The following is a 250,383-nucleotide window of genomic DNA, read 5'->3' as shown; positions in this document are numbered from 1 at the left end:
ATTCATCCTATATAGCAAGTCTGTACACTCTTTCCCACGATACCTGGTAGATCCTCTCATTCAATAACATTAATTTACGCATCTTTTTTCTTTTAGTTATTATTTAGCCACAAATAACACGTATGCTCGTATTCCAAACAGCACTAGAGTACAACATTCAGATTTTGAAATACATAAGATAATAACCTCGTAAATAGAAACATGATAAAATAGGGCAGTAAAAACAGAACTTCAAATGTTGCGATACGATGAATAACAAATGAAACGAATAAATCAAGCTGAAATTAAGTATAATAGAACGTGATAATGACACGGAATGAAATAAAATACAACGATTCAAAAATGCATCATTAGTTTATTGATTATAGATAGATGTAACTAAAGAAGAATGAAAAAACAGATTAGGCCGACTAAGAGGACATAGATTATAGTAAAATAAGATAAAGTAAATTAAAGTAGAATGAAGTAAGAATAAATAGACATAATAAAATGATAATAGAATAGCGAATAGATAACACAATTAAATTAATGACGAAGATAAACAAATTGGTTATCGGCTCAATCGGCAACATGTATTTAATCATTAAGGGATCACAAAACTGTTTAGTACTACCCTTTGTTAACGATTTAACTTTAATTTATCATAATAGTGGAAAGACTGAAGTATTCTTACTTTGGGTCGGAGTCCAAGACATTGTTTTTTTACTACGGTTTACGACGGTTTTCGATTTTTGAATTTCTTGAGTTTCCTAATAAAATGATAATAGAATAGCGAATAGATAACACAATTAAATTAATGACGAACATAAACAAATTGGTTATCGGCTCAAAACAACGTGAAAATATGTAGAGAATTGTGAAAAAAGGTAAAAAGAACTCACTAGGGGTCAGGCTGGGGTTTTAGTGCAGCGGCACCGCCGACCTACGCCTCCTGGTTCTCCTTCTTTAACGCTTCTCCCTCTCTGCCAAACTGTTTTTGGGCAGTTTCTGGTGGAAATTAGTTTAAATCGTGAAAAGGGGGTGTTTTATTAAGAAGGGAGGGGACAATTTTGGCCTTACCAGCATTTTCACTCTCTGGTGTGGCAGCTTAGCCAAACTCTGCCATCTCTCTCTCGATTTATGGCTTCTTTCAGTTATCCTGCATGGGGAATGGTTCGCATAGCTAAAGATGGAGAAACGGAAAGAACATGAAGAAAATTTGGGTTTACTGATGCATTTTGGGGTTCCGACACGGTGATGTTGGCATCTCTCTGGTAGCTAATGTAACACCCGGGCCCAGAAATTTGGCATGGGATAATTTTACAACTAATAAAATAATATATTAAAATAATTTAATTTTTATTCTATTTTAATTTTGTGAATTTTTTGAGAAAAATAGAATTAGAAATGAAATTGAAAACAATTTTTTTAAAAAGGGGGAAACTATGAATAGGGAGTGCTTTTAAAAGAAAAATTCAAAACATGGAGTAAAATCGCAAAAAGAGAAAATCTGACTACGTGGAACAACCACGTTAGTGGAAACGAGAAGTTAGAATGCATCATGTGACAGACACGCTGACGTCAGTTCCACGCAAGAGGCCACGCAGGCAATCCCCGTGCCTGTGCGATCCAACGGGCCATATCACATCTTACGCACACAAACGACTTAGATATATTTTTTATTCAGACGCGATCGGACGGATGGGATTGATCGTGATGAACAGCCCTGATTCGCACACGTGATCGACCTAAACAAGTAACGATCGGATAGTTCTCTTTGCTCCATGTCGACTTGAACAGAGGCTTAGATTGAATGGAGAAGAGTATTTAAACTCTTCTTCGTAGGGAACGAAAACTCTAGTCGACAGAGGGGTGACCGGAGAAGAAGAAGAAGAGTGACCAGGAAGTGAACCAGACGTTGGAGAAGGAGACTGGCCACCATCGTCGCCGCACTAAAGCCATCGCCGACGCCGAAAAAGTAAGATTTTCCTCTCATATGCTTGAAATTTTATCCTGAATCTCCTTATTCCCATATTGAAGCCGAAAGGCTGACAAGTGAGGTGGAAAACACGAACGAAGCTCGGCCGAGCTGTCGTGACCAAAATCCAACCCCTTCAATGAGCCCATTCTCGTTTTTTGTTTCCCACAATTTTTTGACCATTGTGTTTCTCATTTTGTTTTGATGCAAGTTAGCCGAAGAAACACTCAGACTGTAAAAGAGGAACGACAGAGTCGTTGCATTCGGAAACCCTTCCGCCAGTAGGGTTTCGATTTTCACCTTTTTCGGATAATAGAGACCCCCTAACTTGGTTTTTCACAGGTTTCTATGCAAAATCGGCCTAAACTAGCTGAAAATGGCCAGGCTGAGAGGAACTGTCGCCACTAGAGCACGGCGACGCTGCCGTGCTAGAATCCTAAATTAGCCAAAAAAGTTTTAAAACATATTTTGACTTTTTGGGTATTTTTAGATACATGATGGGTATTTTAATTTCTGCAAGAAAAATCCAGAAAACTCAGGGACCGCCAGGAGACATAGTGAAAAGTGTAGTATCTCGAATACTGATTCGGGATAAAAATCCCTCACCCTTTTCCCCGTTATAGTAAATCAATAACGTTATATTTTGTGAAAATTAAAAAATCTTAAAAATTAATTATTGGTCACTAGTGGAGCTGGAACCAATTAGTGCATAATTGCCCTAATTTGTTGTTTATTTTCTCTTATACTGCCTAAAATACTTACTTTTATATCGTATGCTTTAAATTATTGATTTTAGTTGCTTTTCTAGTTATTTAGTTTATTTACCCGCATTGTCCTCATATGTTGATTTGTTTACAAATAAATATCATAATCATATTCTCTTGATTTATGTATTATCTATTTGCATGACTTACTGTTAATTGGTAAAAATGTGATTGTTAGTATGTAATTTGGTGATTGGTTGATGATGAAAATCTATGTATAAAAGACTTATTGGGTACCCTGGGGAGGTATGCGAACCCAATATATAGAAAAAATCATACTGTAGGCATTACCTTAGTCGAACAGGGGTGAAAAGTTCCATATCGAAAAGGGTTCGGAGATATAATTCATCTTCATACCCGACGAAGTATTGAATCAGTGGTATGTTTGACGCTTGTTACCAGATGGGGTATGAAGATGTTCGGTTAATCGATAGTTTGGATATTGGGTCCACGCATAGAGGGGATCCCTATGGACTTCAAGAGGTACTAATAGGCAGGTAAGAAGATAAGTTATTGTTATTACCCATTTGAATATGAAATCACAATTATATTCATGTATTATCTTTATAGGTCAATGTTGGAAACTCATAAGGGTAAGTATGAAATAATAGTTTTTAAGTTAAACGAGTTTATTTGAAAAGAAACAATAGCTCTATTAGTTGTTTTATGATTTTTTTACTAACTTTTAGTTCTCTGTATCGGTGTTAAGTGTGATATTCTTACTGGGTTAGTGTAGTTCATTCTCCTATTTTACAATTTTAGATTGAGAAGACTAAGATTCAGATCTTGAACAGTATGAGACTTGCGAATAGAGGTCACCTCTTGGACCCTATTAGAGTTGCCCAGCGGAGGTTAACTTTATAGGATTTTATTTCGTTTTGTTTTAACCATTTATTCCATTACTATGAACTGTTATAAATGGACATTCCCGTAGCCCTATTGGGCATTCTGATTTACTGTGAAAGGAATGTAAATCCTAAATTCTTAATTACTTCTGTCTATAGCTAATATAATTCAATATTTCCATTTCTCTAAGCTTTGGGCTTTTACAGCTGAGCTCTCTTTCGGCCGCCCTTTTCTTCTTCTCCGATCACTTGTGTCAGCTAGGGTTTTAAGGGCCGACTAAAAAAAAGTTTAAATACCTCTCTTCGACCAATCTGGGCCATCCATTCTGAGAGGTGTTGAGGCACGTGGACCATCCGATCACACTTATTTAGGAAATTTATCCGGGCTGTTTGATTTTTGAGACTTGGAGCCATGTGGGCTGTAATACTCGAGCCCAGAATTTGGCCCGATATTAATTTTAACATTCTAAAAGTGTATAAGAATCTATTTTTAAAATTAATAAATTTTAATTTAACGTAAAATTATGAAAAAAATATGTTGGGGATGAAATTAAAAATAATTTTGAGAAAATGGGTGAAAATTTGGGTTCGGATGATATTTTTTAAAGAAAAATAAGAAACTGGAGGTTAGAACGCAATTAAAAAAATTTGTCATGTAGGACCACTCAGTCAGCAGCCTCAATGAACCGGAGTGTGCCGCGTGACAAGGCACGTTGACACGATGCCACGTGGGAGGCCACGCTGGCGATCCGCGTACCTTGCGATTAGATGACCCAGAAGCATTATCGTGTGCGTGGATGGTCCGGATCTGTTTTCTCCTTAGGCGCGATCGGACAGTCGCGATCAAATACGATGAACATCACAGATTCGTTTCGTCTTTAGACACAATCAGATGGTCGAGATCAAATGCATAGCAGTTCAGATTCATTTCCTCCTTATGCGCGATCGAACGACCGAATTCAAATACGATGAATGACTTAACTTAACGCGAGATGTGTATAAATTTTTCACATCACTCTGAACCTGAACCCTAGCTGCCAGCCTCTTGCTGGAGAAGAAGAACCAGTTGCCGGAGAAAAGAGCTTACTGCCGCCACACAGGAGCCACCTACGACCGTCAAAAAAGGTAAAAATTTTCTTACTCGCTCGGAATTCAATTTCGAGCACTCCTGTGGCCATATCATAGCAAAACAAATGGCGAGTGAGCCGAAAATTACGGGCAAAGCTCGGCAGAGCCACTGTGGGCAAAACTCACAACCGCCTTTGATGAGCCCCTTCCTGTTTTCCGTTCCGTACGATTTTTTCACTATTGTGTTCACTATTCTACTTTCTACCGATTGACCAAAGAAAAACTCTCAGCCGTAAAGGTGAACTGGTGGAGCCGCTGCACTGGAGAACTCCACCACCTATAGGTTTCTCTTTTTTGATTTTTTGGGCTAACCGAGACCCCCTAACATATTTTTTCATAGAAAAATCTATAAAGGCGGCTGAAATCGGCCAAAACCAATCGAAAATGGCCAGGTCAAGGCAAACCGCCATTGTAAGCGACTGTGCCGTTGCCGGAGCACACGGTGTTGCCTTGCCAGAACCCTAAAATTGGTCGAAAATAATTTTTAACACCGATTTTGAATTTTTATAGTATTTTTAGGTACATGAAACGTGTTTTAATCACCACAAAAAAATTTAAAAAACTCAAGGACTAGTAGCAGGTGCAGTAAAAAGTTCGGTATTTTGGACACTGATTCGGGTAAGAATCCATCACCTTATTCTCTGTTATAGAATTGAAGCTTAATAATCGATAATATAGTATTTTGTGTAATTTATAAAACTTTGAGAATAATTATAGGTTACTAATGGAGGCAGAATCGGTTAATTATTTATTTGTTTGTCCTGTGTAGTTGATTATTTGCTTTAATAGCTTTAAATACATGTTAATATAATAGAATGGTTAAATGATTCAGTTGTGCTTCATTGATGTATACATTGCTTGTTTTACGTGATTTACAGTTGATATGTGAAATTAAAAATTAATATGCAAATAGAAAATTGCTTGGTTATGTGAATTAATGAATGGTTATCTTACTGGATATCCTGAAAGATGGTGGACTGACTGGGTATATAGAAAATCCTACCATGAATGTTGCCTCATATCGGACGAAATATTGAGAGATTGTATTTTTAGCCCTCATACCAGACGAGGTATAGAGACAGCTTGATTCACCCTCAAATCGAATGGGGTATCGAGAGATGATATTTTTGGCGCTCATACTAGACGAGGTATATGGACGACCGGTTAGTTGACAAGTTTAGATATTAGTTCATGCATAGTGGGACATCCCTATAGACCCACAAGGATACCAATAAGCAAATAAAAAGAGAAATGTTCAGTTGAATATGAGATTATAATGTTATTTGAACTATTGACTCTATAGGTCGATTTTGAAAATTTCGCAACGGTAAATATGTAATAAATAGTTTTACTTATAATAAATAAATTTACTTAAATCAAGAGCTCAATTGGTTGTTTTTATAATTTTTACTAACCTTCAGTTTCTGTATCGGTGAGTAGTGTGATATTCTTATTGGACTAGTATAGTTCATCCTTTCATTAACCATTTCAGATCAAGACGACCAAGATCCAAATCCTGATCAACAAGATGGTCGTGAATAGTTCACCACTCGGACTCCCTTCAAAAGCTAGTGAATGTCGTCCTATAATGCTCAGTTGTTTATTTTTTGTTTATTTCTTGATTTTTGTATGTTCTTTTAGGAGGGACATTCTCGTAGCCCTATTGGGATTTCAAATTATTGTGTAAGGAATGTAAATCCTAAACTCTATTATTTCGATTCCTCATTTAATTTATGATTTTATTTTCTTTTAAGTTTCGAGTCTTTACATGGACCGTCCAATCGAGCTTGATTAGGAAGTTGATCTGGGTCGTTCATGCGTGCGGGAGTGGCCCCAAGTCATTCGATCGATCTAGCACGCGAATTACTAGCGTGAGCTTCTCGCGTGGAGCCTGTGTTGGCAAGGCCACCACACAGAGTGCAGTGATTCATCATGCAGCTGACTGGGCGTCCACGTGGCCCTTTTTTTCCTTTTTGCGAATTTATCCATGCTTTTTGAATTTCTTTTCAGATAGGCCCACTCTTATTTATAGTTGTGGCTTCTGAATTTATTTTTAAAAAGGTTCAAAATTAACTCTTTAATTATTTCTTTGTTATTGGGTAATAAATTAATTTGTATTCACTCATTCCGTAATAAAATAGAAATCAAACAGACATAAATGAGTAGAAATTCATGAAGTTAAATGAATCAGAGTGTTTTTGTCCATTCAAAATTAAATAGTTACATCTCAAATTTAGGGTGTTACAATCAAGGTTGTATTTTATTAAAATAAAAATCTAAATTTTTCCCTTTAAAAGAAGTTGTGTTTAATTAATTCATCTTGTGTTCAATTCTAACAAAAATAATTAATTTATTTTATTTAAATTTATCCAAATAATATTAACATGCATTAAGAAAGAGAAAGAAAGGATATTCTCAAGTTATTTTTATATAACTACTAATACGAGAAATATTACTCTTACTTCGGTTAAAAAATTATTTAAATTTACATACTAAAATAATTTTATAAATTCTATCAAATTTTACAGGGGAAAATTATTTCCATCATCACACTGCTTAGAAACTTTAGGAGAAAATACATTTTGCATCATGATTTAAATCCCTCAAACCACTAACCGATATTAGTAGACTATATTTTATTTATTATAGATCTTTTAATGTTAAACTTTCATTATGTGAGAGAATGGTACAATGAAATAGATTGTAACTAGGTACTTACTTAACTCTTTTGATTCCAAATTTAGAATTGGAAATGAATAAATCATCTATCATTAAAGTGAAAATAATTTTAGACTGTCGATCTAGTTTAGGTTTAGCCAAATTAGTATAACTTTATTGAAAAAATTAGTTTGATAAAAAAAGTTACATAATGTAGAGGGTCGGAACTTAAATAGGAATAAAATCATGAATTAAATGTAGAAGCGTAATAATAGAGTTAGAGTTTATATTCATTACACAATAGTTTAGAATGCCCAATAGTACTACGAGAACTGTTCCTTCTAAAAGAACAAACGAAAATTAAAAAAATAAATGAAAGATAAATAACTAAGCATTATAGGACGACCTTCACTAGCTTTTGAAGAGAATCCATGTAGTGAACTATTCACAACCTTCTTGTTGATCGAGATTTAAATCTTGGTCCTCTTGATCTGGAATAGTTAATGAAATGGTGATCTACATTAGCCTAGTAAAAATATCACACTAATCACATATACAAAAAACTGAAGATTTGTAAAAATCATAAAAACAACCAATAGAGCATTTAATTTAATGTAAATTTATTTACCATAAAGAAAGTTATTTATTCCATATTTACGTAACAAATTTTTTCTAAAAATAACTTATAAAAACTCATATCCATATACTTTTTATTATCACATATAAGATAATAAGAAACAATCATTTTTCGTTTTTACCCGCTTATCGATATCCCTGTGGGTTTATATGGATGTCATCTTACTCGTGAACCCAATATTCAATTAAATAATTAACCAGCCATCCTCATACCCCATTCGGTAATGGGTGCCAAATATTCCACTACCTCGATACTCCGTCCGGTATGAGGGTGAACCATATCTTTCAAATCTTGCTGGTAAGGGACTTTCCAGCCACATCTAGCTGAGGTAACGTTCATGGTAGGGTTCCCTATGTACCAAACACGTCCGCCCTTTCCCGAGTACCCAGTAAGTATTTTTCATACAGATTTCTATCAATATAACAATCAATCACATAATACCCATATCTTATTTTATACTCACAGTTTATTTAACAAACAATATAGTTTAACACAACCAAATAGCCAATGACCGGAATACTGATAAACAATGCAAGGGAAAAAATAACTAAATAATAAAAAGACCCTAAAAATCACCAATTCAGTTACGCACAGTATAATAGTAAACAAATATAGGCAATACAGGAAAATAAAAGGAAATCGAAATGACCATAAACTAACCGGTTCCAGCTCCACTAGTGACCTGTAATTATTTTTAGGGTTCTCTAATTTTTCATAAAAATATACAATTATTAAGCCCCAATTTGCCGTAACGGAGAAAAGGGTGAGAGATCCTTATTATGGTCGGTATTTTGGGACGTCGCGCTGTCTACTACATTTTTTAACAGGCACCAGATTTCCTAAATTTTTCCTACGAAATCCAAAATAGTTGTCACGTACCTAAAAATATCCTAAAAATCCAAAATCAGTGTCCAAAACTCATTATGCCCAATTTTGGGATTCTGCTAGGGTGGCACCGTCATGCTTCGACACCGGCTCTGTCGTCCACGGTGCTGGTTCACTTCGGATTAACCGATTTTGGCCAATTTTTGGGTGATTTTGACCATATCCCTGCAGAAAAACACATCAGGGGCCTCGGTTAGCTGGGAAACCACAAAATACTGAACTTACTGGTGGGGAAGACCTCCGGGTGTGGCGGCTTCGCCGATTCTCCTTCGTGGCTGAGGTTATTTCTTTGGCCAATCTACACAGAAAAGGACGATGAACACAATGATCGAAAAATTATGTAAAACGAAAATCGGAAAGGGGGTCATCAGAAGGGTTTTGGGACATTGGCCGCAGCGGCTCCACTGGGTTTTGCCCACATTTTTCATCTCACCTGCTATTCCTTTTGCTTTGATTTGGCTATGGAGGTGCTCGGAATCAAATTTCAAATGGGTAGGGAAAATTTTTACCTTTTTTTACGGTTGGTGGTGGCTCCGGTATGGCGGCAGCTGCCTCCTTCTATGACGTTTGGTTTTTCTTCTCTGGGGGGGGGGGGGGGGGGGGGGCTGACGGCTAGGGTTTGGGTTCCCATGTGATGCGAGGTATTTATATCCATCTCGCTTTGATCTGAGCCGTCCATCGCGATTAATCTCGTCTGTCCGAATCGCGCCTAAGGAAAAAATGAATCTAAATTGTCCATTGCGATTTTATCTCGACTCTCCGATCGCGTTTAAAGGAAGAATAAATCTGGGTCATCCACACACGCGGAATCGATCCTGGACAGTCCGATCGCGGGGCATGCGGATCGTTTGTGTGGCATCCTGCGTGGCACCGATGTCAGCGTGCCTCGCCACGCAGCGTGCTCCAGTTCGTCGGGGTTGCTGACTGGGCAGTTCTACGTGACACAATTTTTTCTATTTGTACTCTCATCATATATTTTTAATTTTTCTTTCAAAAACACCATCCGAACCCAAATTTTCACCCATTTCTGTCAAAATTATTTTCGATTTCATCCATATCTTATTTTTTTATAAATTCAATAAAAAATAAATTAATTTAATTTAAAAATAATTTTTATTTTGAAATGTCAAAATTAATTCCGGACTAAATTCTGAACTCAGATATTATATAATTTTTGGACAACTAAACGGGTTGTGAAGCAAAAATTCTATATACATTTTCAGACTGGTTGTTCCACCTAGAAAATATAACCACAATAAAACCATGAGAGATCCAACAAGTATCTTATCTTGAGAGACATATAGCCTATATTCTATATGACATGTCATAATGAATAAACATACGAATTACTAATTCTCTCATGAATCACATAAGTAACATGGTACATCAATTTTTTAAATACACATATGAAAATAAACCATATCAAGTAACCCTAAGCTCTAACATGCTTTATTTGTCTTTATATGAATATTATTTATATAAGAGTATATAACTCGTCATTTACAATAACTTTAACTCTATTTATCTATGTCATCTCTCATCTCAAACTCTCAATTTTTTATCTTTCAACGTTCATAAAGGAAATTCCTAATAATTCACAATGTTTACGAGTTTATAATATCATAATATTTAATTATATAATCTATTTTAAATGATTTTCTGTTAAACTAATATAAATTTCTAAAAACTATATAATAATAGTAAAAAAAATAAAAAAAATAAAACTTAAACTTAGCAAACATAATTTATGAGATTACAAATGATAACTCAATATGTTCAATTTTTTTTTTTTCCGAACAAAGCGTCATGTTTGTAATTTTAAAATCTCTAAATAGTGAAGTAGAGGGTACGTTTAAAACGATTTTTCTCTTGGTTTCACATAAGTCATCAATAAAATCTAAAACTTTAACATTTATGAAATATTGACTGCAATCTCATGTATAAAACATACAATAATATGTAATAATATTACAATTGCATTTTAAAAGATATTATAATTTATATAATAATATATAGTAAAATACACGAAATAAAATGTACTTATTTTTCTCAATTTTAAAATTCAATTTTAGGCCCAACCCATTTTAGCCCGTCCAAAAAGATTCATTATATGTTGTATTATACAAGCCCAACTTTACTAGCCTAATCGGCTTGGAATATTTTGCTTATTTTTATTTAGTACATATTTTAATTAGTTAAAATAGAAATATAAATCAAATTTTGTTATCCTGCCTTAGAATTTAGAACTTGATTATACCTTTTAATTATTTACATGAAATTTTTAATTTTTATTTATGATTGATGAATTTACTTAATTTAAGAGCTCAATTAGTTGTTTTTATAATTTTTAACAACTTTCATTTTTGTATCGATGAGTAGTGTGATATTCTTACCGAGTTAATATAACCCACTATTTCATTAATCATTTCAAATCAAGAGAATCAATATTTAGATCCTGATCAATAAGAGAGTTGTGAATAGTTCACCACCCGAACTCCCTTCAAAAATTAGTGAAGGTTGTCATATAATATCTAATTGTTTATTTATTTAATTTTTTACTTTTTTTTTAAATGTCATTATCGTAGTCTTATTAGATATTCTAAATTATTGTATAAGGAATATAAACCTTATTTCTACTATTTTACTTCATGATTCAATTTATAATTTATTTCTTTTTAAATTGTAGAACGTTACAATTATGACATCCTTTTTAATAATAATATGAAATCTGAAAAATAATTTAATTCAATAAATTTATTGAGTCGACGTTTGGAATAAATTTATACCTAATTTAATTAGAAAATAACAAAATTTCCCAATATAATAAAAATTCAATTAATATAAAAAATACATAAAATTTTATACATACCCTATTCTTTTATCATGCTAATATAATTTATATATTTTTATAATTAAATTAAAATTAAATGACTCATTAATTATTCATAAAAACATAAATGACACAATTACATTTCTCCAAATTGTCAACCCAAGAAAGGAATTTCCACCATCTAAATAATCAAAATTTAATTAAAGCCTTAAGTTTTGCAAGGAAAATAAAAGGTAAAAAAGGATTAGTCCGTTAGCAAATACCAACTTGGAAAAGTGAAAAAGTGAAAAAGTAAAAAAGTAAAAAGTAAAAAAGTCAAAGCCCAACAACACGGGTGGGTCATAGTTACCGGCATTCATATCTTCAATAATTACTAAACAAATTTTTAAAATTTGATTATTATTATAATTTAATTTTTAGTAAAAATTAAAATTATTATGTTATACTTAGATATTTTTAAAAAATAAATTTAATTAATTTTATTATTAATATATTAATTAATAAAGATATTTTTAACTATTTTCTAAAATATATAAATATAGGTTAACTATTTTAATTTTTTTAATTATAAAAAATTAAATAATAACAAAAAACATAAAAATTAAATTGTAGTAAATAATAAATTTAGGAGATAATTTAGTGATTTATGCACTCATAAAAAATTATATAATAATTAGTATAAATTATAACTTTGTTTAAAAATTACAAAAATTATTATTATTTTTTCTACAATAATGTATTAATAATGGGTTAGAATCTATTTTTTATATTTATTATTATTATTATTTTCCATTTACAGAAATTATTTTTTATATTGTTAATTTTATTATTAGTATTATATCTAGGCTGATAACCGTACAGCGATCCTTGGATTTACAGAGAGATCCGTAAATCTGAAGCAACGGTCCTCGACATCTCTAATCATTTGCTTTCTTCACGAGAAGAAGCTCAGTCTCTCTCTCTCTCTCTCTCCCCCTCGTTCTCTCTTGCGATTTGTATTATTATTTATTTGTTTTAATTCATATTTATGGGATTTAATAAGAGCTGGGGGGGATAAAGGAAGTGCGAGAAAAGCTAAAGAGCAAGAATCTATGTGCTGGGGGATTGCCCCATGCCTTTTCCTTCATATCCTTTTTGAGCTCGCAAAGCCATGGCCGACGATCTCTGTTTTTTCAGCAAGGTATGTTTGTTTCAATTCTATATGTCGTCCTATATATATGTAGCTGCTTTATTTACATGGCAGATGAATAAGATTCAGTCGTTTTATTTAATTATTTCGGGTTGCCATGTGAATGAATATTCTGATCTGGGTAGAGTTTTATTTTTATTTTTTTTCGAAGGGGGAATAATAAAGCATTTAATTTTTTTCCTGTTCTTTTGGGGCTTGTGTTGTCTGTCAATATGAAGGTCGAAGCATGGACAGATTTCTATTTTTTTTTAAGGAAGTCTGGGTTGATTGAGATATTCGCAAGTAGAATAACTTAATTTAATTGAGATTATTGATCTGTGTGTGTGTATATATATATATATATATATATATATATATATGTATATTTATGTTGCTTGTTGGAAACGTTCTTCTCATTTTATACTTGTTTAAGCTAAACCTGATTGTTTAATCAGTACTCATGTCTTATTTTGTGATAATTTACTGATTTAGACATCTGGGTCTGCTCTTTCTAGGGTGGATTACATTAAATCATTATTTTTTTTTTGGAAATAAAAAGGTCAACTACATTGAATCATAGCTTGTTTGAACCAGGTTATTAGGGCTTCTAGATTATTTTGATATCTGGGTAATTTATCACTTGCAGGATTCTTTTATCTTTAAGTCTCCTAAGAAGTCTCCATTGTTGTTGAGGACGGTTGTCTTGGTATTTGTAATGGTATGTGGTGTGTATATATGCACAATTTGTCTGAAGCAAATAGGGGTTGGCACCAAGACTGGACTTTTGAGCCTTGAAGTATTCGACAGACCATGTCCCGAGCCGCAAATTGAGCCGTGGGATATTCCTTATGTGCACTACCCAAAACCAAAAACTTTTAGAAGGCAAGACAATCTCATAACTTCAGTTTGGAATTTGGTGACAATCTTGATGATATATGTTTTCTTTTTGCACATTTAGGGCGGAATGCGCTTGCCATCCTGTGAGGTATTTCGCTATTCTTTCAATGCAGAGATCTGGGAGTGGATGGTTTGAGACCCTGTTGAACAATCATACCAACATTAGCTCCAACGGGGAGATCTTTTCTGTTAAAGTTAGGAGGAGTAATATCTCTACCATTTTTGAGACCTTGGACAAAGTTTATAATCTAGACTGGCTCACAAGTGCTTCCAAGAATGAGTGCACAGCTGCAGTTGGGTTGAAGTGGATGCTTAATCAGGTGAATTGAAATAGTAGAACTGCACATTGCATATTTTATTAGTTCTGGAAAGTTCATGCCATAATTTTATATAAGATAAGAAAGTAACATATTTAGTTATATTTGGCTCCTTACTGTAATCTATTTTTAGAATCCTACTACTATTCTCCCTTGTGATATCAACAATGCATTTTAGTTAGCCTCTTGAAATCTCCCATAGGTTGTGGAAAATGAAAGAAGAAATTATATAAACAATTTGTGTCCTAGATATTGAGACTAGAATTTGTTGTCCTTGTTCTTGCTTCTTTTTTCTTCTAAGAGAAAATTAAGCTTTCTTTGATACATGAGAACATTTTCTGCTTTTCGTTTTATAAATTCATATATGTTTATGCATAAATTTATTCATGAAAGTATTTAAGATTTGCATATTTGTGGTGGAATAATCAAAGACAACCAAAATAGTTTTCTCGAAAATACTAAAAACTACATTTTGAACTTCTCTAGTTCTATGATCATTTTCATTGCTAACTAACTCGTATGGTTTTGTGAATGAAATACATATGAATTTAGAAAATAAAAACTATAAAATGTCTTCACGTGCCAAATGGAGCTTAAGGCTTCCAAAATCTTTTTGTATAAGCTCTTTATAACTGTTTTCTTCAGGGACGTAGTTTGTTGTTAGATAAGTTTATCATTGTCGAATCATAAGCAATCTTTTCAGTTAGTAAACTTGCCACTCCAGTTCATGAAAAGATCTGGATCCTTGGCATGCATTCAAACATTGATTGATACTGTTTTCTCAAAAAAACAAAAAGAGAAAGAAAACATTGATGGATATTCATTTTTCCCCTTAATTTGTAAACTGAAGAATCCCTGCTCATGGTGTGGTCAGTTAATAATGATTCTTAAGTGTAAGGAAATGATTGAAGGATCTATTTACCATACATCGTAAATCAACCTATCAAATCATGTGGTGTTAATGATCTGTGATTCATTCATTTTTTAGTCCTGTAGTTAATGACGCTTGAACAACTTTTAGCTACACGCAGTGCTATCCATGGTTTTACTACTAGTTATTTTTTTTTTGTTTGAGAAGATACTTCTGGTTGCATGCGAATGCTGAAATACTGGCACAGTTTGATTTTAGTAAAAGTAAAATTTTAATCATGTGGTTACTGATGCTCAAACCAGCTTTGGCTAGGTTTAGTATGATTTATGGAGTTTCACCTTTGTTTGCATTTTGTTTGAATAAGGTACTGCTCTGGTTGTGTGTGATTACATAACTGCAGAAGGATTTCAATTTTGTGGGCAGATATAAGGTTGAATTGATTCAAATTATAATTGCATGAAGTAAGAACAGGACTACGATACAAATATAATAGAAATGAATGAATATTGTATTCTAATCTCAAGTTAATTCTATATCTGATTGAAGATGTGTTTTTGTGATTTCTTCTTGGGGGAATACAAATTCTTGTTATGAAATTAAAAGATATAAATGAAGTTGATTCAATTATACATCAGATGTGTAAATTATGACTAGTTATTTATCAAATAGCTAAGCTATAAGAATTGAACGAATGGAAATGGGATTAGATTTAAACCAAACACAATTTAAGTTCTCTTAGTTTAAATGTTTTGCAAAATCTAGAAGAAGATGATGTTCATAGTAGTGGCTGTTTTTCCTTTCTGTTATTGCAGAATAAATATTTTATCTTGTTAGAATATATGTTGTACGAAGAGCTTAAAGAAAAATAGAGGATAGGAGTTCTCTTTGAAATGTTGAAACAAAACAGAGGAAGGCTCGAGGGTAATATATTGTCACTTTGGAATAGACGGAAACTTGTGCAATGTTTGCTAACCTGTGTGATTGAAGTACTGTTTTTGTTTTGGATTAGGCTGATGATGACTAAACAGAATATGTTGATCTCTATTACAGAGAAAAAAAAAAATTTCATTTGACAGGATAAAAGCATGAGCTGAACAGTGTAAAATCATGTTGAGGATGCCATTGGGGCCATAAGCATTTGATAATTAGTCTCTTAAAAATTATGACCTCATCAACGAAGGGACTGATATTCTCTTTTGATTTTTTTGCTGGATGATTTTACTCGCAAATACAGTTTTCTAATTTCTGTCAGAGACTTGTGAAGCTCAAATTACTGATATTCTGTTTCGAGTTTTTTTGCTGGATGATTTTACTCGCAAATACAGTTTTCTAATTTCTGTCAGAGACTTGTGAAGCTCAAATTTGTTTAAAAATTTTGTTCTATTCCTTATGATAACGCATTAAGAACTGTAATACAGGCTAAATTGCTCTGTGCTGTAATCGAGCAATGCATGACTTGATATATGAATTGGATACTGGATAGGCTGGGTTCAAGATGTAAACATAGTTTACGTATCCATGCAAAGACATTTAAATTCATTATGTATTCTTTTCATGGAATTTTTTGTTAAATATGAGATTTTAGATTAGGCTTGCTGTAGATATGCCATTGGTATAATCTCCTTTTGCTGTTCTTTTCGATTTTCTCTTTTTTCTCGAGTTACTGATTGCTTGAAATTGTAATGAAAATTGCAGGGCTTGATGCAACATCATGAAGAAATAGTAGATTACTTCAAAACTCGTGGTGTTTCAGCAGTTTTTCTCTTCAGAAAAAATCTTTTACGTAGAATGATTTCGGTACTTGCAAATTCATATGATCGAGATGCTAAGCTATTAAATGGAACCCACAAGTCTCATGTCCATTCCCGTCATGAGGTTTCTGTCTTTCTCATTCTTACTCATCCCTTGCTCTTCAAGAAAAAGTAACATGATCCGAAATTTATAAGGTGATGGTTTCAGGCAGAGATATTGGCACGTTACAAGCCTTTCATCAATGCAACGCTGCTGATACCTAATCTGAAGCAGGTAGAAGCAACAACATCCAAAGCTTTGGCATACTTCAATAGCACTCGCCACATTGTCCTCTACTACGAGGACGTAGTCAAAAACCGAACTGTAAGATAAACTATTGAAATGATTGGAGAATATCTATCCATGCTTATGGCTTTTTTAATCATTCTTCTGTCTCTGGCCTATTTATTTCCGCAGAAATTAGTAGACCTTCAGGAGTTTTTGAAGGTTCCACATGGAGATTTGAAGAGTCGCCAAGTGAAGATACACAAAGGCTCGCTATCGGATCATATCGAGAACTGGGAAGAGGTCCAAAAGACGCTCAAAGGAACCCAGTACGAAAAGTTTTTGCTCCAAGATTATCGGAAGTAAACCCACATAGAACCGGTGTACATATTATCTTCCTTTTGGTTTGAATCTGTTCGTTGCCCTCCTCTAGTTTCTAATTTGCAGGAGCCAACAGGTAAGGGAAACCTGTTGAAATTTTGGCCAATCCGGCGTATCGATTTAGTTTTCAATAACCTGTACACGGATCTCTCTTTCCCCTTCACTTAATATTCTATTCATTCTTTCTTCCTCTCCTGATTATGGAGGAAATCCTTTGTATTCAAGCTAACATGGAGAGAAAAACTGTTAATCCTTTTTGATCTTTGATGAATTCTATCAATCTTCCAGTCCAATCTTTTTGCAGATATGAAGGATAGATCAAAATCATATTTTGGGTTTAAATCAAAATGATTCCTCACAAAACTTGCATTAATCATTGTTAGTTTCAGATTATCAGTCAAATGGGTATGTGTTTAGTGGTTAAATTCACCATAATTATGCTGCTAAATTGATTTTTAAGGTTCATAGGTGCTTTTATATATATATATAAATTTCAATATACATTTTTCCAATTCATAAAATTAAAATATAAATTTTTAAATAAATAAATAAAAAGGAACGTTGACAGACAGAATTTGATGTCGACAACTCCTCAAACACGGTTCAAAAAAAAAAAAAAAAGCCGAAACGACAGCGTTGACCGCCAAACCGTGAACTCCGTAGAGCCCACACGGCCCCGTTTTGACCGGACTATTCTTCGACTCCTACATTCCCGCACTCCGTTTCTTTCTGCTCCGATTACTCCCGACCGTCCGATGAATCATCAAAACCACTTCGCTCTGATCAACGGTCCTGATTCCGTTCACTGAAATTTACTAATGCTATTGTTGGTTAAAGCTATTTTAATTCTATTCAATTTCTAAATATTTTATTATTTTTATACAAAAATTGATTATATAAAATATATAATTGTAATAAATTTTCTTCGTATCTTCACTTTTAAATTTATGAATTTATATTTATATTTATTAAGAAATGTATGGTAGAAATAATTAATTGAAATTAAATATAAATTAATTTAGATTCATAATATTTTTATTTTAATTTTTACTATATTTATTTTATGTTTCTAGTCATATTTCAATTAAGTAAAATTTATAATAACCCTGAATAAAATATAGATTATGGTACTTTTCTATATTATTATTTCTGATGTTACGATTATATTTTACGAGTACATGTACGAATAACTATGGACATTTGATATAATAATATTAAATAATATAATAAAATTCATTTTAATGCACTTTTAATATATGATTAATAATTACTAGTGTCACTATGCTATATATGTTAGTTTTATTTTTTTATTATAATTAAATTTTAAATTTATTTTCATAGATATATTATGAAATGATGAAATTTAGTATATAATATTTAATTTAATATAATTAATAATTTAATTTATTAATATATTAATAGAATTATAATAATTAAATTAGAATTAATCAAATGAGTTAATTTTGTTTGTATATTAAATAAATGTTATGTAATAAATAAATTTTATTACTTCAATTAATTATAACATATTTAAACTAACCTTTTGTCCTAAAAAAATTCTAAAATTGACACATACATTTAATGTGGACAAAAAGCTAAATATCTAAAAGTACTTTGAAAAGAAATTTAAAATGATTTGATTGGAACAAGTTTAATAGTTCAATAATATAATTATAATAAAAAATAACAAGATAATAAAATTTAACTAAGATAATTATTAATCCTCTTTTAGTGTATTCAAATAATACACTATAGTTAAAGCCTTTAATACAATGATTAGCATGTCAGTATCTTTATAGTTAAAGCCTTTAATACTTTTTTCGTCGAGTCTCGAAATACAATCTTGGAACTCTCTTTTGAGATATGCTCATAGATCACTCCTGTAAAAGTCCGAAACTTTAAGGGAATGAATATATATTAAAATAGCGAAAACAAATAATAATTAGAGTTTACATTCTTTACATAGTAAATTGGAATGTCCAAATAGAATTATAGAAATATCTTTTTTAAAAAGTTAAAATAACAGAAAGAGAAATGAAATTAAAATTCTATGGGGATAACCTTCACTAGCAACTTTGATGAGGTCCAAGATATAACATTTACTCGCAACCATCTTACTGTTCATGATCTGAATCTTAATTTTTTTGATATAAAATGATTAAATAGATGTATGAGGTATACTAGCCCAATAAGAATATTACACTAATCCCTTATACGGACAATCGAATGTTGATAAAAATTGTAAAACAACTAATGGAACCCTTAGTTTAGGTAAATTCATTTAACATGAAGTCGTTTATTCCATACTTACTATTACGAGTTTTCAAAATCGACCTATAAAGATAATAATTCAAATAACATTATGATTTCATATACAAGTGAGCAATAACAACAGTTTTCTTTTTTACTTGTTTACCGGTACCTTTGGAGGTCCTGGTAATGAGCGGCAAACACCATCACCTTGATACCCTGTCCGGTATGAAGGTGAACTATATTTCTTAAACTTTTACGATATAGGACTTCTCAGGTCTGTCCGACTGAGATAACGTTCACAGTAGAGTTTCTTATGTACTAAGTCCGTCCACTCTTTTTTAGGGTACTCAATAAGTATTTCGTACATGATTCACACCATCAACCAATTACCAATTACATACCAATATCTCATATTTATAGATCAATAGTAAATCATGCAAATAGGCAATACGTACATCAAAAAATATGATTGAGACATTTATTGCAAAACAATTCAACAAATAAGGGTTATGCAGTTACGTAAATTAAATAACCGAGAAAGTAATTAAAACTAGCAATTTAATGCACACAATATAATAGTAATCATTTTAAGTAGTACAGAAAAAAAAAATAATAAACTAGAAAAAATATGCATTGACCGGTTATGCCTTCACTAGTGATTTGTAATTATTTTTAAGATATTTTAAATTTTTACAAAACACAGTATTATCGATTATTAGACTTTAATTTATTGTAATTGAAAAAAGGGCGAAGGATTCTTACAATGGATTGGTGTCTGAAATATCGTACTTTTCATTACGCCTCTAAGCAGTTCTCGAGTTTCTTAAATTTTTTATGCAGAAATTAAAACACTCATCATGTATTTAAAAATACCGAAAATGGCCAAAATAAGCTTTGAAAAACCTTTTCGGCCAATTTTAATGTTCCGGCAAGCGACGTATCCTGGTTTGCCGTGGCTACTGACCGGGTCGTTACATGTGGCCAAACTTTTATTTTTTATGATTTTACCTTATGTTTTCAAATTTTATTTCAAAAACACCCCCATATTCACACTTTCACCCATTTTTTCCATAATTATTTTTAATTTCGTCCCTAATTCATTTTTTCTTAAAAAATTTACAAAAATTAAATTAAAATAAAAATTTAATTATTTATGTATATTTTATAAATTAAAAAAATTATCCCGGGTCAAATTTTCGGGCTCAGGTGTTACAACGCCATTCACATTGTATTTTCATATGCCAGCAGCAGGAGGTTGCCACCGATGAGACCCATTTGATAGCTTATTTTTGAAAATTTCAACAAACAGTTTATTTTAAGTTTTAAAATATTAAAAAAATCAAACAATTTGTTATAAGCAACTAATTTTATGTAAACATTAGCCTTTTTTTAATTATTTTAAAAATTATAATAAGTTATTTTTTTTAATGTTTTTAAACATACTCTAATTCTTTTAATTTTTTAAAATAAATAGAAACTAAAACTTTAAAAAAACATAAAACATCAAAGATCAAAATGTAAAAAAAAAAAATAAAGAATTAATGTAAAGACTCGAAACTTAAAAGAAAATAAAATCATAAATTGAATGCGTAAGCGAAATAATAAAGGTAGAGTTTACATTTTTTACACAATAATTTAAAATATCTAATAGGGTTACGAGAATGTTCCTTCTAAAAAAATAAGTGAAAATCAAAGAAGTAAACGAAAAGTAAACAACTGAGCATCTTAGGATGACATTCGCTAGCTTTTGAAGGGAGTTCGGGTGGTGAACTATTCACAACTCTCTTGTTGATTGGGATCTAGATTTTGGTTATCTTGATCTTAAATAGTTAATAAAATGATGAACTACATTACCACAGTAAGAATATCACACTACTCACCAATACAAAAACTGAAGGTTGGTAAAAATCATAAAAATAACTCATGGAGCTATGAATTTAAGTAAATTGATTTATCATAAGTAAAATTATTTATTGCATACTTACCGTTACGAGATTTTTAGAACTAACTTATAGAGACAATAACTCAAACAACATCATAATCTCATATTCAAGTGAGTCAGAACAATAATTTTTCATTTTTATTTGCTTACTGGTATCCCTAATGGTCTATAGGGATGTCTCACTATGCGTGAACCAATATCTAAACTTTGTCAACTAACCGACCGTCTTCATACCCCATCCGGTATGAGTACTAAAAATACTATCCCTCGATACCCCATCCGGTATGAGCGCCAAAAATATTATCCATTGATACCCCGTTCGGTATAAGGTAACGTTAATGGTAGGATTCCTTATGTATCCGGTCTATCCACCATCTCCCAAGATATCTACTAAGACAACCATTCATTAATTCATTTACCTAAGTAATTTTTCGTTTACATTTTGATTTTCAATTTTACAAATTAATCGTAAATCATGCAAGACAAATAATATGTACATTAAGAAAATACAACTGAATCATTTAAATATTTCAGTATATTATCATGTATTTAAATATGTAAAATTAAACAATCAGCTAAACAGGATAAACAATAAATAACTAATCGGTTCTGCATCCATTAGTAATATGTAATTATTCTAAAAAAATTTTAAATTAAACAAAATACCATATTATCGATGATTAAATTTTAATTCCATAACAGAGAGTAAGGTGAGAGATTTTTATCCGAATCGGTGTTCGAAATACTGAAATTTCTACTATACCTACTGGCAGTCCCTGGGTTTCATAAATTTTCATGCAGAGATTAAAACACGCTTCACGTACCTAAACATATCATAAAAGCCAAAAATTGGTGTTAAAAATATTTTTCTGGCCAATTTCGGGGTTCCAGCACGGCAGTACTACCGTGCTCCAGCGATAGCACCGTCGCTTACGACGACAGTTTGCCTCAGCCTGGCCATTTTCGGTCAGTTTTGGCCGATTTTAGCCAATTTTATACTCATCATTGCGAGAAAACACGTTAGGGGGCCTCGGTTGGCTGAAAAAAAAAAATAAAAAATGAAAACCTACCGGTGGTGGGATTTTCCGGTGCGGTGGCTCCACCAGCTCACCTTTGCGGCTGAGCGCTTTTCTTCGGTCAACCTGTAGAAAACAGAACGGTGAACATAACTGTGAAAAAATTGTACGAAACGAGAAACGAAAAGGAGCTCATCGGAGGCAGTTGTGGATTTTGCCCGCGACAGCTCTGTCGGATTTTGCCCGTAGTTTTTGACTCACCCACTATTTGTTTTGCTTCGATATGGCTACAAGAGTGCTCGGAATCGAATTCCAAGCAGGTAGGAGAATTTTTACTTTTTTGGTAGTCGGAGGTGGCTCTAGTACGACAGCGGTCGGTGGTCGGCTCCCTTCTTCGACGACTGGTTCTTTTTCTCCGGCGGGGGGCTGGTGGTTAGGGTTTGGGTTCAATGTAATGCGAAATATTTATATTCATTTTGCGTTAATTTGGACCGTTTATCGTGTTTAATTTCGACTGTTCAATCACGTATAAGAAGGAAATGAATCTGAACCGTTCATTACTTTTAATCTCGACCGTCCGATCGCGCCTAAGGAATAAACAAATTTGGACCGTTCATCACGTTTGATCGTGACCGTCTGATCGCGACTGATGAAGGAACAGATCCAGATTATCCACGAACGCGGGAAAGCTTCTGGGTCATCCGATCGCGGGGCACGCGGATCGCCAGCGTGGCGTCCCACGTGGCATCGAGTCAGCATGTCTTGCCACGCATCGTGTTCCGGTTCGTTGAGATTGTTGACTGGGCGGTCCTACGTGTTAAAATTTTTCTTAATTGCATTCTGACCTTCAGTTTCTGATTTTTCTTTCGAAAACAATCCCCGAACCCAATTTTTCACCCATTTTTACCAAAATTGTTTTCAGTCTCATCCCTAATTTATTTTTTCTCAAATAAAACAAAAATTTCATTAAATTAATTTATAAAATATATTTTATTTTATTTTTTTTATATATCTAAATTAACAAAATTTATCCTGAATCAATTTTCTGAGCCCAGGTATTATAATTAAAATACAACAAATACTAAAGTTTGATAATTAATTTAGTAATTTATTATACATTAAACTTATTTTGGATTATCATTACCATTTTTTAATATAAATTCCTTAATTCTAACATTAATAAAATTTAACAAAATTTAATTCATCATACAAAAATTAATCTAAAATATATACTAAAAATAAAATTTCAAAGAGTAAACAAATAAAAAAAAAAAACCCATAGAAATAAACATATTGTTTTTTTTTTTTTTTTATATAAATGGCGAATGTTAGGCTTAATGATAACCACCATGTCGGTCCACTTACTTTTACAGTCATTTTGAGAATTAAAATATGGTTTTTATTATTAATATGAAATAATTATATTAATTCACATTAAAATAATATATTAAATTTTGTTATAAATTTATAAATTTTAAATTTAAATAATATTTTTTAAAAGAAAAAATGCATTGAATTTTATTTTTTAATCATTGTACATATCACAATTAAAGACATTACCACAAAAATTTAATTTAATTATGTATTTAAATTTTAATTTTATTAAGTAAAATATTATAAATTTTATATTATTAATAAAATTTAAAATAATAATTATTAATTAGAACGTAAAAATATTAATTATTAAATAATTATATTAGCGGTAAATTTAATAAACTAAAATTTAAACATTATAATGAAATTACCTTGTATGGTAACTAAGCACAGTAATTATTTTTCTTTTTATGAGGAGAAGAGTTGAAGTATGGCAATTGGGCCGCCGGGTAGATCTGAGCCGTCCATCAGTCAAGGCGGCCCCACAAGGAAACTGTGGACCCCATTCACATCACGGGACGGCACGCACACGCTGTCGTTGTAAACGAGGCTTAAACCCCAAAAAACACAACACACCACCATCACCGCCTCCCTTTAAAACCAAGCCCATTGCCTCTCTTAACCCCTCTCTTCTCTTCTCGTTTCATCTCTCTCTCCCGCAAAACAACTTCTACTCTCTCTCTCTCTCTCTCTCGATACAGCGCCTATACATACACAGTTTTGTATTTATAGAGTCTTGTTACGGAGGGGAAGAAAGAGAGAGAGAGAGGGAGAGAGAACGAAAGATACCCATCAGATTGATCTCATCAGCAACCAACCAGAACCAAATCACCAAATCAATCTCACAGATCAAATCAAGATGCAGTCCGCCAACGGGCCTGATCTGGGTAATCCACCGTCGAAACAACAGCAGCCGTCGCCAGCTCAGCAGCAACAACAAGCGCAGCAGCCACCTCAGCAGTGGGTCGCACATCACCCGCAGCAGCAGTGGATGGCGGCTATGCAGTATCCGGCGGCGGCTATGGTGATGATGCAGCAGCAGATGATGATGTACCCGCAGCACTATATGCCTTATAATCATCCTCATCACCCTGCTCATCAGTTTCATTACTCGCAGTATCCTCATCCTCATCATCATCATCAACAGCAGCAGCAACAACAACAGCCGCAGCAGCAACAAGGTCCGTATCAACAGCAACAGCTGCCGCAGCAACAGCCGCAGGGATCTGCTGAGGAGGTTAAAACGATCTGGGTTGGTGACCTTCTTCATTGGATGGATGAGACTTATCTCCATAGCTGTTTCTCCCACACTGGCGAGGTTCGTTTTGCATCGTAAATTAACCTTACATATTTATTTATACACAGACTCACACTCTTCTATTCACTTTTCTGCATCTCAGATTTCTTGAACTTTCCTTTTATGGCGGATCAGGAGGTTTAGCTTCGATAAATTCCTGCTTGTTTGTCTACGCGTCTATGTTGATATTTTCTTGGTTGGCGTTATGTCTACGCGTCTTAGCTTTTATAGATTATTTAAGGAATTATGTACTTGCAGCTAAGAACAGTATAATTAATGACGTGGGTTTATGGATTTCTATTCTGGTTTGGCATGTTCTTTAATTTATGATGATTACAAAATGAATGTGCTTTGAAGAAATACGTTATTGTCGTAAAAGTCTGAACTGTGAACAATAGTCGTACCTTTTTTTTTGGCTTATAGCTTCTGTAATTAATTCCCAGTTATCATTTTATTGTTTTAAAGCAATTGATGTTATGAGTGAAAGTTCATTAATGTAATTTAGTATTTTTGTGAAATGGGTATGAGTCAGAATACTCACTTCTTCCTAAATTGATGGAAAAGACCTACCCTTCATTTTGATTGGATCTCAGTGCTTACATGGAAATATTGGAACCGGATCAATCTGAATTAAGAATGTAGGTGACACAGTCCCATGAGTCAATATTTGCTGTTTTCTTGGAGGACCAGGTTAGCTTTATGCTTTGATGGGTGGTCCTAATTTAAGAGACATCATTTTCATTGAAAATTTTATGACCCATGGTACCTCACTACCTCTCCACTGAAAATGTAGTGGCTTGACTGATATCAGCTGAAAAGAGTTAACTTATCTTAAACTATCTGTAAATGTTGAAAACTTCATTTATAGCAACAATTCATGCTTCCAGAAAGTTCTTGTTCCTGTTTGTGCACTTGATATGGGTGTGCTCAGACTAAATTGTTAGGCTAGTCTATGTTAGCGCCAAGGAAGCGAAGTTTGTAACATGCACATCCTTCTTTGCCAAATTCAGGGTTGCTACTTAGTACTATCATCTCTCAATATCATTTTGTTGCCCACAAGTTCTTGTAACTAAAGAACAGAAAGTTTGTCGCATGTATGATATGGAAGCTTTTGTTTGTTGGTTTAGTGGAAGGTATGAAATGGCGCCCAGCATTTTGTAGCTGATTATCTGGAAGTAGGAAATAGCAAAAGGCTTTCATATATATATATATATATATATATTGGCAGTGGTCAATGCATATTGTGAATGTAGTAGTTTTTTTATGTTCTTGTCCTCACATGTCATCTCCAAAGAAATGGGAAATTTATGAATTGGTTGTGAACTATGCTTCTATCTCACATAGTTTTACTTTTTTGCAGTAGTTGGCATCATAATTGTTCAGGCAACCAGAAATAACGTTAAGCTGTTTTATCTTTTTCAACTACTTGTTTCCTTCTCACTAAAGATGTTCCTTGTTTTCTAATTCTTTCATCTCTGAATATATGTGCAGGTCTCTTCTGTAAAGGTTATTCGCAATAAACAAACGGGGCAGACAGAAGGCTATGGATTTGTTGAGTTCTTTTCGCGGGCAGCAGCTGAGAAAGTTTTGCAGAGCTACAATGGCTCTGTGATGCCAAACACTGACCAACCCTTTCGTTTGAACTGGGCATCCTTTAGTGCGGGTGATAGGCGAGCAGAGACGAGCTCTGATCTATCTATTTTTGTTGGAGACTTGGCTCCAGATGTAACTGATACTTTGCTGCATGAGACATTTGCTAGTAGATATCCATCTGTTAAAGGGGCAAAAGTTGTCTTTGATTCAAATACTGGTCGTTCCAAAGGCTATGGTTTTGTTAGATTTGCAGATGAAAATGAGAGGTCAAGATCTATAACTGAAATGAATGGAGTGTATTGTTCGAGTAGGGCAATGCGAATCGGTGTGGCAACCCCCAAAAAAGCAGCTGGTCATCAACAACAGTACTCTTCCCAAGGTATCTCTTATGTTCCTTGGTAAATGCATATAGAGACCTGCTACTTAATAAGAGGATTTCCTTTTTCTCTTCTTGATGGGGGATTACCGGGAAATGGGGAGGTGGCTTGGGGTTTATTTGAGAATGGAAGCTAACACTACTGTTTGGCTTCTGCTCATCACTTCAGAAAAATTTATTGAGAATTTATTTTTCCATAGTGTGGATATTACGAGTGTCACTGCTGCTTCTATGATGTAAGGAATGCACAAGTGGTGCATTTTAGATGTATGAGGCAATTTGCAAGCGCTATTATCATCCAAAGGCTGCCTTCCACTTCTTCTCCTTTTCAATCTTCTTCCTCTTGTTTTTTTTTTTTTTCACTTCCTTTCTGCCCTCTTTGGTCCATAGCAGGAAACTTTGTCATAGATATAGGGCAACCTTGGAAATATCTCTGCTTTTTGCTTGACATACCTTATGCCCATGTTCATTTAACAAGCCAAAATCTTAAAATAATTAACTTATTAAGTCTTCTTTGCAATTTTTTTAAGCTTCTTCAAATGTGTTATTAACCAGAAGTGGATAGTCAATAAGATTGTTATGATTTTTTCATAAAAGACTGCCTGATATTTCATGATATCGACAAGTTGAGTCCCCTATCATATGTTTACCTTGTACTTGCTTTAGAAATATACGCACTTCTTTGGGTGTCTTCAAAAGTTTTTGCTGATCAATTCTTGTCACTATTATTTGTTTTTCATAGACAAAATCCTACTTTTTGCATTTGAAGAAACTTTTCAAGTATATGCTTCCACAACTATTAGCACTCAGCTAGCACGTTAGTTGGAATTTGTATGAGTTAAATCATCGTGAACTTAAAAAATTTGTTGCTTGGCTGGCTCTACCTATATTTTAAGTTACTTGTGCCATAAATTTGAACCTCAATTCAAATTCCGTATATTATGGGTGGCTCCTGGTGGACAACTTTGTCTCAACAGGCTATTTCATGTTTCAGTTTTTCGGTTTGTAGATTTGAGGATAAGGTTGAATATGCACATTTCAGCTATGGGCAGGGTGTGGACTGGCCCGGCAATCCTTGTCTGGCTTGAAAAGGTTCTCAACACCTTCATTTGGAAATTAGCTTTCAAGTTGAATCACATTTGTCTTTTTTTTATTGTGTTATTATTGTTATTATCATCATCATTATTATTATTTTACATCTCATTTATATAAATGGGAAACTTAATACTTTGTTTCGTGGAGTCACAGCAGGCTACATATTTTTGTTAATGATTCATTTTTAGCTCTTTCTCTCGAAAATCTTGGTTCAATTATGTTCCCTTATTATAAGAAGGTTAGTTGTGACCCAGTTACTCACAAGAAGTAAAAGTTGGCTGTTTTTTGCAATATTGCAAATTGTGTCATATCCTGATGCTTTTCTCATGAATATATTGATGTTAGAAAAAAAAATTTATTTGGTTTCCTTTGATTAGCTTTGGTACTGGCTGGTGGACATGCATCGAATGGCTCTATGGCTCAAGGTTCTCAATCTGATGGTGAACCAAATAATGCAACTGTGAGTCCATGTTGAAGGCCTACCCCTTTCCTGTCTCTCTCTATCTGTATATCTTATTATGCTCATTTCTCTTGCAGATATTTGTTGGAGGACTTGACTCTGATGTAAGTGATGACGAACTCAGGCAACCATTTTCTCAATTCGGTGAAGTTGTCTCCGTGAAAATACCAGTAGGTAAAGGATGTGGGTTCGTGCAATTTACTAACAGGTGCCTAACCTTCTTCAGATTATAGTCCATTCTAAACTTTTTACGGGACAAAATTCAAAAGCCGGATAATGATAATGCCATTCAAAGAGATAATTGTTAATGCTAAGTGATAAAGGCAAGAAGGGTATCTTTAAAGTAATGTAGCCTTACCTTCTATCCGCAGAAAGAATGCTGAGGATGCTATGCAGAGTTTGAATGGGACAGTCATCGGAAAGCAGACAGTTCGTCTTTCCTGGGGTCGTAGTCCAGGAAACAAACAGGTAACTTCTTGACTTGAAGTGCATTTCTAAACACATTTTTTTCTCGTTTTCCTTGGCTACATTTATCCAGACTACATCATCAAAGTTGGCTTTTAATTAGATGTTCAATTTGTGTTCTCGATGTTTCTACCATAGTTTTAGCTGACTGCCAATTTCTACTTCACTAATGATATTTCGATTCTATTCATAGACTTCGCAGTCAGTGAAAAAATATAGAATTACTTGTTATTCGATGTAAGTTATTATAAAATTTTCTTGCAGTATTAGGAAACGTTGACTCCAGATCAATCAGGAATGGGAATTTTTATTGTCATATTTCTGTTGGGAAACGTTTCTTATAATCTCATGGTTTTGTTTATATTAAAATCTAACGTGTAGTAGCAGCACTAGTCGCACATATGCGCTATATATGGAGGTATTAAGAAATGCTAATCCAGTATCAACCAAGTATCACAATCCGTAATAATATATATCTAGATTTTTTGTTTTGGGTCATTTTCTATATTCTCTGAAGTTGGTACCCCCTTAGTGCTTGTATTCAGTGACATATACCATTATTTATTTATTTTTAAAAAAAAGTAGTACCGAATGTCTGATATGAAAAACATTCTTTTGATTTAGAATCTAACAATTAGATTGAACTTTTGGACCCTGGCAGTGGAGAGCTGATCCGAATAACCAATGGAACGGGGGACATCATCGCAGTCAGAGCTACGGCTATGGCTATGGCTATGCTGTTCCACCAAATCAGGATCCTAGCATGTATGCAGCAGCGACTGCCGTTCCTGGGGCTTCCTGATGGGAAGTCCGGCAACTATGTAACCTGAATCGAACTCACAGAAGTAGTTAGTCATCGAGAGATTATGATCGAATTATAGTGGGTTACCGCTGGTTTGGCTAAATCTGTAGTGTCTAAAAGAATTTTGTAGCTGGATTAAATTGAATGGTTGGAGTTGTGTTTAGGATTGTATTATTAGATTATTTAAATCTCGACTTCTGTTTGGAAGATCATCAGATCGGGTGCTAAATCTTGTTTTTCATCCCAAATTTAAATTTATTTTGTTCTAAACTGAAGTCAAGAGTTAGGCAAAAAGCTTTAGTTTCTTCAAGTCTTGTTTGGCTGTTGCTTCTTCATCCTGGTTTTGGAAGTCTTGATCTTCTTGAAGGAGGCCAAAGATGGGTAAGGTGTCTGCAATAGTATCCATTGGATCAATTTTGCATACACATTATATTATACATAACATAATTTAACTAAAAAAATATAACACAAATATGTATATGTATATTATTTTTCAAAAAATTATGTCAACCCATTTGAAACTTGACCAAAATTGGAATAGATTTGAGTTCTCGATTCCATATTTTTATAGATCCCGGATCGATTAGAATCTTATTCAGTTAAATCTAAATCGACAACACAATAATTATAATATAATTTTGTAATACACAACTTCTTATATAAAAAAAATAATAATAGTAATATTAACGTATAATTCATGTATAAAGTACATTATTCAATTTCTTTCTAATCACGATTATAATTAGATAGTAATTTTATAATATTTTATTTACTTATTAATATAAAAATATTAAAAATTACGAGTTCAAATTTTATTAAAGATTTAAAATTCGTTATTTTGTATTATCGACTTATAATATTTGATTCAATGAAATTAAAAATTTAATAATATGTAATTATATTTTCAAATAATTATAATATTTAATTTAATAAAATTAAAATTTTAATTTATTAATATATTATCGTATTTACGAGTAAAATATATATTTTATAATAATCGGGTGATAGTTATATTTTAAATATTAAAAAAAGTCTTATAAATTTATGTCATATACTTAATATACAATATTCATAAAGAGAATTCTAGAAATTCAATCACATGTTTTATTTTTTTTATATATTGATTTTTTGGGGAGGCGTCAAAATTGATTGGTAGAAATATTAATTAATAAATTGACAATAAAAATTATATTAAATTTTTTAATTAGTAAATATGTCATCGAATTAAATTAAATTAAATTTAAATAATTAATTATGCGGCATGTGTCTAATTATTATAATAAATTAATTATCTTTTTTTTTATTTTTAGAAGAAAATCCAAGAAGCCACCAATCAAAATTTAATATCCAAAGTCAACGAAGAAGAAGATAAACGTAGTGTGATGTTAGCATATCGAAAACATAAGATTTACCCTATAATAAACAAAGCATATATATATATACATATATATATATGTACAAGTATAGGACTATACAAAATTTTAATATTATAAAGTATTTATAAAAAATTAACACTAAAAATTACCACATTAAAGGTGGATTAAGAACAAAATTAATTTAAATTAATTAATTAAATTACCCTTTATAATCTAATATATATATATACACACACACATATATATATATATATTTTGCCATTTTTAGGTGGTGTTACCGACTTAAAGCACAAAAGATTGATTTGGTACAATTTTTGCGGCCATTAATTATAAAATCAAACAAAGAGTTGTGTTGTATTCGAAAATCTCTACCTCCTTTTCCTATTTCCATACACCTATATGTATACGTATATGTGTATAGTTATAATTAATTTCAAAAGGGCACGTGGGAATTGTTTGTATGCACCTCAAATCGTTTTCACATTGAAAACAAATATATAGATATATAGATATAATAAGATTATATATAAGCAACTTGGATAACAACTTCAATTTCCTTCAACGTAATAGACTTTAATTCTTCGAATATTTATTTAATTATTTAGAAAATTAATTATTGTATTTAATTAATTAATTAAAAGTAAACGAATGAACGTTCTAATCGCAATTTTCTTTAATTCGGAGTTTGAATTCTGATCATTTTGATCTGAAATAATTGATGAAAGAATGATTTACAGTAACCTAATAAGAATATTACGCTAGTCACCGATAAAAAAAATGAAAGTTAGTATAAATTATAAAAATAACTAATGTAACTCTTAATTTTTTTTTATATTAAATTAAAACTAAAAAATTGGGTATTACATTTAATATTATATTATATCGGTAATAAACCGTAACTAAAATTTAAAACACATTATATATATACATATATATGTATGTGTATATATATATATTATCAATCTCTTGTCGATTATACAGACAAAAAGGAAGGGCATATATGTATGTCAAGTCTTTATGAGAACAAGAACAAATCTTTAGTGTCTGCATGCAGACAAATTTGGCCATCCTATTTGATGTTTTCTCCCATTTTTATTTTTCCACGACATTTATAAGCTCTTCATGATATTAACAACTGGTATGTGTGTACCTGTGTGTGTGTGTATATATATATATATATATATATATATATATACAATTATTTGCAATTAAAGCTTTATGTTTGTGTTAAATGTGATAATACAATTTTTACTGCACAATTACGGCTCTTTTTTACAGCATGAAAATAGACTTTTTTAAATTTCAATTACTACTTGTGTCTCTTACATTTGATAGTAAATAATAGTCAATTAATGTAACGGTCCCGGAATTTTAAAATGAAATATGTGTATTAAAAAGGTTAAATGCAGAAGAATAATAAAAATTTTGATTAACATCCCTTACACTAAAACTAAAAACGTGCTCAAAGTATAAAAGAACAAACTAACTAAAAGAGAAACTAAAAAATAAAAGCTATAAATATAACTACGGAGTCTTCAGGCGTCCCATTCGCCGTCTTCCTGCGGAATGGGCTCGGGAACAATGTCTTCCTGATCTGAAATGATTAAATAAGGAATGAGCTACACCAGGCCAGTAAAGACGTCACACTATCTCACCGTCACGGAGGTAAAGGTGGGTAGAAAACACAAAAAGACCAATGGAGCATAATTTACAACAAATTCTTTTATCAATAATAAAATCCTTTACTATCCACTTACCTCGGTGAAGTTCATCAAACAACATACGAAAGTAATAACATTATCATCATCATGAAATCATATGAACTGTATAACATAATACTTATCACGCCTTTTGCATTTCAATCATTACACAACATATTTTTCCTCATTTACCAGCTTACTAGTATCCATGGGGATCCATAAGGGTCCCGCTACCCGTGAACCCTTAACACTTGTAATCAGATTCTAGGACCGTCCCCATACCTCGTCCGGTATGGGCGCCAAAACTATAAACCTCAATACCCCGTCCGGTATAAGGGTGAAACGGGCTGTCCCCATACCCCATCCGGTATGGGCGCCAAAACGCATAAGGTCTCCATACCCCGTCCGGTATGAGAGACCACAATCCCGGTAGGGTTTCCTACGGACCCGGTCCGTCCACCATCTCCCAGAATATCTAGTCAGGCTGAGCACATTATACAATTATCAATTTACATAACCTTTCATTCTCTTTTTTCCTCAGTCAGCATCATCAAATCACACACAAACAAGCAAACCAGTAATTTATGCCAAACAAGACAACATACAACATCGGGTTCTCAGTCATTCAACCTATAATCAATAAAATAGTGATATATGCACACGAAACTATGAAATGAAAACATCAGACCTCATACTGCATTTAAAAACTGTAAAATAGGCCAAACAACAGCTGACCGACAAACACACCAGACTTGGGCTCTATTAGCGACCTTAAATAATTTCACACATCTATTGATTCATGAAATATCGTTTTATCATTTAATGAACTTTAATACCGTGATAGGAAATAGGGTGAGGGGTCCTTACCTGTTTCGGGGTCTGAATACGGCTCTACAGTGCGCCTACAGGCTGTCCCTAATTTTTCCTGATTTTTTTTCGGGAAACTGAAACGCACTACTGGTACCTGCACGTGTCCCAAAAAATTCCAAATTAGACCCGGGACCCCTTTCGGCCAATATCACAATTCCGGCACGGCAGCTCCGCTGTGTTCCGGCGACGGTGCCGCCGCTTGCGGCGGCGATTCGCCTCGGGTTGGCCGTTTTCGGCCGAATTCGGCCACATTTACATCGGTCCCTGCGATAAAACAACCCTAGAGCCCTCGGGGGGCCAAAAAATTACGAAAAATCGAAGCTTACCGGCGGCGGTGCTCTCGGGTGCGGCGGCACTCCGGCGAAGTTCGTGTTTTGGTGATTTGACTCCGATCAACCTGTAGAGAAAAGAATGGTGATCACAGTGATATAAAAATTGTATCAAACGGAGGCTGAGAAGGGCCTCATTGGAGACAAAAATCAAAGAGGGGCGCAGCGGCGCCGCTGGGTTTCGGCCGTATTTTCTGGCCGTTTGGCCGGGATTTTGGCTCCGATTTGACTACAGGAGAACTCAGCATTAAAAAACGAGCCAGGGGTATGAAATTTACCTCGATCGGCGGTCGAAAAACTCTCCGGTGCGGCGGTGGGTGGCGGCGGCCGGCTCCTCCGGCGTCTGGTTCGTCTTCTCCGGCGAGGGCAGGCGGCTAGGGTTTTTGTGGTCAGGTGTAGGAGTTTTATTTATACCCCTTTGCCTTTTAATCACAGCCGTCCATCTTGATTAAATCTGAGCCATTCGTACTTGATTGAATCTGGACTATCTGTGCGCGTGCATCTGGGCCGTCCGTGCGCGCGGGGACGCATCTGGGCCGTCCGATCGCGCGCACGCGGATTGCCCACGTGGCCCGTTCCCGAGTCGACGTGGTCTTGCCACGCGGCAGGTCCTGGTTGGCCAGGGTTGCTGACTGGGCCGCTACGTGGCTGCTGACGTGGCACTGACGGGGCACAATTTTTTTAAATTGCGTTTTGACCCCCGGTTTCTGATTTTCTTTTCAAAAATACCCCCAAAATCCTAATTTTCACCCATTTTTTTCAAAATCAATTTCAATTAAATCCAAATAATATTTTTACCCCTTTTTATCATTATTATTATTTTTATTTTTATTAAAAAAATTAAATTAAATTAAATAAATCAATTAAACAATAAAATTATAAAATAAACTAAATAAAATTAATAATAATAGTAATAATAAAAATTAATGGGCGTTACAATTAATGTATGATATTTTAAGACTGTAATAAAATTTTATTTATTTTAACTTCTAACATAATGAGATTGTAGTAAATAATAGTCGACTGACAAATTTAAAATAAATTTTAAAAATTATCGAATTAATAGTACATGACGAACATATAATTTTTTTTCTCATTATATTTTTATAAAATATGTTTAATTGTTCGTTGACAAATACATTATTTCTCTTATTTTTTTGTTCATTCATTTGGCACGAATAAGATTATCTTTTCTTCATTTCTATTCTCCAAAATAAATAATTTTATATTTAGTATAATAATATATACTTACAATTATTTATTTTTATTAAAATTAAATAAATATGATAATATAAATAATAATTATTTATTTTATTAAATATAAAAATTTAATTTAATTATATTTTTATATATATATATATTTTTTATTATATAAAATAAAATATAAATTAATTAAAAATATAATCATACTATACTGTCATTTAAATAAAATAACTGGTATTAATATACATTAATATATAATCATTCTAACAGATAAAAAAAAAATTATCTTTCAAATTTTATGCCGTTTTAATTAGTGCCGTAATTAAACCAAATAATTACGGTAAATATTTAAAATTTAATTAATTACCGGGGCCATATATTGCTTAATACTTTTAACCATCTCAATCAAATCACTACCGATGGTATCTTATTATATATCTAATAATTAATTAATTAATTAATTAATTATCATAGAAAATGACTTTGATGAAATTCCCAATCAAACGAAATTTTTTAAAAAATTTGAAAAATCAAAATTAATATATTTTTTTATAAAAACTTAATTATTATAATTTCACAGGGTAGATAATTTATAAAGGCGGCTCCTCACAAATCCAGTCAATCTTCTCCTCTTTCTATCTGTCTTCTTCCTCCTCACTTTCCTCTTCCCCTCTCTGTATATATACAAAATCTCTAACATTCGTTAATTTCCACCGTTAACAACCTTTTATGGAGACGGATGTGGTGGTGCCTGTTCCCGCTTCAGCGGTCGACTTCAACTTCGACAGCACATGTTCATCGCCGTACATGACTGCTCCTTCCAGTCCCCAGAGATTCGGCAACTTCTTCTGCAGCGCACCCGGTAGCCCGACTCATTTTTCCGCCATTTACCGGGAGTTTCAGGACGTCCCGGCCCCTTCCAGGAAGGAGGAGAGGCCCCGTACCTCCAAGATCAGAGATGTGAACGGGAAGGAAAAGGGAGTTTCCGAGGAGGAAGATGAAGATTTCGAGTTTAATTTCAGTGGGCAGCTTGAGAGAACTTCCTTATCTGCTGATGAACTCTTCGATGGCGGGAGGATTCGGCCTCTGAAGCCACCGACTGGCTATGATACACCTAATTCGAATCTTTCATCTCCGAGATCGCCTCGATCACCTTCCAGAAATTCAAAGAGAAAAATTAGCTTCGACCCAGTTGCTGCCGCCGCTGGAGAGACTCGAAATAGAGGAGATCATGGTCAAATCAATCAACAACAGCAGAAACGTGGGAGAGAGAGAGTTTCATCATCATCTTCCTCTTCCAGCTATGTTCATAAAGGAAGCAGATCTCTGTCCCCGTTAAGAGTTTCAGACATAATGTTAGAGCAAGAACAAGACCAGAGCTCACAGTCAACGACGACGACGGCCAAAATCGTTTCTTCAACGACAAGCAACCAGAAGCCGGCGCCGCCGTCTTCGTCGTGGTACGCCGCTTCATTCTTGTCGGCGATTTCATTTTCGTCGAAGGGTCACCGGAAATGGCGGTTGAAGGACCTGTTGTTGTTCAGAAGTGCTTCTGAAGGGAGAGCGACGAGCAAAGACCCACTTAAGAAGTACTCGGTGCTGTCGAGAGGAGAACCGGAGGATGTTAGGAACTCGAGCTTCCGGTCCACGGAGAGCACCGGTTCGTCAGTTTCCGGTTCGAGGAGGAGAGGACATGTGTCGGCTCACGAAATGCATTACACGGTGAACCGGGCCGTCTCGGAAGAACTGAAGAGGAAGACGTATTTGCCGTACAAGCAGGGATTGTTGGGTTGCTTGGGTTTCAATCCCGGTGGCAGTGGTATGCATGAGATTTCCAGAGGAATTGGGTCAATGACACGTGGACGGTCATGATTTACTCACACACATATATATACATATAGTACAAATTTAATTTTTCCTTGTTTTACTGGGTTCTGCTTTCTCTTTCTCTTTCTCTCTCTTTTCCTGGTGATTATTGTCTTTTAATGGTGGTGTTTATCCATGAAAAGGACCCAAATTTATTTGTATGAAATTTACATGACATAATACACAGTACAAAAATTGAAGATTGAAAAGAGAATATTAAATATTCTTTTTTGTCTGATTGATTGTTAGATACACGTACATATCAATGCTTAATTATTTAACGTTAATATACATTTCTGTACACACACACACACACACACACACACACATATATACATACATGTATCAGTAGTGAACAGGAAGAAACGAAAAGACAGATGTGAGAACAGCAAAAATGGTGGAGAGAATGTTAGGAAAACATGGGATAAACCCTAAAAAAAAAAAAGGGTTTGGAAGAAAAAAGTGGATTAAACACATGGATTGTGGAAAAGTAGGGTTTCTAATTTCAATATCATAATCATTAGGTGGTGGAATAATTATGGTGATGATGTTTTCTTCCTACAGTCTAAAGTTCATGTTATTTGGCTCTAATTATCATTAAAAAAAAAAAACAATTAATTGAGTTTATAATTAATTTTTAAGATTAATATTATTGTAAAGCAAGATTAATTGCTTCATTAATTATATAGTAGAATGCAATTATGAAGTGCAAGACAACAGGTTCAGTTTATTCAAAATTTGTGTTGGCTAATGCATGTGCAAAGCCTTAAAGGTTCAAGAATTTTGTGTTACTTTGTACTTTAAAGTTTGAAACAGGTAATATATAATATCATATATACACACACATATACATACAAGATAAAGTTGAAGTGTGTGTGTGTGTGTGTGTATACATATATAGATATAACTTAGTTTACTTCAAGATGGTACTGTAAAGTGTTTGAATGTAGTTGTATAATATTCATATGTTTTACCAATTTAATTAACAAAATATATATATATGCCACGACATGTATAAATCTAGAGCAGGTGTAAGCCTGCGATACCCACTCAGCCACCTTTTCTTTTACTCGTCATATAATATTACATATGTATGTATACATATGTATATATATATATATATTATCAACTAGGGTTGATTTGTTCAACTTTGTACTCCTCAGCCAGCGTGCATTTAGCCATTAATTATTATTATTTATCATTATCCATATGATATACGTACGTATGTAACCAGTTATAAAATACACGCACATAGACATATATATATATATACATATATGTATAAAACTAATAATCAACGAATTTTTACTTTATATTTCTTGTTACAATCTCATCTAATTAATTAATTTAAAGTATAACAAATTCAAAACGAAAAAGAAGGGAGAAGTTCTGATGGTTCGTATGTATATACATATATATATATATATATATGTAGACAGTGTAAATATATATATATGTATATTAACCTTTACAAAAACATGCACTTGTTATTTTTGGTGTGGAGAGGAAAATGAAAAGAAAAGCCATGCATGCAAGCCTGCTCGCTTTATAGAAAAAAAGACTTGCTGTGTCGATTGTGGGTTTTGGAGGGAGACCCACATGAAATTCTACAATCATTTCCCCCCTCCTTTAGATACCAAAACACACACACACACATATATATATATATATGTGTGTGTGTGTGTGTGTGTATATATATATCAGTAACAGATACATGCATCTACATACATCTATCATAATAACAATACATAAATATATAATAATTAATGGATAAATTTATTACCTATGCAGCTAACATTGACATATATATATGTGTGTACGCATATATTATATGTATGTTATTGGTATTATATATATATATATATATATGTATGTATGTGTGTGCGTGTGTCCCATTCACGAATAGTAGTGATGATGATATAGTGGGGAAATTATATTTTTAACCCGTAATTTAGTTTTATTTCCCTATTAACTTTTTGAGTTTTAATTAAATTAAATTAAATTAATATAAAATAGTTTTAAAGAAATTAAAAAAGCCAAAAAAAAAAATTATTTTTTAAAAAATATATTTGTGCCGATTGACATTTAATAGAGGGATTTATTACGATGCGTGCCGGTGCACTGTAGCATTGACAGTTGTTTGACTCCTCTCGCGTTTTGGTGTCAGACTAAAGTCAACGGCCTGACGTGTGATCTAAATAAAAGGGCCTGTAATAATCCGCCACGTGGTCGACAGGGAAACCATAAAATAATTACGACGTCTCTGTCGTCTCTCCTCTGTCACCGCCGAAACCTTTGACTTTTACAAAAGTGACTGACCAAGTCAAAATCACGGAAACACTATATTTAAATTTTAAGTGTTAATTTATAGATTTAGATTTAATTAACTAATTTATTTATAAATTAAATCATGTGTAAAATAAATAAAATTAAAATTTATTTCTAAAGATGTAAAAAAATAAAATTAAAGACTAAAATAATGAACAAAATTAAATTTATTTGGTGATTTTTGTAAATTTAAAAATTAATTTAGAGACTAAAATATAAAAAAAATTCAAAATCTAGTCCAGTTTATAATTTTTTAAAAATGGGCCAGCTGGACTGGTGACTTGGCAGCCGCCCAATTAAAGAGAGCCACATGGCGTTGACCCACGCATGTGGTCATCCACGCGGACACCCTGGTAAGCAGATCGGACGGTTCTGAGCGTTTTGGGCAAATCCAATGGTGAAATCGCAGTATTTAGATCCAACGGTGTACAGACATGCAAAAGAAATGATGACGATCCAACGGTTTGCGTGTGCAATACCGATCGGACCGTCTGTATGTTTTTAAATTTTTATTTGCTTAAATGAATTAATTGAATGCATGTATGATATTTATATAGTGTGTATATGTATAAATTGTATGAAAGAAAAAGTTTGAAGAAAAAAATATGAAAAATGGGTTATTTAAATTAAGGAATTAAATAGATGAAAAAAAAAGATGATAAAATAAATTAGAGACAAAGAAAAAAAGAAATTAGCTTCAAGTTGTTAGATGGGAAAATAGATTATTAAGTTATAAATAAAAGAAATTAGAGTTAGGATAATATTTAAAAATAATAATAATAATAAATAAATAAATAAATAAAAATAAAAATACTAATTATACATAATAAAAATTGAAAAAATATATATCTCTACAATAAAAATAAAAATAATTAATTAATAATTAATAATAAATTAAATAATAATAATAATAATATAAGTAATATTAATAAAATGAAATAACAATAATAATAATAGTAAATATTAGTAAATATACATAATATATTAATAAATCATAAAAAATTACATAAAATAAATAAATATTAACAAATATATATATATAGATAAAAACACAAATAATTAAATAAAAATTTTTTATAAAAAAAATTAGAGAGAATTGGTTAAAAAAGGGAAATGAAAAGTAATAAGTGAAACTTCAATTAAAAAAATAAATAAATAAAATATCAATTTTAACTAGATTAAAAAGAAAAGAAAATAATATGAATATTTAGAAAAAACCAAAATTTAGAGATAATACTTTTAAGATTAGTATGACTGAAATTCAACGGTATAGTGAACTCTATTCTTGAGTGAATGGAAACCCTTTCAGACATAATTGGGGGTGTGTATTATGTTCTGGGTCACCTAACGACGGATTGTTGTGATCAATGTGTGTTTTGGCTGTGTGAGTGCATCTTCTTGTGATAGAGAGAATTCTAATTTCATAATGGTACAAATTAAATAACGGATACATCCATCCAATATTAAATCAAAACTTTAAAACTTTAATAACTTCAATTTTGTGATTATGTTGGGGTAAATCAGGAATCGAGGATATCCGTTGAGGGAGTACGGATGTCTCGATTTGACCGGAAACTTGTAAAAAATTCTGGTAGTGATTATGAGAGATAAATAGTAGCTTAAAAAAAACAGTGGAATAAAATGGATTTAAAAGAATTTAGAGTAAAAATGAGTTTAAGAGAATTTAGAGGGATAATACTTAAACTTAGGAAAAAAAATTTGAGAGATAGAATGAAATTAGTGGAACAGTGAGAGATAAGATATGAAATGAAATATCTCTGCATTTCATGGTTTTCAAACATAAACAGAAAGAAAAATTTTGCATATTTGATTGTATATTGCATACGTAAGGTATAACCTATTTTTTATATTTATTGAGCGGACCCCATTTAATTATCATCATTCTATATCAAAAAGATCCGATTATAGATTAAGAGGATCTCACTCCTTAACCAGATAAAAAAAAAAATTGTATGAACACCCGTGACGAAAATTAAATTTTATAATCGAACAAATATTTATTTTATTTTGACTCTATCATACGAATTTCATATATTATAAATAATGTTTCAATGTGATAAAAGAATATATGATGAATATTTTAAAATTATAAATATTATGTTAATTATATTTCTACTGTATGATTAGTGTTTAACGACTGAAATTTCTTCATGGAAAGAGCAAGGTTCGCTCAGTGCCCGTATATGATTTATATACTAAATTTACAATTTCTCTTTGTAAATATGTGTAATATTAATATAGATAATTATTGAGAATATATTTCAAAAATCTCAAACCTCAAAAGAACTGAACTGTTTAAATTGTGAAAAGTCTCAAATTAGACATGAGATTTTTCCCAGCAGATGAAAAAAACCAAGCCGACCCGTTTGCCATTATCAACCTAACATTCTTGTTCTGCAAGATCAATGCTTAGAAAAGAGGGGGGTGGCCAGAATTACTTACAACACCAACAGGGGAGGCTATGGAGTATGGTCTTTACACAGTAGACTACGTGTTGAAAATCTGATTAAAACACAGAACATGCTGGAGCATAGCCCTTGCGTTCAGAGAGGGAGTTATCTTTTAATTCTTCAATCAAATAGGCCGATTGTACAGGCCAAGTAAAGGTTTCTCTCTCTCTTCCACTCTCTTTCTTGCAGCCTCCCTTGCTTTAAGGGCAGCTGCTTCCTCTCCGGATACTTTCTTTGGCTTTTCGTCATGTCTTTTTCTCTTCCCAACTTGAAGTGAAGAAGGAGCACCTTTCACAGACCTATTGGGGTTCAAAGAAGCTGAAACTACCCGTCCTGGTGCTGCCCCGTTTTGATTTTCAGCAACATCTCTTTTCTCCTTGCCTGGAGCTGATAACTGCTTTTTCATTATCGGTTCTTTAACTTTCCTGTCTGATGGAACATTACTTGCAGCATATGCCTCTTCTTGGGTCACCCACTTGCCTGTTGCATTCTGTCTAAGTAAATATCGTAAACAGATAATCTAAGAAGACTTCTGTATGTAAAAACAGCAAAAAGAAACATCAATTCTAACACTTCCATTATACAGATCCATACCTATTGCGTCAGAATAGTAAAATCCAGAGTTTGAATCATAGTACAGACCATTGGTTTGGTTGTAATAATAGCCTGAAGTGCTATCGTATTCCCATTCTGTAATAAGTTAGCTGTATCAGTTGGAACAGTTTCAGAATCAAGACAACAAAACAAATTTAACAACGCTATTTAAAATCTATTTATTAAAATAATCAACAATCGTAAAGAAGGTTGACCTCAGAAAGGTATATCCACTAGACTTGCTCCTGAGCACCAACTATTAAGCAAGGACAAACACAAAAATTAAGGACTTTGTAGGCTTTCAATGTTGATAGTAGATAAAATCTCAAGCCTTCAGGAGGTCTTACCATTACCACGAAACTGCAGTGTAAGTTAAGGCAAGTTGTATGTTATTAGGCTGTTCAGCTCAGCAGGGTTAAGACTTAAATTGGTCCCTACTCTATATTCTTGTCCGGAATCAACTTTAGTTTGGGAAACAATTTATCTTTTCTCTTTTTAAGATCCTATAATCCAAAGGTCAAGAGCTTGTAAATGCAAATTAGGAATAATGATAGCTGAGAATGCTATTAAAAGGTTTCTACTCTGATTATCTATTCAATAACTTCACTTATATTAGATGCCTGCATGAGACCAGCTCGTATACCCCCTAACATAAACAAATTGATCCCTAGTTATTTAAGATTTGTATTGTTGGAAAAAGCATTGTACCAGGACCTTTTAATTGATGGGAAGCGCTGAAGTAAGATGTGAGCAGCTCCTATCTTGTATTGCAAAAGCTAGTATAACAAATTATAGATATAATTTTAAGTAACTCCAGCATTTTTGAAATACTTACCCCCTTGACCATCCTCTGTGGCTTTTAAGGCTTCAATCTTAGATTTTCCAGCTTCTTGAAATGTAGCTATATCTTTCTGATAACTACGCTTTGCTTTCTGGCAAACATTTTTGACAAATAATACAATCAGGATCCTAAAACTGGCATTTGTAATAACAATTTCAAAGTTTCATGACCTGCTCAGGGTAACATTAATGGTAAATTGTGATTTAATGAACCTAGGTTCATGTCACTTTTCATTGGCCATATTGTACAACACTTTCTTTTCCGCACAGAATAATGTACATACAAAGAATAGTCTGACTTGCTGACATGAAAAAGAAAAAAAAAAAAGAAGCAAGTTAAGGTTACATGCAGAACATACTTGACTAAATTACTGTTTCTACAGACCACGTATGTAATCATGACATGGGATTACACTAAATTCTAGTATGCTCAGTTAACCTGAATCCAAAGTTGGTCTAATTCATTTCACAAAAAGATTCAGCACTTTAAAGCCATTACCATATATTCCTAGTCTCTCCCATGCACATGAATTATAGAAAACACATTCCAAAATCAGATGCAACAAAAGCCCTCTTTGCATAAGGTAACTTCCTACAGTTTCAAACTTAAAACAAAATTCAACCGAGTTTCCAGCATAATCACAATGATGTTTTCCCAGAAGACTTACATCTTCAATCTGTTGAAGGGCCCGAGCTGCCTCCTTCTGTTCCTTCTCCTTGGCAACATTCTGAGCTCTCATATCAGCAAGCTTTTTGTTGACACTTTCCCTGTGGCGCTGGCCAAGCTCATGGTTTCTGATGCTAGAAGGATTGTTCTGTATGAAGATTTTGCAGAAGTCGCACCATTTGTTTCCCTGACTTACCCAATACTGGAAAAAGAACACCAACAAAAAAACCATGAAGTTGATCAGTTGACGTTTAATTAACCATTTAAGGTAGAACAAACAAAGCAAGACCGAGTACAATTTCAACCAAAATCAGTTCTTTAAAGTACCGAATTGGAATCCTAAATTGTGTAGCATGACGATGCAAATAGAACAAACCAAAATTACTAATACTGTGCTTCTTCTTCCACAGGGAAAAATGATTAGCTAGCAAGAAAATCCCCATAAAAAAATTCTAAATGATCAATAAAAAGCCAACTGGAAAAGACAGTACCTCCGTCATGGCTGCAAAATCGGCTTGGTGAAGACCGTACAATAATCCGAAGTTTAGGGCACCAAGAATCGCTGATTATTGATAAAAATTAACTCTGAAACTGATTCAATTACCAGCTGCTAATGAATTCCTCAAAGTTTGAATTCTCAATTGATGCAACGAGACGTCAAGAGAAATAGCAGTGACACGATAAACCCTAATCTCTGTTAGGGGGAAAATGAAAACAGGATCGTAGATGTCCAATAAGGGCCGGGTTGGAGTTTTCGGTTCAAACCGAATGCTATTTTATAATTCTTTAAATAAAAAAAATGGATTAAATTTATAATTAATAATAAAGTAATGAAATAATTATTTATTCGATAAAATATCAAATTAACCTCTAAAATTTAATAACTATTTATAATTTAATATAATAATTTTTACGTTACGACTTAATTTAAATTTTTAATGAAAAAATTAAAATGATTAAATTATAAATAAATATTTTAAAAATAAATCATTATTTAATTTTAATTAATTATTGGTAAACTAAAATAATATTAAATATATTTTTATTATCATTAATTTAATTAATAAATTAATTAAATTACTTATTTATTAAACTATTTATTTGATTTAATTCAAATTTACCTAAGTATTTATCAGCACATTAATTTATAAAAATAAATGATAACTAAATTAAAATTCCTATAAATTAATTAATAAATTAAGAAATTAATTAAATATTTGATAGAATTAATATTACGTCATATAGTTAGATAAAAAGAAAAAAAGAAAACAACTAATAATCATTAAATGGACCGGACCTCCGGTTTGGCGGTTTTCCGGGCACCCACCCAGCTCCGACAGGGGAAATGCTTTTCTGACTGTAACAGCCCAAAATCTTCGTCTTCATCTTCCTCACGAGGAACCTTGAAAAGACCAGAAAGAAAACAAACTGTTGTGTGGATTTATGAAGCACTTTTCAGTAAGCTATTTATGCAGTATGGTTGCTTAATTTAGGTATAGAGGAAGGTGATAGAGGAAGAGATGGATCGGACTTTCTTGTTGATGCTATCAAATCTCCTCCACCTCCATAACTCACTCGACCCTACAAGCTCTTTTCTCTCCCCTTCTTCCACTTCTCCTTCTTCATCTTCTTCTTCCTCCTCCTTTCCTTCTTCTTCACCTTCTTCGATCCTCTCCTCCTCCGCCGCAGCTCCTATTTTGTTCTTCACCCTCGCTTCTGTCCTCTCCTTTTTGGCTTCCTCCAAAGCATCGACTTCTTCTTCTCCTTCGTTACGCTCCAATTCCTCCAATTCCCCTTCTCCTTCCCCTCCTTCATCGGACTACTCTGTCTCCGCCTTCCGAGCGCTTTCCACCGACCATATCTGGTCAATCGATGCTCCTCTCCGGGACGCTCAGTGGCGGTCCTTGTACGGCCTCTCCCACCCGGTTTTCACCACCGTCGTCGATAAGCTCAAGCCCTTCATTGCTGCTTCCAATTTGTCTCTCCCCTCAGACTATGCTGTCGCCATGGTCCTCTCCCGCCTTTCTCATGGCTTCTCTGCCAAAACCCTGGCTTCCCGCTACTCACTCGACCCTTACCTCATTTCCAAGATCACCAACATGGTCACCCGCCTCCTCGCCACGAAGCTCTACCGTGAATTCATAAAGATTCCTGTCGGCAGGCGCAGATTGATTGAAACCACGCAGGGTTTCGAGGAGCTGACGTCGCTTCCCAACGTGTGTGGCGCCATTGATGGAAGCCCGATTAAGATCCGCGGCTTGAATCTGGAGAGAACAGGGAACAAACTCTACAAATGCCGATATGGTTATGACTCGGTTTTACTCCAGGTCGTCGCCGACCACAAGAAGATCTTCTGGGATGTGTGCGTAAAGGCTCCCGGCGGGGCCGACGACGCCGCCCATTTCAGGGATAGTTTGCTGTATAACAGGCTTACATCCGGCGACATTGTATGGGATAAGATGATCAATGTGAGAGGTCACCATGTGAGGCCGTACGTAGTTGGGGACTGGTGTTATCCTCTGCTATCCTTCCTGATGACACCATTTTCGCCCAATGGGACCGGGTCCCCTGCACAGAACCTGTTCGACGGAATGCTGATGAAAGGCAGGTCTGTAGTTGTAGATGCGATTGGCTTGCTCAAAGCAAGGTGGAAGATTCTTCAGAGCTTGAACGTGGGTCTTAACCATGCGCCGCAGACAATCGTCGCTTGCTGCGTCTTGCATAATTTGTGCCAAATTGCTCGTGAGCCAGAACCGGAGCTGTGGAAGGATCCAGACGAGGGTGGGCCGCTGCCCAGAGTACTCGAGAGCGAGAAGCAGTTTTACTATTATGGTGAAAGCTTGAGACAGGCATTGGCTGATGATCTGCACCAAAGGCTTTCAGCCAGATAAAACTGGTACCTTAGAAAAAGATGGTCAATTACTGGATTTCCTTGTGAGGCTATAAGCTTTTCTGGTAACTCTTGATCTTGATCTGAGCAATAAGAATATGATTTGAGAGGCTTCTTACTCATATTCTAATTTCACCTTTTATAGTAAGAATTAAAAGTAGATTCAGCGGAAGTAAATTTCACGTGTAGTGTATTTCTTGTACTTGACTGGGAAAGAATCAAACTTGCTGACCTTATTTTGTTTTGAATTATGTTAGTGATGCAGTTTTCTGTGGATCATTTTCTCAGCATATCAGCTCACAGAGCAGTTCCTTAGAGTACTTCGCTCAGCTTATTTTTTTGGTCAGCATAAGAGCTTAGAAGCTGAGCTATAAAATATAAGCTACACAGCTTGAATGCCCTTATAAGTTTTACGTGTTTGGTAAATGTTAAAGAGCTTACAAGCTAGGTACTATAAGCTCTTACAAGTCCGATTATTGCTTTTTTCTGTAAGCTTTTCCTCAATTTAATAACTTGCTATTCTCGGTCAATGGTAGGATATTTTCTCTATAGCACAATAATGTTAGTGAAGGGAATAAAATCAGAACGAAGATTAAAATTTATCTTGAGATTGTCTTTTAGAGATCTAGTATATGTCAATTTTGATCAGCTGGTGTCAGTGTCCCTTATTCTAGAAGTGTTTTGCTTTTCCCTCTCGGTAGATAGAGGGCTGTTGGAAGAGAACTTGTGGGACTATTTCTAAGATGCTCTCATTCCTAAACAAGAAATTTATCTAGTACCCTTTATCTTGATTCTTCCCAGCAAATAGGTTTGGATGAGCTCACAATACTAACAAAGCAAAACCTCTTCGTTTGTGAGATTTATTGCAACACATTTTTGAAGACCGACTCCGAAAAATGTTATGTGGAATGCAATAGCAAAACAATGTAAATACTGAAGAACCTCAGTAATTTGCTTACAAGCTTTGCTAGAAAAGCTGAGCTTTGTGAGACTATTTTGTTGGTGAGCCAGGCAGCTTTAGAATCCTTGTATCTTGTTAATATTAAGTATAGCTGAAGTGCTCGGTAGTGAGCATGGCGAAGTGAATGGTTTATCTGGGTCTTCTTGTTTCTGTCCAGATAATCGAAATGGTCTTGAAAATTTTTGAGATGTTCATGATTTGGTTAGATGAGAGTAAGGGGTTCCAGAGTGGTATTGAAAGGAACAGAGCTTACAGGCCTTGTTAAAGTTCAATGGCCAAGAGAAATAGAACCATGGAAACTTCATGTTCCTTGTCACAAACTTTCTACTCTTTTGGAACATGGAAAGGAGGTCCTCTAAAGTTGTGTACTGGCACAGCAATGGCTGTCGAGAAAGGAAATAAGATTGTAAACTGCCTGTTCTTGCAGCAAGTGGTTTTCTGTTTTCTATGTCGAAGAAGGAAGCATGTGTGTGATTTTTGCATGATGAATGATGAATAACCATTTGTTAGAAAAATTACCTTCTATGCATTAATAACTTGGTAAAAACTTCAATCCACAGAATTTGTCAACCCATTCACACTCTTTATAAGCCTTCAATGTAAATGTGATACATAAAGTAATTTTATTTAAGTATTATGTAGAATATGAATATCCTGTGAAGGAAAAAGGAATTTCATCCATGCTCCATGAGCCATCAATATACCCAAAAAAGTTTATTGTGCTCCAGGAAAGATATTTCACCCTCTTCATCAAATCTTTATTCAAAATCAACAAAAGAAAATCCCCAGCTACATAAAATCTGAAATTAAGATCTGGTACAACTAATATTATAGAAAGGTGCAATCAGTCATAAAGATTCAATTTAATATTACTTACATGATCACATTTATGAAAATATCACCTTTTGCTTCACAATTTCTTTTTCTGCAGGTTATCTTCCCAGATAAGAGCAGAGAGGAGGAGAAGCCTATCTTATTAATCTTTAAAATCTCTTTCTAGTTGCCTCCTTGCATATTGTAAGAGGACCTCAGAACTTGATCATAACCTTGGATTCTTGCCTTACCTTCTCGAAAACATATGATGCCTCTTCATATATTCAGCCTTTTTTGGAACAATGAACCCAGTGGCTAAGACAGTTGACCCAAAAAAGGGATTAAAACCTTAAGAGAATCTCTATTATAGGGACAACAAGTATACATGCTTATATATGTGTATAATATAATGTCAAGGTGTTGAAAGTTTACCAAAATAATGGAAATATCCAGGCATGAATAGGAAGATATCTTCAGTAGACAATAAGGCTTCTTCCTAATGTGCCATCTTTCTGGCGATGATGCGCACGAGGCCTCCAGCTATCCTTCAACATCGTTAACTGCAATTTAGTTGACTGGAGTAAAAGAAAAAGGGAAACAAAAATTGTGGGTATGAATCAAAATACTCCTCAAAGAATCAGACTCAAAACTATTACATCAAATTCAGTGAAATACAAATCATGGTAAGAAGAAAAGATGCTAATATATGAATGAACAAGCATCCATGCTAGGAAACTAAAGATAGTAACTTCAAGCCACATCATTGTATTTCAAAAGAAATGCACGGAAGGCTACTGTAAGAAGATAAATACTAGATAGCCAGCAACACAATTAACCTTAACATGGAGATAGATGCAAAGACAAATCAACGACAGTTATCAGCAAAGAATGTAAAAGCACCATAGATTGGAGTTGGATCCGAAAAAGAAAGGGACGATAAACAAAGTATCAATTGGGAATTCCCACAATCAACTAAAAAGGAAATGAGTTTGGAAGATGATGAAAGTGACTTTGGCATACAAAAAATTAACTGAAAGAAATAGAATGAAGCTTCTACATGAGTTTCAGCATGCTTCTGAGCGTGTTTAATCTAACAATCTTGTGGCACTGCCACAATTACATCAAGTGAAAAAACCAAACCGAAATTAGAAAAAACAGATCATATTTCAATTCATTAAAGCTTTGAATATGGTAGAAATTAAGAATTTAACTTACAGTCCTGTGAAGCTACTGCAAGGATAATAAAGTCACCATTTTTCATAAGCAACAGGCGCCAAAAGCACTTGAAAGAATCATGGTGGTGTCATGAGAAAGTGCGGCAGAATGATAGAAAAGAAGGCTCCTTTGGCAGAGTCTCTACAGGCCCTTGAAGAATTAAAACTGAAAATTATAAACAAGATTCTTGAAACTTGACCTTCTCCCATCACCCACTTGATGGAACATAGAAGAACAAGCTCATAAAATTAGAGGAATATGGCATTATTCCACAGCATATGCAGATTTTAAGCTGTTGGGAAGGAGTCCATCTTTAGCCATTTCAGTAAGCACATTAAAAACTACATCCATGTTTCCTTCTTTATGGTTGATTTCGACAAGAATTTTTGCAAGCTCAGCATCGGTTACCCTACAGCTTCTGAGTATGTTCTCTATAAATTGACTCAACTCCTCATTCATTCCCGCCTTAAATAATGCCTTAATCAGAGCAATTACAGTCACAGTGTGAGCAGCAAATCCTGAATTCACCATTTCCTTGTACAGAGCGTATGCCTTCTGAATATCTCCACCTACGCAATGACCATGTATAATAATATTATAAACTGCTTCATTAGGTCTGTGACTTCTCTGAAGCATTGACTCAAAAACTTGATCAGCTTCATTCATCAGACCCTTCATACAGAATCCCTTTATAAGAGCTGCTGCACTTTTGAAGTCAGTGCTACTACAACTTTCTATTAGTGTATTATACGTGACATCACTTGGTACAGACTCCTCGTAAAATAACTTAAGCAGAAGTCTCTTTGCTTCCCTTGTTCGAGCTTGTTTATTAAGTCCATTAATAAGCACGCTGTAGGTAACAACATCAGGAAGGAAGTCCTTTTGCATCATTTCATTATGCAACTGAAGAGCCTTACTTAAATCCCCTTCCACACAATATGCATTGATTAAGGCAGTATAAGTAAACTCGTCAGCAGGCAAACCAATATGTAACATTTCTTGGAAAAGATCACAAGCTTCATCCAGTCTCCTCTGCTCACAAAGGCCTTGTATCATTGACGAATACGTGATGGCATCCGGTAAAACACCTTTTTTAACCATCATATGCTTCACCTCAAATGCCTTATCCATATCCTGACTTCTACAAAATCCAGATATTATTGTACTATAAGTCACTACATCCGGGGCAAGGCCTTTCTCAATCATATCCTGAACAACTCTTGAAGCCTCTTCAACATTACCTGCAATGCGATATCCATTAACAAGAGCATTATAAGTCACAATGGAAGGTGAGAATCCATTCTTAATCATCTCATTCAAAACTCGATAAGCTTCACTCATGAGTCCCTGTTGACAGAAACCATCAATCAATGTGGTATATGTCCTCTCATTAGGACAAAGTCCTCTAACACGCATCTGATCTAAAAATTCTGTGGCTCGATTCATATTTCCAGCCTTACACATGCCGTTGATCAATGAAGTATAAGTAACCACATTAGGTGACAATCCATTTCTCACCATCTCTGCATGCAAGACAAGCGCTTGGTGAAAATTACCCTCCTTACAATAACCATTGACTAGCGTGTTGAAAGTCACTTCATCAAGAACAAAACCCTTCTTGTTCATCTCTCTAAGAACCTCGCCAGTCTCCTTCATCCTCCCTTCTCTACATAAACCATTAATGATCACGTTATATGAAATCAAATTTGGTTCCAGACCATTCAGTGGCATTGATCTCAATAACTCGAATGCATCATCAACCCTCCTCAATTTACAGTATGCATCAATCAATGTATTACACGTAACCACATTAGGCAAACACCCAGTTTTCTCCATGGAACTGAAAAATTGGAGACCCATATCCAAATTCCCTGCCCCGCAAAATCCCCTGATCAAGATATTGTAAGTAAACACGTTGGGTGAAACCCGAGTCCCAATCATTTCCTTGTACACTTCCTCAGCAAACCTGTAAGGCTTCTTACACCTAATTACGGCATCTAGAATTGCATTATACGATAAAACACCAGGCATAAAACCACTAGATTTGGCTAAGTTCACTATTTTCAAAGCCTTATCAATCAAATTCAGACGGGAATAAGATTTAACTACTAAATCGAAAACCGAGGAGCTCGAATTGCACAAATGATAGGTCTCTTTGAGGCACTGAAAGACGAAACTTCCATCGTCATCGGCTGTATTGAATGCGAGGTCCTCTGCTAGAGTCTGCGCGGTTTTGTAGAGCTTGAATCTGGTGAGGATGTGAAGAGTCACGCACTTGCAGTGGGGAGTGAAGAAGGATTGGGGCTTGGCCCAATCCAAGAACTTAAGGGTTAGAGTCTGATCGAATTGGGATTTGAGGAGTAAATGAGAGGCTGCTTGTGGGGTAAAATGGGGAGAAAGAGAATTGAGGTTATAAGGATGGCGTTTGAGAAAGATTATGGCCCTGTCGACAAGGAGGGCGTCAGATGAAGACGAAGAAGAAATGGAACAAAACGAACGGGGGATTTGTGGTTTCAGGAGGGACATTTTAGGTAACTAACAAAGAATTAGGGTTTAACAGAGGTTCAGGGAGAGAACCAAGAGAGAAGAAGAAGAGGTTTAAAATATTCTGCCATGGATTTCTGAGTCACGTTTGGCCGCCATGAAATTTTCTGCAAGGATTCTGCTGTCTTCGTTTATTATTATTATTATTATTTCTTACATATTTTTAATTTAACTATTACAAAATGCTGGTAAAATCCAATAATTTTTAAATATTCAACCTCTTTTTTCTCAAAAACTCCAATAATTCTTAAATATTTTATAAAATTATATTTTATGAATTTATAGATTCTTAGAAAATGGTCTCTTCTTTCTGGGTAACCAAACACTCCTTAATTAGCATACATATCTAAGAAGCAATAAAAGTGTATATAACAGGAAAGAATTCGTGTATGACAAAAAACATTACTCAAGAAACCATTAAACAAGAACTAATTACATCTTTACATTGCTAAAAGCCTAAGAAGCCAAACGCGGCTTTAGTGGTTTTCAAATGAAACAAATCACTGAGCCTGCACATTCTACAGTTTGAATTTCTTTAAAGAATTCCCAAGAATTCGGGAGAGAATTTGCCGAAAAACCATCAAATGATTTTCATGCTGTGTTTGGTAACTGGCATGCATTTGGTTTTGCCAAAGAAGCATGGAAAAATAAGTGCTTTCTGCAGCTCACGGACATGATAATCTTCACTGTGCTTTTGCCAGGGTTCGGCTGGAAGTGCCATGTAACAGTTTGACAAATCCGAGGAAGCTTAGCTTCCCATCTGTGTGCCTAATCCAGTCATGAAGAACAACGTGAACCGGAATGGAGGGTCCGAGTCCAAGTTCCTGAAACAGCATTTGGAGGAGAAATTAATGGGTGAAACAAAAGATTATAACCAAGTCAATAAAAACTGGTTCAATCAATTATATGCTCTAAAACTCTCCGTAACTCAAAGCCGATCTTGCTGAAAACATGGATCAAGTACAAACTCGCTACGCCTAGCATCAAATTTAATTTTAACAAAATTTGCGAATCAGGGTTTGATGATTAGATCTCTTAACATCTGAACAATTGTTGTAATCAATTACCCTAAAAAGCTTAAGGTCATTGAGAAAAGCTCAATCAATTATTTACACTACAAAACTTCCGATTCCAAAACCTACTTTAAACTATAAAAATGCTGGTCCAGAAGATTTTTAAAAATAAAAAATAAAAAAAGTAAAGTGTGTATTATCATGGTACCAAAAAACCGGGGGTACCACCCAGGCACAAAAGTATTTACAACGATGTTAGTATGTCAATAACATTTTCAAAATCTACATCACTAATGTCATGACGTAATAATACTATCCCAAAAGTATAAATCTACCTATCTTTTAATTTATTTAAGCTACTCTGAACGCTATCAAAAACTCTCCAATGTCTCTCTTTCCAAATGACCTAGAAAACAGTTAATGGGATAATGTTAACGATACTTCTTTTTACAAGTAAGCCCTCCCAAGCCCAAATTTTCTCCCTAACCAAACCCGCAATCACCCAATCAATCCCAAGAAGACCGTAAATCATACACCATAAACTATAGGTTGTTGGACACCATAAACCCGCAATCACCAGAAGTTCACTGATTGAACAGAATGAATCTCAAAATTCAACATCATCCTAATATAATATCAAACTATAGTTGAAGGTTTATATGGTAAAGTATCATTTACACTATAGTAGGTAATCCTTCTACAACCAGATGCATTTTGAAAGACAACAAAACAAATGCAATTCTTCGGGGTCAAAATCATAGAGCAAACAAGGATTTCAAGGGAAGAGTGAAAAAATAGTTTTTTTTTCTGGAGCTGAAAAAATAGTTGGGAAGGGGAAACTAGAGTAGCCGTCTCTCCTTAGCTGTGATGTTGGGGGTTCCCACTCAGAATATCTGATTTGAACCATAGCTACTATTCTTAGGAAGAAAACATCACGGCAGCCCCAGCAAGATACAAGCAGAGAAGAAGGGCCTAAATTTCTCATCACTCAATTTTCTCTATTATATTACTGTGGCTAAAAGAATGGAACGGCCTACAATTATGTTAAATCACTCAATTCTATTTGGATATTCATTTAAATAGGCAAAAAAGCCAAAGAAATTATGTAGTAGGTGCCAGGAGTGAATCTTTTCCATCTGATTCCAACTTACTGAAGCAAGTTCTTCAATGACAATAGCCCTGTTTCCATCCTTGTCAAAAAGCTCGTATGCACATCGGGCATGTTGTTCCCAACGATCAAGTGCCTCAAGCTGATGGACACTTAATGCAGCTGCACAAAATTCTTCAAAATCCATTCTTCTGTATTGAAGTGCATTTAGCTGTTGTGCAATGAACAATAAGCTGTAGGTACTCATAGAAACTAGAAAACTGAAACCTCACAAAATCATAGAATAATGATGCAGTATGGAAAAGAATCAGCAGGAGAGCTTACTGAGGGAAGAAAATCAGGGATGCGGGACTCCTTCATTGCATCTGTTGCATTTCTCATAAGTGCCTGTCCAAATCAAAATTAGTGGCCAATGTTTTAGACAGCTAGCTGTGGAGAAATCAATAGATGATGATAGAGGGAGAATATTAACCATCTTAATGTTCTCCAAAGTTATGCTGGCATTTTTATTTGGCTCTAGCAAAGCAAATTGTTCTTTTAGATAGAAGAGTTCATCCACAGTCAACGTCTTGGACAAGGCCTGCATAAAATTCACAGGAATCAGACACCTAAAACCAGATTAGAAGCCAAAAAGCATCCAAAAATTTCAAGCAAAATATCTACTTTTTATGGCATGGAAAGTCCCGTAGCAGATAAGGGCACATGTCTCTTAAAAAGGAGGTCAAATTAAATATATCCCTGCTATTGGTTTAAATCAATCATCACTTCAAAAAAACAGCAGAAAATAATAAAGGAAATTTTAGTACTGTTTATGAAGTCCACATTCATGGAGATTTTGACACCAACTCTTGTCTTGTCATGCAAGGTCATCAATTCAAGAAGGATATATCTGCAACTGTATGCTTCTCTAACAAATTTACTCTTGAAGTTTCACTTAACACGGTGTCCTTTTAGCACAGACTAAATAACAATACCAGACTACAATGATTCTGAATTTTCTTAAAATGCAATAAGTCATGGCTGGCTCTATGGCAGATTAGTATTGGCGTGGCAAGGCACGGCAGGTGATAAGAAAAGAAAGAAGCTTGTCTCTCTTATTTCTCTGGCTACTTTGTGGGAAATTAATAAGGAAAGAAATAGAAGAGCCTTTGAGTATGTTTCTATTTCCTTTGACAGAGTTTGGGATATTTGGTTCTAGACCCTTCGAATATTATGCCCCTTGTTTAGTTCTTTAACTGGAAAACACTCCGTTAGTGCTATTTTTTTGTCTTCTTTTTCTTCTCAAGAAAAAGAAATAACTTTACATTATGAATATCAAGGAAAGGCCAACGGCCACTCAATATCAAATTTAATGAATTTGCTGGCTCAAAGTTTTCGGGAAAGTCACTCCCTAGAATTATAAGTAATGAGATGATGAGGCCTATTGGAAACTAAAACTATCTTTGTTGTCAAAACTTAAGAAGTTCAGGAATACAGTATTAAAATATGAAAGGAAAAAAAAAACAAAAACAACTAATTCAAGCCTAAAGATTACACGATGAAATACTTTAAAGCACATGCAAAATTTAGGCAAATAAAAAATGATTCCAAAAAACATTGACATATACAGACCCTTAATGCAGCCTTGCGTAACGAGGATGATCGCATATATGCCTTCATAAGTCTGAATATTAAAACATCAAGAGGGATTTTTACATCATTACAATTCCGAATCCAAGGATGACCTGCAGAGGAAAGATTATAATCAATGACTCAATGTGATGCTAGCAGAGACAAAAGTCATAAAAGAAATTGAAGCACTCACACAAAGCTTGAGCAGCAGTCATTCGTTTTCGGGGATCTTTATTTAATAGACGCTTTACAAAGTCCCTTGCTTCCAAAGATAAGGAAGGCCAAGGTGCCTCATTGAAACTTGGTTCAGCCTTCAAGACTGCCCGGAAAATTCCAGACTCAGTCCGGGCCCAAAATGGACGACTCCCACATAAAAGAATATATGCTATCACACCTATACTCCACACGTCAGCTTCTGTACTATAAGACCTATGTAGAACTTCAGGAGCTACATAATATGCACTCCCCACAATGTCATTTAGCCGTTCATCTGTATAACATAATCATAATAACAAATTATCAAGGATAAGTAACAGGTGAGGAGGCAGGAAAGAAAAGACAATGACAAGCAAGCAGTTAGTCAGTGTAAATCATGGACAAACCTGGTCTGACAAAATCTGACAAGCCAAAGTCTATGGCTTTCAACTGGGAGTTCTCATCGTTGGAAGAATAAAGGAAATTCTGATCCACGAAATGCCAAATTTTAGTTCATAACAAGGAAAAATAGCTAATAAAATAAATTTTCTGCTAGATCCAGTCATCCATTGGGAACCAATAAAAACTATACAGTTCCAGCAGTCAAAGACCAAGCATGACAAGAAGTTGATATACCCACTCTCTGAAGATATAATATTTTCCATTTATTTTATGGGTGGAAGAGACAAACTTAACGGTAAACATCTGACACACATTTAAATATCTGTTTACACCATAATGAGTCAATTCAATTGCATATACCAGATAACCAGACAGAATTTTGTTCTCCCCACGAATATATTAGTTACCAAGGAAGCCGTGCAGGCTGTCCTTATTTTGTATTTCTTTCTCACTTGGTGATTTTAACTTAATCTAAGATCACTTGGAGTACAAGGAATGCAACTAGAACCAATGGATCAAATGTTCTTTTTTGAAATAAACAAATCGATCAAATGTAAGACTTATTGAGGCACTGTTTGCAACAAAAACCACTTAGCCGGTGATGAAGATCAGTTTTGAGTTCTAGAAAAGGCAGTAACCCCTAAAGCAGTTAAACTTGGGCATGACCACAAAATAAACCAACCATAGATCAGGGTCAGCAGGGAAAGTATACCCAACACAGCTTTTCAACAATCCCCAGAAAGTACCCTTAACTTTACCAGACTAACTCCCAGCCAAAGTATTATAAAATGGTAATTCTGCATCAATCAATTGCTGTTATAAATGTTATCCCAGCTTGCATCTAATGCTCTGAAAAACAAAGAAGACAAGATATCTGTGTGTGTGTGTGTGCACATATATATATATATATATGGTAATATATTGACCTCTGGTTTAAGGTCTCGGTGCACCACGCCCTGGAGATGACAAAAAGCAACAACATTTAGTATTTGCACAATAACTGCCTTTGCGTCATCCTCGGAATATTTCCCACCCCTACAAGTATTAAATTGTACAGTTAGAGGCTACAACTCTTCACATGGCGAAAATCCACAGAATATTCCAAAACTTTCAAAAAATTTCACTATAAAGAAACCCACCTTGAGAGTATTCTGTCAAGTAGTTCACCTCCTTCACATAACCTGTAGTTCAATCACATTTATCAACTTCAGTTGCACCAAAGATCAGTTATAATTTTTAACTAAGCAGTAACCAACTGTCCAATAGCCTTTTTACGAAGAACTTCTCCAATCGCTTTAAATGTTAAATGAATGAATTTGGACAAAACCAATTAGGTATTATGCAATACAAAAGAAAGATGTTAATAGTTCTCACTGCAATTTCCATAAAACATAAATTCACCTGAATAATTAACAATAGAGCACATATGAATCAAGATATGGTCTTAGATAGGTAGTGTAGGATCTTACTCCATCACTATGTAGACATTGTCGTGGTCTTCAAATGCATCATAGAAATTCACTAGATTGTTATGGCCCGATAATGCTCGCAGTATTTTCACCTCTCTTCTCACATCTTCAATGGCAATAGCTGTTGTCATCTGGCAATGCAGAATTAATCGTCATGAAATACTATTTCTCTTCTTTTAGCATCAAAGAGATATGGGGAGGGTTAGGTTCATGAAAAATATATACTACACAGAGAAAAACCAGAAGAAAGAATTGCAGACAAGGTACAGACTTTGTTTTTTTTTTTAATGATAATTTCTAGTAAATTTCAAGTCCAAGAAAATGATAAGCTAAAGCTCTTTTCTGAATTTCAAAACAATAGTTGTCTCTTAATGGTAATGGTTTCATCACCATAAACCCCTCATCCTTGGTTATGTGAATGTAATTGCCTACAACACCTACAACTTTTCTCCAACTTTAGAGACAAAATAATGAGCTTAAAAGTTCTATAATTACTTGTTCTCTTAGTAAATATTGTGAGAAAACCATGCATGAACCTATAACAAAATCCCCATCATCAGTCACCTCTGGTTGGAAATATTTGAAATAGGAAGTTGAAAACAAGAAAGACATATACCACAACCAATCTGTAGACTTCTTTTTGTTAGAAAGATAAAAATGTCCTTTCTGTTTTCATAAATTTCTTCCATTGAATACTTAGGCTATTGCAGGACAAAATCAAGACAGATGAGAAATCTGAGGATATCATACTGCTAAGTTTTATTAACCTTCCTTTTTCTAAGAAGTCTCAATGACCCACATTAATAGGGAAACCAGTCATCTGCTCATCTAACTTAAACTACACTAGACAGAGATTGTTCATCAGCCTTCTAAAAGTGCCCATAGTTGGTTGAGAATAACAAATGCTGATTTGCTTTACAAAAGGTATAGGTTCTTATGTTGCACAGAACTGTTGACATATGTCATTTACCCGACCCCAATTCATCATATTGTCTCACTTCACCATCAGATTGGTTATAACTTGTGGTAGAGAAAACATTAGTAAATTTTTGGATCCTCGTTCCATGTAAATTAAGTGGAAATTTCATGCTGCCTTCTAACATGTCAAGATGCATCTTATCTGTTTGGTGTAAATATGAGAGACCTGCAATGTTAAGGAGCAGAAGGAACAGTAGGCTCTATGGAAAGAGAACATAAGACTCTAATCTGGAAATAATCATTGCAGCCTTTCCCATTATTACGAGCTATGGTTGCATTCATCAAAGGTAAGAGTATGGCTCACCAGAAAACATCCCTCAAAAACTGCTTTCTTTCATAAGTTCGCTCAAGTCAAGTGTTAAGAAAAGACACTTCACAGAAAGATGCTGAAGGTTAAAACCATATCCAAGTCATTAGTGACCCTTAAGTGTGTTCACATATTACATTGGACAATGCGAGAGGAAATCTTTTTACATGAAATTGGACTCTCAGATGGGGAAATTAATTTCACAATCAATAATCTTTGCCTCCAGTCCTCGTTCTGCAAAAGGATTAGAAAACACCTATTTCCAATACTTAATAGTTTGAATCCTCTTGCTCACCTTCAATTTGTCATCAAATCAAAGTAAAGCAACCACCTGAACCCCATTATATTGAAATTCATTCAGACTTCAGAGGATGAAATTAACCCTATATCAACAACATTCCCCCTCCTTTTGGGAAAAGCTTCAATCCCAGCATAGCTGAAATTAAAAATCATAAGCCTCATCAAGCATACTGCCGCAGATAGTTACATTTCAGCCAACCACTACTTTGGCCCATCCCCTTTGGCTGTAAGCATAATTGTACCCCTTATTTGACTTGTTCAGCAAATTATCTACTCCAAGTGGAGGCCCATGTTAAGACCCTACTTGAGAATATGACTTGTCAACAAAGTCCATTCTCAACCCTTGGACATCTGCTTCTTGATCCTCAGCATTTGCCAAAAATCTTGGCGATGGACAAACTGATTATATGGCTTAAGTCCTTGAAAATTTCAAGATCAGCTCTGTTCTTGTTCCTTATATTTATTTCCATCAGCTGCCAAGCACATAAATTGAAGATGCAAGATTGCACTTTTCAATCCAGTAAGTGATTTAGACCTATGTTATCCCGATAAGGTGTTTAAGGTATAAAAGCAGCCATACAATAGAGAGGTGGTGGACCTACACATCAATTCCCACCATTTGACCAAGAATTAAAAAAAAGGTATTAAAGAAAAAGGAGTTTTGCACTTTAGGTATCTTGTACTTATTAAACTCACAATAAAGAATCCGATTAAATTGTTAACTCTTAAACTTTTTCAAATAAATAGATTTTAAAATGTTGAATTACCAAACACTATCATCATTTCCATAAAGAATAGGAGCCCTCGTAATCCTTTCAAACTAATCTCCCCAGCGCACCTTGATTGAAACAGACAAATACAAATATGGAATTCATCATTTATTTTCTTTTGGTTCATAAAAAATGATATTTCTAAGAAGAAACCACAACTACACAAAGAACCAAAAAGCATCCCATCAAAGAGAAAACAAAAGCAGCCCAAGAAATCCCCCAACTTTTTGCACATTTTAAGGCATGTATCATGGAATGGGAAACAGAAAACAGAATGAAAGATTTAAAAGTAACAAGAAACTTCGAATAAAAATGAGCGACCTGCAAATCTACTCTACCCAATAACACCATTAAATCAAATACATACAATATATAGATACTGCTACATTTTACTGTTAAGATCATCTACTATTCAACATATGCATGTCAACTAATAGCAAATAAACTCGCATATATACTATGCATATACGTAAGTGTGTGTGTGTGTGTTTAATTCAAGGAAGATGAGCAAGCCAACCTTGGATTTGGGGATGATCTTGACCGCGACCTGCTGGCCTTTGAGCTCACCTTTCTTGAACTTAGCTGAACAAGTATACCCAAAATGTCCTCTACCCACCTCATCTCCCACCTCCAACCTGCTGGTAAACTCCTTCGAGAACCCAAACCTCTTGTCCAACTCCACCCCCTCACCCTCATCCTCCTCCGGGATCGACGACTCGTTCTCCGCCTCCTTCTTCTTCTCCTTCCTCCGCCGAAGCACAGCTCGAATGTGCTTCGCCGGAGAGGGAGGCGGGAAGGGCCTCTTGAAGAACCGCATGGGCGTAGAGTTCACGCTTCTGCTCTCATTTCCGTCCTTATTCCGGCCGTGGGCGGGGCTCGGAGTGTAGAAAGGGAAGAAGGGTGAGGGTTTGGAGATGGGAGTGGCGGCAGGGAGTGGAGATTTGGAAGGATGAGTGGCGCCGTGATCTTCATCTCTCGGGGAGTAAGAGTTAGGTTTGTTGGGGTTTTTAGAGGTGCAGATTCCCATTTTTGGAGAAAGAATAATAGAAGAAGGACTGGATTGGTTGAGGCTATGCCATTGGGGGTTCTTGTGTTGGTGTTAAATGGTAGCTCTCTGGTTATTTTGACCAGACAGGGAGACTGGAAGTTGGAGATGAAGGAGGAGGTGTGGTTGGATTTGTTGGGGAGGAGGCAGGTAAGGGGGTAGTAGGAAAGCGGAAGAGGAGTCTGAGCGAGCCGTACAATCTCAGTGTCCACGTGTCACCGCATGAGAGTTGACCGTCCATTGAATAATTTCCATGGTTATGTACCATATTTTTTCTTTTATTTTTCATATTTAATTTTCATTATACATATTAATATATAAAAATAATTAAATATCTCATAAATCAAATAAATTCATACACCAATATTATTTTTCTAAAATTATAATAAATTATTATAAAATAAAATATACTTTAAAATGGGAGTTCTAACTACATATTTGAATTATCAATTATCTTTAAAATTTTAAATTAATATAAATATCTAATATTAATAACATAGTGTATAACAATATGTATCCGAACAAAGATCAGTCGTCGTTTATCTAATTACTATCATTCATAATGTTATCTACAAAATATATTAATAATACAATTTTGATTCGTGAATAATATTTTAATTATATTTATTTTACGTATCATTAATTAAATAAATATATATTTATATTTCACGTATCTATTAACCTGTATTCGCAAGAAACAATACAAAAAAATATTTTAACTAAAAAAATAAAATTTAAAAATATAAATATTTCCTCCTGCAATTAATAATATTGATTATATTCTCTCAATTATTCGACATATATAATGTCAAAAAAAATTTCGTGCAAGTGCTTAAATCTAATGACACGACTCTTATTTTTTGTTTTATTTATCTAAAATTACATAATATTATATTTTGCAAGTTAGAAATTTTATCAATAATATAAATTTTATTATTTATTATAATATATTATAAATTAAAAATAAATTAATTTATAATTTTCAATTTAGTGATAGAACAAACAAAAATAAAATCATTTTATTTATTGGTTCTAACATAGTACAAGAATTGACCCAATTATTATAATCTTTCATTTTAATTGCCATAAAAGATTATGAATTAATTGAAAATTATATATGTGTGTAAATATATATATATATATGTTTGTACACTACAAGCAATAATTACACGAAGTCATCAAAATTTGTATTAATTGATAAAACCAATAAGAAATTACTTTGAGAAATGTGTTTCGTGTGCCTTCCAATTCAAGCAATTGGACCAACTAAATTATGTGCTTCTAATTTTTAAAAAATGAAATTTAAATTATTTGATTTGACATATTATTAATAAACATTAAAATGGTATATACCCATTTTTTTAATATACATTTTTGTTTGATATTATAGAAAATTGAAGGTGCCAAAAGTGGGAAGACCAAGACTTTAAGTAATGCCAAATAAATGCTCAAAGAAAAAAAAAAGGCTTTTAATTATAGTAAAAAATTATTTATAGATGATAATTCACCTATATATAAATTATGTTTATAAAAATATATTAAATTATTAATTTAATTAATAATATTCCACCCTTATTGTAATTTCTTAATTTTATTACAATTTTATATTTGTTTTAAATGTTAAGTTTTATTTTATTTTTTAATTAAAAAAACTAAAAATAATAAATAATTAAAATAATTTTAATTAATTAATTAAATTAATTAATAATTACTAAATCAACAATAATGTTACTCGTATATTTTATTGTTGTTATTTTATTAATTTAAGTAATAAGTTAAAATTATTTTATTGAGTTTTTTATATTAAAAATACAATGAAATTTAGCTTTTAAAAATATTAAAACTAAATGTAAAAAAAAATTATATTGTAATTAATGTAAAATATAAACAATTAATTTAATAAATTATATAGAAAATGAATATCTAATATCATTTATAAATTATGCGATTTACTCGAAAATTCTTTACATGTTAAATTTGTTATAATTACTTAAATTAGATTAATAATCGGATTAGTAAATATAATATTTTATTAATCAAATTATTAGTTTAAAAATATACAATAATAAAATATAAATTAAAAAAATATATTTTATATATAATTTTATATACAATAATAAAATATATAATATGCTTATATTGCACATGATATTGGAGTAATTAAAAAAAAATTAATTAACCATGAAATTAAATTATATGATTTGATACCCAAATCAAAGTTTCAACCCTCTGTTCTGTCCACATGCATTGCAACCTGGTATGAATATATATATATATACACACACACACACACACATCACACACACACACACATATATATATATATGTGTATATGAATTATGTAATTTTTAATAATATTTGATTCTTACCCAATCATGGCTAATGAGTGGGTTTGATTCAATTGATAATTAATTTTGGTATGATAAATTTGATTTAGAAATTAAATATATAATAATTAATTAATCTTAAATTTCTTGTCCTATATAATTTATTATTTAATAAATATATTATAAATTAATTATGTCTAATATTTGATTCATTAAATTTTAAATTTAATTTAATAATATATTAATGATTAAATACACTTGATTTATAACCATTAAACAATTCAATGTTCTTTGAAAGAAAGCATAGTTCTATATATATATAAATATATAAATATATATGTATGTATGTATGTGTTTGTATATATATAAAGTATTAAAGTTGCAGGAAACATGGATGCATGGGTTACCTTGCAGTTAGAAGATTCGTATCTGTAATTTTAATTAATCAAATGGATTAAACTTTAAATCCATTTGATTTTAATAATTAATTTTTTAATTAAAAATAACTCATTAAGGTGTTTCTATTAAAAATATATATATTTAATATTATTATTTTATTAATTTAATTAACTAGTTTGAATTATCTTTTAAAATATAAATTAACTATTGAATTTTTTTGTTAAAAAAATAAAAAAAATTTAAAATTAAATTATAATAAAAAATATTAAAAATTAAATTATAACAAGTATCTTATATTGATAAATAATATAATAGTTTACTATATAATAGAAAACAACTATTGTTAGTGAAATTATTAATCAAATTTCATACTTAAAAAAAAATATATATTATATATAAGATAGATATAAATAAACATTCACACGATAAGCTATATGATAGTATAATGTATATATAGTAATTTGTTTGAGTCATTTTCAATCATTAAATATACTATATCTAATATCATGCACCTTGTTATACATTGTATACATATACACATGTTAAGATAATTAAATAGTGCCACCAAAAATTATAAATAATAAATCCAATGTAGTTTTATTTATTAAAAATTACATATAAAAGTCAAGATAGAAATGGTTGAAATTTAAATTTATTTTTTTTAAGTAGGACACAAATTTTAATATAATATATATATATATATATGTTTCAATTGTTCTTTTCACCTCACTCCCCACTTTCCTTTTTTGGTTCCTTAAAGGGTCATCAAAATTATTCCTTCCAAATGAATATGACTAACCATTGTGCATCGATAAGAGTGGATTCTCCACTCAAATCACCATATAGATAGATCATTGTAAGACCAATATATATACTTTTACCCACATCAATACACTGTTTATATAGGTTTTTCTTGTTTCTCTTTTCGACTTTTGACCATCCGAGATTAGCCTTTGAGAATTTGGTTTTCCTTTTTTTGGGGTTTTAACTTGTGGGTATTTCACTATGAACAAATCTACTTCAACTAAGATTGAACATGTATGTCTTGTGGCTTATTGTATCATTACTGTATCATACAATCACACAAATCAAGTGTCTTTTTTTAGTGTTTCTAATGATGGCCAACCGTGTTGAGTGGCACATAAGTGCAATAACATAGTTGTGGGGGATTAATGATTACCCACTAAACCTATAAGGGACTCTCAATCTGTTTCCTATGTCAATTAGCCTTTTACCTTTTTTTGTGCACTTCACAATCATAGCCTTTTATTACAAGAGTTTACACAATTCATACGTTAAAAAGATACAAAAAAAGTAAATAATACCTCATTTGCATATTCACCCACTTCAAGCTCATCGATGAGATTTGTGGTTTCAGATCCTTGACGAACTTTCAAGCAAGACAGACATTTGGATCCTCTTCGTCCGAGTCGAACTCAACCTGAAACCAAATCACGTGTGCAAGTGACTATTGAAATTTAACAAAGGCGAAAAGTTGGAAAACAGTTACAGAAAGTTCCATCCACCAAGCAAAGCTGCTTCGATTTGGAAATCAAACTTTAGTTCATACTTAATGACCAAAACAGGTTGAAGGAAAACTGCAGGCATACGTTCGAGTGTCTCAATTGTCAATCCAGAAAAGAAACTCACATTCTCGTCTTTATACCATTTCCCATTGCAATCACGCTTCCAACCTGCAGCAATGAACTTGAGCTCTATCTCTCGACGTTCCCGGAAATCCAGCACTCGTTCTGTGACAACCTTTTCGGACGCTACTGTTTGAGGAAAAGAACTATTTCTCATAGAACTGGCCGCTACATTTAGTGCATGCTCCCTGGCCAACTCCAAATCACAATTTGAACTCTCTGAACTCTGTTGACAAGTTATATTTGGAAGTATGTCTGAAGTTGCTTTCCTTGTATGTTCAACCAATGGTTTAATAGAGTTGGAAGTGGCGGTAGAACAGTCCGAGAAGGCTATTCTCTTATTTATCTCATCTTGCCTCACCAATTCTCTTTCCTTCAGCTTGGACTCTGCCTTACAATGTCGCGAGCCCTTGCAATGCATCTACAGAAGTAATCTTGAATAAATTGATAGCCATTGTCAATGCTTGGAGTATTCCAGAAAAGAAATTGTCAATGCTTTGATTATTCTTTACTGGGAAAAACATTCACATGCTCTGCTAGTTGCCTTAGTTAAAGTCAAATCCATTCACATCTATGAAGATCCTCATTGTCAATCATAAAGTGGAAATCAAGCAAAGCAATTATACATCAAGAGATTTGAAAAGGCACTCAGTGAGTCACATGGGTAAATAATATAAGAGATCATGTACATATTCCAAGTTAAATGGAATTGAAGATGTAATACCTTATCCAAAAAAAAAAGTGAAAGATGTCTAGCAAAATAAGCCTATTTTATACATGAAGCATAAATCAAGCAGCAGTCAGGAAGCATAAATAAGCCCATTTGGCTGAATTGACATGGACCTCAACTAATCCAACAAAAAGAATATAAAGTGGAATATCAAGAGATTTGAAAAGGCACCCAAGTGAGTCATATGGGTATATAATATCAAAGATCATATACATATTACAAGTTAAATGGCATGGAGGACGTAACACCTTATCCAAATAAAAGTGAAAGATGTCTTGCAAACAAGCCTATTTAATGCATAAGGCATGAAACCAAGCAGGGGTCAGGAAAAAGCCCATTTGGCTCAATTGACATCAGACCTCAACTTATCCAACAAAAAGAATATAAAGTGGAATATCAAAAGATTTGAAAAGGCACCCAAGTGAATCATATGGGTATATAGTATAAGAGATCATATAAATATTACAAGTTAAATGGCATGGAAGATGTAATACATTATCCAAATAAAAGTGAAAGATGTCTTGCAAATAAGCCTATTTGATGCATGAAGCACGAAACCAAGCAGCGGTCAGGGAAAAGCCCATTTGGCTCAATTGACATAGAGCTCAAATTATCCAACAAAAAGAATATATGAGAAAATACCTTATAGAACAATCTGAAGATGAGTTCTACACAGAATTTGTTTTCATTTCAACATCTTAATGCCACCCACATTTCCAAACTTACTCTTTCATGATATGAGTTAGTTCTTTCCATTCTTTCTCATAACTGTGTTTTCTCTTGATTAGTCACAGATGACTCCCTCAAACCTATTTTCTAGGTCTAGAGGAGATCCAGGAGGTCCTAAAACTCCAAGAAAGATACACAGAGATACATATTTGTGTGTGTGTGTGTGTGTGTGTGTGTGTGTGTAGGTCTGTATACATATTTTCTGAGTTAAATCCTTCTAGAAGAAGTTGCACAAGTATGAAGACGACGATATATTTTCCCTGTCAGGCAGATGTGGAAGACTAGTGTCCCACCTTGTGTTTTTTTTCTTTTGGGCTAGAGGCTAGTAGGGAATTTTTTTTTACTATTGATAATTTGCAGAAGAGGAGAAAGATATTGGTTAATGCTTGTTATCTTTATAAGAGGGATGAGGAGACTTGGAAGCATCTCTTGCTATGGTGTCTGGAGGTTTATAAGTTGAGTACCTTGATTTATGGGTTGCTGGAAATTAACTGGGTTATGGCAGGTTCAATGAGAGAAGAAACTTGGGTGCGGAAGGGCGTTAGTGATGCAAACAAGTGGATACAATTCTGCTATCTATCTTCTGGGTGGTGCGGAAAGAAAGGAATAGAAGAGCTTTGATGTGATTGAGGATGTAAATGGTTTTGGTATTCTTAAGAATAGATGGTTCCATACCCTTAATTTTTTATTACAGGATCATCTTCTTAGCTCTATGGAGGATTTAGCGGAACTTATCGATACATTGATTGACTTATAAATTTTGTAAATGGGTGTGCCTGTATAAATACAATTCATTATTTATATTTTAAAAACAGTGAGTGTGTGTGTATATATATATATCTATGTATGTATAACCTACTCAAATTCCTCACACTTGCTTATATTCACAGGCAAAATAACACACAAATACCCAACATTCCTCAAACTTGCTTATTTTCATAGACAAAATAGGATACACAGACATACAGACCTACAGAGACCCGCACACACAACCATGTACTCAAAATTCCTCACTATTTCTTATTGTCACATACAAAATAAGATATGCCCATCCAAGTTAAATCCCATTACGCAACAATTCCCTCGATCTCGTTCTCTCTATACGGTGCTTATTAATTGACGGAATCCCGTATCAGGATAGCATGATTAGGACGGGTCAAAGTCAAACAATCAAACCACAAAACAACTTCTTCTCTCGCCGGTCGATAAACAATAGGTCAAAATCAGATGCACTAAATACGAAACTCGGAGATTTAAAAGAAGGAAGATGACAGAGAGAAAGAGAGAGAGAGAGAGAGAGAGAGAGAGGGAGGAAGTACATACAGAGAACATAAGGAGGGAATCAATAATTGGATTGTGGGGGCAAACCAAGCATGCGTACTTTCCATTGGAGAGTTTCTTGTAAGCAGACGCATGAAGCCCTTCCACCAAAACATCATCGACTCTCCTCTTCCTGTGCTGTGCTTCTCTCGCCCAGCTATCCCCTCCGAACACGCTCATCTTCCTCCTCTCTCTCTCGTACTCGCTCGAGTCGCGCGCACTGCGAGACGATGATCCACTGTAAAAGCTTTAGGTCACTCGAGTGAAAAGCCCAAAAGGCCGCGTTGTCAAAAGCCCAAAACGCTGCGTTTTCGAAAATAAGTAGTCATTTTCCCTTTTGCCCCGGAAATCTATTTATTTTATTTTAATATAAATTAAATTATTTATTTTTTAATTTATAAATTATTTGTTTTGTACATATTTTTTTAGTTTTCGAATTACTCGAAATAATAACTTTATTAATTATAAAAATTCAGTGGTACATCAAATGCTTAAAAAAAAAAAAAAAAAAAAGTGACGGTAGTACAAAAAAAGTATACCCCCGGTACTTAACCACACCGCAGGTAATCCTATCAATTATTTTCATTAATTATTCCTTTAAGAAATAAAATTTTCTTAAATATCTTAATTTATTTATAACAATAATAATAATATTATTATTATTATTATCAATAATAATAATTATTATTATTTATTATTGATGCTCGCATGGTTAGAACCCACGAAGCAGGGGGACGAGTGAGAACTTCATCATCCCAACTTTGCAATGGATGCCGCCGTGCTCACCGCAAACGAAGTAGTGGGGGCCCCATTTCTTAAGTGGGAACTCGAAGCCGTCGGCGCTGGCTCCGTCCGACACGTTTCCGATCATCCGCCCTTTGCTCAGATCGCACGCTAAGTAACTCTTCAGGTCCGGCAGCATGTACACACTGTGAGGAAACGTCGTCGCATTTGGTGCGTCGTACTTAAAAACTACATGCAAGTGCAAGCTGTTAGACGACTTAGATAGATACATACATATATATATGTATATATACGTATATATGAGTTTGTGTGCGTTTATACGTCGTAAATACTCACCTAGAACATCATTGAGGTAAAACGGAGCGTTTTTGAAGGCCCAGTCAGAGTAATTGAAGCCGAAGTGCCAATGCTCGGAGCCACCCACAACAATCTTTCTCACGCCGTCGGTTGTGGCATTCCGGTGACGTGCGCCCCAACCCCAGCTCCAGCCCCAGCCCCAGCCCCAGCCCCAGCCCCAACCTGAAGTGTGGTTCGAGCCCGAGCCCGAGCCCGAGCCCCAGTTTGCAGTGTGGTTCGAGCCCCAGCCCCAGCCCCAATTGCCCGTGTGGTTAGACTTAACACCTCGGCTACCACTATGATTGAAGCCCCGATGCCAACCTCTATTGGCCGTGCTGCATGTGGCTAACATGGAAGCTGTTACCAAAAATATCAACAGCCCCGTTGCACGAGCAAAACCCATGTTGAGAATGTGGTAATTAGAGAGGAGAAATTTTGTGGGTGTTGGAGAGTGATTGTATGTAATGGTATTTATATAGGGGAAATGGTGCAATACGGCCAAATTTTAAATTGGGTTGGTAATAATGTTGGGAACAAATTATTTACATGTGTTTAACTTTAATTCAATTGTTAATATAAAGTCAATAAGAAGAAGAAATTAATACAATATAATATAATATAATATAATATAATACATATATATATATGTATATTTATAAACTAATGGAAGTTTTTTCAAAGTCAACCACTCTAAATAGTGAATTCAATTTTCATTATAATCGTATCTTGTCTAATTACAACATTAATAATTTCATTTAAAATTATTTGTTACCTTCAATTATAATAATAAATAAATATAAAATTTAATACAATTATGCTCTTATTAAGTCTATACGAAATATTATCATGCCATTATTTTATAGTTTAAAATACGGGTCATTTAGAAAAATCAAATATAGTTCGTAGTTGATTAAATTTATTTGTCTAGCCTATATTGATATATGTAAATAGATTGTTCGAGAACTAAAATTTTATATAATATATAAATAATATGATTAGAATATTGTTGACTTCGGACAATATATTGTATCGTTAAAAAATTTATCGTGGGATGAAAAATTCTTTTTCTTTTTTAGATTCGCACACGCATACACATATGTATGTATATATTGAACTACTATGCCAACCAAATAAAATCCATTAAAATGCTCGAGCCAATAATAAAAGTATCTGTAGAAATTTTAAAAGTATATTTGAAATTTAAATAACCAAATTCATATCAAATCAAATAGATTATATATGTAATGGAAGTAAAACTGAATTCATAGTTGAATAGACATGCATGTCGTATCGTAGATATTTTAAATTAACACGTAATTTTTTTATTTTTTATATTTTATATATTTCTGTTTATGAGATATCATAATAGAAAAAAAAAATCATACGTATAATTTGAGGAATATAACCGTTTATTTATAGACAAAACGTGCATGAAAATTTTTTATATTTATATTTTGATTTATCACAAAATTAAAAATTACATATTTAATATTTACACATAAAATAAAACTTACATTTTAATTTGATGTATTAAAACTTCATATATTATAAATCGTATTGGATCATTTTTAACTAAAATTCAATTAATTTGATTACTTTTTATGAACACAGTAATTTATATATATAAGTTTATATGGTAAATTTAAAATTCTCCGTGTTCTTATAAATATTTACCATCTGAAAAAAAGAAAAAACGGAGTATTTGTCTAAAGAAATGTGTTGAGAAATGGCAGATGCATAGAACCTTTCAACGAGATAGTGCTTTTTCAACTCTCTCAAAACGGAATCTAATCCAAACATATATGTCATGGTTCCTTACTTCGACAGGGTACAAATATCTAAATTTAATATTTTTAAATACTTTTTCAGACCTATTGCCGATACTAAATAACAGTAAAAAATTTGTATCAATTTTTCATGATATTATGCATGGATCAGAATATCATGATGAATTCTTCAGAAAAAAATTGTGTCTTCCACAATGGAATCTGATAAGTAAGATTTTGAGTAAATGTTTATATAATCATCGAAATAATGAGTCACAATTGATATCGACACATCTGAGATTGCCAAATGTTTTGAAATTTCTAACAATATTCACACAACCAAACAAAACGGGAGAATGAGTGTATATATATATATACATATATGTGAAAATTAAATGACTCCAAAATCAAAATTATTGTTATTATTTTGTGTATTAGTTTACCACAACACTATTGAGTCCATGAGAAAGTTGACCGAGTCGCCCAAACCAAAAGAATTGTCAACAACAATATGGAAATTAAAATTAAAAAGTAATATTGCAATTTTAACTAATTGTGGGTTGACCCAAAAATTTAGAGGGAATTACGGCTTGGGAAAAAAAAATTAAATTGCCACGATTGAATGACGCAAGCATGATGTCGTCGATGATGGCAAAATGTTAAAAAAAAACACCAAAACGACGTCGTTGGGATAAATAATAAAATAATAAAATTTAAAAATAATGAACTAACGAATACCATTAAAACCTTGTCGGTACATTCAGCTATATGTGGTGTGGCATTTATAATTTCCAAATAATAAATGTATTTTTTTTAGATTACTCAAAAAAATTAAATTCCTAGAAAATTTAAAATTAAATTACGCCAAATTATTTTTTTAAAATATGAATTAAACTTAATTTAAATTCATATAAATTTTTTATTTTATGTTGTTAATTTTTATTGAATAAAAATAATTTTTTAGACGTGAAAATTTAAGTAATTAGAATTAATAACGCGTGTAATTAATTTGCTACCTAAAACCCATTATTATCCCCCGCTAATCTTATAATTAGCCGCTTAATTAAACCCGGTTCTTTTAAGAACATTTTCATTAGGGGAAAAAAAAAATAAAAAATAAAAAATAAAAATCCAGTTCCCCGAGAAAATGACGGAAACTTACCCGCGAAAGAGATAGGGAAACAAACAGAGACGCGGAATAACGTAGAACTCAAAGCTGCCCCTCTTCTAGAGAGAGAAACCCAACTAGATGTCCGATGGAAACCCCAAACGACGCCGTGCGGAGCGAGGAAAACGCAGAGGCGGAGGATTCTAGAGAGAAGATGGAGAATGAAATCCCTCCCGACGATGATTGCTGCCCTATCTGCTTCGGTTCCTTCGTTGTTCCTTGTCGATCAAATTGCGGTCACTGGTATTGCGGTCCGTGTTTTCTTTTTTTTTGTAAATCTTCGGATTGTTGTATTTTGTTTCTTGAGTTGTGTTTGCTGGGGGTTTTGTATAATTTTTTCTGTTTGGTCAGTGAGAAATTCGGGCAGGAAGTGCAGAAAGAGGATAAAAACATAGTATGTTGTGTGATTCAGATTGGTATTTAGGTTTTCTTTTTGGTGCCTAGGATTATACATAGAGGAAGAGTACTAAAGTTTGACTTGAAGCATGATTATCAAGAAGAATCGCCATTATTTGTGGTTAATTTCTTATTGTGGGCTGTTTGCGATTCAAACGAGCTATAAGGCTCTCTTGTTCAGGGTTCTATACTGTGCTGTTGTAGACGACTTGCATCTTATGAACCAATACCCTAACACACATTTGGATGTTAGAGAAATAGTTAAGCAGTTGCGTTATGAAGTAATCTGTTGTTTATGCGCGCATTGGCTTAGGCTAATTAATACCTAAACGTAGTAGTTCAGATCAGGCTGGAACCGAATTGATTTTCGGTTAAATCTGCCTGTTGTTATCCCAGGATGGCCTTTCCTCTTGAGAGGGCGGCACATAAGTTCAATAAATGAATATAAAGTACCGGAGAATCAGGAGTCTTGATCTCTTTCTTGTTCATGAAATGTTAAGGGGGAAAGGGGAAAAGAGTAAGTAGTAGTTAATTATAGTAGTTATCGGCAGAATCTGGTAGAAGACAAGGTTTCCTCTATGTATATGGTGAAATATATAAACATTTTCATGTAATACTTGAGCTGCCTTCTGAATGTATGTGACTTTTTGTTTACAGGACTGTTAATTTCTTTTCTTTGAAAGAACAGATGTTTGTTTTGAAACTTAAATTTAACTGTGGTTTGATTTGGGAATTTTGGTGGAGTTTGATGATTGTGGCAGTGTGGGGTTGGTGCCTGGCCTGGGCTTGTGTACACTCAACAAGCATTGTCATTTTGCGTCCCTCTTTTTCTTTTTCGTTCAACATAGTCTGGTAAAATGAAAATCTCTTGAGCATTAAATGTTTGGAAAAAAAAAGGCCAAACTATGCTCTGGACTTTAGGGAGAGAACACGTTTCTGGGGGTCACTTGCATATTCTACTATGAACCTTTTTGGCATGAAATCATCTGCTAAAACTGTTTCTCATTTCTGCAGGCAGTTGCATTTTGCAGTTCTGGAGCTATTCTGCAGCATCTAAACCTTGTAAGTGTCCCATGTGCTGTCAGTACATTAATAAGTTGACACCAGAGTCATCATTGCAGAAAAGGCAGCAGGAACCAGAAGTTAAAGAGGTTCTTGGTAATATTCAGAGGTACAATCGTCTTTTTACTGGAGGGGTCTATGGCTTTGTTCAGGTAAATATACCTGTGAGCTTGTGTATTTTACGGGAGATGCAAATGTTGGAAAATGACTCCTTTGTTGATTTTTCTTTTATTTTCTTAATCATTTTTTGGAATTTGATAAAATGATATTTCAGAACAATATCTGTTATTTTCAATGCCTTTATGTGCAACCTGTTGTAGATGGTTTTTGGTATTAGATTTTTGAAGATAGCCAAATAGTGGAATTTCCAAATTATCTTAGAATTCTTTATTTTTTTTTTCATATCAAACTTGGATTGATAACTTTTGCCAATCTTGGTTTGGTCAAAATTTAACTTTAAATATTCTGCAAATTTTTTTGCTTATATTCTTCAACAAATTTCAGCCTTGCTTGTTGTCCCCAAAGAAGGTGGCTTCTCTCATTTTTAAACCCATTAGTACCCTTCTTTGAAATTTGTTTCTCATTAATTTCCATAAGGCTACTTCTAGTTTATTTCCTTGAGTATATTTTTTGCTGGTGCGAACTAGAAACATAAAGAGCAAGGCACAGAAACTGTAGTATGAACATTCCCTTCCTTTTCGTCTTTCAGAAAATGCTGGAGATGCCCTTCTTCATGAAGAGATTGCTGCGAGAAATGATGGATCCTGATAGACCTAATTCAATTAATGAAATGCGCCTTTTTGCAGTTGAGTACTTCGCTTTAAGTTTTAGTTTCTATTAGTCCATAAATAGTGGTTTTTAGGAATTTTGTAACATCGTGGGCAATTTGGCACCGGAGTGGGAAATTGTGGTTTTCATATCTAAATTGATAAAGTTGAGCATATTGCTGCCTGCCAATTCTTTGAAAGCATGATATTTTTGCTAGAAGGGTGTCCGACTAATAATTTTATGGCTTTTAGTTGAATTCATTTACTTGATCAACTTGTGATGGCTGTAGATCATGCTCAACATATTCAGATTCTAGTGACTCAACCCCACAGTAGTTATAATGACTGTGCTCGTAATTGTGATGTCTGCTTCTTAACACAATACACTGATTGTGTTCTTTTGCTTGTAGATGATCCTGGGTCTACTCTATGCAGCCACTCCTTTGAACTTCATTCCGACAGGCAAGTCATTTATTGGGAAATAGAATATCTGAATGTTTGTAGTTTATCATAACGCAAAATTCAATGAAACACTAATACGTGGTCCTTTTCTGAGTGTGGCTTTTGAGGATCCTTTGCGAAAATCTTAGCAAATGTGTTCTTTTGACGCAATCTCTTGACATGAGCCAAGGGCTTTTATTTTCATTCTGCAGGAGGTCTAGGAATAGTAAGGGTGTTCGATTACGCTGCTGTTGCCTTGGTAATCATCCTCCGTACAATCGGCCACTACCACAGACGAAGACTTGCTCGGCAAGTCAGGCATGTAGCTGCCACCCAACTTTTACAGGAGTAGGCTCCTCCAAGGTTGCAACCGTTGCAACTCTTTTTTACTTGTCTTGGAGATAATCTCTAGAACCATAATTTCATGTGACTAATAGACACTTCTATTAGGTTGTAAATCTTGTAGGTACATTGACTAACACCAGTTCATCTGCGATACCGGAGTCGAGCTAGTTTGCTGTATAGTCAGTCCCATGGTAAAAGTTGGTAGTGTTTGTTGTACTATCCTAAGTGTGGGTTGTATACATAGAGGTTGATAGTTATATTCACTGGTTGTTTATGTTGGGATGTTGTTATTTTTGGTATGTGATTCCCTGATTAATGAGGTATATACATAAGAATTAGAGGTTTATATACATTAAGAAGTGGCTCTAAACTGCCGTGCCCCAATCTGATTTTGTCTTTTTGAAACTTGAATTAGAGGGTAGTATTGAAACAATAATTAAAAAGTTTACATGAAATTTTATATATATATATATTTATGTTGACTTTAGTATAAAATTATTTCTTGTGAAAATGTACATGAAATTTAATTTAATTATATAATAAATATATAAATTATTATTAATTTATACATATTAAATAACTAATAAAATAGCATGTAGAATGTAGAAATTAAAAAAAAAAAAAAAAGGAATTAAAATTTGAGTAATTGTAATTTTTTTATTTTTATTAATATATCAAATTATCGGTGATCATTTCAGTCAAATTCAAATTCAAATTTAACGAAGAACGATCTTTTACAACATCAACTGTTCAAGAACTGTCTTTGTTATTAATTACGCTCCGATCACACGGTTATGTTTCGTCCAACAGACTTGAAATTCTGTTTCGTTTAAATTCAAAAACACAGAAATACGAACTTATATAACAGATCCTGTTCAAGTAATTAGGAAGCAAAAAGCTAATCTCGCTCGCTACTCTTTACTCATATTGTCTCCATTCTGCGCCAGGGCAGTTCAGATCAGAGAAATCGGGGACGGAGGATAGAAATGGCTCCGGCGAAGACAGTTCTTTCGATATCACAGGATGCGTTTGACGAGCTCGTCAGAGAAAACATGGACGACCTCGGAATGGACCCGGCCGAGGCCCTTGAAGATGCTATTCAAACCCTCACGCTTCAAGGCGTGGATCTCTCCGGTGCACACTTTTTCCCCCCCCTTCTCCCCTCCGATGGAAGTTTTTTCCTCTCTAGGAATATTTTGTTTACTTCTACAGATTTTTGCTTCCGCTCTCTGTTTCTCGTTTGAAATGTCTGATTCTTAGAACTTTACTAGCTTTTCCGCAAAATTTTCCCGCCAACCGAGCGTTATCCAAATTGTTGTATTTCCAGTGTATAATGAGTTTCCGTTTTCCTATGCTGTAGGGATCGTGACTTGCGTGCCCGGAGAGAGTAGCGTAAGAGACGATCCAGTCATCAAGTGTTTGGACAGATTGAAGCAGCTGGATTCTGGTTCTAAGGATGGCTTCGAGGGTGGGGATCTGGACGAGATATTGGATTTGTTTGATAACCTTGCTGAGCTTTGTAGTATTGAAGGTTCGGGAAATGCCGCCAAAGCGACTAAAAATAGTGGACTGGAGTTGGTTTGCTCCATTTGTTCTGAGATTCAATTGGGAACCAAAGATGCCCTTGTTTCGGGTTTGAAAGCTATGTCTGTGTTGATTCACGGTACGAACTTAATCTGTTTTCCTGGCTTTGTTTGATCGTTGATCCACAGAGTATTCAAATGGATGTAGGTTGTGATTTGTTGGTACTAGAATGCTGGTTTTGCTTGTCAAAGTTTTCATAAATAGAAATTGGAGAAAGAAAATTATGAGGGAAAATTGAACTTGTTTGTGTTTGTTAGGGAAACAAGTACTCATATTTTACAAGTCTTTGGAACTGTTAAGTTTAACAAATTAGTTTATTTAGCCGAATTGATGGGACTTAAAATAGAAAAGAAGAGGAAAAATTGTCAGTAACTTAGGTCTTTTCCCTTCAATTTCCCACCAATTCTCAGTTGAGTCTCGTAGTGGTTTCAATCTGCATAATTAGAATATAATTATTTTATTATGAGTTACTGCCACCTCTACATTGGACTTCAATTCCAACCTTTCAGTGTGGAAACTGAATTTCTCCTATCAAAGAATTCAAAGTGGAGTTCTGGTAATTCAAACAACCAATTATGTTATAATTCTACTGTAATGGGACTAATATGCTTATTAGAGCTACAACTTGTCCTATGAATTAAATGGAAGATGAACCAAAAATAAAGTTAGTACTCGTAAGTTAGAAAATGATGGAGTAGAAGCATGTCAAAATAATAGGAAATGGATTGGCTCGGTGACGAGCCAAAGAAATTATTATGTTGGGTCTGTGAATGATTTATATGTCGTTGTCATTTACAGATGTTCAAAGTACAGAGATGTTCAGGACGTCTGGTGGAGTCCATCTTGTTGTACGTATCCTCAATGATGGCATTCAAGATTTAGATATCTTGAATAGCGGGTTTGCTGTTGTTACAGCGGCTGCAACTGGTAATGAGCTTGTCAAAGAAGTACTCATGGAGTTAAAAATTGATGAGCTTATTTTGCAAGTTCTGACTGGACAGAGTAAAGATGGCATTCAAGCTTTATATGATGCTATTCGCATTCTCTTAACACCTGACGACAATCGTGTTGTGGCTTCCCAAGTAAAAAATTCATTTAACCTTTTTATGTTGCTGCATTTGGAGTTAGGACCATATGTGAAAACTTTTTACCAGACATTACATGTTTTTCAGTTATTCATCATTAATCTAATTCAAGTACACGTTTCTTGCTGTAATTTTGAAATTTGCAAAATCTCAGGTTTATGGTTATGCACGAAGATTTGCAAAAATTGGAATTGCAGGAGCTCTTACGGATTCACTCCACGCCGGGCTTAGCTCCCCTAGTCTAGTTTCAGCAAGTTTCGCACTGAAGGCAGTTGCTGTTAATGTAAGCTTTTCTGGGACTTGATGTGATTGAAATTCAATTAATTATGAAGGCTGTTAACGATCTTACTTGGCACACTTGATAATATTTAGTTAGAAAACCTTCTATTAGTTCTTATATAAGTTTTTTTTTCATAAATTATGTTTTTAGAAGGCTTGGAATGTATCTTGATATGTGACTACTAGAACATGTATTGGGAGGGCTCGATAATGAAGATACAGCATGGATGGATGATCCTTCTCATCCTTTGTATTGAAGCCCTTGGCAAAAATACCTAAAACATTTTTGAACATCATCTTTATAAATACCAGTATCTATAAGATAATATGGATTTACATGAACAAATTCTTTCTCGGAGGAACAGTTTCCACCTTCATGTCAAAATTTGGGGGGCTCAGAGAATGTTGTTATTTCTTACAAAAATTATGAATTGTTATTTATCTGATAAAGTTGGATTTAACTTTAATTACTGAGGTCAAGCCTATTTAAAAATTCAATTTTTTTTTGTGGAATTTATATAAGCTCAGTTTTTATTGTCTTCTAATAAAATTTACAAATGAATTTTGCGTAAATTCTAGATTTGTTCCAAACGTAATCTAAATATCTCTACATTAGTGTTTTGCATACAGGACGATAATGATATATTCGGCCACTTATGTTTGGTTTTTAGTTTACAGCTAAAGTTTTTCGTGACTGCAGGATGAGATCTGTAAATCTATTGCTGAAAGTGGTGGTATAGATGCACTTCTCCTTTGTATTGATGATAGTGGTGAACAAGGCAACAAAACTGCGGCTAGAACATGCTGTTCTCTGTTATCCAAGGTGTGGATTTTAAACTACCATTTCAATTTTCTTCTTCTTTACTGAGATTTAAAGTATTATTTCAACAGTTTTTCTCAAAAGAAAGTATAAAAATGTCAAAACTCCACATTTCAATTGCTTCAACTAAATGGTTTTATAATTTCACTTACCTTCTTGATATATGAAATTATGATCACAGCGAATCCATGATAGATACGTTAAAACACACACACAGAGAGGTTAAATGTTTGATTGAATTATTTGTCTCTAATGTTTTTACCGCGCCGATAAATTTTTGCTGATCAATCCATGATAATTTCAATGCAATATTTAATAACCTCTGTAAATAACATCTTTAGACCTAATGGATGTCAGAAGCACTTTTGTTAATATGTTTTATGTTATTAGCTGGCAGGAAGCGACTCAAATAAGAGTGCCATAGTTGAGAAGAAGGGTATGGATAGGCTAATCAAACTCTCAACAAGATTTTTTGATGACCCTTCTGTCCTACAAGAGGTAAACAGTCAATTACTAATGACCTAAAAATGTTTACTTGACGTCGGTTCAATCTTCCTGCTTGTTCCTGCTTGTCATGATGAATCGTTTCCTTTTTTTTTTCCCAGGTCATGTCTATTATATCTGTTCTCTCATTGAGATCTCCAGACAATGCTGCCCGAGCAATTGAAGCTGGGGCTGGAGAACTTGCAGTTCAGGCCATGCAGAACTTTCCTGCCGCACAACAAATGCAAAGGAGTAGTTGTTTGATGATCCGTAATCTGGTTGTTCGGAACCCAGAGAACAGGCGAGTTTTTCTTGTACTTTGTTTTTTTCTCCTCACATTATATTAACATTACCTAATCTGTCTCAACATATAGGACTCTTCTGCTGAATAATGGTATTGAGAAGCTTATTAGAAAGGCGAAAGCAAGCCATGAAAGCTGCAAGGATGCAGCAACTGATGCATTGAGGGATTTAGGGCTTGATAACTACAACTCATGATATTTGGACTTCCTAAACGTCAATTTTGGTTTGATCATATCCTTAATTAATCTTTGTGCTCCTGAACCTTCACCTACCTTCTTGCATATATTCTGATTTACACTGCACCAAGCTCTTAAAAACATGTATGGTCTCTTTTGCATATGGCCTTTTTTCTTACTGTCAAGAATTTGACATCAATATTTGAGGATTTCTACCTTGTGCATATCCAGAAAAATTTGGGTAAATTTTTAAATCTTTTAGAAGGTGGCTTAGCTCAGTTTTTTTAGTCAATAGGAAATTCTTTTGTAGCGTTTTAAATGTCTTGCAACATGGGTGAGGCCGATTGGCTAGGCCACCAAAACTAAGCCCAGCTTGTCACGAGCCAGGCTAGGTAAATACTAATAATAATAAATAAAAATGTGGCCTATGGGCTGGTTCAAGCCCATTGGATAGACCGTGAAAGCCAACCCGAGCCTAAACTGCTACTGGCTGAGCTGACAACTCAGGGACTGGATTAGACTTATTATGCACAGAATGTATGCAGATTACAATAATCACACAGCATAGAAGAAACTAGCAAAGCAGAAAAACATGTCCTAATGGAAGAAGAAGCCTCTGAAAATTCAAAATTGTACCAACAAATAAACATTTATGTTATCCAATTCTCATACAACAAAGCAAGATTTGCTTAGAGTGAGATTCCAATGGAAGGAAATTCGACAATCCTATCCAAAAGATTCTAAATCCCTAAAAAGTGATGGTCATGTATCAAAACTCTAATAAGAACAGGCCTGAATTTGTACAGTTTACTGTAATAATTCTCTGTGCTCTCTAGACAAACCTGTAATATAGAACATTTTGAGGACGATCAGATCCAACACACAATAATAAAAACCTGAATTCAAAAAGCAATTAAGCTGGCCGTTACAGGTCTGTTCCTAATTCTTGTTCTTGGTCTCACAATTTTGATGAATCTAGTTTTATTGTACCCATTTGGATAAAATGTGATATAATGCTAATGGCCAGCTCCTATAATGAGGGGGCTAAATCTATACCTAGTATTCTCGTCTTTAGAAGACTAGAGCTTGCAATCAAGAAAACAGTTTACTCTTTGGAACTATGACCTGCCACATGACAATTGAAGGATTAAATGATATTGCTTTATCAGCAGCCTGCATCATTTTAAAAGCGAATCAGATACCCATTCTCTAGTAGTGATAGAAGAAGATAAAGATTCACAGTGATGCTGCTTGACTTACCCTTCTCCAGAAGAAAGTGCTATCACTGGAACATCTTGCGATATCGCTTTTTCTCCTCATCACGTCTATCAGAAATCTGCATATATATATATTTGGCTTAAAACAGAAACTTGCATGTAGTTACAACCATAAAAATTACAGATTAGTTTGGTGTGCAAACCTTTTTCATTGCAACAGCATATTCCTTTTTTATACCACCTGAAAAGCACCCGATAACCCAATATCATTTTAATCACATATTCCAATATATTATTTTATTCAAAAAATATATAAAATCCCAACAAATTATTTTAGAAGTTGGTGAATTGTTGACTCTCTGTATATCTGGTACCAGTAGTAATATTGAAACTAGAATATCTAACCACAAACTAAACATCCTTAGCCCTTTCACAAAATCCTTTTGTACCCGACACAAGAAGTACGGATTAAGTTTTCTTCACTAAGTTTCGCTAACCATCATTTGGCTCCAATTGCAGTGCTTTCTTGAAGCTCTCGGCAGCAGAGTCAACATCATTTAGAGCCATATATGCCTGATAGACAAAGATCATCATCATTACCCTAATAAACTACTAATACTATAAACATAAAACTACAAGCATTTAACTTAGGACCACCTTCTTGCATGTGAAGTCCAGGCCAGCAGAAGATACTAACCTGACCTTGGCGAAACAAAGCTTTTACATTGTTATCTCCATCGCGCAGAGCAAATTCCGTATCTAACAATGCTCCTTTCAGATCTCCTATTTTCAGTTTGCAGGCCTAAGCAAGATAGAGTACCATGTAATTATACAGGGTAAGATTGAAACAATTATTAATTACAGATTAAAGAACAACAATGAGGGACTACACAGATTATAGAAATGCAACATTTGGTCTCCAAGTGAAAGCTCAATTGGCTAAGAATGTGTATTGGTACTCAATATCTCATGTACTCATATTGCTTCTTTAAAACCTTGAGTTAATAATCTAGTTTATGTATCTAATGTACCCAATATCAGGATATTATGTAACCTACCTATGGTAGAAAATAGGACATGCTACAATCTACGTATCAAGAAAATTAAAAATTTCTATCATGTTGATTTTGCAGTCTCTAGTACTTGATTGCATTGGGTATGAGTAATCACTTGGTTGAATAAGCCATCAACTAAGAATAAAACAAAATCATTACCAAACAAAGTACTTGACTGATAAACCGAGGAAATATAAGACGATCGACTTACAGAGCTGTTTGTGAATATCTGTGACTTTGTCTTCCTCAAAGATGTACTCTTCTCTACAGAACCATCATGACAAGTAATAAATAATCCACGAGCCGTTAACTGATTTATAACATAAAAATATATAGCATAGATATTTCCAGATAGAAAAGAGATGTTTCACCTTCATCAATTCCTTCTTTCTCCCAGCAGATATCCAGATACCGTAGAGCTTTGCGATACTTTCTAAGAGCCATCTTATAGTCTTGTTTCTAGCAAAGCAATAAATAATTGATTTATAGGCATGAGATTTTTTTGGTCCATCAGAAATTGTTCGAGTGAAGAACACAAAATTTCAATTGAATCATGACATAATAAACATTACCTTATAGTGTTCATTTCCGAGTGCTTTGATTTTATCCACAGCATCTACCCACCAAGAGAGCTCATTAGAAGTCTCATTAAGGTCAGCTGGCCAATCAGGATATGTATCACCGTCGTTGAAAAGATTAGATATTCCATCGTCTGCTCCATCAGGAATTTCACCACAATCCACTATAATAACATCACTAGTGGGACAATCTCCATCGTCAGTAACAACATGCTCAATAGAACGAACAACTCCCATTCCCTTGACAACCTTCCCAAACACGACATGTTTCCCATCCAAATGGGAAGCTCGGGTCGTCGTGATGAAGAACTGAGACCCGTTTGTGTTGGGGCCAGAGTTGGCCATGGACATCATCCCTTTCCTTTCATGTTTGAATTCGAAATTCTCATCTTCAAATTTCAAGCCGTAAATAGATTCACCACCAGTACCATTTTGTGCAGAGATATCTCCGCCTTGTACCATAAAACCTTTAATAATACGATGAAAACGAATCCCCTGAAACAGAACATCAATATACGAAGACAAGCTAAGTTACTAAGCTAAAGTTGTATTAGAACCAGCCTTAATTGCTATACATTCGAGTAGAATATATCAAAACTACCGATCTGTTTGCAATAAACTACAGAACAAACTAAAGTCTCTCAACTTCCTAATCAATACGTAAAGACAAGATTGTAATGATACTTCAGCTGAATTATCTAGAACATCAAGATCATTTCACACGGGGCCAAGATGAATAAACATTTCAGAAACAGATAAGAACAGGAACAGTACAGGTAGATATTCATAATAGTATCCCCAAAACCTTCAAAAAGTGCTTGCCAGAACATGATTAGACCGGGAAAAAATAAGATCGGCAATCGTACATGAAGAAAAAATTCAAACAGAAACAAAAAAAAAAATACAGAGAAGTCATCTTTTTATCGGCGCACCTCCAATGACACTGCAGTCTTTTCTTTTTCACCAAAAGCAAAACTAAGTACAGTCAGCGTGCACATACAAAAATACACAAGTAGATATACAAATATACGAAAACAAATATACATGCATATATAAAGATATATATACAGAGAGGGAGAAAGATGTGACCTTGTAATGGAGAGGCACACCGGTGTTTGGGCCAATGCCCTTCTCACCAGTGCAAAGAGCTCGAAAATTCTCGGCGGTTTTCGGAACGACGTCGTTATAGAGCTCCACTACTATTCTCCCTTCCAGCTCTCCTCCTATGCTAATGTCCAAGAAGCACCTTGGCCTCCCCATTTCTCCTCTCTCTCTCTCTCTCTCTCTGACCTCCCCCTTTCTCTCTCTTCTTTTCCTTTCTCTCTCTATACGTATTCTGAGCGTATATATATATATATATATATATATAGAGAGAGAGAGAGAGAGAGAGAGGGAGGGAGGGAAGCACACGCGCGCACGGACTCCCTCAAGTCTCTAGACTCTTCTTCTCTGACCTCCAGAGCAACAGAGAAAAACCCTAGTCCCGCTTTTTTTAAATTGATTCGAAAAATTATAGTGTTTATTTTCATCTTTTTAAAAAATCTAATTTAATTTTTTAAAATATATAACAGTGAAAGATAATAAAATAAAATAAATAATTAATTTTATAAATTAAATTTTTAAGTAATATATTACCATTTAGCCGTTTATATAATTTTTTTATAAATGATTAATCAGTAAATAATAAATAAATATTTAATTTGAAATTTAAAGAGAATAAATATTTTTTTTATTAATTTGTAATATATATTATTACTATTTAAAATCTAATAATCTATTATTTAAAATACCTGAAAATAATAATTTACTACTAATGAAAGTTTTGTGTTATCATAAATTTTATTTTTAAATTCATTAAATTTTAATTAATAATTTTTTAATATTTTATATTTATATTTACAATGTTAATTTTTATTTATCATCAATCATTATTTAATTAAAATTATTAAATATTTAATAATATTTTTTAAAAAATAATAACAATTTAAAAATTTTTACTTGTAAACTTAATAATTGATAAAAAAAAAATTCTACCCATTTCGAGTATAGAGCAAATATTTATTTATAAATTTATTAATAAAATAAATATAAAAATTAATATACTCATTTTATACTCTCGTATTTATTTTATTTATATCTCGTACTTATTTATAAATGATATTATTATAAATAATTACGAAAATTATTCCGTTATATAGTGATAGACAATAATGCGATGACACTAAAAATCAACAATTCATCACCCACCAACAAATAGAAAAAACATCCCCAAATAACTTAACTTCTTATGAACTTTTTTTTATGAACTTTTTTTTTTTTTTTTTGTGTGATGGGAAGTTCTAACCCATTTCTCAAACAACCATGGTAATGGCCACATATATAAATATCAATTGATGGAGATGTTAGGTGCAAACCCACAACTTACACCCACTTAGAAGGGTTAGTATTTTTATCATATAATTACTAATATATATATATATATATATGTGTGTGTGTATATAAACCATTCTTCAAAGCAATGATTTTAAAATGTATATGAAATGGTATTTGTTCAAAGTATTTTTAGTTTATGTTGTCTTTGACTTTTTAGATAAGACCAAATGTAGTATTTGTTTTTTATTAATGTAATATTAGATACATAAATTATTAATAAATTATGATTAATTCAATTAGTCAATGTGAAATATTTATTTTATTCATAAAATGTAATTAAATTTATTAAATTTTAATTTAATTTAATTATTACAGTCTAATAATTTATTTTTATTTAACCACTTATTATATTTAATAAAATTTAAATTCGTGATTTTTAATTTTTTTAAAGTTTTTGATTTTATTCATAAACTATAGTAAATAATGTATTTATAAAATTGGCTATATTAATTATTATTATTATTATTATTTTATATTTTTGTTAAAAGTAATTTAAAATTTATCAATGTATTCATGATTAGATGTTTGTTTCGAATCGAAGTAGTAAAGTGAAACATTTACTATGAACTAATTGAAAAGGTAAATAAACAATGGTCTAGATTCAATTGGATCATCAATTATAATATAGTGTTCTAATGAAATGCATATGAAAATTTACTTGATGAATCATGAATTTGCTATTTTAATCACCAAAGTGTGGCACCAATGTATAGTAAATCATGAATTGCCATTGTGTATATATATATATATATATATATGATTATAAATAAAGAAGGACCCTCTTCCTCAAATTAGGTCAAATGGTGTAAATCACTTTGAATTATTTGAAACTCAAATAATTATGTTATGGGTAAATTTTGAAATGGCTTAAAATGGGCTTAGAATAAGTTTTAAGTCTTATGAAATGACTTAAATGGGCTTTAGAACAAGTTTTAAGTCTTTCTAAGGCAACACATGTCATGTCTCCAAGCCCATTCCTAATGTATGTAACAAGAGGCAACTAACATATTAGCTTATAAAGTTTATAATTTGCTCCGTAATATCGTTTTATTTACATTTTGGTATCCGACACTTTGGAACGCTTGGTTTCTTTTAAATTTTTTTTAACATAAAAAGTTAAATTATGTTCGGATATCAAATAAATAATCGAATGTTAGATTTTAAGAACTAATTTGATAATTTAACGATAAAGTTTGCTTAGTGGGATGATATAAATTGGCGGTACTAGAGTTCGCTAGGATCTTCGAGGGTTATTAAATGTAAAATTCAATATTCATTATAATTTTTTTTTATACTACAATGTCCTATAGTGAAAATATAAAAATATTATGTAATTAATTAATTATAATCACTAAATTAAAGTGAACTAAACATAACCTAATTGTGGTCTCAAAGTTTTGACTGACAAAAGAATCTAGGAACCTAAAAACAGTACAATTTTTGAGTTGATTATTACATAATTGCTATAAAAAGCTGCCCAATCACATGCTACTTATATATATATATATATGTATATATGTATGTATGTATGTATGTATATATGCATGACCCCATGAATCATTTGACATTGATATGTCATTTGAATTGGGTACCATAAAATAAAAATATAAATTTGAACTAAATTACAATGAGCTAATTGAAAAAAGAATTTGAAAATTGGATTTAATAAGAATATAAATCCTAAATGATTTGAAATGTAATTTTATGTCTTAAGAGTAAAATACAAAATTTTAAAAGCATATTATAAATAATTAAATATTGGATATGATTATTTATAATCAAATGGGCATGTTCTATACGGTAAAAAATTAGATTCAACATTTTTCTTCTAAAGATATGGTTGTTTCCAAACTTTTATATAATTTGACCTTGGGAAGTCTGTGATTTTGTGGGAAAAGTTGGACAAACATGTGACCAATTGATAAAAGTCTTATTATCACATGTGGGTTGATGCATACATCCCTATCTAGTTAGTTCACATGTATGATTTATTTATCCTTATCGTGTATGTAATGTGAATTTCTTGTTAAAATTGAATTGAATTCAAATAAAAATATATATATTTTTGGCATTCATGTACTAAAGTTAAGAATATAAATTATTTTTATGTAATTAATTATATGAATTAAGCTAATAAATCATAACTAAATTTTATATGCTAAATAATTAAAATTTAATAATTACATAAAAATAAATACATTTAAATTTGATTTTGATTACGTAATATCTGGGTTCGAAAATCAGTCTGGAATAATCTTTTTTATTTATAAAAATTATATAAATAATTAATTTAAATTTGATTTCAGTTTAATTTTAGTGAATTTTTGAGAAAAAATAGATTAGGAATGAAATTGAAAATAATTTTGAAAAAAATAAGTGAAATTTTGAATTTGGTGAATGTTTTTGAAAAAAAAAAATTAAAAATAAAGGGTTAAATCGTAAAAAGAGAAAGTTTGGGCACATGGGACAACCCAGTCAGCAACCTAAGCGAACCAGAGCATGCTACGTGGCAGACAGGCTGACATCAGCACCACGCGGGAAGCCATGCAAGCGATCCGTGTGCTCGGCAATCCGACGGTCTAGACCTCATCCTGTGCGCGTAAATGACCCAGATGTATTATCTCTTTAGATACGATTGGACGGACGAGATGGATCGCGATGGGCAGTCCAGATTCGTCCAGCCATCAGCCTAAACGAAAAATCATCGAACGGTCCTCATCGCTTTACGTCGACACAAACAGACAGCCTGGATCGAAAAAGAGATGAGTATTTAACTCCTCTTCACAGGAGAATCTAACCCTAGTCGCCCAGCCCTCGTCGGAGAAGAAAAACCAGACGCCGGAGAAGAAGGTAGATCTCTGGCCGCCGCTGCACCGGAGCCACAACTGATTGCCAAAAAATGTAAAAATTTTTCATTCCTATTTGGAATTCAATTTTGAGTCTTCCTGTGACCATATCAAAGCAAAAGGAATGGTGAGTGAGACAAAAACTACGGGCAAAGTCCGGCGGAGCTATCGCTATCAAAACCCTCTCCGATGACCCCATTCCTATTTTTTATTTCACACGATTCTTTAACCACTGTGTTCATCGTCTTTTTTTGGTGCAGGTTAGCTAAAGAAGAATCCCAACTACGAAGGAGAACCTGCGGAGTCGCTGCACTGAAAGACCCCTTCACTAGTAGGTTTTGTTTTTTTTATTTTTCTGGCCAACCGAGACTTTCAATGTATTTTTTCTGCATAGATAGGTGTAAAACCGACCAAGATCGACCAAATTTGACTAGGCCAAGACAAACTACCACCGTGGGCGATGGAATCGGCATCGGAACACAGTGGCGGCGCAGTGGCAGAACCCTAAAATTGGCCGAAAAGGGTTTCAACACCGATATTGGATTTTTGGGATATTTTTGAGTACGCGACGAGTATTTTGATTTTCGCATGGAAAATTCAGGAAACCCGGGGTCAGTTAGGAGGCGTAGTAAATAATACTGCATTTCGAGACACCAATACGGGTAAATATCCCTCACTATATTCTCTGTTATGGTAAATTGAGACCTAATAATTAATAATTTCGTGTTTTGTAAAAATTAGAAAAAAAATCTTAACAATAATTACAAGTTACTAGTGGAACCGAAAACTAGTTGGTGTACGATTGCTCTAATTTATCTGTGTTGCCTATTTATTTTTTTTTATTTTGCTTAAATTGTTTATTATCTGTCGTATGCTTCAAATTATTACTTTGAATTATATATTGTTTATTGATTGTGTTGCCTAATTGTGATTTCCTTGATTTGATCGAATAATTGGAAATAAAGTATTTGATTATATGTCTTGATTGTTAAACTGTATTGTTTGCTTAGATGCCATTTAAATTAACCTGTGAATATAAAATGAGATGTTGGTATGCGATTGGTGATTGTTTTATCTATGGGGATCTGTATATGAAAGATTTATTGGGTACCCTGAGAAAGGGCGGATGGGTCCGATAAATAAGGAATCATAATGTGGATATTAAATAAGTTGGATGAGGCTGAGAAGTCCCATACTGAAAAGGTTTGAGAGATGTGGTTTACTCTCATATTGGTTAGGGTATTGAGGTAATGATGTATTTAACTTCCATTACCAGACGAAGTATGAGGATGACCAGGTTAATTGACAAATTTATATATTGGGTTCACGAGTAGGAAAATATCCTTATGAACTCACAAAGATACCGATAAACAGGAAATGAGGTGAGTTCACTGTTATTGTTCATATAAATATGTCATAAGAATGATATTCGAATTTATTGTCTTCATATATTGTTTTGGAAAACTTGTAATGGTAAGTACGGAATAAACAGTTTTCTTTATGGTTAATGAATTTACTCAAATTAATGACTCAATTAGTTGTTTTATGATTTTTACCAATATTCGGTTTCTCGTATTAGTGATTAACGTGATGTTTTAACTGGGCTCATGTAGTTCACTATTTTATTAAACCATTTCAGATAAAAAAGATCAAGATCCAAATTCTGATCAGCAGGAGGGTTGTGAGTAGATTACCTTCCGGACCCCATCAAGTGCCAGTAAATGTTAACCTCTAAAATATTTATTTACTTATTTTAATCATTTATTCGTTTATTTTTACGAACAATTGTAGAATGGACATTCCTATAACTCTATTAGACATTCTAATTTAATGCATAAAAAATGTAAACTATAACATTATTGTTTGTTTTCGCATTTAAAATACAAATTCATATTCTTTTAAATTCTGAACTTTTACATACTACCTCACGACTCTTATGTTAAAAAAATTATGTAATTAAATTAGTACTAAATATCGATAAATATATTATATTCATAAAAAAAAAAAAATATTATAAAAAATAAATTTTTATATTTCATAACAATTTTATGCTTAAAATAGTAACAATCAAGAAATATGATCTAGTATGGTGCTATTTTTATAAGACATATATAAATTTTCTTTTAACTTTTCTATTATATTATAAAATTATATAACATGATAATTTCAAAATGATAGTACAATTTTTAAGTTAACTTAACTAGAACACATGATTGTAAACACAAACTTAAAAAAGCTCTTATTTTTAATGAATAAAAATTTTGAGACGAAATTTTTAACATTACAATTACTTTCGATTCATTAACACTATTTGTCCGTTATAAAATACCGATAAATCTATTTACTTACTGTCAATTTATAATATATTTATTAAATAATAAATTTTATATTTTTAATAAATTTCAAAATTATTAAATTATCGATTATAACCAAAATTAAGAGATAAATTTTTTTATACTATAATTATTTTTTTTAACATAATTTTAAACTACATTATAATTATTTAAATACTTTCAATTATCAAATACATTAAATTAAATACTATAAATAATTTACTGTCAATTCATAATATATTCAACTATCGATCATAACATATTTGATAAGCTACGATACAAACTCTACACGTATTTAGTAAAATACGAAACTATTAGAATATCAATTGAAGATATGAACTTAAAAAGCTTGAAGGCACTAATCTCTTATCTCATTTTATTATAAATAATTTCGTAAAAAAAATTTGAATATGATTAAGAGTTAATGAATTATATAAGATTGATAAATGACAAAAGAAATATAAATTAATAAAATTTCTTCAATCTCATGCTCAAGATTTACAGCCTATGCCCCCCAATAAATCATCATTTAATTAATTAATCCAAAAAGCTCCGCATTAACAATGATATTAGCAAGATAATTAACAAATTAAGCAAGAAGTAATTAATTATACCCCCAATTTTCAAATTTTGAGATGTGTTGTGTAACCCGGAACCGACCCGAAAACCCGAATCAAGATTCAATCCCTTCCGTGTCCACGACCACGTGGTTTATCTCGAGCTTGTTCTTGCTCCGGTTCTTCTTTTATCTCCGCTCCACCAGCAGGAGCAGCGGCTTGCTCTGCTGGCACCGCCACAGTCGGAAGCTCGGCCGACCCGCTGGTTCTGGCCGGGCGTGGGTCGATCCGACCGTCGATACACGAGGAACATTTCCTCTCGAGCCATCCTTCAACGTCGTACTGGCCGTGACCCAAGATCCGACGACCCGAACAGAGCCTACCAATCATGCCGGCTATGACACCGAGGATTGTGATCACCGCGAGGACGGCTATTACGGGTCCAACCGACCCGTGACCGGAATGAGCCGTGCGGGCTTGTTGGGTCACGGGTAGTGGCGGCGGTTGCTGTTGCTGTTGTTGGTCTAGCGGTGTAGACATGACCCGAGAAGCAAAGGCGGGGGGTGTGGAAAGATTTAACGAGAGGGTTTAGCTGGCTTGCGGTTAGGGTTTAAGATTTAAAGTTTTGGTTTTTAGGCTTCGAATGAGAATGGAGAAAGACGGGTTTTGGTTAGAGGAAGTAAATTTAGAAGCGGGTTGGTGATATTTCTGTTTGGGTTTGTGGAAAATGGGAGAAGGAAAAGAAAGAAGAATAAAAAAATCAGGGTTTTGTTTGGTTAGCGAGAAAGTTAGGAAGAAAATTTACAGTGTCAAAAAGGGTTGAGAAAAGAAGAGGAAAGATAACCAGAGAGGAAGAAAAGAATTTTGATTTTCAGGAGTGGAGCTGCTGGAGATTTCCAGTGGATTAATGGTTTTTTTTTTTTTTCTTCTTCTTCCTTTAAAGGATCTTTTATTCGATTTTGCTTTTGGATTTTCTTGAGACTTTTACTTTGAAAACTTTTGTTGAGAAGAGGAAGTGAAAAGTGGAGAGACTGTCTGGAAGTGGGGGGGAAGACTGTGAAGTGAAGGAGAAGGAGAAGGAGAAGGAGAAGGAGAAGGGGGTTTAAAACCCAAAAACCCATTTTTGATTTTAATATTTATTTTTAAAACTATTTACAAAATAAAAAAATATTTTTACAAAAAGAGATAAAAGCAAGAAAATTAACAAAGTAGTATTTTTTTTTAAAAAAAAATAAAATTTACCCTATGTTTAAAAAGTAAAAATAAAGAGAAAGGTGATTTAGACAACAAAAAAAGTAAATAATTTACCCACTTTAGAAAAATAAAGTAAATTATTTAACCACCTTTTATTCTTCATAAAAAAGTTTTATCATTAAAAAAAAAAAAAAACTATTTTCTTTTCTTTTTTTAATCTAAAAATATTTAATTCTTCAAGTTTAGAAATTCCCTTAAAAAATAAATTTCCCTAAAGTATAATACATACAAATCTTACCCATAAATGCTTTCAACTGCATAAATCCAAAATAAATGGATAAAATAAATGTGATGGTAATGTAAAATGATTATATATGTGTGTGTGTGTGTATATATATATATATCATTTTCTGGAAGGAAGAGTAGCTGCGTGGTGCTCAACCTGTTTTGCCAAGGCAGCAAACAGGTGTCTCTGCCGGCAGTTGACCGAGTCCCAAGAGGCGCACCTGGCGGCTATTCTTTGAGGCATTTCAACAAGCACCTGGCAGGCAGGATGTCATCATCATCTCAAACTTTTTTCTCTACCCTTTTACGATTTCGCCATTTTTCTGCCAAGTTTCAAATTAGAAACAAAACCCATCAAAATTAATAAAAAAATTTAACATTTTTTTGTAAAGAAAATGGGTTTCTCAGTTCTGGGTAATGGATTTAAATCCAATGAATGAAATTGGGGAGCTTTTGTTTGTGTAGATAATTTGGGTGAAGTTTACTTTTTCATGTAAGGTCAAAAAGGTTGGTGAAATGAAATGTAGTTTTTATTGGAGCCAAAAAGTTAGCAATAATGTAATATAACTTTAAGCTAATTGGTTCCTGTCTTCTGTCATCTGTCTTCTGTCCTTTTGCTTTTCTTTCCCTATCTATATCCTCCATTGTTAGCTGGAGTCTACCTTCTCATTCATGCCTACTTGTATACATAATTCTATCTACATACGTATACATGTATATACGTTTGTGGGTGTGCAGAAAGCTTCGTTATTGTTCTCAAAAGTCTTAAGCTTTTTAAAAAAGAGTTTTTCTCCCTTTTTTTATTTTTGTTCCTGGAGAAAAAGAGAGTTTTTATAGCTGTAGAAAATGGTGTGAACCCAAACACAGCCATAAACACAGGAGTCAAAGAGTGAATTATAAGAAGTCAGTCTAGAGAATCTGAAAGGAGGGAATATGATGATGACGATGATGATGATAGCTCATGATGCTTAATAATTCTGGCAGATCCAATCATGCAAAATCAAACTGTTGTGCTCTATGTAAAGCAGGAGCAAATTAGGTCAAAGTAGAAAAGTAAAAAAAAAAAAAAAATGTATTTAATTTTATGAAATTATGAAGAATGACAACAAAGGAGGACATGGATCTCGATGGGTTTGTACAAAATAACAAAAGCATCTACCAGCTTTTTCTTGGTATTATTTCCTTTTTGAATCCAAGCACTCTTTGTCGGTTTCTTTTTTGAATCCGTATGCATTTTAACTCTCACCAAGAAAACTGTTTTTTTTTTTTTTTTTCTTGGTAGGAATTCAAAGCAGTGGAAAATTAAGTGTCAAAAAAAAAAAAAAAATTTAAAAAAAAGAGGACTTGATTATAATATTAAAAAGATATAAGATTGCTGATAAGTGTAAGGTTGCAGAGTCTGCTGCAGACTGGTTCTCCACTTGGTTGGTGGAAGAGTGGCTATTATACCACTTATGGTGGCTGCCACTATGGCTGATTTTTGAAGTTTAATATCCATTTAAACATAAATTTGCACTTCATGAATATATATATATATATGTGTGTGTCTATATATACACATATACATATAGACACTTTATACATGAGGGAGGTTCGTTTCTGCCTACTTTTTATAATTTCAACAGGTTCATCAGCACTGTTTTTAGGATTTTAACTTGACTATGATAACTAGGTTATCTTTTAAAAACTATACATTATAAAGTTTGATTTTAAGCCTGTCAAAAATATATTTTGCCTTTTTTCCTTTTGATTATAGAAGTGTTTTTGAAGTAAAAAACTAAAACCCAAAATTGAGCCAAACTCTATTTGTTTTAAATCTCTTCTAATATTACATTGATCATGAGTTACGTGCACGTATGTAGAAACATAAGTAAAACAGCACTATTTATAAGAGTTCTTCTATATTCCGAGAGTTCCATATATATATATATATGTATATATCAGTTGACAAATCTACATGTCTTCCTAATCTGGCCATCCGTGCCAGTCAAGACTCCGACCTTGCCAAGCTTGATCATGGAGGTTGCAAAATCTCTGGAGAAGAGAAAAGGGTTTGAACTATAAGAATTAACAACTGCAGCTGTGTTTGGATTAGCCATCAGTGCTTGATCAGACTCGAGAAGGCCTGTGTTGTTGACTAGGTTTGCATAGTAGGAATTATCAAACTTAGAAGTACTTGAATAATCAAGAGGAGCAAGATTGGTGTTAGCTATGTCTTTGTTTGGACACATGCTCCTTAGGTTTCTCAACGCCGACGAATCGAGAGTCGGGTCAGGCTTGCCGGAACCCTTGAAGTCGAAAAGTCTCCTCTTGAATGTGAAGCATTGGGCGAAACCTATCGTATGCCCTCCTGTCCGATATATAACCTGTTAGAATTTAAATAATTGATTGACTATTTTTTTCTAAGTTAAAAATTTTTAGAACAATCGGTTCAATCAATTATTTAAATCTAAGCGGGCTTATACATAAAGAAGTTGTATAAGAACATAAATAATTGATCGAGAGTTTTCAATTAATTTACCTGAGAGGACAACCAGATCTTTCAAGTCGAGTCCTTTAGATAAAAATTTGTCTGTGAGATTCTGCAAAGGTTCAAATGGTGAGGGTAATTGTTCATTAGCTGCTTTTTGACTAGCTGTGATTCCATCTCTTCTGCCTAGTGGAACATACCAAAAGGGTCCTCCTGCCTGGACAACACGAAGTTGGACAAGCCAAATTAAGAAAACATGGAACCATTAGACGATTTCTGCAAGAAAATCGGCCTAGAGCTAACCGTGAGAACAGCATCTCTCGCAGCAAGAGCTAGAATATCAGCACATGAAACAGTTTCCGGGCAAAATCTCTCAACGTCTTCTTTTATTGCATCGATGACTTCGAACCCACGTACTGAATTCCGGTTTGGAAATGCATTTTTCTCCCCTTTGAAATCGTCTGTGTCGTCCAGAAGAAGAGAAGCATCACAGCCCTACGCCATGAGGAAAATTATAGATACAGCAAAGAGTTATAATTCAAACTACTATTTTTTTTTTTTAAAAAATAAAGTTTAAACTGATAAAAACGGTTCAATATTATTCAAAAAAGATGAAAGAAACTAAACGGAAGAAACAATTTACATTAACAAAACAATCGTGAAAGTGCAGCCGAAGAAGGGATGCAGCTATCCTAGAGTCGTTCTGGAAAGCTGACCAAACACCATATTTAACCATCATTGGCAATCGAGGACATGATTGATCGTAAAAGTTGTAATTAAGCTCGTCATATCCAAAAGGGTATCTATATGCGCGAGAAGGGAAGGCATTAGAAGCAAGAGGAAACAAATGCAGGACCAGAAGGGTTTGGATGAGAATGATGTATAAGAAAACTTTATAGTCCATAGCTTGAAATGGGTTAGCAAATTTGATAATGCTAACAGTGCCAATGACCTGTTTGGCATTGTACGGTGATTATTTATACCCGAAACCAGGAGTAATCGAAGTTCGATCATTGGTTGAGCTTCGAAAAGTGGCTAGACCACTAAGGTAGCTTGAACCTAATGGCAATCCACGACTGGTGTTAAAAGTATAGTTTTTATGATATTTTAAGGTTGTATAATCGTACCATTATAGCACAGATAAGCTGATTCCAACGACAGCATCCACTTAATTAGGATCATCTGTGTTATAATAGTATGATAAGAAATGGGTTTTCTACAATGCATGCTTCTGCAAAGCAACTTTGTATACATATATATATATATGTTTAATATATCTACCAGATATTTATTTGATATATAATTGTATCAGAAGACAGATTGTTAATTAGAAAATTATTTTTTCCACAAGACTTTTCATTGTCTACACAGGATTAATGGGGGGGGGCCTTCGAGAAAGCACTTAAGAGGGTTGTAGAGTCTTGAAATGGTGGCTTAATGGGGCAGGTAGGGTATATATATATATATAGATGAGAAGTTTTGACACGTTTTATGATGACATCAGCAAAGGAAGTTTCCTTTTTAACTTTCTACATAATCGCTTCTGTGCATTGATTTTTAAAAAAATAAATAAATAAGAAGAAGAAAATGCTGTGGAACTTCGATTGTAAAAAGCTTCTCTGCATTGATTAAAAATAATTAAAAGGAGAAGATGGCCCATGCAGGTCTCGAACCTGCGACCTTCGCGTTATTAGCACGACGCTCTAACCAACTGAGCTAATAGGCCAATTGCGTTGTATTTATGAATTATTCAAATACAAATCATTACATCCATATAAATATAACTATATTTAAATTAATAAAAAATTAAAAACATATAAATTGTTAATTATAATTATCAAAATAAATATAAATATATTCGTGATAACAAAAAAAATTACATATATATATATATATTATGTCGATTCGAATTTGAGCAAATTGAATTAACCGAATTCAGTTGCGAAATATCATCTATACATAAAAAATTGTAAATTTAAATTGATTTATAAATCTTTGTGTATTTAGTATAATTGTATATGGCACAAATAGAATAACCATTTAGCATAAGCCACTTGACATTCTCCCAAAAATGAACCTTGCGTAGGCTGTAAAATCATATAATAAAAAGAAAAGCCTTGTGAAATGACAATCCATCCTACTCTATACATCCTGAATTATTACTGTATGTATGTATATATATATATGTAGATAGATTATTTCAAGGTGTAGAAGTAATTAATTATATATATATGTAGATCAAGAACAAAAATGGAGGAGAATCAATCCATCACTCCACAGTCAGGTTCAGTGGCTTGCCTCGTCCCATTGTGAATCCTCTTGTTCCGTCTGGCATTCTTGGACCTCTGGTAGTCTGTTTCCCGGTAACTTCAAACTGCGTTGCAGTGCTGGACTGAGGAGATGGAGCGAGCAGGCCACGTCCGCCGTGGCTTTGAACGCGTCCGCGACCCTTTCCACGGCCTTTCGCCCATCCTCTCTTCAGTCCCCCCGAATTTTCTTCAGCCTAAAAGGAATCTTGTGTTGGTATTATAGAGTAATGCATGAAGGAAGAGTCAAGTTGGTCTGTGTTCTAGTTCGAGAGGGTGGATCGATAGGGTAAACTTGTGGTTACTTCATTAATTTTCTTATTGTTCTTGAAGAAATTCTTGTTGAAGTAAAAGGTGTAATGAGGCTACGAAACCAGGCTACTTTGAGACTTTTTTACCAGAAAAGATGAAATGAAATGAAACTTGTTGTGGACTATTTTGCAACATGTAAAAGATATAACCACATATGAGATGCAGGGAAAGACACTTACATTGTTCTCGGTACCGGATTCTATATTGTTCGACTGCAGATAGTCTTCAATTGATTCAGAAGCAGGAGCATCTTCATCTTCTAAAAGGCCATCAAAGTCTGACTTTCTGTTCTTTAGAACAGATTTTGGCTGAACATTTTCAATTTAACAAATACCGTGATTTCCATGGGGATAGAAGCCTACCAAAAAGATCATATCGAAACAGCATAGGATTAACATGATAAAATGCAATAAAACATACTGAGCATCTAAGCAGCAACCTCACTCGAAGCCCTTTTCTCCAGTTTCTTTCATCATTCAACTTCTCAACCTGATTAAGTTAGCTTACAAATTTAGTGCTTCATTGAAATACTATCACGTTGTCGAAAAGAAAGAAATTTTTTAGCATACCGCTTTCTCAGCAATATCTGCACTCTCGTATTCCACAAGTGCATGAAGCTTTGGAAAAAGAAGGGAAATCAAATTTCTTTAGAAAATAATAATCCGACCCTTAATCTGAAAGAAACCAAGTTTGTTTCAAGTGGTCATATCTAACCTTGTTACTCACTAGGAAATCACCTTTGGGGCGAGAAGGGTTGGATTCCTGAGGATGGCATATTCTAATTGTTTTCATTCTGTAAAGGATGGTGAATATTATTAGTATGCACACAAAACATTTTCTCATCCTTGTAAGATACTGAAATGGATATGATTAAGCAATCAACTTGAGACTTTACCTTCCAACAACACCAAATATTTTCTCCAAGTTCTGGTAAGAGTGATCTTCGGGTAAATTCTCAGCCACAACAGTGCGGGACTGCAGAAAAAAAAAAAGTTTTGAAGCAGTTTACTAACAAACTAGACTCAACTAAGCCTTTGGATAATAGATGTAGTAGCACGGAAAGAAAGCCTGCTGAATTAATTCATACCTGTAATTCCTCTCTGTCTTTCTCAATGAAAGGATATTTGCGTTTGATCTTCTTACCGTCCTCATTCACAATCTTAAACACATTTTGAGAACAATAATTATTGTTTTGTGCATTAGTTTTGTTCTTAAAATATGAAAATACGATTTTATATAATTCAAAAGATAACTTACGAGTTTTGACGAGGATCGAAGGGCTTGAGCAATCAAATGGTGATTACTAGTGAGTGATCTAATCTTCTTTGCTGAAGCAACAACGGAAATTGGCACTGTTTGAATCCGAGAAAAGAAAAAAACTTGTAATTAAAATCTTTTCTTCAAGTTTCAACTAGAAAAGAACAAGCCGAACACTCCTCAAATAGTCCTTACCATAGCCTTCAACATCTTTACTTATCTGTTTGGACAGATACTCATTTGCCAGAAGACTCATGTCACTGAATTGGTATTCCACCTGCTTGTTTTACAAACCATCCTTGGATTAAATAAGTGCTTAATATCAAAGTATTTAACTAAATTACATAAGGGTGTTTATCGTGACTTGATTTTGGGATAGTTTTGCGTACATCATGTAGAATATTCGGTGCATATTTTGAGAAAAAATTCTAATACTTTATTTATATAAAGATTTACAATTCTATTAGTAATGTACTATTATCTCTTTTTTTTTTAAAATCATAATGAAAAGTTTCTTCTCACTTTTCCTCGTGGATGTAGTTAGGTTTGTCGAATCACGTTTAATCTTATGTTTCTTTTACTTTTACTCTTCACTTTGTGTGATTGTGTGCATTTTGGAGATTTGTTTCGAAATAAAGGGTACTCGAGATTAAGGATTAGAACATATAAAAATGAGACTGAAAAATTCCGACCTATACATAGTACTGGCAAGATGATCAGATAAATAAAGTTTATGCTATACCAAATGGACAAACCAGACATGTCAATGGATTTCCATTTTGCATCAAATAAGCTCTTAGCAATCTAACAGTCTCATACGTAGTATCATGCCAAACACAACCCAAAAAAGAAATCAAGGAAGAAAGGAGAGGAGAATGTACCTGCTTGATGATCTTCTGGCGGAGATCATCGGAGAGAATACTCTTGGAGGAGGATGATTTTGCATAAGGCAATGAAACAGAGGGGTTTGAGATGAAGAACGCGGCGGGTTCTTGATCCCCGACAAAGAACCAGTCGGACCCAGAAGTAGAGCCGCCGAGATAACGAAAATAAGGGTAAAAATAGCCGGACATCGGCATCTGAGTATGCGACCTCGGCACAAACTCCGGCGCCTGCGCATTGAATTTGAACGATACTCCATTGGCTCCGGCACCACTACTGCTATCATCGCTACCCTGTGTTATCGTGTCTTTCATTGTTTCCTTCTCTCGGGAATCTTCTGTAGGCTTCTCTTCGGGTTGTGCCTGCGCCATTTCCGCTCTAGTTTTTTTGTTCTTTTTTCAATTTGTTTAGAAATCTTTGGCGGGGATGGCCATTGGTTTTGCTTTCAAGTACTTTGTGTGGAGGAAACTGATCGGGGCAGCCATGAATCCGCGTCCGGGGCCTTGGATTTGTTTTCACTGTGAGATCTCCTGAAGTTTAGTAACGGTGGAATTGGTGGGTTTGAATCCAGGTTTCGCGCACCAGCAGTGGATGCTCGATACTGGAAGGAGGGATTTGACTTTGACCGGTTTTTAAGCTCCTGAATTTGATTATTTTTAAACGCAGTTTTCTATTTTTTAAAAATTTTATTTAAAATATTTTATTTTTTAACCCAAATCCAAATATTTAAGTGCAAAATATCAAACTCCAAAACGACAACGTTTTGAGCGTTGACTATTCGTCTTCTTTGACTTCCAGAGAGACAGAGAGGTGGCGAAATATGTAACGTAAAAAATATCACGCTGTAATATTAATTTAAAAAAATAATTAAATAATTAAAAGAACAGAAATTCACGAGAAAATGGTTTTTCTGTGGACCCTTCTGGAAGATCCCGTTTTACCGCCAAAATAACGGAATCAGAACAAACCATCGTGTTTTTTTTTTTTTTGCCCTTTTTTTTGGCTCGAAGTCAAAGTAAACGAATTGGTAATGAACTGGAGGACACGTGGCATCCATACACGCATTCTGTTACAGAGGAAGAACATGATGAGCGGGTTTATAATGACAGTTCGTTGTGTAATGATTCCTTATTTTACCATTTCGTTCTCCTTATCTTGAAAAACTAAATTCTTGCAAGTGCTTTTGTTACCGAAAGATTTTGGAGTGCTGAAGAAGGAAATTTCTCTCCGTTCCTCTAATTCGCCATTAATATCCTTCTTCAACACTCCTCCCTCTTGCTCTCATTCACTTTCCAGTTTTCCAGATTCAACGTATCGGGACTCTCTGTGTTCGAAGCCGACGTTTTTGGACTCGCTTGGCGGCTACTTGGCACCGCAACCAGAGTCAATTCGGCTTAGTAAGTACAATTAATTGCGACAGAAACACAGACCTTCCAACGATTTTTCTATGGAGTCTCTATAAAATATACATATAATATTTATTTAAATATAATATAAATTAAACAATGACAGGTATTTGATTTCGACGTATTATTATTCAGTTTATTTGTGTTGCTAATTGAAGGAGAAAGTCGAAAGAGTCGGATCAATTGAGGATAGAGAAGACGAACGGAGCTGCCGCAAGATAAACCTCGCAAGCTTGTTAAATTCGTATAAAACGGCGTCAGATTGGCTTTGCAGCGCATCCAATTCGATCCCTCTGTTCTGGTGCGAATACATACCTCCATTATCTCCTCCATTTGTCAAGTTCTGGATTCACAGAATGGTTTCTATACTTATTCTGAGAAAATGAAAAAGTATCAATACATTCATTGCTACGTAATTTTAATTCAATATAACATTCTTTACGGGTATAATTTTTGTGATTTAAGATATATTTTATATTAATTTATTGTTTTTAAGTGTAAACAAAATAATTAATTCCATACAAATTTTTAATTTATTTCAAACATGACTTTGCGTACTCTTGTAAATATAAATAATAATTATTTTTTTTAAATTATTGTTGATTAGTTGATACGTTAAAACTTCCAAAAAATAAAATTTAAAGCTATTTTCAACACTTTATTATCTATAAACTATTTCAAAAAGTGTAAATGAGTTATCAGAAATTATGAATTTACATGCTGTACCTTAAATTTTTATTTTTATAAATTTGAAATTTGAGTAAAATCTGATAGATCATATCTGCTTGGAATAAATTGTAACCATTCCATCTGTAGTAGCTCAAGACCACAATTTTAGGTTGCCAATACTAATTTGAACACATGAATTTTCAACAATGGCGACTGTCTCAGCAGCCCCATACATACAAATATATATGTGTATATACGTGTATATTATCTGTATATTAATCTCATAAAACTTTATTTTGAGATTATGTTGTGATTGATTCAAGTTGAACCTTTACTTTAAAAAAAGGTAATTTTCTCTTTAGAACCTAAAGAACTGTTTCCAGTATACACTCGTAGAAGCCTTCTGAAAAATCGTTTATTTCCAACAGTCTACTCCAGATCCTTTACGTAAATTTTTTGCATGGTTGCCTCTGAATCCATGGCCGTCACCCTCCCTGCTTTAGATGGCAACAGCAACAAGTCAATTCCCCGATGGTTCTCGTTGCCTCTCACCACCTTCCCTGCAGATGGCAACGACATGACACCACCGCGGCTGTCGTTACCCGCCACCACCTCTGTTTCAGACGCCACCAACGTCATACCGCCGCGGTTGTCATTACCCACCATCTTCTCTGCTTCATATGGCACCAACACGACATCGTCTCTAGGATCTCTGGACGCCGCCCCCTCTGTTTCAGATGGCAATAACACGACGTCGTTGTCGCCAGCCACCTTGTCTGCTTCAGATGGCACGGACACCGCACCGCCGCAGGTGCCGTTGCCGGTCACCTCGTCTCTTTCAGATGGTAAAAACATCAAACTTCAGCAAGTCTCGTCGCCGGCTACCCCGTATTCTTCAGATGGCAAAAACACGACACTGCCGCAGTTCTCGTTGCCTGCTACCTCTGCTTCAGCTGACAACAATGACACTGTGTCGTTTCCGGTCAACCCTCCTTCTCCAGATGGCAGTAATAACTCGGCTCGGCCGCGGAAGTCGTGTTGGAAGAAAGCATTGGATGTGAAAGAGGTCAAGAAACAGGTTTACCTTTCTTTTCCTCTCATCTTAACTACTGTCTCCTACACTGGTATCACCATGATCTCAGTCATGTTTGCTGGCCAACTTGGTGATCTTGAGCTCGCTGGCGCAACTCTTGGCAATTCTTGGGCGACTGTCACCGGCTTTGCCTTCATGGTACAAATATGTCTCTTTCCGATTCTTTTCTTGTTTGTCCCTGTTTATTACTAATTCTATTATCTTCCAAGTTCCATCTTTATGGTTTTAGATGTCAGCCATTTCTGGTTTCTTGGTAAACTGATTTGATGTGATTTTAGACAGGGTTAAGTGGAGCACTTGAGACTCTATGCGGACAAGGATTCGGTGCACAATTATACGGAAAGATGGGGATCGATCTTCAAGCTGCATGCATCGTGTCATTCACATTCTCAGTTCTCGTATCAATCTTGTGGTGGTTCACTGAGCCAATACTCATCTTGCTTCACCAAGCTCCTAGCATCTCGAAACAAGCCGCTGTGTACATGAAGTATCTAATCCCGAGTTTGTTCGCATATGGATTTATCCAGAACGTTTTGAGATTTCTGCAGACACAATCCCTTGTTCTGCCATTGATGGTGTGCTCGATGCTCCCGGTCGGCATTCATTTCGGGGTGGTTTACGCTTTGGTTCATAAGACACAGCTTGGCTACAGGGGAGCTCCCTTGGCTGTTTCAATCTCGATGTGGATATCCATCTTCTTGCTGGCTGGCTACGTGTCTTGGGCCAAGAAATTAAAGCAGACGTGGCAAGGATTTTCCATGGAATCATTCTTCCACGTCTTCTCCTACTTGAAGCTGGCATTGTATTCTGCAGCTATGGTTTGGTAAGCTTGCCATCCTCAATTTGAGTACTTAAATTGAGTAACAAAGTTGAATAGATTTTTCCGGTTAAAAATGTTTCAATCTGCTTCTCCATATATTGGCAAAGAAAATGCAACTTCATCTTTCTCGTTGAATTTGTTTTAAAGATTAAATTGAAAGAAGCATTTATATACGACACGAAAATTATATCTGTTTACACTCGTAAACCTCTTTTTACATAATTACGACGCTATAAATCTTCTTCTAATTATTAGATGTATTCACCTGTAATTATTTGGTTTTGTTTTGCCAGTTTGGAATACTGGACTTTTGAGATTCTAGTGTTCTTAGCAGGATTAATGGAAAATCCAGAAATGACTACTTCTGTGATCGCAATGTGGTAAGCCTCATCGATTTGCAAGCTTAAACGTCTAATCTTCTTCATCATAATCCTAACAACAATATCTTTTTTTTTTTTTTTTTTTTTTTTTTTTTTGCGAATTTAGCGTAAACACAGAAACTATTTCTTACATGCTCACCTATGGTCTAAGTGCTGCTGCAAGGTAAATATGTTGCTAATCGATGCTAATTAATATCTGATTTGGGTGTATTTACTGAACACAATCTATACATATTTGTATCACAGCACAAGGGTCGCCAATGAGTTGGGAGCTGGAAATCCTGATAAAGCAAAAAGGGCCATGAGTCTAACTCTCAAATTCTCAATATTCCTTGCCTGTATAGTAATTATCTTACTAGATGCTGGTCATAAAACTTGGGCTGGCTTTTTCAGTAAAAGCCCTATGATCATAGAGGGATTTGCTATGATGACACCCTACCTATCAGCCGCCATAGTATTTGACTCCATTCAGGGTGTTTTAGCAGGTTAGTATTTGACTCCCTTCACGCACACAAGTCTAAATAACAGTTCGTTTTTTGCTCACTTCGCGGCACACCTCCATTAGCACATGCTACTTCAACTCATAAGATTTTACGTACACTAATACATCGATTTCGACACCAGGGGTAGCGAGAGGATGTGGGTGGCAGCACTTAGCCGTATATGTTAACTTGGCAATGTTCTTTTTCCTCGGCCTACCAATCGCAGCCCTCCTTGCTTTTAAGACGAGCCTACACATTAAGGTGGATCAAATCATTCATGAGTTTGGCAAATGCGCGTACCCGCGCATCCTCAGATAATTCTCTTTTTTTAACCCTAATCTTTTTTTTTTCCCTGTACAGGGTTTATGGATTGGTTTAATATGCGGGTTGGGGTGTCAAACCACCACCCTCTTGCTGATCACCTTCTGCAGAAACTGGAGGAAATTAAATCTTAGGGTAGACAGAGAAGTAGCAGCCACTCCAGTAGATTCTAATTGCTAGTTAGATGAACATCACGAGTGTGACAAATTTTTTTTTTTTTTTTTTTTTTACTCTGGTTATAGTAGGACACTCGGGCATTTGATGTTATTATTTTAGTCTTATTATTATTATTTTTTTATAGCAAAAATTGAGACAACAAATAGAGGAAATATACGCAATTAGGAATATGTATCTCATGTTATTTATATAGACAGTGTTAAAAAAGTCTGATGAGACTTCAAATTATAGATGTTTGTGTACAAAAAAAAAGTTTGTATAATATAAATACGAACATTAAACTTAAAAAAAACATTTCTAAAGAAAAAAAAAATACAGAAATAAAGAAGAGATAAAATTTCAGATTTTAGAAAAAAATTTTACTAGAGGAGAAGTTAGTTTAAACTAATACTCTTTAGCTTATAAAATGAGAGGAGTAGAGTGGAAAAAAAGAAAGAGAAAAAAGAAAAAGAGAAAGGAGGTAGAGGTGTGTGTATATATACATATGTCATTCTCTCTTCTTGGTGACATCATGAGTGACATCGGCTATTTTGTCTTTTTAATTTTGTGGTTATTATCTGCTTATTATTTTTACTCGATTGTGCATCAATTTGGTTTTAGATTATTATTATTAGTTCATGTGAATTAATTTGATATTAACTTAATTTACACAATTAATTATATCTCTATTTGGGACTCGATAAGTGGTTTCAGAGTCTGATTTATCAGTAGTTCCGAATTAATTTTGTAAACTAGGATGTACGAATACGCAGGTATTATGATTAAATTAACGGTTTCAAATTAATAAATTTGGAAGACAAAGATGGAGGATCTTTTTTATTGTAGAGATTTGTATGATCCTATTAAATTAAGGACTGCAAAGCCAGTTAGAAAATCAGAAGATGATTGAGAGAAAATGTACAGAAAAGTCATTAGAACTATTCGATAGTGGGTGGATATCAGTAGCCATCACTATATAAGCAAAGAAGTCAATGAATGATTTGTGGAAAGAATTGGAGAATATGTACAAGAGAAAAAAATGCTCAAAATAAAGATTTTGTTATCAGAAAGTTTGTGAATCTAAAGTTGCAAGATGGACAGTCAATAGTAGAACACTTGATAAAGTTTCAAAATTTGATAAATCATATTGAATATTATAAAGTTAACACTAGGTGATGAAATACATATATTATTACTTTTGAGTTTGTTGCCAGATAGTTGGGAAACATTGATGGTATCTCTTGGTAACTCTGCTTCATACGGTGTTTTATTTTCATGGTAAAGAACACTTTTTGTAATGAGCAAATTAGAATGAATGATATGAGCATTGATATTTCACTTACCTTTGTCACCTAGAGTATGAGTATAAGTAAAAGCAGAGATCCTAAAAGACGCAATAAAAAAAAAAATTCCGTTGTTATCATTGTGGTAAGGTTTGACATATGAAATAAAACTACATAACTTGAAAAATGGAACAAAATAATTAGAAGAAAGCAGATAATAAGAATACCACAATAGTTGTAACTAATGATGAAAAACTAGTTGTACTTTCTTTTATTGAGGAATATGATCATGTTATTGATCTTGATACTAAATGAATTGTTGATTCAGCAGTATCCTACCATGCGACACACATGAGGGATGTCTTTATTATGTATAAAGTAGAGAATTTTGGCAGAATAAAGATGGATAATACTAGTTATGCAGATATTGTGGATATTGGTGACATTTGTGTGGAGACAGATGGTTGCACATCAACTTTAAAAAATATGTGACACATACTTGATTTACGCCTAAATCTGATTTTTACACATGTTCTGAATTTTGATAGTTATTACAACTTATTTGGTAGTAGAAAATAAAAATTCATCAAAGGTTCAATTGTGGTTGCAATGAGTAGATTGTGTCACACACTATACAAGACTTAAGTAAAGACAATTAGAGATACTTTGAATGCAACAGAAAAAAATATTTTGCCAGATTTGTGGCATATGAGGTTGGCTCATATGAGTGAGAAAGAATTGCAGATTTTGGTAAAGAAGTCTCTCATTTCCTTTCTCAAATGTATGAGTTTAAATTCTTGTGATGATTATTTATATGGTAAGAAACATAGAATTTCTTTTAACAATTCTTCTGAAAGAAAAAAATAAATGTACTTGAGTTAATATATTATGATGTATGTGGCCCCATTAATGTGGAATTATTAGACGGTAGTAGACATTTTGTTATATTTATTGATAATGCTTCACAAAAAGTTTGGGTGTTTGTTTTGAAAAAAAAAAGATAAGATTTTACAGTGTTTCAAGCAGTTCCATACTATGGTAGAAAAACACGAAAAGGAACACTTTTAAAGTGTCTTAGCAATGATAATGGTGACGAATATATTTCAATTTTTTTTTAGAATTACTGTTTACAGCACAGAATCAGACATAAAAAGACTGTTATAAGCATTCATCATCATAATGGTGTTATTGAAAGAACAAACAGAACCATCATAAATAAGGTCAGATGCTTGCTAAAAATGACTAACCTACCCAACTCATTTTAGGGTGAAGTATTTTACACTACCAGTTGTATAATGAATCTCTCTCCATTAGTTGCTTTGAATTTTGATATTCTTGATAGAGTATACTCTGAGAATGATGTTAGTTACTCTCACTTGAAGGTATTCACGTGCAAGACATTTGTGCATGTGCATAATAAGCAAAGACAAAAACTAGATGACAAGACTATTACATGCATTCTTCTAGGTTGTGGAGATACAAAATTTGAGTACAGATTGTGGGATCCAGTGAAGAAGAAAATCATCAAATCGAGAGATGTAATATTTGATAAATTATAAGACTCTACTAGCTTTTGAGATATCTGATAATACTACAACTACTTGCATTAATTCCTTTTACAATAAGAAATCTCAATAATAAAGGAGATAAAAGTGATTCTGTGTCAGCACCAGTATATATAAATGATGATGTTGAGAAAGGGGAACAGCCCCTTCCACATTAGATTGTTGAAGAACCTCATGTTAGAATGATAAACAAAACTCATCATTTATCTACAAAATATCTCAGTTTTGAGTATATTACAGTTATTGAAAAAGGGAAAGACAGATAACTTTCAAGAAGTGCAGTGGATAAATGCAATGAAGTAGAATACGAGTTCTTTGAAGAAGATTCAGACTCATCTGTTTAAAATAGTGACTAAAAATCGTGACAAACATCAATCTTGCACCAAAATAGAGGGATTAAGTAAAAATTGAGTAGATACCTCCTATGGACTGTAAAAAGATTGTTAAGATCCAGTCTATTAAAAAAGAAAAAAAAATACAGAAATAAAGAAGAGATAAAATTTTAGATTTTCATAAATCTTTTCGAGTAGAGAAATTAGTTTAAACTACTACTCTTGCTTATATAATAAGAGGAGTAGAGTTAGAAAAACTGAGAAGAAAAAAATTCAGAAAAAGAGTGGTTGTGCGGGAAGAAAGAGACAGAGAAGAAAAGAGAAAAGAGAGAAGAAAAAGGTTGTCATTCTCTTTGGTGACATCATCAATCGGTGACGTAAGTTATTTTGTCTTTTCTTGTGAAAGTTTCATTTGATAATTGTTTACTTTTCTTCCCAAAGTTCGGCACAAAGAAAATTTGTTTTCTTTTCTTCCAAATTTAATTTTCGATTAATTATTTTATACTTATTTTTATTAATAATAGATTTAATTTAAAATTTGATCCGTAATTTTTTTTTATATTAAAAAATTTTTCACGTAAAATTTTATATTTATTTAATTTTATAATTATTATTTACTTATTATTTTTTTTATTGTATATTAATTTATAATTAGAGATTATTATTATTAATTTATGTTAATATTATTTTAATTTATATAATTAATTATATTTTTATTCAAAATCCAACATATTTAATATAATTTTAATCACGACGAATCAATATTATCTATAAAAATTTGACGTGCATATTAACTCATTACTTAAATTGAAAAATTATTTTCTTTGTCATTTACCAAAAAATTACAATAAAATAATATTTGGCTCCCTACAAAAAGTATGTCTTTTTGTTGACAGCAAACAAACAACAAGTGCATAAGTTACATATATATACATATATATATATATATACGTACTTACTATATATTATATATATATATATATATTTCACTTCGTAAACCAACATGTAATTGAGTTAAGAAATTTCTTTTGCTTGCGGAGTTTAGATTTTTGCTTTTCTTTTGTAAGACTTTAAGAGAGAGGAATGTTTAATTTTAATAATTATTTATATCATCAAACAGTACTACCAACCGGCCTATTAGCTCAGTTGGTTAGAGCGTCGTGCTAATAACGCGAAGGTCGCAGGTTCGAGACCTGCATGGGCCATTTTTTAACTTTTTAAAAATATTTTCGCATCATAATTTTATTTTTCTTATTTATTTTTAAATTAGCCAACACATATTTTTAGACTAATTTTAACTTTTAAAACTATAAACTTAAAATTATAACTAACTAATTATTTATTTTTAAATTAATTAACCCCAATAATAACTATTTTTTATGCTATTAATTTATTATTTATTCTAAATATATAGCTTTAGGAATACCCAGGCCTCATGTGTGTCTATATATATATATATATATATATATATATATATATATATCTCACAAGAATTTTAGAGATAGTCTTGGTGAAAGCTGTTTTTATAAGATAATTACGAAACAAGGGATATTATTATTAAATATATATGACATATATTATTAAATATATCGTATACAAAAATAATATTAAATTATATATCATGACGTATAACTTTTTAAATAATTTTATATTTACATTTTTAAATGAATAATAAAATTTAATTATTAATTACCTACAAAATTATATACCCAATAATTTTAAATATTAAAATTTTAAAAATTACGTTTATAAACTTTTATTTTATCTATTAAGTTAATTTATATATATATATATAAATAATTTTTAAATAAAAATATATATAAATATATAATATGCTTCAAACATATAATTTTTTATATAAAAAAAAATAAAAAAATAACGTATCCACTATTAAATTAAGTATAGTAATTTGAGATTCGATTAAAGAACACTTTAAAAACGTAAAAGATGTCTCCGCCTCGAACAATTAAAACGGTCTTGATGCTAATCTTGAAGATTTTCGAATGACGAAAGCTTCATCTTCATCTTGTCTTCTTCCCATAATATGCCATTTTTGAAGTATTAAACCTCTGCATGTTCAACAATGGCGACCTGCACAAGTGTCATCGCCATCTGCTGTCACCAACTACTAGAATTTTATTATTATCTTCATTATTCTTTACTGTTTCTTTATATTATCAATTATTATAAGTAAATAATAATTTAGAAACTAATTTAAAATACTTGGGGTACCAAAAAGCCATAAAAACTATATATACATATATATATGTGTGTGTGTATGTATATGTATATGATCTTGTATCTTGTAGAAGAATATATCATCTGATCTAATTTGAAACGGTGAAATTTTTTGGATGAACACAGAAAATTGATCATTAAATTAGAAATAGCAAGAAGTTGACGACAATCGATTCTTGAAGCATGAGAATACTTCCTTGATTTGTAGGTATGAGTGGATCATCTATTTCTTCTAATATTTTCATAAATAGTAAATTATAAGAAGTATGTATTATGAATTCTTCTAAAAAAAGAATTACTTATATGAATAGATTAGTTTATATATATATATATATATGTATGTATATAAGTTCTTTAAGGAAGAAAGACCCTCCAACTGTTTCTTTCCGTATTCCAACAAGTACAAACCATCTCTAGATCTGTGAGTTCTGAAGGCTTTTCACTTTCGTGCTCATCATAGCGCTGCCACAGTTTTAAACCTAAACAATCCTTACCTTATATATGTATAACAGACGTGCATATTCACTTATATAAACTTTAGTTTATATAGGTATATGCAGATTATGAAAGTATAACTCAAGAATGATTTCGTTTTGGAAGAAAGCAGTGGATGTTGAAGAGGCCAAGAAACAAGCTTTGCTCTCACTTCCTCTTATCCTTACAAACGTATCCTACTCCTCCATCAGTTTGGTCTCCATCATGTTCGCCGGCCACCTCGGTCAGCTTCAGCTCGCCGGAGCCACTCTCGCTAATTCGTGGGCTGTTGTATCTGGTTTTGCTTTCCTGGTACTACTTTACCTCTCCCGCTCTGCTTTCCATGTACTTGAATGTCAAACAACGTACTAAATTTTTTTTCATTGTAGACTGGATTAAGCGGAGCACTAGAGACTCTTTGTGGACAAGGGTACGGAGCAAATTTGTATACAATGTTGGGAGTTTATCTACAAACATCTTGCATCATATCGTTCGTCTTCTCAATATTTATATCGATCATATGGTTCTTCACGAAACCATTACTGTTGTTACTCCACCAAGATGCTAAGATTTCGAAATCAGCTGCTCTCTACATGAAGTACCTTATCCCAGGCTTATTTGCCTACGGTTTTCTACAAAATATTATGAGATTTCTTCAGACACAATCAATTGTCATGCCGCTGATTTTGTTTTCGATGATTCCATTAGGAATTCATATCGGAATTGTATACAGTTTGGTTCGTTCGACAAGCCTTGGTTTCGAGGGAGCTGCCTTGGCAGTCTCGATTTCGTTGTGGATAGCAATAATAATGTTGGCTGCCTATGTGAAGTTGGCCAAAAGATTGGCGCATACATGGGAAGGATTCTCTTGGGAATCATTATGGCTTATTGTTCCTTACTTCAAACTCGCTTTATCTTCTGCAGTAATGGTTTGGTAAGATATATTCTGATACTAAAATTAAAAGTAAGTTACAGTTTTACGTTATATATATATATATATATATATTGTAATTTCCTCTTATACTTTCAGTTTAGAGTATTGGACATTCGAGATTTTGGTACTCTTAGCAGGACTCATGCCCGACTCAGAAATAACCACTTCATTAACTGCAATGTGGTAATGCTTTAAACTCAGCTAAGTTTTGTTCGTATATAATTCTGAAATTTGATTCTTTACATGTGTGTGTGTGTGTGTGTATATATATAGTGTGAACACACATGCCATTACATACATGCTCACCTATGGCCTAAGTGCAGCTGCAAGGTCAGTACGAAGTTATCACATAAATCTTAGTCAACCCCTCTCTCTCTCTCTCTCTCTCTCTCTCTCTGTGTATATATATATATGTATAAACATGTGTATGTATATATATATATCTATGGAAATGAAACAGCACAAGGGTGTCCAATGAGCTGGGAGCAGGAAATCCAGGCCAAGCAAAGAATGCCATGATTGTGACTCTCAAGTTCTCAGTTATGCTGTGCGTTTTGTTGACTGTTATTCTGGGCTTTGGCCATCGCATTTGGGCTGCTTTCTTTACTGACAATCCTTCAATTATTACTGGGTTTGCTTCACTTACACCTCTCCTTGCCATCTCCATAGCACTTGACACCATCCAAGGTGTCTTATCAGGTCAGTAACATCAAATATATACACACATACATGGGTTTATATATGCATAACTGTACGTATATGTATATGTGGGTATGAAGTTATGATGCAAAGGGTGGTTTGGACATTGTAGGAGTGACAAGAGGATGTGGGTGGCAGCACTTGGCAGTGTGTATAAACTTGGTGATGTTCTTCTTTGTTGGACTTCCAATTGCAGGGGTTCTTGGGTTTAAGTTCAAGTTATATGTTAAGGTCAGTATTAACATAAAATTCAATCTAAGTATATATATTACCCGAATCGGGTATCGCATTAAAAACTACATGTATATAATTGTTGAGTTTTATATAATAATTCAAACTATATACTATTAATAATTCTAAAAGGTTGTAGATAACGGTAATTAGATCCCGAACATTGCAATATATATGTATATATATATATGGAATTTGTTGGTATTGATTTTTGTGTTTGAATTTTTTGGTTTAGGGTTTGTGGATTGGATTAATATGTGGTCTGGTATTGCAAGCCACCAGCTTGTTGTTGATTACTTTTTGCAGAAACTGGAGTAGGTTTGGTGATCTCCCAGTAAATTCAGAAATTGAAGCAACTCCTGTTAATGTTGCTTGTTAATTTACTTTTTAGTCCCTTGTAATATACATATATATATATATATGTATATTTATATATAGTGGGTATAGAAAAAGAACACTAGGGTAGCTTACATTGAAGGCAACATCACATATATTCATATTTTATATTGCATTAGAAAAATATATATATATATATATATATAGATTCAGCTCCATATTCTAACTATATGGGAACTTGAATTGATTTATATAAACAAGCAAGGTAGGAACAAGTATAAGCCTCTTCCCTTATATATTGATTTATGTGAACAAACTTTTATAATTATTAAGAATTCAACAAATTCTTCCCCTCGAATCAAAGACGAAAATAAAAAGTTATGCTCCGTTTTAAGTTTTTACGTTTTCATGTCTAAAATTCAATTCGTCCGATTATCAGAAAAACGAACCCAACTTTGAACTGTAAAAGAAAATATATATTAAACGAATTGTAAGAACACCAATTATAATACCCATTATCTAAAACGAAATCATTCTGATGCTATTAGTCATATATTTGGCTTCTCTCTGTAGTTTATCATGCGATCGTATCAGAACCTTAAATAATAATAAATAATTATGAAACTAATAAGTTTCCGTATATATTGGTACAAATCAATTTAACATGTTTTTCGTTCAAGTTTAATTGCGTAATAACTTTCTCGTACAACGTAAAAATTTTAATCTATAATTTTTTAAAAATATATATGTGAAAATTTACATATTTTTGTATTTAAAACATGAATTTAGTACAAATTTAAGATACAAATAGAAATTTAATTTAATTAAAGTTCAAAGATTAATGTAACACAATATACAAAACATAGTATGTACTTTCTTGATGATACATCCATATCAAAATTAAATATATTCTTTGAATTTTCCAAATATTTTTCTGAAAAACCATATTAATTAATTTGGTGAATTTTCTGAAAACCATATTTATTAAGTATAGCCTCCAATTTTTAGGACCCATGTCCATTCTAAATTAAAATTTTGAAGTACTACTTGAAAAAAATTAAACTAACTTTTAGGATCCTTGTCGATATAAAAATCTTCAAATTCTATCGGTAAAAAAAAAAAAAAATCAGTTTTTGTGGTACCGTGTCAATTCGCAAGTACCTACTACAGAACGTAACCGAATCTTCTGCGATGAATCTAAGTACGCTTCCATTTATCTTTTTTTTTTCATTGATTAAATATGAGATTGCGTGTTTAAATTTATACATTATCTTTAGAAAAACGTACGTAAACTATTATTTTATTAATCATCAACATCAAAACTAACTAATGATTAATCTATGGTAAAGCTTAGTGATTAAGTATGTCTAAAATTGATTTAGGTTCATGAACAAGATCAAGATTTTAGAGTGTATATAATTGTCACATATATATACATACATAAATATATATATATATATATATATACACCAAAATAGTTGTCTAGATTAACTAGCATCTTCATTTAATATCATTTCTTCTTAAGTACACCATGATATATATATATATATATGTATATTATTTCTTATACTAAAGATGTATTGAACTTGTGATTGAAAAAATATATATATATATATAATTATTGAAGTAAAACTTGTTAATTAATATGATATTATTTTTAATTACTTACATTATACCCATGTAAGGAATCATGATCTATCTTGATTGGAATCTTTGATAAGATGAATTGTTCTATTTTGTTGGGTCCCAATCAATTATACCTTAAATTGCTATGTGAATATGACATTTTGCTACTTAATTGCATTCAATCTTCTAATATCTTTTGTCCTCTTTTAGAAGAAAATTGAAAGTACCATTTTAGGAATACCCATTTAAATATTTAATACCATCATTAAAGTACTAATCGATTTGTTTATTTATTTTATTTACTTTTAACTACTGTTTATAATCACAGTAACATCTCGTCTCGTGCCAAAAGAACAGACTTACTAATAGATACGCGTTCAAATCATACACTGTTAGAGTGTTATAAAGATATTAAAATATATTACGTCGTAATTATAAACTAATAAAATTTTTAAACACTATATTTATTTATTTAGATTGTGATTTACGATTATAGTTATTACATTATGAATATCGAGGATTCGAGTGACAGAGATCGTATTACTTTAATGTCATTTTAAAAATATATGTAACTGTTGAATTGCGTATAATAATTTAAACCCGCACAAATCAATCGGGATTGAACAGTTGTTGAACTAATGATTAATCGATTCTCGGTAAAAGTACGGTGAAATTATATTTGTTCATCATTTAGCTTATGTTTCATACAATGTTAATTGTTATAGTGCCAAAGATAAATTGTAATGGTTGATAATTAAAAATAGTGAAAAAAGAAAGAAAGTAAAATTGTAATAATCTTTTGGGTGTAAAGGCAAGTGTGTGTATTTATATATATATATATATATAATTCAAAATTAAATTTATAATAATTTTTCTTGTGAATTTCTTAATTCTATCATGAATTTTTTTTTTTTTTTTTTTTTGCATTTACTTTTGACTAAATTAAAATAATAATAATAATTAAGCTTCATTACATGAATTGACATATAAAAAAATTGTATTATATAGTTATGGAGAATAGTTAATTTCATTGGTAAATTTAAAATTTAAAATATACTAAAAAGGGTGATTAAAAAGTAATTTCAAAATTTTTACTGTTTGAGATTAAACTTGATTAGAAATAGAAAGTTAAAATTAAATAAAAAGTGATTATAAATGGAATTTATAGAGAGAGGGTCCCATAATTTTCACAGACTTGTTTTACCAAAAAATTTATACTATAATTAAAAGTGGACCCCATCAAATGTGGGCTCCATCAATTATATATATATATATATATGTACATTGTCTATAAGATTCTCCTCTATTATTTTGCTTGTGATGATTGATGGTTTTGTCATGCATTCATATTTTTTTTTTTTCAAAATCTTTATACAATTAAGATGTTAAATTGAATTTTTTAACCCTTATGGTAATTTAACCGAGAAAATTACCCGTTAAAAAATATTTCTTTCGTCTAAAAACGAAATAGATTTGTGAAAATTTAACTTAAATTATTAATTTTATTTAAAAATCACGAGTTCATACTTTAATTAGTATATAAATTTATTTATTTATGAACTCTAACTACTTAATTAGATAATTAAATTCAAACTTACGATCTATTATAGAAGAACGAATACTCCGAGAGTATTTTAACTAAACATAAGAATTGGAAACCTCATAATTGGGTCGGCTGGTAAAAATTCTGCATAATATGCTGATGGGTTGAAAGGCCATAGCTCAAGAATTATGTTTTCTTTTGAAGATATTAAGAACATAATTAATATACACTTAGTCTAGAAATTTATCAATCAGATAGTATACATTTTTTCAAATATTAGTAGATTTAGGGTGACCAATTTAAACTTTATCCTTAGTATGTATGTATGTATGTAGATACATATATAGAAAGTAGGAACAAGTAAGTTTTCAATCAATCCAAGTTTTCTCAGACCTATTGTTTTCTATTGAAAAATTTATGTTTCTGTGTGATGAGCATGTGCTTGATTCAGGTCTGGATCAGCTTTTGTCGAAGAAATTTGCAGGAAAATAAAGCTTTTGAGAAGTAAGGAAGTTGACAGGGAAACTAGTTTGTGATTATACCAGAGAAAGCTCGTGTTTTGTCCATGGAAACATGGGTTCTGCTTAGATTTCTTATATCATTTCCGGAGGGAAAACAAAACTCTTGCATGTCCATACAGAAGGAAAACTAATCTCTGCAAAATTTCACATCCTCTGTCTCAAGTCTCTGTCTCTTCGGTCCCTGTCTCCCGTGCTCTCAAAATCTGAAAAATCCTTCTCAGTTATATGTATTTATACATTATTTGTAATCAGTAGTCTAACAAACTCATCCCATGTATACTTGTATCTGCAAAAATTTCATGGTGGATACACTTTTATACATCATCTTTTCCTGGTTTATGAATGTGGCCTTTCCAGCTATAGCTCTCGGATTTTGCATCTCCGTCGTCTTCCATGCTATCGCCTCCAGTAGTTGAGGTCCCTCCAGTGTATGTCAGCTGGAGAGGCCCTTGAGGAGAGCCAGACTGGGAATTGCTGGGCTTCGAGGAGTCAACGTACTGATCTTGAGACACCCACAAACCTCCCAACATCATGGCTGATGAATTCGTAGTGGAGGTGGCATTGGTTGGTGGAACTCTTCGTGTATGCAGCCGGTATTTCTGCAGATACAGAAGAATCCGGTATCAGTATTCATCATCGTAGTGCCTCGTGTTGTATAATAAATATAATAATTTAATCATATTTCTTTCTTGGATATGATGAGACAAGACTAATACCCTTCAATTCATTGGCTTGTTTTACAAGCATTTCAGGTGTTTCGCTTTCTCCTTACTCATTCTTTCACATGAATCAAACTGCAAGAAAAGAGAATATGGGAAGTTGAAAACTCACTTGCAAATGACTCTTCACTTCGTCGTTTGTCAAGCCATCCACTTGCATAAGTTCTCTAATCTGCTTTGGGGTCGCCACTGCAAAAAAAAAAAAAAAAAAAATTGATGGAGTCGCATTAGGTGTTCCGAGTCCAGACAACAATCAAATTGTACAATTCATAAGAGAAAAGATCAATTAATTATAGTTCCAGGCTCTAATTAATGCTATAAGGCCAGCCTGTTCCGTAGAATTGACACCGTATGCATAAGATAAATATCAAAAAATCAAACCTTTCAATATCCTTTCATCTTTCACAGCTTGAAGCTAGTGTAAGAAAAACATAAAGAACCAATTTCTGTTTCCACTAATTACCATTTTCTTGTTATAACTACGGATGGTAATTAACCAGGCAGAAAAGAAATCAAGAACCCAATCAAAAAACACAAACTACATATCTTGGATCAGAAAATCTAACCCCTCAACATTGTTTCTAAATATCAAAAGTATTCAACTACGAGTTTCAATTCCTTTCTCACCTTGAGAACCTCCAAGTTGTTGCAAAGCATTGACAAATCTGCGATGCAACTCTGGAGACCAGCACCTTCTCTGCTTCCTAGAAGTCTGTTGATGTGGTGGCTGGGGTCCTGACCGGAAATTAGACTGAGAAATTGTGGCGGAGGAAGAAACTGCCTGGCTACAACTAGTCCTCGATCCCGAATTGAGTTCATCCCTCAAACTCTTAATCCCAGGAGTTGAGAGAGATAATCCTTGTACAGGTAATTCCTCCTTATCCTCCTTCCTCCCCGGAAAACCAGAGAATCCTTTAAATGGCATAATCGTCCTGGCACTAGCCCTGTTTCTAGCAGTCTGGAATAATAGATCCACATTTGCACACTGGTTCTGTCCATCCTTTTTCTGTTATCAAGCAAGAGAAAAAACAAATTGAAACTAATTAGTTTCCTTGTAGGGTTCAAAATAATTAGTGTTTTCTTTTCTGATTGTTCTTCATTTTTTACTACCTTGGTTTCTAGTTTGTGATTTTGTTTTGGATCAAAGCTTCGGTGGTTAACAGTACTAGAGGGGAGATCCTCACTGTTCCATAACTGAACAGAGCTCATCCAGTTTTTCTTATCTCTACAGTCCTCCTTCTTTCTCGCAGCTGCTCTATCTTCTTCGTCTTCTTCATCGCGGTCTCGCTTCTTTAATGGAATGAACTCTTCCAAAACTGGTAGAGCATTTTTCGCCGCGTAACGCATTGATTCCTCCTTCAAAGCTATAATCGCTTCAACAACAACCAAAAAATCCACATAGTCAATACAAATTATCATCAATTTCTCCACAGAACAAACCAACGATAAGAAAGCTACATTTGCAAACCCTAAAATCAAAATAGTATAAAACAGAAAAAACTCATACGACTTTTCAATAATATTCATCACAATCAACGAAGAGGAATAACAGAAAAATTGATTAAAACGCACCATCCTTCAAGAGAAGCATGCATAGGGGAAGCTCGCGTTTGAAGGCGTCGATCTTCCGCATCTCCTCCTCAAGTCCCTTGACAAAACCATCAAGCTTCGACACTTTCTCAGAGACGCTCCCGATCCTGGAAACCTCCTTGAGGAAATCACTGATCGTTTTAGGTACAAACGACGACGGCCTAAAATCCAAACTCAGTTCAGGTGGAATCGAACCCATTTATTTGGATCTTCAATCCGGTTTTTCTTCTCCCTCTGATTTTCTCTCGTGATTCTTAATTAGCTTAAAATTGAGTCGGTGAGGAAACGAGACACAGAGAGGAAGACAGATGGTGAGATCTGTGCAAATATATATATATATATATAAACCGATGTAGGGTAAGAGGGATGTAGATATCTAGACGTGTGTAGATATAAATATATATATATATATATGTATATGAGGGAATATTACGTTGGAGTGTGAGAGAAATGTGAAGGAGAAGTGTTTGGAAGGAGAGAAAAGAAAAGAGAAAAAAAAGAAAGAGTAGTTTCCGGAAGAGGACCGGAAAGGAAAATTAGAACGCGAAGATTCTGTTGTGGCTTTCGGGTTATAAAGTCACTTTCGCGTCGTCGCATATCTTATCCACCACTCAGTCCGAGTCTACTCGCGAGTCGACTCGTTCCAACTCGGACCCACCTACCGTTTTCAAAAAAGTTCCAAGTTTTTTACTAAATTAATTTCTTAATTCATATTAATTTTTTTAATGACTAATTAATTCTTTTTTTTTTTTGGTAAATACACTTTTAAATATTCTTTTTCAATAAATATTAAATATTTTCCACTTAAATATCTTATAAAAAATCTTTAATATTTTTTTAATAAATTTAGTACCATTTGTAAGTACTTTTTTTTTAAATAAATAATATTATAAATTAAATTGAAAAAACTAATAATTATAATTTTTCACATTATTTTTACCTAAGATTCCCATGAATCACATTATTTTACATGGTAAAAAATAATATATATATATATATATATATAAGTAGTAATTATATCTACTATTCATCCACTAGTGTCAATATCAACTATTCAATAACACATATTACATCACCAAGATTTTGATGGTTTATGGTAACTACTAATGACTAATTAGAAATAAATAGAAAGTAAAAAAATAGCACTATTTTTGTAAAATAATATATATATATATATGTATAGAAATGGGAATGTAAGAAATTTAAATAAAAATATGTCTATGTATATATATATATATATATATATATATAAAGTGATGAAAATTGATATTTAAAATAATAAACGAATTAAATATTATGTTTGTTTTTCATATTAATTTTTAAAATATTACATGTGAATTAAATTAATAATTTTATAAAAATATTAAACTGTCGAAATAAATAATAATTAATTTATAAAAATAATTTTTGAACCAAACTAATAATTTTTTACTCAAAAAAATAAAAATAAAAATAAAAAATTTAACTTTTACTCGGGTAAAAAAATATATATATACATATACATATATATGTATATATTGAGTTTTACTAAAAAGGAGAAAAGGCCGTGTTTGGTTAATTGGAAAAAAGAGAGTTAGAAATTAATTGGAATTGGAATTGGAATCTCTTTATTTTATCGTACAACAAGGGTACAACACTTTTTTTTTTTCTTTTAAATTTTTAATTTTGTCTTTTGCTTATTTAAATATATATATATTTACTAAATTTTAATTAATTAATTTAATATTATGGGTATGAATCCGTGATGGATTTTTAGATTTTTTCATAAATTTAAGTAATTAATTTTAATTACGTAAATTTATAGTTTCGAACCGAAATCAAATATAACACATTTTTTATACCAACATTAAATTTTTTAACAATTTAATTAAAAATATATTATTTATATTCTTATTTAGTGTAAACAAATTTTAAGATAAAGAATTTAATAAATTTAAATGTAAATTACATTATTATATAATATATATATATATATGTATATATGGATTTGGGTTAGTAGCCGTGAATGTAGAATTGGTCAAAGAGACTTTTACCGACAATGCCATGTAAAAGTAATATTTTAATAGTCAAATTTGGGCAACATTATTATTTATTTTAACCAAACTTTTTATTATTTTAATTTTCTTACTCTAAAAAGTTAATAATAATTTTCATTATAATATTTTAATATTTAAGTTAAAAAAAATACTTTATTTAATTAAATAAAATAAAATATTAAATTATTATCTACTTAGAAAATTAAATATTTTAAATTATTATGTAAGAAATATAAATTTTTGTTATTTTAATTTTTTTTTTGTTAAGATTTTGAATATTCGTATATTATTTTTAAAAAAACTTTACACTATAACATATATAATTTAATAATTTATGTTTATTAATTTACAATGGGTAAGATTATTATTATTATTTTTATATATAAAAAATGATTTTCTCCTCAAATTTCAAAGGGAATCGCTTACTTTTTCACACCTCATGGCCTATTTTAGTGGATAATAAATAAATAAATTAATTAATTAATTAATGGGTAGGTACTTACACATGTATGTATGTATATATATATATATATAACGATTGGTGGGTACTTTGTCGTTTAAGATTTCAATTCCCAAAATTCATGGTTTAATTTTGGTGGCATCTTTTGGGTATTTGCAGAAGCCAGTTGTTGGAATCAATGGGAATCCCAGGTGAAGTGGAAATTAAACCGCACATATACATACATGTATACATAATATGTGTGTATGTATATATATATATACATACACACACACACACCGTAATCCTCTTAATTGAACTAAATATATATAATTAATTTTTATAAAAAATTATAATTTTTTTAATTCCAATAAAATATTATTTAATTTTAAGTATCTTAAAATGCAAACTTTACAAATTTTAATATTTTTTAAAAAAAATAAAAAATCCTTCATAATTGACAGAAGAATCTCGGCAAGTGCGATTACGCGCCAGGAAAAAGGACGCCATTGGACGGTGTACGGTACGCTCCTCGAAAGTGAGCAGACGTGTGAAACAAAAAAAAACAAAACAGGAAATTATTGACACCGAACAAAATGGTTTTAATCTTAGAGATAAGGAATCTAGAGATGCGTGGGGCCCAGTTTTAGATATTGCCCGAGATTTCAATTCTCTTTTATTTATTTATTAATTTAATTTACAAGATGCTTCTTTTTTTTTTTTTTAAATAAAAAAAGACAAAAACTTTTACAGCCGTTAGATTCCAATTCTCTTCCGTAGAATTAAGAATCTCTTAAAAATATTTAATTTATAATAAATAATTAAATATTTTATACCTTTTTAAAATTATTTTAATATATTTTTTTTCCCTCAGAATACAAAACGGTGAGTTTTAGATTGGATCCAGTCCGGTTTTGTCGGATGCTTGTAATCAAAGAATCTATTTGTCTATTTCATTAATTTCCAATTTTGCCCTTCCTTTTAAATTAATGATTAATTATTTTAATTTAAAAGTTTAAGATTTATTTGAAATTATTCATATTTTATTACACTATTTAAATTAATTTTAGTTTATCACTTGATGCATTTTTTTTTTGGATTAATTTAACCGTTAATGTCATAATTAAAATTTTAATATGTAATTAACTAGTAAATTTATGGGGAGACCAAATTTTCCTAATGAAGTAGTCGTTTCCTATTTCTCTTCCAAATTGTTCTCCTCTTTTCGAACTTTTGAGGGGTTTACTAGTTTTATGCATGTATATATATATATATATGTGTGTGTGTGTGTGTGTGTACTTTTGAATTTGTATTGGGATCATAACAAATGGTGTGGTTGGTCAAACCCAAAAAAGAAAAAGATAAACTACAATTGCTTACATCATATATATGTATATGTATATGTATAGAGAGAGAGAGAGAGAGAGAGAGATTAATGGGTAAAGAAAAAGTAAATGACCCACAAAAATTTCCCATCAAATTTTTGCTTCAAAGGAGTAATTTTTGGCTTTCATTTGAAGGAAGACAACAAAATATATATATATATATATATTTTTTTTTCACTTTTGTGTTTTTACTCCCTTCAAATTCGATGAAAAAATGTGTAGGAAAAAGTAAGGGATAGTTTGGAAAATAAGAAAATGTGTGGAGGGCATATTAGTCATATCACATGGAAACATAGTTTCCTGTTTTGTGTGTCGATGTAGTACGATAATATTCTTCTTCTTCATCTTCTTCTTCTTCGTTCTTCTTCGTTCTTCTTCTTTTTAATTATTATTATGAGTCAAAAAAGGAATACGATTCTCTTAATCCTGCTTCTAACGATGATGGCATGGAATTGAAGCCAGCCAAGTCATGAGATTGGAAAGTGGGCTTTCTACGTGTGTGTGTGTGTGTAAATATATATATATATATATATATGCATATATTATATGTCAAAAGATTATTCTTTTAAGAGGGGAAAACAAAAAAAAAAAAAAATATATATATATATATACCCTTTGTTCAATTCAATGAATTAAAAATTAGTAAAAGTTTTCTTTTATTTTTAGCGTAAATTAATATCGAATTCTACCTTTACTAAAAACGATAACTTTAATATCAATCGAACATTAAATTTACTTTAATCAGTATTCAAAATTAAAATTTTTATGTTAAACTAAAAAAAAAAAAAGGAAATGATTGCAAGATTGAAATTTATTGGTGAAAAAAATAAAATTTTTTAAGTTAAAAAAAAAATAAATTTATGGTAAAGCAAACCATCATATGATATGATACATATATATATATATGTATGTATGTATGTATGTATGTATATTCTAAGTTTTGGTGGATACTCAAGGAATCCAAGAAGAGTTATGTGCAAATATGCAAAAAGTTTCATTCTTATCTCCCAAACTAAAAATCAAGAATGTTTTTCACATTTCTTTCATAAATGAAAGAACATAATTATATATATACACATATACATATATATATATATATATTTGCTTATTTATTTTTTTTTAGAAATAACATAAGAAAAAAATTAGACTATTAAAAAAAAGCCATAATAAAAAAGAAAGAAAACCTCTCTCCACTCATTGTTTGCTTATATTAGCCAAACCCTAATTGGCAATTATGGGGAATGTGCTTCCTCAAAGAATCAATATATTTGGTTGTTTTACATATATATACATATATATATATATATATATGTATGCATGTATGTATGTAATATTACAAATGAACATACCACCAAAATATTGCATGATGTATATTTTGTTTTTTTGGTAAAAATGAGCCCACATTGATCATCTCCAAGATACCACCATGGAAGCAAAACCATGAAATCTTTGGCACTCCCACTACAAAAGAGTTCAATAAAGAAAACTTTTTCTCCCCACAAAATTTTCCTCCTCACTTTCAAAAAAAATTACAATTCATTGAATTAAATTTTACCCTGATAATAAGTTTGTCCCGAAAAAATAATTATAATTTTAAAAGTTTATTTATTATTAAGTAAATTCCGACTAGTCTAATTTAAAATGCAATTATTATGAAGTGATATTTTAAGAATTGTTAAAAAAAAAAAATTTAATTTCAGTACTCGATAGCTGATCTAAAAATATATCATATAATCATTAAGTTAAAAAGAAAATAGTGATTACTAAAGTATTGAAAATAATCACAATTAAAACGAATACTTCAACAATTATACATATAAAACTATAACCACATTCGTGTAGTGTGTGTGTGTATGTATATATATATGTGTATATATCGTTTTATTACTAAGAAGATCCATTGATTCATAGAAAATTAAAGGGTTTTCCTTATTTTTTTTAGGGGAGACTTCTTTAGAACAAGAAGACACATAGCACAATCCTAATCAAACGTTCTTCAAAAAAGCATCTTTCACGTGATGACAAGCTCATATTGTTCATGGCTTTTATATGAGCCCTTCTTTTCATGGCATCTATATCTATATATCTATATATATATATATATATATTTTATGGGGTATACATAATTTACTGTTTCCTTGCATGGAATCCTTTTATACCATGAAAACAATATTAAAAACATATATATACACATATATATATAAATTTTTTGTGAGTTTGTTCTTTTCATTTAGGGTTTTTGGGTGTCTTTGTCTACTTTTAGGAGTTGTTGAACTTGAGTGGTATTATTGTTTGTATCCTTTGTCCTTACAAGAATTCCACTCACCATGGCCCCCTTCCTAACATCATAATTTTTTTTTTCTTTTTTCACTTCCCACTATTCCATTTTTAAACTCTTTGGTAAATTAATACTTACAAATTTTTTTACCAAAATTTAATTGTTTAGAGTGAGAAAAAGTTTAAACCATGACTTTTTCTCATCATGGTTAGATCTATTTTTTATATATATATATATATTTGAATATTTTGTTTTTCTAATTCAATTTAAAATAAAATTAATAAAAACCCACCAACAATCACAACTTAATAATCAATTATCCAAGCTCCAACATCAATAAATTGGGTATACATATATATTATATATATATATATATATATATATGTACATTGTAATTTTGTGATTATCATGTATGAGAGTAGTGTAATGTATAGTCACAAAAGAAATATATATAGTATGTACTATTGTAAATTACAAAATTAATCGTATTAAGAACATCTATAATCTCATATTTTTGCTTAAAACATAATATCCCGTATATGGGTATGTCTATATGTGTGTATATTGTTCAATATATGTATCTATATGTTTACCATTTCTATTCTTTTACACCTACCACATGGTGTAATTACAGAGCTCCAATTCTCAATGTGGACCACAAATTTATTTATTTATTTTTTACACCTTTCAATAATTTTCATTGATTAAAGAATGTGGATTATGTCATAGTGCATGGATAAGAATGGCATTATAGTAATAATTGCATTTGCTATTTGTGGAAATTCATTTGGAATGTAGTAGAAATTTACCACAATAAAAACAACAAGTGTATATATACACACACACACATATATATATATATATATATATGTATGTATATTTTAACTCGAGAAGTAATTAGAGCAAAGTGCATGCGCTAATCCAACAACAATCAACAAAAATAACAATTGCAAAAAAAAAAAAAAAACATAATAATTTACACCCAAAAAAAATCATAAAAAGTTTTGAAATCATAAAAAGGAAAGACCCATTTGAAGAGTGTTCAAACTTTGAAAATGAATATAATGATTTATATACATATATTATATGATAAGATGACTCGAATTATATCAAACTACTACAAAAGAAGAAGAGAGGAAGAGAGGGAAAGACCCATCGGAAGAATGTTGGAATTTTCAAGAGAATTTGACCTTCGAGATCGATGTTATGATTCATAAATATTTTATAATAAGATCGTACCATAATGGCTCGTATAATGTTAAAATTACAACGAATATAATTTTTATTTACTTCTCGTAAGAAGGACCCATTCGAAGAATCTTAATATTTTCTAAGAAAAATGATATTGAAAATCGATGTTATGATTTTATAAATATTTATAATAAGATCGTTACATGATGACTTGAATAAATATTAAAATTACCATGGGTGTATTTTCTTTACTCTTTGATACTATTAGACGTAGAATTTAATAGTAAAAAAAAAAAATATTATTTTTAGAATTTATTTAAAAATAACATATATATATATATATATATTTTCGAGTAGGTATGCATTGTAAATTTCTATGATATAATAACAGTAGCTGATTAATTACTCTGGTAAATTTCTGGAGGGTTAAATGTGTGTGGGGCCCACGGGATAACGTGGCACGTGATGGGAGATGGAGGAATCGGCTCGCCGCATATGAACGGACGGCGGTGCTTTTAGCATCACGAATATTAATTGGCCCCCATCTCAAAAGATTCCCTCCTTTTCTATTTTATTTTTGACACATACACATACATATACATATATATATATATATGTTTCTCACATATCTTTTTCTTTCCCTATCAACATCATTTCCTCTCCTCCATCCACTAAATTTCATTTCATCCTTTTTTTTTTCTGGGTTCCAATCCAATTCAATCATACTGTATATTTGATGTATGTATAAGAGATTGTGGTACATGAATTTGCATGAGATGAAATGAGAATATATATATACACACACACACACACACACACACACAAGGCATTTATCCTCTTTATGTGTGTGTGTGTGTGTATATATATATATCTATATTCCTATTTTGTGTTCCTTGAAAGAAATTTTGCCATTCACCTTTCTGGTCTACAGAGTCAAACTGAGATTCTGTGGTCTCCAACAAATAGTTCATCCACTACAAATGTGATGATTCTTAATAGACCTTGATGTTACAATACCCTACACTGGATTTTTGAAAAGTTGGGAAGTAATCAATCTCTTAAACATGATCTCATCTAAGACAAACTAAAAATTTTATGCATTAATCAATCAATCGTCGAGCTCGAAATCTCCTGCTCGAAGTACTAACTACAAGATACTCAACCATCAATTCACTAATATGTATTAACTTGCTATGATCAGAGGTTGACATCCCAATTTTTTACTCCCCCACTCCCCACTTCCTCCTTGCTTCAAGTCTTGTTGGCTCAAAATGATCTCTCATTCTTGCTTAGAGTCTCATTTGAGCCAAAAGCTGGTTATCAAATAATTGAGGGAATAACAAAAGAATCCAGGGTCCATGATAAAAGCTTTGGTATGGTGACACCTAGAGGAGGGGGGTGGGGGTGGGGGTGGGATGACATGAAAACCATACAAGACATTGCAAAAAGAAGCCAGTGTTCAACCATTTGCCCACAAGCTTTCCTGAAACTATCTCGAAAAGTCTTTCACATACGACAACATAAAATGTTAAAAAGGGTCCACCCCCTCTTTTCCAACCAAGATGATTATGATCAGAGTCAAGTACAATAATGTCAATAATTTCACCAACAACTAACCCAAGAAACAACGTATTTTTGCCTCTTAAATGTGAGGATAAATTTTGTTGTATAATAGGCATACATGAGTATGATACCCTGCTTTCGTTGATAGTTTATAGAGCGCTCGCGCTGTGGATTTTACTAATCAATTCAAAAGTTTTGTCTTCTCATGTGGGGGCTGTTACTAATCACATCAATACTTACCTGTTATACAAAATAATTTTTCACGCGGGAGCTGAGTTCAGAACTTCATATGATATCGCAGGATGAGCTAATTCAAAGTCAGATAAGCTTGTATAGCAATCTCATCCTAAAACTATAAATAATGTAGAGATCTCCTTTGCAAAAAACAATGTAGTTTAATGCTTGTCATTAATCAACTAGTGAATAAGTTTCTTTCGTTGTTCCTTTTCTTTTATTTGGGAATAGCAATGAACGGATTATGAAACTTATCAGTGTAAATGTTTCATCACGCCTATGGTATGGAAACTCCAGATGATGAAAACCATCCTATGCCATAATGATATTATTATCAGTTATTTGAAAATAGAGCACAAGCCAACCTGTCAGATAGCATGGATTCAACGTATGTGTTTTTGTGGGGAAAAAGAGAAGGGAAAACACTAAGAAAGATCAAACAGCCTATGAAAGCTTCTCTGACTTCATGGTCCCAGAAAGACCAAAATGGCCACATCGTTTCTTTCCACTATCTAATGGCATGGACCTAGTGATATTCCAAGTGGATCTCTGTATAGATCATTTATGATTAAAACTACTCCCCCACGAGGAAAATAGAAAAGTAAAGGAGTGCAGGAAAAAGAGAGAAGTAGAGGCTGAGTTGGGGGGAAAAAAGATGTAAACATCCCTCGCCCCATCCCTCCCCCTCCAAGGAAAAAAGGCCAAAAACAACCCAAAGCAAGCAAGAAAATTGTAAACCAAGATCATAGTTGCAGGAAGAAATGAATTTTTTAGAAGTATTTTGTTCCATTTCTTGGGCAGATTAAAAACATAAAAAGAGCCCTATATGACGAGAGACTAATTGAAGCAAAATTGCCCACTTTAAATGGATCCACTGCATTATACCTAATTTATATACATGAAAGAAACTCACTGTTCATTCTTGATGAAATGGGCAGTCAGAAGCTTTGACACTGAGAAGCCATGGAAGGAATCAACCTCAAAGAGTTCTTTCAGCTTATCATCACATATGATTCTCCTCTTATCTGATGGATCCTTTTGAAACAAAACAGCATGTGTGAGACAAACATTCAGTTATTAGAATCTTATGAAGTCATTTAAATATAGGAAATGAAATATAACTGAACATCATTGAGTGCATCGATACTATGATATTGATTATCTCGTCAAGTGAAGAAAACTAAAAATATAGAAAAACTTGTGTTTCACATCCATGACTTGTTACCATGGACAGGCAAACTATACAGGGGCCTCAATCAAATATAAGAAACAAAAAGCCAAGATCTGATGGAAAAATATCTTTGATGAGCAAAATAGGCAGATCAATCTCCACCTACTTTCGCCTAAACTAATTCAGTGATACTGGTTTTAAAATATCAGGTTAAATACAATGCAAATGGGAACCCTGTCAAGACCAACCTATCATATATATACAGGATTTAATCTTAACACAAGGATAGGCAAACACAAGAGGACCTTTAAGGAATTCAAGCTTCATTTCATAGAATTTGGGACAGAGCTCCATCCTTTTCTCAAGCTTGATCCAAGAATGCAACTGGATTTAGCCAGACCAAGCAGGGTGCTGTATTTGGCATGTTTACTTACCTAAGCAGTCGTCCATTAGATTCTCCAGTCTCATTTTAATGTGAACTAAAAAGCCTAGTCGCCAAATGTTCTAGTTAACGAGTGGGCTATCAAGTACTCAAAAGGTAACTTAAGCTGGCTTGTCCAGGCTGATCAATGACGAATAAAGCATTGCATTAAGTGAAAGCTCATGCTTTCTTGCTTTGATAGAAATTCAATCACTTGTTATGTTTAATGTAGTAAAGAAATAGTAGTGCCAGTTACAAAATGGAAAATAGTGGCAGACCTGTAGATCATTCTGTTTAATGTAGTCCCACATTCTCTTTATAACATCACCTCGAGATAATGCATTTTCACCAGTACCAATGAACTTCACTAGAGCATCCGAAAGTGGAAGGGGAGCAAGAAGACCAGTAGCTCCTTTCTTCTGTTCTTTTCCCCTTTCTTCTGCTTTCTTCTGTTTTTTTAATTTTTGCTTTGGCTCATCAGCATCTGAATGGCGGAAAAAAACATGAAAAGACTGAAGAATATTTCTGCTAGCCTAGTATATACAGACTTTGCTGGTATTGAAAATACAATCCGGTGTAGGTATAAAACAGCTTTGATGACCTAGTATGTTGTATCCATAGACTTGAATTACTTGTCTCACCTTCTTCCCTCTGCTGTTTAGGCTGTTTTTTCCTCCTTTCTGCTGAGTCATCTGGGCCTCCTAGATTAGAAATGAAGTAGCTTATTCAAGTTAATAATAGAAACAAAAAAGATATTGTAGAAAGATAAATGAAAACTTTTGCAAGAAAGCCAGACATTAGACAGCATCCTTCAGATGATATGCCTATCAAACTGCATAATATTCAATCCAGAAATTTGTATCATTTGATGGAATACCAGAAAAAAGCACAAGATTTAATTAATACAAACAAACAGGTTGAAACTTGAGGTGCTAATGTTAAATCATACAAGGCTAGCCAGGTATTCCAATGATCAAAATTGTCAAAAGAATCAAAATAAAGAAAATGAATCTCAATTACACAGCTGTCAAATGATGTGCAGACAACACAATAAAAGCAAACTCCCCTTATTTCATACAAATAAAGTGTTCAAACATCAATATTTTTTGACATTCCTGTCTTCCCAAATCAATGTTTATTGTTTCCGTCTAATAGACGTTTTTCCTAATGGAAGCCACATTTTCCTTTCTCATCACTCAGAAACCTAAAAGGTTATCATTAATCAGACAACATGAACTGTGTTCTTCTCCTGAGGGAAGCATTGTTTGTGACTGCAATTAAATTGCTCTTTCTGAAGTTTGATATCCTTGATTTTGATAACAAAAGATTGAAAATTCCTTCCACCTTTCTGAAATGAAGTATGAGAATCTGAAACTGAAAATTTCTCAATGAAAAGTAAAACTTTTCTAACCTCAGAACCATTATTCTGGTCACAACATTTTTCTAGTTTCTTATTTTTCCCAGCATGCATTAGGACTTTACCATATTTTCTCTGTTTCTAATATAAAACGGCAGTTATGTATAGCTAACTTTGATAGCAGCAAAAAAAAAAAGGACCCTATTTGGTCCACTGGATTTACCAGTTATACTTGTTGGCATGTACATTCACGGGTGAGCAATTAACAGGGGTCCAACATGTAAAATGGAAAGTAATAAATTATAATTACTGTACAAAGACAATTAGGCATCATAATCCATTTCAATGTATCAGAAACTGAAAACTGAAAGAAAATATTTGACAGAATACCATCTTTCTCATCTAGGGGCCATATGTGCTTGGAGAGGGCTTTATTCATTTGAAACATATCAATAGAATTAACATGAAAGAGCGCTTGCAGTGATTCATCACATATGATCTTCCGTTTGTTCTTTGGATCTTGCAAATTCTTCTCCCGAATATAGCTCCAAAGCCTCTTGACAACCTGGAGCCATGAAAACAGAAAGAATAATTAGGGTTCATGAAAGTTCGTACTCAACAACACAAACTGTATCCAAACTGAAAAAAATGAAAATTACTCAAACATATATATGATACCTCTGTTCTTGCCAATTCTGGCACTCCAAGAAAATTTTGAAGTTGTGGAGAAAGGCTGCATAATTTAGTAAAACCACCTCCTCTTTTCTTGACATCTTTATCAGCCTTTCCTGGCCTAGTCAATAGCAAGATTTAATTTTAAAACATCAACACTGACAAGTGCACAAAATTAACACAATATAATAAATCAAGGACTCTTGCATGAGATACTTATATCAGCCTTGAATAACAAATCAACCTGTTTGTGTGTATTAAATGTTTATATAACTTCAGTGTATTTGTATTGTGTTAAGAAAAATACAAATACATTATACACTCATCTTAAGAGGGGATTATTAGATATATAATTTACTTGTATCTTTCTCATTCTTTTCTGTAAAGAGTCCTACAACAAGTGGAACTTAACACAAAATACAAATACATTATGCACTCATCTTAAGAGTGGATTATTAGATATATAATTTACTTGTATCTTTCTCATTCTTTTCTGTTAAGAGTCCTACAACAAGTGGAACTTTCTTTGTATATATACTGTTTGAAAATAAAAACCTGTGATTATCCCTAAAATTTTGCATAGATAGCTATCTTCTTCTATCTTTTGTACATGGATGACACCTCCTACTTTCCTTGTTTACAATACCAATATCTTGTCAACAGAAAGACCTGTACCAAACCAACAGTGACGCTCTTGTATCAAACCAAATGCTTGTAGCTACCAGAAGCAGGCTTGTAATATAAGGCCAAAAGAAACTAGCCTTAAAACATAATATAATTTATACATGTCATCAACGAATTATGTTATCAACATGTCAATTGGACAAGGAACAGTGTTATAGTTTCAAACCGCAAATTGACCTTCTTAAACATTGAATTAGCTTCCACAGCATAAAAATAGGGGCCAAACCCCAAAAAATGATGCAACAAGAATAACAACTTTCTGTTACAAAAAAGAAAGGATCACAAAGACTAACCCTTCTTTCTTTCTTCCTTGTACACTGCTCGCTTCCTCTTCCTCTGTTTCTTCACTCCCTTCCTTATCCTCTTCTCTTTCTTCCTCTTCTTCATTTGCATTGTCAGTCTCCTCTGAGGGCCCTGGCAAAAAATTACAGATATACTCAACCTTTATCCTCTACCCAGTACAGTTGGTTCAGCGTGTACCAACGTTATGCAACTTTAGGAACAAGATTTAATTAGGAACAATATGATGTACCGTTAGAGAAATAAAGCTGAAGTTCATATGGAAAGCCTGTTTGTGGAGTTGAAGTTGAAATTGCAGAAAAATATAAACATCCTAAAGTATTCCACATGCTGGGAAAACATAAGTTTATGTAGAAAAATTAGTATTACAACAAAACCATTTAAAATTTTAATAATACTCCAAGAAGAAGAAGAAAAAATTTCAAGTGAATAAAAAGATTGCCAATACAAAATGCTCATGAGATTAAAGGTTAATCCTTCATTCCCAACAATTAATTTCTTACTATTAGTTATTGATTTTTTTTACCAGACCTTTTTTATTTTCTTTGTAGTCCAATGTTTCCTCAAGCAAATGGCAATATAAATAGGGTTTGAATAGTCTGCTTCTTTACATGAATTCTTTCTCACATATTGGGGAATTAAAGGTGTATGAATCAAACTAAATCACAATACTATTATCTCTAACAAGAAATGTTTCTCACGACAATTCAATAACTCAAGCAACTAATACAGAGAAGCCATTCATTAAGTCTTATTTTCCATTACTGTCCTTAGCAAATTAAACATAACATCCAATAGGAAAAATATGGTGCTGGAAAGTATCCTTTTCAAAGGAAGTTTATTTAGTCTAAATTTCATTTTTACACTTAAATATATTAGTGGGAGTCACCTTGCCCAAGGATAAGCAAGTTACGCATCCATAATCAGACTTGCAAAGGTCAGAATTCTATGACTAACAAACATAATTACCAAACATAATTGAACATGCAAAGTACGAAGCTAAGGGTAATTATTTGACCACTCAAGACAGAGAACTTAAAAAATTTCCCAATAACAGAAACCTGTGAAAAAAATAAATTTCTGAAGAATAAATACCATCTCCCTCGCTTAATGGCCAAATATGCTTTGACAGGGCCTTGTTCATCTGAAACATATTAATGGACTTTACACGAAAAAGGGCATGCAGAGATTCATCACATATTATATTTCGTTTATTCTTTGGATCCTGCAAATTGTTCTCCCTGATGTAGGCCCAAACCTTCTTCACAACCTGAAAAATGGGAGATGAACTCAAATTGCAAGAACTGGCAACAAAACATGAAGAGATTCTGTAAAATTTTCAGATAAAATACAACTTCACCTCTGTTCTAGGCAATTGAGGCGTTCCGACGAATTTTTGAAGCTGTGGTGAGAGACTACATAGTTTGTTAAATCCACCTCTTCTCTTGACTTCTTTCTTCACTTTTTTTGCCCTGTTAGATAAAAAAATACGTTTTTCAGAAATGTCATGAGTCTTGTTCCTATAATGAACAGGTATGCTCCTAGCTACTTTATAATATGATCATTGTGATCCTTATAAACATCTACTTCATTTCATGATAAATAATCACCTTGTAATTAAGAGAATCATATCTAACAAATGCTATACCAAGCACTCAATATTTGTAAAACAACTGCAAACAAACAGTAAAAACACTAAAAAGTTTAAGATAATGGAGTTAAGAAAACAGACACACCCTTAGTATTTAGTCTCATAACAGAGACCTGCCAAAATATTAGGATAAATTACTGAAGACTCCTTGAGGTCTAGGTATAATTACAACTAAGTCCACTATTTTTTAAAAAATTATAACCTAATCTATTCTATAAACCAAAATATCTTTTATTTGAATTATTTATTTACACGATATGTTTATATATTGCTATTTTTTGTTACTTACATAATGACATACTTTGACATATGGCACATGTTTCTTACCACCATTTAAAGCCTACTAAAAACCCGGATTAAAATTGATAAATTTATTTGTTATGCAAATAACATGTTATTTTTAATAAATAACTACCTATAGCTATTCCGAAAGTCCAAGGCCCTCCATTTAATTTACCTAAAGAACTAATTATCAGTGGAATTCCTCCTCTCCTCCTCTCCCCCCCTTCCTCCTCCTCCTTTGAATTACATTAAATGGCAACATACAGAAGAAAGGCCATAAAGATAGAAGCATAAAAATCTCATATGCATGCTTATTTATAGGAATCTTCAGCATCATGAATCATAAATATATTCTGAGGACTGATATAAACAAGTAGCAGAAATGCTGATAAGCAGACAAAATTAATGACAAAGAGTCCCCAGTTAACCAACAAGCACATAAAACCTGAACTGTATCATGAAACCATGATTTCCACACCCAAATTTGACAGTGAAAGCAATTATGCAATCTTGATATAGCGATCAAATCAATTTTCAATGAAGCAAAAGGACAACTTCAAATACATGTTAGATTAATCTAACCAGAATGGTAAGCTACAAGAATATTATGCCCATTTTGCAACTAATATATAACCACCTTTAAGAAGAACCCTCTTCAACCTAATCATCAACAAGAATGTTCTTTCCCCAGGAGCCCTAGGAATGATTCCAAACACCACCCACTAAGTCATGATTCAAAGGAACTTTACATGAAATGCATAACTTATCAATACAGTAAGCCCATAAGCTAGTTTTTGAACCAATCAAATCCAACAGTCAAGTCTCAAATGCATAAATCATTGAACAATGTCAATGAAAGTAGTCAAAATGAACCACCGAAATTAAGATGCACATACATTTCCATTTATTAATTTCGAAGTAGGAATCCAAAAGAACCACGCTTTAAAGTACAATTTTTGCACATCATTTAAAAGAGAACTGAATGAGAAGAGAAGAGAAGAGAAGAAAAATTTACCCTCCCGTTTGTTCATCATCATTGTCCTCACTCTCTTCCTCTTCTTCTTCTTGCTCTTCCCCTACGGCGTCGTTTTCTTCCTCTGATTCTCTTTTCACATTCCCTTCTCCTTCCACCTCTCTATCATCTTCTCCTTCACTCTGTGTTTCTTGCTGTTGTGTTTGGAGGAAAATGTCGATTTGCTCACTAATAAAAGCTTTACGGTCCGATAAGTCAACCATGAAATCTTTCTCCAGTTGCCTCCGTACACTGCCCGGAGTCGCCGTGTCAAGGTCCGAGCTCCGGAGGATTTCTCGGAGCCGGGTCACGAGGTCAGCGTCGGATACCATTTTCCCGTACTGCGATATTTCGTCGGTATATTCAATTGATGAAAAAGTATATTCGTGGCGAAAGGAGATGTTTTGGTTGGAAGATACAGAGAGAAACCGGCTGTTCTTCCAGGATGGCGTGTTCTCTCATGCAGGTGTTGGAGAAAGAGGAGAAGAGAAGATGGATTCGAGGGTACAAGTGGAATTATAGGAACAATATCAGGTTGAACCAGGCAGGGGATGGGGCCCCTAAAACGACGGCGTACAGTATCCACAACTCTTTTTCTGCTTGTTTCCAAATGGTCTCCCTTTTAGTCTCAGAGAATACATATATATATATATATTTATATATATCAATATATCCATTTAATGGATATTGATTTATTATTATGTCTGCAACTAATAAAATTGAATTACCCATAAAAATTTAAGAATCTTATACAATAAAAAGTTATATTATTCAAATTATATAATTTGATAATTTTTTTTAAAAATAAATACAATTACAATATGGGTATTATAAAAAAAAAAAAAAAACTCATCCCATTTGTAGCCTTAAATTCTTAAAATTCCCAGAAATTTTTTTTAACATATTACAATTTCATAAATAATAATTTATGAAATATCCAGTTAGAACTGTATGTACATTGTACAACATTGAGGTTTGGTAAATATATGGAAAATGGAAATATAATTTGGCTAACAAGCTTGGTGAGGCTGCCCTCTAGATCCAGTCAATTTGGCAATTGGCAATTGGCAATTGGCAACCCTCATTTTCTAAGGTGTACCCTGATCTGAAATGGCCAAGAAGAAACACCATGAATTAGACTGGTTTTACAAGGTATCATCATCCTCACTGTAATCAGAAGTCTTTTGGTCCAAATCCAAATCAGATCCACTATCAAAGTTAATATCTTGAATCTCTCCGGTTCCACCAGCTTTTAGAAAATCTTTTAGGTCTTCTAAGATGTAAGGTTCTGTCAATTTCCAGAACCAGGTTGAATTGCTTCCCATGAGACCTATCCAAAACACTTTCCCTTTCTTCTTCACCCTGCAATCTAGAGATTTTGCTTTTAATGTTTTCACTACCTTCTCAACACCTTCTAGACTTCCCCTCAGCCTTAAGAGAATGTCTCCGGATGACGTTCTGTGTCCCCCGTACATGTACCAGTATGCTAGAACTCGTGGTGACAACCACCGATGAATTAGTTTTGGAATCACTGGAACACCCCTAGGAAAAAACTGGTCTGCGTAGAAACCAAAGTAAGAATGTGAAATGGTAGAAAATTTGAAGGGTGTCTCATCGCTATCGTTTGATGGCTTGCTAGATGGATGTAACCACTCATGGTACTGGTTGTTTATGTATTGTCTTAAAATAGAATGGACACCATAATTCTCTCTGAAGTCGAATCGAATCATGTGGTTCTTCCTCTCTTCGTCTGAGACAATTTGCAAACCGCCTAATAGCAAACCTACAAGAATCTCTCGTTGTTCTTTGCTTAACTTCAGGCTTACCGGTTTCTTAACATCTTTCCTGACCAAGCTTAGGACACGATCAAGCTGTTCCATCAAGGGAGATTCAATGTCATATTTATTCTGGCACATGATATCGTATATCTTTTCTGCCTTTACGTAGTCTCCAGAAGCAAGGTATCCGCGCAAAATAGTATTGCACGAGCGTGTACTAACACCAACTGTCCCATTACTTTGCATTTCATTGAAAATCTCCTCTGCTTTGCCAAGATTACCGACTCTAACCAAAGAATCCAAGTATATATTGTAAATAGTTCTGTTCGGTCTACATTTCTCCATGCATTCAACGAAAGTTAACTCCAGCTTATTGTGTAAACCCAAACTGAGGTACATATCAACTAGATCAATATAAGATGGCATAAGTGGCTTCTTACCACTTTCTACAAACTCTTTCATCAAGGATTCTGCAAGCTCGATTTGTTGAGCTTTGCAGAAGATCTCTATGATCTTGTGGTATGCTGCAACACTGGGAGAACCAAGTTGCTCCTTCATTTCTTTAAATGCTTCCAAAGATCTCATGAACTCGCCAATCTTTGCATAAACTTCCATTTTATATACAAAAGCCTGAGAAGGGATACCACCATCACATCGGAGTAGTTTCAGCCAAGTTCTTTCCGCTTCTGCTACATCCCCCTCCTTTGAGCAAGCTCTCAATATGGACACAAGGACTTCTTTGCTCTCCTGAATACCCGCAAGTCTCATCTCTTCACTAAGGTTTGCTATCCTTTCTTTATCTATGGTTTCTTGGTAGCTATGTAACCATATTAGACCGCCATAAAAATCCCTATGTATCTCAAGATCTGATGTCACCAAATTATGAAAGATGAACTCAGCTTGTTTTAGACACTGTTTTGAAGCAGCAGCTGGTTTGCTCACCAGTGCTCGGAAAAGAGAGTTATGCAGACTAAGGCGGGGTTGGTAACCTGCCAACTGAATCATTCGATTATAAATGCTGCAGGCTTCCTCCAAACAACCTTTAACTTGTGTGCTAAGGTACGCAACAATTAAAATGTGAAACGTAGATTCACTAGGAATTCGTCCTTGATCGATTATGTCGTCAAATATCTGTCGGCATTTTGCAAACTTCCCCTCCTTACCCATGTAATCCGCCAACTTGGTAGCAAGAGCAAAATCAAATCGATACCAACTCTGCTGCATCATCCATTTGTAGACCTGGGAAAAAAAGACAAAAACTTTCAGCACAAACTCACGACAACATGCCCTAGCACACCATTAGAATCCTATCTGCAGTCTGAAATACAAACATTTAGCGAAACCAAAAGGCAGCGTATATAACTTATCAACCCGTTCCAAACTCTTAACCCTTACAAACAGCATGCCTAGGTTATTTGGCATTGAGTGTAGTTCAAATTCCAATTATATGGAATAAGAACATTAATATAACACAGGCACCGTAGAAACTCTAGCAAAATTTTTGAGTCAATACATGTATAATTCAAGTTACTTGTTTCCGTAGCATAATTGAAAATATAAATCCAACTGATTTAATAATGTATCCAGTGAGTAAATTATAAATAAAATTCAAAAATTTCTACTTGTTATTATCGCTTTCTGACTTACAAATCATTCATATGAGCAAGAAACTCGCAATGCAGAAGTCTCATGTATAAAGGGATAGAAGCCAAGCTAAAGTCTTTTGCTTATGTAACCTATGGAGCTTATCCAAGTAAGTCACCTAACCCGTTAAGCAACAATATCACAATTCATCTGCATAAACTAAAATCGTTTGATGTATCTCTGGTTCAGTGGTCTACACAATCAAGCTTCAATAACAACCAAGAAAAAGAAAGAACATCTGAAAAAGCATAATCCAGTTCTTTCCCCCTATGAATGGCCAATCTTTATATGAAATCAAAATTTCGAGAACCAACCCTGAAACCAGCCTCGTTTTCGCGAATCCGCATGAAGTGAACGGCGACATACGTGGCATCCTCCTGGCGCATCCACTTCCTCTGCGCGTTGAGGATCCTCAGAAGCGTTCCCGCCTTGTGCGCCGGCAGCTCCTTGCACAGCCAGGCTAACTTTGCCCTCCGCCATTGCTCCGGCAAATCCTCCAATTCCTTCACCTCCAACTCCGGAGACTCCAAGTGCTTAGTTTCGTTGCGAGCAACCCGCGCCCCGCTTTCTTCTTCGAACACAAAAGCCCCACTCTCGCCACTGTAATTAGAGAAATCCCACTTCTCCTCCTCCACCACCGCCTCCTCCTCTCCCGCCGAAACTCCCGCTCCGTGCGCCAAGTGCTCGACGAAAGCAGCACCGGTTCTGGCGAGTGGGGACCGAATACGTGGCCGGAAAGGGTAATCTCGGGCTGCGGCGGCTACTACGCACGGAAGGGGAAGGGTGGAGAGAGAAAGGAAAAGCCGGCAGCTGTTGCGGTGGTTGTGGTGCCGAAGGGTAAGAGATAATGAGCGGAGAAGGAAGAGAGTCGAAGAGCGCATATTAGGGAAACTGAAGTTGGGGTTTAAGCTAGGGTTTAAGGAGAAGGAAGAGCAGAGAGTTATGGCGAAAGATGGAGAGAGCTCCTGAGCTCTGCTCAAGATCATCGCTGAGTTCTTCCACCGCCTACCTTCCTAGTTTCCATTAATTTTTATGGCTGCGCTTCAATTTATTAATATTTCAATTTTCATTTTTTCTTACTATTATTATTTTTATTATTTATCAACATATACATACATAAATATAAAATATATTTCTTTAAATTCTTAATTAATAATAAATTATTTAACATAATATAAAAATTTATTATCCTTAATCTAAATAATAATAAATTTTTATATAATATAGTTTACTATAAAATTATAGTAACAATATATTTATTTAAATAAAAAAATTGATCGAATTTATTTTTGAATTTAAAATTTTTTTTATCATACGTTAAAAAAATAATGATTCAGTCACAAAAAATTTTTAATTTTTATATTAAAATATATTTGAAACGAACATAAATAATAAATAATAAATTATAAATTATAATTCGAACCAATCACATTATTTATTTTTTATTAAAAAAATTGATATTTTATATCTATATTTTTATTATTTTAAAAATTATTATTACATATTAATTATTTTAAATGTTATATCAATTATAAATTTTTAATAATAGAATATATTATATTTACAAATATAAAAATATTTTAATGGAGTTTATATTCTCGGCCCTACGGAGAGGGTTGCACGAGTGGTTATCTTACGGAGATAGTACCTGATCCTACCTCCTCCGCCGACCGTTTCTTAAACCCTCCGACCGAAACGTTTCTCCTTCTAAATTGGGAGATTCCGTCGTTCGACTTTCAATCTTATTATCCTTGCTCGGCTCGGACCGTGGAGTTCTGGTAGGCTAACGCCATCGTGTTTCCTAACCAAGTTTTTTTTTTTTTTTTTTTTCATAACTCACCACAGTTTTAAAAAATGGCGACTCTGTATCCCTCTCGCTTCTTATCTGTTTTTACTGATCCTCAAAGCTCCTCCAAGATGGCGTTCGGGTTCAATTCTCTTTTTCTACGAGGGCCCAGGGTAAGTTCAGGGGCTGCTATGTTTTCCAGCCAGTTCTTATGATTATGTTGTGTTACGGATATATGATTTTTCGTTATTTGGGTTTTTGTGCGATTAGATTTTGTAAATGGGTCTTTTAAAGATCTGGAGATGAAATTTATGTTTGCTAGAAATAGAAATGGATTTCCATCCGTTAATTAGACATTGTTCAATTACTTTTATGTTATGGGTGGGTATATTGAGGGTTTATTTTCATATTTGGTGGAATTGTTCTACTGGAAATTCAGTGTTCCCAAACTACTAGGATGTAGTGTATGCAAGACTTAACCTTTCTATTGACAATGGTGGATGTTTGAGGAGGATTTCAAGCTAAGAATAGCAGGCCTTGTGTTTGGGAGAGAATCCAGTTGATTATTTTTTTAGTTGGGTTGTTGCTACAAATGCCTTTCAAGTTTTAAATGCATAGTATAACTTTAGTGTTGCCTGATTTTTTTATTAAGAAAACTGGAAGAATCACCCTTGCTAGAAATCTCATTTTTTGGGATATTGTTTTTGTATTTAGCATATCTCCTCAAAAATCATTACGTAAAAACTAGGAATGAGTATAGCTGTGTAGAAAATGAAGTAAAATATAAGAGGGTCAAACGTTATATATATCTTGGCAATAAGATGAAAACATTTGATGCTTATTCTTTTGAAGACAAAACAAATATGAGGCTGCTGTGTTGCAAATATTAGTTGTTCTCATAACCCTGTAACCAAGGCAAGAAGAGTCACAGCTGGGCTAGACAGCAAAAACCTTCGTACTCCTCCCGGAAAATGGATATCATGGCCATTCATCTGCTGGCAATTTATGTTTGTAGTATGAATTATAAGTAACAATGATGGTGTGATTTTTCCTTTAAACAAATAATGACGATTGTAGTAGATATTTGTAGTTCTAATAACTGACTTCTGATTATTTGGAAAACAGTTTTTCCATGGAGTAATTGGGCCAATGCAGATTGAACATATTGAAGCCTTTTACATTGCCTCTTTGATTTGAATTTATTTTTTGCATGTTTTTTGGTAGATCTTGTACCAGTGACCTTCCTTTGTTGTTGCAGGGGCCTTCTCAGCATCTTAGAGAAAGTAGTTGCATGTTAACACCGAATGGAGCTTCTCGTTCAAGGTGTCATATTTCTTGTGCAATAAACATGGGAGCAGGGCACTCTGGTGATCCCAAGAAAATTGATTTAGACCATCTAATGGACAAAGCGAGAAACTTGTGGGACAGTTCTCCCCAGCCAGTCAAGAGCTTCCCCTGGAACAGAGCATTGGAGAACTTCATCCAACTCATTCTTGATCTTGTCTTGTCAGTTATTAAGTACATATCTGTCCCTTTACTGGCAGTTTCCTCTATTAGTGAGATGTCTTATTGTGCACATGAGAGGAAGCTATTTTTCATCCCCTTTCCACTAATCATTGGCATGGCTGTTGCTGGTGTCTTAAAAGAAGCTGCCTTGGAGCTCTCTCCACTTCTCAAGGTTGAGATATTTTTCAGGCATGAAATAGTTAACTACTAAATCTTAGGATAATCTTGCGCCGTATAGTGAAAACCTTTCATGATGCATTCTAGATATAGTGAGTGGACTAGGTGGAACTTTGTGTAGACTATGAGAAACATGAATTAATTAACATGTTGAGTGGACTATGAGGAACATTGATGCTTCAAGATAGCAGAAAAGCTTTCATGGTGCATCTTAGCTATATTAAGAAATGAATGAAGAAGTCCAAATGCGGAATTCTGCTCCTCATGAAGAATCTCCCAAGAAAATTTTTATGGAAAGTGGATAAATATGGTTCCTGCAACAAATTCTCGTCTTTGTTTTTTGTTCTTTGCATTAATATCACAAATTTGATTCTTTGTACTAGTGAGGTTTTTCACAAGATGAATAAAATTGTTGCATGAGTAGAGCCTAGCATGGGGGGGAGCCCTTAGGATAATGCACTGCTCTAATTATGCCGAGTACTTTTATTGAGTTGTGCCTTTTCTATATGGATGGTGATAAGGAATTCTTGTTGATGCTCTTTTTTTTGTCTAAACAAAAAATCAATCTTCTAATGTTGTTGACTTAACAGGATGCAGAAGTTCCGTGGCATTTGATTGCCATTGCGGTATTCTTCACATTACTCAAGTTGCCTGGCCCTTATTACCCATACTGGGGACGTATATTCATACCACTCTTTGCGAATGGAGCATTACTGAGGTGTCTATGGTTTGCAGTTTTATGGTATAGAAAGCCTAAAAGAGGCGTTGCAGCCATAAATCAGTAAATACAGCCATTCAGAACCAAATGCAAAACTTCATCAGGTAAAATAGTTTGGACCTAGTATTTCGTGTTGCCTATCAGAACAAGAATGTGAAAAACATTTGGGAGCTCTTCTGAATTTTATTTACTTTATATTGATATAGAAACCTTCTTACTTTCACTAACTCGTTTTCTGAAAATTTTATGACTGTCAAGATCCTTTTTTTTTGAAAAATATGATTGTCAAGATCCTCATAGATTTTATGACTGTCAATATCTTAGAAATGAGAAACTTTTTCTTTTAATCCACCTTCAAGCTGTCTAGGGAAAACACACTTATTTATCTGAATGTTGCTTCAAAAACAGATCATCATAGGCTTCACGTACTTGCATCTTCGACTGAAAAAGGTTAAGATGAGTGGGTAGGTCAAGACTTTTTTGAAGAATCACCTAAAAGGGGCTTAAGCAGAGGCTAAATGACTTTTCCGGTTGGAGCACCTTGGTAATACATGTAGACAACCGGGTCTCCTCACTGCTTTTAGAACAAGAAGAGGAACTTGTGGAGAAATCTTTTTTTATAGTTTCTTTATATGTAATCAGCATTTAACGTTGTCTTGTTCAGAATGCAATTTTTTACTTTGCGAGTCCTATGCTGCTCTTAGTTGTGAGTTTGATTCTTTTTCCGATTAATCTCTACCCTGGTTTACGATGTCAAATTCCTGATCAATGTATATCCACCCTAGGTTAATTTCACTTTGCACATGACAAAATAACCAGTATATCCTTAAAGCATATATAAGGAGATTCCGAAAATGATGGAACATCCACGCAGACTAAAGATAACATGAAACATTACTGTGTCAGGAAGGGTACACATCAGTACATATATGCAACTTGAAAGAGGTTGAGCCAAATAAAGATCAGACAGAAGAGGGGAGGCTTAACTGAGACAGGTGACAAATAAAGCCTGATTCTCTCACTCAAGACATAGAAATCCTTAACTATAGAACTTCCTTTGCAAACAAAGACCCAAAGCTTCTTCTTCCTCTGTTCTTACACACTCAATAAGCCGGATCATTTAAAAACTTTCCCTCCAAAAAGCCTGTTGGAATCACATTGCATAAACGATCTCTCCACTGCTATCGATATCGAGATCGGGATCAGTTTCTATATCCTCCTCCATGTCATCGTCAATGTCCAGGCTACCAGTCAAATATTGGTTCAGACTATGTGTGCCTGCTGCAGGAATGGTGGCCTCAGCTATTATCCGCATGATCTCCTCAGTACTTTGCATGGGTTGATCAGGTTCGTCAAACTGGTTCATTGTGTTCTCATCCATCAAATCTGCTGGGAAGTTCTTCAGAAACCATTCGTGATTCCTAATCTCGGGAATGGTTATTCTCTGTTACAACCAAAAATTACTCAATTCATCCATAAATTTGATACCGACATCTTATAATTGATCTATAAGATTAATAGTTGCATCCACAAATACGCAAATTAATGAGCAGTTACTCATGTACATAATTAACCAGCCCCTTTACCCCTTTACTTTTTTTTTTAAAAATCGGATTGAAGAGAAAGATGCCTGTCTGAAAGGTTACACTAACCTTTGCAGGGTCAGCCACAAATATTCTCGAGATCAAATGACGACACTCAGGAGATATGTAAATGTAGTCAGGAATTGAATACTGGACATTCAGTATTCGCTGCACCAAAAAAATCATATTAGTCCACTATCTTATAGGAGCTGTCAAATTTAAGTTGTAACAAAGGAGTAATAGATTACATGGATTGTCTTGCGGAAGTTCTTAGGCTCTTCAGGGTCTTCAAATGGATAAGCTCCGACCAACATAACGTATAAGGTTACCCCACAAGACCACACATCTGCAATCTGTATGGCAGATTTAATTGAAGAACCATGAGACAAAGTTAGTTCATTATCACAACTGGAGCTATTTTCAGGCGCCTGTTTGTCTAATGACTTTAAAACTAGCTTCTTTAATATGTCTTCTTTTTATGCAAAAAACTGTTATATAGATTACTTTCCATTAGTATATGCCTTACTCCGAACTAGAGAGGGGTCATTGCAAACACTACACAGATGAACAAGATAGTCCATGGTGGATGAACCCATATTTATGGAAGACAATATAATATCTAGGCTTGGAAATACTTTTGAATTTTTTTTCCCAAACAGCACAAATTCCATTTTACTTACAGAGTATTTGTTGGAAATTAAAAAGAAAATTCCTTTTAATAGAAAACTCTATTTCAAGGGACTCATCTGTGTACTTACATAAAAGCAGTATGCTTATTAATGTTCTCATAGATTTATACTAAATATCATTCACATGAAAACAAAATCAAATTTGAGTATATCTTACTGAAAACAAGAAACTATGGATTCACATCCACAAAGACCATGAACTGAAAGAAAAATAGTACCTTGCCATCATATTCTTTCTTAAGTAACACTTCAGGAGCTATGTAAGCAGGAGTTCCAACAGTCGATTTTGGTTGTGAATGTAGCACTGATGACTATAAGCAGCAGACCAAATAAAAAGGTTAAATGAAGAATTGAAAACCTAAAACACAAAGAAATGGCAAATGACATTAAAAGAATTTCTAAGATGATCACGAATAAGGTGTACATAAAGAATTTTTCCAAGATAAATGCAGAAAAAGAAATTTACAAATGTCTAGAACCAAATGGTGCACCTAATTAGTAAATTTTCACTCTCAGGCCCAAACAAACAAGGCATTACCATAATTAAAAGGAAAAAAAAGAACAAGTTTTGAAATGCATTGCTACACATAAGAAACAAAAAATCGACACACACACACTAACTGTTTCTTTGAAAAAAAAAAAAAAAAAGGTTAATGTATCCCATACCTTGGAGTACCCAAAATCGCAGATTTTCAAACGAGGGGCCGGACTTCCATCTAATAAGGTGTTCTCCAATTTCAAGTCACGGTGGCATACTTGCTTTTATAGGAAAGCAACAAAAAGAATCTAATTGAGTTGCCTAGATTGGGAAGAATGAAGTCAAATGCAGAAAACTAATCTTCTTACCATCGCATGACAGTAGCTTACGCCTGATATAAGTTGTTGGAAGAAAAAGCGTGCCTGTGGCAGAAATTGGCAAACATTAGATGCAATTTTTGAAGGACAAACAGCATGCAGAAAAGGGGTAAGATGAGAACCTCATCCTCACTGAACCGCCCTGCATTGCATATCCGCTCAAAGAGCTCTCCTCCAGATGCATATTCCATAACTATAGCCAGGTGGGTTGGTGTTAATATGACCTGCAGTTTCATCTTAAATCTATTAAATCAAAGACATCTACTAGGGAGAAGGAGACATGGCAAACTGCAGGAGATAGACAAACCTCTTTGAATCTAACGATGTTCGGATGCCTCAGTGACCTATGATTTATAATTTCCCTTTGTACATTTTCATCAATCTGTTACAGAAGGTGCAATAAGTGGGAATGATATGAGATTGAGAAACTTATAGAAGCGCCACCTTGCCATCACAAAACAGCAAATACCAAACCTGAATGGTATGACCAATCAAGTTTCATGATCTACAGCAAGGAAGCTTGGGGAGAGCTAAAGCAACTAAAGTCACATACAAGCAATTACAGTAGAAAGGAAAACATTTGGCATTGGTTTATTCGTTGCTCTTTAGAAGATTTTTGATTCATCAGTAACTTCAAAAATGAGAAAAACGTACTATCTCATTGTAGCTCTAATCATGAGCATCATCAATCAAAACGATTTCAAAGGATTCAGTCACCATTTTAAAACTCATAGCATCACATTACAAAACTCATTGAAAGCAGGAAAAACTTTAGAAGATTCATCCGGCCATATTAATCCATCAAATAACCTGCTACGGAATTTACTTATGCTATCATGAGACCTTTTGACAAATACAACATCAAGCCCCACAAAAGAGGCTCATCCATAACCAACCCAGAATGCTTTTGAATCAGTTAATATAGCTTGAACTCAAAAGCACAAGTGGATGTTTAATGATGAGGTTTATTAAACTTCTTTCTCTAGCATATGGAAATCACAGCTAGTTTTAGATATCTTGAAATTCAAAATTTCAGCATCTCTTCTCATACACCAATATATAAGGAATTTTACTCCAAATTAGTAGTTTGGAACTAAACCAAATGAAGAAAACAATCTAATTGGGGCTCTTCCGGTTATCTTGAAAGATTATTTGAACTGTCTGGAACCAAAAGAAACTAAACAGTGGACATTTGCCCGAATTCTTCTATATCAACAACCACAATCAAAATTCAATTGTCTCATCGTTTTCGAGGTTCTTAAGCAGATTGTTGATCAATATTGTCCATTCAGATTCTTGTCAAAAACTGCCAGCAATCAGACATAACATTATCACTACTAAGCAATTCCAAATAAAACTAGAACAATAACAAAAGCGGGCATTACAAACTTTCAAGTCTCAAATGCATTTCCCAAGAAGCCATAGCATTACGCATCACTACCATAGACAAAGAAGTGAAAACTAAACAATCCCCAAAAAACAGTCCAGAAGAACAACAGAAATCTCAATTCCATAATCCAAATTCACATGATTACCTTAAAAAGTTCTTACTATGTGAACTCCACAAACAAATTAATCCATCAACAATAACTTTAACTCCAATAAACACCAAAACATATTGGAAACCAAACTTATAATCAATCAAGTTACCATAACAAATTCGAGCATTCAAGTTACCATAACAAATTCGAGCATTCAAGTGACCACAATTGAACTAGCCACTCGATTTCCAGATACCACAACTCAAACCTGAAAACCCAGAGCTCAGAGGGAGAAACCCAGTTAAACCTCTACAAACCACTCAAATTCAAACACAGACAACGGAGTAGAAAATTAAGGAAATAAATGAAGAAGACATAAAGTTGAAAACCCATAAACCCAAGAAAGAAAAACCTCAAAAAGAAGCAACGGAGTAGAAAATTAGAACACTGACCTTCTCACCTCTCTCGATATATTTGACAGCAACAAGTTCGTCAGTCTGCTTATCCCTCATCAACCTCGCAATCCCAAAATTCCCGGAACCAATATCCCGAACCAACTCATACCGATCGCTATCGTGCATAATCGGCATATCCATGCCCGGCCCAACACTGACCGGTTGCCGATCCATTTCCGTACGTATCTCTCTCTTTTACTCAATAGACAACACAGGAAAAACCTCTTCAAAAACTATTAAGAACCCAACATCACTCGTCACATTATCATCACTTGATTGATCCCCCCCCCCAAAAAAAAAGGCGAGCAGTACCCAGAACAGTGTGAGCATCCAAAAGGAAGCCAAGATCGAGATCGAGCTAGAAAGATGGACGGGCGATGATGGTGGAGGCAACGTGGCAGAAGCAGGGCCTTCGAGTTTGAGAAGAGGGAAAAGATTGGTGGTGGGTGGGTGAGGAAAGAGACCGGAGATGGGGTTTTGCCCGTGAAAATCTTTACCCACCCTAGTGGGTTTCCTTTGTTTCTTCTTTTTTGTTGGCAAATCGAGAGCTTGGCCAGGCGGTGAACAGAGAGAGAAGAGCTCGTGAGCTGAGCTGAGCTTTTTCCTTTTCTTTTCTCTTCTTTTCTTTTCTTTTCTTTTCTTTTCTTTTTTTTTTTCCCTTCACCTTCTCTTACCTCACTTTCTCTCACTAAAAACTCCACAGATTCTCTCTCTAACAACCTGTACATACACAATGTGCATGCACTTCGTCTATCTGGAGAAAAAAATGGCTTTTTCTCCGTCTGTTTTATCCAAAGCCGAAGCAAAGACGAAGAGAGAGAGAGAGAGAGAGAGAGACAGGGACAGAGATATTTTTATTATTTTATTTTTTTTACTCTGTCCATGAATTCAGTGAAGTTCGACCGAAATGACATAAATACCCCTCACCTTTTGACCCAATGACACATAACGTTCTGCGAATTTGACATTTTAATCTTAAAATTTTGGGAGGTGAAATGACGAAAATGGCCTTCCGTGGATAAGGTTTCACAAGTCACGAGGACCCGCTCTTCTTTTGCCCCCATGAAAACGATTGGTTATGGGTATCATTGGGTGTGGCCACTCACACGATAAAATAATTAATCAAAATTGATTTCCTTAAACATTTAAATTATTCCAATCAATTATTTAATGTCTCTAACTAAAAGAGAGATGGCAGTCTATTCTTTTAAGAGTTTGACAACTACGAAATCATTTTATTTTTCTTTTAAAGAATAAAAAATTAGATCGAATATTTTATAAAAACGACAACAGAACCCGAGTAAATCCGAATTCGACACTGAACAAACTTGGAACTAGCGTTCTTAATGATATTAGGTTTGATCATTCACTTGCATCGCACCAGACTAGTAGTCAATCGTTCTTCCTTTTCAAAACTAAATCTAGTCTGATCGTTATAATCCTACCAATACACTGATGAATTAAACTCTCGATCCGCCGACCACTTGTCTCCCATAACACGCTTAGAGCTTTTTGTGTTGGTGATTATAAAATCATTTCGTCAAAATTCCTTACTAAACAAAACTAGTTTGAGTTTATCAACTTCATACATCGCCATCCATGTCTATATTTGGAAGTCACCCAAATAAATGTGTTGGCTAATTTATTAACATAATGTCAATTCCAAGAGTGCAAACTCCAAAAAGCAAAATAATAAAAGGGAAAGAAAACAAGGCTTCAAACCTTTAAAAAATGATGTGAGGGTTGAATTTGTCCTTCTAATGTTCATAATCACTAGCTAAAGAGCACTAAAACCCATCTCAAGAATGGGGAAAAAGAACATTGTGGATAAGAACACTTTATTAGATATTTTTATTTTACTGTGAGAAAATGATGGACCAGGTTCGGGATTCAGCTTTGAAAAAGTTTTTTTCTTTGCTTTAACACGGACGGTTCCCGTAAGATTTCATACTCGAAAAGAAAATCATTCCATTATCGGAACAAGGAATCTACGTCACACCATGATTTTGATAAGGAAATTTCGAGAGTATGTTATAGTTTTTCCCTTTCCTTATCTTGATTTTCTATTATTTTGGATGTTAACATTTTGTTCATGACTAATTCCATTCATCTTTTACATTTCGTATTCCTATATCACTTGAAGCTTTAGTGTTGTAATGGTCCTATGATGACAATGATGATGATGATATTAACAATAATAAAAGAGAGAACTGTCTTATGCTTATTTCTGAACTTTATAATAGATAGGTCAAAATTTCAATTCTATATAATTTGATATTTGCAGTTAGTTTTGTACCTAAAAATGATTGAAGAAGAAGAAAAAAATGTAAATCACCTTATTTGTCTTCACAAAAGAACATGAATCCAGGACTAACCTTTATTTGGTACGACGTCCATTTCTCAGCTCCTCGGAAGTGAAACGGAGAGATGGGAAGGAAGACATGGCAAGTTCTTGAAGTTTTACATTCTTAATGAAACACAGATCAGAAAAAAGAAAAAAAATGGCAGAACTTCATCATGGTAAATGGAAATTTTTTGGTACAACAGCAGAAACCTCTTCACTCTGTCAATTATCAAAAATTGGGTTCATTACCTGCCGGAGAGATACACATCAAACTTCATTCTTGCTACTTCAAAGAACAGCAGGGGGCTGCTGTTGAATTTCTCCTGCAAAACCTAGTAAAATCTTCCTTATCAGCTTTTTGCTTGGTAGAAAAAGTACAGAGTTGCACTTTGACAATAGGTCCAATAGAATGGGACATGTAGGGGTGAGACTATAGCGCTTCTGAGCAAGCATATCTCCAACATTAAGGTTGAATTTCATTCAAATTTCAGTTCAACAGAACTAAAAAAAAAAATACAATATAAACTGATAAGGAAATTTGAGTGAAATATATTAAGTTCCAAGTTACTTTCGTGTTCTTGGAAAGCGGGAATACATTGTTGTGAAATTAGAAATAGGAATGAGGCTAGTTTATCAAATAAATAAATTATGATTAATTTTTTAAATATCAACTAGATAAGGTTTAGAAATTACATGAGAATAAAATAGACTTGAACCAGAGACAAAGTGATAGTTATTGGATGATATATGCAAAAAATTGTAAACGTCTATCCTTGACAAAAAGGATAAAAGAATATAACCCCTGGTTGGAGATATCATGTCTCAGAGGTACGGTAGATTTTCCCTACACCTAGCTGTTGCATTTGGAACTCTTGCAGATATTGGACAAGTGTACAAAGTTACTATTATCTTAAGCACATGACGGTGGATAAAAATTTGTTTGAGCATCATTTCACTATTTTTACAGTAAGTTGCTTGTTACACATTCTGCCCAAGTAACTGGTATCATAAACCATAGGTGGTTCTGTAGTCTAGGCGCTGCAGGCTGAAACTTTGGAAAGGATAAAAACTGGCAATTGTTTGGTAAGTGATAGTGTTCCAGGGAATAAAATGGTTCCAGAAGGACTAAAAAGGCCAAGATTAAACCAAAGAGGACAGAGGCTTGTCGAAGTAAAGCCCATGACTTAAAATAAGATATAAGCACAAATCCAATAACCAAAAAGGTACTAAGTATATACAGCCGAAGAGTGGCTTTTGTTGTTGGAGTTGAGAAGCATGCTTACTCATTTAGGAAGATCAGCATAAAAGGATAGCAGCATCAAGGAAACAGAGACTGGTATAGGAGCCCTGTGTTTTCTGGATATCCAAGCATTATGTTAAGATTTTGGAGTGCTTGACCTGAAGCTCCTTTCACAAGATTATCAATCTGCAGCAGGATTTCAAGACCTTGGATAAGGACCACAGAACAAGATCATATTGACAATACAAACAAGAAGCAAGTCAATCAAAATGAATGATATCTCAATACATACAACTGATATAATTATTGCTCTTCCAGGAATTCTATCGGGAAAGACATTCATTAAACAATAATTAGAACCTCTGACATTCTGAGTGCGAGGAACAACTCCTTTGTCCAACACCTTTACAAATTCTTCATCCTGCAATAACAGAAAGGATATAAATAACTAGAGATCCACAATATCAACAGAGATAGCAAAGAAGTGGGACATAAAGTGATATGCACTATACGAACAATTAAAAGCACATCCTACAACAACTTGCACCCCAACCGTAAGTTTTACAGTCTGTTCTAAAAGTTAAAAATGAGGGAACTTCAGTTGATTGTGCATTACTCATTTTAAATTATTTGGAAGGAATATATATATGACTGGCAGACCTCATTTAAAAACGAAAACAAAGAAGTAGTAATTATTCAACTTGACTCTATAAGAAAGGGTGTGCATGAGTACTTAAGCATATACAGTGTTCGTCAATGATATGGTAATAACATATTCAAAAAATAGGGCAATTCGTAAGGAAATTTTTTGGGCAGAAACAAATGAAAAAAGGGACCTTGTAAGTGACCAATGATTTTGTCCTTTGACCATTAAACCTACAAACCCAGATATGGTCAGCCCATACCCAAGAAGATGGTCCATAGATCAAACCAAAAAGCTAAACATGGATTAAACAGCACAGACTGCAATGAGCCATGCCCTCAGAAAATAAGTACTAAAATCACTTAATACTATATAAGATTTTACCTTATAACAGTCCCTTAAGTGTTCATACAAGTCATCAACTGTAACTCCTGGAGATATTTCTACATACATAGTTGATTGCATTCCGCGGCTCTGAAAAAAAAACAGAAAGAGAGATATACTTACACCTTTTACAAGCAAATAAATCATATCGGCACATGTGATTCATATCTGAATGCAACCGTTACCATTGGCATGAGGTGCGGGGTGAAACTAACTGTAACTTTTGATTGTGCAACATCAGATAGTCCTTGCTCAATTTCTGGAACTGCAATTAGGGAACAAAAAGCACATCACATCCTAAGTTGACAAACGAAAGAACTGACATATATTTAATCAAACATGTACCATACAGTATGATAAGAAGTTTACGAAATTCAACTTTCTACTTCCTTGAGTAATTGGTTTACTATGAGAATTAGAAAGACAGAACTACATACTTGTGGAATAAAGTTTGTAGACACATCTTTCCGTTTACAGTTACATTGTATTTGGTTTACGCCAATTCTAGTCTTGTTAAATTTCTAGATCTAGTTGTTTAATTTGTATAAGATAATCATAATTTGTACAATTGATGCAATGAAATATTAGTTTCACTCCCATCTTCAATTCCATAAATATAGATTTTGTGTTCCCACCTGTCAAGAAAACAATAACAAAAATACTTTTAGACATGGAATTTACTTGATTTAGAATGTTGTTTCCTTTTGAATTGCTATCATATTTCAATTGTATTCTCATTCCTATCCCATGGAATTAGAACTTGAACCAAACTCAACATTTATTATATAAACTCCAGAATTGAGATGCCTACAATCCCAACTTCCACAACCAAAACTCACCATGTCGATGCCTTGTGACACCATAAGCATATATGCCTTCTGCTATTTCAGAGTATAAATTTGCCTCCTTCGCACCACGTCCTACAGAATATATAGAAGCCAGAAGTGGCTAAAGAAGGGTTGAAAGTAAAATAAAGTATATTGCTAATCTTATTCATAATGTTCATTAAGGTCTAAAAGGTTTTTTACAATCCTAACCTGCTCCGCTCACCCCAGATTTGGAGTCAATGATGATATTTGTGTGCTCAATGAGAAATGCCTGGAAGCCAAAGATCAGTTAGCAATCACCGTATCTTTAAAATAATTAAGGACAAAGAAAAAAACAAGATAACAGTCATGCAACTAGTGCATTTGCCTCCTCCACATCAGCCTAAGCCTCTGGATTTAAAAGACCAAGATGAACATATTACAAGAATAATTATGTTAAATAATTGAAATAATGAGGTCACTAACTTATGAAAGCCTCCTAATTGATTAGAAGCAGGAAGATAGCAATTTTTTTTACGATGAGAAAAGAAAAATTCTTAGAGACAGGAAAAAAGGACATATCACCCTCCTAACCAAAGAAAAGAAAGAAGAAAGAGAAATAGAGGAAGATTGCAATAAATCAAGTTTCTGATCAAGTTCAGTCCTAGTGGCAGGCTGGTTTAGTTTACTCAGCTTTAGAGGAATGCATCTCTAGAGAATGTGTATTAATTGTTTTCCAACATATCTGATTATCACAAAATCTCATTTATATTTACCTAATTCCTTCTCTTTTCCCTGTTTTCTTGCCCGTCAATGCATGGCTCATATATAAAAGAAAAATTTAAACAAAGCTGCATTTGGCTGATGAAAACATTTTTTAGTTTTCATTTCCCATGCAAATGTGTGCGCGTATATATTATAACTTTTTATGTATGGGAGTTATATGCATAATTGCATTTAATGAATATGCATGTATATATATGCTTGTACATAAATGTGTATACACACATATATGGATAATATGTTTGTATGTATATGTAAATATTTATCCTACCTATATACATTTAAATAGAACTCTATGCACATGTATTCTTATATGTTACTTAAAGACAGTTTGTAGAAAACAGCATTTTCAAAACCATGTATTCACGTTTTAGAAACAGTGTCATTTCCGAATACCATATGTTGTTTCTACCATTTTCAATAGAAAGAAAAATGAAAACAGAGTACTAAATCCTTTTAAGAACCAAACACAAAAACACAGAACTCAGACACGCATATGCACACGTGAAGAACTTGAGAATAAGAAAAATTTCTCTTTTCTTCTCACTCTACTTTTTATTCATTGATAATCAACAACATTTTATAGATAAAGGAAGGAAGAAAAAGACAAAAGCTAAAAAACTTCCCTAGTGGAAGGGTAAAAAAAAACAGTACAACCTAACAGTAACCATTTTGTTATATTGACAGGTTGTAAAAGACAGAAAAAAAAAATACAGAAAAATAATTCTACACTTCCCCTTGATCTAGGTTACATAAATATTTAGTAAGCCTAAATTGGATATTAATTCGTTGAAGAATCCTTTGGAAAGTGCCTTTATTAAAATATTTTGCTGTTTAATAGGAACGTGGAGTATTATAATAGTCTGATCTTCAATCTTCTCCCTGATGAAGTGCCTATCTATTTCCACATGTTTAGTTCGATCATGATATACCGAATTTTTATCTATGTTGATTGTTGCTTTATTGTCGCACCATACTTTCATTGGAATAGTAACCACGAATTTCATTTCCATTAGAACTCTTTTTAACCAAATTCCCTCACATATTCCATGAGCAAGTGACTGAAATTCAGCTTCTGCGCTACTTCGTGACACACCAGATTGTTTCCTTCTCCGCCAAGTGACTAAATTTCCCTAAATATAAGTATAGTACCCAGACGTAGATCTTCTGTCAATTATAGAACCCGCCCAACCAGCATTTGTGTAGATTTCAATACTCCTATTCATTGTTTTTTGGAAAAATAAGCATTGTCCTGAAGTTTTCTTAAGGTATCTTAAAATTTGATACACCATATTCATATAAATATCAGTAGGTTGGTTCATGAATTAACTTGCAGTACTTACAGCAAAACTGATGTCAGGTCTAGTATGAGTAAGATATATAAGTTTGCCCACAAGTCTCTGATATCTTTATTTATCAACCGGCTTGACTTTTTTAAATCCGACTTTTGTAGTTGTTTCTATGGTTTACACCCGAGCATCCCTGCTTCTTTTAACAGATCAAGAATATATTTCCTTTGTGACACAGATATCCGCTTTTTAGAACAAGCAAATTCCATTCCCAGAAAATACTTGAGTGCTCCAAAATCTTTTATCTCAAACTCCGTGGTAAGAAAACTTTTGAGTTTTTGAATTTCCTCTATGTTATCACCTGTTAAAATAATATCATCAACATAAACAATTAGGATAGCTTTCTTACCAGAGGCACTGTTCTTGACAAACAAAGTATGATTAGACTGACATTGCTCACAGCCCATATGTTTAACTACTTTGGTAAATCTTTCAAACCAAGCTCTCGGAGATTGTTTTAGACCATAGAGTGCCTTTTTGAGTTTGCATACCTTGTGAGTTTTATATGTGGTCTCAAGGCCAAGAGAAACTTCCATATATACCTCTTCTTCTAAATCTTCATTGAGAAATGCATTCTTTACATCAAGTTGACAGAGAGGCCAATCAAGATTAGAGGCAAGAGAGAGTAATATCCGGATAGTGTTGTGTTTAGCCACTGGGGCGAATGTCTCATGATAATCTATCACGTAGGACTGAGTGAAGCCTTTAGCTACTAGACGAGCTTTGTATCGATTCACACTTCCATCAGGATTGTGTTTTATAGTAAATACCCATTTGCACCAAACTTTATGTTTTCCTGGTGGAAGTTCTGTCAGTTCCCAAGTCTTATTCTTTTCAAGAGCCCTAATCTCTTCTTGAATAGCACCTCTCCACATTGGCAATGCAATAGCTTCATGAATGGTTTTAGGTTCAGTGGGGCTACCATCAAGTTTGCTTATATATGCATGATACTTTGAGGACAAATTGCTGAATGAAATGTAATCCTGTATAGAGTGTTTAGTACAAGATCGAGTTCCTTTTCGCAAAGCAATAGGTAACTCAGTATCATAATCAGTAGTGGTACCTGTATCAGAAATTGTGCCTGAAAACTCATTACCTGATGTGTTCTTACTGCTTGGAACTAGAATAGACTCATGGCAATGTGTAGTTGGTTCCGAATCTTTATTAACGGGAGTTTTGTGTCTCCTAGTATAGACACGTAACTCTTTGTTGATAGTAGGAATAGATTCAGTTTCAGACTCTTTGATACTGGTTTCAAGAAAATTTGATGAGGACTCGAGAATAGTGATGGGAGAAAAAGTGAGAGGTGGTGTATTTATATTCCATACTTGATATTCTTGATTAGGATTCTCCCTCTGAATCTCAGTAGTGGGATACAAGAACTGATTTTCAACGAAAGTGACATCCATAGTGTTGTAGAAACAACGGGTCTTGGGACAAACACATTTGTATCCTTTTTGACTTGGTGAGTATCTAACAAAAACATATTTAATGGCTCGTGGGTCAAGTTTACCCCTGAGGTGAGTATGAACATGAATATAGGCGTAACAACCAAAAACTTTATAGGGAAGGGTATGAAGAATATGAGATTGCGGAAATGCCCTGAAGAGGATATCATAGGGTGTTCGAAATGAGAGAGTTCAGGAGGGCATACGGTTTATCAAGTATGCAACGGTGAGAACAGTACTCTCCCCAAAGAAATTTTCGAATGTGGGTAGTGAACATGATTGATCCGGCTACTTCAAGAATGTGTCTATTTTTCCGTTTAGCTATGTCATTTTGTTATGAAGTATTGACACAGGAACTTTGATGGATAATGCCATGGTCAGAAAAATATTGGCTCAAAATGATTTCAAAGTATTCAAACCCTTTGTCTGACCTCACTACTTGGATGTTGGTGTGAAATTGATTTTGAATCATAATGTGAAATTGATTTTGGATCATAATGTAAAATTTTTTAAAAATTTAGCCAACTTCAAATTTTTTTTCATGAGAAAAATGCAAGTAATTCTAGTGTGATCATCAACAAAAGATACAAACCATTTTGTTCCGATAATATTAGTGACCCGGGAGGGACCCCATACATCACTATGAATTAATGAAAAAAGTTTTATGGGTTTGTAAACAGAACTGGGAAATGAATTTCTAAAAATGTTTGGACAGCTGACATACTTCACATTGAAAGGAAGTTGGATTTTCATTTCGAAACAAAGTAGAAAATAGTTTTTTCAAGTACACGAAGTTAGGATGTCCTAAACGGTAATGCCATAACATGATAGGCATTCCATATTTAAATTGTTTACAGATTCAGGATTAGTACATACTGCATGATGAGTTTGTCTATTAAGAGAAGAGTTGTCAACTTGCAGTATATAAAAACCCGAATCCATACTAGCATTGCCAATCGTCTTCCCCGAGTCCAAGTCTTGAAATTCACATAGTTTAGAGTTAAATGTAGCCACACAATTCAAGTTCTATGCTAATTTACTTACTGACAGGAGATTGTAATCCAAATTTGGAACATATAGCACAGAGTACAAAATTAACTTGGGTGTCAGTACAATTATTCATGTTCCTTCGACCTGAGAGCTAGAGCCATCAGCAATTTTAACTGAGAATTTATTTATGCACTTACTATATTCCTTGAATAATGAGATATCCCCAGTCATATGATCGGAAGCATCTGAGTCAATAATCCATATTCCTTTTTTTGTGGAATAAGTTGAAAAATAAAAAAAATTACCTTTGTGAGCTATAAAAGCATTACTAAGAACCATATTAGGTGAAAACAATTTTTGGAGGAGGCTGATTTGTTCAGGACTAAATCAGGAGCTTTCGGTAGAAACGCCTGCAGTGGATCCCTCCTCTGTTGAGATAAAATTGCCCCGATGAATTTTCTCCATTTCCTGCTTTCGTGTTTTCTTCTTCTCAACCGATTCCTTCTCAGCTGGTTTCCCGTGAAGTTTCCAGCATCTTCCACGAACGTGTCCCGACTTTTTACAGTACTCACACCATGGTCGTCCTTTCGCTCAGTCACCCAACTTGTGAGAACAGTACCAGTCTCGGGTAAAAGAGATATGCTTTCAGCAGGGTTAGGGTTGAGTTGCGAGTCACCCATCATCACTTTCTTCCTGCTTTCTTCGCATCGCACCTCCGAGAACACCTCTCTGATGTTCGGAAGAGGTTTGGTTCCAAGGATGCGTTCTCTTACCTCGTCGAGGTTTTTGTTCAGTCCGAAAAGAAACTTGAAGATTCATCTCTGTTCCACGATGCTTCAGAATCTCCTGACATCCTTTGGGCAGCTCCAAGCATGTTCCTCAAAAACATCAAGTTGCTGCCATTTTCGAGTAAGAAAATTGTAATATTGAGTTACTGTTTTTTCTTCTTGGCGCAGGTCGTGAAAGTTTGCTTCGATTTCGAAGATGGCGGAAGTGTTGTCGCGAGTGGAGTAGAACTCATGAGCTGCAGCCCAAATATCGTGCGCAGTCTCATAAATGAGAAAATTTTCGCCAATCTCAGTGGGTCATTGAGTTCACCAACTAAGACATAATAAGATTGTTCTCAACTTTCCATATACGAGCATTTGGATCGTTCGTGGAAGGAGGTGAGAGCTCTCCAGTGAAATATTCATCTCGGCCTTTCCCTTGGATAAACATCAACACCAAGGACGACTACTGAAGTTAGTTACTGCCATTTAGTTGATGGCCAGTAACAAAAGATGGAACCTGATCAGCCAGAGCATGGCAGTCAGGCACTGAAAGGTGAGAGCCCAAAAGAACTTCGGGCGAAGAAGGGGTCGGTTCATCCATTGCCTATTGAATGCAAGAGGGATGTTGAAGAATTTGGATCAGGCTTGCTCTGATACCATGAAGAACTTGAGAATAAGAAAAACTTCTCTTTTCTTCTCACTATACTTTTTATTCATCGATAATTAGCAACATTTTATAGATAAAGGAAGAAAAAGACAAAAGCTAACAAACTTCCCTAGTGGAAGGAAAAAAAAAACAGCACAACCTGGCAATAACCATTTTATTATATTGTCAGATTGTAAAAGACAGAAAAAAGAAAAATACAGAAAAATAATTCTACAACACGTATATGAGAAATGAAAACTAAAAATATCTTCATTTATCATACTTTGACATTCAATGCCCAAAATTCAAAATGAATTAAACTATAGTAAGAGGCTGCAACTAATATTTTGGTTGAAAACTAAACATCTCACCAAGGCCATCATAGATGAATTAACATAACATGGTAGCCATATACCTTCATTAAAGGAACAAGAGGAAGTTGAATGGAAGTTGGATAGCAACCAGGATTAGCAACTAATCGTGCCTTTCTTATTTCGTTCCTCAAAATCTCTGTCAACCCATACACAGCTTCTTTCTGAACTCAGGTAAAGAGGCTTGTTAACAAAAAGAATCAATGTGTGAACAACAATAACAATAACAGTTCCTGACAGAGAAAAGACATGTACAGTGATATGTGGCCTGGTCAAACAGAAAGAAAGGAGAGTTTCTACTTTCTAACAGCATGCAAATTACCATGCTTGGTAAATGTAATCAGCACATTGTAAGTGTAACTCTCAGTTTCTCAACATAAAAGAGATAGTGTTCTTTTGTTAAATAGATTTCTTGAAACTACATGCCAGCAGCATATAAAATTTGTAGTAGCAATACAATCACCACAAAACAGGGAAGTTCAGCTAAGTACCTGAGAATCTAAGCTATCATCTGTCTACCTTTTTTGAAGTGCCTGAATTATAGTCCCAAAGTTTTATGTGGAAGTGTTGGATGCATCCAATTGCAAAATGAAATTGTACATGGAAGCTAACCATGTTTGATTCTAGGGACTAGGGCTTCTAACCACATAGAGAGTGAGACTTGATGTATATTTCCCCTATTTCACTCACTGATTTTTAGACTTTAAAATGACACTCTCTTCAGAAAATCATAATTGGATATAAGCTAGAGAAGTCCTCAAAAGCAGCATATAGTTAGCAGTATCTTTGGAGAACAGTTCTAGACATTTAGTCAAGAAGCTAGTTGCATTTGATTACAATATGAAGTGGAAATATGATTTTGATTCAGATTTTTGCTGAGTAGAAAAAACATCTTAAATGGTTGGAGGTTAAAAAATAGACAAAAGGTTGGGGGTAGAAGGGAAACAACCTGCAAATCTGGTGCACTGTGTGGCTGGCCATACCATTCTTCATACTCTGCAATATCTCGCAACCGAAAGTCCTGAAAATGACTTGACATAAGCATCTATCAAAATTTTGAGAGTATTATTGTAAGCATGTAAGAAACATAAAAGAATCTTGAGATATAGCATTCCTCAAAACATACTGCCGAAAGATTTTTTTTGAAATAAAATTATTTAAATTTTTTTTTTGAAATAACATACTGCCGAAAGATCAACAATCTTTAATTCCCTTGGGAGGCCTTTGATGATGTCCTGCAAAAAATAACCAAGTATATAGTTCATTAAGAGACCGAGGAATGCCTTCTCAAGTTTAAAAATGATGTTTTATGTCTTGAAGAACAGATTAAATCAGTTAAATACGAATCTGTTAGAACCTGGGTGGTTCCATGAGGCAAACAACAAAATACAGCATCCACACTAGAAAAGTCAGCATCTTTAATAGAGATCATTTTTGGCAGATCCTGAAAAAACAGTGACAAAAGCATCATCAGTGGTGGAGCAACATGATTACAGTTGACCATCGGCATATGAATGAAAATCTAGAGTCAACTAACATGACCATCGTTATCATGACGAACCTACAAGTCATACTTGTGTTATCAAATGAGGAAACACTGATTCCATTGACTGGCCAGCTTTTCTATCAGCAGTCATCAGAGTAATGCCAAAGTATGGATGGTTTGCAAGGAGTCGAACAATCTGCCAGAACGAGAAAAGATCTGTGGCATCCAATATATAGAAACATCCGGCATATTAAAAAAAAAAAAAGAAAAAAAAAAGAAGTTTAATACCCCTAGATGTAGATCTTTACTAACTATTTGGGAAACTCCTTTGAAAAAGAGACATGAATGCCTTCACTAAGCTACAGAGTTGTTGCCCAGTTTTGGATTCAATTCCACTGATTCCTAGTATATTCCTATTTTCAATTTGTATATTAGTTTTAGTATGAACTCTTAGCAGATAATTGGTTGTATTGATTTATCACCATCTTAACGTCTTTGGTAGTGGAAAACAACTCTTATACTGAAAGTAGAAATTGAAATTCTACAATCAAAGAATTCAAGTTGGAGCTGTGGTATCTTAGAAGCAGTTCATTATGTTCTATTTATGTATAGTAAGGCTAATATAGGAATTATGTATATAAAGTGATTAAGAATTGAGTGCGAATTGATCAAAACACAACCTTCAGCTTTTTCAATGAAATTCAACTACTGAATATTGACTTTTCTTTCATTATTTTCTTTCTACCGAGGACATTATGGATCTTTGGTGCACGTATGAGAACATAAAGCCCTTCTCTTCTTCATGTTAACCGGTTCTTAATCAGTTTTAACCCAATGCATATATATGGAAGCCAAGCACTAAAAGATTGGTGCAGATACATATCTGTGTGTGTGTGTGTGTATAAATGGATGCAACTTCAAAGAGAAGAATTCCTGAAATTTCACAAACCTCCGCACCAGTGTATCCACTGGCACCAAGAAGACCAATCCGAACATCCTTTTGAGACTCATTGCTACCAGAAACCTTCATGCATCTTGATGAAATAGCTACATTTCCACCAAAAAATTGCCTCACACTTCGCTGCCTTACATTGAAAACCTTCGCCTCTCCCTGAAATAGAATACGAACTCTCGTAGCCCAAACAAAAAGTAAACATACAAGTTCGAAAATTTAACTTTAATTGTTAAAAAAAATCGAGCAGAATAATCCCAAAATTCCAGGTGCCAGTGCCGTGAATCAAGAGAAATAGTCTATTTCTTTTTTTTGCCGTTTGTAAGAGACAAACATAGAATCAAAGAAATACGAAACCTTCCACAAAAACCCTCGGTTAAAAGAAATTGAACTACAAGTTGCTATGCTCATTTCTGTAATCAAACCCTGCAGATAAAAATATTACAAAGAACAGCAATCAGCCTTGGAAATATAGAAAAGCTGCGGAAGTTCAATGCAGTCGTTTACCTCGAGAATGAGATGCTTCAGGGTGCGGAATGACGGTCGATTTGAAAAAGAATAAAGCGAAGCTCGGTCCTTTTTAAGAAGAGTGCATCAATGGCATAAACCTCTGTAAACAGGGGTTTTGTCCGTAAAGGCGTGTTTGGTAGAGGACTAACGTGGCGCAGGCTGTAGAACTAGGGTTATTAGTAAATTTAGGGGGAAAGAAAAAAAAAACTCTTTTAATAAAAATTGTTGTGATAATTTAAATTATTTAAGAATATTTATTTTATTTTATATAATATTAATTATCAATTATTATGAATTAAATTTTAAAATAAAATTTTTAAATAATTTATAATAAATATAAACTTAGCAATAATAAATTAATTATATTTTTATTTTAAAATATTAAATTAGTAAATTTAAAATATTATTCACATACTAAAATTACAAATATATTTCTTTTTACCTATACTTATATTTTTTAATATTTAATTCAATTTTTATTTTTATAATTTTTTTATTTAACAAGTGAAAATTTAAATCCAACAATATGAAATTAAAATTAGTTTAATTATAAATTAATTATGTAACTTTGATTAACTTTTAAACACTAAATAATTAAAACCTACATAATGAGTTAATAAGCTTAGAAAAATGTAGAGTAATTCTTTAATTTGATGTTAAATAATAATTGTAGTAATAATAATCATTGAAAATCTTGGAAGTGAAAGTTTTAGGAATCCCTAATGAGGCCTTAAAACCCATATGAAGAAAATTCTCAAGATAGATACAGTTCAATGTATATAACCAATAATTGCACTATATGTACATACAACACTACAAAACAGAAAGAATTATTGAATACTGATTGGCATTGAATTGTATGTACACTTGCCTTTGATTAGTCAAAAAAAGAAAGATAATTTACACTGGAACTTCAAAATAAAGGGTCTTGAAGAGGATAGATATACATACAACTCCAAGTAGGCTGATATCAGATGGGGTGAGCACTAAATAATCACAAATTCCCAACTGTATTCATGGATAGCAGAGAAGTGTATATAACTTATGAAGTCTGTGAATAAAGTTATCTATCTAAAGCAGAAAAAAATGGAGCTTGAGCTACCCTCCTCGGAGTTTGACAGTTCTCATCGGTCCTTGAGCTTAACGGCGAAGACTGGGGCATCAGTTCAGATAGCCGGTTTCTTTCGCTATAAACTCTATTCTGTGGAGAATTTTTTTGCAGGGTTATGTAAATTTAGTGAGTCATCACGTACTAGAATGCCGTTTGGAATTCAGTTGGATGGAATATTAGACTAGAACAAGCTACTTTAAGAGTTGAAGAGATGTAGAACACTTACCTTCAAACGCAGATTTTCCAGTTCTCCTTCCAGTGAAGTCACTTTGTTCTTAAGGTACTCCAATGCCTCTTCAGCAGCATCAGGGTTTATCTCAGGAACAGGTTTTTTTATTCCAGCTACCTGATATTTCAGATTTAAGTTAGAGGTGAACTCGAACTGGACATGTCCAAGTGGCTAATCGCCATTCACATACCTTTAAGATACTGGTACAAAGGCCTACGAGCTTTCCGGCAAGTTGGACCTTGTCATCCTCAAACTCCTGTAACAGATCCAGGATGCTGTCACCCCATGTATCAGAGATGTATATGGAGAAAACAAACTAATCCCATTTGTTTTGCTTATCTTATAATGGTTTTTCTTTAACCACACATATTTGACATAAATTCTTCTTTTAGCCTAAATTCTTCTCTCTATCTGCCTACCAACCTTCAATTTGCTTTTCAGTCGTTGCTCCTCATCAAAATTAATATCTGGAGCTTTTCCAATAGCAGCACGGTAACGAGCAAGCTCATCCTTGACACGTGAAAGGATAAGCTCTGCTCGCCTCAACTTAACACTGAGGCCTTCATTCTGAATCTTCAACATATTGTTTTCTTCCTGTTATGTAAAAAAAAAAAGATTTTCATTTAAATCAATCTAAGAGAAAAATACTGTTGAAATATTTTGTAGATTCTTAATATTTATTTCTAAATTAGTATTTAATGATATCTATGTAATTAATAGGCAATAATTGACTAGAAAAATTTGTAATTAAAAAGTAAAATTTGACTAGAAAGATTTGTAAGATCCTTAGTGTATTTTCATTTTATATAAGATGCCCTTATGTTATAAATAAGAGATTTTATAATATACGAAAAAAATTAAAATTAGAATATTTCTCCTCATTTTATTCTCAATCTACATGGTATCAGAGCAAAATTATTTTTTACCAAACCCTGAACAACTGTTCCTATAGCAATCATAACATCAATATATCTCTACCTAATGTTCATCATCCGATAATTCTTAAGTTTTCTCTGAACTCAACAGTCCAAATTAGCACCATTTATCTGAATGGTAACAATTTTATACGTTGGTCACAGTCAGTCCAGATGTATATTAGAGGAAGAGGAAAAATTAGTTACCTTATATGTGCTATTCAGAAGCTAGCCATGACAGATCCATCACAAGCAACCTAGGATGCATAAAATTCTACGGTTATGATATAGACTATGAATTCTATGGAGGAAGATATTGCTTCTAATAACATGTGCTACACTACTGCCAAAGAACTTTGGGATAATGTTACCTAAAATGTACTCTGATTTGGGCAATCAATCCCAAGTGTATAAACCCACTTTGAAGCTTAGTGATATTTGTCAAGGTAATGAATCTATCTATCACAAACTATTTCAATTCTTTAAAGTGTGTTTGGCAGGATATGGACCTTTTTAATGATCACAAGTGGAAGTACCTTGATGATGCTATTCGGTACCGAACAATTATCGATACAAATCAAGTCTTTAAATTCCTTGCAGGTTAATGTTAAATACGATGAAGTCTGAGGAAGAATTATAAGGAGGAATCCTATGCCCTCCATTAATGAAGTCTTTCTGAAGTTCGTTAAGAGGAGAATCGATGATATGTCATACTTGGAAAGAAAAATGAATCAAATAGCATGACAAAGAGTTGACATTTGTTACTGAAAAGGCCCATGCAAGTAGGTAAAATGGTCCAAACCTACGAAGGAAAGAAGAAATATCATGACAGTGGTATGACCATTGCAATAAACAACGCCGCACCAGAGGTCTGTAGTATGTTCCAGGAGTTCGGTTGTTCGCTCATTAAAGCGGTATGCGAGTTGGATTTAGAACATCATGAGACAATTTGATCTATATCCAATGTGAACGTTAAAGCATTGAGAAGAGTTTTTTCCAATACGAGAGGACCGAAAAGGACACACCTCTAGTGTACAAGTTATCGTACCCACGATAAATGCTGGGTAGCCAAGTGCGGAGTAGATAACTATTGAAAGTATTTAAGTAGTAAGCCCACCCCAAGATGAATGCTCTCCTATTCTGACTTCCTCAGAGCTTCCAGTAGCAAAGCCGAGACAGCAACGGGTTCTCTGACCCTGCGGAGATGAGTAACAGAAGTTTTGAGGGGACTTGGTGGTTTATCCATAAAAAACTAGATAATTCAAAACCGAACAAAAAACGGCAGCACTCTGCTAATGTAGTTCTCGAATAGCCTAGTCCATTTACAAAGGAGCAAATTGATCAACTTCTGAAGCTTCTGAAGTCTTCTACAGCTCATTCAGGTAAAAATTCCTCTCCTTGGATCATTGATTCAAGAGTGTCCGATCATATGACTAGTCTATCTAATCTATTTTATTGTTATACACCTTGTTCTGGCTATGAAAAAGTCTAAATTGCTGATGGAAGTTTCTCTTCCATAGCAAGAAAAGGCATTGTCAAAATTTCCAAAAATATAAATCTTAAATTTGCTCGCCACATTTCAAAACTTTTAACCTCTAGACTGTTAACATATTCTCTAAAAATTTTATCTATTCATGTTATTTTTTATGACCCAAAATTTTATCTATTCATGTTATTTTTTATGACTCTTATTGTGTTTTTTCAAGACCGGCATTCAGGGATCATGATTGGGAGAGCTAGAGGGATTGTAACATTCAGGGACGATGATTGGGATGCTGATGTGGTAGCCAGAAGTAGTGCCAAGACTGAATATATATATGTTGCTCATGGAAGTTGTGAAGTTTTATGGTTAAAGGAACTCCTTGAAGAATTAAAGATCTCCATGCCACTACTGATTAAGGTGCATTGTGGCAACAAATCAGCAATTGCTATTGCACATAATCCTATTCACCATGATAGAATAATGCATATGAAAATTGCCAATCACCTCATAAAAAAAGATTATAATGGGATCATTTGTATGCGTTATGTTCTATCTATCAATCAAGTGGCAGATATTTTGACTAAAGGGCTTCACAAGTAACAGTTTGACAGTTTAGTTTCCAAGTTGGCAAAGGAAGAATTTTATGCTAAGTTGATGGGGAGTATTGAAATATTTTATCTATATTCTTAATATTTATTTGCAATTTAGTTCATAATAATATCGCTGTAATTAATAAGGAATAATTGACTATAAAGATTCGTAGGATCCTTGGTGTAATTAGTTTCCTTTTGTAGGAGACAGTGTGATGTGTGGAAAAAAAAATCAGAAAAAATTAAAAACCACAATAATTTTTCTCTATTTCCCTCTCGATCTACAAACGCTAAATTTAAGAATGTCAGCAGTTAGTGCGACAAAATTCGAGAAGTTTGTTACCTTGATTTTGGCATGATGATGTATTCTTTGCTGGAGGTTCTGCTGGCCAGAAAGCTTCTTCACTTCCCCTTCAAGTTCCAGTATCTGCTTCTTATGATTTACGTTCTCAATCTGGAAAAAGGAAAAAAAATACACACAAAATAGGCAAGGTATGTGAGAGTTGAGAGGTGTAGGATAACAACAGAAAAATTTACCAGGCACATTGGTACATGAAACTAATTAGTCATATTGATACCTAAAAGCATTTCATACATGTTTGTCCATTAAGATTTGCATGTTACCATGCAAAGTGTTTAAGGGTAAACTAAGAACATGAAAACATAAAATAATTTTTGTTAACTTTAACTCTCATGTCAGCATTTTATTTTTTACGTTATCTCTATTTTCGACAGGCACATTTTTTTAAGAATATATATATATATATGCAAGTGCAAAAATTGAAAACTAGAAAATATATTATGCAGACATTAACTCAATTTCTTTCTTGAAAGAAATCTGTGAGAAGCAAAAGAAAAAGCTGGGATTTCTACCTTCAACATTTCATTTTCGGTCTTGAGTAACTGATCACGCTGACGAAGTTTTTCCAATGCTACTTGTGCTGCTATCATCTCGGCCTGTTTTCGATCAATTTCCTCCAGCCATCTACAGTTTAGACCAATATATACTTGATGCCAGAAACTTATGGTTCCAAAACAATCCCAATTTGGAAAAATGAAAAGAAATGTTGACTGCGAATTCTAAAATTTTAAGTGACAGTTGCTCACCCCTGCCTCTCCTCAATAAATTCACTCAGCTGCTGCTTAAGCTTGTTTACCTCCTGATCCTACATGTTTAATATTCAGGATCAACCAGAAAAAAGAAGCAACCAGTTTTTCCTCAGCACCACTGGGAAAAGAAATCACCTTTACTTGATAGCCAGGACTTCTTAATTGAACCTTCTCTGCTATTCTCTGTACTTGCTGATTATCCAACAGTGACTGCAGTAACAAAACAGGCAACGTGACATTAAATTGCCTGTAAAAAATTGGTTTATAAGACTACATGAAGAAAAACTGACATTTTAGTTAGTACCACCACCACCATCATTATTGAAAACTGATCTTTTAGTTACTACCATCGCCATCGTCATTAATACTATTCTATCAAAGTGTATGGCTCCCTACAGAGGCATACAGTAATGCAGTTTTTGTACTACATGTATTCCCAGTCCAAGCAGTCACAATTATTTGGAAAGATAAGCATAAGACTATATATAGATACCGCATAATTTGTCATATCCAATTTGACTCCAAGTAGATCTCGAATTACGTCATGAGTCATGCTCTCTGCAGCAGCTAATCTGGCATTCAAAGCAAATATCTGGAAGCAGAATACAAATTTAATCAATAACTTCATGATGCATTTCTTAACATTTCTTAAAATTAGCAGAATCCACAGTGAGATGGTGAATCATACCTCTTTCTGTCGATTTACTGCTAAAGCTTCTAGCTCTTCAATTCGTAGCCTTGCAGCAGTAAGATCTTCATCTTTTTCAGATTTAATTTGCTGGGCTAATCCCAATCCTATACATTTGAAAGGTGAGCCAGAGCCCCTAGATTTTACCGTGTTTCTCTCTGACTTAATAGCTGAAGAATTTGGAACATGAGAGAGATGGCCTTCAGGTTTTACTTGTTCAGCCATAGCTTCCAATGCTTTGAACTGTTTTTGGATTCCGAACATTAGATACCATTAAAGGGTACAAACACATGTAAACCAAATTGTGCCTGAAAAATTACATCCATAGATCTGTGTTTGTCAGCCTACCTTCTGTTTGTATTCACTGGCCTGGGCTTCTGCATGCAAATTTAACTCAGAAATATGTGCTTTGAATTGGACAATCTGTTGCATAAACAGAGTATGCTATAAATTTCTGAAACTATAATGAAAACTCACTAGATTGTAAAAATTTTAGGAAGTAACAAGAATAAACAATAGTACAAAGGCCTATGAGGAATCTCACCTCGGCACTCTTATCAGCTAAATCCCTCTCAAGCAGCTCTATATGCTTTATAGCTTCCTGAAGATCAGTATCCTTTTCATCCAAACTCCTATTGACCAAACAAAATCACGCATTGGAAATTCAAAGAAATAGGACATCATGAAGCAAAATGGTTTTCTTGAAAGGAAATAAAAGTTCAGGATTATTTCTCTTAACCTTTTCATATCAACATCAGCATTTCTAAGACTTTGCAACTGCTGAGTTACAGAATGAAGCTCCAATTCTAGCTCTTCTCTCTGCAACCGCTGTCGTTCAGCTTCCCCTTTGACAATGTCAACCTTAACAAATGGACTTTCATGAGAAGCGGCATTATGATAATACAAGTTGCTTACAAACTGAGTCAAAAAGGAAACACTGACCTTGTTTTCTAGTACATTTACAGTACATTCAAGCTCCTCAACAGACCTCTCTAATAGCTTCACCTCCGCTTCCCTGTCTTCAGCATAAATCCTTCTTGATTCAGCTATCTGTATGAATTTGGAATATCTGAATGAGGAACTAGAGTATATAAAAACAATCTAGTTATTATATTAAAAAAGAGTACATACCTGTTGAGCTTCCAAAGAAATAGCTTCAATTTGTTTAGTTTGCTCCTCTGCATTTTCCAGTCTTTCTTTCAAAGAAAGAACCTCTTCTTGTAGTTGATCTCTGTCACCAGTGAGTTCGTTCAAATTACTCCTCAAGGACTCAGTTGTATCATTCATCTGGCCAAGAACATTATCCATTTCTAAAAGTTCCATCTCCAAGCTCTCAGTCATCTTTCTTCTCTCCTTTATCTCCTCCTCAAGAGCACATTTTGAGGCCAAAGCATCTTCAAGTTGGGCTCTCAGCTCTATATTTTCATTGGAAAGCAATTTTAGAGATTCTTGTTCCTTAAAAATATCCAGCTCAATTGTAGAAATCATATCTGTTTTCTCCTTCAGCTGAACTACAAGCATTTGGCTATGAGCAACTGCCTCATCAAGCTCATTTGATGTCATGGAAAGCTTTTCTTCTAAAGTTTCCAAGCAAGCCTTCATTTCCTCCATTTCGTCCTTTTGATCCTTTGAATTTGAGGCAGACTCCTGCAACAGTCTCAGGTCAAATAACAAGCCTTGCAGAATATCATCTTTCCTCAATAACTCATCCTGAAGAGTGATAATGTGGCCTTCCATGAACTCAACTTCTTCTGTGAACTTAGAAATGATGTTTAAATTTTCACACATCAACTGAAGCCATTTATCCACTATCACAAAACCATCTTCATTTACAAGATTAAATAACTCGTTCTTGATCATATCTACAGAATTTACAGAATGAATGCATTTTGCAATAGTTAAGCTTGATATGGTCAGAGCTTCACGTTTATCTTCTTCAAGATTCCCAACCTCATCCCTCAAGGAAATGTTCTCATCCCTCAAGGTGTTTACCCTGTCTACATAAGTCTGCAGGTCATGGCTTTTTAAGCAGAGGTCCTCCATAATGGCAGATTGAGACTGCTGGAGTCTGTTCAGTTCAGCATTTTTCAAATCCAAATCATTTTGTATACTGGCAATGGAAGACTCCAAGGAGAAAAGTTTTTCTTGCAACCTTTGGTTTTCTATATCAATACTGTGAATGTGGGTTAGAGATGATTCAAATTTTGATTTCTCCTCCTCCAAATCCCGGATAACCAAGCTATTTTCCATCTTCAGCTTTTGTACATCAATTTTCAGAGATTTATTTTCTTCTTCCAAGAAGGACATTCTACTGAGCTCCAGAGCTTTCATATCTAGCTCTTTTTGAAGTTTGCATGAGGATGTTTCCAGTGAAAAAGTTTCCTCCTGTAATTTTTTGTTTTCTTGCTCAAGAATGGATATACGACCAGCAGAAAGTTCTAATTCTTCTTCTTTTATCCTCAAACCCTTTAACAAATTTTCTCGGTCAACTACGATTTCCTGAATTTGGTTATGCAGTTTCACCTTAACTTCCCCAAGTTCGTGTTTTAAAATATCATTTGATGAAGCAACATTCTTTAGAGACTGAATCCCTTGCATAAGAGATTTATTTTCCTCTTCCAAGCGTGTGACTGACAGACTACTGTCTCTCAGCCTTGATAACAGGTCCCGGGTCTCATCTTCTGCTTCATTTGCTTTTGCTTTCAAAGAAGCAGCCTCAACTTCTATATCAGCCAAATACTGCTCCTTTAACTCTTTATCTACCTTGGAAAAAATCAAGTCTCTCTTTAAGTTCTCAAGAACATCATGCTGACTACAAAGCTCATTTTCTGCCACAGCTAAATGAGAAACCATCTCTTGGAACTTTGATGCCAAAATAAGTGACTCAATGTTTTTAGAGCTCAAATTTATCATAAGAGACTCAGCCTGAAAGTTTAAGAACTCTTTATCTTGCAGTAGTTTTTCCTGATCCAAAAGGGAGACCATAATGTTTGCATTACTCAAGTCTAAATCCTTCATCAGCATAGCAAGTTGAGATCCCATGTAGTTAGACCTTTGCAACATCAACTCTTCCTGAAGCTTTAGATCTGATATCTTTTTCTCAAAAGAGCTCAACTTGGCCCCAAGCTCACTGGCTTCCTCTTCTTTCCTTGTAATGCGATCAAAATTGCTCTTGAAGTCAGCCAATAGTTTCCCCTTCAGGTTTCTACACACTTCAAGCTCTCTCATTGCTTTGAAGTTATGCTCCCTAAGATCTGATATAACAGAGTTTGATTCACATAATCCATGTTGAAGCAAACCATTTTCTGCATTTAGTCCTGTTACTGTCTCCAAAAGAATTCCCATGTGACAGAGATGTAGCACTGAAATAGCACAATCCTTTGCAATTATCTCAGACCAGATGTCCTCCAGACATAGTCCAACCGACCTTGTTGATTCCAGAAAGAAAGACTTCAAGCAACAGCAATCATAGGCTATAGTCATAAAGTTATTATAAATCTCCTGCAGCTGTGTGATGATACTTTCCAGCTCGGCAACAAGATCAATTTTTTCAGACAAATCTAATCCAAACTGCTTCTGAAGGATTTCAAATTCCTGATCCTTCATTACATTACTGGATTGCAGGCCCTGAACCTCACCAAATAGTGCGTCCCTCTCGTTTATTAATTTGATTTCTGTTTGCTTCAGCCTTTCCACATCAAGCTTCAGTTTTTCATTTACTATCATGAGTTCATTGATCATGATATCTGCTTCTTTCATGGTATCTTGGGCCTCCCAAAATTTAGCAACAATACAAGAAGCCTCTGCAGCTTTCTGTGAAGCAATTATATTTGCTTCACCAACTTCAAGTTCAAGAAACTGCAAAAGGTATCACACATAAGATTGGAAAAAAAGAAAAAACAGTTTGCCCCGTAATAATATAAAAATGGTGGGAAGTGAATCAACTATACAGAAAAAGCAGGAAAGGCCAGGATCCTTTTGGTGTCCCAGCCAATAAGTGGGACAAGTTAAAGTAACTGAAGATGAAAATATAGATAAGAAACAGAAAAGGCAAAAAAAAAGAGTACCTCTTTTCGTTGACACCACTGGATTGCGGCTTCCTGTATGGTTTGTCCAAACCGCTCAATCTTTTTATTAGAAACTTCTATTTTAAATGCAGATTTCTCTTCAAATTTATGCATAGCTTCTTGCAGGTTAAGAATCTGCGAGACAAGAAACTCCAAGGTTTCATTGTTCTGTTTCTCAGACATCCTGATCTCTTCTTTCTCATTTTGCAGTTTGTCCATCTCAAGTTGGACCTGCTTTAAGCTTTCAAGGGCAGATTCTATTTCTTTTCTCAGAAGAAGAATGGTAACATCTCTTTCACATACATTGTTGCAAGTTGCCCTCAACTCCATGTATTTCTGACAACATGAATTGCTAGAAACACCATTCTCCACTTTCAGTTTACTGACAGCAGAATCATTTCTCAGGTCCTCAACCAGATGCAATGACATATCATCAAGATTCACCTCAGCATTTGACTGCACAATGGCCAGATATACAATTACTAAATCAAATACCTTTCAAAAGAAGGCCTAAGTATGACATTAAAGTATATCATCATTCAAGGCCTAAGTTGTGTACCAAAGTGAAAAATAATGATAATAATAATAATAATAGTAATTAGCTTACCTGTGCTTTGTTACTGCCATCATCTGGCAAACAAACTTGTGTATCATGTTCTTCAGGACTTCCATTGTGCTCGACATACATGTGCATACATGATCTGAGTTTTGAAACACCAGATTTTAGTTCTGAGAGTTTCTCTTGTGCCTCCAGAATGTGGTTCTTTTTAATGTCTTCGAGTTCTTGTTCCATAGAACAAGCACGTAGCTCCTCCTTGGAAAACTTTTCTCCAAGTTTTGCGCAGGTTTCTTCCAACTTTTCTATTTCTTTTTTGAGAGAGAGAATTTGTTTTTCTGCTTCATAACCTACAATAGCTTTATCGGCCAGAAGGGCATCCTTCATCTGGATGATCTCAGCTGATTCTCTAAGCTGAATATCCTTTTGTTTCAAGGCATCAATGTGGTCAGCATTCATTTCTGATAATCTACTCACAACTATAAAAGCAACAGTTGCACAGTCTGATAATTTATTAATCTGAAGTTGGGACATGTTCATTTTGTTCTCCATCTCAAATATGATGGATGATTTTGTGCTCAGCTGTGACCTCAACTGGAGAATTTCCTTCTCCTTCTCATTGTACTCACGCTGGTGTGATTCATTAATCACCAAAGCTGCCCCTCTCAGAGACTTCAGCATGCACTCTACATCCTGTCGCTTGTTGTTTGCGTCTTCTAAACATCTTCCAAGTTCTTCAATTGACAATTCCTTCTCAGAGAGAACTCTAATCAACCTCCCAACTTGTTCTGATATCAAAATCCTTTTCTGAGGGAAGGAACTAGAGATGAGGTTAACCTGATCAGATGCATCAATAAGTGCTTCATGCCCATTGACAAGAATTTCTTCAAGCTCACAGGTTAGTAGATTCCATTCTTCTGATAATATTTTTAGTTCTTCATCCTTCTCAACAAGCTTTCCTGACAACTGATTGTTATCTTCAGCCATCAGGAATAATTTTTCTTGCAGTTCCTTCATCTCAGCTTCCAAAAGCACCAACTTCTTTTTAGTTTCAATCTCTCTCAATTGACACACTTGGACTTCTTTCTGAAGAACAGAAAGTTCTTCCTGCAAACATACAATAACCTCAGCAGTCTCAGCTTCAGCCTGTCGACGAACTTCATCCATTTCTTCCTCATTAGACACCTGAAAAGCAAGATCACTTTGGTACCATATATTCAGCTGCTTCGCTTTCTCAAGAGAATCTTGCATCTTTTTCAACTTGGATTGTATTGCAGATTTCTCATTGCCATCTGTGGGTGGGTGATCCCTTACCTCTTTGCTAAAAATTTTCTCCTTCAAAGAAATGGTTTCAATCTCTTGTTTGCGCAAAAGATTCCGATGATGGCTATTGCTTTTCTTCAGGTCCTCCATCTCATTGATTGATAAAATTTGTTGCGACTCAAGAGCTTCAATTACAGACCTCGCTTCTTTGAGTTCATTGTTTGCATCTTCATATTGTTGGTTTACCAACAAGAGTTGCTCTTTTGACAGCTTAAGGTCTCTATTTAAGGAAAATGCCTTTTCTTCCATTTCTGCACGAAATGATTTCTCTTCATTGAGAATAATTTTTACTATATCTAATTCAAGCTGCAAATCCATGATTGCTTCAGCATAGTCCGTAGCCTGGGTAGATTGCACTGTCATCAGTCGATCACTTTGAGCTTCCAATGATTCCTGAAAATTAGTGTATAGCGTTCATCAATAGATGGATATAGCAGAATACATAATGCAGAAAGAGGTACAGAAAAACAAAACAGGAACAACGACACAACTACATATAACCATCCAATTAGCATGACCAAATATAAAACAAAATAACCTTTATGGTTTTATTATTGTTGTCCTGATCAGCTGGAGCAGAGTTAAGACTGTTTAAGGTGGAACGAAGGTCATGTAGTTCTCTGGAAAACATTCAGGAAATGTAAAGCCTCAAAAAAAGCAAAAATTAAAGCACTAGAAAACCAAATTATCCTAAAACAGTCGGACTCCCTTACCTACAAAGTTTTGCATTTTCTTCTAAGCAGGAACTGAGATTGTCCCTGCATTCTTCTAGCTCATTGAGAGTCTTTTTCAACTGAAATAGTAGAAACTAAATGATTATGGGATCAAACTCCAAAGAGAACAATGAACAAACTTCCAGTCAATACAAGACTAAGCAACCTCTAAATGGAGAGAGTTGTTCTCCTTGCTGATGCTGATTGCCTCCTGTTTCAGATGTATAAAACATGTGTAAGGAAAATAACTAAAAAATGCAAGATAAACTTGTTTACACACAATTACCAGGCTTACATTTGGCTACCTGAAAGACGAAGGCCAAGGGTACCACCCAAGGAGAGTTTAAGAGTGGGCCTCCCTGAGCATAATTCTTTTCTTTTTTATCATATTTCCTCGATTCTACTCGGAACCTCAAGGGAAATAAAACCAAAAATTTAGAAGGTAGCTACACTGACCTGTGTCTGAACGTTCAAGTTGGGATGGCTCTGCTGCTCAGAGTTCCCATTAAGAAACTGGAGTAACTGTAAAAGTAAAAAAAAAAAAAAAAGATGTATGTCTATTCAGGCTATAAAGAACTGATCAAATGAGACAACACCATCTCTCTTTTTATATTCTAAAAATACCTGATTCCGCAAATCGGAAACTTCAGCCAAGAGTATCTTCCTCTCCCCATCCTCGTAGAATTCTTGAAATCTATTATCGACATAATGAATAAATGGTTAAAGCTTAGCAGTTAGCTACCATATGAAGTTGTTATAACCCCAGAAAACTACCTTCTTAGTTGGTCCAAGAGCCTAATGTTCTCCAATGCGAAGCGAGTTACTTCAGGATTTTTATCAATTTTAGCTTGGAGCAATTGAAGCTCTTCGGTCAATACTCTGTTCTCCTCCAGTAAAAAGGAGTCTGCAGGTATGTTGCTTCCAAGAAGCAATTCCATCCTTTGAATCTTTTCTTCTCGAAAACGAAGCATCATTCTAGTACTTCTGGTTTCTTCCTCTCTTTGCCGAACCTGAGAAAAAAAAGTGTCAAGAAATTTAACAAAGTTTTTCTACAAGAAGGAAACTCAGGAGGAAAGAGGACAAAAAGAGTAAATACCAAACGGTTCAGTTGTTCATTTTCAGCTTTAAGCTCCTTGATAGAAGTTTCTGCCATCTGCTCCCTTCGCAGCGCACCAGCAAGGGTTCTCTCCACAGATTTAAGCTGACACATCAGAACTTTCAGGAGCATGTGATGGTTTCTAAATGCTAATATGAGGAAATCCTATGGTGCCCGCCTTTGCATATGGCAAAATTTTTATTAAAAGGCTAGTCATGGGACACGTATTTGAAAACTTAATCATAGGATTATTTCAGTTTGAGATGCTTGTCCCTGAAAGCACATGCACCAGATGCATATCTTGGAGTTCATCAGAACAATAGTTGCATAAGTCGTGCACACATGACAATTTTAAAGCTAAATATTTCTCTTCGCATATCCTATCTCATGTGAATCTTTCCTATTCATGCATCAAACAGTTATAACTGTAGCATAACCTTTAATACCTGCTTAGCAGACATTCTCACAACACCTTCAGATTCATAGCCAAGCAAATCCTCACCCTGCTGTTTTTCCGTTTCATATGTGTCATCTAAGTAATCACTATATTGCTCTTGCATTCTATCAATTGTTGTTGATCCAAATGACAAGGACCTTGAGACATTTTGACGCTTGAGAATAGAAAGCTCTTCCTGTACCAAAAGAATCATCATTACTGACTTTGGTTGGCCATCATGCCAGGCATTAGAGAATTTATTTGATTCTATACCTCACCTTTAGAAGCCGGATCTGGTGTTGTAGTGCAATGACATCTCCTGTGGAATCTTCATTGATGACAGCCTGTAATTTAAAAAACTAAAATTTCTAGGAACAAAAGTTCATCCCTTCTAAGCTATTATGTAACTTTGAAGTGATCAAATATATAAGCTTACGTTGTTCTGAATTAGCTTTGCTCTCTGAGCAAACTTTAGGGTATTCAATGTTTCAGCTGCACAGCTGCAAGTGGGACAATATAAGGACAGTTAAAAAAAAACAAAAAAGAGTAGATTAATTAATAGCAAAGCAGATAGAAATGTAAGAACCAACCAGATAGAAGGGCTGACATTAGCAATGATCATTGTTTTTGAGTTTCCACCCAGCGAATCCTGCATAGCTTCCAATGGTAAAGATAACACCATAACAAAGAATTCTAGTAATGTTAAGACAGAGAAGATGGAGTCAGAAGAAACCTGGAGAAGAAAGGTCAGTTTTGAATCCCTATAAGGAACGTGCCTTGGCTTCCCATGTGCAACATCCACAAGAATCATAATTACATGACTGCAATGAACAGTGTTGCCCAATGAAGTTGATAACCAGCACTATAGCCAAAGCAACATGTTCAGTAAATTATTAAAGAGCATTTAAATTTTTTACCCCAGTGTAGACAAGGATTTGTTGATGTTAGCAGCTTCCCTTAAACGCTCACCCTCAGCACCCGAAGTCTTCTGCCTATAATGGAATATAGCTCAACTCAGGAGCCAAATCATGCAATTAAGAACTGAAGCACGGCTTACAAACAAAGTATGATGCCTTACCTTTCTGAACCAGCAAGATCAACTAGATTCAGTCTTGCAAACCTTAAGTTAGTTGCAGAATCCTTTTCCCATCTACTCTCAATTACACATGTAAATACGCTGTGGGAACGGCTGCTCTCTCTATTCATATTTGTTGCAGCAACTTTTCTATTTAAAGAACCCTATCAAAACAAATAATGATTTAAAGCAGGCACTATATGCACAAATTCGGGTAAGAAGGAGAGAGAGAAATATTCTAGGCATTACTGAATCTATATTGATTGGTACCTGAGTTAAAAGCTTTAGAACATCAGACACACTTTGCACCTCGTATTCAGAGAGATTTTCTACATAAACACCTTTCTTAATTTCCTCTCGCAACTATAAATAAGGAAGAAAGCCTAATGAAAAGTTGCTCACAGAAATTGCAAAAGCACAGATAGTTCCAGAAGAAACAAACTTACAAGCAAATTGGTCGATGATGGATCAAGGAGGTCTGTAATTTGTTCATTGTAAATCTCTAGGAAAGAACATTTGCAATTATAGTTTAGTTTTTCATCTCTTCTGCTCTCCTCTTCCTGCAAAGGAAAAAGATTAAAAAAAAAAAATTAAACCAACTAGAGGTTATATGCATATGCACATAAAGGAAGATATACAAATGAACAAGATTTCTGATTAAAGTGGCATCGTTACAGCTTGGATTCTGGCAAACAAGAATTCAAATATTCGTGGTGTCATTCCCCGATGTGGACTTGGCTTGACTTCTAAATCTTCAATCTCACCAAGCATTGTGTATGTCTTCCCACTTCCTGTCTGTACAAAAAAAAAAAAGATAGATATATAGATAAATTGGTAAGGAAAATGGTAAAATTTGTTAATTTTGTATTTGACGAGGAGCCACCATGTTCCAAAATTTTCAGATAATGCTTCAGCACACATCTCCACCTTTGTTCATTTTACAAACTCAGTAGCTATTTACTTGTACTGTTTTCAGTACTTTCAGGGACTAGAGATAGAAACGTTGTTAGGTAAAGATAGTCCAATTATTGGTCCTAATCCTCCTCTTGGCTGGGTCATTAACGAACTTATAGGAGACAAGAATGGAGGTTTTTTCTTTGCATATTTTTTAGCAAACTAAGATGACTACAATCAATTGCATAACAATAAGTTCGGAAAAGAAATCTTTTTTTTTTTATGAGTAAATGCTAGGTCAGATCTTAACCCATTATAGCTTCCCTATTAAGGAAATCTAACTATTCTGAAATATTTTTTTTACCCAGAAATGTAATAGTTTCACTGAGACTTCAATCCAACTTAGTCATCATATCTCCACTAATATATTAGTGAACTAAGTGTTAAATTCTATTAAATCAAATATTATAAACCAACTACTGTTATCTTATAATACAATCACAAAATAACCAGTTTTACTTTCTTAATAAGTTTTGAACTTATGATCTTAAAGGAGAAATCCAATTTTATATTAAAGTGGAAGTCACTTAATAGAAATCCATGTAGCACTCTTTTCACTTGCCATCTATAAATCATTCCTTCAGTGGATTGGGAGACAAATGATCTCTGTTTTTTTACTGGGTGGCACTTTATCTTTTTTTCTTTTGTTTCTTTTCCCACTATTTTTTTACAAAATGAAGAAATATTATTCGCAAAAGAGAAGAAAATAATAGAAAAAGGAGACCGAAAATCCTCCATCCAAACATTTATTTTGATTTTTTAAAATCCTCTTTAAAACTTCAATAAATTGAGAAATATCGGCAAAATATAATTTTTTTGATGCAAATTATCTAATATTACAATTGTCATTATTTCTTTCTCTTCTATTTTTCTTTTTTTATAATAGACGACGAGGATCTAAAACAGATTAAGAGGGATTTCAAGTAGAAGATGCATACCATTTTGCATCTGTTTGACAGTATTTCAGGTCTGCGTATTAACCTTAGCAAGAGTAGTCTTTTGGGCATCAATGTGGAGGATTAGTTAGTTAGACTCTTACTAAGGGAACCTCCCTGCAGCAAGTCTATTTTGATTTTATATTCTTCTTTAACTTCAACAGATTGAGAAAATTTTAATGAACTATTATCTACAGGATGCAAATTATCTAAGTATCGCTATTCTTTTTTCGTTTTTTTTTTTCTTTTTATGCAGTAGTTGACTAGAGTCTGAAACAAATTAAGAGAGATATCGGGTTTAAGACACTTACTATTTTGTATATATTTGAGAATATTTCAGGTTTATGTATTGACCTTGGCAAGAACAACCTTGTGGGCATCAGTGTGGAGGATCAATTGGATAGAATGTTGGCCAAATTGATGGGGACTGAAGTTTGATGCTTCGACATGACTTGTTAGTTATTTGGATGTCCCTTTGGGAGGCAATCCTCAGTAGTCTTCCTTTGGAATCCATTAGTGCATAATATCTCCAAGTCTCTTGAGCTTTGGAAAGAAACCTTTGTCTATTAGCGCTAAGATTACTCTTATCCAAGTATCTCTCTCTAGTATCTCTCTTTACTATCTCTCCTTGTTAAAATTCCTAGATGTGTAATTGGGACATTAAGAGAATGATGAGGAACTGCCTTATTGTCGGATCAAGTGGGGCCATGAGGAATCTTTTAGTCATATGAAAGGTCTGTTGCATGTCTAAGATAGATGGAGCTATGAGCGTTAGAAAATTTTTATAGTAAAAATTTGTCTTTCACAGCTAACTGTGATGTTTTCTTTTTGAACCTAGCTCGTTGTAGCACAGGATGGTTAAGAGCAAGTTTAACCTACATCGAAACGTTTGGGACTCCAAAATCAGTGTTTCTAATACTTGTAGGAGCCCTTTAGAAAGGTATCCCCAACCTCTTTGTTTTTTTTCTTCCCCTACTCAGTCTAAGGGTGGGTGATGGTTGACACTTTTTTCTTTGAGAGGATCATTGGATGGATAGCATGTTGTCGGCAACTTGCTTTGTTCATTCTTTTTTGGGAGGGTCACTTGATGGGTAGCAGGTTTTTGGCTACTTGCTCCCTTCATTTGTGCAATATGTCTTGTCATGCTCCTACTTGTTCCTTTCTAGTGACGTACATGTCATTGCTCGTGGAAGATGTTTGTCCTTTAGAAACCTCAATTGCCGCAAAATTGTTGATATGGTTTCTTTGGTTTAGTGCTTATCTCCTCTATGGGCCTTGATCGCTAAAACTGGTTTTTAAACTTGTCAGGATATTTTACATGCAAGTCTCTTATGGCTACTTATCCCATAAGCTATTTGCAATGATATTTTCATTAAGCTTTTTAGAAGGTTCCAACTCTCTTGAAGGTTAAGGGAATTGTTTGGATGACAGTCTTGAACAAGTTAAATACTAAACATTTCTTCCAACCTAGAGACTAGTAATCCTATACCCACCCCAGTATGATATACAGCAAGAATGTAGTGCTAAAATTGAAGAGTCCAAATCTGCTAAGTGAAGAAATGGCCACCTTTACTTTGTTTTGAATCCTTTTTCCTGCCAACTAACATGTTTCCTATGTTTTCATGTTGGCATGGACTTGACCTTTTTTCTTTAGAATTCCAGTAGAGTCCCGCAATGTTTTTGAGTTATTTTTAACCTCAAAAACATCCCTCACTACATTTAGAAACTAACTTCCAAATTTCATAAGAAATGGAACTCAAAAACAAGGTGAAGATTACACCTTACCTCACGGATTCTTCCCTTTAGACTGTGGGCTTATCACTTCTTTTCTTCTCTTTTCTTTTCGTTTCTTCCTTCTTTTTTCCTTTTTCTTCTTCTTACACTTTGGGCAGAGTTTTCTCAAGGAAAAAGTCCTTTTGTTTCCACAAGTCACTTTCTTTTTGTCTAGTTTTTACAATAAATTTCTAAATTTACATTTTTTATCTATTATTTTCTTCATTCATTTTGTGCACAATAGTGTTTTACACTAAAATTAGTTTTTACATAAATTTCTATATTGATTTCTATCAGCTTGAGTGAATTATTAGAAAAACAATATCAATTTGAAAGAAGGGTTTGTAAAAGAAAATTAATTTATACTCATAAAAATTTACATGTGAGTGTATGTTCTTTGTTAAAATTTATCTTTTAGATCTTTAAAAATTAAAAGAGTTCTGAAGGAGGGGCTGTACAAAAGATACTTATTTGTAATTGATTCATCACTATATGGTAGTTAGATTGATAATATAGGAATTTGTTAATTTGGTGGAGTCGACAAAAGAATAAGAGGATCCATGTTGCTTTTACTATTATTTTTGTCTTTTATATTATTCTTGATTATCACCATCTTGTTGCAGAGCACAAACCATTCAAAACCAAAGGATGTGTTCTCCTAACACCCATTCACAAATCAAGGTTATACAAATCTAAAACCCATTTGGAAGCACTTGCATTTACTTGTATACAACAGTATGTCCGTCTAACATCAATAACAAAGTGAGTGTATATATATCTAACAGCCCTGAAAAGCCTTGCTAGTAAATTACGTGCAAAGCTATTTCGTAGATTAGATCAAGTTGGTAAGGATAAGACATTGAATTGGTTGCAAGTTGAGAAATTTCCTTGCCAAGACAAACCATACTGCATATTGCCTTGTTATATAAAAATAGAAGGAACTAACCAAATGGGTTGAAACATTCAAAATCCTAAAACATACCTGACCGTAGGCAAACATACAGCTATTGTAGCCAGACAAGCAATTCTCCACCATTGGCAGAGCAGCCATCCGAAAAAGCATTTCCTGGAAAATAGATTTGCAACATCTGCTTAACTTACTTTAAAACAAAATGCCCTGACATCTACAGGTTTCCACTTTTAACCAGACCTGGTCTACTGTTTCACATGAAACGTGATCAAATGTGAATCGAGTTTCTGGTTGCCCTATCCATGTGATGGTCTGAGCACTCTCCTGCTTTAAGCATCTACTATAACCGTGCATACTCTTCTCCATGCTATTGAGGGGGCGCACACGTATAAGAACCTAGATAATTTAGCACCCATCAGCACCGGGGAAAAAAAATTCTTGGTGAAATTTAGCAGAAACAAAATTCATAATTATTCCTAACCAAAATAATAGCACAAGGGAACTGATCTAAGCCAGATATAATATTCATCATTATTCCTTAAAAGTATTTAAACCAAATTCTTTGTGTTTAGTCATGAAAATGCAGAAGGAAGGAATTACAATCATCACAAGCAAATGTATTATGGCAATCAAATTCAGTAGTTTCATAAATAAGAGAAAATTATCACCCAAGAAAATCCCTGCAGATCAATTCATGCCGCGCTCTTGGAAAAAGTAATTCCCTTAATGAGAAAGAGTGAACCCCATGTGGGAACTAAAACCCTACTTACCTGTACATTGTGATCCATCCAAAACGATGGATCCTCCTTAAGATCGAAGTGAGGCACTTCGACTGTATTGACAACTGTAGTTGGGCCAGAAAGACCTGGTATTCCTTTGTACAATGAGCCAAGATTTCCTGCACGCATGCCATGGGCATCATTCCTGCTCCTAACAGTTGAAACTGGAGGCTTCGTAACACTCTTGGTGGGCGTACTTTGTGTGGAACTGCTCTCAGTATAGCTTGGAGTAGGTCTCCCAACTCCCCTAGTAGTCCTTGGAGTTATACTGGGCAAACCCCCATTTACATTTCCGACTCCCCGACTCACATGACTCGAATAATTCTCCACAATATCAATTCTGGAATCCTCATGATACTCATTGGGATTCGAACAGGAATCATTCTTCTGGGCCCACCCAAATCGGTTCTTGGACGAAAACCCAGTTCCATATCTATCAGGAGTACGAAGAGGCAGAGTGGAATCAGTGTTTATGCGCTTGTGCTTAGTTGGCGTTCTTTCCATTTTACTTCGAAAACCCATCTCAGCTTCATGTTTAGGATTTGTCACTGGATCTTGAATAGAGTTAAGTGGAGCCCTAGATGAGGAATCTGTGCTAGCTTGAGATACCAGAGAATCTCTTGGATTTACGGGCACATTCTCGATTTCATCGTCTTTGCTCGGATTTCTTCGCAGGAACTTGAAATCCCTCAACATTCTATCAGCAACGCAATACACCCCGATAAACAAGAAGCAAAGACAAATGTAAATCTCAGGTTCATCTGTAAATGCACATGTGTCTATATATACTCACATAAATAGAAAGAGATAGCGTTTACATCCCAAAAAATGGATACGAATTACCTGAATGAAGAGCTTAAGAACAGAAACCCTAACTGATTCCGTGAAATGTTTAAGCTAATAGAGCTAAACTCAGTTCTTCTCAATCAGCATATGCTCCTTCTCTCTCTCTCCCTCTCTCTCTCTCTCTCTCTCTCTCTGATTTTTGAATTTTTGCTTTGAGAAATGAGATCGAGGATGGGTTTTTGGAGGGTTAAATGGACGGTGGAGATCAGATCAACATTATGAACGGACAGTTTGTAAGGATTACCGCGGTTTCGGGATTTGAATTTGTATCTGCAGGGTGGGGGGGGTTTTCGTCAAAAAAGAAAACATTGTGGGGCATATCGTAATTACAAAACTTTTCAAAATTTCAACGGCTAGATCTTGATATGGCAGTAGCCGTCCGATCAGCTCGCAATTGAATTTTTTGAAAAAATGTTAAATCCAGTAAATATTTGAATTTAATTAATATAAACTTTTTATTTTTCAAATTTATAATAAGATAAAATATAATTTACTCGTATACGTATAAAAAGATAATCTGAATTAAACTTATAATCTCTTATAAAAAAAATTGACGTAACTATTATTTAATTAAATAATAATCGATAATGATTTAAACTTTTTATATATATTATTTTGATAGTAAAAAAAATTTATTCGTAATATTCAATCAAATTCGTGATAGTTTATTAAGATAAAATATTATTTTTTTATATCAACAAATAGACTTAATATTAATCTTAGTGTGTGTAATAAACTATCAATTTATTAGTTTCGTTTAAAAGTAATCAATTTCGATTAAATAGTTAGGGTCTTAACGCGTCTCATTTAAGTATGAGTTTATAATATCTGCAGATATCGTGTTTGTAATTTCTTATTTTATTATGCGTAAAATAAAAAATAACAAAAGTTGACGATACGAAAAGATGGGTTATAACTCTTAAATCGCACGTGGAGTTTTATTTTATTTTTTCCTTATTAACCCATTAGCGAAAAAAGAAAGATTAAAAAAGTCACAGATATTGATTTAGAAAATCTACCGCGCTGTGGATTCAAGTACGTTTTTCTGTATTCATTATCTTTGATTCAGTACGAATTTGCTTACGCTTTTTTTTGGATCTTGTTTGATTTGAATTTATAACACAAAACTCAATTTAACGATCGTAATACTATCGATAAACTGACGTATAGTAGATCAGATATTCCGAATGGGTGAAAATATTTATGATTTTATCGGAAAAACAAAAAAATGAAAAGAGTACAAGTTACAAAAGGATTAAACCAAAGAAACCTAAACCCATCTTCAAGCAATCCTTCATGCCTTTATCAATTCATAAATATTGATATATACTTACATTACCATTTAAGAAATGCCTTTATTCCCCCTATTAAACAATCTTCTCCCTCTTATAATCAACCAATTCCAAATTCCATTTCCCAAATTCAAACTTCTCACCTTCCTCCCTCCTCTCAAACACAACCATGGCTCAAAACTCCACCAATGGAACAGACCAGACCAGGCGCACCAAACCATTCAACCGCGAGCTCAGGGACATGGTCTCCGCCATAACAAGCCGCGTCGCCAACCTTCAAAACCATGCATCGGCCGGTGTGAGCCGCGTGGAAGATGATGATGACGATGACGACAAGCACGGGGTAAGGGTGGTCACTCTGGCCGGAAACAACACCGGAGCCACAATGCGGAGCGACTCCGATGATGTCAAACCCGGTAATGCTTACGATGGGTTAGTGTCGGCCGGGGAGAAGGCTGCCGGGGCCGAAGATGCTTTGAGCACGTACGTGAATAGTAATTTCCAGGCGGTGAATAACTCCATCATGCTGGAGAGCTCCTACTCCACCAACGACCCTGGTGTCCACTTGGAGATCTCTGATGTTCCTGAGGTTACTAAGGGTGGGAAGAAGGGAGGAGGGATGAAGGAGAAGCATCAGGCCAAAACCAGTCACGATCAATCTGATGAACAGTCTGATTGACCATATCCTGAAAAGTCAACAAATAATTACATATATATATATATATATATATATACACACACACACACAAGTCATGGAAGCTCCCATACGTCCACTACTTTTAATTTCATATATATATCCATATTACACACACACACACATCTGTATGTGATGTATGGATCTTTTTATTCTGATTTTGAGTGATGAAAGCATGACAATAAGTTCAGGTCTCATGGAGTTTGAAGATCATCACTGCGATTCCCGTTTATACTTCTCTGAATTTCTATTTATAAAGAAATTGTTTGTTTCTTATTATTTCTTTTAATAAATTGTGTTTCATTATTCTGTAATTAATATTTAAATAGTAAAAAGTACAAATTTTTATAAAATAAAATTCGATAGATGAACTATAAGAAGAGATCAAATTGGAGGAACGAGAAGATTCTGTCATCGAACACGAATGAGAGTATAAAAAATTCAAATCCTCGTGTTATAGTAATTTTAAATGAAAATTTTTCAAAAAATTTGATCTCAACGCATAAAATTGAGTTTACCATATGTCAGCATGTTTGCTCGTTTATTTGTGTCTTTTACTTACCCTAACACAATATATATACAATCACTTTCTTAATTTGGCAAAATACCATATACATATATATATTTCAGTAAATTCGGATCGGGTTAATTTTAGTTTGCTACTCGATTCATTCGTATAGGTGCTATAAAATTTTTTTATTTACTTGTGTTGGCCATGAATGAAAACTTTGCTTCCAAACACACACAAACTTGAATTTATAAACTAGTGATTTTCATTGGGTGAGCAGCTTTAGCTCCTTGAATGGTGACAAAGATGAGAAAAATTATATATTTCTAGGGACTGTAATGGCCTGAAGCTGAGGCTCTTGCTGTTTTGTGTCTTCATTTTCTTGAGCTATTTTTGACATTCCCAGATTCTTCACTTCTTGATTCTTTCCCCACAGAAGAATGTACAGACCAATCATGACGATAACGGATCCCAACATGCTGCTCGAGAAAAGTACAATATCGATCAAATATGAAAATTTAACCTTCTTTTAATATTATAAGAGTTTATGAGTTTGAATCGAAGTTGAGTGTTTTCGTTAGGGTGTTATATTACGATTTGTGTATATGTCAAATATATGAATGTTCGTTTAAAAAAATTCACCTGCCAAGGTGGAGTTCCTCGTGGAGGAAAGGAATGTCAATAATGGCTGCCATTATCTGAACCAAAGGACTGAATGCAGCTGTGAACAGAGGACCTCTTTTCTTCACACACCATGACAGTCCCAAGTAGCACAACCCTGAACCAACCATGCCCTGCATAAACACATCATCACATCCCACTTTCTGCTTCCACACACACACACAAACATATGTATATGTACTTACAGAAAATAGCAAAGCAAAAATTTCTAATTTCCCATTAAGAATCCAGACTGAGAGCTTCCTGTCCATGAACAAGTTTAAGATGGCTGATTGGGTGGCACCAAAGAAGGCCATGAGAGCAGTGCTGGTGCATTGGCAAGGGTATTTTTTGCTAATTTTGGTTTGGATTAAAAACCACGAGGACCATAACAGAGTTCCCAGAGTCATAGCTGCACACCCAATTGTCCATTTCTCTGTCTTCTTCCTTGAGCTCATTGCATCTTGTTCGATGTGGGATGAGTAAGAATGTGGAGAATTCAACAAAGCCATTCCTTTGTAAAGTGTTAATAACAAAGTTCCTCCAAAACATACTAGGGTACCCATTATTTTGGCTCTTCCACTATTTGATTTTATGTTCAATGTCTCCAACCTGCACCAGATTTTTCATCAATTTTATTTTCGCTTCAATAGTAAAAGACCGAGACCCGAAAAATGGATGAAACTGGATTCTTTACAGAAGAATTTTGAAAATTACAATGTATTTGTTTCTTTTCTAATCATAGGTAGCTAAAGTTATGTGCTTTAACATTTTCCAATGTGTAATAATATGCTCGACCCGGGCATATAGTCCAGTGATCATTCTTTTTAGCGTTCTGTAAAAGTACTTGGGTTCAAATTTTACGAAAAGTGATTTCTACCCAGATAAAAAGAAAACATACCCAAATGGTAAGACCCGGACATATAGTTCAGTGATCATAATTTTAGCTTTCTATAATAGTACCCGAGTTCAAATTTTACGAAAAATGGTTTCGACCTAGATAAAAAGAAGACATACCCAAATGGTATCGCCATTATGAAGGTGATCACCGGAACCATGTTGATGAAAGCACTCGCGAATGTAGCAGATGTATTTTGAATTCCCAAGAGGAAGAAGTATTGCGTTAACGAAGTTCTGCAGAAAATCGAAACTTGAGTATTCTCTACGACCAATTGATACATTAAAAGAAACAATTGTTGAAATATTGTACTTGTACAAAATAATCCATCTTAAAATCATTAACTATTTACCCCACAATTGCACTGCAGAAGATATAAAATAGTACTATGGGTGTGAGCTTTGGCCTGTTATTCCTGCAAAATACCAGATGCAGCTAACAGTGAGTGTATTTGGCTTGAAACAATTACTCAATAACTCGAAATTCAATGTATGATGTTCAGTGTTGTGATAGTAATTGAAAAAAAAAAAAGATCAAATTCAAGCTCTATAGCTCAAAAGAGAAATTCAATGGGGAGTGGTCAGGGTGTCTACCTTTCCCAAAAGTAGCCGATTGGAGCCAAGAAAATGGCGGAAATAGAGAGTCGATACGTGATGAAAACTAAGGGTTTGATACCAAGATCAAGAACCGTTTTAAGAAGAATATTCACAATAGCAAAAGCAAATTCTATGGCTACCATTATTATGAATGGCTTCCATTCACTACAAGTTTTCCCATCAACCATTGTATCAACACTCAAAATTTACAACAAGAGCCTCTTCTTCCTTTGTTTCTCTGGGAAGAACAATCAGCACACACTGAAGGCAGCCATTTGCAGCAGCTATCTAAATAAATGGCCTTTTGGAATCTTGATTAAGCAATAATCAAGTAAAGATTAAATTCTCCAAATCAAATTAATGCTGCTTTAAAAAGAAACCCACTTTAACAAACTTAGTTTATTATATAATCTTGTTCTTTCCTTTTCACTTTCTTTTTCTGATTAGTCATTTTGTTCTTAAGAGCATAGATTAGATTAGTCAGACAAACTTTACACAGACATAAAAAGTTATTAGGCACTCTTTGTTTAGTTTACTTTAAACAAGTTACAGCGAATTAACTAGTCACGATTATTAAGTCTTCAAGTTGTTTACGCCTACGGAGTGTCTAACAACTTTTCGTGTCGGTACACGATCATCTGAGAATCATTTTTTGTAGGTTACTGTCATAATCTTGGTGATGTTGCTATTTCGTCACGAGTTTTTAGTTTTTTGGTTTCGGAAATTCTTCTAGGTTTTAGTTGGGTGTTATTATATGAAAATTATTCGAGCTTTTCAAGTTCTTCTAGGCATCTTTTGAGTGTATAGTCTTTTGTCACATGAACATGGCATCTAATACTTAATCTTCAAAACTGAAGGAGGAGGAACAGCAGCAGCAGCATCCTCAATTGTATAAGGTGGAAAAAGCTAAGAAAGAACATTATGTCAAATCTTTCAGTAATCTACTTACAAGAATAATAATATTATGCACTTCCAAATTGCTCATTTTCAATCTTTTCTACTAGTATTCTTATTTGCAGAAATATATACGCACACGCACACACGCACACGCACGCACACACGTATGTATTACGTACGTTAAATCTTGCATTCGAAGCTCAAAATATTCTTGTCTCTATTTCCATACTCAAATATTCTAAGATAATTATTAAATTAATTTTTTGAAATTCAATACTTATTATAATTTAATTTCTAATTTCTTATGTATAATGACTTTGTATTAGAATTGGAATTTGAATCAAATTCAATTTCATGATGCTCTTCCACTAACTAAGATAGATATATATGTGTGTATATGTATGTATATATATATATATATGTATATTGTTGTCAACTGATAAAGGAGTGGTAATTAATTATAATATCATATAGCTTTTTACAAATTTAGTAGCATACATAGAGGAATCAGAATAGCCACATTGCAATTTCTCCAACCGTTCCTTATGGAGAGGACTTCTTTTAATGCATATGCAGTATACTATCTCCTTTTGTATAATATATGCATGTATATATATATATATATATATGTATATGATCTCTCATACAGAAGGGAATATATATAATTGGAACTGATATGGGTATTATATAGCTAGCTATAAAAGTACAGGCAAATAGATCCTCACTTGTAGACCATTCTTTCAGGCATTCTTCATGGAGGGGGGGGGGGGCCTCCATATATCACCTGATAGATATTTCGAGGGACTGCAATCTAACTTGCACATATACATACACACATATATATATATATACTCTGATTCCAAAATTACTGGTAATAGTATTCCCACATGCTTAATTAATTAATAAACTGTTCTCCTTTTTAGCTTTTAACTCAAGAGATCATAAACTTGAATTTCTCTTGTTAAAATTGACTGAAACTTTCAGAAAATTCTGGGTATGATTAGTAGGTGACTGCAGGATGGTTTGTTAATGAAGAATTTGTAAATATGCATACATATATATATATATATTATATATTATATCAACCAAAGACAGAAGACATGTAAAGCAATGGATCCCAATTAGAAGAATTAATATTAGCAGAACCATCACCACCAGTACCCCAAACACCATCTTCTTCATCACAGCCCACAAACTGGGGCTGATCTAATGGCCAAACACCTCGAATTTCAGATACCGACGCCGGCCATGTCGACGCAAACGAGCAATTATTCTGATCAGAACCGTGATAGTTCATCTGGGTACTGGCGCCATTTGTCCCCCAGTCAACTAACTGTTCGTTGGACCATATGACACTGGTTTTTGCGGGAGCAGCCTGGGGTGGCGGATCGTGCCACTGGCCGAACCCGGTTCGGTCCACCACGGGATCAGTTGGGTTAGGCGGAGGGCTAAAAAGAGGTGGGAATTGAAAACTTGCAGCCAACAGGGCTCGAACTCGCGAACCCTTTCCGTCAAGAAGCTTGGCTTTGAGCGCACCAAGAAACCCATCACTGGCTGAGCCGCCGCAAACCGCCTCAAACGAGAAAGGCTCCATTTTTTCCACCGCGAGACGCCCGGCGAGAGTACTACCATTCTGCTTTGCAGTCGGCGCTGACTGCGGCGGCGACTCGAAATTGGTCCGCGCATTGACACCGCGCAAGGCTCTAGCCGCGTTATCGTAAGCCCTAGCGGCTTCCTCCGCCGTGTCGAAAGTGCCGAGCCAGAGTCTAACCTTCTGCAACGAGTCTTTGATCTCTGCAACCCATCTTCCTGACGGTCTCTGTCTGACACCTACGAACCTGTTGTGCCCTCTTGACGATGCCTTCTTCTTCTTCTTCTTTCCGGCAACATCCGTCGTCGGCGCTGCCATACCGTCCGTCCGGCACTAATAGCTTCTCGGTCAAGACTGGTAGGGCGTGGAGCAGATGGGCGTGATTAGTTTGTTTGATCAGTATAACAATGGCGGTTTAACCAGAAAATTCTTAAATGGGTATCTTTCGTTTTGCATTACCAGACAACCCAGAAGATTACATGGTTAATTAATTTCATAATTACTGATTATTTTGCTACGTCGTCTTCTCCAATTTGCAGGCCTTCTTGTTCATCGATTAAAACGTCCATGAAAACTTAGTCATCTTATAATGGTTTTATAAGCAAATTGAAATATTATAATGGTGGCAACTCACCATCAAAGTGACAAATTATATATATATATATATATAATCACAGGTTTACAAATTCATCTACTATATATATATATTATTAATAAAAAATCAAAATGTTCTTAATTATGCAGCTTAATTTTAAATTATTAGGATTCAATCACATCCACAGAGATTCAAGAACATTAATTTACTTGTTATCTGGGCTACCATTTTGATCCATTAATTAAATATAAATAATAATGGAAAAGGATAATTTAACAAATATATATTTTCTAAATATGGTTAAAAAATCGAAAATTAAATTAAAATTTAAAATGCATCAGATCCTTTTTATTATTATTATATTAAGCAAAAGAAAATGTTACCGTTAATTTCATAAATTCAAATTTGGGAGCCGTTACCAAATCCGTATCAGTTTAATTTAAGTAATTATAATTAATAATTCAGCGAAGGAATCTGGGACGTTGATTAGGAACAAATCAATAATTAATTGTATTTAATTTTAACCTTATAAAAATGACCCAAACACATGTTTAAAAATTCACAGAGCCTACAAATATTTCTACAGTGAAATTCGGAGCTAATTTCCCAATGGGTTCGATGGCAGCAGCCATAAAACTGATTTTGCTGCAGTTCATGATATTACAATTTTATTATGCTCGTGGAGGTAGCTTTGAAGAGTACCAAAATCAGATGAACATTTATGCTGTTGTCGAGACTATCGAGGTACTTAATTTAATTTAATTTAATTTAATTTAAAATATGTTCTTAATTTAATTTTAATCTCGGGTATTTTTGTATATTGTGAAACTCATTTCAAAAATTTTAAAATTATTGTTTTCGAAATCGGATTGCTCTTAAAAAATTCATTTTGTATATAGAATATGGTTTTAATTTAATTTAATTTTAATCTTGAGTATTTTTGTATATTGTGAAATTCATTTCGAAAATTTTAAAATTTTTGTTTTCGAAATCGTATTACTCTTGAAAATCCATTTTGTATATAGAATATGTTTTTAATTTCAATTTTGGATATTTTTGTATATTGTGAAATTCATTTCGAAAATTTAAAATTTTTGTTTTTGAAATCGTATTACTCTTGAAAATCCATTTTGTATATAGAATATGTTTTTAATTTAATTTTAATTTTGGGTATTTTTGTATATTGTGAAATTTATTTCGAAAATTTTAAAATTTTTGTTTTCGAAATCGTATTACTCTTGAAAATCCATTTTGTATATAGAATATGTTTTTAATTTAATTTAATTTTAATTTTGGGTATTTTTGTATATTGTGAAATTCATTTCGAAAATTTTAAAATTTTTGTTTTCGAAATCGTATTACTCTTAGAAAATTTATTTTGTATATAGAATATGATTTTAATTTAATTTAATTTAATTTTAATCTTGAATATTTTTGTATATTGTGAAATTCATTTCGAAAATTTTAAAATTTTTGTTTTCAAAACCGTATTACTCTTGAAAATCCATTTTGTATATAGAATATGTTTTTAATTTAATTTCGATCTTGGGTATTTTTGTATATTGTGAAACTCATTTCGAAAATTTTAAAATTTTTGTTTTGAAATCGTATTACTCTTGAAAATCCATTTTGTATATAGAATATGTTTTTAATTTAATTTTAATTTTGGGTATTTTTGTATATTGTGAAATTCATTTCGAAAATTTAAAATTTTTGTTTTTGAAATCGTATTACTCTTGAAAATCCATTTTGTATATAGAATATGATTTTAATTTAATTTTAATTTTGGGTATTTTTGTATATTGTGAAATTCATTTCGAAAATTTTAAAATTTTTGTTTTCGACATCGTATTACTCTTAGAAAATTTATTTTGTATATAGAATATGTTTTTAATTTAATTTTAATTTTGGGTATTTTTGTATATTGTGAAATTCATTTCGAAAATTTTAAAATTTTTGTTTTCGAAATCGTATTACTCTTAAAAATCCATTTTGTATATAGAATATGTTTTTAATTTAATTTCAATTTTGGGTATTTTTGTATATTGTGAAATCCATTTCGAAAATTTTAAAATTTTTGTTTTTGAAATCGTATTACTCTTGAAAATCCATTTTGTATATAGAATATGTTTTTAATTTAATTTTAATTTTGGGTATTTTTGTATATTGTGAAATTCATTTCGAAATTTTAAAATTTTTGTTTTTGAAACCGTATTACTCTTGAAAATCCATTTTGTATATAGAATATGTTTTTAATTTAATTTAATTTAATTTTAATTTTGGGCATTTTTATATATTGTGAAATTCATTTTGAAAATTTTAAAATTTTTATTTTCGAAATCGGATTACTCTTGAAAATCCATTTTGTATATAGAATATAGTTTTAATTTAATTTAATTTCAATTTTGAATATTTTTGTACATTGTGAAATTCATTTCGAAGTTTTAAAATTTTTATTTTTGAAATCGGATTACTCGTAAAAACCCATTTCGTATATAGAACAAAATTGCTCAAATTCAAATTTACGATTTATGAAGTTGGCAATTTATTTTAATACGCGTTCTATTTTATAACTAAAAGGTGAACGGAGAAATTGTCGATTGCGTAGACATCAATAAACAACCTTCTTTGCAACACCCTTTACTCCAAAATCATGAAATTCAGGTATGAATATATTTATATAAATCTTGCAATTCTATAATACTTCTTTGAGGTATTATATATGTTCTTATGTGAGAAATTTCGTTTGCTTCGTGTAGACGGAACCGACGTCGTTTCCGGTGGATCAAAAACCCTCCTCGTCATTTTCTAAAAGTAATCAAGTCAAGATGCAGGAAGCAGAATGCCCTCTCGGAACAGTTCCAATTTACAGAACGCCGAACGACCATCCAACGTTTCTTCCAGACATGTTCTTCGCCGACTTAAACAATTCCAAAGACGTTCTTCCCGGAAAAACCCGCGTAAATTATTTAATCTCTCGTCGTTGATAATTTAAATTTGAATTTCAAAATTTTATATATATTTAAGTGTTTGCTACGATTAAATTTCGTGCTTTTTTTTCTAGTTAGCTGCTCTCAGGACGAAGGACGAGTACAACTACATTTACCGCGGAGTAATGGGAAACCCTGCGTTGTACAATTTAGATGTGCAAAAAAAACAAATTAGCATATCGGGTGTTTGGATCGAAAATTTCGAAGACAATCCTAAAAACATCATCGTTACTGGACATATGGTAGATCGATTAATCGAATTATGAATACATCATGTTATTTTTTAAAAAAAATAAATCTAATCGTATTTATTTTTCAGGTATCGCCTTATTTAAAGGGCGATAATAGGCCTCGAATGTTCGTATATTGGAGTGTAAGTAACTTTTTTTTTTTTTATACTTTATATAATTAATTTTAAATTTTATTAAATAAAAATTTAATTTTATTTCCTCTTAATTACCAGGGTAACGGGCGTGGAAATGGAGGATGCTATGATTTTCGATGTCCTGGTTACGTGCAAGTTCATCGTAAAATCGCTCCTGGATCTGCTTTCGTACCAGTATCGACCTACGGTGGACAAACCACCGATCAAAGATACGTAATTTTCGAGGTAAAATTTAATCTAATATTTATCGATTCGAGATTTAAATTTCGACTTTTCTGTTTACTGGCAAAATTATATCTCGTAGGATCAAAAAACGGGAAATTGGTGGATTACAATCGGCGAACCTTCGGTGACAATCGGGTATTTCCCTAAAGAACTGTTTACGCATCTTAACGCTAGATCGAACCGACTCGGGTGGGGAGGCGTGGCCGTAGCCGCGGGGGACGGAACAATGCCGCCTATGGGCAGCGGGCACAAACCGGACGGAGACTTCAAACGCTCGGGCTATGTCAGAGGGGTTCAGTACGTGGATGCGAATTTTATAGCTCAAAGTCCTCTTAGAAATGGCGTTACGAAATTTGTTGATGAGTCTGGATGTTATGGCTTTGACAACTGGGGGTATAATAGTAATTGGGGTTACGTAATTCTGTACGGAGGACCTGGTGGATTCTGTGGACGGGGATGATGAAATATGCAGCAGAGCTTGGAGGTTGCAAGCTTATGATTTTTAATTAGTAATAAAGCTTTGATTTTTATTTTTTTATTTTTTAAAAAATAATTTATTATCCGATTATCATGATTAGAGGAATTTAATTGTCACGGCATAATTCATTTTGCTTGAGTAATATGTAAATTTCTAGTTATATTCGTTCAAAAACGAATAACGAGACTTAACCCAACTTATTCACTACAGTATTTAACGAACCGGGAAAAGTTTCCAGTTCGTTTCACCTAAAAATGAGCGAACAGGCTCCAACAATACGTTACTAAATAATTTTTTTTTTTTACTTTAATGAAATTGCTTGAAGTAGATGAAACCGAGATCATTTCCGAATGGGACGGGAAGATCGTTTCTTAGAAACGAGACGTAAGAGAAAAGAAATATTATAACTACAAAGGGGACAATTTATTGCAAGTAAATTGTTCAATGATGAATTTACTCATACCAAAAGTGTTCTTGGCAATTAGCTAGTCTCTGTTTAGTTCGACTTTCGGTTTTGATTTTTATGTTTTAAAAATTAATTTAGTGACGAAACGGGTAAAATTCAAAATACTTTTTGACAAAAGGCAAGCCAAAATACGTTTTCGATAAATATAAACAAAAAAGTTACGACGTATGTACTTAAAAATAACAATATTTTTTATAATTATTTTTACCGAACATTAAACTTTAATAGTTCTTTTAAAATTTACAGCATAAATTATAACCTTTCTAAAAAACTATTTATTCTATTTGGTTATTCGTGTTTCTTTTTTTTTTTTTTATCAAATCAAAAGATGAGTTTAATCGCGTATATCTTGGAGTTACGGAAAATATCACGCGGTATACAATGTTTCTGTTGAGCACCATCAAATTAGTGCATCGGCTATTTGGATCGAAAATATTCAATATCACCCAAAAAATATGGTTGCTACGGGACATACGGTAAATTATTTTCTGAATTTATAATTATAATAATTCAGCAAATATTTTTTTTTTCTTTTTAGACATCACTCGATGTATTTGGTAACGGTAGAACTCGAATTTTTGCATATTGGGCAGTAAGTATTGTGTAGCACATGTGAAATTTACAAAAAAATTCATAAAAAACAAGAAAGGATGTTTTAATTTTGCTTGCAAGGGTTATGTACAAGTTCATCGATCGATTTCTCCGGATTCTCCATTTACTAAAACTTTTACGTATGGTGGAAAATTTTATACGGAGAAATATATTATCTTCGAGGTAAAATTATTTAATTAAACATTTCTAATTTAAAAAATAATCGTAGTCTAAATCCGATGCATAATTCTTTTTTTATTAACTTATTTAAAAAACGTTAATTTTTCGTTATAGGATTAACATACAGGAAATTGGTGGCTTACAATTAAAGATCCACACATATTTGGCCAAAAAAATTGTTCGCAAACTCAAATGATCGATTGAATCGAGTCTTATAAAAAATGACATGTCGTTTTTAGCCTCAAGGAACAACAATAACTTCGTTTCAAACGACATTTTAGAAAAATTGTTAAAAACGTTCAAACACAAACAAAAAAAAAGAGATTATATATTGCTCTGATATCAAATGTAGTCATCTAAACGTTTATTATATTTAAATAAATAAATATCGATAAATATCTCTCGTCATTGCATTGATTAGTTTGAATAGTTGACTTATTTTTTTAATGAACAATTTAATTTTGTAACGTTTTTCTCATTAAAAGTGTAACGGAAATACTTAATTATGTAACGGTTTTTTCTATTAAAAAAATGTAACGGAAATATTTAATTCTATAACATTTTTTTCATTAAAAAAATATAATAAAAATAATTAATTCTGTAACGTTTTTTTCAAATAAGAGTTATGAATTTGACTTATTACATGGACCGTTAAAAATAAATAAGTTACAAAGAACGAAAATTTAATATATGATAATACATATTATTATAAAAGAATCAGCAAAGATACAATTACATACATGAAATCAGATTTGAGAATCCTCAAAATCTTAGAATCTATTGCACATATTATATATACAACAAAGATTTGGTATATAATTCACTGTCCATTAGGCACTTGGGTCAGTTTTTCTGTAGCAAAATTATGATATATAATTAATTATATATTATGGCTTCACCATTGATGAAACTACTGTTGCTGCTGGTAATTACATTCCAATTTTCTACGAGAAACCTCGCCGGAGAAGAAGCAAAAATCGAAGATCTTCCGATTCAAGAAACGAATTTAGAGGCATCAACGATCCAAAGTTGGAACAAAAGTACCATCGTAAAGACTATCAGGGTATATTTGCAAAAACCCACGATTCAATCTCGCGTATAATTTGATAATTTATAATTTCATTATGATTTGTAGTTCGGATATCTGACTTTAAAATTTTGACAAAAGGTTGACGGAGATATTATTGATTGCGTAGATATTAATAAGCAACCTTCTTTGGAGCATCCTTTACTCAAGAATCATAAAATTCAGGTACTCCGATCTTATTTTTCACGAAAAATATATGAAATTACGTGCGTAAATAATTTTTTTTTTTTTACTTTAATGAAATTTCTTTAAATAGATGAGACCGACATCGTTTCCGAATGGGACGGGAAGATCATTTCTTAGAAGCGAAGCATTAGAAACGAGACACACGAAAAAAGAAATATGCCCTATTGGAAGAGTTCCTATATATAGAACTACAAATGATCAATTACAAAGGGGACAATTTATTGCAAATAAATTGTTCAATGATCCTCGTGTCGAAAGTGTTCTTCCTGGCAACAGTCATGTAAGTACATTCATATTTTGGTTCTTGATTATACTTTCAATTAATCCTAAACTTGTCGGTTTTATTTGATTAAATTGAAATTTTGGTTTTGATTAAACGAAAATGATAAAATTCAAAGTACTTTTAACAAAATCCAAGTCCGAAAATGTTTTTGATAAGTTTAAACATAAAAGTTACGATGTGAACAATTATTTTAACACTAGTTTTAAAATTTACAGCGGAAACTACAATCGATCCGAAGAACTACTTATTCTATTTAGTTTTTTGTCTTTTTTTTTATTTTTTTTCAGTCGGCTTGTATCAAATCAAAAGATGAACTTACTCACATATATCACAGTATATGATGTTCCCGTCGAGCAACATCAAATTAGTGCATTGACTATTTGGATTGAAAATACTCAAGATCGACCAAAAAACATGGTTGCTACCGGACATATGGTAAATTATTATCTGACATCCTTTTTACCAGAACATACTTCATTATTTTATAGTGATAATTATTTATCGGATAATTTTTTTTTTTTTTAGACATCGCTCGACATATTTGGTGATGGTAGAACTCGAGTTTTTGCATATTGGGCAGTAAGTATTATGTACGATACATGAAATCTACAAAAAGATTTCACAAAATTAAATATTTTTTCGTTCTATAAACATATTTTTCCTCAATGGTAATTTTAATTTTACTTAATTAACTAATGACGATGATAGGGTGATGGGGATGAAAAACAAGAAGGGTGTTTTAATTTTGCTTGCAAGGGTTATGTACAAGTTCATCGATCCATTTCTCCGGGATCTCCATTCAGTACGATTTCTACGTATGGCGGTAAAATTTATACGGAGAAATATACTATTTTCGAGGTAAAATTTTTTTTTAATTAAAAAAATAATCATAGTCCAAATCCGATGCATAAATTATTTTGTTAACTTGGTTAAAAAATGTTAAATTTCTCATCGTAGGATCAACGTACAGGAAATTGGTGGCTTACGATTTCAGATCCCTACATATTCGTAGGATATTGGCCAAAAGAATTGTTCGCAAACTTAAATGATAGACCGAATCGAGTAGGGTGGGGAGGCGTTGCCGTGCCAGGAGATGACGGAAGGAGTCCACCGATGGGCAGCGGCCATATACCTGACGGAGATTATACACATTCCGCATTTTTCGACGATGTTGCTTACGTCGATGGTGATTTTTATGCTCGAATTCCTGATCGTAAATACGATGTAACCGAGTATTTGGAGAGACCTATGTGTTACGGATTCAGTAACGACGGGTTCGAGGGACCCGAGGGTTTTGGTTATTGTTTTACTTACGGAGGACCCGGTGGATTTTGTGGTCAATCTTAACATGACTAATGATTTACTAAGTAAAACCAGAATTTAGTTGTCTCATGAGAAGTAGTACTAGGTAGAGAATGTATGAATGTATGTATGTATGTGTGTGTGTGTGTGTATGTATGTATGTATGTATGTATGTATGTATGTATGTATGTGGATCATTTGACATAGGACAAACATGGTTCCATACCCGTGTGTTGTGCGTTCTGTCGGGTAGGGCGGACCCAGTTCCATTATTGGAGGTGTCAGTTTCATCTACACGATGATTTGAAGAAGTAATTTAAGTTGTTTATTTCAACGGTAACAGGAAAAGTGCTTTTTTTTTAAAAAAAAAAGTGCTTAATTTACTGCTTTTATTTATTTGCTTTAAAATAAATCAAAAGAGAAGTCATCATCAGTGCTGATGAATTTGGATAAACATCAATCTCTACATCTTCTCAAGATTTATAAATCAGCTTTTATATTAAATTAGAGAGTTGTTAAGCACGATTACAATTGGCTTATGCTTATTGGATTTGGTGGCGACCCTATAAGTCTCTTTTAATAATTATAAAAATTTAATTAATCACAGTTTATTTTTTGATTCTACTTAATTAATTATTATAAGTAATTAATAAATTTATAAAATAATAAATTTTTATGTATTTTTGAAGGGAGAAACAAGACTCCCAAACATGCCCTTTGAAGCCACCAAAGGCCATATTTAAGCTTGCTTCAAGCAGCTCCAGTCTAATCGTTTTGGCTATTTGACTACTGGGTATGTTTATCTTCTTCTGTAGCCACTAGTAATATACATACATACATATATATATATATATATAAGAGCTGTGTATGTATATATTTATATAAAATTTGCATGTAGCCGGCTTTTGAAACAAGTTACGCGGAGAAAAGAAGGAAGAAGAAGAAGAAGAAGAAATAGAGCATACCCAGAAGCCGTAACCAGTCAATATTTCAAGAGCTTGATTTAGTAGCGTCTGCAAAAATGGTGCTTCAGAGATTGGAGATATGCATAGAGATGGTGAGACTGGCAATAGATTTCGTCATCGTTGTGGCTGAAGCTGTGGGAATTGTGATTCAGCAGAACAATCTGCCACAGCTAACCACCCAGCCTTACTCTAATACTCCCGCCCCCTTTGTTGGCTTTCTTCCATGAAATTACCCTTGCATATATACATACACGTGTGTGTGTGTGTGTGTGTAAGTACGTGTCTCGCCGTCAGCTTGCTCTTTGTATATTCATGGAGTTTGAGGTTGGTAAAAAATCACATTACTTTCCCAACTTTTGTCCTTTCCTTTTTTTTTTTTTTTTGGTGAAATTCATTTCCATTCGGGTCTCTCTGTTTCTTGTTTCTTTTGCTTTTTCCAGTTTTGGTAGATGGGAATTTTGTTACTTACCGTGAATGTATGATAGTTTTTGGATGAGCTACATATACACACACACACACATATATATATATATATATGGATGAATAATATGAATCGAGTTTGATCTTTTCGTGAATTACCCATTACATCCGATCAGAACCTCTATTTCAAATTAGGGTTCTTCCATTAACCCGATGTCTGGATAAAACCTTTCATTTCACAATTCACATTGAGTTGTAAGCTTAATTAATTAAATTTTCATGCTTTCTTTCTGGGTTTATTCGATTTTTGAGAACCCAGTTTCTGGTTTTTCTAAATTCAAACTAGAAAAGTGAGATTTGGAAGGATGATTCACGGGAAGCGAGGAGATACAGAAGAAGAACAATGAAGTAGCTAGCAGACAGAACTGTAGTACAAGCCAACCAAGGCATAAGTTCAATTATTGGTCTGAGTCATCCATGAACAGAGAAAAAAGTTAATATTAATTAGAATTTCTCAAATTAAATGAATTATTAACTAATTAATTAATTAATTAATTTTCTTAATTCAAAATTATAGATCTATAAAATTAAAACTATTATATATATGATTATAGTACCATTTGATAGAAGCTAATTATATATATGATTTTGAAAATTATATATATATATATATATATATATATATAGTTCATGGTGGTTAATCATGAATTTATCAATTTAATTTAGTGATCAACCTAATGAAATTTGATTTCGGATTTTCGTTTTATTTTTTGTTTCTTGAAATGGGATGTACACACATATATATATATATATATATGTATACATATATACATTGTTTGCATCGTGAGAGTATACATGTATATATATATATATCTCATACATAGCTTGCACGTTCTAGTTCTTATTATCTGTCTAGTGTTTGTTTATTAATTAAAAATTGGAAAATTAAGAAAATAAACACACGATGGTTTTCAATTAATTATTAGATTCTTTTTTATCCTCTTGATAATTTAATGTTTGATTAAATTAATTAATTAATTAAGTCGTCGTCCCTAATCAAAACATTAGCTTATATTAATTCAATCATTGAATTATTAAATTAAAAAAACAAAAAAATCAAACTCGAATCAACAATAATATATAATTTACTATTACCAAAAATAAAGGACCATAATATATATTTGAATAAATTATTAAACGATTCACATACACCATCGATAATATATCTCGAAACGAAAAACATAATCCGATTTGAACCAACAACGAATTTACTACGGTGAAGAAGAGGGCAAGGCGGGTAATAATAATCGAAGAAGCCACAAAAGCTCAAAGTTATAAGTTTCGTCTAACTCGTAAGCTAACATTTCTGTTTCTTTAACGTATTCTTCACATATTTTTTTGTCACGGTTCATAGTCTCATTGAGAAACTAAAGTCGTCAACTACTGACTAATATAGTAAATTTCTCGATGGCTAACGACTGTAGTTTCTCGGTAGAACTCTTGGCCGTCACATTTTGCTGGTTAAGTTAGAATTGTATATTGGTTAATGGTAATTTTTTAATTACTTACGAGTGAAATAAATAGTTAATTATTATTAAAATTAATTACACGTTAAAATAATATAATAAATGAAAATTAGAGAGTTAAAAAATAGAAAATTATAATAAATTATACAGAAAGAAAATTGGTCCAAGCATTTGACATTACTGGGCCGGGCTTAAAATTTTCAATTAATAGTAAATTAATTTATTATTTATATTTTTATAAAAATTCTTACTTAGTGCATATATATAAATATATGTGTAAAAGGAATTTTAAATTGTGGTAGATACTAATAACGGTGATGCCTTATTTTCGTGTTTAATGATCTGGCGGTGATCGATTTATAATGTTTAATTAAATAAAATTGAGAGTTTAACTCGTCAGTGTGTTGTTCGGGTCACAATGAGTAAGTTGAGTTTAGTTGTGGCGATTCATATCGGTAACGCACGATCAAAATCTTAATAAACAACAAGATAATAAGTCTCCTAAGGAGAATATATATAAACGTAAATCTGACTCGAACTTATAAACTCGTAGAGATAACAAACAGTAGCAACTATGTCGGACTAAGTGATAGTTGAGAATTTATTAATTTATATTACAAAAGAGGTGGGAGATTCCAATTAACATGTCACAATAGCCAATAAGACATTAAGAATGTTTAACACTCTTTTTCGTGTCTCGGTGATCTTAAGCTTATAACTACGGGAGATAATTTAATTTATTCTCACAAGATCGTTTATTATAAGCTATATCGATTATCTATGAAAATTATTGTCCAGATCACACCCGAAAATTGTCGATTTGGATGTTGTCGATATCGAGTTTCTTGTAATCGCTTCGGTTTCTAGCGACGAAGAAGTTCCCCCAATTGTACTCTTTGAATTTGGCAGGATTTTGTTCGTCCACAAGATGCTCAAGAGGTTTTACCATAACGTTATGACCGGGGGATAAAAAGAACGCCATGGAGAATCTCTCTCGTTTGGAGTTAACCACCACTCTGTGCTCTGCACTTTGATACCTATCGTTGCTCCATACCTACATACATAATTCTTGATAATCAGAGAAGTTACACTGAGTTTGAACAAATTTGAATATGTGATACTTATGTTTAATATATATATATATATATCGTAGATGATGTATTCAAATGAGGAATTTATGGAGCACAGCCTCTTAAGCTTAACTATTTAGTACCTCAGTTACACAAAAACATATATATATATGTGTGTGTGTGTGTGTGTATATGTACCTGCACGATGTCACCAACATTTATGATAAGAGTATTTGGGATGGGTCGGACATGAATCCAGTCACCATGGGATTTCCGCTTCACTTGCAATCCTCCAACATCATCTTGAGCAAGAACAGTTAAGACTTCAGGATCCTTGTGCCGGCCAACTCCAAGGGCTAACTCAGGATTAGGGCAAGGAGGATAATGATTCAGTCTTAACATGCTTATTTGCCTTTTAAAATAGTCTTTCAGGGGGTTGAAATCAGTTAATCCTAAGCTTAAACATATTAATTCCAGTATCCTGAATGCTAGCTTTTCTGCTTCTCTTGCGTACTCCTCGCATGTCTCCCTGCAAAATCAAACTTAATGTTACTGAGTTATGTGTATAGTTATATAACTGTACTTCAAGAAAGCTTGAGCAGTTAATCCCATCTGTTTTCTGCTCATGCATGCTTGTTGTGCCATCTCTTTATACATGTATATATTCATACGCATATATATGCATATGGGTAGAGTATATAAATAAATACCACCTTCTCTTGCTGCCGGATGCTCAAGCTCTTAACGTGTTTTACCATTGAAATTTGTAACTTGTAAATGGAGAAATATGAAGCTGTCCCCATTTATTTTTATGTATAGCATGCATATATATATATATATATATTTAGTATATACGAGATATATTACCTAAAATCATGAGGATAATCAGGCCATTGATTCCTTATAACCCTCAACTCCTTAACATCAGGATCAAGCGAAGCCGGAACGAGAGTTGGATCTTGCAACATGAAATCAAACAACTCTTTCCAGTCTCTTACATTCTTAGTGTACTCACTATCATAATACCCCATCGGATTCACTTCGTCTCTTTTCACCTTCCTCTTCTCCTCTAGAGACAGATCGAAGAACGCTTTCGCTGTCTCCTCGATTCTCGCACGGAGCACCGAGGGAACTCCGTGGTTTTTTACCTGAAAAAAACCCCAGTTCTCGCAGGCATTCCCGATTTCTGAGGCGACCCGTTTGAGATCGGCGGGTGTTGAGGTTGAGAGATCGATGAGTGGGATTTCGTTGACTTCTTTGACTTTGAGTTTGGGTCTGTGCTCCAGGGATTGGATGAAAGTGTCGCTGATGGTAGTTTCCATGGCTGGAGGTTGAACAAGGGATGATTTGGTTTGTAGTTTAGAATTTGTGAAATGGTGAAGAACAAGTGAACTGGGTGGTGGGTATTTATAGTGGAGAGAGCTGTAGAAATTCACAAATATAAACAAGTTACGTAAATTTGATATATATACATATATATATATATATGTATGTATGTATGTAAATTTGATTTGGTATACTTCTAATCTCCTCGTCACATTTGGTACGATCAATCCTGTGCTGTCCGCCAACTCTTTTACATTCTTAATTAACTAATTGGGCTGGCGGCGCGACTATACTCGCATATACTCTATACATATATATATATATACATATACACTTTAGTTTTTCTTAATTACGATAATATTAATAATTAAGATTTAATTATTAAATTAAGTAATATTAGAAGAAAGTAAATAAAAATTATTTATATGATATTTTAATTTATTATTTAATTTTTTTATTGATAAAGTTTTTTGACTGCTAATAATTGCAATACATTGAATCTAAGCAGTAGGAATACAGCCAAAATTCTGTACAAAATTCCTGGTGGCAGCAAAATCGCATTTGATATATACAACTCAGACTATATATATGTATATATACATATACGTATATATCGAAATTATTTTGATAGTTTATAAAATACAGTAATATTAAACTATTAAATTCATCTGTAAAATTTTTTAAAAATTTAAATTTGTTTATATGTTCATGGGTTGAGAACATGTGATTCAATGAAATACGCAAGTGCTCGGTTGAGTTACCTTCCGATAGATCTTAAAAGAAGTTACATATGGATATTGCTGACACCTCATATATATATATATATGTATATATGTATGTATGTATGTACACACACTCACGCATTATTGAGTATGGATATTGCTGACACCTCATATATATATATATATATATAGAGAGAGAGAGAGAGAGATGTACACTGAGTTTAGTGTACACAAACAATGAGAGATTAACTCAAGAGAATACTAACGACAGTGGGACTCCTATAAGTAAGTACATTTCTTCCAAATCCCTCTATGAAGAACATGTGTGTGTGTGTGTGTCTATATATATCTATATATATCTATATATATATATATATAGGAGCAACGTCAATGTGTTTGTATGTGGTAAATCTTTCTTCTTGTGGCGCCTCGAGTCAACAATGGCCTAACGACTATGAAGAAAATACAACAAACTAATTTTGTTTTTATATGGTGTGTGTGTGTGTGTATATATATATGTATGTAGCAAATGGAATTTTTGTTACGATCATTATTCAAAGACGTGGAAACATGTGGCAGCATATCCCTTTAGATATTCTTCAAGAAATAATTGAAGGAAATATTTAATGCTATGAGTTTGAAGTTTTGTATTTTTTTGTAGAATTGGAAGAAAATATTCTGAATATAACAACAAGATGACTCTGCAAATTCCTCTCAAACATTACATCACTAATCCCCCCAATCCTCAGTATAGTATTGTTGTTACAACCACAATATTTACAATGCAATAAAAACCAGAAGCCAGAGCTTGGCCTGTCTGGATCGATTTACATCTTGAAACGATCTATCTGGATATTATCGACAGTAAGCTTCTTGTAATCACTGCGATTTCTCGCGACGTAGAATTTTCCCATCTTGTATCCGTCGTACTTCGTGGGTTCGTCCTCGTGTAGAAGCTCTTCGAGAGGCTTCACCGTGACATGATGAGCCGGGAAGAGGAAGAATGGAACCGAAATCCTCTCTTTCTCGGAACTCACCATTACCCTGTGCTCCGCGCTTTCATACCCGTCGTTGCTCCAAACCTGCAACACAAACCCTTAAAGATTTAGACATAAACTACTATCATCACAATGTGAAAAAAAAATTAGGTTGGATTAGGCAGTGATCAAAATTAAAATGTGTAGTTAAGGCTTTGAATGACCAACAGCTTTTTGACTCATTGGTATTAGCCCACCTGGATGAAATCAAAGAGTTGAAGGTTCCGGGCAAGCTCAACTCCGCAGCCGAGTCTAAGAATGATCATCAGGGTTTGTCAGGGAATTGTCACGGTTTTAAAAGACCAACATTCTTGTTGGCTCATTGATATACTCCAAGACCAGGAGGTCTGAGCCAGATTTGACTCAGAAATTGAGACAAGGCTACTTATTATCATGATATGATAAAAATGGTTTCCTAGTAAGTTTAGGTTGAGATTGCTTCAAATTTTAATTCAAAGTCCAATTCTTATCCAGTTCAAAACATGTATGTTTTCATGATTCAATATTTGGCAAGTGGAAGCACAAAGCTTCACTGTATAAGTGAAAATATAAGTGAATTTGGCCCAATTATGCTCCAAATATATAAAATATGGCTAAATTCTATGTATCAGATAATTAAAATTTAGAAATTTAATGAAAACAAATGAAACTTAAATTAAATGCAATATTGTAGTACTGAAATAATGATAGCAATAGCCAAAACCAAGCAAGCTAATGAGTCTTAAAATCGAGTTAGCACCTGCAGTACATCACCAATGTTGATGATGAAGGCATCTGGGATTGGTTTGACAGAAATCCACTCTCCGTCAGATTTGCGCTTGACTTGTAGTCCTCCAACATCGTCTTGAGCAAGGACTGTTAATGCATCGGAATCCTTGTGTCGTCCAACACCAAGTGCTAACTCAGGATAAGGGCATGGAGGATAGTAATTAAGCCGCACAAAGCTTAATTGGCCTTTAAAATAGCCATTCAAGCAAGTTGCAGGCAACCCTAAGCTTAGAGATACAAGTTCTAGTAACTTGAAAGCTAATTTTTCTGCTTCTTTACCATACTCCTCGCATGCCTCTCTGGTCAACATAGTTAAAAGAGGTCACGTAAGCAACATATCAGAAATCAAAATGATAAGAAATCAAACTTCTCATACAAGGAGTTGAACGTAGATATGTTCTCGGTGAAAGCAAGTATATAAATCTCTAGCTACATAAAATGAAAATTAAAGCTAAGAAACAGAACTTCCATGATTTTTTGTGTCAGATGATGTAGTCTAAATGATTTTAAAATGATAAGAAATCAAATTTTCCATTCAAAAAGTTGGGCACAGATACGTTCTTGATGAAAGCAAGTGTATAAATCTCTAGCTACATAACATGAAAATTAAAGACAAAAAACAGAACTTCCGTGGTTTTTGGTGCGAATGATATGAAACAAAACTTTCCATGCAAGATGTTGAATGTAGAGATGTTCTTGATGAAAGCAAGTATATGAATCTCTAGCCATATAACATGAAAATTAAAGCTTAGAAGCAACTTCGAATAAGTTCATAGGAATCTCCCTAAATGTAATAACTGGGGTGTAAAAAAAAAAAAAAAAATGAAATGATAATATATATATATATATATATATATATGGAAGACGGAGAATGGTGAGAACGAACAATTCAGATTAAAGGATGGGAATGGACGGCTGGGATAATTAACAGGTTGGGTATAAATAGGATGAAGAAAAGAAAAAAAAAAAAGGGAGAAAAGGAAGAGAAAAGAAGAGACTGTCGATAGAAGACTTGAGAAAGAACCGGAGAAGGAAGAGACGAGAAGAGAGGAAAGGAGGCAATCTATCGAGGACTTGAGAGAGAGCTGGAGAAGGAGAAGACAATTAAGGTGACTGAGTGAGCTGTGACAGTGTTAAGGACGATAGAGATAGGAGATATTGTAAATTTGAATTTCAAACATTGAAATGATAAATTGTAGTTAAACTCTTACCTGGAGATGCATACTGGTGGATTGAACTCTAGCCGAGAGTGAATGGATCAACAGAGAGGATAGGGAGCTGTAGAAGGAGGAATGACTCGTAGAGAGTCGGTAGTGGAGTGAACAGGGAGGGGAAAATCGGATAGGCGAAGGCATGATGGAACCGTGTAGGAGATACGAATGGGAGTGCGAAGGAAGAAGTTGTATAGCTTTATATATCGGTATATATATATATCAGAATGTCACCAGAGGGAGAGGAAGTCCGATTAACGTAGAAATTAGGATAGGAAATTTGAAAACGTGAGTAGGTGAATACTTGTTGCCAAGGAGAGAGGAGATTTGGAGGCCTCTGAGGTTAGGCTGGGAGTGGATTAGTGCAAGGGATTGTGAATGTGGGAGCAGTTGAGAGGGACCATTAGGGGAGATGAGAGAGAGAGATACCAGTGAGAGGGAGTGGTTCAAAAGGGACACTTGAGGGAGATGAGAGGGAGATATCAGTGAAAAGGGAGTGGTCCGGGAGTGATCCTTGCGGAAGATGAGAGAGAGAGATACCGAAGAGAGGGAGAGGTCCGCGAGGGACACTTGAGGGAGATAAGAGTGAGAGATAACCATGAGAGGAAGTGTGTGTGTGTGTGTTATAGGATAGGGGTAATGAGTATATGTATAAATTCTGTTGGTCGCACATGCGTATGGATATTAGTATGAGCTAGTTTATGTGCTTGTTGAATATGTATGTCTGTATGAGCTATTCTGTGAGTTTGTTGAATATGCATGCATGTATGATGTTTGACTGTGACTGTAGAAATTGTATAACTCTACTGGTGGTATTTTTGGGTAGATGAATATGCCGATGTTGGCTATTGATGGTTGTTTGGTACTAGATATGAGTGGGGTCGCCGATGTTGGTGACAGTTAAGGGTTTACCGAAAGGGTAACAGTGTGCGTGTGTGGCCAATTTATGGTCAAGGATTGATGAAATTTGATGACGAATTGAGTCGTCGATATTGGTGATGGAAGGAATAGGTAACAGTGTGAGTGGATGTCCAGTTGGGGGTTGAGTGGTGACAAAAAGGGGGTCGCCGATATTGATGACGGCTGGGGTTTTTATTTGGGAGTAACAGTGTGGGTGAATGGCCGGATCAGGGTCAAGGGGACAAGTACGTTGGGAAATGTTGGGGTGGTCTAATGTGGTGACTTCACATGGTAAGAAGTGTGAGGGTTGACAATTTTTCTTCGAGGAGATGTAGTAATTACAGTAGGGATAGGTGAGTAAGAAGAAAAGAGTGCGGGTGGAAAAGATGGCATGACCATTGGAAGGGGGGAACTAAGAGAGGAGGCATTTAACTGGATTTTCATGCTATGTTTATGATTTAAATTTACTTTAATGAGTTTGTATATACTCATTATCTATCACTTCCAGATGACGTAGTACCGAAAATTGGACCAGAACTGCGTACTTTCGAACCTAGCATGTAGAGGAGACGGAAAAGGGAGTATGAATAGTAAAACAGAATAATTACATAATTAGTAGCAAGTAACTCATTTTGAAACGAGAAATTGTGAAATTGTAAACTACTGTATTGATGGAGATACAATAGAGTAACTTTAGAAATTTGAATGATTGGATTTGAATATTTTCTATGTGTATGACCGAAATTGTTTATGGGATGATACATGTTATGTCACGTATGCTAACAGGGTAATTGTAACGCCGCTGAAGTTAAAATCGGGGCGTTACACTAAATGTCACGGTCTTTTCAAAGTAAAGCACAATGAAAACTAAACTTGGCAATACAATTCTTCACTTGGACTATACTGGAACAAATGATGTTTGTTTGGTGAATTCATTTATTACAAACATAGTCTCTAACCATAAAAATTTATAATTTTTAGAAAATAACTTTTGACTTTTAATAAAAATTTGTACTAGAATCTCAGAAATCACTTTTTATCAAACAGGTTCTACTTTTTTAAATTGACATCATTTTCTGTAGTTATTTTTATCGAATGCTAAATAAGAGTTCTAATGGAGTCAACTTATCACAAATTTTTCTGCTACTTGATTCCCATAACAATAAAATCACAAATCAATGATTACGATCAGTGTAAATAAATAATTTTCAAAAACTCAAAGAGTTGGATAAAGCAAACCTAAACCCAGAAGGGCATTGCGGCCACTGGTTCGTCAACACTCTCAACTGCTCGCCATCAACCTCATGTGAAGCCGGAATTACAGCGGGGTCCTCCACCAAGAAATCAAACACCTGTTTCCAGTCCCTCACATTCTTCGTGTGCTCACCATCATGGTACCCCATAGAATTGACTTCATCTCTCTTCACCTTCCTTTTCTCCTCCAGAGACTGATGGAAGAACCTTCTTGCAACCTCTTCGACTCTCTTGCACAGCTCCAGCGGCACCCCGTGATTGATAACTTGGAAAAACCCCCATTTCCTGCAGGCGTCTCTGATCTCTGCGACGAGGTGGTTGGCGTCAGTGACGGAGAGATCTACGAGAGGGATCTGTTCGGCATCGACCTCGATGGGTTTTGAAGTGGGTCTGTGTTCGATGGGCTGGACGAAAGCTGCGTCAAGTTCTCGAACCATGGCGACTGCACTACGAGGGTAGGTAGTTCGTATGGTGTAAGAGAAGGGATTGGAGATCATACAATGGTGGAGAGTTGCAGAGAGTGTACATTGAATCTGGACGGATTAAGGAAGGTGTATTTTATGAAGTGTGAATTTGTGATTCCACCAACTTATAAAATTTCATGAAGTTATTGTGGTGGTTATTTTAAATTCAAATTATTAATTTTTTCATTATCTATAATAACTAAACTATATTTATAACAAATTTATAAATACTTTAGAATATATTTACAGATTTATGTAAGATAACAAGAACATTAAATTTTAGAATTGGAATTATGTATTTGAGATTTTATAGTGAGATGTATTGTTTTAGTTCTACATAACTTTAATTTGTATCATTTTACTGAAAATATGCAAACATATATCTAATCATATATATATATATACCTATATATATGATACAGTAGGACAAATATATTATAGTTAATGACACATACACTGACAAAAAACATAACAGTAATGTAGGACACTGTCATAACATCATGAGATCTGGCTTCTTTTTTTCTAAAAGAAAAAGAAAACCAAGAGATTTGATTAAAAAATAATCCCTACTGCTTCAGGTGATTGATTTTGAGTGTGGTACAGATTGGAATGAAATATTTGAAATCATAGACAAGGGTTTAAAAAACAAGATGAAAGTTCAAATATTTACAGACGACTAAGAACAAGAAATGAAGTGGGGAAGAATCTGATCAGTTGTTTGAAGCAGTAGGTATGGAGGTTGAAAGGACAACATTAGACAAGAAATGAAGACCATCCTGGATTTTTCCAACTGCTGTGCTACGATCTGCATGGAGATGCTCGGAAAAGGCACTCGCTTTTTCCTGAATTGTTGTCGGCAAATGACCTTCGTGAGAGTCAGCACTAGCGCTTTTGATGGCAGCTGTGTAAGCTTCTGCAACATCTGATATGCCTGCGGGAAGAGCCACATTCTAAATTAACCCACATCAGTTTTTCAACAAATCTTATTCGTTGCATACGATTCAATTCTGCCAGATTATAAAGTTCTGTTTATGGTTCTCGGCAGAAAGATGCAAACATAATTAGAAGAAAAAACAATTACGTATTAGATAACCAAACCTGTGATAAAACTATTGGAAACTGCTTCCACATATCCTGTCATTGATTGAGCCTTCATTCTGATTATCTTAGCTTTCTCAATTGATTCCTCGGGCCATTCAATCTTCACCAACTCCACATCCTCATCCTGAATTTTGTTAGAATGGGATATGATGGACTTACCGAGGTTCAGCAATTGAGACACTGCAAAGCAGCACATCTCAGAAAGTCTCTGCATAAAGGTACATTGGTCATACAATAGCGCACCAGAGGGTAAAGTCAATTTCAATGACAACGACATTAACTGATAACAATAATATACTAATAAATGGTTCAAATGTTTCCAAGAAAAAAAAAAGAGATTAAATCTATCTCCATACGTGAACCCCCTCCGAATGAAGAGATTCTATCCTGCCAGCAGTCCTTTGAATCATATCATTAACAGTCAGTCCTGCTAAAGCACTTGTAAACCTGCAAAATATAAAGAGAAAATATTTGTAATAACAGTTCAAATAATCACTTTGTGAGTACTCCAGAAACAATAGTGCGACCTGAATGAAACTGGAATTCAAACAGAAAATATTAGCAAGCTAGAATGGAATTATATATTCTAAAAGTAATAGTAGAAGAAATCAAAAGATGCTAACTGAAGGTAAGAGATTGAAACCCTCAATTAATAAAAACTTAAATATCACTTAGAATTCAACACAAGAATTTCAAATTTAAAACTAATCAACAAAAGGGTGAACATATTGGCGTAACAATTATTAGGTACTTTGATGAGGTAGTAAGGGAAATTCCAAATAGAAGCCATAGAACTAACACCATGTGGCGGAACATATAAGCAAAATAATATTTGATGGCACACAAATTTTTAACTATAAGGAAAAGAAAAAGATGTATTATGTTATTTGCAATTACCCTGCAGCCATATCAGCAGCCTTGTTAACGCTTGAATCATGTAAAGTCTTCATTTCCTGGTCACTCCCTTCAGTTTCAGTCTCTATTTTCTTTCCTTTAACTGACTCCACAGCGATCCCATCCACTTCAGTGCCAAAACTAAAGATGCTCTGGATTTGTTTAAGTTTTCCATCATACATAGACTTTTGTTCTGAAGACATTTTCGCTTTCCTTCGGTTAAATAACAAGGCATAATGATTAGACAATGCCTCCAATTCCTGCAAGTATTATGGCGCAACGATTTCAAACCAAATAATCATTTCAACAGTTAAAATTCAGATTGTAAGGCAAGAGATGTAATATAACCTCCAACTGTTCTGGACCACCATATATATAAAAGCATCGATCAAAAGTCACTTCCTCATATAACTGGTCCTCATCATCTAGTGATTCAGTATTCTTCTGATTCTTCTCAACTTCAATACCCGTCTCTGAGATCAGTAAATCCATAGTCTCCTTGCCTACAAGTTCAAGCACTTGCATTCCCTTTGCTGTAAATGCTTTTCCAGTCTGTAAGAAAAAGGTATAAGCAAGCAACTAGGGCACCGTTTATCATTAAGTACAAGAATAACACAAACCTCTAATATGGATGGTGCAACAGATCCAGCTGCCGCTGGTAAACCTTCATTCTGGATAGATTCTGCAAAGTTCATGGCAGAATGCTCAAGCCTACAGGAAAGAAATATAACCATTTGATTAACCTGGAAATTGCTGACAAAAAGAGATTTGCTCATGAAAATTATCATAAATTTGTAATGAAATGGAAAGGTCCAGCAATGAGAGGCGAGCCATCCGTGTTAATTTTTTTGAAAATAAAAAAGTATATTCATAAGCACTAAGGGAGTGTAAACTATATACAATACTTACAAATCTACCAAAATGTCTGTAAGGTCCTCAAGATCCTCACTAGAATAAAGCGGTGACCTTTAACAAAAAGCTAAGAGCCTTGAACCAAGAATCCTTGAATATGTCAAATTTACATTCAATACCCCCAAAAAGCCTTCTATTCCTCTCTTGAAAACCACCCAAAAGTTAGCCAATGAGATAAGTTTTAATCTCTTATCCCCGTTCATCTCCAAACACATAACTCCACCTTTACAGATCCAACCCCAAAGCACCATGAGCCAAATTGCACAACCGATGTGCAAACAGACAACACAAAGAATATGATTTCAAAACTCAGATTCTCTCTTGCACAAATAACAACCATTCACTAAATCCTTCTTTATAAGCTTGTCCAGCAATTAAATGCATTCCGGACAGCCTTCCAAGCGAAAAAGGCTATACTCAGGGTTGTTTTTACTTTCCAAATCAGTCTAGTAGGAAAATCTTCATGCTCTGTCTCACCACTATTCAGATGGCCATGATAGGATTTCATGGAGAAAGTGCCTGAAGAGTTCAAATACTCCAAGATCTCCCAATCATTTAAGTTTCTATTCAAATCTATCCACCAAAACCTCGTTGTCACCCTAACCCACCAAGGAATCCTTTATGGTAGCATCCCTATTGCGTGCAACAACATAAATATTAGAAAACTGATGGCACAAAGCTTCCCTCCTTCCAATCATCTTTCCAGAAACACACTCTATGCCCTGACCCCATACTCCACCTAATACACTCATGAAAGTCTCCCCTTTTCCTACTGATTCTTCCACAGTCCCATCACATTCATTCCTCTAGGTTTTTAGAGAACCAACAATTATCATCCACCCCAACAATGATAATCCACCCCATGCTTTGCCTCTATTATCCTCCTCCATAGACTACCTTGCTCCTTCATGAATCTCCACGACCACTTTCCTTGCAGAGCTCCATTAAACCCTGGCAAAATCTCAAACCAAACCACCCCTCAGTATAGGTTGCTTCACCTTGTCCAAAGCCACCAAATGATACCTTCTTTTCTCCGCATAGTCGCCTCAAAGGAAGTTGCATTAGGAGTCATCCATGTTAGTTACAAGGAAATTATCAAAACACTTTGCTTACTGGGTTTGTTCCCAATAAGTACTCCATCCATAGGTGGTGAGAACTTAATAAAGTCATCATTCTTAATGCAAAACGTTGTCCATGTTCAATAGATTTTCTATCTTTCTAACTTCCAAGTAATGAGACAAGGAAAACATGATATAAATGGAGCATTATATAGCTTGGAAAAGTCATTCAAAATAAAGGTCTAATATTAAAAAACCCATTAAAAAATTTTTGTGAATCAAATGCCTGAAGCATAGGTTTGGTTTTCTATCATACCATCATGAAAGTGCTTGGATTCATAGATTCTCTTCTCCAAAAAGGGAAAGCATCCAAGGAGATTTGTTATTCATGATAAAAAGTGTGCTTTACACATACCTCATTCTTCCTTCTCCTTTCATGATCCAACTAGTATTCCCTAAGAAGCCTATTTAGAAGCTGAATGCATAACCTAGAATTGCCTTTTTTCTGCTGAGGTGGCATTAGGGAAGAGAATTCTTATCATTGGTAATCTCAAGAAAAGAGGAAAGATTTGGTTAATGGATGTTATTTATGCATGAGGGCTAGAGAGTCTCCTGACGACATGCTTTCGAGGTGCCCATTTGCCTCTGCCTTTGGTACACTACTATCAAGTTCTTAGGACTAAAGTGGGTCCAGCCACTATTGTCGACAAGATTTGGGATAGATAGAGTAGGGTATCCGGGGTAATAAGAGAAGGAAAAACACTTATTTCCCTTCCTTTTGGCTTTCTTTGAAGGTGTGAGAAGAGAGGAATAGAAGGACTTTGAAGATGCATATCTCCTTTGAGTAGAGTTAGAGATTTGTGGTTCCCAACACTGTGTTTTTGTTTAAGAGTAGTCCTCTTATTTATGATGAGGACCTCTTATTGATACATGGATAAATCTATTATTATCTGTTTTGTGGACATGGGTGGCAAATATATTCTCTTGTTTCTCTTGAGGAAAAAAAAAAAAGGAGCCCCCTGTGTGCCAAATATTTTATACGATATAAACATATTTTTGAAAAGCTAAGATCATTGAATTTTATCCTATTTCATATTCTAAAGAAAGAAAAAATGCCCAGGAGATCATTCAACATTAGCACTTAGGACTTTAAGGCATGTAAATATGCATTCTTTTTTCTTTTAGAAAGAAAACCATTCTATTAATAGCACCATGAGGCTGCAACCCAAAACAAAAGAAAGAATATAAGATTCCTTTTCTTCTAACGTAAAAATGCATTATAAGCAAACCCCAAACTTCATTTGTTATAATCACACAATGACACTTGGTTTATTTCACACATCATCACTCAAACACCATGAGGTATTTCTCATCATTAGAACTTGCACCCTAGATCACAACTTTCAGTTGCACCACTAAAATTACCCTTCCAAGACATTAAAGATTACCTAATCATATTCATAATAATCTAAAGACAATAATCCTACAATATTACCAAAATCCAGCGTAGAAGGTTTCCATTATTGAACTCTATCCATTTAGAACATAAAGTATTACCCAAACATATTAGAGCTTAGATCACTACCCAACATGGCAATCTTAACTACAGAAAAAAGTGTCTACATTCATTGAAAGTATTAACAGCAACTTAGTGCTTAGACCACTAAGCCCTGACATTTTCGACAGCAAATTCATTGAAACTTGATGACCTTGAGAAATACAAATCAACATGTCAAGTAACATGCATCTACCTATTCTCTTTCCAGCCACCAACTTCCTAGACCATATAATGTAGCATGGAAAATCCTTTCAGATGCAATGTTAACCATCACCATTTCTTCATTACGGCAATAACTAAAGGTAATTATTAGACAATCATACATTAATAAGTGATCAAACATACTTCTGGACCAAATTTGAACCCCCTCTCAACGCATTGCCGAATGCCTGCCAGGCCCCAGAAGCGAAGTTCTCAACAGAATTGTCAAGAGCCTTTAAACCCTGCAAATATTGAAATATTGCGCACTCTTTAGATCAAAAGATACACCAAATAAAGAAAATTGACAGAAATTATAGATAAGAAAGAAAACACCAAAAATGGAAAAACATGACGTAGAAAAGAGGAGCACATTACATTCTCTCAATTACTGTACAACTTATAGATGCAAGCAGAAACAAACGTAGACAAAAAGAGAAAAGTCACTATAACCAGTATGAGAGTGAATATATACTTGCCTGACCAAGTAAGGTGTCCTCACTCACATTCTCCAGTTTGTCCAAAGCAGACTTTCGCAACTTCTCTTTCTCACCATCGCTAACTTTTTCAGTAGCAGGTTCCTCAGCATCTTCACCCTCAGAAGATTCTTCATCCTCAGCTGTGTTTTGGATGTCTGAAATGCTCTTTGCTGCCTTCTCTGCAACCACAACAGCCTGAATAGACAAGATTGTAAATACTGTTCAAAAAAGTTGTAAATGTTCTAACAAGGACATTAAAAGCGAGATACAGAAACATCTATTTTTTTTTTTGTCTCCAATACTGTGGCACATAAACAAAAATAAAGTTTCTAACGAGTTTCAAGAGTATCACAAGAGCAATAACAAATTTGATACTACGGGTCTATAAGAAATTATTTCGGAAACTCACAAGAAGCCCAAAAAATATGCTAAAACTAGGTCTGGAAATAATTCTCGCAGATATATCAATTTGTTTTGCTTCCCATATCATTTAATTTGTCCAGAAGTCAACCGAGAATAGTGGTGCTTCCATTAATAAAAATGGTCAGACCACCATGATGAGAAATCTACTAACTTACAAGACATCAGTATTCAAAGAAAACAACTAGCATCTTAGACTCAAAAACAACATTTTGAACAAAAAGGTAGAGTAATTCAAGCTCTAGAAGAAAAAAAATACAAACAAACTTAAAGAATGTCTAATTTAGCACAAGCGAAAGGCAACCTCCATTATTGCAAAGAGGGTGGGCTCTAGGGCACCAAGGCTCTAGTGTAGCCCTAGTATGGAACCCGGAGCTCATTTCGGGCACCCAATGACAACCTCCATGATTAATCCATAACTTCAATGATACAAGTGAGACCATGTTAGGTAGCACAATCGTTAGATTTCCACTTTATTATCACAAAAACAATAAATGAACACAAAGACTCAAAACATTTGCCCTGATACAAAAATGAATACCAATGAAATTTGAATCCCATGATACACGAAAACTGCAAAAGGTAACACCAACTGCACCACCCAAATTGCGGAGGAAAAAATCAAGTAAGCAGAAGAAAACCTACTGAACTAAGCATCAAAACAGTTCATCCCTCCAAAATGGTACCAGAAAAAACCAATCGAATTTCAGTCCCATAGACCAGATACACCGCGAACCCTCAATCTCCTACCATGATAACCTAACGTAAAAACAATTAACAGAATATACACTGTAACCAAAAATTAAATCTAGAACGGAGAGGCAGAGGCGTACATTGCGAGAGATCTCTTCCGCGGCCTTTTGAAGATCTGAGAGAACAGATAGAGCAGAAAAACCCCAACCCCATCCTCCTCCCGTAGCCTTTGGCGGTTCCTCCTTTCGTTCTTCTTCCTGTTTAGGAGATTCTTCGCCTTCTTTATGCAGATCCTGATTACCTTCCATTTCTTCTTCCTCTTTCCCGAGTTCGAGAGTGGATTGAAATGAGCTTTTTGAGTGAAAAAGGTTTTCTCTTTTTCCCGAAATTCAACAGTACTTACGGTACACAAGGAATCTAAACGAGATCTAATACAATATTGGAAGCAAAATTGTTGGAAGTTGAATATCAGGTTGCAGAAAGGTGGGATTCAGCGTGCATTTGAAGGTAACCGAGTTCTAAATGAATTTATTAAAAAAATAAAATAACATTTATTATAAATATAATTATATTAAAATTTACATACAAAATGAATTATATAATTTATAAAAATATATAAATTTAACAATACAAAAATTGTAATTATAAGTGAGAATAATAATTAAATTATACATATATATTAATTATAATATTTGATTTAAACTCATAATTTTTTTGAAAAAAAAAATAAATATATTAATAATTAAATTAAATAATTAATAGTAAAACGTGATAATTTTAATACGTGATATTTTAAAATTTTACGTTTTAAAAAAATATATTTAAAATTTTAATTATAATTTTATTTTTAAAATTTACTCGTTATAAAATTATTATTTAATTATAAAATTAAATCTCAGCGAGTTTATTACAATTTCTTATTAACAGTTCGAAAACTCTTCCCTGCAACACAATTCATATAAGATATTTGCACACTTGTATCCCTCTCCTCCTATCATGGCTGATGAATCCAAGGTTTCTGGGCGAAGAAATCCAAGAATGATTATGCTAAAAGACTAATTCAGTACCACCAAAAAGAAAAACTCATACCATGAAAGCCAAACAAGCCTCAGTCGACCAGGCGTGCTTTACTTGCAGAAACTTTCACGAGGACTTGAAGCTTTCCTTCTTTACAAATGCAGGTTCCATCTTTTCTTGGACCGGTTATCATTCTCGTGCTTACACTCATTTTCTCTATCTGCATGTTAAGTTATTTCCTCTGCATCAAATCATCTGCCAGAAACAGATCGGGCTGCAGTGATGGAAGGGTGACTACCACGACGCCGGTGTCGCTGCTGGAGGTGAAGGTGACCCTGCCAGTGGAGGTGATTTGCGGAGATAAAATAGTGGTGGATAAGTATGATCCGAGGGAATTGGCTCAGATTCCGAAAACCAGGCTCGGAGAAGGCACCCTGGGAAGCTTGTTTAAAGTTGTTCTGAACTGTGGTTCCATAGTTACAATCAGAAAAATAAGAACCGAGTTGATTAGAGGTGCAGATGATCTAAAACTGTGGATTAATTTCTTCAAAGAGATTCGGGATGAGTGGTTGCTGCCCATTCTCTTCAGCTTCTGGTACGGCGGTGAAGCTTATGTTTTGTATGAGTATATGTGTCTGGGAAGCTTGGAGGAGCTCTTACATGGTACGATGGGAAAAGTGATATTTTTACTGGAAAAATTTTTTCTCTGTTTCCAAGCTTGTGTGGCTTTTCATTGTTCGTTCATGGGTAAATTTCAATCTTCCCCAAATCAAGAACAAGTAGTTTTCCATATTGTGTTGCCTTTTATAATTCAAGAACTTCAAGATTCCATTTTCCATAACTTGAAAAGTTTCCAACTTTAGTGGCTTAATTCTACCCGAAAATATTATAGCTCGAATTGCGCAATTTTGGCATACAAAGACTCGGGTTTGAAAGAGAAAAACGCGTTGTAATTTCTAATAAATTGAAATACATCCTCGTAAAGTAGGTCACATTGATCGAATCATGTAGATTCGGTGTTCTTTTTACCTACTTAATTTATCATGTAGCATATATGAGATTTTCCTAGTTAACCATAAAAATTTTGACTGTTGATCAATTGTTGCGATGTAGGAAGCGAAGGAATCCAGTTCAGTCCATTGAATTGGGGAATCAGAAAGCAAATAGCACTTTGTGCAGCCAAGGCAGTGGCCTCCATTCACAACCAGTTGACTAAAAATGGTGAAGCTCTTGTCTGTGGTGTGATCAAATCTTCCAATATCTTGATTGGAACCGACTTTTCTGCTTGCCTCTCGAGCTATGAGACACCTTATCTGGTACCTACATCTCTCATCATCAGAAGGAATCATGGAAGAATAGCACCTGAACTTAGACATGGTCGGAACTACCCCAAAAACTTTACACAGAAGTCTGATGTATACAGCTTTGGGGTACTACTTCTAGAGCTTATAACAGGGAAGAGACCTTCAATGACCAACTTGGGAGAGTACATTTTAGAGAAGACCAAGAAAGATGGATTAAAAGGCATATACGACATGGAAATTGGAGAAGTGAAAGAAAATATGATTGGAATGGCTAGAGTTGCTCAGCTTTGCGTCTCGAGAGAACCGAAAGATAGACCTTCCATGGATAAAGTTGTGAGCTTGATTCAGGGGTTGCCAGAGTAGGAAACTATCATTTTGTAGGTGACTTGAAAAAATAATTGGTTTAAAAAGTTTTGTGAAATTTTTCAACCAAGAAATTATCTATATGGAATATTTAAATTTATAGGAAAAATAAACAAATATATTTATAAATTAAAGTAAAAAAAATGAATTATAACAAGTTGAATATTGAAGAAACTGTCTCTTTATTGTTCTTAATGTGTTTGTTTTTAAGCTGAACGTATCATTGCATTATGTTATACAAAAATAACCGAGGAAGAAAAGAAAAGGAAAAAAAAAAGAAAAAAGAAAAACTCGAACAGGGGAAAAAGCTCAGAGAAACAGAGTGAAGTCAGATTTATATTACTAACAAGTGATTCTCTGCTTCTCACCTTACAATCTTCATAGAATGAACAGCAACTAAATTACAAGTTTACAATTTCTTTATGAGAAGTTTGGCTACCGAGGCGAGTCGTGCTTACAGTGCTTCTTGAATCTTGAATATACTTTTTAAAGGCGACAGAACTTTTAGTAGCCTGGGAAAATTGGTGGAGGTGGTGATGCGTATTGGAATCCAATTGTTGGTGGAAGGATAAAGTCGTCGTCTGAAGGTGGAGTATCAAAAGAAGGATCAGGAGATGGAAGTGAGGGTGGTGGTGGTGGTGGTGGTGGTGGTGAATGGACTGGAGGTGGAGGAGAGAAAACGGGTGGTGGTGGGGAGTGAACTGGAGGTGGAGGAGAGAAAACGGGTGGTGGTGGAGGTGGAGAGTAGACTGGCGGTGGTGGGGAGTAAACTGGTGGTGGTGGTGATGGAGACGGTGGTGGGGGAGATGGGGACGGTGGTGGTGGTGATGGAGATGGTGGTGGGGGAGATGGGGATGGTGGTGGTGGGGATGGAGAAGGTGGTGGTGGGGATGGAGAAGGTGGTGGTGGTGATGGGGATGGTGGTGGTGGGGATGGAGATGGTGGTGGTGGGGATGGAGATGGTGGTGGTGGGGATGGTGGTGGAGGAGAATGAACCGGTGGTGGTGGAGATGGTGGTGGTGGGGAATGAACAGGTGGTGGTGGAGATGGTGGTGGTGGGGATGGTGGTGGAGGAGAGAAGACCCGAGGTGGTGGAGGAGAATAGACAGGTGGTGGTGGGGAGTAAACCGGTGGCGGTGGCGGTGATTGTACTGGTGGTGGAGGTGGTGGTGAAGACTGGTCTAATGGTTGTGTAAATGGTGGTGGTGGTGAACGTCGTTTAGGCTTAGGAGACAAGTCATGAGGGTCATCCTCTCCAGGTACTGGAACTTCTGGTTTCCCAGGTACCGGAGTTTCTGGTTTTCCCGGCTTGGATTCTGGAGCCCCCGGTTTTTCCTTTTCAGGGTCATCTGGTTTTCCAGGTTCAGGCACTGGGGTCTCTGGTTCTTCAGGTTCAGGTTTTGGATCTTTAGGGTCTGTTGGAGTCTCCGGCTTTGTGGGTGATGGAGACTCTGGGTCTGTTGGTTCATGTTCTGGAGCCTCTGGTTTTGATGGGTCATGTTCTGGAACATCTGGTTTATCTGGTTTAGGCGTTGGGACCTCTGGGCTTTCGGGGTTAGGCTCTGGGATTTCTGGACTCTCCGGTGGAGACACCGGAACTTTTGGATTTTCTGGTTCAGATCCTGGTGTCTCTGGTTTGCCTGGTTCAGGCACTGGAACTTCTGGTTTTCCTGGTTCAGGCACAGGAGTCCCTGGCTTCTCCCTTTCAGGTGTCGGAGGTTCCTCGGATGGTTTTGGCACCGGTGACGGTTTAGGTGGCTGAGGGCTTGGTGCTTCCTTTGGTGGCTTTGGTGCTGGTGATGGTTTTGGTGATGATGGTGAAACTGGTTCAATTGGTTTTGGTCCAACTGGTGGCTTGGTTCCAGGGGTAGGAGCCGGTGGCTTTACCTTCTGTTCAGGTGGGTTTGGATTTTGAGGTGGTGATGGTTTAGGCGATGGTTTCCGAGGCTCAGATGGCGATCTGGGTTTTGAGGGAGAAGATCCTCCAGCACATTTATCCTTACTACAATCCACCGGACGACTCACCACTGGCACACATTCCTTGGCAGATTTCTGCTTTGGCCGATCAGGCAAACAATTGCTCGTATCATCCAATATTATGCTCTTCCCAGAAGATGGTATGCAAGCTTGAGCCTCCCCATTAAAGTAATTAAAAGAGAAAGTGAAATTTGCCAAGCTTGGTAACTTGCAAACATTCTCAGGCACAAACCCAGTTAGCTTATTGTGTGAAATGTCCAAATGCTCAACACTTTTCAGGCCTGAAAAGCTTTGTGGCAACACGCCGGTAAATCTGTTGGAGCTTACATCAAAGACGGTGACATTGATGAGTGATCCGAGCTCAGACGGCATACAACCGCCAAGTGCGTTGCCTATGAAGAGAATCTCATTCAAATTCGTCATCTTTCCGATGCTTTTGGGAAGGCAGCCGATAAATTTGTTATGAGCAAATGATATAACAGAGGCGGTGGATTTGCCTATTGATTCGGGGATGCCAGAAGTGAACCTATTATTGTTCAAGAAGATGGCATCGAGATCTTTCTCGAAGACTTCAGATGGCAATTCGCCTTCGAAGTCGTTGAATCTGATGTCGAGGTATTTCAGGGCTGGCCATGTTAGCACAACTGTGGGGAAAGGTCCAACAAAACGGTTGTTGCTGATATCAAATTCGTGCATAAGCGTGAGCTTGGATACAGTTTTGGGGACAACACCACAGAACCTGTTAGAATTAATATGTAACAGGCTGAGATCTGTCATGAGCCCGAGCTCAGCCGGAAGGTAACCAGCGATATCAGCACCATTAAGATCAATACCAGCGACAACAGTCAGTTTTGGATCATCAAGCGCCTGAGCGCAAAAGACTCCATTGTATTCACAAACATGAGGACCAAACCAGTTGCCTGTTGTGTTAAAAGGGTCAGAGTAGATAGCTTTTTTCAAGGCCTGAAGAGCAACATAAGCTCTCTTCAGCCTGTGGTTTGCAAAAGTTACTTTCAGGTCAATTTGAAATTCGAGATCATCAGGAAGCTCGCCATTTTCCGGGAGCGTTAAGAGCTGTCGCCTAGCAATAAGGGATGCTTCGTGGTGTGTTAAGGCAAAAGAGAAGGTAGACAAGAGAGAAGAGAAAATAAGAAAGCAGCCAAAGGCCTGCATTCTTAGAGGTTTAGCCATTGCCGACCACCTTGGAAGGCCCAAGGCTGCTTATAGAAGGCTGATGTATGAGATGATGGGAGGGTATTATATGCAGGAGATGGGGATATAGAGAGGCAATGTTTGACAGCCATTGATAGAATGTAGAAAGCAGCTTCTATATTTAGGACAAGAGCACTAGTTGATTCAGACACCACAAAAATTTTGGGAATTTCTCTAATCTTAGAAAACAACGAAAGGAGATTGCATAGTTTCCGGAACATAATATGTTCGATTAAGAGAAAAAAAGTACCTAAAAAAACTGATAATTGACTCAGTCTTCACTTTCATTTTTCCAATTAGACAAACTCAATACCCATATCAGAATTTTAATAGCATGACACCCATAGTTTCTGAAAGGAACTTATGTGTTTTTTTTTTATTCTTCGGCTTAGATTCTTCGATTTTTACACGCGAAACACATAGAATCCGTGGCCGGTCCCATGAAACAGAAGCTTAAAATCTGGGAAGAACAGAATTTTCATTTGATGGTCTTGGAAGATGGAGAGATTAACTGAACTAACAAGAATTAGGCACAAGTTAATAAACTATTTTTCGTAAGTTTAAAAATGACTAGAGAAGCTTTTATTCATGGCAATGAGAGGCTAGTTCAGTTTTTGTCTGAGAAAACTTGTTCTTGGTCTGTGTGGGGTAAGTTTTTATGGAAGAATTTGAAAGTTTTAAGACTGTTAGTGCTCAGTTTGATGCAAAAGCTTTCGCCTTTGAATTGTCAAAAGAAATCTGCCAGAGGTATTCTTTTGCTTTAAATTAGGATCCTTTTTTGTTAAGTTTTCAAATGATTTCTTGAGGTTTCAGAGTTTCAGGACTGGAATTCTTCAAAAAAATTTGTGATATGGGTGGTAACTGGAGGGCAGTAATTATAATTTCTGACGCAAATATATTCATATACTGGTTTTTAACTTGTCAAATACATACTATATGTATATATGGATATATATAGATATATATATATATATATATAATTTCGTTCATATATTTATCACAACCCACTAGAAAATAAGCTTCAAGTTCTTCACCACTCAAGTTCTTCACCAAGTGTCCCTGGATATAAATAAATATATATATCTGTATGTATGTATAGTTTGGCTGGGTGGAGGAAAACTTGGCACTTGAATCGCATCAAACATTATAGCTTTGATAGTTGATATAATATAATTTTGAGCAGAAAAACCGAAATTGAATTTGCTTCCAGATCAGGGCTACCCACCATCTTTCTCTAAGACCAAAATCTTGGGTCCAATTTTCAACCAAGTTCCAGAAAATCCACTGCAAGCAATCAATCCAAATTCCAATCCTCATTGCCGATCAGTAATAGATTCAATTCACAACTTGCAAAATTATCAAAATTTACATACAAACTTGCAAGGAACAGTAGTTTTTGATCACACATTAACTTGTTCTTAGAGTAATTTTAGATGGACACAAGCCAGAAAGTGAAATCCCCATAATAATAATACTTTCCCAAAACAATCTATAGACACTTAAACTTATCCACATATATAACTATAACCAAGCATGGTAAAGACAGTTTTTTTTTTTTTCCAAAACATCCAAGCTAGCTCCTTGAATCAATCTGTTTCGTGATCCGGTACAGGCGAGTACCACGCAGGGAACTTCCCTTTGGTTCGGAGCAATCTAGTGTACGGTGAATCTGGCATTCTTGACCTCTCTTCTTCCTCTATCTCTTCTGGTGACTTTGGCAGTCCGTCCGGAATATGAAAATGTTTGTCTCCTTCTTTCTCTGCATCAGATGGCTTTGCCACACCAAACCCGTTGGCTTTTCCTTTGTGGATTGATGCAATTCCATGTAAGCACCCGATTAAGGACTTGACACCGCCGGCTTGAAGAATTAGCTTCTCTACATCCTCCTTTGATGACTCTCTCTGGATTACATTGCAATGACATAGAAGATCAGCTCTTTTTCTGATTGAAAAAATGGTTGCAAGGAATTCAAATAATTCAAGACGTTCCATTTCATTTGGAGACAAAACCATACGCAAATCATTGAGGTTAAAAGCAAGGAAACCTCTTCATACACCCATTTTAGTTATAAATCCAGTTAAATTAGGAAATGAAAGCAAAATCGCAAGCAATTTATTCAAAGCTCTTTTCCGAAATTACTTGCAAGGAATTCAAGCTATTGAAGATGTTCATGTTATTGGAGACAAAAACAAAAAGCAAATAATTATTGTCAAAAGAACGTAACGCTCTTTTGCTTTAACTGCGTATTCAGTAAATCAAACCAAATAAAAAGTAGAAAAAAAGGATTCCTAGCGACCAAACAAGCCCTCAAAAGGTGTAGTTCGATGAATTTGTTCTTTTTACCTCAAGATCTTTGAGCTCGAAATAAGCCCTCCAACAGCTATAAGAATCATCTCCTTCAAGCGTTGAACAGTAATCTGAACAGCCACAAAGTACCAAATTCAATTATAAATCTAACATATAAAGCACCAATAGAAAGAACGCAATACCGCCAAACCATATAAAACCAAATCAACAAACATTTAAAACCGTAAGTATCCACGATTAGACATCAATATCCGCAGAATAGGAAGTTTCTAACATCCACCTTTTTTAACAAAAAATAACAAGAAACATATTTAAGCCAACACAATCCTCTTTCTTTCCAAAGCAAGTAACTCTCGCTTTTTCTCCAAATAGAGAAAATCTGATTTCGCCATTAAAGTCGACAAATTACCTGCGAGCTCGGTCTCGGATTTCTCGATCAGAGGAGGCTCTTTGATGACACGCTCGAACTTCGTCCTGCTAAACGGCTCCAGCTTCGGTATATAATGGTTGCTCCTCGTCGTGGAACAACAGATCCTGGAATTAAATCTCGTCATCGACGGTGATAATCTCGATGCCGTTATTCCATGAATATCTTTAGCCTCCAGTAGAATAGGACACCCGCAAGAACGAAGAGTAACTGACTCTATCATCGTATCCAAACACAAAACGCAGGAGAGATTAACCAGAGACTGAGAATGAAGACCTTGCTCACTCTGGTTTGGAGTGGGATGAAGAAGAAGACGACGACGATTAGGAATTTAAAGAAAAAGTGCAACGCAGGGCCAGACTGAAGCGGATAAGGATCAGATATTTAATTTCAAAATAAATATATATTTTATTTGGCTTCTAGATATTTTAGTATTAGGGAATTTTGGATTTAATCAATAGATGAGATAAATCGTGACCGTTGATTTTATCTCGTCCTTTAGATTGCGCCACGTGGATGCGCGGAAGGAATTCTGTTGGCGCCGTTGGCGGGTTTAGCAGATAGATGCGGCAAGCGTGAAACGGTGTAGGGGAATAACCGTTGGTTTTGACGTCGGTCATCCAGCGTCTCAAATACCAAACTTCTCCATATTTCTTTTCCCTAATACGTAATTTTTTATTAAAAATTTTATATTTTAAAAATATTTTAGTAATTAAATAAAAAATATATACAGAGATTCATATCAAATAATAAATAATTTTTAATTAAAATATTTTTAATCAATAATATTTTTAAAATTTAAAATACAAATCACAATTTATCTGAACTACTATTTATTTGATCTGAACTGTGACAATTATAATTTTATTGTTATAAATTTTGTAATAAATTAAATATTATTTTTTATTATAAGGAAGATAATTATGAATCTTATATAATTAAATAAATGTGCCTCATTTTTATGAGCTACATGGTCATATTGTCTACGAATCCGCGCAAGTTTTATATTTAGTCGGCCTTATAATAAGTATCTGTAATCTTGAATTATAGATTTAAACTCTGAAGTGTCTTACTCCGTAGAGAAAACAGCAATATAAACTAATTTAATATATAGTTCTATTATGTTTGGGGCTTGGATGCGATCGTGAATATATTTAGAGTGTCTCGACATCATAGGAGCTTAGCTTAGAAGGATGATTGACATTCATGTAATTTGTTCGATAATGTAACTATCAGGTGGCCAATAAAATTTCTTATACTAAACTCAACCGCTACTCCTGGTTCATATATCGTAGCATTAACATTACATTTCCAAAATCCCTGGCTCTGGACATTAGCATTCTAATGGAGCGGTCCGCACTTGTTGTCGCCTAACCTTTATATCATAGAGTTCTCGCACCTACTTCCATTATGCAGGGACTTTTTCATGAGAAACAAAAATATCTGATATACAAACTGTTTTTCATTCAATAAGAACTCATTCGTTTCGCTCCATAGATGCCATAGAAAACTGAGGGCTTCCGTTGCATTTGCATCCGGATTAGGTTTATTAAGTATGAGTTATTTTCACATTTATGAGAATATTCATATTTTTTTTCTTAAAAATCAATGTATAAAATCTGCTAGCACGCTCTAGTTTTATCACAATCAAAAAATACATGACAGAGATCATTAACGTCGTCACATCTCGTGCAATTTGGCAACATATTAACACCCATTTCCTTTAGCCAGGTTTTCATAGGTAAGTTATCCGTCAATAGTAGCCAAGTAAAATTTTTAACCTTAATATCATGTTTAATCGTGATAAATGATAGTCAATTAATGTATAGTACTCCATGATCATGAGAAAATCATTTTTGTTTCAACTTCATACCAGATGAGATGGTAGCAAACGACATCCAACTGACAAATTTTGGATGAATCTTAAAACTACCGAATCAATTGTATGTGACCGACATGTAATTTTTTTTTTTGTTATACTCTCATGAAATATACTTAATTCTAGTTACACCCTCAAATAAATACAATATTTCTCTTCTCCTTTCCTTAAATTAATTCATGGTATGGGATTATTTCAAATACATTTTAATTTTTTGTGTTAAAATAATTTTAGATTTAATATAATAATATATAATTACAATCGTTTATTTCTAATATATAAATAATTTTATTTTTATTAAAATTAAATTAATATGATAATATAAATAATAATTATTTATTTTATTATATATAAAAATTTAATTTGATTATGTGTAATAATTATTTATTTAAATATAAATTTAATTATATTCTTATATAATTATTTTTTTTTTCATTATATACTTCTTATATACAATTTACTATTACATATAATATGTAAAGATAAATTAGTAATTTTACTGAAAATACAACCACATCATTCTATCATTCTATCATCCAAACAAACAGTTGTCATTAATATACATTAATACATAATCATCGAAACATAAATTTTTTTTTTTTTTATCATTCTTATCTTGTGTCATTGTCATACGTTAATTACTAATCACTAAAATTTATTCAAACAGAATTCTAATTTCTATATATTTTTATACGTCACAGCTGTTCGTTTGTTGATTAGCGTGACTCTCCCTTAGATAGAGATAAGCCAACTTTATTATGTATCTACCGGTCTTATTAGTTATTCAAATTTTTTTATCCTCTCTTGTTCTAATACTCAAATATATGCTTCTTATTCTATATAACTTGATTATCACTTAGCATACAAGTTTTGTTTTTAATTTTATATAAATTTCATTGTAATGTAGAAATCATTATAAAAAAAGTTTTATCTTTTTTTTTTGTATTCTTTATTTCAAAAAATGTGGTAATTATTTTATTTTTTTGAAAAATATCATGTAATTATTATTAAATTAGTAACATAGTCGTGATGGTTACACGATATATGTACACACGCTTAACACCCGTTTTAAACAAAATAATTAAATGTAGAATTCAAACGGGTCCTAACTAAGATCGAATCAAAATAAATCAATATAAATTCAAATCAAAGTATGATGGTAATTGAAGTATTCATTCGTTTTAACCGAATTATATTAAAAATTAATTAAATATAGAATTCAAATATATTCTAACTAAGATCGTATAAAAAATGAATTGATGTGAATTTAAATTAAAGTACGATGGTAAATTAAAAGTGTTTATCGATTCGGGACTAAATTATACAAAAAACTAAATTAAATATAGGGTTCAAATGGAGTTGGTTTAATCCGGGGGCGCCCGACCCATTTATATTTACATTCGGGTCTCCCGCACCGCGCACACAATGCCCGTTTGCTTTATCGAAAGTCCAAGCCCATGAAGCAATCGGGTCCCGGGTCGGTTACTTGACTCGGACCATCAAATAATTGATTTCTTTTGGTTTGTACGTGTAAAATAATTTATTTTAAATTTTCAGAACCGCCTGGTTGGCCACGTTGTCACCAGTTGCCAAACCATATAATTATGTTACAATAATTTAAGGACAAAATTTTTCTTAATCTTCCCAAATCATGCTATTATTTATTTACCATAATTCACCATACATACATACATGCACATATACATATATATATGTATATAATACATGTATATTACATTTATGGGATTTATCATAATGTTGGAATAATGTTAAATACATAGTTAAAATTTGAAAATTTTTACAAATTAATTTAGTGATTAAGATAATAATTAGTAAATTTAATTATTTAACACGAACAAAATATGATAAAATTGTATATAATTGAAAATAAAATTAACAAAATGTTTGACTGTATCTACACTCTTATCTCCTTTATCACTAAACGGTTATTTAGGGATTTTAACTGGTGATTCGGTTTATTTTTTCCTCGACGATGAAACTACCTCTTATCGTCTCGTTGGCCGAACGTTGACTCATGTTATTTTGAAGTCATATCTAGTATTCAGAATTTAGATCGATTTAGTACCGTTCTTGCGGTCTATCGTATTGAATCGACAGTTTATTTTTTCTTCATATAGTATATACAGTTTTAATTACTGGTTTGACCGGTTCTATAACTCTATGAATTAGTAGGTTTTTGATTCTTCAAACTCCGTTCTTAATTTCATGTGGAGACAAAATATGTTCGTTATAAGATTTTAAATATTATTAAATTAAGATTTAAAATATAATGTAAATTTTGTATTATATAATTAATTTTTAAAATTAATTTATATGGTATTTAATTTTATAAATGGGTTAAAATATATTAGAAAAAAAAGAAATTTCCAACCTAAAAAATTAAAAATATATACATATATATATATATATATATATTGGCGTGGAGATGAAAAAGACTTTATACGTGGAAGAATCACAGAACAACTTTACCAGTGCCAGGCCACCTTCTTTCCCGTTCTCTGTCTTCTCTCTATCTTCCTTTTATTTCTACAGAGTATGGAGGAGAGGTCAAATTTTTCCTTTTTTATTTTTATTTGTTTTTAAACCATAAAACAAAAACCAGATAAAATAAAGTTCGTGTATGCCGCTTTGTTTGGAGGTCGGCTGGAGAATTCATGGCAGATTGACGACGGGAGAGAAGTCGATTGTCAAATTTTGTCAAACAACAAGCAGGTGCGGAGCATACCTTTAGCTCCTGTGATTCGACCTTTTGATGCTTCGGGGCTGGAATTCCGAGAATTTCTCTCGAATTTTTCTTTGAGAGGTGTTAATTGGTGAAACGGAATTGGATTCCCTGTTTCCAAGGGTATCGAAATTGAAGCAATGAAAAGGATGGAGACAATACAGGATCTGATCGAGGAGGCCAAAGTACGGACAGTTTGGTGGGCCATTTGCATCTTTGCTGTCACTTACTTCTTGTCTCGTAAGTTAACTCAAACACGATTTTTGGTTTTTCTTGTTTTATCTGTCTTAGTGAGTTGTCTCTGTTCTGTTTTAATGGAGATTTTGCTCCTTCTACGCTGAACTTGCTATCTATGGGGGTGTCCGGTTAGGGTTTTGCTCTTGGAGTTTGTATTGTTTGTAGCACTGTGATTACGTATTTATTTTGTTGTTGTGAGTGTTATTTCTGTATTTTGGACTTTGGATTAAAACTGATTACTCTAGACAATTAAGTAGACAAACATCCATTTCGGTTGCTCAGAAATGAGGAATTAGAAAACAAGCAATATGAGTGGTGGGATTTGACGAGTTCTTACTGGGACGAAGCTAAATACAATCTCTGGGAAATAAGGAATTTAGGAATTGGAAAGCAAGCAAAACTATATGCTGGCATTTTTTGCCGCTTTAGTTAGTTCTCTTCTAAGGATGTAGCTATATTCAACTTAATGTAGGTGACTTAAACCTTGCTATAGGCCAAATGGATGGGATTTTAGTCACGTCTTCATTACAGACAAGTGGATGCTTTGAAGTCAATGCAATCATGTCCCGACGACAGGGATTGTTTAATTCCCTAATATAATTTGGAACTTTTTGTTTTTTTGTTGGCTAATGGCTGTTATGAGATTATGTCTCGAGCTAGTTTCAGCAAGGTTTTGATCATATATTGGTGCTCTGTTCTTTTCATCATTGTTAAATGCAGATACAAGTACATCAATGTGGATGAATTTACCCATAGCAATTCTCATTGTTTGTGGGTTACGCATTCTATCTAATGAAGTGGAGTTCAGCTGGAAAGTTCGGATGTCTCCTACACCAACTTATTTGTCTCATCTAGAGAAAAAACAATTATCTGTGAATGATTCACGTCTTTCTAGCGCTATACCCCCACCAAAATGGAAGAGGAAAATCGACTCTCCTGTAGTTGAAGCTGCTATCAATGATTTCATCGATAAAATCCTGAAGGATTTTGTGATAAATTTGTGGTATTCAGAAATTACACCAGATAGAGAAGCCCCTGAGCTGATGCGCGCTGTAATAATGGATGCTCTTGGTGAAATATCAGGAAGGGTTAAAGAGATAAATCTTGTTGACTTGCTAACGAGGTAACCTCTTGCCCTCTTATTTTTCCTTTACGAACATGCTTAAAGCACATTGTGACGTAGATAATTGTAAATGTTTCAGGGACATAGTTGACTTAATAGGTGATCATTTGGACCTTTTTAGAAGAAACCAAGCTGCTATAGGTGCTGATGTTATGAAAACACTGTCTTCTGAGGAGAGGGATGACAGGTTGAAATATCATCTTATAGTTTCCAAGGAGCTTCATCCTGCACTGATGTCTCCTGAGAGTGAGTACAAGGTGTGAGTGAAGAGTTCTTAAGAAAGTGGATTTCGCCTTTTTGGGTTTCATTATCTGCTTTCCATCTAATACTTTGTGTTTTCAGGTCCTTCAGCGGCTAATCAGTGGGGTTTTATCTGTAGTCCTGAGGCCACGAGAAGCTCAGTGCCCCCTTGTTCGTACTATTGCTAGAGAACTTGTAACTTGCTTGGTATTGCAACCTATTATGAACTTTGCAAGCCCTGTGTAAGTTGTTTCCATTTTTTTTTCTTCTTTTCACCATATCAGCTAGCACCAGTATCTCTCATCATTAAATTCTCTCGAGAATATATTGAAATGCGGGACAAGTTAGTCCTCCTTATATGATTCAGGAGAACAATGCGAATGGGCAATGGAAACCTATCCTTTTTAGATATAAAAATAGAAGATATTACCCCCCTTCCCCTCCTCTCCCTTCCAGGTGCCCCCCCTCCCAAAAGGAAAAAAAAAGAAAGATCTTGTCATAGAGTAGTTTGGTAACAGTGAAATTCTTGTTACCTTCACTGAATATAAACATCTGGTTCCTGGTCTTCCTTTTATGTAGATTACTTAAATTATTTGAAGGAAAGTTACCTAGGTGATTGCTGCATGCTAGGTGATTGCTGCACTTTTTTTGGATAGGGTGATTAAATTTCTTCAGAGATTCAAGTTTCTTTTGCGAAGCTCTCTTATTACTTGAAAGGCTCTATGGTGATTGTATATATGGGTCAATTGTTGCTCGGAATGATCTCCTAATTTTAGCATTCAGGTGTTATTTCGTTTGCTTCATATTTGGTATTCCATTTGTTTTTCTAAACACTTTGGCCTCTTTTTAAACTCTCCCTCCAAAAGAAAAAAAAGAAGAAGCACTCTTTAGCTTCTTTTATATCCATGCAAAATTGAGTGATAACTTTGTGTTCTTCAGGAGAGATGCCTTCAAAATGCTTTTCAATATCATAATTCTCATTCTATTCTTTTTCCGTTTACTGCACGTTTGGTTCATTGAATGTAATGAGGATAAGATGGAATAACTATTCGGTAGAAGTAGAATGAGGTTGTAATATAATTATGGTTACATTACATTGGTTTATATGTGACTGATAGTGTAGGATTGAAGTGGGAAAATTGTAAAATGACTAAAATAAGCCTATATTTTTTTGTTAATAATAATCCTATGTTAATTCAAAATTAATATTTTATTACATAATATACAAAAATCTTAATGGATTAAAATCCTTAAAAATCTTCAAAACCAAAGTTGTTAATTTAAAAGTATTTAAACAAAAAGAGGAAAAAAAACTTCAACCGTAAAAGATAAAAAATAAAAAATTATGATAGTATCCATTAGAAACTAATCAACCTAAAATCAAAAGGAGCTCCTCAAATCCTTTAGAAACTATTTCTAGAAAAAATAAAAGAAGAGAATCAGCCATAGAAGCTAAAAATCAAAGGGCAGGATTTTAGTTTTAAAAAGAATTCAGAACTTTAGATCCTTAGTACCATCGATATTTGCCATCTTTGATCTTCATGATTGCTCCTTGCCATCAACCCTGCAGTAACATCTCCATTTCCTACCATTCATGCACCCCTCCACCCCTCACCTCAGTGCATCTTCAATGTTACTTTCTCTTTATCCATCATCAAAATCCTCATTCTTCCTTTCTCTTTCTCTCTCTCTCTCTCTCTCTCTCTCTCCCTCCTTAGCTCATTCTTTCTTCATCTGTGACTCGCTCAAAGAGACCTTTCACTGCCAAACTTTTCTGATTACTTAGGCTATACCTGCTACTACACCAGCACAGACTCTGATGATGCTGCTTCTAGTCTTGGATGGTGCAGTTTCAGCTTTAAGGGTTTGGTAATTTTGAAAATGCTATGAGGGTAATCTTGTCTCCAAAGTTTTATCTTGTCCTGAATTGCAAGTTCACGGGATAAGTATTAGGAATAGCGTTTTCCTTATTTTAAGGAATGGCAATCCATGGAAAATGGTTTCAGTTTCAACCAAAGACATTAGTAGCAATTCACTTGTAATAGCAATTACATTCAACCTTCCTTCATGTTTAGTCAGTTAACCAAGCAGTTAGAATACTGAAATGTCACATAAATAAATCCGTGCTTTCCAGCTTAGTTATTCTTTATGTGCATTTTGACAGCAACTTCTTTTTTCTTTTTAATTTTTTTTTCTAAATCAGGTATGTGAATGAGGTGATTGAATTAGTTGTCCTTGCCATTAGTGCTGAAAAAGATGGTATTTTTGGGAGTTTTGGCCGTTCTACTGGGGAGGGACATAGTTGTGTCTCTACATCACAAAAGGGCCTATCATCTAATAATCAAGAGGCTGATATGACTCTGGCTAAATTCGATGATGGGAAAAAACTACCCATGGATCATAAAACATATGAAGAAGAGGCTGTACATCCACAGCCTGCTGATTGGGCACGAATGCTAGAGGCTGCAACCCAGAGGAGAACTGAAGTTCTTACTCCTGAGAATCTTGAGAACATGTGGACAAAGGGAAGAAATTATAAAAAGAAAGAGTACAAGAAGGCCGTAGAAAAGGGCTCCACAATAAATTGTTCAGTATCAACTAGGCCTGTGGATAAGGAAATGAATATTGACAGGTCTAGGACTTCTAGTGGAGCAGAAGATAAAGCGATGGCTGGGCAGGAAATGGGATTGAATCTTGACATTCAATTAGATGATGCGAACAAGGACAGGAAATTGTCGCCTCAGGATTTTAATAAGGCGTCATCATTTGAGGGGGGGCTTCTCAATGATGAAAAGAATGCGATTGATTGTCTCTCTGATGGAAATAAAAATAGGCTTAAGAGATCCAATAGTACCTCTGATTTGAAACCACAACCTGGTCTTAAAAAGGCTTTTGTAGGAGATGCTGGAGGGCCCATTATTACAGAGTTCTACAACCCAGATTTTGTCAAGCATAATGACGAACATGGAAGCAAGAAAACCTTAAACCTAATTCTCCAAAGTGAGGGACTGCATGCTCCCAAGCTCAGGTGTCGGGTGAGTGCTCAACTCAGAAATTATTGTGAGATGCACAAATTTGACAATGATCTGCTGGTAGATCCATTATGGGACACAATTCAAATTTGAGCATCTTGTTGGGCTTTGTTTCCTAGAGTTGCAATCATATTGGACTTTTTTTAAAAAAATTATACTATTTTATCATCTATCTTTATCCCTGCAGGTTATGGGAGCCTACTTTGAGAAGCTTGGGTCAAAATCCTTCGCAGTTTATTCTATTGCAGTAACAGATGCAGAAAAAAGAACTTGGTTTGTCAAAAGAAGGTTTTTTTCTCATCTGAAAAGTATATGTCATTTACAAGTTTCCGTGTTTCCTTGTATTTTCAAATTTTGAATTTTTATATTTATTACAAGCTTCTGAAGATTTCAGATTAGTTTCTCTAGCATTACTATATACTCTTTTGGGTTAATTTTGTTTTCTTATTTATCTTGCTGCAGATACAGCAATTTTGAACGGTTGCATCGTCATCTTAAAGAAATTCCAAATTATACACTGCATTTGCCTCCAAAAAGGATATTCTCATCAAGCACCGAGGATGCTTTTGTTCATCAACGCTGCATTCAGCTTGACAAATATCTACGAGTAATCCCTGGCAAATTTTAGATTGTCGGGTTATTTTACTTTACTGCTGCTGTAATTTTGCTGCTTTTTTGCAGGATCTCTTGTCTATAGCTAATGTTGCTGAACAGCATGAAGTCTGGGATTTTCTAAGTGTTTCCTCAAAGGTGTGCACTTTTGACACATTTGCTTCTGTTGATCTTTTGGTAGGCTGGCTGATATCTGAATATCTATCATATTTGCCTTCTCTTTTGAAGAATTACTCTTTTGGAAAATCTTCATCGGTGATGAGAACCCTGGCAGGTATGTGTTTGTTCTTGTAGCCTGTGCCCATTTTTTTTGTCTAATAACTTCCATTTTCCATTTTCTGGTAATTGGAACATAATCTGAGAAGTTTTACAAAGTTGGCTTGTGGTAACACAAGCAGTTGCCAAAATTACATAAGTGTCTGCAAGTGGGATCTAATCTCAAGTTTTTGCTCACAACAAATGCTTTTACCAATTAAATTAGCAATATGAGAACTGGCTTCTTGTGGCTGCTGTAAATCAAGGATCCCAATAAAAAAGATGATTATATTTGTTATCGCAATTATTTTCGCCTCCATTTTTATTTCGTTCTTTTGAAACTAACTGTGTTGATGACCTCATAATATATTGATTTTATTTTGTAGAATATTTTAAAGGAGTGAAGAGTTGCTTCATGTTCTATTGCAACATGTTAGAGAGAAAGTAGTGTATCAGCGGCTCCTCACTGTACTTTCTTAATAAAATAGTTGATTATTAATATTACAATTCTAAAAGCCAAAGCGCCTGGAAAATTCTTGCAGGAAGAAATTCTGCTTCCTGTTTCTTAATTTTTGGAAGAATCTCCATGCGATCTTTTTTTTTTTGTTACTCAAAGAGTTTGCTTTCTGAAATAAATTTCATTAGGGTTTCTTTACCTGACTTTTCTTTGGGATGCTTTCCTCTTTTCATCTTTTTTTTTTCCTGAAATTATGCAGTCAATGTTGATGATGCCGTGGATGATATTGTACGTCAATTCAGAGGAGTTTCTGATGGTTTCATGCGTAAGGTAGTTGGTCCATCTTCTGCCCTTGATGAAGGCTATTCTCCAATGTCCAGCGGGAACTTTTCCTGTAATGCAGATGAGATGAGCAAATATAGCCAACATATTTCAGAAGCAGTGAATGGTACTTCTGATAATGATGGAGTAGATAAAGATGGAAGGGATGACCATGAGGAAGACAGAGCTATGGCAGAAGCTAATGGATGGCATTCTGACAATGAAGTGAACTCCAGAGATTTTTCACATCAAACAATTAAAAATGTTGACGAGACTGAGAATATACTTTTGGAGAAGACACATAATTCAGAGGTGAAATCTGAAAGACAACAAGGGTCCCATGCTGCAAACTTGTCCACATCCTCTGATCGCTTGGAAGATCCTGTTGGAATGCCTCCCGAGGTATGGCACACTTAGCTGGGATAGTTTCTCTCCTTTTTATTCATAACAGATGGCCTTTCTAGTGTAGGGTGTCCATAGCTTTTTCTTAATGACACCTTGTAATACTGGATTTGTACTTGGTGTAGATTATTGGATGTTGATTTGGATAGGACTACAGGTTTTATAGCAATGTGCTGTAGCAGGCGATGGGTTTTACATGGATGGTAGATGTTACTCGAAGGACCTTTTGTTAATAAAAGAGTTCAATACCCAGTCAAATGATATGACAAATTGGTGTGTATGAATCAAGGATTTTTAAGTGTGTACTTTGGCTAGATTAGAATCATGGACGTAAGGGGTGAATCTAATGTGTGCCGAGAATTTTTTTTTTTAAAGAAACATGTACCCTTTGTAATATTAGAATCCAAGCACTCAAGAGAATGCTAGGTATTGGTTGTTTGGCCTAAGTTGTCCAGGTTCACATGTCTAGTATTCAATTTTATACTTTATGCATCATGTGGCCCGTAAGGAGGGATTGCATGTTTGTCTTGCTGTGTACATAAATGACTTTGCCTCCACCTGCAGAAGCATTATATGATTTCAACTTAGGGAACTGGTATAAGAGACCCCTAGAGTAAGACTTGGAATTTTCGAAAAGCTAAAATTAGATAACATAGTTGATTGTACGAGTTAGAGAAGTGAGGAACTTAGGATGGCGTTGCGCATTGTAAGAAAGTTTCTATTTATTTGTTGTGCATAATAAGAAAGTTTCCATTGATCTTGTATTGCAAGTTTCTCTTGGAGCATCTAATCAAAACTCTTTGCCACTAAATCTTTCATACATCCGTATGGCTGAACCACACAATGTTTGTTTGTTTGCTTCATCCTCTTGCATAATCTTTGTTTCTCCTACGAACATTTGTTAAATGATTGCAATTGATTTTCTTGCAGTGGACACCTCCGAATGTTAGTGTACCGGTATTGAATCTAGTTGATAATGTATTTCAGCTGAAGAGAAGAGGATGGTTAAGGTGAGCTAACTCTTGATTTGTTTTTTGAAACTTTAAATTCATTTATTGCTAGAAAATAATAATTTTATGTGCCTAAACTTGTGCATTCTGTGATAATCAATGAGTTAAAGATTCAAACTACACCAGAAGGTGCTATCCAAGTTAAAGGGATCTACACCAAAGAAGTAGACAGAATATTCATAATGGCTCATCATCTCCAATAAGCAGGGAGTGGCCTTTAAATAAAGTACACAAGGTCTAGAACCAATAATAACTAATTCTATTGAAGGAGAGAAATGCCTAAGAAGGCTCCGTCTTTTAATCCATATGACCCCAATATCCAACTCTAGGACTTAAATATTGCTTATGAAACGAGAGTGACCAACTTCTTCTTGCTCATCACTAAAATACTGTGCTCAAAGCTCAGTAACCACACCTCCAACCACCCAGCTATCTTAAGAGATTGGGGATGAATGCACAGCCTTCTTGCTTGCAGACACCAAAGAAGAAGAAAACTGGGGATTCTCTCTACCATACAAAGGAAACTTCTTTGTAAAATCATTCTTCCTTTTCTCTTCACTGGTATAGAATTCTTCCTTTTGCAGTTTCCCAAGGAGGAAAATTGGACCGAAGAGTCTAATTAAAGAAACACTGCCACGTGGTCAGAGTTTGTGATTTCTCTCTTAGAAAAAAAAAATATAATTCTCAGCTTCGAAGGTCTCTACCTGGCCTACTTTGACAAGGAAGGCGATGGTTAAAAAATGAAAAATCAATTAAAAAACAAATAACCATTGCTCCTTGAATCAAGGTTCAAATCATATTGACATATAGTATGTTGCTCTATATGGAATATCCTGGCTCAGTGGTTATTATTTATTTGCTTTAGGAGATTTTTTGCACAGCATTATTCAATTTTTATGTTTTCTATAAGGAGCGATTTCCAACAATCATTGAGAATGTCGAAATTTGATATTTTTGTTGTTCCCATCTCGACAGATGGATCAGCATTTGCAGCTTCACAATTTCTTTTCTCTATTCTCTTTACTCTGCAACACTGCCATGTCAACCTGATGTGCTTTTGTTGAGTATTGTGGAGTTGTCATGCATTAATATGTCTGAAATATATATTTATTGGTATTCACCTCTTTGTTTTTATATCTTCAATGCAGAAGACAAGTCTTTTGGATTTCAAAACAGATATTACAGTTGGTTATGGAAGATGCTATTGATGATTGGCTGTTGAGGCAGATTTATTGGCTTCGAAAAGAGGAGACTGTTGCTCAAGGGATTCAGTGGGTTCAAGATGTAAGGATTGGTCTACTCTAATTCTAAATGTTTTTTTGGTTAGAGTGCCGTTTCATGTGGTCTATCTAGAGCTATACAAATAGTCAGGAAAGTCATTCTAACCTTCCAAAGAGATTTCTTGAAGACGCTTATATAATAACTAGCTTTCTTCTGTTTTCATTAGCCTCATGCTTCTCTAAATAAAAAATTTCCAAGCAGTGGGACAAGGTCCAAACTGAGTCTAAGTTTGTGCAATCTAGTTAGGACTTGGTCACATTTTATAGAATTAGAATTAGAGCACCAACTGGTATATTATTACATTTGCTTAAATGCCTTCCATCAGAAACTTAGTGTTGAGTTTAAGGACCTAATTCTCTAGCATGTGATGGAAATACCTTGGCAGTCTTCTATCAAGATTGATTGGGTATAGCACTGTTGTTGTCATCTGTTTGCTAGAAGCTCGTTTTCCAATTTTTCTGTTTGCAATTTGATTCTGCGGCACTTGGTTTTTCGACTACTTCAGTATCTGAAAATACTCTTCTGACCTTGTTATTTATTTATCTGGTTTGAAGTCCCTGTTGAATAGTGATTTTGCGTTCTCTCTAAAAGGAAATCTTTGATCATATTCCTTTAGCAGATTATAGCTTTCAACAAACCTAATTACCATGACGAATAATCGTAATGAACCTTGACAACTCACTCTCTTATCACAGAGTTGGTTAGTAATTGGCTAATGCAGTTTCCTATATTGTTGACTGTATGGTGACACCTAGTTATATTCTAGTTGTTGTTATAGCCTTTTGTGGACACTACATATTCAAGTTGTGCATTGGGCTCTGTTAACTGTATAGTGCATGTATAAGTATTTGAGGTATTTTTTAAGGCAAGTTTAGGGTGTTAGCTTAACTGTTTCTGGATAATTAATGGGAGCAACAATTTGCTGAAGTTTTTTTTTGTCAGATGTTGTCTTACTTGTTTATTGAAGTATCAATTGGTTGGAGTCTACGTGCAAAATGAGCTTATGACCAAGTGTTTCAATGTTATATTTTTGGCAATTGCCATAAAAAATATCTGATATATGAACTTACGAAAAAATTCTAAGAAGCAGAATTACTGTGTTGTCTGTTCTCCTTGGAGTATATTAAAAGGAGCTCATATTTTTACTTCTTACATAAAGAGGAAAGCATTTTTCGTCCCATTATTCGATAACATTTTTCAGCTATAATCCCTTTAGATGCCACAAGTTCATAAAGAAGAACTGCTATATGGAGTCCTTCTTACAATTCTGATCTCTATTTTGTTCTTTCTAGCTTCTCTGGCCAGGTGGTGTATTCTTTACAAAAATAGGGGATTTCCAAAGCAAATTTGATGAGGCTCAGGATAGTCAAAAACCTTTTGTGACTGGCCAATTTGGTGTCCCTAAGGTCTGTAAGCCAGGGTCTTTCGAGGAACAACTTGAGGCTACTCGTAGAGCCAGTGATCTCAAGAAATTACTTTTTGGTTAGTACTGTTTTCTTTGCATCATTTATCGTGTTTCTGTTTTTTGAGCTTCCCTGTTCAGGTATTTGCTTTTCTTGGTTTCTGGATTTCTGCATCTCTTTGTTTCTCTTTTGTTCAGTTTTGGTTTTGCATAATGGAACAAGTAATCGGATGTCAAAATTCCTTTCTTTTTGTCAGATGGGGCTCCAACAGCCTTAGTCAGCTTGATTGGGCCTAGTCAGTACAGGCGATGTGCAAGTGACATTTATTACTTTACTCAGGTTGAGCCTCTATATCCTCTCTCTGCCATAGTGCAACTACGCTGATGTTTCTTTGTTGAGATATCAGTTCTTTTTTTTTTTTTTTTAAGCTTTTCAACTCAAATTAACTGTTGATTTTTTTTTTGGTGGGTGAATTTTAGTCTACCGTATGTGTGAAGCAACTTGCCTATGCGATACTTGAACTAGTACTCAAATCAGTTTTCCCCGAGCTGCGTGATCTCTTGATAGACATTCATGAGAAGATGCGTGTTCAACCTGCATGAGTAGTTGGCAGTTTACTACTCACGAGATGACTGGTTCTCTTCCTTAATATCACAAGATACTGAACATCACCGGCTCTTACGAGGAAGTTTATTCAGTCATTTCTCAGGGATTAGCTTCACGGCTGCATCAAGCATTGTATATACAAGTAGAAATCTTTGACTGAGGGAATTATAAAATTCTTTTGGAATGTCGGCTGAGTAGTTTCTGAATCTTTTGCTTCTTCTATTCTATAACTGTACAGGGTGTACTTCTTGGGGCTTGTATAGATTCTACTTGGTTCTTGTGCATACCTCTGCTTATTGGGCTTGGACAGTCCTTGAAAGAGGGAATTTTGTGCTGTGCAGATTGAAGAACAACTAATGAAATCCACTATTCATTTCTGATGCGTGATTTGGGGCTTCCATGTTCATGTTACAGAATCTTGATTTGGTCTTCAAAATTTTATATCTCACCAAACAATATCAATATTATTTTGATCTCCATTAATGCTTGGGGTTCAAGGAGATATTGCAAGTTTAGTAAGGTTAATTTGGTTAATATGACTTACTTATTTTGAACTTAACGAGATTATTTGCTTAATCAATAATATATATGTTTAAAGATTACTTTCAAACAATATTTTAATATATATAAAAAAAGTTATAGTATTAAATATCACCTTAAATGATTTTATGTAAAATGGCAAGCCTTTATTCTTGAAATTAGTCTTGTATAAATCATGTTTTGGAAGTAAGTTTTTACAATATTCTGATGCTCCATTGTTGATTTCAATGGAGAATGTGGTAGAGAAGATGAAATTAGACATGCTATTTGTTGTGATGATTTCAAGTTTTAAAACAAGATAAGAGGAAATGGATGAATAAGACGCAAGAAATCCTGCATTTTGATCATGAAATTAGCTCAGTGTTCTTGGTAGATGCCCTAAGTTTTATCCTATAAAGTTGTCTGAGGCTACCCCCAATTCTGTAAGTTACTGGTTTTGCAGGGAAATATTTCCCCATAAATGGTAGTTTGCCTTCTCCCAATGCAGGAGTGGTAGTGTACTACAGAAGCTACAAATATTTTGTCTCTAAGAAATTGAATCACCTGAATGTTGCTACTGATTCTTCTTCTTCTTCTTCTTCCCAGTAGGGTTTCTGGGTTAGGACTTACAAGTGACTAGTCTCCATCAAAATAACCCAAAACTGTAGTTTCTTAAACCAATGTATATGTGATTTGTACAGATAATGAAATCTGTTCCTACAGAATGCAGTTTGAACTTTGAAAACCCAGATTCATTTGGTGGCACTTATGACATAAAGGTTGTAAATTTGTGGCAGGAGGGTAGTGTTGGATGTGTTTATTGAACTAAATGAGAGAACTCAGGGCTCCTGCAAACATGTCATGGAGGGAGAACTGCCTCAAGTTGCTGACTTCATACCATGAATTCAGCGCTTCATGGTTCTTATCCGTGCCGGAAAATGCCAACTGAATGCTCATATTGCAGTCCGCAGACCCACCATTGCTTCTACATTTCGAGATTTGCACTCCGCAATCTTGTTGATTAACACAGACAGAAGAATCTCCGGTGCACGATCCACAGCCAAAGCTCTTCCAGAACAGATTCTGAAGAATACCTTTCTGGAATTCAAGCACCTGTTTGCAGGTTGGAAAAGATGCAAAGTTGACAAATGTTTTTATGCTAATTAGAAGAGAGAATGCTATATAAATAGATGTATATATATATATATATATATATAAAGACATGTATGTTTGTGGTTAGAAGGTCAACCAAGGTGAAACTAGTAATGGTGTTGGTACTGTCAGCAACCATTACTGGGAATGATCTTGCTGCATACTTTCTTCCAGAAAAAGCTACCATGAATCCCCCATTTTTAACCTGAAGAAAAAAGGAACAAAGAAAAGCACCATCTGTATTCCAATTCCTAAACAGCATTGACAGAATTCAAAGTAAGGACTAAATGAAAATTTGAACCAAAAAGAGCTGCATTAAGTGGGAAAAACTGCTCATTCCCTCCACATACAGAGAAGAGTCTGCAATGAAAGAGGGAAAAATTTTCCCACCAGATCGCTCGGGGAAGAAGATTCCAAAGGTGGATTAACATCCAAGTTTCGAGATACGCTTTCTTCGTAAACAATCAATATACGTTCTTTTCTTAAAAAAACACAACGTAGTGAATACATACCGGATTGAATTGACTATTATTGATGGTGAGGAGAGACAGCTCGTCAACTTTAGGCCTAAACGTAGCAAGTTCTGCGCTCGTGCCTGCTAATGGGAGACGAGTATCACAAGGAGAAAGTTGAACTCCATTGAGAAAGAAAGATTCTCTGGTCGAAAACACCAAGCCAAAGCTGAAACCATCTCCTCTACTAACTTGAGAATCCGAGCATGGACTGAAAACATCATTTGTATCTGCTCCGACTACAACAACAATCATACCCATTATCATGTTTGTCGCAAGAATCATTGGTATTACCATACTCATCTTTCTCGTTGCCGATATCTTCATCTTCATCAGGTTATATATCATTCTCAATGATCCAGAAACATCCTAAATAATAAAAGAATTGTAAGAACAAACCTGGTTTTCGATAAGCATATTATCTCGGATCAAATAAGATTTAACTACATAATGCATACACATGCGTGTAAAGAACATAGATCATATTGTTTGATCAAAAGAAATTCAGAACAAACGCAAAGATGATATTCCAAATTTCTATATCAATCAGTCCCAAAATTAACGGAGCTTCAATGGGAAGAGAGAAAAAGAAGAAATCAACATACCAATATTGAAAAGAGATTTTAGGGGTTGCAGAGTTCCTCAAATTGCTGAAAAACTTGAACGGATTAGAAACCATTTCTGATGTGAATTTGAAGAACAATGTGGGATGTTGGAACAGAATTACCACCTTAAACGCAGTTATGTCGGCTGGCCAGGTGGATCTTGTCTTGTAAACCGTTAAAACTTTGGAATTGACAGTTGACATCCTCCCCCTCCAATATAATAACAAAATCACCAAAAGCAAAATCATCAAAAACTTACATACATACATATATATATATATACACACACAGACACATATAAATTTCTTTAAACGGTTGGTGTTTTATGGGTATATAACATATGTTATACAAAAACTATATAGCTCTCTGTATGTAAACACGTGTGAGTTCCTCACAATAATTTTCCATATAAATATATATGTGTATGTATATGTATAAAGCTTTGTTATTCTAACTTTATTGTTGGGTTCAAATTCTAAAGCTTAACAACGAGGGAAGAACTCACTATATTATTATTATTTTATAACGACTGATATACAATATATGCACACACACACACACACACACACACATATATATATATATGTTGTAACTACGTATTTGATCAATTGAAGATGTGGGTTTTTTATTGGTTGAAAGATTGATGGGGTGAGAATTGGAAGTCCCTGGAAAGTGTAATGTCCACATGTCATATATACATACATATGATTATATATATATATATATGTATATATGTATATATTATATGGGTGGGTTATTTCAGGTGTGTGCGAGTGCATGTGATTATTGGTGGTCCACAATGAACCCTGAGACGACACGTGTCAAACAAACCATGTCCTAGACGAATAGAATAAATTAAAGGATCTTCGTAGGTGGGTCCGGCACTGTCTTCTGCTTTTTGACTCCACCCTTCCTATGTTTCTATTTATTTGTTTTAACTCAGGTTTTAACTCTCTGAGTTGACTCGGAATAATTTTATTTAAAAAAAATGAAATTTGAATTATTATAAAATAAATTATAAAATTAGGAAGGGTAAAATTGTAATTACGGGGAAAAAAAACCAGAGATGAGAAAGTGGCAGGACGTGTTTCCGAGAAAAACAATGCAGACAAGAAAAGGCGAGTAGGTGGGGCAGTACAATTTTTCTTTCCATTTCTTGCCATGTGAGTCACCACCCGAGTTACTGAGTCACGCGTCGAGTCCTGGACTCGTGTTCAACTTTTAGGTCAAGTGGAGTGTTTGTTGTTGTTTTTTTTTTTTTGGGTGGAGGGGCGGGGGGGGAGGGGGGAAGGGGGGAGGAGGGTTTAAAAGCAATATTTGACTAAAACCAGTGAAGAAGAGAGAGGGGAGGAAACCAGATCTGAAAGCTCAATACTCTACAGACTCAACACCGTCAACAGCAAAATAAACAGCAAGGTCTTGTCATATATCTATCATCATTACATGATCTGACTCGGTCTCTCCTTCCCGACTCACGCTCAAAAATGCCGCGCCCTTTTTTTCACAAGCTAATTCTCTCATCAACCATTCAGGAAAAGAGGCTGGTACCTAGGAAATCTCTTCTCTTTCTCTATATCTCTCTCTTTCTGTGCGTGTATTAGCATCTCTAGTTTGTTGGTACATGGTAGTTCTATCTGTTGTACGATATCGTTGGAAGGGTATGTTTCGTTTTTGTTTTCCCGGAAAGTTAAGTGGCAGAAATGAAAAGGAAAATCGAAATTGGGGGTGGATTGTGTTGTGTTACGACTTCTTCTTTATTGGGTATGTGGGTAATTCTTATCCTCTAACGGGTTCGATTATGGTATTTGGGATTGTGAGATGCCGTTGAAAAGTTGAGACAGGATGAGAGAAGACTGTAAATGAAACCCAATTTTCTGTCTAGGTAGCCGGTTAGATGGAAGCAGAGATTATAGAAAATTTGATTGCAGGTTTCAGCTATGGAAATTTAAGTAATCACTGATCTTTCTTTACTTTGAGGAGAAACTTGTCCAAAGAGACTTGACGACGGAGAAGAGAAATAAAAGCTTTAAAAGACTTAGCTTGAGAAATGATTAAAGCAAACCGGATTGATTATTGTCATATCTTGCTACTTTTTTGCTTACTTGAAATTAGGTAGATTTGTGGTGTAAAGATTGGCATTCTCCAGGTTCTAATGGATGATATACTATATGATTATCCTTCATTTCTACTGTTCTTGTGGCCAACCAACTGGGTTTGATATGCTTGCTGTGTTGAATTTTAGTACTGACTGTCCGCAAGCAAAAGAAGCATTGTTCGCTTTTGGTATTTTTTTTATCTGTTTTCATTCATTCAAATGAGGTATAGTGCTCCTTATGGTAATTGAAACGAAATGTTTGGTGCACACAATTCTTAGTTCGCACCAGTTATCTGATTCCCGCAATATGCTGGGATTGTTTTGGTGAAATAGAAATCACATGCTTTTGTTTCCATTTGCAAATCTTGCTCTGGCTCCTTCCCTGGGTAAGCGGCTGAGGTGAATGCTTTACAGTCAAGAAAGCCACTAGCTTCCAAAACATTCTTATGATGTTCTTTCTCATCCAATTTTTTCTTCTTGTACTAGTTTTATAGCTTTCATCTTGATGGATAAGCTTTGATGTTATAACCTCTTTGATTGTGTTTGAAATAATGTATTTTGCAAACCTAAATATCTTGTTTGGTTAACATTAGATCCAAATTGTTTTCTATATTGATTCTGTCAACCTCTTATTCGGTTAACAGAAGCTTTCACGTGTTGCAAGATGATATCAAGAACATAGTGTCACTCCCGAAAGTTATCTACATGCTAATGCTATAAAACCTAATATTCAGTTGACATTTTATATTATAGTTTTGAGTTCCAATCTAATCACACCAGTGACTATTACTTCTATGGTTGGTATCTTCAATC

The 250,383-nt window shown here is 34.0% G+C and overlaps 36 protein-coding genes, 1 long non-coding RNA gene and 2 other non-coding genes across 79 annotated transcripts in view; 16 read left to right on the top strand and 23 right to left on the bottom strand.

Annotated features, from left to right (window-relative positions):
• Window positions 1-12,567: 12,567 nt before the first annotated feature.
• LOC110813690 (P-loop containing nucleoside triphosphate hydrolases superfamily protein) lies at window positions 12,568-17,647 on the top strand. Its single transcript, XM_088223217.1, has 6 exons — window positions 12,568-12,884; window positions 13,519-13,754; window positions 13,831-14,089; window positions 16,653-16,832; window positions 16,917-17,072; window positions 17,166-17,647. Exons 1-6 carry the CDS (start codon window positions 12,855-12,857, stop codon window positions 17,337-17,339), a joined length of 1,035 nt encoding a protein of 344 aa, XP_088079343.1. The 5' UTR covers window positions 12,568-12,854; the 3' UTR covers window positions 17,340-17,647.
• Window positions 17,648-24,541: 6,894 nt separating this feature from the next.
• LOC110813749 (polyadenylate-binding protein RBP47B) lies at window positions 24,542-30,256 on the top strand. Of its 3 annotated transcripts, XM_022041001.2 has the most exons (6): window positions 24,545-25,257; window positions 26,728-27,208; window positions 28,678-28,760; window positions 28,838-28,968; window positions 29,132-29,228; window positions 29,887-30,256. In XM_022041001.2, the coding sequence occupies exons 1-6, from the start codon at window positions 24,799-24,801 to the stop codon at window positions 30,025-30,027; spliced, it is 1,392 nt and encodes a 463-aa protein (XP_021896693.2). In that variant the 5' UTR covers window positions 24,545-24,798; the 3' UTR covers window positions 30,028-30,256. The 3 variants fall into 3 exon arrangements, with proteins under 3 accessions (XP_088078437.1, XP_088078436.1, XP_021896693.2); XM_088222311.1 differs by lacking the exons at window positions 29,132-29,228; window positions 29,887-30,256 and adding an exon at window positions 28,215-28,297 and having other exon boundaries at window positions 24,542-25,257; XM_088222310.1 differs by lacking the exons at window positions 29,132-29,228; window positions 29,887-30,256 and adding an exon at window positions 28,200-28,297 and having other exon boundaries at window positions 24,542-25,257.
• Window positions 30,257-36,115: 5,859 nt separating this feature from the next.
• Window positions 36,116-37,594, top strand: LOC110813761 (calmodulin-binding protein (DUF1645)). Its single transcript, XM_022041018.2, has one exon. The coding sequence runs from the start codon at window positions 36,235-36,237 to the stop codon at window positions 37,375-37,377; it is 1,143 nt and encodes a 380-aa protein (XP_021896710.1). The 5' UTR covers window positions 36,116-36,234; the 3' UTR covers window positions 37,378-37,594.
• A 4,469-nt stretch (window positions 37,595-42,063) lies between these two features.
• LOC110813677 (C2H2 and C2HC zinc fingers superfamily protein) lies at window positions 42,064-45,030 on the bottom strand. Its single transcript, XM_022040913.2, has 5 exons — window positions 44,763-45,030; window positions 44,273-44,473; window positions 43,600-43,696; window positions 42,765-42,860; window positions 42,064-42,650 (listed from the first exon to the last, which is right to left on the bottom strand). The coding sequence occupies exons 1-5, from the start codon at window positions 44,769-44,771 to the stop codon at window positions 42,295-42,297; spliced, it is 759 nt and encodes a 252-aa protein (XP_021896605.1). The 5' UTR covers window positions 44,772-45,030; the 3' UTR covers window positions 42,064-42,294.
• A 553-nt stretch (window positions 45,031-45,583) lies between these two features.
• Window positions 45,584-47,440, top strand: LOC110813678 (PIF / Ping-Pong family of plant transposase). Its single transcript, XM_022040914.2, has one exon. The coding sequence runs from the start codon at window positions 45,792-45,794 to the stop codon at window positions 47,160-47,162; it is 1,371 nt and encodes a 456-aa protein (XP_021896606.1). The 5' UTR covers window positions 45,584-45,791; the 3' UTR covers window positions 47,163-47,440.
• Window positions 47,441-48,856: 1,416 nt separating this feature from the next.
• EMB2745 (Tetratricopeptide repeat (TPR)-like superfamily protein) lies at window positions 48,857-52,819 on the bottom strand. Of its 4 annotated transcripts, none has more exons than XM_088222369.1 (3): window positions 50,151-52,819; window positions 49,368-49,510; window positions 48,857-49,250 (listed from the first exon to the last, which is right to left on the bottom strand). In XM_088222369.1, the coding sequence occupies exon 1, from the start codon at window positions 52,674-52,676 to the stop codon at window positions 50,415-50,417; it is 2,262 nt and encodes a 753-aa protein (XP_088078495.1). In that variant the 5' UTR covers window positions 52,677-52,819; the 3' UTR covers window positions 48,857-49,250; window positions 49,368-49,510; window positions 50,151-50,414. The 4 variants fall into 4 exon arrangements, with proteins under 4 accessions (XP_088078495.1, XP_088078496.1, XP_088078498.1 ...); XM_088222370.1 differs by having other exon boundaries at window positions 49,368-49,495; XM_088222372.1 differs by having other exon boundaries at window positions 49,368-49,480.
• Window positions 52,820-53,041: 222 nt separating this feature from the next.
• LOC110813680 (CDPK-related kinase 5) lies at window positions 53,042-62,123 on the bottom strand. The gene is made up of 11 exons (XM_022040915.2): window positions 61,365-62,123; window positions 58,493-58,623; window positions 58,163-58,204; window positions 57,950-58,058; window positions 57,029-57,107; window positions 56,620-56,916; window positions 56,427-56,539; window positions 55,288-55,395; window positions 55,140-55,202; window positions 54,859-55,026; window positions 53,042-53,518 (listed from the first exon to the last, which is right to left on the bottom strand). Exons 1-11 carry the CDS (start codon window positions 61,872-61,874, stop codon window positions 53,378-53,380), a joined length of 1,761 nt encoding a protein of 586 aa, XP_021896607.1. The 5' UTR covers window positions 61,875-62,123; the 3' UTR covers window positions 53,042-53,377.
• A 3,520-nt stretch (window positions 62,124-65,643) lies between these two features.
• LOC110813681 (uncharacterized) lies at window positions 65,644-69,285 on the bottom strand. Its single transcript, XM_022040917.2, has 3 exons — window positions 69,047-69,285; window positions 66,269-66,685; window positions 65,644-66,059 (listed from the first exon to the last, which is right to left on the bottom strand). The coding sequence occupies exons 1-3, from the start codon at window positions 69,221-69,223 to the stop codon at window positions 66,012-66,014; spliced, it is 642 nt and encodes a 213-aa protein (XP_021896609.1). The 5' UTR covers window positions 69,224-69,285; the 3' UTR covers window positions 65,644-66,011.
• Window positions 69,286-69,485: 200 nt separating this feature from the next.
• Window positions 69,486-70,581, bottom strand: LOC110813682 (uncharacterized). Its single transcript, XM_022040918.2, has 2 exons — window positions 70,124-70,581; window positions 69,486-70,015 (listed from the first exon to the last, which is right to left on the bottom strand). The coding sequence occupies exons 1-2, from the start codon at window positions 70,524-70,526 to the stop codon at window positions 69,756-69,758; spliced, it is 663 nt and encodes a 220-aa protein (XP_021896610.1). The 5' UTR covers window positions 70,527-70,581; the 3' UTR covers window positions 69,486-69,755.
• Window positions 70,582-73,044: 2,463 nt separating this feature from the next.
• On the top strand, window positions 73,045-76,418 carry LOC148253164 (RING/U-box superfamily protein). Of its 3 annotated transcripts, XM_088206560.1 has the most exons (6): window positions 73,046-73,308; window positions 74,468-74,667; window positions 75,225-75,320; window positions 75,693-75,744; window positions 75,936-76,086; window positions 76,174-76,418. In XM_088206560.1, exons 1-5 carry the CDS (start codon window positions 73,146-73,148, stop codon window positions 76,073-76,075), a joined length of 651 nt encoding a protein of 216 aa, XP_088062686.1. In that variant the 5' UTR covers window positions 73,046-73,145; the 3' UTR covers window positions 76,076-76,086; window positions 76,174-76,418. The 3 variants fall into 3 exon arrangements, with proteins under 3 accessions (XP_088062687.1, XP_088062686.1, XP_088062685.1); XM_088206559.1 differs by having other exon boundaries at window positions 75,936-76,418; XM_088206561.1 differs by lacking the exon at window positions 75,225-75,320 and having other exon boundaries at window positions 73,045-73,308; window positions 75,936-76,418.
• A 480-nt stretch (window positions 76,419-76,898) lies between these two features.
• LOC110813691 (ARM repeat superfamily protein) lies at window positions 76,899-81,056 on the top strand. Its single transcript, XM_088206556.1, has 8 exons — window positions 76,899-77,202; window positions 77,429-77,731; window positions 78,451-78,734; window positions 78,892-79,020; window positions 79,717-79,839; window positions 80,227-80,334; window positions 80,442-80,620; window positions 80,694-81,056. The coding sequence occupies exons 1-8, from the start codon at window positions 77,055-77,057 to the stop codon at window positions 80,815-80,817; spliced, it is 1,398 nt and encodes a 465-aa protein (XP_088062682.1). The 5' UTR covers window positions 76,899-77,054; the 3' UTR covers window positions 80,818-81,056.
• Window positions 81,057-81,415: 359 nt separating this feature from the next.
• SQN (peptidyl-prolyl cis-trans isomerase / cyclophilin-40 (CYP40) / rotamase) lies at window positions 81,416-85,135 on the bottom strand. Of its 8 annotated transcripts, none has more exons than XR_002539536.2 (10): window positions 84,738-85,135; window positions 83,643-84,143; window positions 83,442-83,529; window positions 83,282-83,334; window positions 82,713-82,817; window positions 82,513-82,588; window positions 82,219-82,256; window positions 82,059-82,134; window positions 81,855-81,923; window positions 81,416-81,640 (listed from the first exon to the last, which is right to left on the bottom strand). XR_002539536.2 is itself a non-coding variant. In XM_022041079.2 (9 exons), the coding sequence occupies exons 1-8, from the start codon at window positions 84,906-84,908 to the stop codon at window positions 82,081-82,083; spliced, it is 1,086 nt and encodes a 361-aa protein (XP_021896771.1). In that variant the 5' UTR covers window positions 84,909-85,134; the 3' UTR covers window positions 81,416-81,971; window positions 82,059-82,080. The 8 variants fall into 8 exon arrangements, 3 of the variants coding, with proteins under 3 accessions (XP_021896771.1, XP_088062683.1, XP_088062684.1); XR_002539534.2 differs by having other exon boundaries at window positions 81,855-81,971; window positions 84,738-85,134; XR_002539535.2 differs by lacking the exon at window positions 81,855-81,923 and adding an exon at window positions 81,924-81,971 and having other exon boundaries at window positions 84,738-85,134.
• A 9,951-nt stretch (window positions 85,136-95,086) lies between these two features.
• Window positions 95,087-96,969, bottom strand: LOC110813794 (Peroxidase superfamily protein). Of its 2 annotated transcripts, none has more exons than XM_022041053.2 (4): window positions 96,410-96,966; window positions 96,070-96,261; window positions 95,818-95,983; window positions 95,087-95,646 (listed from the first exon to the last, which is right to left on the bottom strand). In XM_022041053.2, the coding sequence occupies exons 1-4, from the start codon at window positions 96,668-96,670 to the stop codon at window positions 95,237-95,239; spliced, it is 1,029 nt and encodes a 342-aa protein (XP_021896745.1). In that variant the 5' UTR covers window positions 96,671-96,966; the 3' UTR covers window positions 95,087-95,236. The 2 variants fall into 2 exon arrangements, with proteins under 2 accessions (XP_021896745.1, XP_088079606.1); XM_088223480.1 differs by having other exon boundaries at window positions 95,426-95,662; window positions 96,410-96,969.
• A 449-nt stretch (window positions 96,970-97,418) lies between these two features.
• TRNAI-AAU (transfer RNA isoleucine (anticodon AAU)) lies at window positions 97,419-97,492 on the bottom strand. The gene has a single exon. It is a non-coding gene; the product is annotated as a tRNA-Ile (tRNA).
• Window positions 97,493-97,805: 313 nt separating this feature from the next.
• Window positions 97,806-101,104, bottom strand: LARP6C (RNA-binding protein). Its single transcript, XM_022041047.2, has 10 exons — window positions 100,523-101,104; window positions 99,837-99,918; window positions 99,642-99,736; window positions 99,472-99,543; window positions 99,280-99,359; window positions 99,099-99,177; window positions 98,954-99,001; window positions 98,805-98,873; window positions 98,564-98,692; window positions 97,806-98,269 (listed from the first exon to the last, which is right to left on the bottom strand). Exons 1-10 carry the CDS (start codon window positions 100,892-100,894, stop codon window positions 98,036-98,038), a joined length of 1,260 nt encoding a protein of 419 aa, XP_021896739.1. The 5' UTR covers window positions 100,895-101,104; the 3' UTR covers window positions 97,806-98,035.
• A 541-nt stretch (window positions 101,105-101,645) lies between these two features.
• Window positions 101,646-106,099, top strand: LOC110813766 (protein DETOXIFICATION 18-like). 4 transcript variants are annotated; one of them, XM_022041025.2, is made up of 9 exons: window positions 101,646-101,920; window positions 102,088-102,230; window positions 103,102-103,829; window positions 103,970-104,514; window positions 104,805-104,891; window positions 104,998-105,054; window positions 105,138-105,376; window positions 105,516-105,634; window positions 105,734-106,099. In XM_022041025.2, exons 3-9 carry the CDS (start codon window positions 103,176-103,178, stop codon window positions 105,872-105,874), a joined length of 1,842 nt encoding a protein of 613 aa, XP_021896717.1. In that variant the 5' UTR covers window positions 101,646-101,920; window positions 102,088-102,230; window positions 103,102-103,175; the 3' UTR covers window positions 105,875-106,099. The 4 variants fall into 4 exon arrangements, with proteins under 4 accessions (XP_021896717.1, XP_021896714.1, XP_021896716.1 ...); XM_022041022.2 differs by having other exon boundaries at window positions 103,027-103,829; XM_022041024.2 differs by having other exon boundaries at window positions 102,065-102,230; window positions 103,027-103,829.
• A 4,062-nt stretch (window positions 106,100-110,161) lies between these two features.
• Window positions 110,162-110,235, top strand: TRNAI-AAU (transfer RNA isoleucine (anticodon AAU)). The gene has a single exon. It is a non-coding gene; the product is annotated as a tRNA-Ile (tRNA).
• A 1,068-nt stretch (window positions 110,236-111,303) lies between these two features.
• On the top strand, window positions 111,304-114,160 carry LOC110813759 (protein DETOXIFICATION 19-like). 6 transcript variants are annotated; one of them, XM_088222686.1, is made up of 8 exons: window positions 111,304-111,476; window positions 111,819-112,054; window positions 112,132-112,676; window positions 112,773-112,859; window positions 112,950-113,006; window positions 113,137-113,375; window positions 113,488-113,606; window positions 113,842-114,160. In XM_088222686.1, exons 2-8 carry the CDS (start codon window positions 111,851-111,853, stop codon window positions 113,983-113,985), a joined length of 1,395 nt encoding a protein of 464 aa, XP_088078812.1. In that variant the 5' UTR covers window positions 111,304-111,476; window positions 111,819-111,850; the 3' UTR covers window positions 113,986-114,160. The 6 variants fall into 6 exon arrangements, with proteins under 6 accessions (XP_088078812.1, XP_021896705.1, XP_088078815.1 ...); XM_022041013.2 differs by having other exon boundaries at window positions 111,810-112,054; XM_088222689.1 differs by having other exon boundaries at window positions 111,305-111,476; window positions 111,876-112,054.
• Window positions 114,161-117,668: 3,508 nt separating this feature from the next.
• Window positions 117,669-120,480, bottom strand: LOC110813760 (Homeodomain-like superfamily protein). The gene is made up of 5 exons (XM_022041016.2): window positions 119,924-120,480; window positions 119,462-119,724; window positions 118,979-119,357; window positions 118,464-118,540; window positions 117,669-118,231 (listed from the first exon to the last, which is right to left on the bottom strand). Exons 1-5 carry the CDS (start codon window positions 120,138-120,140, stop codon window positions 117,947-117,949), a joined length of 1,221 nt encoding a protein of 406 aa, XP_021896708.1. The 5' UTR covers window positions 120,141-120,480; the 3' UTR covers window positions 117,669-117,946.
• Window positions 120,481-128,796: 8,316 nt separating this feature from the next.
• Window positions 128,797-137,228, bottom strand: LOC110813668 (SWIB complex BAF60b domain-containing protein). Of its 2 annotated transcripts, XM_022040899.2 has the most exons (10): window positions 136,621-137,228; window positions 135,033-135,144; window positions 134,768-134,942; window positions 133,666-133,786; window positions 132,695-132,809; window positions 132,407-132,581; window positions 131,301-131,360; window positions 130,938-131,143; window positions 129,981-130,102; window positions 128,797-129,073 (listed from the first exon to the last, which is right to left on the bottom strand). In XM_022040899.2, the coding sequence occupies exons 1-10, from the start codon at window positions 136,947-136,949 to the stop codon at window positions 129,070-129,072; spliced, it is 1,419 nt and encodes a 472-aa protein (XP_021896591.1). In that variant the 5' UTR covers window positions 136,950-137,228; the 3' UTR covers window positions 128,797-129,069. The 2 variants fall into 2 exon arrangements, with proteins under 2 accessions (XP_021896591.1, XP_021896590.1); XM_022040898.2 differs by lacking the exon at window positions 128,797-129,073 and having other exon boundaries at window positions 129,798-130,102; window positions 136,621-137,227.
• Window positions 137,229-137,488: 260 nt separating this feature from the next.
• Window positions 137,489-141,075, bottom strand: OTP51 (endonuclease). Its single transcript, XM_022040897.2, has 2 exons — window positions 140,354-141,075; window positions 137,489-139,634 (listed from the first exon to the last, which is right to left on the bottom strand). The coding sequence occupies exons 1-2, from the start codon at window positions 141,023-141,025 to the stop codon at window positions 137,763-137,765; spliced, it is 2,544 nt and encodes an 847-aa protein (XP_021896589.1). The 5' UTR covers window positions 141,026-141,075; the 3' UTR covers window positions 137,489-137,762.
• Window positions 141,076-141,644: 569 nt separating this feature from the next.
• Window positions 141,645-144,916, top strand: EMB1273 (embryo defective 1273). The gene is made up of 4 exons (XM_022040902.2): window positions 141,645-141,998; window positions 143,084-143,503; window positions 144,099-144,330; window positions 144,635-144,916. Exons 1-3 carry the CDS (start codon window positions 141,894-141,896, stop codon window positions 144,291-144,293), a joined length of 720 nt encoding a protein of 239 aa, XP_021896594.1. The 5' UTR covers window positions 141,645-141,893; the 3' UTR covers window positions 144,294-144,330; window positions 144,635-144,916.
• Window positions 144,917-145,081: 165 nt separating this feature from the next.
• OST1 (Protein kinase superfamily protein) lies at window positions 145,082-152,973 on the bottom strand. 3 transcript variants are annotated; one of them, XM_022040901.2, is made up of 11 exons: window positions 152,917-152,973; window positions 151,883-151,965; window positions 151,665-151,756; window positions 147,661-147,735; window positions 147,476-147,577; window positions 147,345-147,398; window positions 147,165-147,257; window positions 146,717-146,809; window positions 146,058-146,162; window positions 145,879-145,977; window positions 145,082-145,670 (listed from the first exon to the last, which is right to left on the bottom strand). In XM_022040901.2, exons 2-11 carry the CDS (start codon window positions 151,899-151,901, stop codon window positions 145,380-145,382), a joined length of 1,023 nt encoding a protein of 340 aa, XP_021896593.1. In that variant the 5' UTR covers window positions 151,902-151,965; window positions 152,917-152,973; the 3' UTR covers window positions 145,082-145,379. The 3 variants fall into 3 exon arrangements, with proteins under 3 accessions (XP_021896593.1, XP_021896592.1, XP_088062737.1); XM_022040900.2 differs by lacking the exons at window positions 151,665-151,756; window positions 151,883-151,965; window positions 152,917-152,973 and adding an exon at window positions 149,287-151,359; XM_088206611.1 differs by lacking the exons at window positions 151,665-151,756; window positions 151,883-151,965; window positions 152,917-152,973 and adding an exon at window positions 149,295-149,318.
• Window positions 147,717-164,172, bottom strand: LOC110813692 (Putative N-acetyl-gamma-glutamyl-phosphate reductase). Of its 4 annotated transcripts, XM_088206608.1 has the most exons (17): window positions 164,009-164,170; window positions 163,859-163,927; window positions 163,499-163,660; window positions 162,638-162,745; window positions 162,421-162,507; window positions 162,248-162,298; window positions 162,013-162,084; window positions 161,108-161,227; window positions 154,938-154,998; window positions 154,740-154,820; window positions 154,086-154,165; window positions 153,901-153,990; window positions 153,166-153,294; window positions 152,917-153,059; window positions 151,883-151,965; window positions 151,665-151,756; window positions 147,717-149,102 (listed from the first exon to the last, which is right to left on the bottom strand). In XM_088206608.1, the coding sequence occupies exons 2-14, from the start codon at window positions 163,910-163,912 to the stop codon at window positions 152,952-152,954; spliced, it is 1,203 nt and encodes a 400-aa protein (XP_088062734.1). In that variant the 5' UTR covers window positions 163,913-163,927; window positions 164,009-164,170; the 3' UTR covers window positions 147,717-149,102; window positions 151,665-151,756; window positions 151,883-151,965; window positions 152,917-152,951. The 4 variants fall into 4 exon arrangements, with proteins under 4 accessions (XP_088062734.1, XP_088062733.1, XP_088062735.1 ...); XM_088206607.1 differs by having other exon boundaries at window positions 151,665-151,965; XM_088206609.1 differs by lacking the exon at window positions 163,859-163,927 and having other exon boundaries at window positions 151,665-151,965.
• A 657-nt stretch (window positions 164,173-164,829) lies between these two features.
• On the bottom strand, window positions 164,830-185,808 carry POK2 (phragmoplast orienting kinesin 2). Of its 8 annotated transcripts, XM_088221763.1 has the most exons (39): window positions 185,597-185,804; window positions 184,745-185,450; window positions 184,215-184,370; window positions 184,047-184,130; window positions 180,078-180,197; window positions 179,849-179,962; window positions 179,673-179,765; window positions 179,406-179,566; window positions 179,245-179,319; window positions 179,061-179,148; window positions 178,918-178,976; window positions 178,764-178,827; window positions 178,606-178,671; window positions 178,338-178,523; window positions 177,892-177,996; window positions 177,570-177,805; window positions 177,420-177,489; window positions 177,252-177,317; window positions 177,101-177,154; window positions 176,962-177,006; window positions 176,796-176,875; window positions 176,621-176,702; window positions 174,811-176,475; window positions 174,204-174,659; window positions 171,268-173,994; window positions 171,079-171,186; window positions 170,876-170,997; window positions 170,681-170,768; window positions 170,485-170,559; window positions 170,137-170,379; window positions 169,942-170,040; window positions 169,584-169,658; window positions 169,446-169,504; window positions 169,212-169,323; window positions 168,682-168,792; window positions 165,775-165,945; window positions 165,542-165,607; window positions 165,349-165,468; window positions 164,830-165,212 (listed from the first exon to the last, which is right to left on the bottom strand). In XM_088221763.1, the coding sequence occupies exons 2-39, from the start codon at window positions 185,447-185,449 to the stop codon at window positions 165,075-165,077; spliced, it is 9,144 nt and encodes a 3,047-aa protein (XP_088077889.1). In that variant the 5' UTR covers window position 185,450; window positions 185,597-185,804; the 3' UTR covers window positions 164,830-165,074. The 8 variants fall into 8 exon arrangements, 7 of the variants coding, with proteins under 7 accessions (XP_088077889.1, XP_088077887.1, XP_088077886.1 ...); XM_088221761.1 differs by having other exon boundaries at window positions 169,446-169,498; window positions 178,918-179,148; window positions 185,597-185,805; XM_088221760.1 differs by having other exon boundaries at window positions 178,918-179,148.
• On the top strand, window positions 165,941-168,755 carry LOC148253163 (uncharacterized). 2 transcript variants are annotated; one of them, XR_015821280.1, is made up of 3 exons: window positions 165,941-166,711; window positions 166,866-167,647; window positions 167,972-168,755. It is a non-coding gene; the product is annotated as an uncharacterized LOC148253163 (long non-coding RNA). The 2 variants fall into 2 exon arrangements; XR_015821279.1 differs by having other exon boundaries at window positions 165,941-167,647.
• A 1,148-nt stretch (window positions 185,809-186,956) lies between the features above and the next one.
• Window positions 186,957-187,864, top strand: LOC110813694 (uncharacterized). Its single transcript, XM_022040937.2, has one exon. The coding sequence runs from the start codon at window positions 187,061-187,063 to the stop codon at window positions 187,568-187,570; it is 510 nt and encodes a 169-aa protein (XP_021896629.2). The 5' UTR covers window positions 186,957-187,060; the 3' UTR covers window positions 187,571-187,864.
• A 468-nt stretch (window positions 187,865-188,332) lies between these two features.
• Window positions 188,333-190,532, bottom strand: LOC110813695 (WAT1-related protein At3g30340-like). Of its 2 annotated transcripts, XM_088206297.1 has the most exons (6): window positions 190,245-190,527; window positions 190,004-190,066; window positions 189,771-189,887; window positions 188,960-189,365; window positions 188,736-188,887; window positions 188,333-188,572 (listed from the first exon to the last, which is right to left on the bottom strand). In XM_088206297.1, exons 1-6 carry the CDS (start codon window positions 190,433-190,435, stop codon window positions 188,410-188,412), a joined length of 1,092 nt encoding a protein of 363 aa, XP_088062423.1. In that variant the 5' UTR covers window positions 190,436-190,527; the 3' UTR covers window positions 188,333-188,409. The 2 variants fall into 2 exon arrangements, with proteins under 2 accessions (XP_088062423.1, XP_088062422.1); XM_088206296.1 differs by having other exon boundaries at window positions 188,736-189,365; window positions 190,245-190,532.
• Window positions 190,533-191,990: 1,458 nt separating this feature from the next.
• On the bottom strand, window positions 191,991-193,326 carry LOC110813696 (uncharacterized). Its single transcript, XM_022040939.2, has one exon. The coding sequence runs from the start codon at window positions 193,051-193,053 to the stop codon at window positions 192,226-192,228; it is 828 nt and encodes a 275-aa protein (XP_021896631.2). The 5' UTR covers window positions 193,054-193,326; the 3' UTR covers window positions 191,991-192,225.
• Window positions 193,327-193,907: 581 nt separating this feature from the next.
• On the top strand, window positions 193,908-201,818 carry LOC110813697 (protein neprosin-like). Its single transcript, XM_022040940.2, has 11 exons — window positions 193,908-194,074; window positions 195,911-195,994; window positions 196,090-196,290; window positions 196,395-196,562; window positions 196,640-196,693; window positions 196,784-196,930; window positions 197,010-197,383; window positions 200,489-200,636; window positions 200,727-200,780; window positions 200,910-201,059; window positions 201,159-201,818. Exons 1-11 carry the CDS (start codon window positions 193,940-193,942, stop codon window positions 201,546-201,548), a joined length of 1,905 nt encoding a protein of 634 aa, XP_021896632.2. The 5' UTR covers window positions 193,908-193,939; the 3' UTR covers window positions 201,549-201,818.
• A 3,173-nt stretch (window positions 201,819-204,991) lies between these two features.
• Window positions 204,992-206,928, bottom strand: LOC110813792 (fe(II)/2-oxoglutarate-dependent dioxygenase 4-like). Its single transcript, XM_022041051.2, has 3 exons — window positions 206,352-206,928; window positions 205,683-206,013; window positions 204,992-205,468 (listed from the first exon to the last, which is right to left on the bottom strand). Exons 1-3 carry the CDS (start codon window positions 206,804-206,806, stop codon window positions 205,214-205,216), a joined length of 1,041 nt encoding a protein of 346 aa, XP_021896743.1. The 5' UTR covers window positions 206,807-206,928; the 3' UTR covers window positions 204,992-205,213.
• Window positions 206,929-208,164: 1,236 nt separating this feature from the next.
• On the bottom strand, window positions 208,165-213,300 carry LOC110813790 (protein DMR6-LIKE OXYGENASE 2-like). Its single transcript, XM_022041050.2, has 3 exons — window positions 212,688-213,300; window positions 209,309-209,636; window positions 208,165-208,614 (listed from the first exon to the last, which is right to left on the bottom strand). Exons 1-3 carry the CDS (start codon window positions 213,197-213,199, stop codon window positions 208,360-208,362), a joined length of 1,095 nt encoding a protein of 364 aa, XP_021896742.2. The 5' UTR covers window positions 213,200-213,300; the 3' UTR covers window positions 208,165-208,359.
• A 323-nt stretch (window positions 213,301-213,623) lies between these two features.
• On the bottom strand, window positions 213,624-220,998 carry LOC110813789 (BAT2 domain protein). The gene is made up of 9 exons (XM_022041049.2): window positions 220,620-220,998; window positions 219,367-219,561; window positions 219,035-219,132; window positions 215,782-215,872; window positions 215,510-215,713; window positions 215,165-215,421; window positions 214,624-214,714; window positions 214,265-214,475; window positions 213,624-214,097 (listed from the first exon to the last, which is right to left on the bottom strand). The coding sequence occupies exons 1-9, from the start codon at window positions 220,785-220,787 to the stop codon at window positions 213,877-213,879; spliced, it is 1,536 nt and encodes a 511-aa protein (XP_021896741.1). The 5' UTR covers window positions 220,788-220,998; the 3' UTR covers window positions 213,624-213,876.
• A 455-nt stretch (window positions 220,999-221,453) lies between these two features.
• On the top strand, window positions 221,454-223,453 carry LOC110813698 (putative inactive receptor kinase At2g26730). Its single transcript, XM_022040941.2, has 2 exons — window positions 221,454-222,159; window positions 222,610-223,453. Exons 1-2 carry the CDS (start codon window positions 221,655-221,657, stop codon window positions 223,161-223,163), a joined length of 1,059 nt encoding a protein of 352 aa, XP_021896633.1. The 5' UTR covers window positions 221,454-221,654; the 3' UTR covers window positions 223,164-223,453.
• Window positions 223,329-226,395, bottom strand: LOC110813699 (Leucine-rich repeat (LRR) family protein). The gene has a single exon (XM_088222763.1). It carries the CDS (start codon window positions 226,329-226,331, stop codon window positions 223,668-223,670), a length of 2,664 nt encoding a protein of 887 aa, XP_088078889.1. The 5' UTR covers window positions 226,332-226,395; the 3' UTR covers window positions 223,329-223,667.
• A 1,253-nt stretch (window positions 226,396-227,648) lies between these two features.
• MEE14 (maternal effect embryo arrest 14) lies at window positions 227,649-229,461 on the bottom strand. Its single transcript, XM_022041033.2, has 3 exons — window positions 229,069-229,461; window positions 228,696-228,769; window positions 227,649-228,253 (listed from the first exon to the last, which is right to left on the bottom strand). Exons 1-3 carry the CDS (start codon window positions 229,307-229,309, stop codon window positions 227,939-227,941), a joined length of 630 nt encoding a protein of 209 aa, XP_021896725.1. The 5' UTR covers window positions 229,310-229,461; the 3' UTR covers window positions 227,649-227,938.
• A 3,969-nt stretch (window positions 229,462-233,430) lies between these two features.
• On the top strand, window positions 233,431-245,064 carry LOC110813701 (phox domain-containing protein). Its single transcript, XM_088222850.1, has 15 exons — window positions 233,431-233,948; window positions 234,666-235,068; window positions 235,148-235,325; window positions 235,411-235,550; window positions 237,512-238,343; window positions 238,528-238,628; window positions 238,803-238,947; window positions 239,022-239,090; window positions 239,181-239,226; window positions 239,924-240,387; window positions 241,318-241,397; window positions 242,546-242,681; window positions 243,971-244,160; window positions 244,338-244,420; window positions 244,561-245,064. The coding sequence occupies exons 1-15, from the start codon at window positions 233,849-233,851 to the stop codon at window positions 244,681-244,683; spliced, it is 3,090 nt and encodes a 1,029-aa protein (XP_088078976.1). The 5' UTR covers window positions 233,431-233,848; the 3' UTR covers window positions 244,684-245,064.
• Window positions 245,065-245,388: 324 nt separating this feature from the next.
• Window positions 245,389-247,734, bottom strand: LOC110813702 (uncharacterized). Of its 3 annotated transcripts, XM_088222852.1 has the most exons (5): window positions 247,601-247,734; window positions 247,476-247,520; window positions 246,871-247,239; window positions 246,456-246,563; window positions 245,390-246,319 (listed from the first exon to the last, which is right to left on the bottom strand). In XM_088222852.1, exons 3-5 carry the CDS (start codon window positions 247,216-247,218, stop codon window positions 246,032-246,034), a joined length of 744 nt encoding a protein of 247 aa, XP_088078978.1. In that variant the 5' UTR covers window positions 247,219-247,239; window positions 247,476-247,520; window positions 247,601-247,734; the 3' UTR covers window positions 245,390-246,031. The 3 variants fall into 3 exon arrangements, with proteins under 3 accessions (XP_088078979.1, XP_088078978.1, XP_021896636.2); XM_088222853.1 differs by lacking the exons at window positions 247,476-247,520; window positions 247,601-247,734 and adding an exon at window positions 247,329-247,450 and having other exon boundaries at window positions 245,389-246,319; XM_022040944.2 differs by having other exon boundaries at window positions 245,391-246,319; window positions 247,476-247,611.
• Window positions 247,735-248,760: 1,026 nt separating this feature from the next.
• LOC110813674 (B3 domain-containing transcription factor VRN1-like) overlaps window positions 248,761-250,383 on the top strand; it is a 4,014-nt gene continuing 2,391 nt past the window's right edge. Inside the window, exon 1 of the mRNA XM_022040906.2 lies at window positions 248,761-249,019. Within this exon, the coding sequence (XP_021896598.1) occupies window positions 248,960-249,019 (60 nt within the window). The 5' untranslated portion in view covers window positions 248,761-248,959. The remainder of the gene's footprint in view (window positions 249,020-250,383) is intronic.

Source organism: Carica papaya, chromosome 6 (assembly GCF_054855325.1).
Source record: "Carica papaya isolate Zhongbai chromosome 6, ASM5485532v1, whole genome shotgun sequence".
NCBI lineage: Eukaryota > Viridiplantae > Streptophyta > Magnoliopsida > Brassicales > Caricaceae > Carica > Carica papaya.
This window is presented reverse-complemented; position numbering and strand designations above follow the sequence as displayed.

Bases quoted from the DNA above. Each gene is read 5' to 3' on its own strand.
- LARP6C (XM_022041047.2), bottom strand. From the start codon at position 100,894: ATGGCGCAGGCACAACCCGAAGAGAAGCCTACAGAAGATTCCCGAGAG. The intron at 99,544-99,641 runs GTAAGTTATCTT...AATGTGTTTAAG, and splicing joins TTCGATCCTCGTCAAAACTC to ATTGTGAATGAGGACGGTAA. The intron at 99,002-99,098 runs GTTAGATATGAC...CTTTTTCCAAAG, and splicing joins ATTTCCTAGTGAGTAACAAG to CTTCATGCACTTGTGGAATA.
- OST1 (XM_022040900.2), bottom strand. From the start codon at position 149,463: ATGGATCGGCAACCGGTCAGTGTTGGGCCGGGCATGGATATGCCGATT. The intron at 147,578-147,660 runs GTTTGTCTATCT...ATGAAACTGCAG, and splicing joins ACATCGTTAGATTCAAAGAG to GTCATATTAACACCAACCCA. The intron at 147,399-147,475 runs GTTCTCATCTTA...TTTCTGCCACAG, and splicing joins GGCGGTTCAGTGAGGATGAG to GCACGCTTTTTCTTCCAACA.
- EMB2745 (XM_088222369.1), bottom strand. From the start codon at position 52,676: ATGTCCCTCCTGAAACCACAAATCCCCCGTTCGTTTTGTTCCATTTCT.
- LOC110813697 (XM_022040940.2), top strand. From the start codon at position 193,940: ATGGGTTCGATGGCAGCAGCCATAAAACTGATTTTGCTGCAGTTCATG. The intron at 197,384-200,488 runs GGGATGATGAAA...ATTTTTTTTCAG, and splicing joins CCTGGTGGATTCTGTGGACG to TCGGCTTGTATCAAATCAAA. The intron at 200,781-200,909 runs GTAAGTATTATG...TGACGATGATAG, and splicing joins GAGTTTTTGCATATTGGGCA to GGTGATGGGGATGAAAAACA.
- SQN (XM_022041079.2), bottom strand. From the start codon at position 84,908: ATGGGGAGGCCAAGGTGCTTCTTGGACATTAGCATAGGAGGAGAGCTG. The intron at 84,144-84,737 runs GTCACATCTTTC...GTTCTGTTTCAG, and splicing joins GTGTGCCTCTCCATTACAAG to GGGATTCGTTTTCATCGTAT. The intron at 82,135-82,218 runs GTTTGCACACCA...ATATATATGCAG, and splicing joins ATGCTGTTGCAATGAAAAAG to ATTTCTGATAGACGTGATGA.
- LOC110813701 (XM_088222850.1), top strand. From the start codon at position 233,849: ATGAAAAGGATGGAGACAATACAGGATCTGATCGAGGAGGCCAAAGTA. The intron at 238,344-238,527 runs GTGAGTGCTCAA...TTATCCCTGCAG, and splicing joins CTCCCAAGCTCAGGTGTCGG to GTTATGGGAGCCTACTTTGA. The intron at 239,091-239,180 runs GTGTGCACTTTT...TCTCTTTTGAAG, and splicing joins TTCTAAGTGTTTCCTCAAAG to AATTACTCTTTTGGAAAATC.
- OTP51 (XM_022040897.2), bottom strand. From the start codon at position 141,025: ATGATCTTGAGCAGAGCTCAGGAGCTCTCTCCATCTTTCGCCATAACT. The intron at 139,635-140,353 runs GTTGGTTCTCGA...TTTTTTTCCCAG, and splicing joins AAAACGAGGCTGGTTTCAGG to GTCTACAAATGGATGATGCA.
- LOC110813680 (XM_022040915.2), bottom strand. From the start codon at position 61,874: ATGGGAATCTGCACCTCTAAAAACCCCAACAAACCTAACTCTTACTCC. The intron at 58,059-58,162 runs GTGGGTTTCTTT...TAATACTTGTAG, and splicing joins CTTGACAGAATACTCTCAAG to GGGTGGGAAATATTCCGAGG. The intron at 56,540-56,619 runs GTGAGTGCTTCA...TTTCCTCTGCAG, and splicing joins GACTGCTGCTCAAGCTTTGT to GTCATCCTTGGATTCGGAAT.
- LOC110813695 (XM_088206296.1), bottom strand. From the start codon at position 190,435: ATGGTTGATGGGAAAACTTGTAGTGAATGGAAGCCATTCATAATAATG. The intron at 189,888-190,003 runs GTAAATAGTTAA...GATTTTCTGCAG, and splicing joins TTCTGCAGTGCAATTGTGGG to AACTTCGTTAACGCAATACT. The intron at 188,573-188,735 runs GTGAATTTTTTT...TTTCTCGAGCAG, and splicing joins GAGGAACTCCACCTTGGCAG to CATGTTGGGATCCGTTATCG.
- LOC110813749 (XM_022041001.2), top strand. From the start codon at position 24,799: ATGCAGTCCGCCAACGGGCCTGATCTGGGTAATCCACCGTCGAAACAA. The intron at 25,258-26,727 runs GTTCGTTTTGCA...ATATATGTGCAG, and splicing joins GTTTCTCCCACACTGGCGAG to GTCTCTTCTGTAAAGGTTAT. The intron at 28,969-29,131 runs GTGCCTAACCTT...TTCTATCCGCAG, and splicing joins TTCGTGCAATTTACTAACAG to AAAGAATGCTGAGGATGCTA.
- POK2 (XM_088221760.1), bottom strand. From the start codon at position 185,449: ATGTTGAGGGATTTCAAGTTCCTGCGAAGAAATCCGAGCAAAGACGAT. The intron at 179,963-180,077 runs GTAACGATGCCA...TTTCCTTTGCAG, and splicing joins TGTTTGCCAGAATCCAAGCT to GAAGAGGAGAGCAGAAGAGA. The intron at 178,524-178,605 runs GTGAGGTATAGA...CTTTTGGTACAG, and splicing joins ACCAGATCCGGCTTCTAAAG to GAAGAGCTTTCTATTCTCAA.
- LOC110813678 (XM_022040914.2), top strand. From the start codon at position 45,792: ATGGATCGGACTTTCTTGTTGATGCTATCAAATCTCCTCCACCTCCAT.
- LOC110813668 (XM_022040899.2), bottom strand. From the start codon at position 136,949: ATGGTATCCGACGCTGACCTCGTGACCCGGCTCCGAGAAATCCTCCGG. The intron at 131,361-132,406 runs GTATTCTGTCAA...TTTCTAATCTAG, and splicing joins GCCCCTAGATGAGAAAGATG to GAGGCCCAGATGACTCAGCA. The intron at 131,144-131,300 runs GTGAGACAAGTA...TCCGCCATTCAG, and splicing joins TAAACAGCAGAGGGAAGAAG to ATGCTGATGAGCCAAAGCAA.
- EMB1273 (XM_022040902.2), top strand. From the start codon at position 141,894: ATGGCGACTCTGTATCCCTCTCGCTTCTTATCTGTTTTTACTGATCCT. The intron at 141,999-143,083 runs GTAAGTTCAGGG...TTGTTGTTGCAG, and splicing joins TTTTTCTACGAGGGCCCAGG to GGGCCTTCTCAGCATCTTAG. The intron at 143,504-144,098 runs GTTGAGATATTT...TTGACTTAACAG, and splicing joins AGCTCTCTCCACTTCTCAAG to GATGCAGAAGTTCCGTGGCA.
- LOC110813698 (XM_022040941.2), top strand. From the start codon at position 221,655: ATGCAGGTTCCATCTTTTCTTGGACCGGTTATCATTCTCGTGCTTACA. The intron at 222,160-222,609 runs GTACGATGGGAA...GTTGCGATGTAG, and splicing joins CTTGGAGGAGCTCTTACATG to GAAGCGAAGGAATCCAGTTC.
- LOC110813794 (XM_022041053.2), bottom strand. From the start codon at position 96,670: ATGGACTATAAAGTTTTCTTATACATCATTCTCATCCAAACCCTTCTG. The intron at 95,984-96,069 runs GTTAGCTCTAGG...CGTGTTGTCCAG, and splicing joins CGAGAGATGCTGTTCTCACG to GCAGGAGGACCCTTTTGGTA. The intron at 95,647-95,817 runs GTAAATTAATTG...TATATCGGACAG, and splicing joins AGATCTGGTTGTCCTCTCAG to GAGGGCATACGATAGGTTTC.
- LOC110813761 (XM_022041018.2), top strand. From the start codon at position 36,235: ATGGAGACGGATGTGGTGGTGCCTGTTCCCGCTTCAGCGGTCGACTTC.
- LOC110813702 (XM_088222852.1), bottom strand. From the start codon at position 247,218: ATGATATATAACCTGATGAAGATGAAGATATCGGCAACGAGAAAGATG. The intron at 246,564-246,870 runs GTATGTATTCAC...TTTTTTCTTCAG, and splicing joins ATAATAGTCAATTCAATCCG to GTTAAAAATGGGGGATTCAT. The intron at 246,320-246,455 runs GTTGACCTTCTA...ACCTGCAAACAG, and splicing joins CCATTACTAGTTTCACCTTG to GTGCTTGAATTCCAGAAAGG.
- LOC110813682 (XM_022040918.2), bottom strand. From the start codon at position 70,526: ATGGGTTTTGCTCGTGCAACGGGGCTGTTGATATTTTTGGTAACAGCT. The intron at 70,016-70,123 runs GTGAGTATTTAC...ACTTGCATGTAG, and splicing joins TTACCTCAATGATGTTCTAG to TTTTTAAGTACGACGCACCA.
- LOC110813696 (XM_022040939.2), bottom strand. From the start codon at position 193,053: ATGGCAGCGCCGACGACGGATGTTGCCGGAAAGAAGAAGAAGAAGAAG.
- LOC110813760 (XM_022041016.2), bottom strand. From the start codon at position 120,140: ATGGGTTCGATTCCACCTGAACTGAGTTTGGATTTTAGGCCGTCGTCG. The intron at 119,725-119,923 runs GTGCGTTTTAAT...TTGTTGTTGAAG, and splicing joins CATGCTTCTCTTGAAGGATG to CGATTATAGCTTTGAAGGAG. The intron at 119,358-119,461 runs GTAGTAAAAAAT...GCTTGATAACAG, and splicing joins ATCACAAACTAGAAACCAAG to AAAAAGGATGGACAGAACCA.
- LOC110813677 (XM_022040913.2), bottom strand. The intron at 43,697-44,272 runs GTAAGTCTTCTG...AATGTTTGCCAG, and splicing joins CCCTTCAACAGATTGAAGAT to AAAGCAAAGCGTAGTTATCA. The intron at 42,651-42,764 runs GTATGGATCTGT...AGAATGCAACAG, and splicing joins TTACTATTCTGACGCAATAG to GCAAGTGGGTGACCCAAGAA.
- LOC110813694 (XM_022040937.2), top strand. From the start codon at position 187,061: ATGGCTCAAAACTCCACCAATGGAACAGACCAGACCAGGCGCACCAAA.
- LOC148253164 (XM_088206560.1), top strand. From the start codon at position 73,146: ATGGAAACCCCAAACGACGCCGTGCGGAGCGAGGAAAACGCAGAGGCG. The intron at 73,309-74,467 runs GTCCGTGTTTTC...TCATTTCTGCAG, and splicing joins TTGCGGTCACTGGTATTGCG to GCAGTTGCATTTTGCAGTTC. The intron at 75,745-75,935 runs GCAAGTCATTTA...TTCATTCTGCAG, and splicing joins TTTGAACTTCATTCCGACAG to GAGGTCTAGGAATAGTAAGG.
- LOC110813681 (XM_022040917.2), bottom strand. From the start codon at position 69,223: ATGAGCGTGTTCGGAGGGGATAGCTGGGCGAGAGAAGCACAGCACAGG. The intron at 66,686-69,046 runs GTATGTACTTCC...TTACTTCTGTAG, and splicing joins ATTCCCTCCTTATGTTCTCT to ATGCATTGCAAGGGCTCGCG. The intron at 66,060-66,268 runs GTGAGTTTCTTT...ATTTGGTTTCAG, and splicing joins AATGGTATAAAGACGAGAAT to GTTGAGTTCGACTCGGACGA.
- LOC110813699 (XM_088222763.1), bottom strand. From the start codon at position 226,331: ATGGCTAAACCTCTAAGAATGCAGGCCTTTGGCTGCTTTCTTATTTTC.
- LOC110813790 (XM_022041050.2), bottom strand. From the start codon at position 213,199: ATGATCTCCAATCCCTTCTCTTACACCATACGAACTACCTACCCTCGT. The intron at 209,637-212,687 runs GTTTGCTTTATC...TATGTTGACCAG, and splicing joins CAATGCCCTTCTGGGTTTAG to AGAGGCATGCGAGGAGTATG. The intron at 208,615-209,308 runs GTGCTAACTCGA...TTTGTGTTGCAG, and splicing joins ACATTGGTGATGTACTGCAG to GTTTGGAGCAACGACGGGTA.
- LOC110813792 (XM_022041051.2), bottom strand. From the start codon at position 206,806: ATGGAAACTACCATCAGCGACACTTTCATCCAATCCCTGGAGCACAGA. The intron at 206,014-206,351 runs GTAATATATCTC...TTGATTTTGCAG, and splicing joins GATTATCCTCATGATTTTAG to GGAGACATGCGAGGAGTACG. The intron at 205,469-205,682 runs GTACATATACAC...TTATGTATGTAG, and splicing joins ATGTTGGTGACATCGTGCAG to GTATGGAGCAACGATAGGTA.
- LOC110813692 (XM_088206607.1), bottom strand. From the start codon at position 163,912: ATGAGCATAGCAACTTGTAGTTCAATTTCTTTTAACCGAGGGTTTTTG. The intron at 163,661-163,858 runs GTTTCGTATTTC...ATTCTATTTCAG, and splicing joins ACCGAGGGTTTTTGTGGAAG to GGAGAGGCGAAGGTTTTCAA. The intron at 161,228-162,012 runs GTTGTTTCCCTT...ACCTGAGTTCAG, and splicing joins ACAGTGCACCAGATTTGCAG to AAAGAAGCTGTGTATGGGTT.
- LOC110813759 (XM_088222686.1), top strand. From the start codon at position 111,851: ATGATTTCGTTTTGGAAGAAAGCAGTGGATGTTGAAGAGGCCAAGAAA. The intron at 112,055-112,131 runs GTACTACTTTAC...TTTTCATTGTAG, and splicing joins TATCTGGTTTTGCTTTCCTG to ACTGGATTAAGCGGAGCACT. The intron at 113,607-113,841 runs GTCAGTATTAAC...TTTTTGGTTTAG, and splicing joins AGTTCAAGTTATATGTTAAG to GGTTTGTGGATTGGATTAAT.
- LOC110813766 (XM_022041022.2), top strand. From the start codon at position 103,059: ATGGTTGCCTCTGAATCCATGGCCGTCACCCTCCCTGCTTTAGATGGC. The intron at 104,892-104,997 runs GTAAGCCTCATC...TTGCGAATTTAG, and splicing joins ACTTCTGTGATCGCAATGTG to CGTAAACACAGAAACTATTT. The intron at 105,377-105,515 runs GTTAGTATTTGA...TTTCGACACCAG, and splicing joins CATTCAGGGTGTTTTAGCAG to GGGTAGCGAGAGGATGTGGG.
- LOC110813789 (XM_022041049.2), bottom strand. From the start codon at position 220,787: ATGGAAGGTAATCAGGATCTGCATAAAGAAGGCGAAGAATCTCCTAAA. The intron at 219,562-220,619 runs GTACGCCTCTGC...TTGTCTATTCAG, and splicing joins CGGAAGAGATCTCTCGCAAT to GCTGTTGTGGTTGCAGAGAA. The intron at 215,873-219,034 runs GTATGTTTGATC...TCTTTCCTGTAG, and splicing joins GGTTCAAATTTGGTCCAGAA to GCTTGAGCATTCTGCCATGA.
- MEE14 (XM_022041033.2), bottom strand. From the start codon at position 229,309: ATGATAGAGTCAGTTACTCTTCGTTCTTGCGGGTGTCCTATTCTACTG. The intron at 228,770-229,068 runs GTAATTTGTCGA...GTGGCTGTTCAG, and splicing joins ATCCGAGACCGAGCTCGCAG to ATTACTGTTCAACGCTTGAA. The intron at 228,254-228,695 runs GTAAAAAGAACA...AATGTAATCCAG, and splicing joins TCGAGCTCAAAGATCTTGAG to AGAGAGTCATCAAAGGAGGA.
- LOC110813691 (XM_088206556.1), top strand. From the start codon at position 77,055: ATGGCTCCGGCGAAGACAGTTCTTTCGATATCACAGGATGCGTTTGAC. The intron at 78,735-78,891 runs GTAAAAAATTCA...GCAAAATCTCAG, and splicing joins ATCGTGTTGTGGCTTCCCAA to GTTTATGGTTATGCACGAAG. The intron at 80,335-80,441 runs GTAAACAGTCAA...TTTTTTTCCCAG, and splicing joins ACCCTTCTGTCCTACAAGAG to GTCATGTCTATTATATCTGT.
- LOC110813690 (XM_088223217.1), top strand. From the start codon at position 12,855: ATGGCCGACGATCTCTGTTTTTTCAGCAAG. The intron at 13,755-13,830 runs GCAAGACAATCT...TTGCACATTTAG, and splicing joins AAACCAAAAACTTTTAGAAG to GGCGGAATGCGCTTGCCATC. The intron at 17,073-17,165 runs GTAAGATAAACT...TTATTTCCGCAG, and splicing joins ACGTAGTCAAAAACCGAACT to AAATTAGTAGACCTTCAGGA.